Here is a 288,358-nt window from a genome sequence, read left to right as displayed (position 1 = left end):
TGGTGGAGGGAGCCTCTAACCAGCAGAGTTGTGGGAAAGCAGGGTGGAGGGAGCCTCTAACCAGCAGAGTTGGTGGAAATCAGGGTGGAGGGAGCCTCTAACCAGCAGAGTTGGGGGAAATCATGTTGGAGGGAGCCTAGTATTAGCAGAATTGTGCAACGCTTATGGTGGATGAGTATGAGGATGCGGAGGAATTGGAGAGGTTGAGCACAGACATGGAGTTTCATGTTGGGGTGCTTTACACAGGTGGGCACAAAAATGAAGGCTCTATCCAGTGGTGGTTCATTTTTATCAAAGTGAGCCGGTCGGCACTCTCAGCTGACAGACGGGTGCGCTTGTCAGTGATGATGCCACCGGCTGCACTGAACACCCTCTCAGATAGGACGCTGGCGGCAGGACAGGACAGCACCTCCAAGGCATATAGGGCAAGTTCAAGCCACAGGTCCAACTTCGACACCCAATACGTGTAGGGCGCAGAGGGGTCGGAGAGGACAGGGCTGTGGTCGGAAAGGTATTCCCGCAACATGCGCCTATACTTCTCACGCCTGGTGACACTAGGACCCTCCGTGGCGGCACTTTGGCGAGGGGGTGCCATCAAGGTGTCCCAGACCTTAGACAGTGTGCCCCTCGTTTGTGTGGACCGGTGAGAACTTGGTTGCCTACTGGAGGAACTGCCCTCCCTGCCGCCAACGTCACATGCTGGAAACATCTCCATCATATTCTGCACCAATTGCCTGTGGCAAGCATTGATGCGATTGGCCCTCCCCTCTACCGGAATAAAAGACGAGATGTTGTTTTTATACCGGGGGTCAAGGATAGCAAAGATCCAGTACTGGTTGTCCTCCATGATTTTGACAATACGCTTGTCGGTTGTAAAGCACCCCAACATGAACTCAGCCATGTCTGCCACAGTGTTAGTTGGCATGACTCCTCTGGCCCCACCGGAAAGTTCAATCTCCATTTCCTCCTCATCCTCCATGTCTACCCATCCGCGCTGCAACAATGGGACGATTCGAAGTTGCCCGGAAGCCTCCTGTATCACCATCACATCATCGGACAACTCTTCTTCCTCCTCCTCCTCCTCCTCCTCCTCCTCCTCCATTAAACGCAGTGAAGCGGACAGATGTGTGGACCTACTCTCCAGCTGTGACGGATCGGATGCTATCCCTAACTCCTCTGTGTGATCTGAGTTATCCCTGATGTCAATCAGGGATTCTCTCAGAACACACAAGAGCGGGATTGTAAGGCTCACCATCGCATCCTCAGAGCTCACCCTCCTTGTGGACTCCTCAAAGACCCGTAGGATGTCACAAAGGTCTCTCATCCATGGCCACTCATGGATGTGAAACTGAGGCAGCTGACTTTGTGGCACCCTAGGGTTTTGTAGCTGGTATTCCATCAAAGGTCTCTGCTGCTCAACCACTCTATTCAACATCTGAAACGTTGAGTTCCAGCGTGTGGGGACGTCGCACAAAAGCCGGTGTTGTGGCACATGCAGGCGTTGCTGGAGAGATTTTAAGCTAGCAGCGGCTACTGTCGACTTGCGAAAGTGGGCGCACATGCGCCGCACTTTCACCAGTAGCTCTGGAACATTGGGGTAGCTCTTTAGGAAACGTTGCACCACTAGGTTGAAGACGTGGGCCAGGCATGGAACATGTTGGAGTCCGGCAAGCTCCAGAGCTGCTACCAGGTTCCGGCCGTTATCACAAACGACCATGCCTGGGCCCAGGTGCAGCGGCTCAAACCATATTGCCGTCTCATCGAGGAGGGCATCCCTCACCTCGGAGGCAGTGTGCTGTCTGTCCCCCAAGCTGATCAGCTTCAGCACAGCCTGCTGACGTCTACCAACGCCAGTGCTGCAACGTTTCCAACTCGTAGCTGGGGTCAATCTAACAGCGGAGGAGGAGGCGGTGGCGGAGGAGGAGGCGGTAGAGGAGGAGGAGGAGGGGGGTGTTCTTCTCGTGTCCCTGCCAGGAATGTTAGGCGGGGAGACGAGGTACACCGGGCCAGTTTGGGAAGCAGTCCCAGCCTCAACTACATTCACCCAGTGTGCCGTCAGTGAAATGTAGCGTCCCTGTCCGCATGCACTTGTCCACGCGTCGGTGGTCAAGTGGACCTTTGTGCAAAGCGCGGAACTAAGGGCCCGCCTGATGTTGAGTGACACGTGCTGGTGCAAGGCGGGGACGGCACACCGGGAGAAGTAGTGACGGCTAGGGATGGCATAGCGAGGTGCCGCAGTTGCCATCAGGTCCAGGAAGGCGGGAGTTTCAACAAGCCGGAACGCCAACATCTCCTGGGCCAGCAGTTTAGCGATGTTGGCGTTCAAGGCTTGCGCGTGTGGGTGGTTAGCAGTGTATTTCTGCCGCCGCTCCAATGTCTGAGAGATGGTGGGTTGTTGTAAAGAAACGCCTGATGGTGCCTTTGATGGTGCAGGAGAAGGAGATAAGACAGGACCAGGGGAGGATGAGGGAGAAGTCAACAAAGTGGCGGAGGCAGATGAAGTGGTGTCCTGGCTCGTCCTCTGGAGTGCATCGCCAGCACAGTCAGCAGTGGCAGTGGCAGAGGCAGAGGCAGTGGCGTGAACGGCAGGCGGCCTTTGTCCTGCCGTTGCTGCCTGCCACTGATTCCAGTGCTTGGATTCCAAATGACGGCGCATTGAAGTGGTGGACAAGTTGCTCTTCTCAGAGCCCCTAATCAATTTCGAGAGGCAAATTGTGCAGACAACACTATATCTGTCCTCGGCGCATTCCTTGAAAAAACTCCACACCTTCGAGAAACGTGCCCTCGAGGTGGGAGTTTTTCGGGGCTGGGTACGAACTGGAACATCTTGGGAGATTCCGGGTGTGGCCTGGCTTCGCCTAAGCTGCTGACCTCTGCCTCTGCCTCTAGCTACCCTTTTTGGTGCTGCACCTGCCTCAACATCCACACTACTTTCCCCGCTTGACATCCCCCCTGTCCAGGTCGGGTCAGTGTCCTCATCATCCACCACTTCCTCTTCCAACTCCTGTCTCATCTCCTCCTCCCGCACAATGCGCCGGTCAACTGGATGCCCTGACGGCAACTGCGTCACATCATCGTCGATGAGGGTGGGTTGCTGGTCATCCACCACCAAATCTAACGGAGATGGAGGAGACTCTAGTGTTTGAGCATCTGGACACAGATGCTCCTCTGTTAGGTTCGTGGAATCGTGACATGGAGAGGCAGGTTGAGGGACAATGAAAGGAGCGGAGAACAGCTCTGGGGAGCAGGGACAGTTTGGGTTATTGTTCTGTAAAGCTTCGGAATTTTGGGAGGAAGGAAGACAAGACTGTTGGGTAATAGGAGGAGAGGAGGCAGAGTCTGACTGGCTGCTGGACAATGTGCTGTAAGCGTTCTCTGACAGCCATTGCAAGACCTGTTCCTGGTTCTCGGGCCTACTAAGGTTTGTACCCTGCAGTTTAGTTAATGTGGCAAGCAACCCTGGCACTGTGGAGTGGCGCAATGCTTGCTGCCCCACAGGAGTAGGCACGGGACGCCCTGTGGCTTCACTGCTACCTTGCTCCCCAGAACCATTCCCCCGACCTCGCCCACGGCCTCGTCCACGTCCCTTTCCGGGAGCCTTGCGCATTTTGAATTCCTAGTTAGAAATTGGCACTGTATACCAGTAGTAAAAATTGTGGGTGCACGTAACCCCAATATATTCTTTGAATTCCCAGTCAGACACTGGCACTATATGGCAGTAGCAAGAAATGAGGGTATTTGTATTCCCAATATATTCTTTGAATTCCCAGTCAGACAATGGCACTGTATACCAGTAGTAAAAATTGTGGGTGCACGTAACCCCAATATATTCTTTGAATTACCAGTCAGAAACTGGCACTATATGGCAGTAGCAAGAAATGAGGGTATTTGTATTCCCAATATATTCTTTGAATTCCCAGTCAGACAATGGCACTGTATACCAGTAGTAAAAATTGTGGGTGCACGTAACCCCAATATATTCTTTGAATTCCCAGTCAGACACTGGCACTATATGGCAGTAGCAAGAAATGAGGGTATTTGTATTCCCAATATATTCTTTGAATTCCCAGTCAGACAATGGCACTGTATACCAGTAGTAAAAATTGTGGGTGCACGTAACCCCAATATATTCTTTGAATTACCAGTCAGAAACTGGCACTATATGGCAGTAGCAAGAAATGAGGGTATTTGTATTCCCAATATATTCTTTGAATTCCCAGTCAGACAATGGCACTGTATACCAGTAGTAAAAATTGTGGGTGCACGTAACCCCAATATATTCTTTGAATTACCAGTCAGAAACTGGCACTATATGGCAGTAGCAAGAAATGAGGGTATTTGTATTCCCAATATATTCTTTGAATTCCCAGTCAGACAATGGCACTGTATACCAGTAGTAAAAATTGTGGGTGCACGTAACCCCAATATATTCTTTGAATTCCCAGTCAGACACTGGCACTATATGGCACTAGCAAGAAATGAGGGTATTTGTATTCCCAATATATTCTTTGAATTCCCAGTCAGACAATGGCACTGTATACCAGTAGTAAAAATTGTGGGTGCACGTAACCCCAATATATTCTTTGAATTACCAGTCAGAAACTGGCACTATATGGCAGTAGCAAGAAATGAGGGTATTTGTATTCCCAATATATTCTTTGAATTCCCAGTCAGACAATGGCACTGTATACCAGTAGTAAAAATTGTGGGTGCACGTAACCACAATATATTCTTTGAATTACCAGTCAGAAACTGGTACTATATGGCAGTAGCAAGAAATGAGGGTATTTATAACCCCAATATATTCTTTGAATTCCCAGTCAGACAATGGCACTGTATACCAGTAGTAAAAATTGTGGGTGCACGTAACCCCAATATATTCTTTGAATTCCCAGTCAGACACTGGCACTATATGGCAGTAGCAAGAAATGAGGGTATTTGTATTCCCAATATATTCTTTGAATTCCCAGTCAGACAATGGCACTGTATACCAGTAGTAAAAATTGTGGGTGCACGTAACCCCAATATATTCTTTGAATTACCAGTCAGAAACTGGCACTATATGGCAGTAGCAAGAAATGAGGGTATTTGTATTCCCAATATATTCTTTGAATTCCCAGTCAGACAATGGCACTGTATACCAGTAGTAAAAATTGTGGGTGCACGTAACCCCAATATATTCTTTGAATTCCCAGTCAGACACTGGCACTATATGGCAGTAGCAAGAAATGAGGGTATTTGTATTCCCAATATATTCTTTGAATTCCCAGTCAGACAATGGCACTGTATACCAGTAGTAAAAATTGTGGGTGCACGTAACCCCAATATATTCTTTGAATTACCAGTCAGAAACTGGCACTATATGGCAGTAGCAAGAAATGAGGGTATTTGTATTCCCAATATATTCTTTGAATTCCCAGTCAGACAATGGCACTGTATACCAGTAGTAAAAATTGTGGGTGCACGTAACCCCAATATATTCTTTAAATTACCAGTCAGAAACTGGCACTATATGGCAGTAGCAAGAAATGAGGGTATTTGTATTCCCAATATATTCTTTGAATTCCCAGTCAGACAATGGCACTGTATACCAGTAGTAAAAATTGTGGGTGCACGTAACCCCAATATATTCTTTGAATTCCCAGTCAGACACTGGCACTATATGGCAGTAGCAAGAAATGAGGGTATTTGTATTCCCAATATATTCTTTGAATTCCCAGTCAGACAATGGCACTGTATACCAGTAGTAAAAATTGTGGGTGCACGTAACCCCAATATATTCTTTGAATTCCCAGTCAGACACTGGCACTATATGGCAGTAGCAAGAAATGAGGGTATTTGTATTCCCAATATATTCTTTGAATTCCCAGTCAGACAATGGCACTGTATACCAGTAGTAAAAACTGTGGGTGCACGTAACCCCAATATATTCTTTGAATTACCAGTCAGAAACTGGCACTATATGGCAGTAGCAAGAAATGAGGGTATTTATAACCCCAATATATTCTTTGAATTACCAGTCAGACACTGGCACTATATGGCAGTAGCAAGAAATGAGGGTATTTGTATTCCCAATATATTCTTTGAATTCCCAGTCAGACAATGGCACTGTATACCAGTAGTAAAAATTGTGGGTGCACGTAACCCCAATATATTCTTTGAATTACCAGTCAGACACTGGCACTATATGGCAGTAGCAAGAAATGAGGGTATTTGTATTCCCAATATATTCTTTGAATTCCCAGTCAGACAATGGCACTGTATACCAGTAGTAAAAATTGTGGGTGCACGTAACCCCAATATATTCTTTGAATTACCAGTCAGAAACTGGCACTATATGGCAGTAGCAAGAAATGAGGGTATTTATAACCCCAATATATTCTTTGAATTCCCAGTCAGACAATGGCACTGTATACCAGTAGTAAAAATTGTGGGTGCACGTAACCCCAATATATTCTTTGAATTACCAGTCAGAAACTGGCACTATATGGCAGTAGCAAGAAATGAGGGTATTTGTATTCCCAATATATTCTTTGAATTCCCAGTCAGACAATGGCACTGTATACCAGTAGTAAAAATTGTGGGTGTATATAGCCCCAATTCTATTGCTAGTGGACTTGCAGGGTATTTCTGGGGTGAAGGTGGGGGGGCACACCGTTGGAACGGGTATCGGGGTATATATCGGGTATACGGGAATACACTGACAGTGTATTCCATTCAGGATCCTGGGAAAGCTGGGTTGCGGCGATTGAGCCCGTCAGTGCCACGTTACACTGACAAGCTTCTCCCTGGAATTTAGCTCTTACAAGAGCTGTTGTGGTTGTCTTCTCCTTCCTATCCTAGCCTGTCCCTGCCTACCCAGAATCTAAGCCCTAGCTAGCTGGACGGAAACCTCCGTCCTCGGTGAATTGCAAGCTCAGAATGACGCGAACCTGGGCGGCGCTGTTCTTTTAAATTAGAGGTCACATGTTTTCGGCAGCCAATGGGTTTTGCCTACTTTTCTCAACGTCACCGGTGTCGTAGTTCCTGTCCCACCTACCCTGCGCTGTTATTGGAGCAAAAAAGGCGCCAGGGAAGGTGGGAGGGGAATCGAGTAATGGCGCACTTTACCACGCGGTGTTCGATTCGATTCGAACATGCCGAACAGCCTAATATCCGATCGAACATGAGTTCGATAGAACACTGTTCGCTCATCTCTAATTAGGAAGCCTTTTTTAGACCTTGCCAAGCTTTTTTTGGAGCTTTTTTTTTGTAAAAACAGCTTTAAAAAAAAGCCAGGCTGTTTCCCCCTCCTGTAAAGTGAATGGGCTGAAAAAACCGCGTCACGTTTTTTCCGCGCGTTTTTTTTGCAAAAATAGCATCGCTTATTTTTGAAAAAAAAAAAAAACGTGCGGTTTTCGCCTCCCATTCACTTCTATTGCCTTCTTCAGGCAGAAAACGGCTGAAGAATGGTCATGTCGCTTTTTTTTCTGCTAGCAGTCTACATTCCATTGTATGGAGGAGGATTATGACGTGGATTTCGCTGTCAAAATCCTCCTCCATGTCCCCGTGTGAACTAGCCTTACAGTAGTTACAGTCTTGTTAATAGAATAGGGAAAGTAACGTAGTATATTATTGTAGATAGCGACAATCATAGTAGTTCTATTCTTATTTTACACTTGTTAATATGGTAGAGTATTACAGTCATTATATTCTTAGCAGTATAGCGATAATATTGTACATACCATCAGTATTATAGTAGCTATATTCTTTTACATACAGTAGTATTATAGTAGTAATATTCTAATACAGTAGTATACTGTGTAAATCTAGTATATTATTTACTTGTATATAGGGGGCAATATAGTACAGTAGTCATTGTACAGTAGTTATATTCTTTTACACAGGGCCAGTATTATACTAATTATTACTTGTATATAAAGAAGATGATTATTGTAGTTAGTGGGTTTTTTTTGAAAATTGTGAGACCCATGGTTTTTTTTTTCCTAACAGTATGTCTTTGTAGAATGGGAGGAAATCCATGCCAACACGGGAAGAACATACAAACTCCTTGCAGATGTTGTTCCTAGTGGGATTTGAACCCAGGACGCCAGCGCTGCAGTGTTAACCACTGAGCTACCATGTTGCCCCTATCGTAGTTAGATTTTTGTAAAGAGGGTGCAGTATTAATTAAATAATTTTCTTGTCCATAGGGGCCGGAACAATAGAGGATAGTGTATCCATGTTCAACTCTGAGGCATATGTGTTATATTATCTCTCTACTTATGTGAAACTCATACATAGTATTTATATAGAACTTACAGTAAAGCTATGTCTATGGGAGTAAATTCTGCAGCAATGATGTTAATATCTGCTGTGACAGGAGTTGATTTTTTATTGCTGTTGATTTAGGGCTCACCAGATCCAAATTTCTTGGCTTCTGCGACCACCAGAGACTAGAGTTGTAGTATCTCGACAGATCAGAACTGACAGACAACAAACATGGTCATAAATAAATACAATCCAATGAGTATTACAGGCACTTAAAAGTGAAGATTAGATAGATGACTTTCCAAGAACGACTCCGGTAGAGTGCGGGGTACTTCACACGCACAGACAGACTATGGCTGCTGGCCAACACTATGATGGGAGATGAAGATAACTTTATGCTGTGCACAGCTGAGGAAGATTTGTGAAGTTTATGACAAGGGAAATGGTGAGGAGACAGAATATAAATTTGTGGAATACAAAATATCTCTTCTATTCTCTTCTATTCTATTATATCTATCTATCTATCTATCTATCTATCTATCTATTTATCTATCGTCTATCCATCGACTAAGACCTCATGCACACCTTAGGGTGCACATGCCAGGTCCATGGCTAAATGATGTCCATTTGCTTCCAAGAACTGATTAATTTACTTCTGTGAGCCCAAACCACCAATAAGACCTGTCCTGAGTTTTGTCCCAGATTCTTGGCCCCCTACATGGACCAATGATAATACATGGGTGTGTGTATGAGCCAGAGAATATAATGGGTTACGCTAGGTTCACACTAGCATTTGAGTCTTCATCAGTTGGGTCCATATGGGGATCCAAAAGACAGAGACCCTACCATTTAAAAAGTGGTTATCTGTGGAAACCCACATACTCCATAGGCTATAATGGGGTCTGCCAAGTTTCCGTATGGTTTCCACCGATCGTATACCGAAACTGTTAGAGAGAAAAGTCCTCCTATTCTCTCTAGCGAATTTTAAGCTGGATCTGCGGCGCAGACTGACAATATAGACAGTTGTGTGCATGAGGCCCAACTCTACATGCTTTAATCTTCAGACAATGCAAATCCACCATATAACTATATCAAATCTGTGCACTTTCTGTAATTAAAGGTCCTGGTGGGCACTTCATTGATGCTGTGCAATTGGTACTTTCAGAAGAGTGAACTTTGGATTAGCAGACATTTAATCATGTACATTTGTGGATTGTGCGCTCGGCAGTGTTTCACTTTAATCCCTCTTCTGTTTGGGAGATTGACAACCTGGACATTTATGTGGACAGCAGGTGGTCAGTGGGGAGTCTGGCATCAGATATGTAGGAACTTTTATATGTTTGTATTAACCTTTGCTTTTCCTGGGAAAGTTGCTGTTACATTCCTAAAAGTTGACATTAGGATTGCGTAAGGGGCTTGTTTTTTTTCTTTCTGCTCTTGTGAATTAAGGAATGCATATGGGAAGAAATAGAAATTAAATGTCCAAATCTAGATCTATAAACTAGAGAGTGACTTGGAGAGATATCACCTATCTAAAATGTGCCTCATTCCCATATTTTTCAATCTATTATATGACAATCTATCTATCTATCTACAAAAAAGGAAGACGGCAGCACAATACAAAAAGGGGGAAAGAAGAAAAATGGAGAGCACCAACACTTGGATAAAGTAATACAATGGGCAACAAACTAAAAGTTTTTATTCACCCATAAAGTGGAATACAGCATGTCAGCTCTTCAAATACTGCCATTGTCGAGCTGTTTGAAGAGCTAGACCTTATTTTTTGAGTGCTGTCAATTTTGTTATTCTATCTATCTATCTATCTATCTATCTATCTATCTATCTATCTATCTATCTCAGGGCCACTTTAACCATAGTGTCAACAGAGCACTTATCCCGGTCCCTATAGTAGCAGGAACTAGAGATGAGCGAGTACTGTTCGGATCAGCCGATCCGAACAGCACGCACGCATCATCTGCTCATCTCTAGCAGGAACCCATTTGGGACAGTCCTGCATTTGTTGTCCTGCTGGCCGGGCGGTGGGTCCAGGTTGCCCCAACTTCATTTTATTGCGTCCGATAAATTAAAAAAGGGACCATCCACTCCTTGCCTCACCATTCATCATGGGAGATGCAGACGCAATGTAATGATGTCACTTGCATTGTGCCTGCAGTTCCCTTTAGACAGCAGGAGAGCAAGGAGAGGTGCCTGGTAGTGTTTTTTTTTTATGTTTGGTAGGAGAGGGGCATAATATTATGGGGGCAAGTGGAGGGGGACTTTAAACTATGGGAGCAGCTTGAGGGGGACATTAAACTGTGGGTGCACATGGAGGAGGACATTATGCTGTGGGGACAGATGGATGGAACATTGTGAGGACAACTAGAGGGGAAATTATAATGTGGGAACATACCATGTTACTGTGACTTTAGGGGCATTATATTGTATGGGGGCACAAAAATAAATAAATGGGTGGAGTGAAGGTGGAAGTGGGTGGGGGTAAATTTGCCATGCAGCCCACGGCACATTATATCACTCATTCAAGTTGGGAGGTCACTAATCCACTGAGAAGCATTATATTGTATGGGGCCACTAGGTAGGCATTATACTGTGGGAAGGCCACTAAGGGGCATTATACTATGAGAGGGCCATCATCAACCAGTGGCACTCCAGCAGTTGTGAAGTCTCAGCATGTCAGGCACTGTTGTCCGTGAATGCTGGGAGGTAAAGTCTCACATTAATGTCTCTTCCCTCTGTTGAATCTCTTTCCAATTCCCCCTCTTCATTGAGTCTGAGATCCCTCTGTAGTCAATTACTATCCCGGCATTGCTACTTCCATTATCTCTACTGTCGAGTGATGATGACCCTAGATTCATTTTGCATACCACCCCCACCTTTTGTCTATATTTCCCATATGTTCATTCCCATGTGTTCATATCATTGTTTCTGTTCTGTCAGTGTATGCCACGAGTTATAGTTTCACAACTGAAGATCCACAGGTTGGACACCACTGGCTATGCATTTTATATATATATATATATATATATATATATATATATATATATATATATATATATATATACTCTGTAGTGGATGATACAATATCATGATTTTAAGGTCTCATTTCTACTACAACTGCTCTGTCATTCTCTTGTCTTTTGCCAACATGGAGATATTGTACAGAATTATGAGAACACTCTCAAACTCCTCACTTGTTCTCAGGCCCTGGAGCTGTAGATTTCACCCATCCACATGTCATGCTGCTCACTGGAGAACGCCACAGATTGAGGCACAATATGAAGAAGACATCTCCAGGCAATGTGTACACAACCAACTGCAGTATATTTATTATAGATTCCCTGTACTAATAATAATAATCACCATTGTAATAGTAATGTAATTTAATAATATAATATTATTAACATCCAAATAATATAATTCTAGAATGTCTGGAGAACCTGCAGCCTAAGACCTCATACTGTACCATATTTACAGTTCATATTCTGGTTCTTCTAACCCTTCACACATCAAGTGAACTGAACTTAGAGCAGCATAGGTATCTAGAGCCGCAAGGGGTAGGGTTAGATGTGCTTTGGTTGGGCGGTTACATCTGGAGTCCAGGCAGGTAAATATGAGTACAATATTCCCACTTGAATGAGGTATAATGGTAATTATACAGTCATGAAAATGAAAACAATTAATATTATTATTATGCTATTTTATATTATGATTTGTGTTAATCTTATGTTTGTATTATTGTTGTTATGATAATGAATATGAAATAGTGGATACTAGTAATAATAATATAAATCAGTCTAATAATAAATATCAATAATAACACACAATGTTTTGTTTAATATTATATTATTTACATTTTTTTTGCATTTCAGCATTGTGTGTGCTGTGTTGCTAACTAGCAGTAACAGAATTTACAAATTACTATTTCTAATTATGTTTTGACTAGTATTGGCTAGCAGTTCAACATCCCCTGCTAAATATCGAGCTGGCATTCATGATCTGTTACTGATTCTTCAATATCCTACTGGTACTTATACATGAATGAGTCAGCTTGAATCTTGATTTGTTAAAGGTTTGCATTTCTGGTCTACATGAGTGTAGATGTGGTGCATCTTTGGGGCACGACCCTATTGTGTGCCAAAGATGTGCCACATTGTTGGTTCTGTGGTCGCTCACCATTGAGAAAAGTGGAGTGTAGGTCAAAAACTGATGCGAGTTATACCATTTCTTAATAATTCAGGCACGGATCGCGCCACTGAAGAAATTAAGGTTTGTGAAATTTTCCTCCATTATGATGCAGAGCGGATTATTTTTGAAACAAGAAGGGGAATGCACCCAAAGTGCCAAAGGCCAAAGGCCAAACATAGTTTTAGTTTACAGAAAAGCAATAATGTGGATTATCTAAAAATGTAAAGAAATTAAAATAAGAGATTAAAATAAGTACAAGAAAGGTACCAAAGTACCAGAACAAGAAAGAGTCTGTGAACATAGTGCGGACAGAGGATAGAGAGGAATAGAATCTACAGCCAAACATAGAAGAGAAAGAAGAAAGTAGAAGAAAATTGAAGAAAGAATGGAATGGAAGTTGAAGATATATAAAAATAAAAAGGAAAATCTACCCAAAAGGGGTGAGGAAAGATGCTATAGACGTAAGAAGGCAATAATAGAAGAGATGGAAGAAGCTGTAGACCTAAGGTAATATTAGAAAAAATATGATGGCGAAAGCTGTACACATACTTAGGTGATAGTGAAAAGAATAGGAAGGAAGTTGTAGACCTAGAGAGGTAATACTAGAAAAGAGGGGAAGAAAACTATATGTCTCAGGACGGAATAGCATAGAATTAGGAAGAATGTTCCAGTGTTAAGGAGGTAATAGAAGAAAGAAGAAAATGAAGCTGAAAAAATGAAAGTTTATCAAAAGGAAGATAATGGAAGCTAACTTAGAAGGTGAGCAAAAGATGTAGATGTGGGGAGTGACACAATAAATAAGAGGATGCAGGATCTAGAACTAAGAAGGGGACAGAGAAATGAATAAAGTAAAAGAAACATTACAAGTAAGGAAGCTAAAGAATAAGATAACAAATGAAAGAAAGAAAGAAAAAATCTGAAGTTCCTGAAGACATAACTAAAGAAGTACAAAAAGGCAACTAAGGAAGAAAAGGAAGAAAGCACTAGAAATAAAAAAAAGTGAAGAATAGGAGAGCAAAGAAAGCAGGAATTGGGGATGAAAGGGTTTACAAGAAGCAGTAAGGAAGAGGCATATAAAAGGTAGGTTAGTAGATGGAAAAATAAATCAAGTCCATTTAGAAGAACACAGTCATAGTCCCTTTACAAAAGGAATACAAAGTAGAAGATGGCAACAAACAGGCCTGGGAATGAATTATACAGAGGAAAATTGATTCCTGGCAAATGAACAAGGCAGGAGCAGACAAAAGAGGTTACTTTAAGAAGAAATTGGGTTCTGGAAGATCGAAACCTCATATTGATGAAACAAAAATCCTACGGAAGAAAAGGGGCTTGTATAAAATGTATAAAGAAACAAACAAGAAAGTGGGCTTTTGTGGAAAGATGACCACCAGTATTAAAGGAATAATATACATGCTTAAGAATATGATTAAGAGGAAAGGTGATGAGAATTGACACATTCTTCTATAGGTTCTTGGAAGAGATATCAGTATTGATGTTTCCAGAAGCATATAAACAAAAGCTCAATGGAACATGAGCATATCCATAGGTGGGAGTTTGAGAAAGCCCATAACATGAAACATTAGAACATCTATAGCTTGGGATGTGGGAATATCCATACCATAAAACATGAAGACCCATTTATCGCTTAAATTATGACAATGTATATTGCATGGGATGTGAAGACGTCCATAGCATAGAAGGTGAGAAGGTCCATAACATAAAACATGAGACTTTCCCTATCACAGAACATGAAAAAGTCCATAGAATGGAATGCAAGAATATCCATAGCATTGAATGTGAGCGTGCTCATAGTATGGAATATAAAAATGCCCTCAGCAGAGAATATTGCAAGAAAACTTAAAAATGGCCAAACCATAGAAAGAGAGAACTTTCTAAAAGCAGAATAGTAACTCTACAGTTATGATGGTTTCTTAGGTGCCTTGGTTATGGCCTCCATTTTCTAGAAGGTCAAATAACAAGGCTTGGAACATGTCAACAATGATAAAAAGAAATGTCTCCTTCTTAAGCACAAGATGCCTCGGTATTGTCTTGATTATTAAATACCAGGAAGGAGTCAGGTTCTAGGACAAAATCCTTCTTTTTCCAATTAGCACGGGATAGAAGACAGCTTTGGAAATCGATTTAATAACCTTAACTGGTCCCACCCTGGGTGTGTGACAGATCTATTGAGACATGTCCCTGCCTTGGGCCGTAGACACAATGAGGAAGCCACTAATGAACACAGAATAGGCTCCAGTACCTCTGGTGTGTCTGTGATTTCATGTTAAGAGGGATAAGTAGGCTAATGGTGGAATCAGCAGGTCCTGTGTAGGTACAGCAGCACTGGCTTTGTCATTCGGATCTTTAGATGGACATAAGGAAATACATTGCGATATTTATCCAAATGGCAAATTTAGCTGTTGCTTTTCCCAGTATTGTGTTAGGTGTAAACATGTAGTAAGTAATACAATGAAATGTCTCAATATTGTAGAAACAATGACAAAATATTACTACATGTTACTGTTGGACTAATATTTATAAAAGCGTTTCTTCTGGAAATGTTGTCTGTCTATCTAAGCTCAAATACTCAGGATCATCTCAAATTACAATTTTTGCACCAAACTTTGCAAAATTGTGTGAAAACTGCAGCGCTTAACCATGTGTGAGCATTACTGTAATAATGAGAAAACCAGTTACCCAGTACAGAACCACATTTAGATCTAGTCTCCCAACATGAATCGCATGTTATCTTCCCCCCATACATCCTCATATGGCACACATTTTATGTTCCAAGATAATACATACTATGTATACCATGGTAATCCAAAGTGTTTCTTTTAGGTATAATGGTAACTCACAGAATTAATATACCGCAGTAAGTCTGCCTGCTGCCTAAGCAATGATAAGATGTCACTTTACAAACTCAGCTGTGCTATGTTTGTGCATGTATCCTGTTTACACCACATTGTGGTTCCTCAGAATCCATTGTGCACAGTTGAGATTGTTGAGCATCACAAATTGCATACACATTTATCTTCCAAACCCACAACAATTTTGTCATATCTGACAAACTGAGCCCTACTACATTTTGCAATATCTTTGGAAACATTCAGCAAAGCCATTTAACTTTTGTCTTGTGTCTTACTTCACTAACACACTAAGTAAAGATAATGCATTATGTCTATCCACAGGGCTATGTACAACCACAGGTAAAACCCCATTATATTATAATGATGGGTACCAAATGAAATACTCAGCTCTGCTGCATCAATATATACACTAAACACCCACCAGTGAGGTACTGAAAACATAAGAGCAGCCCCTTTAACTGTGAAAGTCACAATGTACTACATAAAATGACATTTCCTTATTATATATAAATATATGGCAAATAAAAGATGTAGCAGTGTTGACTGTGTTATGTACGTGTTTCTTTTAGCATACAGGTAAGCTTACAGTTCTAATGATAACAAATAGTAACATAATACTTCATGAGTGAAAGTATCAGCATATGTAGCAGAGATGGATTTGTTATGTACATGGTTGTTTTTGCAGACATGAGTCCAGAACATGCGATAGGTTTACAGAAGACAGTAATAATCTAATAATTCTGTGACACTATTCTATTACATATTACCAATCAGAGGTAGCAGAGATTAATTTGTTGTGTAGTTGGTTCACTTAAGCACAGTAAGTTAAAAAAGAGCTCAACTTAACATGCAGCTCTATGGAAAACCATAATACATTGTAATGTAATGACACATTCCTGCACATGACTAGCTCAGCAATGCTAAATGCCTATTCAATACTGACACAACTGTCATGCTAATATAATGCTCCACCAGTATAATAATATTAATGAATGGCTGCCTATCAGAAATAGCTTTAATTATAGTCATTAAATGAAATAGCATAATTAATGGAATAAATTATTAATTAATATGCAGATGAATTCACTACAATTACCGGAATCTATGGACACCAAGCAACCAGGAGACCTGCCATATGTGTGCATTTGAAAACCTGGTATCAGCCACAATTGGCAGAATTGGTGATCATATAATAAGCAGAAAGAAACCTTTTCTAGAAATAAGCTTTAGTCAATCTGTTCATTATGAAGTTTCCTCTCACCTTTGGTTACAACAACCACCTATATCATCACCCTGATCATGACTATAATCTTCACCACCATCACCCTCATCATAGAACTTACATGAACTTTGATGGTAGCTAATGCTCTATTGTAGGTCTACTGCAACTTCCCTCAATGCAATGAAACAGATAAGAAAGCAATGATCCAAACTTTTCTTTTAATAGACATCCGATTTATTAGCGATTATTTCCAGAGTTATCAGAAAATGTCGCCATATGTGACCCGATCTAAGTGGATTGTTCTGCAGCTACAGACAATGAATGGACAGCTGTATTCATGGGTCGTCGTCGGAATGATTATGACCCCCCTAGTCCCCTGTCACACTTTAATGTAGGGTGAAATATTACCGAGAGTCCTGAGAAGATGATGGAACAATGATGGGGGTTAGAGTCCTGGTATGGTGTAAGTAATAAGGTTCATCAAGGTTTATCTGTGCAGTGTTTGCAAAGGCTGGAGGTGCCAGCGGGGAAGGCTGAACATTTCTCAGGAGTGCTGGGCACATTTGCTCCAGGGTAGGGGTACACTGAAGATTGTCCAAATGGAGCCAAAGAAGTGCTGAGGGAGCTGCTGATAGTTTGTCCTTGGTTTAGATAGGCAACCAGTCTCCTCATCTCCTCCAGAGCTTGGGCCTGCATGAGGATGTAGTTCTTGGCAAGGAGCAGGGTGGCAATTTTGGACAGTTTTCTGACTGATGGGCTGTGTGCATAAGGGATAACAGATCGGAGTCCGTCCAGGGCATCGTTGAGGTCGTGCATCCTCCTCCTCTCCCTGGCATTGATACTCAGTCTCAGTGAGCGCTGCTCCTTGGGTTTCTTGCCGGTAAGTTTTCCCTCATTGTCATAGGACGGGCTGCTCTTTGTAGGGTCGAAGCTGTCGTCGTCATCCCCGCTCTGGTCCTCGCTGCTGTCCCCAGACCTGTCCCTGGAGCCCGGGTTGTAGTCCAGAGCTGCAGGTCCTCCCGCGTAATTGCGCGCCTCAGCACCACGGAGAGCGCCATAGAAGGTCTGCCCATATGACTGTGCCAGGGACATGTAGGCATCAGCCGGGACAGATTTCAGCTCGGCCATTCCCTGTGCTCCCTCCCCGACACTCATAAATACATGGACCACAAGTGTGTGGGGGGCACTATGGGCAGTAATGCCAGCTCCAGTCACTGCTGCCAGGCTCACCTGCTACTGCTCTGCCCACTGCCGGCGTCACAATGCACAGCTCTGCCCACTGCCAGCTTCACCCTCATCTGCTACATCCAGTGCCAACCTCACTGCCCTTCACCACTCTGCACAAACTCTTCCTATGTCACTGCCAGTCTGTCCTCTCTCTACTACTTGTGTGAACAGCAGCTGTGCAGTGCCAACTAGTGCCAGGTTTATAGAGTCGGGGTATGTGCACTGCTGCTCTTGAGGGGCTATGCCCTACCTGCCGGTGTGTGCAGCTCCAGTCATTGCTTATATGATAATGAAGTGTCCTCAGGGACCCTGCAGCCCTGGCCAATCACTACACTGGTGCCAGCTTAACCCCTTCACAACTGGCCAGGCGAGAACACAAGGACTAGCACTGTGTAAAGATGCTATCTCTGCTGTGTTAACACCGTGTTTTACTGTATACCCCCGGTGCCATTTTCTAGAGGAGTTTGGTGAAGGCATTGGGGGGGGGGGGATTTTTATATTCTGTTAGTAGCCAATGGCACATACAACTATGGAGATGTAGTGTATGATACTACTGTAGCTTCTGACTTGTCTTATGATTGCTAACCTTGGGCTCATACTGGAAAACTGACCTATATCCATCTACTGCCATCTACAGGACAATAGTTGTATTGCAAGAAGAAAGTACACAACTCTTCTCATCACCCACTGACTTGAAGATCTTCAAGTGCCAGCATTATTTAGCATAGCAATCTGCTAGGTTTAATATTATGCTTGCTAATATTCAGGCTTATCTTTCAGGTAACAATTACTGAGCTCCTTTTCTTAGTAAGTCCTATGGCAGTGCTGCATTCTGCCCTTTATAGGACTAGTAAAGGTTTTAGTTTACTCCAAAGACATGCTGATAGGTAATTTAAATTCTGAGCCCTATATGGGACAGTGACTGACATTGTCAGTAAAGTGCTGTGGAATATGTTGGCACGATATACAATAAAGAGAAATAAATAATAGCTTTTGCTTTACATTGATACAGATTATCTTGAGTATTTTGGATGGTGCCTAATCTATCCATTCGTATTGTAAGTCCGCCATCTAGTGGTCTCTTCAGATTATTTACCTATGCTAGTACAGTGGAATATGAGAGCAGTGGTCTACAGCAGTTGTTCTTAAGGTGTCAGACTTGGATATCTAGGGCCCACCAATGGAATTGATTCTAGGAGCCCACTATCAGGACCCTTGCAGATCATCTGTATCAACAGTGCAACTACAGGTAATGGCCATTCTGCTCAACCACCATACAATGTGCATCACTACACTACTTAATCCCACCACTATAGCAAAACATGAAGCATGGCTCTTAGAAATGTTAACATTACCTGTAGTCACACTGTTCTGTAAAAGCTGATCTTCAGAGGCCCTGCAGATTTAATATTGATGACCTATCCTAAGGACAGGTTCCCTGTTTCTCCATTGTCCACCACCAGTGTCCATTCAGTCTCGTGCCAGGGCCTTCTTGCCAGAAGTTCTGTACCTCATGTGACCGCTGAGACCATTTAGGTACATAATTTCCAAAATTGAGGCACTGCCATGAGAACAAACCGACATTGGTGGGGTATAACGGGGAGCTGAGTATAGGATTATGCTTTTGTTTTTATTTTACAGCTCCCTGGCCTCCACAGGCAATGCAACAATCTAGTGACAACCTCTTTAATCCCTTCCCAACATACGCCGTACTAGTACAGTGGATGCCGGGTGTTTAGCTATGGCGGCTGCTCGGATACGGGCAGCTGCCCTAGGCACCTGGTGTCCGCTGTTTTATACAAATTACACTGTACAGAATAATTAATGGTAGCATCAAGAAGAGAAATTTGTCCTGCAAACATTAAGACCTCATATGGCTCTGATAGAGGAAAAATAAAAAAGTTATGGGGTTTGGAATGGGGGAGTCAAAAACGAGAATCAAAAAATGCCTGTGGTGGGAGGGGTTAAAGGGGTTGCCTGGGCCTAATTTTTTATGGCACTTCACTGGTCCCCTTTACTGTATGGGGGCTAGTGATGGGCCATTATATTGTGTGGGGATAGTGATGGTGGCTAATATCTTGTGGGGGAGGGGACATTAACGTGTGTGGGTTATGGGGGTGTAATAAAGGGGTTGTCCAGGCTTAATTTTTTTTATGTCTATTTTTAGGATAGGCCATAGGTACCTAATTGGTAGCGAGCCAACACCCGGCCCTATCAGTTGTACAGAGTTGCTTCCAACTTTTCTGTACACAATACAGTGCCAGAACCAGAAAGCCCCATCTGTTGTGTAGCAGCCGGGCACCTTCACTGTAACCTAGCTCCAACTGACTTCAATACGGTAAGTGGTGAGATGAAGTGAAGGTGCCGCTATACAATGGATGGAGCTTTATGCTTCTGGCTTCGTTTTGTGTCAGGATGGGCACTAGAAGTGGCTCCATACAGCTGTTCAATCTGGTAGCCATATATTGGCCCCGACCGATCAGGATACAGTGCCTTGTGAAAGTATTTGGCCCCTTGAACTTTTCAACCTTTTGCCACATTTCAGGCTTCAAACATAAAGATATCAAATTTTATCTTTTGAGGGAAGAATCAACAACAAGTGGGACACAATTGTGAAGTGGAACAAAATTTATTGGATAGTTTAACTTTTTTAACAATGAAAAAATGGAAAAGTGGGGTGTGCAATATTATTTGGCCCCTTTACTTTCAGTGCCACAAACTCACTCCGTTCAGTTCAGTGAGGATCTCTGAATGATCCAATGTTGTCCTAAATGGCTGATGATGATAAATAGAATCCACCTGTGTGTAACAAGTCTCGATATAAATGCACCTGCTCTGTGATAGTCGCAGGGTTCTGTTTAAAGCGCAGAGAGCATCATGAAGACTAAGGAACACACCAGGCAGTTCCAAGATACTGTTGTGGAGAAGTTTAAAGCCGGATTTGGATACAAAAAGAATTCCCAAGCTTTAAACATCCCAAGGAGCACTGTGCAAGCAATCACATTGAAATGGAGAGTATATCAGACCACTGCAAATCTACCAAGACCCAGCCATCCCTCTAAACCTTCATCTCAAATATGGAGAAGACTGATCAGGGATGCAGCCAAGAGGCCCATGATCACTCTGGATGAACTGCAGAGATCTACAGCTGAGGTGGGAGAGTCTGTCCATAGGACAACAATCAGCCGTACACTGCACAAATCTGGCCTTTATGGAAGAGTGGCAAGAAGAAAGCCATTTCTCAAAGATATCCATAAAAAGTCTCGTTTCAAGTTTGCCACAAGCCAACTGGGAGACACACCAAACATGTGGAAGAAGGTGCTCTGGTCAGATGGAACCAAAATCCAACTTTTTGGCCACAATGCAAAACCATATGTTTGACATAAAAGCAACACAGCTCATCACCCTGAACACACCATCCCTACTGTCAAACATGGTGGTGGCAGCATCATGGTTTGGGTCTCTCGATGTGCAAGGCCACTGGTATGGACATTCTAGGCTAGTGAAACCTCTTTTCCAATATACTTTCTGTATGAATTCCTCATGGTTTTCTAAATCTCTGCTTGCTGTCATTCATTCTGCTTACTCAAATTCTGTAGTAGTCTGCTTTATACAAATAAACAGTTCTCGCCCAATTTGGGGGAAATTTGGCACGCCTCCTCTCCACCCATAGAAGCAGAATACTGCACATGTTACATCTCGCTAGCATCCCCCCATCATGAGATTGGGGCCCCTGAAGTTAGGCCCTATACATATAATGGGGAAAAATGAAAGCAAAAACGCTGAGGGAAAAACAGCAGCTGTGACTGACAGGGACAGATTATAGCAACGGCGCCAAAGAGTCGCTGCTGAAGGGGCCGCACCACCACACATAACACACAAACATTTCACAAACACCATATAAACATCACACAGACAACACACATACACCAACCCACAAGCACAACACCACACAAATGCACACAACACACCACACAAACACCAGACCACTCTAGACACACACAACACAAACACCACCCCTCAAATATCACAACATCACCCCATAAATATCACGTGCACACCACATGCAAAGACACTCAGACAGATGCACACTACACACACGGATGAACAGAGCACATGCGTACTCACACACAACTACCGCACGCATGGACACTTGCTCTGTGCACGCAGAAACACATGGATCACATGCGCACATACATACATGCATACATATACACGGACCACACACGTGCATACACACATGCATACATACACATGGATCACACGTGTGCACACACACAAATACACACATGCACGTGCACACACACGCATACATATATATGGACCACACACGTGCATGCACACACGCATACATACACATGGTTCACATGCATACACACACACAGACGCCCGCACACATATACACGGACCACACACAAGCATGTACACACGCATATATACACATGGATCGCACACACACACATACACACACACACGCATACATATACACCGACCACACATGTGCATTCACACATTCATACATACACATGGATCACACACACATACACAAGTGGCCCCTGCACATAGTATTATGTCCCATAGTGGCCCCTGCACACACTATTATACCCCATGGTGGCCCTTTCACATAGTATTATGTCCCATAGTGGCCTCTGTACACAGTATTATACCCCATAGTTGCCCCTGCACACAGTATTATACCCCATAGTGGCCCCTGCACACAGTATTATACACCATAGTGGCTCCTGCACATAATATTATGTCCCATAGTAGCCCCTGCACACAGTATTATCCCACATAGTGGCCACTGCACACACTATTATACCCCATAGTGGCAACTGCACATAGTATTATGTCCCATAGTGGCCCTTGCACACAGCATTATTCCTCATAATGGCCCCTTAACCCAGCATTATGCCCCATTGTGGCCCCTTCACCCAGTATTATGCCCCATTGTGGACACCTATGAACAATTATTATACTCTGGGGGCTTTTCAGACCCCAGAGTATAATAATAGGAGACCCAGGAGGGATACAAATATAAAAAAAACGCTGTTACTTGCCTATCCCTGGCTTCGCTGTACTTCCTGCTGATGGCGGACATCTTCAATGACATCACATCACATGACCTGGGGGGCCTGCGTCGCAACGCAAAGGATGCAGGCCAAGTCATGTGACGTTAGGGACGTCACACAAGTAGGCCAGAAGCCTACATGGAGAGGCCGCTGCCAGGATCAGTAAGTAAATAGGGCCTGTTACCATCTGGAGTAATTCTAGGCAGTAACGGCCTATTAAAAAAAAAAAAAAAAAAAAAAAGCAGTGGTAGTGGCTGTCGCGGAGCTTCTAATGTCTTCGGGCCCTGTGGCAGCCGCTATCGCTGCTACCCCAGTAGTTCCACCCCTGGTGTAAATGTTTTACGTTTGTGTAAGGTGCATACATATTTTCATAAAAAGTAGTTAAAAAAATAGTTGTAATAGTTTATACTACATAATATGTATTGAATATGTAAAATCAATAAAAATTTTGAAGTGAAAAAAAAAGTTGTTCACATCAATGTTACGACAAATTAGTAAAATGCCAAAATAATAAAAATATTAAGTGGAAAAAAAGATTTACTGTGGCTCTGAAAATGTCAATTTCAGTGTGATACTGAAAATTTTAGTTTAGCATAACTAGAGATGAGCGAACACTAAAATGTTCGAGGTTCGAAATTCGATTCGAACAGCCGCTCACTGTTCGTGTGTTCGAACGGGTTTCGAACCCCATTATAGTCTATGGGCAACATATACTCGTTAAGGGGAAACCCAAATCCGTGTCTGGAGGGTCACCAAGTCCACTATGACACCCCAGGAAATGATGCCAACACCTCTGGAATGACACTGGGACAGCAGGGGAAGCATGTCTGGGGGCATCTAACACACCAAAGACCCTCTATTACCCCAACATCACAGCCTAACAACTACACACTTTACACACTCAATACCACCTCTCAGACAGTAGGAAAACACCTTGAAACATGTGTATTTGGCACTTGGAGTGAGGAGAGCTTGTCACCAGCAGTGAATTTGGCCCTTGTAGTAAGTTGAGGTTGGCACCATTTGTTTTGAAAATCAGGGTGGATTGAGCCTCTAACCAGCAGAGTTTGGGCAAATTCATGGTGGAGGGAGCCTCTAAACACCCCAGTTTGGGAAAATTCATGGTGGAGGGAGCCTCTAAAAACCCCAGTTTGGACCAATTCACGGTGGAGGGAGCCTCTAAACAGCCAAGTTTGGGCAAATTCATGCAGGAGGGAGCCTCTAACCAGCCCAGTTTGGACCAATTCATGGTGGAGGGAGCCTCTAAAAACCCCAGTTTGGCCAAATTCATGGTGGAGGGAGCCTCTAACCAGCCCAGTTTGGACCAATTCATGGTGGAGGGAGCCTCTAAACAGCCAAGTTTTGGGAAATTCATGGTGGAGGGAGCCTCTAAAAACCCCAGTTTGGACCAATTCATGGTGGAGGGAGCCTCTAAACAGCCAAGCTATGGGAAGTTCATGGTGGAGGGAGCCTCTAACCAGCCCAGTTTGGACCAATTCATGGTGGAGGGAGCCTCTAAACAGCCAAGCTATGGGAAGTTCATGGTGGAGGGAGCCTCTAAAAACCCCAGTTTGGACCAATTCATGGTGGAGGGAGCCTCTAAAAACCCCAGTTTGGACCAATTCATGGTGGAGGGAGCCTCTAAACAGCCAAGTTTTGGGAAATTCATGGTGGAGGGAGCCTCTAAAAACCCCAGTTTGGACCAATTCATGGTGGAGGGAGCCTCTAAACAGCCAAGCTATGGGAAGTTCATGGTGGAGGGAGCCTCTAAAAACCCCAGTTTGGACCAATTCATGGTGGAGGGAGCCTCTAAACAGCCAAGCTATGGGAAGTTCATGGTGGAGGGAGCCTCTAACCAGCCCAGTTTGGACCAATTCATGGTGGAGGGAGCCTCTAAACAGCCAAGTTTTGGGAAATTCATGGTGGAGGGAGCCTCTAAAAACCCCAGTTTGGACCAATTCATGGTGGAGGGAGCCTCTAAACAGCCAAGCTATGGGAAGTTCATGGTGGAGGGAGCCTCTAAAACCCCCAGTTTGGACCAATTCATGGTGGAGGGAGCCTCTAAACAGCCAAGCTATGGGAAGTTCATGGTGGAGGGAGCCTCTAAAAACCCCCAGTTTGGACCAATTCATGGTGGAGGGAGCCTCTAAACAGCCAAGTTTTGGGAAATTCATGGTGGAGGGAGCCTCTAACCAGCCCAGTTTGGACCAATTCATGGTGGAGGGAGCCTCTAAACAGCCAAGTTTTGGGAAATTCATGGTGGAGGGAGCCTCTAAACAGCCAAGTTTTGGGAAATTCATGGTGGAGGGAGCCTCTAAAACCCCCAGTTTGGACTAATTCATGGTGGAGGGAGCCTCTAAACAGCCAAGTTTTGGGAAATTCATGGTGGAGGGAGCCTCTAAACAGCCAAGTTTTGGGAAATTCATGGTGGAGGGAGCCTCTAAACAGCCAAGTTTTGGGAAATTCATGGTGGAGGGAGCCTCTAAAAACCCCAGTTTGGACCAATTCATGGTGAAGGGAGCCTCTAAAAACCCCAGTTTGGACCAATTCATGGTGGAGGGAGCCTCTAAACAGCCAAGTTTTGGGAAATTCATGGTGGAGGGAGCCTCTAAAAACCCCAGTTTGGACCAATTCATGGTGGAGGGAGCCTCGAAACAGCCAAGTTTGGGCAAATTCATGGAGGAGGGAGCCTCTAACCAGCCCAGTTTGGACCAATTCATGGTGGAGGGAGCCTCTAAAAACCCCAGTTTGGCCAAATTCATGGTGGAGGCAGCCTCTAACCAGCCCAGTTTGGACCAATTCATGGTGGAGGGAGCCTCTAAACAGCCAAGTTTTGGGAAATTCATGGTGGAGGGAGCCTCTAAAAACCCCAGTTTGGACCAATTCATGGTGGAGGGAGCCTCTAAACAGCCCAGTTTGGACCAATTCATGGTGGAGGGAGCCTCTAAAAACCCCAGTTTGGACCAATTCATGGTGGAGGGAGCCTCTAAACAGCCAAGTTTGGGCAAATTCATGGAGGAGGAAGCCTCTAACCAGCCCAGGTTGGACCAATTCATGGTGGAGGGAGCCTCTAAACAGCCAAGTTTTGGGAAATTCATGGTGGAGGGAGCCTCTAAAAACCCCAGTTTGGACCAATTCATGGAGGAGGGAGCCTCTAACCAGCCCAGTTTGGACCAATTCATGGTGGAGGGAGCCTCTAAACAGCCAAGTTTTGGGAAATTCATGGTGGAGGGAGCCTCTAAAAACCCCAGTTTGGACCAATTCATGGTGGAGGGAGCCTCTAAACAGCCCAGTTTGGTCCAATTCATGGTGGAGGGAGCCTCTAAACAGCCCTGTTTGGACCAATTCATGGTGGAGGGAGCCTCTAAACAGCCAAGTTTTGGGAAATTCATGGTGGAGGGAGCGTCTAAAAACCCCAGTTTGGACCAATTCATGGTGGAGGGAGCCTCTAAACAGCCAAGCTATGGGAAGTTCATGGTGGAGGGAGCCTCTAAAAACCCCAGTTTGGACCAATTCATGGTGGAGGGAGCCTCTAAAAACCCCAGTTTGGACCAATTCATGGTGGAGGGAGCCTCTAACCAGCAGAGTTGTGGGAAATCAGGGTGGAGGGAGCCTCTAACCAGCAGAGTTGTGGGAAATCAGGGTGGAGGGAGCCTCTAACCAGCAGAGTTGGGGGAAATCAGTTTGGAGGGAGCCTAGTATTAGCAGACTTGTGCAACGCTTATGGTGGATGAGTATGAGGATGCGGAGGAATTGGAGAGGTTGAGCACAGACATGGAGTTTCATGTTGGGGTGCTTTACACAGGTGGGCACGAAAATGAAGGCTCTATCCAGTGGTGGTTCATTTTTATCAAAGTGAGCCGGTCGGCACTCTCAGCTGACAGACGGGTGCGCTTGTCATTGATGATGCCACCGGCTGCACTGAACACCCTCTCAGATAGGACGCTGGCGGCAGGACAGGACAGCACCTCCAAGGCATATAGGGCAAGTTCAAGCCACAGGTCCAACTTCGACACCCAATACGTGTAGGGCGCAGAGGAGTCGGAGAGGACAGGGCTGTGGTCGGAAAGGTATTCCCGCAACATGCGCCTATACTTCTCACGCCTGGTGACACTAGGACCCTCCGTGGTGGCACTTTGGCGAGGGGGTGCCATCAAGGTGTCCCAGACCTTAGACAGTGTGCCCCTCGTTTGTGTGGACCGGTGAGAACTTGGTCGCCTACTGGAGGAACTGCCCTCCCTGCCGCCAACGTCACATGCTGGAAACATCTCCATCATATTCTGCACCAATTGCTTGTGGCAAGCATTGATGCGATTGGCCCTCCCCTCTACCGGAATAAAAGAGGAGATGTTGTTTTTATATCGGGGGTCAAGGATAGCAAAGATCCAGTACTGGTTGTCCTCCATGATTTTGACAATACGCTTGTCGGTTGTAAAGCACCCCAACATGAACTCAGCCATGTCTGCCACAGTGTTAGTTGGCATGACTCCTCTGGCCCCACCAGAAAGTTCAATCTCCATTTCATCCTCATCGTCCATGTCTACCCATCCGCGCTGCAACAATGGGACGATTCGAAGTTGCCCGGAAGCCTCCTGTATCACCATCACATCATCGGACAACTCTTCTTCCTCCTCCTCCTCCTCCTCCATTAAACGCGATGAAGCGGACAGATGTGTGGACCTACTCTCCAGCTGTGACGGATCGGATGCTATCCCTGACTCCTCTGTGTGATCTGAGTTATCCCTGATGTCAATCAGGGATTCTCTCAGAACACACAAGAGCGGGATTGTAAGGCTCACCATCGCATCCTCAGAGCTCACCCTCCTTGTGGACTCCTCAAACACCCGTAGGATGTCACAGAGGTCTCTCATACATGGCCACTCATGGATGAGAAACTGAGGCAGCTGACTTTGTGGCACCCTAGGGTTTTGTAGCTGGTATTCCATCAAAGGTCTCTGCTGCTCAACCACTCTATTCAACATCTGAAACGTTGAGTTCCAGCGTGTGGGTACGTCGCACAAAAGCCAGTGTTGTGGCACATGCAGGCATTGCTGGAGAGATTTTAAGCTAGCAGCGGCTACTGTCGACTTGCGAAAGTGGGCACACATGCGCCGCACTTTCACCAGTAGCTCTGGAACATTGGGGTAGCTCTTTAGGAAACGTTGCACCACTAGGTTGAAGACGTGGGCCAGGCATGGAACATGTTGGAGTCCGGCAAGCTCCAGAGCTGCTACCAGGTTCCGGCCATTATCACAAACGACCATGCCTGGGCCCAGGTGCAGCGGCGGAGGAGGCGGTGGCGGAGGAGGAGGCGGTGGCGGAGGAGGAGGCGGAGGAGGGGGGTGTTCTTCTCGTGTCCCTGCCAGGAATGTTAGGCGGGGAGACGAGGTACACCGGGCCAGTTTGGGAAGCAGTCCCAGCCTCAACTACATTCACCCAGTGTGCCGTCAGTGAAATGTAGCGTCCCTGTCCGTATGCACTTGTCCTCGCGTCGGTGGTCAAGTGGACCTTTGTGCAAAGCGCGGAACTAAGGGCCCTTCTGATGTTGAGTGACACATGCTGGTGCAAGGCGGGGACGGCACACCGGGAGAAGTAGTGACAGCTAGGGACGGCATAGCAAGGTGCCGCAGTTGCCATCAGGTCCAGGAAGGCGGGAGTTTCAACAAGCCGGAACGCCAACATCTCCTGGGCCAGCAGTTTAGCGATGTTGGCGTTCAAGGCTTGCGCGTGTGGGTGGTTAGCGGTGTATTTCTGCCGCCGCTCCAATGTCTGAGAGATGGTGGGTTGTTGTAAAGAAGTGCCTGATGGTGCCTTTGATGGTGCAGGAGAAGGAGATAAGACAGGAACAGGGGAGGATGAGGAAGAAGTCAACAAAGTGGCAGAGGCAGATGAAGTGGTGTCCTGGCTCGTCCTCTGGAGTGCATCGCCAGCACAGTCAGCAGTGGCAGTGGCAGAGGCAGAGGCAGTGGCGTGAACGGCAGGCGGCCTTTGTCCTGCCGTTGCTGCCTGCCACTGATTCCAGTGCTTGGATTCCAAATGACGGCGCATTGAAGTGGTGGACAGGTTGCTCTTCTCAGAGCCCCTAATCAATTTCGAGAGGCAAATTGTGCAGACAACACTATATCTGTCCTCGGCGCATTCCTTGAAAAAACTCCACACCTTCGAGAAACGTGCCCTCGAGGTGGGAGTTTTTCGGGGCTGGGTACGAACTGGAACATCTTGGGAGATTCCGGGTGTGGCCTGGCTTCGCCTAAGCTGCTGACCTCTGCCTCTGCCTCTAGCTACCCTTTTTGGTGCTGCACCTGCCTCAACATCCACACTACTTTCCCCGCTTGACATCCCCCTTGTCCAGGTCGGGTCAGTGTCCTCATCATCCACCACTTCCTCTTCCAACTCCTGTCTCATCTCCTCCTCCCGCACAATGCGCAGGTCAACTGGATGCCCTGACGGCAACTGCGTCACATCGTCGTCGATGAGGGTGGGTTGCTGGTCATCCACCACCAAATCGAACGGAGATGGAGGAGACTCTAGTGTTTGAGCATCTGGACACAGATGCTCCTCTGTTAGGTCTGTGGAATCGTGACATGGAGGGGCAGGTTGAGGGACAATGAAAGGAGCGGAGAACAGCTCTGGGGAGCAGGGACAGTTGGGGTTATTGTTCTGTGAAGCTTGGGAATTTTGGGAGGAAGGAGGACAAGACTGTTGGGTAATAGGAGGAGAGGAGGCAGAGCCTGACTGGCTGCTGGACAATGTGCTGTAAGCGTTTTCCGACAGCCATTGCAAGACCTGTTCCTGGTTCTCGGGCCTACTAAGGTTTGTACCCTGCAGTTTAGTTAATGTGGCAAGCAACCCTGGCACTGTGGAGTGGCGCAATGCTTGCTGCCCCACAGGAGTAGGCACGGGACGCCCTGTGGCTTCACTGCTACCTTGCTCCTCAGAACCATTCCCCCGACCTCGCCCACGGCCTCGTCCATGTCCCTTTCCAGGAGCCTTGCGCATTTTGAATTCCCAGTCAGAAACTGGCATTATATGGCAGTAGCAAGAAATGAGGGTATTTGTAACCGCAATATATTCTTGGAATTCCCAGTCAGACAATGGCACTATATGGCAGTAGCAAGAAATGAGGGTATTTGTAACCCCAATATATTCTTTGAATTCCCAGTCAGAAACTGGCACTATATGGCAGTAGCAAGAAATGAGGGTATTTGTAACCCCAATATATTCTTTGAATTCCCAGTCAGAAACTGGCACTATATGTCAGTGGCAGAACTTGAAGGTATTTGTAACCCCAATATATTCTTGGAATTCCCAGTCAGACAATGGCACTATATGGCAGTAGCAAGAAATGAGGGTATTTGTAACCCCAATATATTCTTTGAATTCCCAGTCAGAAACTGGCACTATATGTCAGTGGCAGGACTTGAAGGTATTTGTAACCCCAATATATTCTTGGAATTCCCAGTCAGACAATGGCACTATATGGCAGTAGCAAGAAATGAGGGTATTTGTAACCCCAATAAATTCTTGGAATTCCCAGTGAGACAATGGCACTATATGGCAGTAGCAAGAAATGAGGGTATTTGTAACCCCAATATATTATTGGAATTTCCAGTCAGACAATGGCACTATATGGCAGTAGCAAGAAATGAGGGTATTTGTAACCCCAATATATTCTTGGAATTCCCAGTCAGACAATGGCACTACATGGCAGTAGCAAGAAATGAGGGTATTTGTAACCCCAATATATTCTTGGAATTCCCAGTCAGACAATGGCACTATATGGCAGTAGCAAGAAATGAGGGTATTTGTAACCCCAATATATTCTTTGAATTCCCAGTCAGAAACTGGCACTATATGTCAGTGGCAGGACTTGAAGATATTTGTAACCCCAATATATTCTTGGAATTCCCAGTCAGACAATGGCACTATATGGCAGTAGCAAGAAATGAGGGTATTTGTAACCCCAATATATTCTTTGAATTCCCAGTCAGAAACTGGCACTATATGTCAGTGGCAGGACTTGAAGGTATTTGTAACCCCAATATATTCTTGGAATTCCCAGTCAGACAATGGCACTATATGGCAGTAGCAAGAAATGAGGGTATTTGTAACCCCAATATATTCTTGGAATTCCCAGTCAGACAATGGCACTACATGGCAGTAGCAAGAAATGAGGGTATTTGTAACCCCAATATATTCTTGGAATTCCCAGTCAGACAATGGCACTACATGGCAGTAGCAAGAAATGAGGGTATTTGTAACCCCAATATATTCTTGGAATTCCCAGTCAGACAATGGCACTATATGGCAGTAGCAAGAAATGAGGGTATTTGTAACCCCAATATATTCTTTGAATTCCCAGTCAGAAACTGGCACTATATGTCAGTGGCAGGACTTGAAGGTATTTGTAACCCCAATATATTCTTGGAATTCCCAGTCAGACAATGGCACTATATGGCAGTAGCAAGAAATGAGGGTATTTGTAACCCCAATATATTCTTTGAATTCCCAGTCAGAAACTGGCACTATATGTCAGTGGCAGGACTTGAAGGTATTTGTAACCCCAATATATTCTTGGAATTCCCAGTCAGACAATGGCACTATATGGCAGTAGCAAGAAATTAGGGTATTTGTAACCCCAATATATTATTGGAATTCCCAGTCAGACAATGGCACTATATGGCAGTAGCAAGAAATGAGGGTATTTGTAACCCCAATATATTCTTGGAATTCCCAGTCAGACAATGGCACTATATGGCAGTAGCAAGAAATGAGGGTATTTGTAACCCCAATATATTCTTGGAATTCCCAGTCAGACAATGGCACTATATGGCAGTAGCAAGAAATGAGGGTATTTGTAACCCCAATATATTCTTTGAATTCCCATTCAGAAACTGGCACTATATGGCAGTGGCAGGACTTTAAGGTATTTGTAACCCCAATATATTCTTGGAATTCCCAGTCAGAAACTGGCACTATATGTCAGTGGCAGGACTTGAAGGTATTTGTAACCCCAATATATTCTTGGAATTCCCAGTCAGACAATGGCACTATATGGCAGTAGCAAGAAATGAGGGTATTTGTAACCCCAATATATTCTTGGAATTCCCAGTCAGACAATGGCACTATATGTCAGTGGCAGAACTTGAAGGTATTTGTAACCCCAATATATTCTTGGAATTCCCAGTCAGACAATGGCACTATATGGCAGTAGCAAGAAATGAGGGTATTTGTTACCCCAATATATTCTTTGAATTCCCAGTCAGAAACTGGCACTATATGTCAGTGGCAGGACTTGAAGGTATTTGTAACCCCAATATATTCTTGGAATTCCCAGTCAGACAATGGCACTATATGGCAGTAGCAAGAAATGAGGGTATTTGTAACCCCAATATATTCTTGGAATTCCCAGTCAGACAATGGCACTATATGGCAGTAGCAAGAAATGAGGGTATTTGTAACCTCAATACATTCTTGGAATTCCCAATCAGACAATGGCACTATATGGCAGTAGCAAGAAATGAGGGTATTTGTAACCCCAATATATTATTGGAATTCCCAGTCAGACAATGGCACTAAATGGCAGTAGCAAGAAATGAGGGTATTTGTAACCCCAATATATTCTTCGAATTCCCAGTCAGACAATGGCACTATATGGCAGTAGCAAGAAATGAGGGTATTTGTAACCCCAATATATTCTTGGAATTCCCAGTCAGACAATGGCACTATATGGCAGTAGCAAGAAATGAGGGTATTTGTAACCCCAATATATTATTGGAATTCCCAGTCAGACAATGGCACTATATGGCAGTAGCAAGAAATGAGGGTATTTGTAACCCCAATATATTATTTGAATACCCAGTCAGAAAATGGCACTATATGGCAGTAGCAAGAAATGAGGGTATTTGCAACCCCAATATATTCTTGGAATTCCCAGTCAGACAATGGCACTATATGGCAGGGGCAGGACTTGAAGGTATTTGTAACCCCAATATATTCTTGGAATTCCCAGTCAGAAACTGGCACTATATGTCAGTGGCAGGACTTGAAGGTATTTGTAACCCCAATATATTATTGGAATTCCCAGTCAGACAATGGCACTATATGGCAGTAGCAAGAAATGAGGGTATTTGTAACCCCAATATATTCTTTGAATTCCCAGTCAGACAATGGCACTATATGGCAGTAGCAAGAAATGAGGGTATTTGTAACCTCAATATATTCTTTGAATTCCCAGTCAGAAACTGGCACTATATGGCAGTAGCAAGAAATGAGGGTATTTGTAACCCCAATATATTCTTTGAATTCCCAGTCAGAAACTGGCACTATATGTCAGTGGCAGAACTTGAAGGTATTTGTAACCCCAATATATTCTTGGAATTCCCAGTCAGACAATGGCACTATATGGCAGTAGCAAGAAATGAGGGTATTTGTAACCCCAATATATTCTTTGAATTCCCAGTCAGAAACTGGCACTATATGTCAGTGGCAGAACTTGAAGGTATTTGTAACCCCAATATATTCTTGGAATTCCCAGTCAGACAATGGCACTATATGGCAGTAGCAAGAAATGAGGGTATTTGTAACCCCAATATATTCTTGGAATTCCCAGTCAGACAATGGCACTATATGGCAGTAGCAAGAAATGAGGGTATTTGTAACCCTAATATATTCTTGGAATTCCCAGTCAGACAATGGCACTATATGGCAGTAGCAAGAAATGAGGGTATCTGTAACCCCAATATATTCTTGGAATTCCAAGTCAGACAATGGCACTATATGTCAGTAGCAAGAAATGAGGGTATTTGTAACCCCAATATATTCTTGGAATTCCCAGTCAGACAATGGCACTATATAGCAGTAGCAAGAAATGAGGGTATTTGTAACCCCAATATATCCTTTGAATTCCCAGTCAGAAACTGGCACTATATGTCAGTGGCAGAACTTGACGGTATTTGTAACCCCAATATATTCTTGGAATTCCCAGTCAGACAATGGCACTATATGGCAGTAGCAAGAAATGAGGGTATTTGTAACCCCAATATATTCTTTGAATTCCCAGTCAGAAACTGGCACTATATGTCAGTGGCAGGACTTGAAGGTATTTGTAACCCCAATATAGTCTTGGAATTCCCAGTCAGAAACTGGCACTATATGCCAGTAGCAAGAAATGAGGGTATTTGTAACTCCAATATATTCTTGGAATTCCCAGTCAGACAATGGCACTATATGGCAGTAGCAAGAAATGAGGGTATTTGTAACCCCAATATATTATTGGAATTCCCAGTCAGACAATGGCACTATATGGCAGTAGCAAGAAATGAGGGTATTTGTAACCCCAATATATTCTTCGAATTCCCAGTCAGACAATGGCACTATATGTCAGTAGCAAGAAATGAGGGTATTTGTAACCCTAATATATTCTTTGAATTCCCAGTCAGAAACTGGCACTATATGTCAGTGGCAGGACTTGAAGGTATTTGTAACCCCAATATATTCTTGGAATTCCCAGTCAGACAATGGCACTATATGTCAGTGGCAGAACTTGAAGGTATTTGTAACCCCAATATATTATTGGAATTCCCAGTCAGACAATGGCACTATACGGCAGTAGCAAGAAATGAGGGTATTTGTAACCCCAATATATTATTGGAATTCCCAGTCAGACAATGGCACTATATGTCAGTGGCAGGACTTGAAGGTATTTGTAACCCCAAAATATTCTTGGAATTCCCAGTCAGACAATGGCACTATATGGCAGTAGCAAGAAATGAGGGTATTTGTAACCCCAATATATTCTTGGAATTCCCAGTCAGACAATGGCACTATATGGCAGTAGCAAGAAATGAGGGTATTTGTAACCCCAATATATTATTGGAATTCCCAGTCAGACAATGGCACTATATGGCAGTAGCAAGAAATGAGGGTATCTGTAACCCAATATATTCTTGGAATTCCCAGTCAGACAATGGCACTATATGTCAGTAGCAAGAAATGAGGGTATTTGTAACCCCAATATATTCTTGGAATTCCCAGTCAGACAATGGCACTATATGGCAGTAGCAAGAAATGAGGGTATTTGTAACCCCAATATATCCTTTGAATTCCGAGTCAGAAACTGGCACTATATGTCAGTGGCAGAACTTGAAGGTATTTGTAACCCCAATATATTCTTGGAATTCCCAGTCAGACAATGGCACTATATGGCAGTAGCAAGAAATGAGGGTATTTGTAACCCCAATATATTCTTTGAATTCCCAGTCAGAAACTGGCACTATATGTCAGTGGCAGGACTTGAAGGTATTTGTAACCCCAATATAGTCTTGGAATTCCCAGTCAGAAACTGGCACTATATGCCAGTAGCAAGAAATGAGGGTATTTGTAACTCCAATATATTCTTGGAATTCCCAGTCAGACAATGGCACTATATGGCAGTAGCAAGAAATGAGGGTATTTGTAACCCCAATATATTATTGGAATTCCCAGTCAGACAATGGCACTATATGGCAGTAGCAAGAAATGAGGGTATTTGTAACCCCAATATATTCTTCGAATTCCCAGTCAGACAATGGCACTATATGTCAGTAGCAAGAAATGAGGGTATTTGTAACCCTAATATATTCTTTGAATTCCCAGTCAGAAACTGGCACTATATGTCAGTGGCAGGACTTGAAGGTATTTGTAACCCCAATATATTCTTGGAATTCCCAGTCAGACAATGGCACTATATGTCAGTGGCAGAACTTGAAGGTATTTGTAACCCCAATATATTATTGGAATTCCCAGTCAGACAATGGCACTATACGGCAGTAGCAAGAAATGAGGGTATTTGTAACCCCAATATATTATTGGAATTCCCAGTCAGACAATGGCACTATATGTCAGGGGCAGGACTTGAAGGTATTTGTAACCCCAAAATATTCTTGGAATTCCCAGTCAGACAATGGCACTATATGGCAGTAGCAAGAAATGAGGGTATTTGTAACCCCAATATATTCTTGGAATTCCCAGTCAGACAATGGCACTATATGGCAGTAGCAAGAAATGAGGGTATTTGTAACCCCAATATATTATTGGAATTCCCAGTCAGACAATGGCACTATATGGCAGTAGCAAGAAATGAGGGTATCTGTAACCCAATATATTCTTGGAATTCCCAGTCAGACAATGGCACTATATGTCAGTAGCAAGAAATGAGGGTATTTGTAACCCCAATATATTCTTGGAATTCCCAGTCAGACAATGGCACTATATGGCAGTAGCAAGAAATGAGGGTATTTGTAACCCCAATATATCCTTTGAATTCCGAGTCAGAAACTGGCACTATATGTCAGTGGCAGAACTTGAAGGTATTTGTAACCCCAATATATTCTTGGAATTCCCAGTCAGACAATGGCACTATATGGCAGTAGCAAGAAATGAGGGTATTTGTAACCCCAATATATTCTTTGAATTCCCAGTCAGAAACTGGCACTATATGTCAGTGGCAGGACTTGAAGGTATTTGTAACCCCAATATAGTCTTGGAATTCCCAGTCAGAAACTGGCACTATATGCCAGTAGCAAGAAATGAGGGTATTTGTAACCCCAATATATTCTTAGAATTCCCAGTCAGACAATGGCACTATATGGCAGTAGCAAGAAATGAGGGTATTTGTAACCCCAATATATTATTGGAATTCCCAGTCAGACAATGGCACTATATGGCAGTAGCAAGAAATGAGGGTATTTGTAACCCCAATATATTCTTCGAATTCACAGTCAGACAATGGCACTATATGTCAGTAGCAAGAAATGAGGGTATTGGTAACCCCAATATATTCTTGGAATTCCCAGTCAGACAATGGCACTATATGGCAGTAGCAAGAAATGAGGGTATTTGTAACCCCAATATATTATTGGAATTCCCAGTCAGACAATGGCACTATATGGCAGTAGCAAGAAATGAGGGTATCTGTAACCCAATATATTCTTGGAATTCCCAGTCAGACAATGGCACTATATGTCAGTAGCAAGAAATGAGGGTATTTGTAACCCCAATATATTCTTGGAATTCCCAGTCAGACAATGGCACTATATGGCAGTAGCAAGAAATGAGGGTATTTGTAACCCCAATATATCCTTTGAATTCCGAGTCAGAAACTGGCACTATATGTCAGTGGCAGAACTTGAAGGTATTTGTAACCCCAATATATTCTTGGAATTCCCAGTCAGACAATGGCACTATATGGCAGTAGCAAGAAATGAGGGTATTTGTAACCCCAATATATTCTTTGAATTCCCAGTCAGAAACTGGCACTATATGTCAGTGGCAGGACTTGAAGGTATTTGTAACCCCAATATAGTCTTGGAATTCCCAGTCAGAAACTGGCACTATATGCCAGTAGCAAGAAATGAGGGTATTTGTAACCCCAATATATTCTTAGAATTCCCAGTCAGACAATGGCACTATATGGCAGTAGCAAGAAATGAGGGTATTTGTAACCCCAATATATTATTGGAATTCCCAGTCAGACAATGGCACTATATGGCAGTAGCAAGAAATGAGGGTATTTGTAACCCCAATATATTCTTCGAATTCACAGTCAGACAATGGCACTATATGTCAGTAGCAAGAAATGAGGGTATTGGTAACCCCAATATATTCTTGGAATTCCCAGTCAGACAATGGCACTATATGGCAGTAGCAAGAAATGAGGGTATTTGTAACCCCAATATATTATTGGAATTCCCAGTCAGACAATGGCACTATATGTCAGTAGCAGGACTTGAAGGTATTTGTAACCCCAATATATTATTGGAATTCCCAGTCAGACAATGGCACTATATGGCAGTAGCAAGAAATGAGGGTATTTGTAACCCCAATATATTCTTTGAATTCCCAGTCAGAAACTGGCACTATATGTCAGTGGCAGAACTTGAAGGTATTTGTAACCCCAATATATTCTTGGAATTCCCAGTCAGACAATGGCACTATATGGCAGTAGCAAGAAATGAGGGTATTTGTAACCCCAATATATTCTTTGAATTCCCAGTCAGAAACTGGCACTATATGTCAGTGGCAGGACTTGAAGGTATTTGTAACCCCAATATATTCTTGGAATTCCCAGTCAGACAATGGCACTATATGGCAGTAGCAAGAAATGAGGGTATTTGTAACCCCAATATATTATTGGAATTCCCAGTCAGACAATGGCACTATATGGCAGTAGCAAGAAATGAGGGTATCTGTAACCCCAATATATTCTTGGAATTCCCAGTCAGACAATGGCACTATATGTCAGTAGCAAGAAATGAGGGTATTTGTAACCCCAATATATTCTTGGAATTCCTAGTCAGACAATGGCACTATATGGCAGTAGCAAGAAATGAGGGTATTTGTAACCCCAATATATCCTTTGAATTCCGAGTCAGAAACTGGCACTATATGTCAGTGGCAGAACTTGAAGGTATTTGTAACCCCAATATATTCTTAGAATTCCCAGTCAGACAATGGCACTATATGGCAGTAGCAAGAAATGAGGGTATTTGTAACCCCAATATATTATTGGAATTCCCAGTCAGACAATTGCACTATATGGCAGTAGCAAGAAATTAGGGTATTTGTAACCCCAATATATTCTTCGAATTCCCAGTCAGACAATGGCACTATATGTCAGTAGCAAGAAATGAGGGTATTGGTAACCCCAATATATTCTTGGAATTCCCAGTCAGACAATGGCACTATATGGCAGTAGCAAGAAATGAGGGTATTTGTAACCCCAATATATTATTGGAATTCCCAGTCAGACAATGGCACTATATGTCAGTAGCAGGACTTGAAGGTATTTGTAACCCCAATATATTATTGGAATTCCCAGTCAGACAATGGCACTATATGGCAGTAGCAAGAAATGAGGGTATTTGTAACCCCAATATATTCTTTGAATTCCCAGTCAGAAACTGGCACTATATTTCAGTGGCAGAACTTGAAGGTATTTGTAACCCCAATATATTCTTGGAATTCCCAGTCAGACAATGGCACTATATGGCAGTAGCAAGAAATGAGGGTATTTGTAACCCCAATATATTATTGGAATTCCCAGTCAGACAATGGCACTATATGGCAGTAGCAAGAAATGAGGGTATCTGTAACCCCAATATATTCTTGGAATTCCCAGTCAGACAATGGCACTATATGTCAGTAGCAAGAAATGAGGGTATTTGTAACCCCAATATATTCTTGGAATTCCTAGTCAGACAATGGCACTATATGGCAGTAGCAAGAAATGAGGGTATTTGTAACCCCAATATATCCTTTGAATTCCGAGTCAGAAACTGGCACTATATGTCAGTGGCAGAACTTGAAGGTATTTGTAACCCCAATATATTCTTGGAATTCCCAGTCAGACAATGGCACTATATGGCAGTAGCAAGAAATGAGGGTATTTGTAACCCCAATATATTATTGGAATTCCCAGTCAGACAATGGCACTATATGGCAGTAGCAAGAAATGAGGGTATCTGTAACCCCAATATATTCTTGGAATTCCCAGTCAGACAATGGCACTATATGTCAGTAGCAAGAAATGAGGGTATTTGTAACCCCAATATATTTTTGGAATTCCCAGTCAGACAATGGCACTATATGGCAGTAGCAAGAAATGAGGGTATTTGTAACCCCAATATATCCTTTGAATTCCGAGTCAGAAACTGGCACTATATGGCAGTAGCAGAACTTGAAGGTATTTGTAACCCCAATATATTCTTGGAATTCCCAGTCAGACAATGGCACTATATGGCAGTAGCAAGAAATGAGGGTATTTGTAACCCCAATATATTCTTTGAATTTCCAGTCAGAAACTGGCACTATATGTCAGTGGCAGGACTTGAAGGTATTTGTAACCCCAATATATTCTTGGAATTCCCAGTCAGACAATGGCACTATATGGCAGTAGCAAGAAATGAGGGTATTTGTAACCCCAATATATTCTTTGAATTCCCAGTCAGAAACTGGCACTATATGTCAGTGGCAGGACTTGAAGGTATTTGTAACCCCAATATATTCTTGGAATTCCCAGTCAGACAATGGCACTATATGGCAGTAGCAAGAAATGAGGGTATTTGTAACCCCAATATATTCTTGGAATTCCCAGTCAGACAATGGCACTATATGGCAGTAGCAAGAAATGAGGGTATTTGTAACCCCAATATATTCTTTGAATTCCCAGTCAGAAACTGGCACTATATGTCAGTGGCAGGACTTGAAGGTATTTGTAACCCCAATATATTCTTGGAATTCCCAGTCAGACAATGGCACTATATGGCAGTAGCAAAAATAGTGGGTGTATATAGCCCCAATTCTATTGCTAGGGGACTTGCAGGGTATTTCTGGGGTGAAGGTGGGGGGGTACACCGTTGGAACGGGGATCGGGGGTGTATATATAGGGTATACGGGAATACACTGTCAGTGTATTCCATTCAGGATCCGCGGAAAGCTGGGTTGCGGCGATTGAGCCCGTCAGTGCCACGTTACACTGACAAGCTTCTCCCTGGAATTTAGCTCTTACAAGAGCTGTTGGTTGTCTTCTCCTTCCTATCCTAGCCTGTCCCTGCCTACCCAGAATCTAAGCCCTAGCTAGCTGGACGGAAACCTCCGTCCCCGGTGAATTGCAAGCTCAGAATGACGCGAAGCTGGGCGTCGCTGTTCTTTTAAATTAGAGGTCACATGTTTTCGGCAGCCAATGGGTTTTTCCTACTTTTTTCAACGTCACCGGTGTCGTAGTTCCTGTCCCACCTACCCTGCACTGTTATTGGAGCAAAAAAGGCGCCAGGGAAGGTGGGAGGGGAATCGAGTAATGGCGCACTTTACCACGCGGTGTTCGATTCGATTCGAACATGCCGAACAGCCTAATATCCGATCGAACATGAGTTCGATAGAGCACTGTTCGCTCATCTCTAAGCATAACCAATAATTTAACATATTTTCCGCTAGCGAAGCCCTGGGTATTCTACTAGTCATATCTATTTTTGTAGATAATTAAAAGTTAAGCATTTTTGCTAATATAAGTAGTTAAAAATTTTGCTGAGTTTTAAAGATTTTCTCTAACTTTCTTAATTATGACAGTCTGTTATCTTGATTGGTTGCCAATGGATACAACCACAAATGCAGACACTTTATATGGTCTAGGGCTTGTCAATAACCCAGCTATGATTTTCTTGTTGTAGCTGGGTTATCATGCAGGGACACTTCATGTATCAGAAGATTTCCCGGCCATGATAAGAAAATCATAGCTGATTTTCTGACTGTAGAATGTTCCTGCATTCGTGGTCGTATCCCCTGGCAACTGATCAAGACAACAGACTGTGACCACAAGAAATTTAGAGAAAATCTTTAAAGCTCTGCAAAATGTTTAATTACTTATATTTGCAAAAATGTTTAATTTTTAATTATCTACCAATTTAAAAATAATTATGTGCGCGGGAATACCCCTTTAACAAAAATCAGACCATTTTCATGAGATCTACAGTCCATGGTCATGTAATGAGCACACAGGTGTTATAGTCACAGCACAGTAATCAGACCTCTGTGTCTATCACATGAGCATGAACTGTAGATCCCATGACCATGGTCTGATTTTTTATCCACTAAGAGGAAGCAGAATGAATGACAGTAAACAAACATCTAGAATCCCTTTCCTAAAGCTACCATTCCCATCTATTACCATATAACCTCACATAATTAAAATTCTCTTACTATATATACTATACACAAATATTGTCATATATCTCCACCTAATATCATACAGTATATACCTACCTATTACCAAATAAAATGCAGACATTACCATGTATACTGTACCTGAGTTTAATTGCTGCCATATACTATAGTTGCTGTATATACTATACACATTTTACCTTATTAATATACTAGCATCTGCCCGCAACTTCGTCTGTGGGTTGGTGCTGGCGCTGAGCCGCTTATATTTAGCCAATTGCTGTTGTGGATGATCAGCCTGCTCCCGCGTCTCGGCTCTGCTACATTGCAGCATGTGAGCAGCATACTCAGTTGTTTGTACAGCTCTGCATATGGAGAGCGTACTCAGCTGTGCTACAGCGCTGCCCAAGCTCTGCTACATCTGGCCATTTGGATTAGAGGGGTGTTCTTATGTCAGTGTCTGAGCAGCTTCTGTTTTGGAAACAGCTGAACTGATGTTGCAGAAATTTGCCACAGTTTGATCAGCCTGCTCCCACGTCTCTGCTCTGCTACATCGCTGCATATGCATAGGATACCCAGCTGTATGTACATGTTTGCATATGGAGAGCCTATAGAGGTGTGTTACAGCACTGCGTAAGCTCTGCTACATCGGGCAATTGTGATTACAGGGGTTTGGTTATGTGACTGAGCAGCTTCTGTGTTACAAAGGGCTGAACGGATGTTGCTGAAAGTTCTCCCCCCTCCCCCATCAGAGGCAGAACAACACATTCCCTGTAGTACTCACTGAAACTCTACACCCGATATAGTTCTCTTGCCCACACACAGCCTGCATGTTCTGTAGTCTCCTGATCTTCTATGAGACTCCATTTTGTTCAGCTTTCACACTGTCCAGCTTCATCCTATAAAGCTACTCCACAAAATAGCATGTAGCTCCGCCCACTGCCTAGCATGATCCTATCTGAGAATGGCTCAAGGACCTGTGATGACGTCATCACAGGTCCTTTAGTGTTGTGTGAACCTAAATTCCTTCACTGCAATCGTGTAGTGATGTCATTTACCGGGATAAAAAGTACCCTATGTTTTAATCGGGGTTCCTATCTATGTATGTGGCAAATTTCATGCAAATCCGTTCAGCCATTTTTGCATGATTGAGTAAACATCCAAACTCACAAACATCCAAACACACAAACTTTCACATTTATAATATTAGTAGGATTGTACACACCTATTGTCACATATGTGTACTGTTGTCATTCATATCTACCTATTATCATATAGTACATATAGTGTACAAAGTGTTCACACAATATGGCACATAATGACCAAGGTTTTTTGTAACAAAAAGAAAGTTAATATTTCTTTATCCTATGAGTCCATCTAGTAATGCAGAGGACTTAACAGAAAGGGATTATCGATTCTCTCTGGGTGCGCCAAATACTGATGCCCCAACAATATGTTGTACGAGAAATATAGAAATGCGGATTCATCTGACCAGGTGATGTTTTTTCACTTCTCAGTTTGTTTACACCTTTGTGCACTGGAGTCTTGCCTTATTGTTTCCCTTAGACAGCAATGGTACTTAATCTGGTCAACTGCAGTTATAGACCATCCATGCTAAGGAATGACGGGTTATGCGTTCGGACACATTAGTTGAACATCAGCATTGCATTCAGCTGCAGTTTTCTTCACTGTACACTGCCTGTGTGTCAGAACAATTATCCTCTAATCACTTGTGTCAATGATTTGTTGTTCATACACAGGATCCCCTGCCCTTTGATTTTACGTCGCACTTTGGGGTCATGAATGTAATTTCTTAAAAGGGCAGTTGTCTCCAATAAAGTGGCTACTGTGTGTGTGTGTGTGTGTGTGTGTGTGTGTGTGTGTGTGTGTGTGTGTGTGTGTGCGCGTGCAAATATAAATGGTTGTGAAAAACTAAAAAAACCTAAGCACAATTCATGAATTAATAGGTTGTAGAGCTACTTTTAGCAGCAATACCTTGAAGTAATGGTTTTCTGTATGACTTTATCAGTCTCTGGAGGAATTTCAGCCCACTCTTCTTTACAACATGATGTCATCTCAATTCCTTACAGCCCATCGATGACCATAGGCTGTAAGGCTGGCCCTTCGGACAGTGGAGGAATATGGGTGCCAAAACTAACAGCACTCCACCCTGAGTTCACTGTATTTTATACTGTTCTTGCTGTTAATCATAGTGTTTCTTAGTTTGACATTCTTGCTCCTCTCTAGACTATAACCTGAAGGGTTTTTTTTGTCCCCTAGCTTTTATTTTGCTGTAAACTGGGATACGCTACCTATAGTTTAAAGGGGCTCTATTAGCAAAATTATGCTGTATGAGCCCCACATATGTGTGAATAGCCTTTAAAAAGGCTATTCAGGCACCGCTAATCTTATTTTAAACCCCCCACCATTTTAAAATAAAACCATATAAACATACTGTATATGTAAATGATACCTGAACGTGCACGGTGGACAGTGATGCACGATCCGACATCATCTTCTGGCACGCCTTCCTCTTCTTTCTTCTTCTTTCAGCGACGCCCTCCGGTCCTGGCTCTTCCCCGGCTTCATCGTTGTCTTCTTCCGGCGGCTCAAATGCGATTGGTTCAAATCCAGAGCGTGCGCACTGCCATTGAGAAAAATGGCGCCGGAGCATGTGTAGTAGCTGCGCACACGCTGTATTTGAACTGCCGGAAGAAGACGACAATAAAGCCAGGGAAGAGCCAGGACCGGAGGGCGTCAACGAGAGAAGAAAAAAGAAGAGGAAGGCGTGCCAGAAGATGACGTCGGATCGTGCATCACCGCCCACCGCGCATGATGAGTATAATGTACATATATGTTTTTAGGGCTTTATTTTAAAACGGGGGGGGGGGGGGGTTAAAATAACATTAGTGGTGCCTGAATAGCCTTTTTAAAGGCTATTCACGCATACAGCATAATTTTGCTGATAGAGCCCATTTAAAGGTCCCTAAATTTGTAGTCCAGAGAATTTAAAGATTTTATTTGCTGAGATGTAGCATCTTACATTTTTGAGTAAGGAAGTGCTCACACTCATTTTCTGTTTTTCAAATTGTCAGTGTGTATGTACCCAAACAATGACCCAAGTATCCCTGATGGCCATCAGCAGCGCCGCACCTCCCATGAGGCGACCTGAAGCGACTGCTTCAGGCGGCGCTATGCCAGGGCCCCGGGGGGGGGGCAGCATTTTTGCTTACCTAAGCCAGTCCAGGACAAGCTGTCCTGGACTGGCTTAGCGTCACCGTCTCGGCAGCCCGGCACGGGAAGCAAGCAGTGGATTGGGGAGGCCCTGTGGACGCAGCGCTGCTCCAGCGACAGGGGCGGATCCAGGGCCGGGCGAGCCGGGCTACCGCCCGGGGCCCTGCGCTCAGTGGGGCCACGCGGTGCGGCCCCAACCTAACACAATGGTCCCGGTCAGCATGTCCCAATTTCAGCTGCATACATATGTGTTTAAAGCAGGAGCTGTCACAGTTCAGCTCCTGCTTTAATGCAGCGCTCCGACATTTGTAGGCGCAATGTGATGATGTCACATCACGCCTACAACTATGTGTATGAGTGAGAGAGTAGAGAGAGCGGCGAGGGAAGGTGAGTGTGTTTTTTTGTGTTAAGCATTAAGGTGGAACATAATGTAGGGGGCCCATGAAACTGGGGGCAAATGAAGGGGGTGGGGGAGAATGGCATGACACTGGGGCAGATGAAGGGGCGGAGAATGGCATGACACTGGGGCAGATGAAGGGGGGGGGAGAATGGTATGAAACTGGGCAGAAACGGAGACATGAAACTGGGGACAGAGATGTAGGGGGGACATGAAACTAGGGGCAGAGATGGAGGGGGGACATGAAACTAGGGGCAGATGAAGGATGTATATGAAACTGGGGGAGAGATGGAGGGGGGACATATAATTTACGGGTGACTGTAGGAGGATTATACTGTGTGGGAGCGCATAAAAGTGGGCAGATCCAAGTTTGCCACGGTGCGCTAAGCACATTTTGTCCCTCTTTCTAATCTTCAAAAGTTGGGAAGTATGGGTTAGAAAGGTGTCCGGCTGTGAGCGCCGGTGAGTGTTTTGTGCTCTCCGCCGCAAAACCGTTTTTTTTTAAACCGGACACAGTCGGACATGCAGTATTCTGTGTCCAGTTTTAAAAAAATGCTTTCGCAGCGGAGAGCACAAAACACTCACCAGCGCTCACGCCCGGACCCAATCTGACAGCTTTCCGTCTTCTGCATGCAAACTCAGAACGGACTCCGGGGGCTAGTGTGAACCTAGCGTCACTAGTTTAAAAAAACAACAACATAAAAACGCATTTTTAGGGCTAATTTATTAAAAAAATCCTAGGGGGGGGGATTCTCCTGGGGGGTATTCCATACCTCTCAGAGCCCCCTGGTAAGTAGGGCCCTGCCAAAGTCAATTGCCCAGGGCCCCGCAAAGTCTGGATCCGCCACTGTCCAGCGGCCTCCCCTCACGCTCAGGCAGAGAGCAGGTCCTCTCCCTACCTGCTCTCTGCCTGCTAACGCTGCTCTGCCATGCCCCCCTTTGCTCCGCCACGCCCCCTTGCTCCGCCACACCCCGCCCCCTCCGCCCCCTCCTCACAGGGAGGGGGGTAAGGCTTTCTGTCGTCCGCCTCGGGCGGCAAAAAAGGTAGGTTCACCCCTGGCCATCAGATATTTAAAGCAGCTTGATGGGATATCTGACGCCTGAGCAATATAGACTCCTTGTGTACTAGTTCCTGTGAGGCTGTTTTACATTCTTTATTCTGTTTGATTCTCTGTTTATTGACCAAGGCTTACTCCTGACTCTGTTTTTTAGCCTGATGATTTTTCTTAATGGAACCATTAATTGTATTTCAAAAGGCAATGACTCAAAACACACCTCCAGACTATGCACGGGTAATTTAATCATGAAGGAGAGTTGATGGAGTGCTTCATCAGATCACATGGTCTCCACAAGTACCCAACCTAAACCTAATTATGATAGTTTGAGATAAGTTAGACCACATTGTAAAGGAAAAGCAGCCAACAAGTGTTCAACACCTCTGGGATCTCCTTCTAGACTGTTGGCAACCTTATTTAGCTGATCGAACGCCAAAAGTAAGAGTCAACGCAAAAGAACTTTGAAGAATCTAAAACATAAAACATATTGTAGTGAATTCTTTTTTGGTCAGTAGTTGACTCCATGTGTTTTCGTTCATAGTTTTCATGCCTTCAATATGAATCTACAATATAAAAAAATTTATAAAATAAACAAGGGGAGTGGCATGGACGCTGATGGAGACCCATTTTGATGATTATTGCTCTCTGCTTCTACCCCACTGTGTATTCTGCTACCCAATCTAAAAAACGTGCAGGATCAGTCATCCTGATTTCCTCATCATGTCCCTTGGAGGTTGTATCCTCCATCTTAGAACCCTATGGGAGTTAAAGGGGTTGTCCCATCACAAGGATCCTATCTATACTGCTAGTTTATGTAGATTTAAGACTTTTCCAAAATGCATTGCTGTCTCAAATCTGCTTTGTTTGGCCACTATCTTAATTTATTCACTTCATTGTTTACACTCCGTTTCTATGGCCCTTTGGATTATCTGCTCATTTGTCAAGTGATGTAGCTGCCTGCTCTCAGGGGGGAGGGGCGGGGAGCATCTCTGAGCTGTTTGTGTCTTTTAAGTAGCGGAGCTTCTCAGATAGGGGAGGTGAGAGCTCCGGGATTTCTGAGCTCTTATCAGTCGGTTTAATTGAATTTGGCTGATAAGGGCTGAGATAGGGAGTCCGTTACCTCTGTATGTAATGCAAACTGACTCAAATTCAGCTCTGCTACATCAGCTTCACACTGTGGTAATTCATTTACAACCAATCCCGTGCAAGTGAAACCCCGCCCACCTATGTGCTGAGAAAAGCAGGAAGTGAAGAGAGCACAACAGCCTGCAGGTTAGTGAACAAGCATCATGGGAATAACCCTTTAAGTTATTCTTAACGGTAAGCTTGAGGGCCAACTTATTACCCAGCCCGACTTCCTTACCAGGGTCCTTAACAAAATGGCAGCCTTACCACCCACTGCTATTTTTATCGGTGGGGACTTTGATAGAGTCTGAAAAGGGCATATTAATCTCTGGCTGGTTCCTTCTGTTGCCTTTCCCAACGTAGACCTTCTGCCCATTTACATTGAATTATTAGACAATTCTCCGTGTATGAGCTGTGGAGGATTAACCAGCTGACAGATCAGTTGTATACTTTTTGCTCTCCTACCCACAAGTTTCATACTAGAATCGACTATTTTTTCAGGAATACTTTGACCTTGCGCCTTCTTTGACATGCTTCTATTGGTTCTGTTACATGGTCTGACCATTTTCCAGTTTTCATAGACCTGCATGTAACAGAGTCCGTCACTGGAGATTTAATGAGAGCCTTCTCCAGAGGTCACAAACCTGTGAGGAGCTCCACACACCTGAAAACTTTTTTGAACTGAACGAGAGGTCGATCTCTTGGGGATGACGTTATCAGAGGCCAATAAGGCAGTGATGTGAGTCCCTTGCATTGCTTTGGGTACCCGGTTAAAATGAGTTGCTGACATACGCCTTGAAGACCTTTGCACACAACATCGCATATAGCACTGTATAGCATCCAAGCCGACATGAAGTCTCCTTACAGCATCAAACTCCAGGCTCAAATAAAGATGTCCTTCTTCAGAAAGTGTATAACTTGTTGCTTTAAACTAAGTAATGAGAGGGCTAATAAGCCTCATACACTTTTAGATAAACATTTCCGGGATCGAGCAGAAAGGGGTACTGTCAGGATATGGAGTCGCCGCGGTCTCCTTGCTGCGCGGCGTCTCCCTGGGAGACGTGTTAGGAGTTCTATTGGGTGTGCTTAGGTCATTAAGGGTTAATCTTTTCCTTGCTTTCAGTCTCCATGCCGTTAGCCATCAGGTGTGTTTCTCTGCTGCTATTTAAACCCCACCCAGGCATGGATCCTTGCCAGCCATTCACTTTGGATTTCCTGGTCCTCTGTTCAGTCTGATTCCCTGTCTGTTTATATTCCATATGTTTCTTGGTTTTTAGATCCGGCTTGTATTTTTGACTATCCCTTGTCTTTTGATTTGGTACTTTTTATTATATCTCCTGGCTTGACCTCTTGCTCGTCTGACCTCACCTTCTCTTCTGTGTCTTGCTGGGACTTGTGGTCCTCCCTGGTTCCATGCTGTTTAGTCTTTTGTTTTGCATTGCATTTGCACTGTGCTTTCTGTTTAGGTGTGACCCCGTGACTCCAGTCCCTAGGACTTTCAGGGCCTCCTCTCCCCTTATCCAAGCCGCCGGATAGAAGGTTAGGAGCCGTGGTAGGCGCACTTCAATTAGGAAGTGCATTGGTCTGCCTCATCTCAGATATTACAGCATAGTTATAGCTGCAGGGCCTGCGACCCCTTTTGTCATTAGTTGCACAGTGTTGCTTTCCCAGCTGTGTCACTTTGCACTGCCTGACCCTGACTCCAATCCTTACAGGTGCGGCCTATGTTCTGCAGCCCTCTGATGGAGCGCTTTGATCTATGATCTTGCTGAGGTCGCCCGCTTATTTAATAATTTTTACTCTGACCTGTATTTGCTGTCCTTGGACATCGATGTTGACTGTGGAAGAGAGCACATCTCTTATGCGATTTCCTGCTCTTTCCTCTGATGTTCTTGCACTATTTAACAAACAAATTTCATCATATGAAATATCTCAACTGATTAAGAATCTCCTTTAGGCCCCATTCACACCGGGAGTGGAAGGGCGGATTTTGGCACCGAGAGTGACGCGGGGAGTCGCATCACTCTCGGGCCAAAATACGCCTGCCACGTCTGTTGCAGCTTCCGACAGTCGCGGCTTCCTCCTCCGGAGTAGGCTCAAATAAATGGGCCAATTTTGGAGGTTGCCGCCCGTGAGGCGGACACCGCGGCTCAACGATCCGCAGAATCCGCCTGAAGAAAGGGCAGCTCGCTTCTTTTTTCCGCTAGCGGCAACATGCTGCTCTCACCCTTATCCCGAAAACTGGTCGGGACCACCTTGACTGTAAGAGTTATAGACCCATTTCACTTTTTAACGCCAATCTCAAGCTGTTTACTAAACTTCTGGCTTTCAGGCTTAATGTGTGTCTGCCATCCTTGGTCTACAAAGATCAGGTTGGCTTCGTCCCTAGTCATCAAGGAGGAAGGGCTATAACACTAGGAGGAAGATCAACCTCATTGATATATTGTTTCCTGATCTGCTTCCAAACTTTTGGTGCTCAGCTTGGATGCGGAAAAGGCAAGGTGGTCATTCTTATTTAGACCTGTAGAAACGTACAGCCTCTGCCCGTGACTTTTCTCCGTGTTGTTGGAGTTGATGATCCGACTATATTCAGCAAATTGCTGCCGTCGATGGTTTGCCTGTTTCGGCATTTTGGCAGCTCTTAAGTTGTCCTGCTGCTGAACTTGTTCCTCACACCGTGCCTGTTTTTGTTCCAGCATCTCAGCAGTTGAAAATCCGCTTGCTCCGGCGTTTCAACAGCTGTCAAGCTGGCCTGCCACTAAATTCGTTTCTCGCACTGTGCCCGTGATTGTTTCGGTATCTCAGCAGCTCAATGGGATGCCATATAATGAGAGTGTTGTTGGCACCGATGATCCTCCTCAGCTCCACTTGAGGAGAACTCTGTTGACTTATGGCTACCTTCATAGCGCTCGTTGTTTTAGAATTTTGCAACAAATTTTCTTTTTCCCAGCGTGTACATTCCCAGTAGCAAACTGCCAATTTGGATTAAAGGTGTTTTCCCATCCAGTGTGTCAGCACTGCCTGGAGCAGATCAGATAATATGCAAATGCATGCACACAATTGATTGAGGGATATCTGAGTGTTTAGATAAAGAGATATCAAACCTGGCTTTATCAGAACCTGAGATAAGCTGCTGCAAGAACAGTTTAATATAGTATGTGAACATAAATTCATAACAGTTGTGAAGCCATATCATTTACCAGGATAAAAAGTAGCCTATGTGTTAATTATTTTTTTTTATGTAGATTGTGAGCCCCATATAGGGATCACAATGTGCTTTTTTTCTCCTATAAGTATGTCTTTTTTAATAGAATAGGAGGAAATCCACACAAACATGGGGAGAACATACAAACTTCTTGTAGATTGCAGATGTTGTTCCTGGCAGGATTTGAACCCAGGACTCCAGCCCTGAAAGGTTGCAGTGCTAACCACTGAGCCACTGTGTTGCCCCTTTCTTATGTGTTAATTGAGGTTACAAACTATCTATGTGCCAAATTTAATCCAAATCCGTTTGGCCGTTTTTGCGTGATTAAGTAACAAACACACAAACATCTAAACACAAAAACTTTCACATTTATAATATTAGTAGGATTAAAGGCCTGTACTCAACTCCCTCCATGACGATTAAGCTTTCCTCACACTTCTTCCTCCCCCTTTCACCTCGATAATGGTATGAGACAGATGCCCGCGCTCATCCCTTCTTTTTGTCCTCTGCATTGAGCCCCCTCTTGAAGCTATCCGCTTAAGTCCAGACATCTCAGGGGTTAAGGTTCATGAATGAGAATTTATCTTTCCCTGTTTGCCAACAATATTTTACTGAACTTTACCAACCTCCATGTATCTCTCCCCAACCTTCGTGCCCTTCTGATACAGTTTGGCTGTTTCTTTGGCTACAAAGTTAACACCTGAAAGACAAAGGTGTTACCTGTTCAAATTCCACCCTCTAACCTAGCTGGCCTTCAGGCCTCCTTTCCATATAGGGGACAAGAATCGTCCCCGAAGTATTTGGGCACTGAACTAACTAGGTAATTTTCCCATCTTTACCAAACAAATTTTCGCCCACTGTTTAGACCAGACCTGGGCAAAGCCCGGCCCCCGGTCCATATCCGGCCCTCTGACTGATTCAGTCCGGCCCGCACAGCGTGTCTAGGGGGCGTGTCTTAGTGCCAGCAGGACAGTGCAGGAAGATGGAGACATGTGGTGTGTGTCATAAGGTACTGGGGAATGTGAGCTGCAGGGGGGAGTGTGTGTGTGTGTCTGTATGTGTGTCTATATGTGTCTGTCTGTCTATATGTGTCTGTCTGTCTGTCTGTATGTGTCTATCTGTGTGTGTGTCTCAGTAACCTAGGGGCAGAGATGGAAGGGGAATGTTATACTAGGGCAGAGATGGCAGATGGAGGGGGGACATGAAACTGGGGGAGAGATGGAGGGAGGACATGAAATGGGGAAAATAAAGGGGGATATGAAACTGAGGGAGAAATGGAGGGGGGGGCATGAAACTGGGGGTAGATGAAGAGGGCACTTAAACTGGGGGGACATTAAAATGGGGACAACTGGAGGGGGCATTAAACCATGGAGGTAGGTGGAGGGGGACCTGTCTGCCTCTAGTTGCCCCCAGTTTAATGTCACCCTCCAGCTACCCCTACAGTTTTAATGTCTGCTTCCAGCTTCCTGATTTTAATGTCCCCCTCTAGTTGCCCCCAGTTTGTCACCCTCCAGCTACTCCTACGGTTTAATGTCTGCTTCCCGGTTTTAATGTCCCCCTCTAGTTGCCCCCAGTTTCATGTCCCGCTCCAGCTGTCAATTTATTGCCCCCCTCCAACTACCCCCACTGTTTAATGTCCCCCTCCAGCTGTCCCAGCTTCATGTCCCCTCTAGTTTCCACCAGTTTATACTGGGGCACCAGGAGGGGGACTTAATACTGTGGGGCAGTTTGAAGGGAACATTATAATGTGGGGGCATATAATGTACGGGTGACTGTAGGAGGATTATACGGTGTGGGGGCACATGGAAAGATGATTGGGAATGGGCGGAGTCAACGTAGAAGTGGGTGGAGCTAAATTTGCCATGGCGCGGTCCTCTAGCATAGTTTCAATTTCTTATGCGGCCCCATGGGAAAATTAATTGCCCACCCCTGGTTTAGACACATACGCCTTAGCAAATGGTTGGTGCTCCCTTTATCTTTCTTCGGCCAGATATATACAGAGAAGATAACTATTTTGCCTAAATTAGGGTGCATGCACACTACGTAACGCCGGGCGTGTATGAGAGCCGTACACACCGGCGTTACAGCAGGGCTGCCGAGCACTTCCCATTCACTTCAATGGGAGCGCTCGTAAACGCCGCTGTTACGAGCGCTCCCATTGAAGTGAATGGGAAGTGTTCGGCAGCCCTGCTGTAACGCCGGCGTGTACGGCTCTCATACACGCCCGGCGTTACTTAGTGTGCATGCACCCTAACTCTACTTCTTTGAGACATTTGTGATACCAGTTCCTCTTTAGAACCTTTGTGCTTTATAGGGCTTAATACTGTGGTTTGTCTGGACCCGAGGGAGACACAGGCTTTCTAGGCAGCTTATGATGACCCCCAGGACTAGAGGTGGCCTTTCTCTACCTAAATTGGTCTTATATTGGTGTCATAGATTATAAGTAGAGATGAGCGAACAGTGTTCTATCGAACTCATGTTCGATCGGATATTAGGCTGTTCGGCATGTTCGAATCGAATCGAACACCGCGTGGTAAAGTGCGCCATTACTCGATTCCCCTCCCACCTTCCCTGGCGCCTTTTTTGCTCCAATAACAGTGCAGGGTAGGTGGGACAGGAACTACGACACCGGTGACGTTGAAAAAAGTAGGCAAAACCCATTGGCTGCCGAAAACATGTGACCTCTAATTTAAAAGAACAGCGACGCCCAGCTTCGTGTCATTCTGAGCTTGCAATTCACCGGGGACGGAGGTTTCCGTCCAGTTAGCTAGGGGTTAGATTCTGGGTAGGCAGGGACAGGCTAGGATAGGAAGGAGAAGACAACCAACAGCTCTTATAAGAGCTAAATTCCAGGGAGAAGCTTGTCAGTGTAACGTGGCACTGACGGGCTCAATCGCCGCAACCCAACTTTCCCAGGATCCTGAATGGAATACACTGACAGTGTATTCCCGTATACCCTATATATACCCCCGATACCCGTTCCAACGGTGTGCCCCCCCACCTTCACCCCAGAAATACACTGCAAGTCCCCTAGCAATAGAATTGGGGCTATATACACCCACTATTTTTGCAACTGCCATATAGTGCCATTGTCTGACTGGGAATTCAAAGAATATATTGGGGTTACATATCACTTCAATTCCAGGGAGAAGCTTGTCAGTGTAACGTGGCACTGACGGGCTCAATCGCCGCAACCCAGCTTTCCCAGGATCCTGAATGGAATACACTGACAGTGTATTCCCGTATACCCCATATATACACCCCAAATCCCCGTTCCAACGGTGTGCCCCCCCACCTTCACCTCAGAAATACCCTGCAAGTCCCCTAGCAATAGAATTGGGGCTATATACACCCACAATTTTTGCTACTGGTATATAGTGCCATTGTCTGACTGGAATTCAAAGAATATATTGGGGTTACGTGCACCCACAATTTTTGCTACTGGTATATAGTGCCAGTTTCTGACTGGTAATTCAAAGAATATATTGGGGTTACGTGCACCCACAATTTTTGCTACTGGTATATAGTGCCAGTTTCTGACTGGGAATTCAAAGAATATATTGGGGTTACGTGCACCCACAATTTTTGCTACTGGTATATAGTGCCAGTTTCTGACTGGGAATTCAAAGAATATATTGGGGTTACGTGCACCCACAATTTTTGCTACTGCTATATAGTGCCAGTTTCTGACTGCGAATTCAAAGAATATATTGGGGTTATGTGCACCCACAATTTTTGCTACTGGTATATAGTGCCAGTTTCTGACTGGGAATTCAAAGAATATATTGGGGTTACGTGCACCCACAATTTTTGCTACTGGTATATAGTGCCATTGTCTGACTGGGAATTCAAAGAATATATTGGGGTTACGTGCACCCACAATTTTTGCTACTGGTATATAGTGCCAGTTTCTGACTGGGAATTCAAAGAATATATTGGGGTTACGTGCACCCACAATTTTTGCTACTGGTATATAGTGCCATTGTCTGACTGGGAATTCAAAGAATATATTGGGGTTACGTGCACCCACAATTTTTGCTACTGGTATATAGTGCCATTGTCTGACTGGGAATTCAAAGAATATATTGGGGTTAAAAATACCCTCATTTCTTGCTACTGCCATATAGTGCCAGTTTCTGACTGGTAATTCAAAGAATATATTGGGGTTACGTGCACCCACAATTTTTGCTACTGGTATATAGTGCCATTGTCTGACTGGGAATTCAAAGAATATATTGGGGTTACGTGCACCCACAATTTTTGCTACTGGTATATAGTGCCATTGTCTGACTGGGAATTCAAAGAATATATTGGGGTTATGTGCACCCACAATTCTTGCTACTGGTATATAGTGCCATTGTCTGACTGGGAATTCAAAGAATATATTGGGGTTACGTGCACCCACAATTTTTGCTACTGGTATATAGTGCCATTGTCTGACTGGGAATTCAAAGAATGTATTGGGGTTACGTGCACCCACAATTTTTGCTACTGGTATATAGTGCCATTGTCTGACTGGGAATTCAAAGAATATATTGGGGTTACGTGCACCCACAATTTTTGCTACTGGTATATAGTGCCATTGTCTGACTGGGAATTCAAAGAATATATTGGGGTTACGTGCACCCACAATTTTTGCTACTGGTATATAGTGCCATTGTCTGACTGGGAATTCAAAGAATATATTGGGGTTACGTGCACCCACAATTTTTGCTACTGCTATATAGTGCCAGTTTCTGACTGGGAATTCAAAGAATAAATTGGGGTTATGTGCACCCACAATTTTTGCTACTGGTATATAGTGCCAGTTTCTGACTGGGAATTCAAAGAATATATTGGGGTTACGTGCACCCACAATTTTTGCTACTGGTATATAGTGCCATTGTCTGACTGGGAATTCAAAGAATATATTGGGGTTACGTGCACCCACAATTTTTGCTACTGGTATATAGTGCCATTGTCTGACTGGGAATTCAAAGAATATATTGGGGTTACGTGCACCCACAATTTTTGCTACTGGTATATAGTGCCATTGTCTGACTGGGAATTCAAAGAATATATTGGGGTTACGTGCACCCACAATTTTGCTACTGGTATATAGTGCCATTGTCTGACTGGGAATTCAAAGAATATATTGGGGTTACGTGCACCCACAATTTTTGCTACTGGTATATAGTGCCATTGTCTGACTGGGAATTCAAAGAATATATTGGGGTTACGTGCACCCACAATTTTTGCTACTGGTATATAGTGCCATTGTCTGACTGGGAATTCAAAGAATATATTGGGGTTACGTGCACCCACAATTCTTGCTACTGGTATATAGTGCCATTGTCTGACTGGGAATTCAAAGAATATATTGGGGTTACGTGCACCCACAATTTTTGCTACTGGTATATAGTGCCATTGTCTGACTGGGAATTCAAAGAATGTATTGGGGTTACGTGCACCCACAATTTTTGCTACTGGTATATAGTGCCAGTTTCTGACTGGGAATTCAAAGAATATATTGGGGTTATGTGCACTCACAATTTTTGCTACTGGTATATAGTGCCATTGTCTGACTGGGAATTCAAAGAATATATTGGGGTTACGTGCACCCACAATTTTTGCTACTGGTATATAGTGCCATTGTCTGACTGGGAATTCAAAGAATATATTGGGGTTACGTGCACCCACAATTTTTGCTACTGGTATATAGTGCCATTGTCTGACTGGGAATTCAAAGAATATATTGGGGTTACGTGCACCCACAATTTTTGCTACTGGTATATAGTGCCATTGTCTGACTGGGAATTCAAAGAATATATTGGGGTTACGTGCACCCACAATTTTTGCTACTGGTATATAGTGCCATTGTCTGACTGGGAATTCAAAGAATATATTGGGGTTACGTGCACCCACAATTTTTGCTACTGGTATATAGTGCCATTGTCTGACTGGGAATTCAAAGAATATATTGGGGTTACGTGCACCCACAATTTTTGCTACTGGTATATAGTGCCATTGTCTGACTGGGAATTCAAAGAATATATTGGGGTTACGTGCACCCACAATTTTTGCTACTGGTATATAGTGCCATTGTTTGACTGGGAATTCAAAGAATATATTGGGGTTACGTGCACCCTCAATTTTTGCTACTGGTATATAGTGCCATTGTCTGACTGGGAATTCAAAGAATATATTGGGGTTACGTGCACCCACAATTTTTGCTACTGGTATATAGTGCCATTGTCTGACTGGGAATTCAAAGAATATATTGGGGTTACGTGCACCCACAATTTTTGCTACTGGTATATAGTGCCAGTTTCTGACTGGGAATTCAAAGAATATATTGGGGTTACGTGCACCCACAATTTTTGCTACTGGTATATAGTGCCATTGTCTCACTGGGAATTCAAAGAATATATTGGGGTTACGTGCACCTACAATTTTTGCTACTGGTATATAGTGCCAGTTTCTGACTGGGAATTCAAAGAATATATTGGGGTTATGTGCACCCACAATTTTTGCTACTGGTATATAGTGCCAGTTTCTGACTGGGAATTCAAAGAATATATTGGGGTTATGTGCACCCACAATTTTTGCTACTGCTATATAGTGCCATTGTCTGACTGGGAATTCAAAGAATATATTGGGGTTATGTGCACCCACAATTTTTGCTACTGGTATATAGTGCCAGTTTCTGACTGGTAATTCAAAGAATATATTGGGGTTACGTGCACCCACAATTTTTGCTACTGGTATATAGTGCCATTGTCTGACTGGGAATTCAAAGAATATATTGGGGTTACGTGCACCCACAATTTTTGCTACTGGTATATAGTGCCATTGTCTGACTGGGAATTCAAAGAATATATTGAGGTTACGTGCACCCACAATTTTTGCTACTGGTATATAGTGCCAGTTTCTGAGTGGAAATTCCCCAAATAATTTGGGGATTCATTCACCCTACATCTCAGGCTCTTGCCATATTCACCCAGGTTGTCAGTGCTGCACCAGCTCGTTCCCAGACAGCTCGGCCCGAAAAACACATTACCTATATAGAGGATTTGGACAATGAAGACAACATGTTCTAAATCTAATGTCTGCACCTTCTCCAGAATTAAAATAAAGGCAGCGTTTAACTTTCAAATAGCACTGCACAAAGGAAGATCTTATCAGCTTGTCTCATGACATGCTACTAAAAAGTGTCATTTGTGTATCTTAATGTAAATATAGTTGTATAAGCTTTTTGGGTTTTAGGCACTGCCAAGTTATTTATTACCACCGGCTCCCTTATAATGATGATGACGCCAAAGTCACTGTGGGTGTTCAGAGCTCACAGCTTTGGTTGACATTTGTCTTGCTCTCTGTCGGTACCAGCTGTCGTTTTGGATACCGTAAAGTTATGTTGACTTTATTAACAGCTATAGAAGCTTTAGCCAGGTTGTGATGGTGTGTAACCCTAACAACACTAAGTGGGATACACATTAATAGTCAGTCTATGTACGCTCAACGTATCACTGAAGTAATTTTTTTTCCCTCTCCCCTAATATAAGAAAGGAACAGACATTAGACCTAGACCGGGGTTCGAGGCTTGTAAAAATCCAGTATTATTTGTTCTTCATGATGTGAAATATGTGTTGAAAAGCAACCCAAGATGAAGTCAGCCATGTGTGCCAGTGTGTTACTTGGCATGCCTTTGCTGGCCCCAACTGTAAGGGTCACTCTCCATTTCCTCCATTTTCCACTCCCCTTCACACCATTTGTGGTGAAGCAATGGGATGCACTGAAGTGCACCCTCTAGCCTCGTGTGGGACAGGGACATCAGATGCCACTCCAACCCCCTCGTCTTCCTCCGCCAGCCAACGGTGCGAAGATGAGAGGAGTGTGCTCTGAATGTTTTCTGCCTAGCAGAGGCTAGTTCTCACTTACGAAAATGGCCCCACTTTGATCTGTATATCAGGCACAATGGTGTAGGTTTCAAAGAAACATGGCACCAACAGGTTGAAAAACGTGGGCCATGCGTGGACCGTGTTTGAGTCTGGCAAGCTCCAGATCTGCTACCAGGTTCCAGCCATTATCACAGGCGTAAAAATGCCAGGCCCCAGGTGTAGCAGGGAAAAAAAAATGCCATCTCAGCCAGGATGGCATCCCTGACCTCGGAGGCACTGTGCTGTCTGTCCCCCAAGCTGATCAGTTTCAGCACGGCCTGCTGACATCTCCCCACGCCAGTGTTACAGTGTTTGCCGCTAGTAGCTGGGGTGGAGGTTGCAGCATCGTAGGGTTTCAGTCTACTCCTGCCATGAATTTTGGCCTGGGAGAGGAGATAGGCCACCCCAGTTTGCACCCGGGGACCAGACTCCACCACATTCACCCTGCCTGTCATTAAAGATAAGCACTGCAGCATCCCTGACCACAGGCGCTTGTCCATGTGTCGGTGGTCAAGTGGACCTTGCAGCAAAGCGCAGAGCTCTGGGCCCGACTGATGTTATGGGACACATGCAGGTGCAAGGCAGGGACAGCACACCAAGAGAAGTAGTAACGGCTAGGCCCAGCATAGGGAGGTGCCCCAGCTGCCATCTGCTGACGGAAGGCCTGGGTATCCAGAAGCATAAACAAACACCAACATCTCCAGGGCCAGTAGTTTATCGATGAGGCTGTTAAAGGCTTGGGCATGGGGGTGGGTTGTGTTGTACTTCTGCCTGCAATGAAAAGCTTGGGAAATGTGGAGTGGCTGGGAAGAGGCGCATGATGGTGCAGGCCAAAAGGGCGCATGAGGGTGAACTCCCCAATGTGTCAGAGATAGGTGTGTAGGTGTCCTTGCATCATATACTTGCACCATATTTGGCTTTGGAAGTTAATTTTGTGCCAAAAAGTGGTTAAGACAGCGATCCCTCAGCTACTCCCGTTACACTGTCTATTGAAGTTACCATCTGTGGAAGTGGACCACCACTTGTAAGATCCCAAAGGAAGCAGGCAAGAGATGTGCAGTGCAGAAAAAAAGATGAGAAAGTAAGTGTAGGCTGTAGAGCACAGAGGGATCGGAGAGGACAGAGCTGGTGTCGGCCAGGTATTCCCACAACATGCGCCTATACTTGTCCCTCCTGGTGACACTAGGCCCCTGAGTGGCAGTAATTTGTCCAGGGGGGCCATTAACGTGTTCCAGACCTAGGAATAAGTCTTCCAACAGGGTAGAGTTTTGCATGCCTTTGCTTCTACCCACTGTTTTTGCTGCTTAGCTTCCCTCCACATCTACACAGCTTTCACCCCTAAACATCACCCCAGTTTATGCCTTTGCTTCTACCCTGTTTTTTTGTTGAATTAGCTTCCCTCCACATCTACACTGCTTTCACCTCTAAACATCACCCCAGTTTATGCCTTTGCTTCTACCCTGTTTTTTTGTTGAATTAGCTTCCCTCCACATCTACACTGCTTTAGCCCCTAAACATCACCCCAGTTTATGCCTTTGCTTCTACCCAGGTTTTTTGTTGATTTAGCTTCCCTCTACATCTACACTGCTTTAGCCTCTAGACATCACCCCTGTCCATGTGGGGTCGGTGGCCTCATCATCCACCAACTCCTCTTCCAATTGCGCACTGCCCCCTTACTGCAAACCGCACATGACCACAGCTTGCCCTGATGGCAACTGTGTCTCATGATCCCCACTTAGGTCCAGACAAGTCGGTGGCGGGTCCAAAACCCCAAAATTGGAAGGAAATGGCGGATGCTGCAGTATTTCTAACACCTGTTCCTGGTGCTCGGGCCTGGTCTGTGTTGTACCCTGCACCCTGCTTAACGCAGCTGCCATATCCGAAGTTGTGCTGAGCGCATGCTAATGTTTCGTGTCCAGTGCAATGGATGGGATGGGATTTCACATAAGTCTGCCACCCATGGCCACTCATGGTTGAGCAACTGAGGGAGTTGACTTTGACGAACCCGAGGGTTTGGAGTTGGAACTACATCAAAGGTCTGTGCTGCTCACACACTCTGCTCAACACATGATATGTTTAGTGCCAGCAGTGTGGAGACGTCGCACAACAGCCGTTGTTCCAGCAGGTACAGGCGTTGTAGGAGTGCATAGAGGCTAGCAGCGGCAACTATAGACTTTAAAAACTATCCGCACAAGCGCCACACTTTCACCAGTAGCTCAGGAACATTGGGGTACCTTTTTAAAATGATTAGCAGCAATGAGTTAAAAACGTGGCCCAGGCATGGAATATGTTGCAGGCTGCCAAGCTACAGAGCCGATCCCAGGTTACGGCCATTATCACACATGACAACATGCCTGGGCCCAGGTGCAGTGGAAAAAACCACATTGCCGTCTCATCGAGGATGGCATGACTCACTTTGTAGGCAGTGTGCTGTCTGGCCCCCAAGCTGATGAGCTTCAGCACGGCCCGCTGACGTCTCCCCACACCAGTGTTGCGGCGTTTCCAGCTCGTAGCTGGGGTCAATTTAACAGCGGAGGAGGGTGGTGTTTCAGCCCTCCTTCCAGGAATGTTGTGTGGGGAGACAAGTCAGGCCACCACATTTTGCGACCCGGTCCACGCCTCAACTACATTCAACCAATGTGCCAAAATTGAAAGGTAGCGTCCCTGTCCGCATGCACTTGTCCATTCGTAACTGGTCACGTGGAACTTTAGGGCTAAGCGCTGAATTTAGGGACCGCCTCATGTTTTGGGGAAAGTGCTGGTGTGGACGGCACAGTGCGGTGGCGCAGTAGACACTCTGCCCAAAAAGGGCAGAGTGTCCCCCAGCCGGGATTCCAACATCTCCTGGGCCAGATTTCTTGAGATGAGGCCGTTGAAGCCTTGGGCATGTGGGTGGGTTGCGCTGTACTTTAGCATGAAATGAAAGGCTTGGGAGATGGGGAGTTGCTGGGAAGAGGCGCATGATGGCACGGGCAAAAGGAGAAATGGCAGGAAAAGGTGAGGATGAGGGTGAACTCCCCAAAGTGTCAGAGGCAGATGTGGAGGTGTCCTGGCTGCTGGTCTGGACTGCAGCGCCAGCCCTGTCAACAGTGGGAGAGGCAGTGGCCACCAGGCCAAACGACGATTATCCTGCGCTTGCTCTCACCCACTGAGCCCAGGGCTTGCCTTCCAAATGATGGCACCCGCAAGAGGTGGTGAGATTCCTCTCCGCAGATCTCCAACCCATCTTGGACTTGCAAATTGCACTAAATTTGTCATGTAACTGACATGTATATGATGAGTCTATCCATTGTCTGTTCATTTTGGTGAAAGTCAGCCTGTCAGCTGACAGACATCTGTGCTTGTCAGTGATGATGCCACCGGCTGCTTGTACCCCCAGTTTTTGCTGCTTAGCTTGCCTCCACATCCACACTGCTTTTGCCCCTACACATCACCCCTATCCATGCCTGTGCCTCTAGCCATAAGTCTGCCACCCATGGAAACTCATGGTGCAGAAAGTGAGGGAGCTGACTCTGAGGAACCCTTGGGTTTTGTAGCTGGTACTCCATCAAAGGTCTCTGCTGCTCACACACCCTGTTCAACATACGGTATCTAGGGTTAGAGCGTGTGGTGACCTCGCACAACAGTAGGTGCTTCAGGCAGATGTAGGCCTTGCTGGAGTGTATTGCGGCTAGCTCCAGGTACTGTAGACTTGGGAAAGTGGGTGTCCAAGTGCCGCACTTTCACCCTTAGCTCAGCTAATTTGGGGTATGTTTTTAAAAATCATTGCACCACTACATTGAACACGTGGGCCAGGCATGGAACGTGTTGGAGGCTGGCAAGCTCCAGAGCCCTCCAACAAGACAAAAAAGCCTGGCCCCAGGGTCAGCGGGGATAAACAAATTGCCATCTCATCCAGGATGGCATCCCTGACCTCAGAGGCAGTGTGCTGTCCGTCTCCCAAGCTGATGAGCTTCAGCCCAGCCTGCTGACGTCTCCCCACACCAGTGTTGCAGCGTTTCCAGCTCGTTGCTGGGGTCAATCTAACAGCGGAGGAGGAGGGTGGTGTTACAGCCCTCCTCCCAGGAATGTTGTGTGGGGAGACAAGTCAGTCCACCACATTTTGCGACCCGGTCCATGCCTCAAGTACATTCAACCACTGTGCCAAGATTGAAAGGTAGCGTCCCTGTCCGCATGCACTTGTCCATTCGTAGCTGGTCACGTGGATCTTTTGGGCAAAGCGCTGAACTTAGGGACCGCCTCATGTTTGGGGAAAAGTGCCGGTGTGGACGGCACAGTGAGGTGGCGCAGTAGCCAGCAGGCCCAAAAAGGGCAGAGTGTCCACAAGCTGGGACCCCAACATCTCCTGGGCCAGAATTTTTGAGATGAGGCCGTTGAAGCCTTGGGCATGTGGGTGGGTTGTGCTGTACTTTAGCCTGGAATGAAAGGCCTGGGAGATGGGGAGTCGCATTGCAAAGTGTGTAAACCACACTCAGTTTGTCCTCGACCTATACATTTAGAAATTATCTCCCCCAGCGAGGAACGTGGCCTCGATGGGGGAATTTTTCTAAGGAAGCTAGAAAAGAGGGCATCTTGGGCCTTGCTGGCTCAGGTCTAGCTTCTGTCATGCAGCTGTCTTCTGCCTCTGGACATCCCTTTGCCTCTAGCCACCTTTTTCCCTGCTTAGCTTGCCTCCACATCCACACTGCTTTTGCCCCTAGACAACACCCCAGTCCATGCCTTAGCTTGTACCCCCAGTTTTTGCTGCTTAGCTTGCCTCCACATCCACACTGCTTTTGCCCCTAGACATCACCCCAGTCCATGCCTTAGCTTGTACCCCCAGTTTTTGCTGCTTAGCTTGCCTCCACATCCACACTGCTTTTGCCCCTAGACATCATCCCTATCCATGCCTCTGCCCCTAGCCATAACTCTGCCACCCCTGTAAACTCATGGTGCAGAAACTTTGGGAGCTGACTTTGAGGAACCCTTGGGTTTTGTAGATGGAACTCCATCAAAGGTCTGTGCAGCTCACACACCCTGCTCAAGATATGGTATTGTAGGGTTTCAGCGTGTGTGAATGACGGACAACAGCCTGTGTTTGGACAGATGTAGGCCTTGCTAGAGTGTTTGTAGGCTAGCAGCGACTCCTGTATACTTGCAAAAGTGGGCGCACAAGCGCCGCATTTTCAACAGTAGCTTCGGTACATTTGGGTATGTTTTCAAAAAACGTTGCACCACTAGGTTAGACGTGGGCCAAACATGGAACGTGTTGGAGGCTGGCAAGCTCCAGAGCCGCTACCAGGTTCCAGCCATTATCACAGGCGTAAAAATGCCAGGCCCCAGGTGTAGCAGGGAAAAAAAAATGCCATCTCAGCCAGGATGGCATCCCTGACCTCGGAGGCACTGTGCTGTCTGTCCCCCAAGCTGATGAGCTTCAGCACCGCCTGCTGACGTCTCCCCACACCAGTGTTTTAGCGTTTGCCGCTAGTAGCTGGGGTGGAGGTTGCAGCGTCGTAGGGTTTCAGTCTACTCCTGCCATGAATTTTGGCCTGGGAGAGGAGATAGGGTACCTCAGTTTGCACCCCGGGACCAGACTCCACCACATTCACCCTGCCTGTCCTTAAAGATAAGCAGCATCCCTGACCACAGATGCTTGTCCAAGTGTCGGTGGTCAAGTGGACCTTGCAGCAAAGCGCGGAACTAAGGGCCCACCTGATGTTGAGTGACACGTGCTGGTGCAAGGCGGGGACGCCACACCGGGAGAAGTTGTGACGGCTAGGGACGGCATAGTGAGGTGCCACAGTTGCCATCAGGTCCGGGAAGGCGGGAGTTTCAACAAGCCGGAACGCCAACCTCTCCTGGGCCAGCAGTTTAGCGATGTTGGCGTTCTAGGCTTGCGTGGGTGGGTGGTTAGCGGTATATTTCTGCCGGCGCTCCAATGTCTGAGAGATGGTGGGTTGTTGTAAAGAAGCGCCTGATGGTGCCTTTGATGGTGCAGGAGAAGGAGATAAGACAGAAACAGGGGAGGATGAGGGAGAAGTCAACAAAGTGGCGGAGGCAGATGAAGTGATGTCCTGGCTCGTCCTCTGGAGTGCATCGCCAGCACTGTGAGCAGAGGCAGTGGCATGAACGGCGGGCGACGTTTGTCCTGCCGTTGCTGCCTGCCACTGATTCCATTGCTTGGATTCCAAATGATAGTGCATTGAAGTGGTGGACAGGTTGCTCTTCTCAGGGCCCCTACTTGATTTCGAGAGGCAAATTGTATAGACGACACTATATCTGTCCTCGGCGCATTCCTTGAAAAAACTCTACACCTTCAAGAAACGTGCCCTCGATGGGGGAGTTTTTCTGGGCTGGGTACAAAAGGGAACATCTTCGGACATTCCGGGTCTGGCCTGGCTTCGGCAAAGCAGCTGACCTCTGCCTCTGGACATGTCTCTGCCTCTAGCTACCCTTTTTGGTGCTGCACCTGCCTCAACATCCACACTACTTTCCCAGCTTGACATCCGCCTTGTCCAGGTGGGGTCGGTGTCCTCGTCGTCCACCACCTCCTCTTCCAACTCCTGTCTCGCCTCCTCCTCCTGCACAATGCGCATGTCAACTGGCCTCCCTGACAGCAACTGCGTCTCATCGTCGTCGATGAGGGTGGGTTGCTGGTCATCCGCCACCAAATCGACCGGAGATGGAATGGAGGAGACTCTAATGTTTGAGCATCTGGACACAGATACTCGTCTGTTAGGTCCGTGGAATCGCGAAATGGAGGGGCAGGTTGCGGTACAGTCAAAGGAAGGGAGAACAGCTCTGGGGAGCAGGGACAGTTGGGGTTATTGTTCTGGGAAGATTGGGAATTTTGGGTGGAAGGAGGACAAGACTGTTGGGTAAGAGGAGGTAGAGGCTGACTGGCTGGTGGACAATGTGCTTTAAGCGTTATCCGACAGCCATTGCAAGACCTGTTCCTGGTTCTCGGGCCTACTAATCTTTGTACCATTCAGCCTAGTTAATGTGGAACTTTTGTGCAAAGCGCAGAACTTAGGGCCCGCCTGATGTTAAGGGACACACGCTGGTACAAGGCTCAACTCACCCTAAGTGCCAAAAACACTGCTGGTGCAAGGCTCTACTCATGCCAAGGGCCTCAATCTCTGCTGGTAGCTCAGCTTAAGGTCCTGTAACTTTGTTTGGAAGGGCTCATGTTAAGGGCTAGAAAAGTGAATTTTGGAAGGTCTTACCACATCACACACACACACACACACACACACACACACACACTCAAAATGACAGTTAAGGGTGAGGGCTTTTGGATTTCCCATTGTCTATTCCATCCGTGGTTGTCATGGGGAACGTGATTTAAAGGGGTGGTTGTTACTGTTTGTTGAGCTTAAATTGGGGTTTGTGTCCATCCATTTGGGGAGGAAAGAAGGTTTCCAGGTATTTTCCCACTTTGATAGAGGTTTTTTTGAATGTGGAAAGTGTGTAGTTGTTAGGCTGTGATGTTGGGGTAATAGAGGGTCTTTGGTGTGTTAGATGCCCCCAGACATGCTTCCCCTGCTGTCCCAGTGTCATTCCAGAGGTGTTGGCATCATTTCCTGGGGTGTCATAGTGGACTTGGTGACCCTCCAGACACGGATTTGGGTTTCCCCCTTAACGAGTATATGTTCCCCATAGACTATAATGGGGTTCGAAACCCGTTCGAACACACGAACATTGAGCGGCTGTTCGAATCGAATTTTGAACCTCGAACATTTTAGTGTTTGCTCATCTCTAATTATAAGCCCTTGTCGGTAGGGCCCTTTGTCCCACTGTGCTAATTGGTCACTGTTAGTATTGTATTTGCTTTGTATATTTTGTGTACTGTATATAAACCCTAAAATGTACAGCACAATGGAACTAATGGTGCTCTGTAATAAATAATAATAATAAATAATAATAATATTATTACTGGGCCACCCAGCTGCGTTGTGTACTGGCCTGGTCTACCCTCAAAATGGATGGAGATAGCAAAGTTGTAGCGTGTTTCCCACCATCCTAATTCTCCAGTCACATTTGCTCACTTGTTTCTGAAGGAACTAGACAGCAAGGTTGTTCCAAACATCTTGGAGAACTAACCACTGATGTTCTGTGGATGTAGGCTTGCTGAATCCTTTTGTTTCTCCATGTGATACCAGACAGACTTGACGATATTGAGATCAGGGCACAGTAGAGGCCATATTAATACTTCTCCAAAGGGAGGTCAAACCAAATATTGATTTGCTTTAGATTTTCTTTTCTTCATTTTATTAATTGACAAAAATAAACTATTAACACTTCTACTTATGAAAGCAAACTTAGTTTGCAGCATTTTTCTCACAAGTTTTGAACACTGTATTGTACTGTATACAGTACAATTTACTCTTTATAGGGTTTACTTTTGCTGGAGTCAAAATGCACTATCTCTGTATCTACACCCAAAGCAGGTCAGCAACACCATACCAGTTTAAGATGGTTTATTATTTGGCTTATTTCTAGGGAATTTAGACTTTGAGCCCTGCTTGGGACAGGGTTGATGTAAAGCTGTAAAGCGCTACTGAATATGATGGCGCTATATATGTAAGCTAAATAAGTAAAAAGCTGCAGACAAACAAAAACGACTCGTTACATAAATAGCTATAAATTAGATGTCCGTATCTGACTGCTTCAGAGATCCTTTCTGCCAGCTTACCAAATCCAAACTTCAGCATACGTTTTCCATATATTTGTTTGTTGCACAGACAAGCCAAGAACTCCTTCTAAGGCTAAGGACCCACATTGCAGAAATGCTGAGTTTTTTTTTGTAGATTGTGAGCCCCACATAGAGCTCACAATGTACATTTTTCCCTATCATTATGTCTTTTTTTGGAATGTGGGATGGAAATCCATGCAAACACAGGGAGCACATACAAACTCCTTGCAGATGGTTTTATGCCCTTGGTGGGATTTGAACACCAGGACTCCAGCGCTGCAGGGCTGCAGTGCTAACCACTGAGCCACCGTGTGGCACTGAAATGCTGAGTTTTTGACTGTTGTGGAAACAATACCAAAAAGTGAATGAGAGGGGTTTTGTTTGTTTTTGTTTTTTTTTTTTTTTTTTTAAAAAAAAAACCTTTGGAAGATATGTGTTTTAAAAATGCGCGATGTTAATATAAACTGTAAAATTGTGAGCATTTTCCCTACATATTTATCAGGGGAAGAAAAACACAAAGAAAAACTGAATGAAAAATGCTGCAGAAAAAACTCACTGTATTTTTGCTGCGCTTTTCCCCCCGAACATTTTAGCTGTATTTCCCTACGTGAAAGCTGGTCTGTACTGGCGATGACAACTCACCCTTCATTTCCCACTCCAACAAAACTTATTTTAGGTCTTCCAGAGAAGACCAAGACTTGAGAAACAGTTCACTCCATGCCCAAACTCATCCAATTGGTTGCTGCAAATAGAAGAATACAATGTTTTTTTTCCCTATCTAGCAGTGCCCATGTCAGAATATGAACAAAACATTTAAATACATTTAGATAGAAATAAATTGGTTAAATAAATTCTACTTCGATCATAAGGATCATAATATATCCAAATAAATGAAAACAGAATTCATTAAACAATCTTTTTTTTCTTTTTAAATATATTTTGTTATTCCTTATATATACAGCAGGAGGCACTAAAATCACATTGTAACGATGACATTACATGTATACTGCAAATGTCATGTGACCTTGACAACTGAAAGCGACAGTTTTAAAACAAATTTCACCAACCGTTTTTTGTGTCTCACGGCCCCCACTTCTGTAGTATGTAACAAATCATATTCCCATATATAGCTGTACTGTCCTACTGACAAGGGACTATGAGGAACCTATAGGGGCAGCACAGTCTTTCTAAACTACTGATCTATGTATGCCTGTACAAAATTCAGTAGATCAGAGGAAGGGATGGCTGAGAAACACATATTAACACTTGTGTCCCAGATTACTGGACAGAAACTCCCAAAAATCCAACCAGAAACTCTCTATGGTTTTATTTCTTTGTGCATACCACGAACATTTTATAGAAATCTTGTATTTCTGGTCCATTTGTCATATAACACTTAATAAGATACCGCAGAATACTCGTCCCCAATGACAATGGCTTATGAATCTCCCAGCGACGCAGATTCTACAAGATTGGAGAACGCTGGCCACGGCCGCAGCATTAGCCTTTGTGATATATAGAGAAGCCGAGTTGTGAGCCGCCGCTTCAAAGCTTTATGTCTTCTTGGTACCCAGGGATCATGAGCAGACTCGATTGCCATGGTAACCATGCCGATAATGGATAAAGATGCTGACACCATTTCTTCCCTGCTGGCTGCTGTGAAGACGCTGAGACATGTGACTGAGCAGCACACGCCATAAACACGCCTGTTTCCTGTCGCATTATGCTAGGGGCACAGTGACTTATATACATGACTTGGTGGCTGTACAATCTGCGCTTGGGAAGATATATGGTTATGGTTTATTTTCTGTGTGACAGAATCAGGACTTTGCTTACAAAGAAGGAACACAGAGCCATATGGTAGTACGCAGAGGGCCTACTGCCCCATAACACTTAGGCATGATAATGTCTCCCATATCTTAAAGGGGCGGCCTTTATGTGAACATGCACAACGTTAGCAGATTGGGACAGGGCTAAGAAAGGTTCCATGAAATGTTGGGAGGTTTAGATAATCTGTAATTTATGTGTCATCCCATAATTCCATGTTCTGTGGTACAATTACTACCTGGCGGCTTATCCTGGGATTCCTACTTTCTCAAGACTGACATTCACAGGCAGAGGAGTGTGGCCCATCTGTAAAGGTCTTTTCTTCGCACCGAGAGGATGTGTTTAGTCATAGATGGGGAGGTCACTCTTACAATAATCTTTTTATACTGCACCAAAGCATGTAAATTGTAAAAAAATAAGCAACTTTGCAGAGTCTTAAGTAAAAACTTCTTGTTGTTCAAAGAAATGCTATAAGTAGACTAATACTGAGCATAGGTGCAGGGTGGATGTCATTGTTAAGGGCCACTTTGGCAATAAACGGGGATGTTGTGGCTAGTACTGAAATGGGGGATATATGGATGCCAATGTTTAGGGGTGTTGTGATTGTCTGTGATGGACGTACTTTGATGGTCACTATTTTCAATGGGAGGTAGAGATCACAACAGGACGCGGAAAAAAGAAGCGTCCTGCTTGATCTTGCTGCAGATTCAGCCACAGAGTCCGCGGCTCGAGACTCTCCACAGATTAGACCTATTCATCTGGTCCTAATCAGCAGTGGGAAGCCGATGATTGCAATGCTCTGCATCAGCATCCCATCGCGGCTAGACTGTGGGCGAAAATGCCGATGGCGGAAAATGAAGAGGAATTTCTCTTTATTTTCTGCCGTGTCGACATAGCCTAACACAGTCAGTATTTCATTAATATTTATCATCAGCATTTGTAAGCAGAAACCATGAGTGGACCTCACAGAAGAAAAGTATAATGGAAAGGTTTATTTAACTCTTCTATGCTTTGGTCCCACTCCTGGCTTTGTCAAATACTGATGCCAAATACTGACTGTGTGAAAGTGGCCTTATTCATGAAAACTATAAACTGTCTTTGCTACTCATAACAACCAATCAGAGCTTGGCTTTGTTCCATAACAGTTTCATAAATGACCGTGCGGCATTGATTGATTGCTTTGGGTAACCAAAAAATCCGTTTTCCTGCTAGGCCTCATTCACATGTCAGTCACAGATAGTACATGAGCTTTGTTTGGGTGCTGTCCGTCATTGATTCATTTTTCACATAAGTGAGAAACAGATCGTCCTATTTTTTTTTTTTTGTTTCAAAACACTTCATCGTTTATTAATGTCTTTGGATCCATGAAAAATGGACAAAATATGGATTCAGTCTGTTTGCTTTTTTCACTAACCCATAGTCTTGCATCGGTGTGATCAAGGGTGTATGATTTGCCAGAGAGAAAGTTCTGGTTGTGCGGGTGAGGCATATCACAGAGGAAAAGCATATTGTGGAGCTGGGGGGGGGGGGGGGGCGGTTTAATTGTGGGGGTCAGCACATTACAGAGGGTTGTGTATCACAAGGTGACAGGGAATCATACTATGCTCGTACCCTTTTTACCAGCCCCCATACACTATAACACCCCCTTTACTGGCCTCAAATTCAATGTAATGTCTTCTTTACTGGCCTCCACAAGTATATCGGCCCCTTTATTGCTCCTCACACGTTAACATAGTATAATAGTCACATTAATTGGCAATCCACAAGGTATAACACCTCCTTTATTGGCCCCCTTACTGGCCTCTACATAGCATATTGCCCCTTTTATTAGTCCCCACATAGTGGACTGCTCATTTAATGGACCCAGCACGGTATAATTTCCCTGTTATATGCCTCCATACAGTATATTGGCCCCCACACAATATATTTACCCTTTTATTGGCCCTCACTAATTATTGACCCCTTTAGGAATCTAGCTACAGAATTATTTCAACAGGTAATAACTAGAGATGAGTGAGTATTGTTCGATCAAGTAGGTGTTCGATCGAATACTATGGTATTCGAAATACTCGTACTCGATCGAACACTACTAGCTGTTCGAAGTTTAAGGTTCGATGCAGAACCAGCGTTGATTGGCAGAATGCTATATATTGCTATACATTCAACCAATGCTATACATTCAACCAATCAACGCTGGTTCTTCTCTTACCTTTCCGAAGTCTTCTCCGCGCTGCGTCCCCGCGTCTTCTTCCAGGTGGAATTCACTCTGCCTAGGCATCCGGCCTAGGCAGAGCCGACTGCGCATGCATGCCTGCGCATGCGCAGTCGGCTCTGCCTAGGCCGGATGCCTAGGCAGAGTGAATTCCACCCGGAAGAAGACGCGGGGACCTGCGCCGGGAGAAGACTTCAAGCAGAATCCAGCCCGACCGTCACTCGTGGACTTGGTAAGTATGATTTTATCGAATTTTGCGTACCCCTGAAACAAGCATTTCCCCCCATAGACTATAATGGGGTTCGAAATCCGTTCGAACAGTCGAACAGTGTACGGCTGTTCAAATCAGATTTCGAACCTCGGACATTTTAGTGTTCGCTCATCTCTAGTAATAACCGATATCTATTACTCACTGATCCCTGCTCCTGCTCGGTCCTGCCTCCGCTATGCTCCCAGCCTGCTGCTGCATCGTATGCCTAAATGCTGAACACCATCAGGACGTGATATCTGGATGTTGTTCAGCATCAGGACATAATGTGTGTTGCCTTCTGGAGGCAAATGATACAGCAGGTAGCAGCCCAATGGAGCCAATATACTGCATGGAGGTCAATAAAAGGTGAAATATACTGCGTGGGTGAGTAGTAAATATTGGCCATTAATCCAATAGGTAACGGTGGATTGAAAAAAATTATGGAATGAGCGCTTCCATTATGACTGATGGAAGCGCTCATTGGCCACCAGACCAGGGTAAACAAGGGGCAGTATAAATTGTCAAATCATCCCTGTGTTTACGCCCATGGGTGTTTTGGTCATGTGCATCCATGCCCTTTTTGATCTATCACAAAACCATACATGCCTTGTCAGTAGCTGCCTGGCACTGAGTACTACATTTAAAGGTGAATGTCCACCTAGCTAGCTGACAGCTGATAGACATATATTATCAGTCACTTTCTCTAGACATCTAGGTCTCTGGAGTGGTAAAAAGATCACTATGCACAGATTCGGTTGTGGCAAGAGAGGCTGAGTATTGCATGTCCATCAGCACTTAGCTCAGTAGGAGGATGTGCACAATGCCATACACTTTAAACACCAGTTGGCACCATACTATCTAAATGCCTAAATCTTCATTGTATATATTTTTTTTACTGTATTATTAATTTTTGCTCCATACAATGAATATGATGTGTAATGGTGGGACAACCCCTTTAAGTTATTGTCATTTCTATGGGAGCGCAGTAGCCAGTACTATAACGGGGGCACTATAAGTAGTGAAAGGGGCACGGTGAAGTCATGAAGCAGCATGTGTATACATTAGGGTGAAATCTGTACAATCTATGTCCAGCAGAGGAAGCCACTGAATTCGAGGAACAGATTTACTTGACTAAAGCTGGTTTAAGCTGAGGCAGCATCAGATAAATTAGAAGCAACCGTGAGCTATAAGGTCAGTCCTATTAATGGATTAACATGAAAGCAATCACAGGCTGTTAACCCTTCTGCTGCTGATGGGGTTCTAAAGCACAGCTGTTACCTTCTAAATGGGAAATATGCCTTAGTGTCCAGAAACCTGCTTCACAAGGCTTTATCCATCCCAGAGCCACCTGATAATAGCATGAATGGAAATCTGGAGATGTGCAGTATGAATAATGGGATAGCAAAGTGCAAAGGGCTTGCTGCCCATTAGGAGGCAGATGAATGACACTGCCCTGAACCACTGAGCTGAAGCAAATAGTATTACCCCTCTGGGCATAATGACCTGACACATAATAGGTCCAAATGAGGTCTAAGGCTGGTTCCGAGTGAGGGGTTACTTGACCCTCAGGTTTTGTGCAAATGGCCAACTGCACAGTTCACACCTGTGCCTATGTGACATCTGGAGGTGGCATACCTTCCAACTTTTGAACAACAGGAAGAGGGAAAAAATGTGCGGCGTGCATAGCATGCCTTAGCAAATTTAGCCCCGCCCACTTTTATGTTGACTCCGCCCATTCTCATTCATTTTTCATGTCCCCCGACACAGTATAATCCTCCTACAGTCACCTGTACATTATATGCCCCCACATTGTAATGTTCCCCTCCAACTGCCCCACAGTATTAAGTCCCTCTCCTGGTGCCCCAGTTTAAACATGAAACTGGAGCAGCAGGAGGGGGACATTAGCAATGGGGGTAGCTGGAGGGGGCAATAAATAAATGGCAGATGAAGTGGGACATTAAACAGTGGGCAAGTAGAAGCAGACATTAAACCGTAGGGGTAGCTGGAGGGTGACATTAAACTGGGGGCAACTAGAGGCAGACAGGTCCCCCTCCAGCTCCTCCCACGGTTTAATGCCCTCTCCAGTTGTCCCCCAGTTTAAATGCCCCCTTTATCTGCTCCATTTCATGTCCCCTCCTCCAACTCTGTCCCCGGTTTCATCCCTCCATTCCATTTCACCCTCAGTTTCATATCCCCTTTCATCTGCCCCCAGTTTCATGTCCCCCCTCCATCTCTGTCCCCAGTATAATGACAAACACATAAACAGACAGACAAACACACACAGACACACACACACAATCCTGGATCTCAGATTCCCCCTCCCATCTCAGTACCTTACACGGATCTCTTCTCTCTTCACTGCATGGGGCACTGACACGCCCACCTAGTCACGTGACCATGTGATGTCACCATAGTCGAGCGTTCCTCCGATCACTGCAGCTTCTTATCTGTTATAAGAGCAGGCGGTGATCGGAGGAATGATTGATCAGTAAATCATTAAAGGGACATAGCGGGACATGTAGGGAGCTGCGCAGGACGGCAGGACAGGGGCAGGAAAGCGTGAGTATCCCGCAGAAGTCGGGGCGGTTGGGCGGTATGGGAGGTGGTGTCGATAAAAAAATAATTACATAAAAAATAAAACAGAAAAGAAAAAGCTCCTTGGCCCCAGTGCCATGTGCCATGTACCAATTACAATACTGATGTCTTCTTGTATAGCAGGGATGTCTTTGGCCGCCTTAAGGTACAAGGGCCTATATGTGACTACAACCTATGTAGCCCTATAGCTAACCTCTGAGTAACCTATATAAGTCACACATCTAAGAACTGGACATATGTGATGTGTTGTTTTCCGAACTTCCAATTACCCATCCCATTGAAGAACACCACAGCCAAACTGAAATATCTGGCAACAAGCCTTAATAAATGTATTCAAATAAACATTGATTGGGGGGTTATCCTTTAAGGTTAGTGCTCCTTTAAAAGCAATGTTGACCCCCCCCCCCCCCTTATACTTTGTTCTTATAATGTTTGAGGATTGTAGTGTTATATTGTAGGTTATATTAGGATGCAGTGTGTAGACCTCTGCATCAGCATGTACCAGGGCTGTGCTAGAGCTGGGTCTAGGTGTCAGCCTCTCTACATGAGCGTGTCAGGGGGAGGTACTTACTCCCAGGCAATGAGGTAATCGCTGCTTGTACTGCAGTGTAAGCAACTGTCCCAGGCAGGGCGTAAAGTGTGTCACCACCGCCTACCCCCCCTTTTACTCACTCCGTCTGCTGCAGCCCCCAAATCCTGCAAACATAATCTGCAGGACAAACAGCAATTCAGCCATCCAGCATATTAACCCTGTCATGTCCATGATGCTCTGTTATTATGATTAACCCAAATATTACAAATATGTTTAGCCATGTATTATTATTATGTACATATGAACATAATATTTCCTTTTCTTTTGGGATTTTCAGGTTTCTCATTATACCTGTATATGTTATTGTTTCTATCCATCTTGAGACTCCTCCTCCACGTTTTAATTTCTTCATTTCTTCATTATCCACCATGTCCTATTCTCATGAGATCCATCTGTCTGTCTGCTTGTCTGTCTGTCTGTCTGTCTATTCATCTACATTTCTCTATCTATCTATCTATCTATCTATCTATCTATCTATCTATCTACATCCATCCATCTATCTGTCTGTCTGTCTGTCTGTCTGTCTATCTATCTATCTATCTATCTTATATCTATCTATCTATCTATCTATCTATCTATCTACATTATCTATCTATCTATCTATCTATCTATCTATCTATCTTCTAAGCCTATCTGTTACCTATTTTATGTACAATTAAAGTCCAAACAATATTCAATTTGTTAAGAATTTGTTCAGTGACCGGGGGGCCCTAGAAGATGAGGCCCACTTTCTGTTACATTGCACCAAATACTCAACTGTAAGGGGCCGTCTACTTTCAAAGACTCTCTGCCCATATCCCAGACTTCACATCTGCAGGTGAGAAGAGGAAACTCTCCATCCTACTGAGAAGAGGAGTCCACTGTGGAGATCACCGCCCTATACATGTGCACCTGCCCCCAACTGAGGGAAAGATGATACTCTGAGAACCCATGGACTGCAATACCATTACCATCCCCCCAAATCAACCACCCACCCATCCACCTCACGTATGACCCAACCCTCACCTCTATACCCACCACTACCTCTGCCAAACCAACTCCCCCCCAACAACCACCACCCTATTTGCTTTGGCAATGCCAAATGTCTATTCAGACGTGCCAATAAAGCTTTTTTTATTTGATTTGATTTGATTTGAAACCAGCATACTCAAAGTAGACCCATTGCTGGATTGGCCAAATGTTGCTAGTCTGACATTGGAGAAGATTTACAGGTATGAGGAGTCTGTGGAACACTGCAGTGGATGATAGGAGTCAGGGTCTTGTTAGAATCAACTATGGGGCAGTTTTAAATTGAGGAAAAAAATTGGCCATCATGAGTAAGAATCTAAATTTCCTTTACTTAGGAATTTCCAATAATCTAGCACCTCATGATTCCAGAATGTTGGAATTTTATTACTGTTCTATATAGATAAGATTAGAGTATTCATTCCATGTAAAGTGCTGATCACATAGTCACGGTGACATTGAAATGAGCTGTGGTTATACACGGGACCACAAGTACACGGATTTGCATTATTTCCACCTTTTGAGTTAGCCCATGGCAGCATTAAATAACATCTGTTTATTGGATTCTTTAGTAGTTCTGTACTACCTATGATGTTCTTAGATCAGCACGGCTCAATTCAATGTCCCTGATAACATCTGACTGTAGGGGCCAAAGACAATTATTTTACAACTATTGACCTATCGAACAATGGGAGCGATTTATAGACTGAACCTCTAACTAATATACAGTATATTATAGTAATATAAAGATGTAGCGTAGCAAAGTTTTCTACCATACTATAATATCACAATGCATTAAGGAAGCCACTTATTGACAAATTTTAGCTCTGCTACGTCTCCATCAAGCTTCCCATTTCCTGTAGAGCAATTTTACGGCACAATATGCAAATTAGATGTCACTCCATTTCATAAAACTTGACCTTTAGGAAAACATGTACAAAATGGTGACCATTGTCTATGCTATGGGTCCACCTCCATTCTGCAGGGGGCACCTACAGATCCTTATAGTGAAGACAATTGAGGAAATGCTGAGAGAACAGACACACTGATTCCTTTTATCTTGTTTTTGATCAGCCTACTGCATCACAACTGTCATTGGTAGATACTGGAGCAGTATAGATTTTCATTCTGCTCCATTCAACCTGAATACACAGCATTGGCTGCTGGACATAGACAAAATACTGACAGCCGTCCTCTGCTATAGGGCTTAGTATATCATATATAACACATACTGATATATACGATATATAATTTTATTATTATCCTAATATCTGCATATAACATCCATAAGCCCATCTGCCCTGATATCTGTATATAATATACATTTCGGTGATATCACTCATAACATACATGACCTTCCTTCACTATTGTGATTTCTGAATATAACATATAAAGTGACCCACCCCCCTTCTATCTATGACATTTTTGTATTTCATATTTAACCCTACCCTTCACTACTCAGATATTTGTATATAACTTACAACATGACTCCCCTTTATTACCGTGTCAGAAGATATTAATATGCTAAAGCCGCGACCTATATAAATGAATGAGTAGCACGGGAATAGATACCGCAAAGATGATCTAAGGGTGAGGTACAGGCCCCCTATTTCATTTCATTTAAATTGGTTTACAAAAAAATCTGACAAAAAATTGTGATGTTTTTGGTTTGCCATGTAAGACTATACTAAATTATTATATTATACTGTATTATGTTTTATATGTATTGTAATGTTTTATTATCTATTATTTTATGCTATACAGTATTCTATATTGTATTGTATCACATTGTTATACTATATATATATATTTTGAGTAATGTATATGGTATTATTATATATTATAGCATATACTGTACTGTGGCATTTTAAACTATATATTACATAATGTATGTATGATTATTATTTTATATTGCATCATGAATTATTGTACCATATTATATTGTACCATATTATATTCTATATATTGTACTGTACTTTATTATATCATCTTATATAGTATATCATATTGTTGTATATTATACCATATACCATATTGTTCTGCAACAAATGATATTCTACTATGTATTATGTAATATTTTAATTTTATGTTCTTGCATATATTAATGTATCATATCTTTTTATGTTATATTAAAGTTATGTATATAAAGCTTTATTACTTTATATTATACACTATATCCTAAGAAACTTACACCTATTATATTACATTAATGTTGTGATCCAAAGATTCGCCATTTACAGCAGATTTTCCCTTAGCTGTGTAGGAGGGAGATTCAGTCTTTAACCCTTTCCCGTACAGATGACCCAGTTTTTTTTCCCTACTAGTCTTGGGATCGTACTGAGCATGATGGGACCTTCATGGTCAGGAAGAACAGAGAGGATTATCTGTGCCTCCCACATTAAACTCAAAACACGTTCTACTCAAGCAATGATTCTCTTATGGGGGTATATAACCACTTATCCTTTCATTAAGACACCAAACACAACCTGCATGTGAGACTCCACCATTTTGAAAAACTGAAACATACAATTTGACTAAATACTAAATATAAATTTCCAAATATTGCCATATTAAATGAGGAATATATACAAAATAAAAGAGCAGCAAACATTTTCTGTTAACCTATCCTTGCAATATCTTGCATTGAGCTGCATATTTTCTTTTATAGATGGATTTAGAACATCCAATTAATATTGTTATATTCTAAAGATTAATATTTCATGTTATAATTCTTCTTTGATACATATTATTAATTATTACTGTTTTAATTTGATTGTTTTCTTTTATTTTTTTAGGATTTATTATATTTATATTTATTTTGTATTATGTTTCTTATGTTTTATTTAATTGTTGTTAATATTATTATTATTATAACAAATGGTATTTATAATTTGAATTCAGATTTTATTTTAGAATGCTGTATCATTTTTATTAGTGTTATATATTTATGTTGTATTATTTTGCATATATCTTAAGATTTTTTCTTCCATTTTGTTCCATATATTCTAAGGTATTAAGTGTTATTTGGTTAATGTGGTCATTCTAAGTTAAAAATCAAAAGTTAACAATGCATAATATAAAAAAAAAAATAGGTATTAAAAAAATCATAATGAATAACCAGGTCTCATGTACCCTCATGAAAAATTGGCTGAATTTAAAGAATGCAACACACTACATTTTTGCTCTTTGTCAGAAATTTCTCTTACATTTTTAAATTATTGTGTTTTATTAAAACAAATCTGAGCCCAATCTAGATGCCTGAAATATTTTTCAAAAGTGTCAATTCCATAAAAAGAAATGTAAAAATGTAATGAAATAAAGAGTAAAAAAATAATAATATTTGTATATATGTATGCTGAGTAAGACTAATTATATATTCCTCTCCAGTACAATGCAAAGTACATTTTGTGGAGATGCTGACTTTTTGGTAGTATCATAATAGTATAATTATTTGTATAATTGTATAGTCCAGCCAACTATGTTGACCGATTTCATCCAATGTGTGTTTTTATCATAGCTGGTGACTTGCACGCATGTGACATGACGCAGCTAAAGTGGTTGGCTTGTATCATTTTGTAAACCAGGTGGCACCACTTCAAGGCAGGTGTCAACGCAAAGAATGGCCCTCATCTCGTGTTGATTGTGGCATAAGACTAATTATACACACAATGGCAGAATGTGGCTGGCAATTCTAAAGGAACATAATATGAACATCGTCTTCCTTTTCTTACACATCCTTCACCCTCGGCCTTTTCTGATAGCATACCCTCTACCCATCCTTCTGGCTTCATTGACCTTTCCAGTGACCTCAGAACAATTGTGTCCCTATAGTCATTTGGGATGCAAATCACCCTATTCTCCTCATCGATAACATTACTTCATCCAATATTCTAGATGTAGGATTGTCCAATTCATGCCTGGATCCCCAGATACCCAGACACCCCACCCCCCTTCCTGTCTGATATTTAAAAATATTTCCTACCTGCCTATACATATCAGTTCAACTATGAAGAAAATTCATTTGGGATGATAAGTTGCAGGCCAAAATATGATATAAATATATAAGGAACGTCTGTACTAATAACATATTACATATAATTTATATTATGTACTTTCTGGCCCGTAAAACTAAATAATTTGTAAACAATACATAATACATAATAATTGCATATATACATATACACATGAGAACATTCATATATGCACACATACATTTGTATACAAACATAAACGTAAATATATACAAACAAGTGCATATGTACACATTTTTTACACAAGTACAAGTACGCACTGTTATATACACACATAAGAATACACATACACACACACACATATATATATATATATATATATATACACACACACACACACACACACACACACACACACAGATGCATACACACATATTCTGTGCACAATATTGATTTCAGAACAGAAATACACTCATAATATCGCTCCCTCTGCTTGAGCACCACCAATCTTATGTAGTTATGTAGTCATACAGCTGCTCGCCATAACCGATTATTTCTCTGCACAGATTTTCTTTTTCTTGTGTCTAATACTTTGTGTTAACCCAATCCGCAGTCCTTATAACAATAAACCTAATTTTCTATTGTCTGAACTGTGTCTGGCTCCTTGTCTCAAACCTTGTCCATCCTGACCTTGACCTGCCCCCCTCCCAGCTCAAAGCTGATGTGACTCTCAAAATAAATCATTGGGATTTACCCTCCCCTCCTATTAGATGAGGTTCACAGCTGAGGTTTGGCTCATAATGATGTCTGATACCCCTAAACCAATCCACCTCTGATACTCGGGGTCACTCTACACCTAAAGCCAAGTTATCATGACTGGCCGACCATCTCATCTCCTTCCCAAGTGAGGTCAGACTGCAAAACAGATTTTTGTGCAAATGATTGTATTTTTATTAAACGGTATTAAAAAAAGATCAAATATAATAAAATAATGTAAATGGACAAGTATAAATATAGTTGCAATAATTTATATATAAAAATCATATTCATAAAAAATAAAAATATAACAAATAAAATGGAAATAAAATAGCAAAACAATATCAAAAGTGTCATTTCGAAAGTAATCTAATACATTTATAAATATGTAACTGAAATAATAAAACTATAACAAGAAGTAAACATAAAGTAACAGTAGGATAACAACATAGAGCAATACAAGTATACATTTTATGATTACATTATGCTTATTGTAACAAAGCCATAAATATTACTTAGTTATTGCTCCATAATATTACCGCTATATGACATCATTGTCTTGTATACAGACCCAGCCATGCTCTGCAGTATGCAGCCAGTGTGTGTACCAGTATGCACAGATGAAAGATGGTGTACAAAATATGGACTTTTGTTGCTGTCTTGCCACCCTGAAGTAATACAGAAGGATGATTCAGTATTTAAAGAGATCAAGAAGAACATCAGAATTTCTGCATTTCTGTGACTATTGATAATTTAATTCAATTCATGTTGTTATATGTTTATTTGTTTCATTATCGTAAGACTAAGAATGACTAAGAATACATTTATGGGAAAAAATGCAGAAATTTAATTCTTCATTAATATATTAAAAATGACTTCATTTTAACAATTAATAGCATGTAAATATTATTAACATGTATTTCATTGGTTTAATATTTATTGAATTTATAAGTATCCATGTTTTAATTTCATATTTCATTGTATTCACATTGATTTTGCATATTTTTAATTAATAATTGTTGACATTTCACAGAGTTAATAAGTATTGATCATACTTTATTGCCTTCAGAACTACAGTCTACAGTATATGGTTCATATTAGATTAAACTAAAGCAGAGCGCCAGCAATCCTACATAATTTACAGAGATGGTTCTAGATCATGTCTCAAGTCACATCAAGTCTTTCTAAGATGCTCAGGATGTGAAGGTCATATCATTTAGACATATTCCCACATTCCATACAATCCCAGAACTGAACAGGCACAATACTTTTTATAGGGACACTACAGGTAAAGTGATACTCTTTATGGTGCCTAGCTCTTTAAGAGTTCTAAGGTGGAGCCTGAGACAGCGGCTTTCTCTTTGAATATCTTTGGATGGCTATGTCATTGAATGACTATGTCATGAACCGACTGCCTGTGTGTGTTATTTAATGCACATGGCGTACTAGGAGTTATAGTTTCAGAACAGAATGAGAACCACTGTACAGCTATTTCTTCTACATTGCGAAAAGGCACAGCGACCTTGTGAAGTTCAGAAATAGGAGACAAGAGCACTGGAATATGAGAGGAGACTGAAAAACAGGAATTTAAAATTGTAACCTTTTTATGGAAATATGGGTGTTTTAGGGGGCTTATTGAGAGTATTTATTTATTATGCTTACTTATATAGCGCCATCATATTCTGCAGCGCTTTACAGATATTGTCAGTCACTGTCCCATATAGGGCTCACATTCTACATTCCCTATCAGTATGTCTTTGGTGTGTGGGAGGAAACCGGAGTACCCGGAGGAAACCCACGCAAACATGGGGAGAACATACAAACTCCTTGCAGATGTTGCCCTTGGCAGGATTTGAACCTAGGACTCCAGCGCTGCAAGGCTAACCACTGAGCCACCGTGCTGCCCCCAAGAGTCTATTTAACTTGTATGTTCTTCCTTGGCATACCTATTTAATCCGTCATCATGACCCTGGTTCTTTAACTTAAGAGGCCCACTGGAATTGCTATCAGACCCCTATCAGGGTATACTGACTGGAATAACATTTTACTCTGCATTGCCCATGCAATAGTTTTTTAACCTTTGAGGTCCATTGGAATATCTCTTTAATCTATATGTCCCTATGCAAAGCTTTTTAATATATGGGGAATCCTACATTTAGATATTTAGTTTAAGGGCACCCCCTGGAATAGCTGTATAATATGTGGACTCCTTGGAACAGTTCTTTCAGTTGCAGCGTCCTGTAATTTCTCTTTAATATACAGGGTCCCTAATACTGTTAGTGAGATGAGGGTAATGCCAGTGCAATGTTTATAATAACTGAGAAAACTTGTATAGAAACTTATTATATAGGATTCTTCTATCAGTGGTAGTATCCAGGATTTCACGACGGTGTTTCAAACCCTCTCTATGTTTATTGCTATGCAGATAGAACGGATGCTGCTACTGTATCTGGGTCATTGTCTCTCTGGGGGAGGTGATGGTCGGGGAGAGGGGAGTCACATTTTGTAACATTCATTCGTGCCCATCCCAGTGGCAAACTTCACCCCGCTCTCAGTATTTTTCCGCATTCCTGCATTATTCCAGATACATACTTGGCACATTAGACTTTTCTCTCCGTCACATTATTTTTTTCGTCTTCGTTGGCCTGAAAACGAACATAGAAGAGGATTATTACCATAGAGATGAGTTTAATGAAATCAGCGGTTAGTAGAAATTAGCCAGAGGAAATGTAACGAGTTGGGAATTAATTAGAAACATGATGATAATAAGTTTGCCTTCTAATTCCCCTGCAGCGCTAGTTCTCCCCACAGACCCTGCACATGCGCAGACCCCCAACACCTGATCTGGTCAGGTTAAGGGGGAGGGGAAAGAAGAGGGGGATGGTTGCTCATTTCTATATTGTTATTTGTGAAAAATCATACTGTGAATATTCTAATTCCTTAAACAGACTCCTGTGTATCTTATGTGAATATTCAATGGTATTGGTGAGATATATCTACACAGAAAAAATTCGTTTAGAGTGAATGAAGCTGAGCTACAATAACCTAAGGACTGGTGTGGTGCTATTTTTTTAAAAAAAAAAAAAACAGCCATGACATAATTTATGGCTCACTATTTTGCATTGGAAAGTGCCTTGGACCTTGTAGTGGGATTAAAGATGTCTATCCTCATAAGATGGCACTACTGGCACCTTAGATTGGAATTACCCCAATAATCCAACTACTCAACACTCCTCTCTGATTTTGTAGACCATTTCAAGTCTCATGGAAGTTCATTCAGTGCTCCAAAACAACCCCAACTGATATGTGAATGCATTCTGAATATAATGGTTATTAGTCATTATCCTACAACACTGTCAAGTACCAGCTATGGACTGAACTCAGCACACTTTTAAGGGGAACACTTGAATTAAAAGGGGTGTCTACTATGGACAATCTCCTTTTTGTTAGAAGGATCTACCAATGATAAGCTACAATCTTTCAAGCAAGTGTTCAGAGTTCACTGCAGAGCCACAACAGAGAAAATGAAGTATTACATTCTAAAATCAACAGGTTGATAGTGTAATGTACAGACTGACTAAATTCTCCAGAGGAAGAGGTGTTCTTTGTAGCTATTACCCAACATAGTTAATATATTAGGATTCTAAAGGGGTGCCCTTTATCTGTTAACCAATAATTTTCTAAGATGATATTTGGAAACAAGTATTGTAAACCAGACGACCCCTTAAATTGACCAACAAGGTTGACTACTTCTTTTGAATGGCCTGTATGTAGGTAAAGTTCACTTTGTTCATATTGTGAAGATCATTAACATTTTCAGATCCATGGTCTATACCTTGGTTGGGAAAAATCTAAACATGTTACCTCTTTTAAGAGAATAAGCCATGGCAGGGAAATAAAATGGTATGGTAGAAAAATAAAAGTTAAAAATATAACTATATCCAGTTTTTCAACTATAGGTTGGTACCATGGTTGCAGGAATTTTCTGTAGCCTGGTACTTGTCAGAAACCCAGCCATGATTTCCTTATTGTGGCTGTTTATCTTTTCATTCATGTAGTGTCCATGCCTGATAACCAGTCCACAATAAGAAAATGATGGTTGAGTTTCTGACAAGTGCCAAATCATAGAAAATTGGTTGCAGTCCATTTATGGTATAGATGAGTACCACGACTGACAAATGGTTGATAAAATAATATGGCTATAATTTTAACTAGTAGCATTTTATTTAGTAGACTTTTTGTTAGGAGAATATGGAATGCCCTTACCCTGCATCTTGAAAGTCAATAAAGTTTCCTACACAAATGAAGGTGCAAATCCATACCCTACATTAAATTTAAGCCTTACTTATCCCTGAAGTGGCTTGTATGGACAGACCACCATATTATTTGTTCCTTTAGTGCAAAGGAATGACTGGGTGCAACTGTTTCTCAACCCATATTCTTCATGCTTTCTTCTTTCTCAATGGATGCATTAGGAAGCCTTGCAAATAGATATACAGAGGGCGAGACAGATTGGAAGGTGGAGGAGAAGACTTAATCTTTCGGCTTTGCAATCTGAAATCAGCTTTACTGGTGTTCTGCGGTTTCCATAGTAACTCGAAGAGTGGATTCACACGATGGGAAGATATGATTGAAATAAACCCATTCAACCCCCCCCCCCCCTCTCACCAACAGTATGACCTTCACGCGTGGAAGTGAGAAAATTCTATAGATTTATTGATCTTTAGAACAATTAATGGTTTTAATGTGGTTTTCTCATAGGGGTAGACTTTAGACAGACACAGTGAGAGATATAGAGAGACGTTTTTGTTCAGATTTTGTTGAGCTGCATTATGTGATATCTCAGCTAGTCCATAGTTATGTTATTGTTACTCAAACCTGTGTCTTGGACTGGGTTTACATGGTGAGCAGGAATAGGAGTTACATTGGCCTGACTACGTACTAGTAGGACCAATAAAATAGCACCAATGTTGGACCCTCACCTACGACCAGAACACTGCATTCTGTTAACCCACAAATTTGGGACGTAGAGACACAAAATTTACTTATAGGGATTATAGGGATTATTTTGCAGGTTACATTGCGATGGAACCGATAGACCAGTATATAGTGATGTGCAAAGTTTTAGGCAGGTTTGAAAAAATTACTGCAAAGTAAAAATGCTTTAAAAGATAGAAGAGTTACTAGTCTATTTTTTTCCATCACCAAACTGCAAAGCGAATAAACACATCAATACTTGGTGTGACCAGCCTTTGCCTTCAAAACGTCATCAATACTTCTAGGTACACTTGTACACGGTTTTTGAAGGAACTTGGCAAGGAGTTTGCTCCAAACAATTTGGAGATCTAAGCACAGATCTTCTGTTGATGCTCAGATCCTTCAGTCTCTTCATGTAATCTCAGAGAGACTCAATGATATTGAGGTGAGGGCTTTGTCAGGACCATGTCATTACTTCCAGGACTTCTTATTTTTATTTACACACCAGATAGTTTTAATGGCAATGTTTATATGTTTGGGGTGGTTGTCCTGCTGCAGAATAAATCTGGAGCCAATGAGATGTCTACCTCATAATATAAACTGCCTCCTGTTACAGCAAATATTAGGAACCACCAAGTCGCAGACTATTTGAGTATCATAGACGTAGTGGTAGGTCATGGAAACTTATTGGAGCAGATGAAAGACACATCATGCTTATTTTCCTTTTAAACCAGAATATATCTACCAGTGCTCTCAGTTTAGAACTGGCAGAAACTAGTGAGAACCAGGTACATCCATCTACTTTTCAGAGAAGCCTGGCCAGAAGTGGTCTTCAAGGAAGAATTTTGGGAAAAAAGTGATACCTTTGACGTAGGAATAAACCCAAGTGATACAACTATGCACAAAAACATAAGAACTGGGATGCAAAACATATATTGAGCCTCTGCAGGCCACAGTGAAGCATGGCAGAGATTGGTGAAGTATGGTTGGGGCTACATTTCAGTAATCAGAGTTATATGACAAAGGCTATATGGCTTGTGCTGTTGTAGATCATAGCATTATAGGTATGAAATGGGGAGCAAAATTGGATACCATAACTATAAGATCACCAGGGAAGGCTCAAATGTTTCAATAAATTAATGCAAAAATGAATTGTCCAAACCATCACAACCTCCATTATTTTCTGGGATAGAAGGACCAGATGTTTGCATACCTTGCCCCTCTCATACTATCCAGCTATGATTAAGATACCAAAAAAGCAAGAGGTGACTACCTGTGAGCAAGTGACATTGACCCCTCTTATAATACTACTTCATGTAACACAGGGTGTTTTGTAACTCTTTATATTGTAGGATTCTGGTGCAGATGCTATTTTTATACTCCATACTGCTAAACCAAGGTCTTTTCTCAATATTCAAAAAAATTGCAAATTTTTTGGATTTTATGGAGTCTTCACAGGTATCCTTATTGTTCCAATTCAGAGTTCCCATCTATCAGATTTTGTTAGAACATTTCAAAGCTATAGTGGTAGAGGTAGTAGTCACGTTTGGAACCTAATGCTAGATTGGGCCCGAATGTCCATCTACCACATAAGCAGATAACAGTTTTGTAAATGATGCATGTTGGGTGGGGATTTGTAAAAGATTTTGCTACGGGGCCCAGAAGCTTCAAGTTATTCCTCTGAACATGTATTGCGTCTATACCCTCATGCAATATATTCAGCAGATAGGAAACTCCCAATAAAATTTTACGGACAAAGCAGTAATAACTCTGGCCAAGCTGTGTTTGTAATATTTGTGTGTCCTCACATGAGGCTTCCAACGGGATTAATGGGAAATGTAATTAAGAAATGGTAATGAGACTCTCGCATGCTCAGCGGGATGCCCATCAGTCTGATAGGAGGTAGACGGGGGGCCACAGATTCGCTTTCCTTTTATGTCCCTGTAACAGGCACCAAAATCAGACACATCCCAGTGCCACGCTTGGTATCCCAGGGGAGTTGTCACAGCCAGCACCTGCCTTCACCTCCTGTACTAAACTTCTACCCATCATCCTATGATGGGGGATGGGAGTGCTGTGAATTCCATTGCCTAAGTAAATATTTCTATATCTTACCCAGCAAGACATAAAGAACAAGCACAAATAAAGATTATTTGTCATCTATGGTGTGATGTTACTGGTGTAAGTGGATTTGATTGTGACATGTGCCCCTGATGTGACAGTGATACAATATGTTTCTATTGAGGCACAGCAGTATTCTCTTCTGAGGTTTTATTCAGAAGATCTTTGTGTTTAGGAGCTAAACATAGGAACGCTGCATGAAAGCTTAAAAGCATGTTATAGATACAAGAAAGACATTAGGACCTCATAACAGACACTATTGTAGTGACAACATTGCATTACCAGTCACAGTACCCTCATAACAGACACTGTTCCAGTGTCATTATTGCAGTGACAGCCACAGTGTCCTAATAACAGGCACTTTTTCTGTGACATTATTGCAACGGATTGGCCATGAATATTACTGGGGAAAATTCTGGGTGGGTTGACTGAAATACGAGCTGCTGGGCCGGCCGGCAGGCTTCCTGCCCCGAGTCCTCTTGCCCTGACTATTGCTGCAGAGTACAGCCCGGTGGCCTCCATTATATACCTTCGGAGATTGCTGGGATGCACTGAGAGAATGTATTGGACGAATCTCGCGAGATTCATTGCACAAGGTTCACAGAGTGGTTGTGTTCAGACCAGACAGGTCGGAAACTGAAAATAATCTTATACTCTGGTGTCTCTTCAGACCCCAGGTTTAATATGCTGAGGACCAGGGTAAGTGATCACTATGAGACATTGTACTATGTGGAGGGGCCACTATGGGATACTTTACTATGTGGAGGGGCAACAATAGGGCATTATAGTGTGTGAAGGGGCCCTTATGGGTAATTATACTGTGTGTGAAGGGGCCACTATGGCACATTATACTGTGTGCAAGGACTACTGTAATACATTACATTGTGTGGAGGACATTATACTCTGTGAGGGCCAACCTCAGCCATTATACTGTGTGCACTATGGGATATTGTTCTTAAAGAGGGGTAATATTAAGAAAGAAAAAAACATACCTATCCCCAGCATTCCAGTGTCTTACACTGCAGCTCCTATGTTCGCGCACCATGCCTCATTCCCTCTGCACACCACATGACTGATGGGGCCAACTAGGCAGTGACTGGAGAGGGACTGGTGAAGTCACTCACATATGTCACCAGTCCCACTTTAGCGGCCTCAGTGACCAACTAGGGTGCTTGGGTTCTGACAACCAAAGCACGGTACGTGACCAAACAAAGAGCACATTTTTCTTACATTATGTTATACCTGCAACTACTTCCGGAGTTTGTCCAAATCCTGGGAGTCTCTAGATTGAGAAATCAGTGGACTGTGACTTTGATGGTGGCGGCACTTGCACCCCTGAGTGCCAGCCACAGTGTCCTCATAAAAGTCACTGGTGCAATGCCCTCATAAAAGACACTGGTGCAGTGAAATCATTGTAGTGCTATACAGAGTGCCCTCATAACAGACATTGTTGCAATGACTTCATTGCAGTTATTACACAGTGCCCTCATCATAGTGCTAGCCATAGTGTCTCCATAGCTAAACTAAACATGGCGCTCCACAGTGCCTTCTACAATAATCCAACATGTACTTCCATGGCAGTGATAGCCTAGTGTCCTCAACCATTGTGTCTCCAAACAGAACCCACACCAGTGCTTTTTCACAGTGTCTTTTACAATGCACTAACACATTGTGTGAAATGGTTCCCAATAACAAAGGCATTTATATTACCTCAATAATTATACCCAATGATGGTGTCTGAAACACTGCACCAATAATACTATCTTCCCTACTGCCCACAGAGAAAAACAGACCCCTATAGTAGTATCAGCAACAATACCTCCATAACAATACTGACCATAATGACCCATAACAGAGCCAGTCAATATTTGCATATAACAGTGCCACAGTACCACATGATAGTAGTGAAATGTAGGGCATTATAGACTGTGAAGGGGCCACTATCAGATATAATGCCATTTACAGGGGCCACTATGGGACATTTTACTGTGTGAAGGGGGCCACTATGGGATATTATACAGTGTACAGGGGCTACTGTGAGACATTAGATTGTGTGGAGGGGGCTATATGGGAAATTGCACCTGACCTTACTCCATAACAATGTCTATAATAAATCAGGGATTATTAAAAAAAAAAAAAGCTCTCAATCGCTATGTACCATATATACTAATAATATGTAGTAGAGATATCTCTGGATCCCTAGTTAGACACCATTTTAGTTTTTATAATTGTGTCTATTGGTGTACCAAATGCACCTCAATTCACTTCCAATTGTCTGTCATTTTCAATAGTCCAAGAAAAAAAATTACAAGATAAAAAACTGTAAAAGATAAAAGAACAAAAATTAAAATAACCATAAAATGTAAAATAACCAATGATTTTAGTCTTTTTTGATGTGTAAATGAATTAGCTAAACAAATTATATCAGAATAATTCCCGCATTATTTCAGTTTAATTGCTATGAATACATTTGCTAATTGCAAGCAAGTAATCTGGGGCAGTTCTTTGTGTTCTATCAATTAACAGAACAATTAAAAAATTAACAGAAGCCCCTCCCTTGCTTGTCTTTTGGAAGCAATGCTGCTTGCTTAGTGAAGGGAACATTTGGCCTGGATGTTAAATCAATCTATCTTCTCTGACTCTCTGATGGAAGGGAATGTGTAAAAGAAAGAATTTTCATATTTCTGAGATGCCAAGATAAAAAAAAATACAATAAAAGTTAAAATCATTGCATCCACAATCTTTAATAAAACAAAATAAACATATTCCATTCCCAATTACAAAAACTGCATCTAAAACAAACAATAATAACAAAAATCTCATCCCAAATCAAGTTGTTAAAAGTTCCATATCCCTACATCCTGGCCAGCATTATATATCCTGGTAACAATTTTATTTAATCCCATCTGCAAACAGCAGAAAAAAAAAAAAAAAAGCTGTGTAAAAGTTGTGTTTTTAAAAATCAGAATCGCAAACATTTTCTCAATAGATTCAATAAAGGGAAGAAAAACTGCAGAGGAAACTGCAGCATCTTTAAGGCTAAGGCCCCACGTGAGATCCCGCAGCACTTTTCTGCTGTGGTGGCAACGTATCGCAGTTCTTCCCGCAGTGCTTTTCACCGATAGTTCAGAGTTTTCCTCTGCAGCCTTTATGCTTCAGTTACACCTATAGAGAAACTGTCAGAGTTTCCATAGGTATACTTGACATACCACAATTTTCAAAAGTGTCTGCAAAATCACAAAGTGTCTGAACCGAATATTTTCCTGCAAAGTGAGGACAGAATTCGCTAGAAACCCATCCACTTTGCTATGATGGCGCTGCATTGAGTGGCTGCCTCGATACAGAGCTCCAAACTGAGAGCAACCTTTATCTTCCTTTTCACTCTTTTTGTCTGTATCTTCAAGAATCCTCTAACCAAGCAAACTAGCACTATGAATTAGCGACTATAAATTGAATGGAAGACCCTGTGGAGTATTTTTTTTCCTTTTGTTTCTATTGTTAAGCATGGACAAGACTCAAGACCTGAATCAGCTGGAGTTTTCCTGTTTGCACATGTGCCTGTTACCATCCCCCCAGGACCTAAGGACAGCATGGACACCATGCAGCATGGAAGAGAAACCTGCATGGAAGTGTGGACTTCTTCTTTCAAGGAGATGATTTTTGACATCTATTGCTGATGTGTCAAGATGCCTACAGCTGACTGGTATTTCTTTCTTTTACTGTGGACACGTGGGACTCTGTTACAGCTTGGGAACCTACAATCACCCACCTACCCCATAAGTTTATGTAAGCTTGGCAAGAGAGCAGCACCCTGTCTACCTGAATGGCTTCAGACTTTGTTTGGGCAGTAGAACACAGTGGTAAGAAGAAAGGAGGAGGGCTTGTGATGAAGGACATTTGGGGCATTTTTTGTGGTTAATGGACAATAGCGCTGATGCAAGATACTGAACTATCAGCTGTGAGCATAAGATCTCACTACCTACCAAAGGAACTGCCACATGTTATCATGATAGCTGCCTGTGTTCCCCACCTCTGCAACAACGTTTCTGCCTGTCATATCTACATGCTGGGACCCCTCCTCGTGTCTTCCAACCATGGTCGGGCTGTATTATCAACATCACTCAGCACAGAGAACTAAATGATCCTGCAGTGTGTCTTTGTTTCTTTCTTTTTAGTTGCTATGATTCCTAGGATTTCTCTATCTGCCATGTGCTTGTATGTGTTTTCTCTCTTTTTATATACTACTGTACCATCTATGAAACTGTATCACTGAAATTTCCCCATTGTGGGGCTATTAAAGGATTATTTTATTAGTGTAAAATGCTGCATTTTTTTCCATGGCGTTTCTGCTGTAGGCGAACCACTTTGTTTACGCCATGTGAGGCCCCCGCCTTTAGACTCATTTTGCTATATGGAGCCTTAGCCTAAATGCTTATTCAGAAAAGCTTGATGACAACCCCTTTAAAGGGAATCTGTCAGCAAGGAAACTGTAATCAAAGTAATGACAGTACCTTGTAGTGTTCCTTATACACTTTCCAAATATACCTTTGTTATTCAGCATTGCAAGTCCATTTTTGATAAAATTGCTGTTTTATTGTTATGCAAGTTCCCTGCTCTTCGCTCTGCAGTGTATATTACCTCCTCTAACTTCTGCCCCCCTGTCCTTTGAGGTGAGGTAATTTACAGCGTAGAGTGAAGCCCAGGGAAGATAAGAAATGCCCCCAAAACCCTTTTCATCAAACTTTTATTTGAATAAAACAACAACCTTTTATATAATGAAGGTGCAATGCTTATAAACAAACACATCTTTGGACCGTGTGTAAGGAGCACTACAAGGTACTGTCATTATTTTGATTAGGATTTTTCTTGCTGACAGACTACCTTTAAGACTTTACTTTGGGATAAGTACAGTAAAGTTAAACACTAGAGATGAGCGAACACTAAAATGTTCGAGGTTCGAAATTCGATTCGAACAGCCGCTCACTGTTCGAGTGTTCGAATGGGTTTCGAACCCCATTATAGTCTATGGGGAACATAAACTCGTTAAGGGGGAAACCCAAATTCGTGTCTGGAGGGTCACCAAGTCCACTATGACACCCCAGGAAATGATACCAACACCCTGGAATGACACTGGGACAGCAGGGGAAGCATGTCTGGGGGCATAAAAGTCACTTTATTTCATGGAAATCCCTGTCAGTTTGCGATTTTCGCAAGCTAACTTTTCCCCATAGAAATGCATTGGCCAGTGCTGATTGGCCAGAGTACGGAACTCGACCAATCAGCGCTGGCTCTGCTGGAGGAGGCGGAGTCTAAGATCGCTCCACACCAGTCTCCATTCCATTCAGGTCCGACCTTAGACTCCGCCTCCTCCGGCAGAGCCAGCGCTGATTGGCCGAAGGCTGGCCAATGCATTCCTATGCAAATGCAGAGACTTAGCAGTGCTGAGTCAGTTTTGCTCAACTACACATCTGATGCATACTCGGCACTGCTACATCAGATGTAGCAATCTGATGTAGCAGAGCCGAGGGTGCACTAGAACCCCTGTGCAAACTCAGTTCACTCTAATAGAATGCATTGGCCAGCGCTGATTGGCCAATGCATTCTATTAGCCCGATGAAGTAGAGCTGAATGTGTGTGCTAAGCACACACATTCAGCACTGCTTCATCACGCCAATACAATGCATTAGCCAGTGCTGATTGGCCAGAGTACGGAATTCGGCCAATCAGCGCTGGCTCTGCTGGAGGAGGCGGAGTCTAAGGTCGGACCTGAATGGAGACTGGTGTGGAGCGATCTTAGACTCCGCCTCCTCCAGCAGAGCCAGCGCTGATTGGCCGAATTCCGTACTCTGGCCAATCAGCGCTGGCCAATGCATTCTATTAGCCCGATGAAGTAGAGCTGAATGTGTGTGCTAAGCACACACATTCAGCACTGCTTCATCACGCCAATACAATGCATTAGCCAGTGCTGATTGGCCAGAGTACGGAATTCGGCCAATCAGCGCTGGCTCTGCTGGAGGAGGCGGAGTCTAAGGTCGGACCTGAATGGAGACTGGTGTGGAGCGATCTTAGACTCCGCCTCCTCCAGCAGAGCCAGCGCTGATTGGCCGAATTCCGTACTCTGGCCAATCAGCACTGGCTAATGCATTGTATTGGCGTGATGAAGCAGTGCTGAATGTGTGTGCTAAGCACACACATTCAGCACTGCTTCATCACGCCAATACAATGCATTAGCCAGTGCTGATTGGCCAGAGTACGGAATTCGGCCAATCAGCGCTGGCTCTGCTGGAGGAGGCGGAGTCTAAGGTCGGACCTGAATGGAGACTGGTGTGGAGCGATCTTAGACTCCGCCTCCTCCAGCAGAGCCAGCGCTGATTGGCCGAATTCCGTACTCTGGAAAACCGTCGCTTCTTCAGGCGGAAAACGCTAGGAGGAAAAAAAAAGCTAGTGGTCTACATAGACCACCATGTTAAAGGAGAGGTTTTTGAAGCGAATTCCGCTGTCAAAAACCTCCCCTTTGCCCACGTGTGAACTAGCCCTTAGATGTTAATGTTGATGGGGGGATCATTCGTACCAGGAATACTACCATCAATCATACGGCATCACGGCCACCAAAAAACTACAATGTATGGCCAGCTTAAGAGTTGACTCAGTCGATTATAGTATCTATGGGGGTATGATGATGGCTCAGAGAGATGAGCGGCTGCTGGTCTCCCATCCCCCGCAGCAGGTGTGTCTGGAATGCTCCCAGATTTTCCTCTGACTGATTTGTAATCGGGCGCGTTTCAGGGACAGACAAGATAAATAGTAATTCTTCCTTATGGCTCAACCTCATGAATGTACAATGTATGCAAATATCCCTTCACCAAAGGACCATGCTTTCTGTAGGACACCTTTATCCCTCGACTGTCAGACTTCATACCCCCCCTTGACCCCAAACCCCAAACTCATCAATGCCTGGGTCACAGATTGCAATGACTGGTGCCTCGATTAGATAGCCACGGCTTAATTGAAGCCTTGTTGTGTTGTATGGCATCACCCCTGCTGGCCACAGTAATGGGATTCGGTGTCTCTGGCAGTAAATGAGTTAAACTGGGCACACGTGCCTCTTTTGTCAACAGAAAAGTCCATTATGTATACTGTCCTACTGCGAACGGCTGTTCAGTCACACACTGCGCCACTGCCTGTAATTATCTATACACACACACTGCACCATTTCCACCGCGTGCAGCCAGAAACAACCATGTATTTTCAGCATTCGCCTGAGCCTTTGAAAATACTACTATAGTATAGTCCACTGTAAGACCCATTGACATGAACTGCAAATCATTTTCTAACTTGCATAACCATCGACGGCCACCATTTGTCACACATCCCTTCCACCTCCATATATATGTGTGTATATATATATATATATATATATATATGTGTGTGTGTGTATATATATATATATATATATATATATATATATATACATAGGAGTATAACAATATTTAATTCCAACCTTAAGCTCAACTCACGGAAAACATAACATTTTATAAATGGGAAATCAGACAAATCCTTAAATCCAATATTGAATTGTACAGTTAAGGTATCATTCCAATCTATTATACATTATATGCAATGTATATATACAGTACATTATGTACAGTTCATATACATATTCATATACAGCACAGTATATCATATACAGTAAAATGTATAATATATAGTACAGTGTATCACATGCAATACATTATATCCAATACATCATATACAATGCAATACATATAATACATTTTATACATAATATAAAGTACACGATATTCAACACATTATATATAATACAATGCATATAGTATATTATATATAGGTGATGATAAATAATACACTATATTAACATAATGTTAAATGTTAAGTACCTTATATACTATACACTACAGGCAGATATATATATGTATATATATATATATATATACATATATATATATATTATACCATATGTCATATACAGTACATTACACTCTATACACTACATTATATAAAGTACATTATATATGTGTATAATATATATATATATATATATATATATGTGTGTGTGTGTGTGTGTGTATTATATGTATTGTATATACATTATACATTACATACAATAATGTATTTGTAATAATACATGATGTCTTATATACAATGGATTATATATATCACATGAGTACAATATAGACGTACATAATATAAAATACATCATATACAGTACACTATATACGTAATATCCAATGCATGATATTGTATACAGCATGTTATATACAATATGTTATTTAAAATACATGATATACAGCACTTCATAAACAGCATATTATATACAATTCATTATATATAATACATTATATGCAATACATCCTAAACATTACAAGTAAGGCTATAGATTTTAGGTTTAAAAAATACACGTTTGTAGACATGGATCACTATTGGGGTAGTCTACAATGGAGAAAGATTTGGGTGTAATTGTTGATAATAAATTAAATTATAGTATGCATAGCCGTCTGCTGCATCTAAAGTCAGTAGTATATTGTCCTTCATTAAACCTCACAGTTCCAGTCACTTCAATGTGAATACTGTAAATAGTCAAAGTATTACACTTGGCTATCTCCATTGCTCCATCCAAAGTGAATGGGAGTACCGTTCACAACCATTCACTCCTATATTCAGGCTGGGTGCGGTCAAGCTGAATTTGCATTGGGGGAAAGGATCTATTCTTGGGAACGGTGGGGACCCAAACTGATCAAGTATTTATAACTCCTTTAAGAAAGGCATGGCTTCTAGAATGGAAAATGCTAGCTTACCCCTCTATAACGCCCTGGTGTGAATGCATCTTGAGTATGCCGTTCAGTTTTGGGCACCATTTTGGACACCAGTAGAGATGAGCGAGTACTGTTCGGATCAGCCGATCCGAACAGCACGCTCGCATAGAAATGAATGGACGTAGCCGGCATGCGGGGGTTAAGCGGCCGGCCGGCGTCAAAGCGGAAGTACCAGGTGCATCCATTCATTTCTATGGTGCGTGCTGTTCGGATTGGCTGATCCGAACAGTACTCGCTCATCTCTAGACACCAGTTCATAACAAATACTTCAGAGAACTGGAGAGAATTAAGAGAAGAAAACCAAATTAATATATGGCATGAAAGACGTCATGTATAAAGACAGGCTATCAACACTAAATTTATTTAGTCTGGACAAGAAAACGCTAAGGGGGAAACGTAATATCTTTATACAAATATGTAAAATAGTCCTGATACAATTTGTGCCACAAATTATTTCTTCCACAAACCAACCAAGCATTGTGGCTTACAGTGAGAAAATCCAATTTTGCCACAAGTTCAGAAGATTCCTTAACTGTTCGAACAGTAAAATTATGGAACATATTCCTGCAGGATTTGGTCATTTCTTCTTTTATAATAATGTAGAATGCTGATCCAGGGACCTGTCCGATTGCCCACAGGGACATGACGTTTTTTTTTTTTCCACTTAAAGGCGTATTCCCATCTCAGCAAATAGCTGATGGAAATAACTGTACCCCGTCCAGATCCCTATAGTTGCCCTACGCTGCTCACATGATTCCTATAGGGGAGAATGGGAGCTATGAAAACAGTATAGCATAGCTGAGCTATGCTGCTTCCGCTACTTCAAAGATATGGAAACATCATCAATATTAACATTATGCTGTTTCCATATCTCCCATTTTCTCATATGAATATTACAGGATGAACATCATAGAACAAAACTGATGGAATGTCCCTATAAATTCTGCCTTAGGGGCTTAGACAGTTATTAGGGGCAGTTATACCCATTTTCATAGCAATTTGCCAAGATGGCACTTATAACCCTTATTCACCCAATAGTGATTTGAGTCTGTGTCATTAACAGAGTGTTCTCAGCCTGCCTCTTGATACATTATGTGCAATACATTATATACAGTACATCATATACCATCCATTATACAGTTTATCGTTTGTAAAGCTAAAAAAAAACCAGAAGTCCATCCAGCAAACACCATGATTTACAAGCCAATCTTCATTATTTTAGGGGAAAAATCCCTTCTCGGTCCCAATTTAGTAATCAGAATAAATAACTGGAACACAACGCATTTAGCAGATTAAATACAGTAAAGTATATTATATACAATATGTAATATACATCATATACAGTATATTGTATCCAATACATTATATTCATCACATTATATACAGTACATCATATACAACAGAACATATGAAATACATTATAGACATCACATACAGCTGCATACATTACATTATGCATTGTGTACATCTGATATAGTGCATTTCATACAATACCTCATATGCATTATATACAGTACATCATACACAACATAGATCCAGTAACTATTCATCATATAAGTAAATTATATACAACAAAACATACATAGTACAATATATATATTATGTACAGTACATCATATATAGTACATTATATACAATATATAATGTATTGAAGAATATACCACCTAGATGGAGGCCAACTTGGCCTCCGTTGTTTAAAGGGGAGGTCTATAGATCTGTTTCCAAACGTGTCAGATGTTTCAATGTGCATTTTGTAAATCAATTTACAAAACTGTAGTGTGAAGAAAATTTTAAAAACATAACTTTAAAAAACATATGGTAAAGTGGTTGGTTGACAGCCCTTGTGTCCCACAATATAGTGCTCATAAGGGTTGTCACCCAGGTTTGTTAGACAACTGAATGGCAAATTTGCTAGCTATTGCGGAGGTCTATATTGATTTTGGGTTAGGTTAAGATGAAGAGAGTCACATATAATATTTGTGATATTACCGAAAATACCAGTGTTCGGCGTGATCGACTGCTTTTGGTCAATCACAGGCCAACTCGCAGAGAATCATTGCACTTTTCGTAAAATCTTTTTTTAACAACTAAAGTGTCCAATGGAGGGATTGTCCATACGAACAATCCCATCATCAACAGGACAGCTGCATGATGGTCACTGAAAATCTGAATTGTGCAACCAGCCTAAAACCAGCGCTTTGTATGGCTCTTTCTAGGGGTTCACAAATACTATATTGGCCAAATTATTATGTTTTTGACAACATTTAGTAAACCTAATTGTCTTCTGTACTATGAACATGAATCTCCTGGGCCCCAATGCAAAAACGGTAATTGAGCCCCCTCCTTCCATGTGGCCAGTATAATACTGGTGCTTTCTTATGTGGCAGAGGGTCCTTCAGGTCCCTGAAGGCAATGAGGTCCGAGTATGAATGCATGAATGAGGTGAATAAATTTATTCATCCCTAGGCGTCTCTCACTGAAGGGGTTAAACAGAATGTGTGTAGGGGGGGAGAAAAAAACAAATTATTAAACCAGGCTGTTGGGCGTTGGTTAGGGGGGCTTAAAAGGCATAACAATAGCTGCACAAGGTTAGTGTGATGCTAATCAGCTTCCGTTGCCCCACTGCTGCCCAATTGCAGAGAGGGGACAGCTGGGCTCCTTCTCTTGCGTTGTCACTAAGAGGACATATTGCATGTTGCAGGCAAAGGAACAAATTCAACAGGACAACCTCACCATCTGTCACCCAGCCAGGCCCTGCGCAAACAAAGGCCCAGGACACATTGTGTGGGGCAGGCCGCAGCTGACAGGCAGCACTGCGTGTGTAGGTGTGCGCCTGCAACTTCTGTGTCTCTGGTTGTGGCAGGTGCTTGTGTCTTGTTTATGCTACTTGTACCGAGATCCCTCATTAAGACTGATTTTTATTCCTTTTAGAGTTTTTGAAAGTGAATTAATAGATTATACCAATGCCCATGGAGGAGTGGATGCCATTTAGATGCCAGCTGCTACTGATAAAAAATGCTATATGACTGGGTGTGGGCAATATGTCTAGAATTGCCCTAGGTCATCATAAATGAGTGCATCTGGCAATAGCTAAGCTGGATCAAGGCATTAGTTTTGGGGGTCACCAAAATATCACCATTGATCCCCCAATCTATATTCATGACCATCTCGCATGTCTGTGAGGTGAGAAAGGCTCAGTGGGAACGTAGATGTGGAGTATACAGAAGTAGCAGCCACACCTAAGTTCTGGTGCCTGAAGGGGTCTAATGCACCCCCTACCACCTAAGAAGATAGCAGCTTATAAACTGCACAGAGTAGGTGGCCCCGGAACTCATAGTTACACTTCTGCAATAAACAATGGTCATACAAAGATATGTTTGAATCTGTTTCATTTGAGAGTGTATGGTCAGCAAGCCTGTGCCCACAGATTCTCTGCAGATCCTTCTTAATGGGACAAGCTAACATTAAACTCCCACAGGGTAACCAACAATTATAGTTTTGCATCCTATATTGCTACCATATAGTGACAAATAACTCCCATATGCCAAATGATGTTTAAATAGTACCACTATATAGTACTATGAACTACTACATAATGTTTCCATACAGTGCCTACTTATAAATGACCTCACATTAATATCTCACAGTACCATGCAGTCATAGAAATTATATAAAGTTCCAAAATAATGTCTTTATGCAGTGCCTAATTTCTTGAACACCATATAATAGTACCATATAGTGCTCACATAATACTGCAGTATAGTGTCTATATTAATGCCAAAAACTGTCCAAAGCCGGGACCCCACGTGACATAACCCCCGCAGATAAAAACTTGCATTTTACAGTCACAGCAAAGTGGAGATGGAATTCTAGCGAATCCCATCTCCACTGTACGTTAAAATATGCACTGTGGACACGCGTCGATTTCCAAAACCCTCGTGATTTTGGAAATCGCAGCATGTCAATTATACCTACAGAAACGCTGAAAGTTTCTCTATAGGTATAATTGAAGCTGAAAGTCTGCAGAGGAAAACTGTACGAAGTTTCTGTCAAAAGTGCTTTTTTGCTGCGGGATGCCACATGGGGCCTTATCCTCATACTATCTCCATACATTACAATATGAAAGTATCTCATAATACTACTATATGGCTCCTCTGTAATAATGATTTTACTGTGTATACAGCACCACAATGAAGTGGGGCATGTGGGGGGTTTACCATTTGTTCACTTTATATTACCGTTATGTCCCTATTTACGACTTTATCCTATATCCAATATTGGGTTCTCCATCATTGTTATTGAGAATAAGACTAGGAGTACACAGAAACTATGGTCGAAAGAAAGCTACAAAGGAAAATTTTACTCTTGTTAGATAAAATCTTGGTTTAAAACGCTCGGCACTGGAAAAGTTGTAACGTGGCAATAAGGGTTACAATTACCTGATATCCCAGAACTACAAATCCCAAATATTCTTGGTTTGGAGACAGCTATTTCCTACAAACAATGTCTCTTCTCAATAATAGCAGGAAACATGGGTGATAGCAGGGAACAATAGACTGCATACTACACTGCAAATAAGATCAATTTGAGGCTCGGTGGGGCTAATTTATCACTTTTTTGACCGAATTTTTGTGACAAATTATTAAAAATTATGGTTCATAAATTTGTCAGAATTCCCTAAGTGGAGTGCGCCAGACTTCACAAAACATTTTGGTCTTTTTTTAAGTCAAGTAGAGTGTAATTGTGCAAAAAAATTGTGACTTTTTAAAACGCCATATAGTAAATTAAGAATATATGTACGTACCATCTAAACCACAACCACATTACAAGTCAATTTTGGAAAAGAAACAGGCGAAAATCTATAGAAAAATGGTCCATACAATGCTAAAAATTAGGCACAACCAAAAAAAGGCTGCAAAATAGAAAAACATGGATCAGAATTCTGGTGAAAATTCAATGATAAACCAGCTATCAGTGTCCCTTATAGCAGAGTGCTGTCCCGGATGTGTTTGGGAACAGTGAGGGCCAAAACAGCACACAGGGAATTACCTGGGTGTCTGGGTCCTTGCAGGGGGCTCACTTATCTTCTCGCCTTTGCAGTCTCCACACCCACATTCAGCTTTTCTGGCAGCAGCTGGCAAATTCTCAGTCTCCTTCTCTCTCTCTCTTTTTTTATTTTTTTATTTATGACCTTCCAATTGTTTGTGGGGCAAAGGTCTGATTAAGAAAGCCCCCCTCCCCTCCAGCTTGCCTCTGCAAAAGCTGTGTAACTGGGATGGGGAGGGGGGGAAGGGGCCAATAACCCCCCTCAAATGGCCAGAAGAACTGAACAAAAGATCTTCTGCTGCATAAGGACAAAGCAGAGAGCGTCTTTCTCCTTCATTTTTTGGGAGTTGAGTGTAAGCTCTTAGGTTAGTGCATACATTGAAACCAAATCCAAGGAGACAATTTACAGTAGTTGTACGTCAAACACCATAGTGTGTAACAAATAGAAATAAACATAATTATTTTAATGAAAATACAAAGTAAAAAAATCGAAATCATTTAAGTGTATTGGTGCCCGTCCATCATCTTGAATATTAACTTATGAACATCCACCTGATTTGGGCCAGAATGATCAGGTAGCACCATCTACTGCCTGTAGCACCCCATCATCCAATGTGTAGAAAGTGCTCTCACCTCCTAAAAACACATGAAGCTGGACCTAGATGAGCAGATGCCTCTCTGATACTGTCTGGGAGACATCTGCTCATCCTTGGAACCCTGCTGCTTCTCTATGATAAGAAGGAAGACCTTTTTGATTTGCTTAGACTTACAACAATCCCCTCTGAGTGATATTGGGTATTTCAGAAGATTAGGACTCGCCTCTACATGTAGTAGTTGGTAAGATATTGTTATCTATCTCCAAATACACATACCAATGCCATCATAACAATCAACAGCCAACAAGACTTCTCAGGCTTGGACCATAATAATACATGTTTGCTAATTCACAATTATGCTATCAGACTTCCATTTATTTCATCTAGAAAACACCTTGCAAATGTGACCTGCTCTTCTACAGTGGGATTGTGGCTATTTGCTGTCCTTGTGGCATGTGTTGTGATGTCCCTGGACCTAGAGCTAAAGTCATCAATGGCAGAACAAGAAGGGTTGACATGATGACATTGCACGATATAGGATTTACATAAGGGTGTATAGAGATGATTATTAATATTATTTATTTATATGGCACCATTAATTCCATGGTGCTGTACGTTTGAGGGTTTACATACTGTACACAAAATATATAATACAAATATAATACTATTGGCTCAGTGGAATTGAGGGCCCTCCCACAAGGGCTTACAATCTATGAGGAAAAAGGGATGGAGACAGTAGGTGGTGTGGTGACAGTTGCGTTATTGGAGAATTTTTAAAGTTAAGTCTGGGGTCTTTTTTGAAGTTTGTGATTTGGGGGACAGTCTTATGTATTGTGGTGGTGAGTTCCAGAGTATGGGGGATGCATGGGAGAAATCTTGTTTGAAGAGCAGATAAAAGCAGAGCAGGAGCAGAGTAGAAGGTCTTGGAAATATCAGAGGTTATGTGTAGGCAGTTAAAGATTAGGTCAGAGATGTATGTTCTTGAATTGGAGATGGCAGTTGGTTTGGATGTGGGGCTTGAAGGGTAGGTCAGAATCAAAGGTTATCCCAAGGCAGTGGGCCCATGGGACTGGGGTTAGTGTGGTCCCATTAACTTTTGATACTTTTGAACTTTGGGTCAAGTAGGGGGACCTGCAAAGTGTCGTAAAGATGCTGAGTTCCGTTTTCCCCATGTTGAGCTTGAGAAAGTAGAAGGAGAGAAAGGAGGCTATGGTTTCTAGACACTCTGGACAACATAGTGGTAATGTCTGGTACATAAAGATATATTTGAGTGTTGTCAGCGTAGCAGTGGTATTGAAAACCAAGAGATTCTATGAGTTGGCAAAAGCTGATGGTGTAGATGGAGAACATGAGGGGTCCAAAGACAGAGTCTTAGGGGACACTAAGGAAGAGGAGAACAGAGTAGTGACCATTGGCTTTGGCAGTTAGTAGTTTGTTCGTAACTTTGGTTAGTGCAGTTTCTGTAGAGTGATACAGTATGAAGCCTGACTGTAATCTGTGAAAGAGTACACTGGACAAGAAATAGTTCAGAGTGAATGTGTTGTTCAAGCAATAATGAGGCATACGGGAGCAATGTAATGGAGCAATAATTGGCTGGAGAGGACAAGTTGAAGGATGGTTTCTTAAAAGTTTTTTTCTGGCAGAAAATCTTTTTTTAAAAATAAAAGGTCAGTTAGTGCTATTAATGGGTTAATAAGTACACTCAAATATATTTAGCAGTATTTTGAGTGATTTCTGGGTCTCTCTGGAAGTTCCTGGCCTCCTCTGCATTTGTTTACATGATGTAACTTCCTGTTCTTTTATCTTACAACTACCATGATGCATTACTCTTCATTCAGAGATGACTACATCCCCCTCTCTCTCCCTCACATCCCTTCCCTGCTTCCCTAGCTAGCCCACCCACTACCAGCCCCTCCTAACTAACTCAGTCCACCCCCCACCCCATATTACTTACCTGTCTTTCTGTCCAGATCTTGTTGACATGAGAAATCACTACCTTCTGTGCAGTCAGCTTCTTCTCCTCTTGATTGTTTGGTGGCTGGCACTCTGGCTCTATTGTGCAGGTTTGGGAGGCTGGATCCTTCTCCTCTTGCATTCTGCCAGCACAGGTGTGGGAGGCTAGCAGACATCAAAGAAGAGGAGTAGGAAGTGACGTTCCATGGCCAGAAGATCCAGATAGCAAGACAGGTAAGTATGATGGGCAGGGAGGATGGAAAGGGGGGGTGGAGGTAGGTAGTGTTGGTGACGTTCCATTTCCGGCAATGGGGAAAAAGAACATCACCGGAAAATCAGAAAATGTGCCTGGTGCAGTCCGGCAATCAAGGCTAACATAGATTTTTGGTAAAGTAAGTTAAAACTTAGACGGGGAAGGGTGTTTAGCTTAGGGTAAAAGTGTTTTATCCCACATAACCCCTTTAAGGATAGGTGTGACGGTAACATGTTTGAAGGCAGAAGGGAAGGATCCTCTTGTTAGAGATAGGTTGAAGAGATGGATTAGGGCAGGAGTAAAGACTTCAGTAGGATGCGACTGGATCGGGTCAAGCATGCAAGAGGTGAGGTGGGATTTTGAAATTAGGGTGGGCAGTTTTTCATTGGTGACAGTGAAGAAATAGGTTAAAGATGAAGAGCACCAAACAGTTGGGTAGAGTGGTCGCTGGGTGTGCAGGGTGAGACCATCTCTGATAGTGTCAATTTTGTTTTTGAAATATGAGGCAAAGTCTTCAGCTGAGATAAGTGATGTTGCAGTGGGCACAGAAGGACGGAGAAGGATGTTCAAAGTAGTGAATAGCTGTGTTGGTTTATGGGATAGAGAACATATGAGTGTAGTGAAGTAGACCTGTTTTGCAGAGGTGAGTGTGTTCTTGAAGTTGAGAATTGCCTCTTGATACTTGATGAAGTCCAGTGCTCCATATGATGCTGTAATGGTCCTCAATAAATAAGTAAATAGTAATAATGATTATGTCTTTTGACTATTGAGGTCAACACAGTGGGGCCATAATGAATTTTTTTGGAAATAGCCAGTTATCCTCTAACTTTTTAAAGTGATGCCCACTGGTTGGTAACCAGCCAGATGCCTTTAGATTTTTTTGTTTTCCTTAGCAATGACTGTTCTTTGACAAAAAAAAAAAACTAGATAGGAATTTATGAAACCTTTATCTGTATTTAGCGATCAATCTACTCACTGAGAATCTCTTTGACCTTCTCAAGCACAATGCCATAGGTGCATCTGCTACCTTATTAATCCTTATAGCTGTGTTCATGAGATTTCTAGACTAAGGTGAAAAAACTGATGTGTGGCACCTGTTTTTGTAACAGCTGTGTTTGGTCCTCTGGGTTGCTCTGCTCTTCTTCTACATGACATCACTGGAACCCCTGCGTCCATCAATGGCATCCCTGGGACCAGGTTAGTACATTAAAACTCTCTGGAAACCCCCTTGAAGCTGACTATACACATTCGATTTTAGACTGCCATTGCTCTTTCTACAACAATCTGTGGTTTATTGTTTGTATGGCCAACTGTCCCAATAACATGAACAACTACCAATCCTCCAATGGACAGCCAGCCCCCATAACACAGGTAATTAATCACCTCTGATATTGGGGAAGGAGGGGGAAGGACAAACCATTACAGAGTAGCCCAGAGGGCCGAGTACTCTATTTATCACATGACCCTGGGGTTGTGACGTCGCCGAAATCTCCGTGTCCATTATCGGCATCCCTGGGACCAGGTTAGTACATTAATACCCCTTGGACATCCCCTTTTATAGCCATAGTTTTATAGCCCACAGGAATATGTGCCCAAAGTTGACTGCACTGTTTACTCTTTATACTGAGCTGCTGTAGTCCAACCTGTGAGATCAAATGTTCAGATAGGAAAGCACAGCAAATCTTTTGGTCTATTCTTTGCATATCCGGTGGCAATAAAATAACACATTTGATACCAATGTTGACTGATCCTGATATTTTGCATATTAATATATCTAAATTTAAAGAGACCTTGCACCATATTAAGCTGCAAATATTTGCAAAATTTTGCATGGTTAAAAATAAAGTGTAAAATGACAAAGTGACAACATTTGTATTCATTACATTATTTCAATGCCACAGGAAATGATATGAATAGATGAAGATATTGGCCATCCCTCCTAAAAAGGGTTAAGTGATGAGATCACATTGCCTTCAGCATAAGCGCTCGTTTTTGAGATGTGCACTAGGAAAAATAATCGGAAAGGGAAGGATTTTAGCAAAACCTTGCTAGTGATTTAAAAATCTATTTGTTCAGCGTCTCTCTTATCTCACCAGACCAGCTGCTGGAATATTAACTAAGAGCGGCGCTAACAAGTTGGGCATAATTAGCACCCTCTGCATTTTCAGTTTTAACTGGGGCCAATTTGCAATGAATCTTTCAGCTGTTATAATTAGGTTACTGCTTTCAAGTCACATTCATAGAAATCCCACGTCAGCTCCGCATATTAACCCCTTTTTTACCACGCTGGGGCCATAAGGCAGAGGAGATGCCAGCTGGGGTTTCCAAACCATATGTGGGCAAGCGCCAAACATTTGAGGGTAGTTCCATCCTACATGTATTCATATCAGGAGGATGAACCAAGTCCTGACCATGGACTGTAAAGCAAAGATTTCAAATTTCAAATTCCATGATTAACCCTTAAGTACTATCACGGTGTCTATCATACACCACTATCATACACATATCATTATGATAGACACCGTGATAGTACTTGAGGGTTAAGTATGAAAAATGTGTACGGGCATCACAAATGGCATCCAGATAGGCTCTCTGTAGCGCAATGGTTTCCAACCTGTGGTTCTCCAGCTGTTTGAACACTACAGCTGCGGGCATGCCCTGACAACTAGAGGCTTCAGACCATTGCTCTCGATCAACACTTCATTGAAGCTATACTCGTTGTAGGGGATTATAAAAATATGGCTGCTTTCCTTCAAAACAGCACCATTCCTGATAACAGGTTGCGTGTGATCTTGTAACTCAGACTCATCCAGTCTTCCTTACCCTGATACTCTGTAACAGTCACCTAGAGAAATTGGAGACAACCTCAGAATGGTTTTTCACATTTCAAAAGTCAACCATAAAAGTTTACGTTCACTCATGGCAAGAAGAATTCTTCATATTGGTGACAAAGTGAAGAATATAAAGTAGATATGAGTTGAAGACAGACAGATAGATGATAGATAGATAGATAGATAGATAGATAGATAGATAGATAGATAGGAGATAGATAGATAGATAGATAGATAGATAGATAGATAGGAGATAGATAGATGATAGATAGATAGATGATAGATAGATAGATAGATAGATAGATAGATAGATAGATAGATAGATATATAGGAGACAGATAGATAGGAGATAGATAGATAGATAGATAGATAGATAGATAGATGATAGATAGATAGATAGATAGATAGATAGATAGATAGGAGATAGATAGATAGATAGATAGATAGATAGATAGGATATAGATAGATAGATAGATAGATAGATAGATAGATAGGAGATAGATAGATAGATAGATAGATAGATAGATAGATAGGAGATAGATAGATGATAGATAGATAGATAGATAGATAGATGATAGATAGATAGATAGATAGATAGATAGATAGATAGATAGATAGGAGACAGATAGATAGGAGATAGATAGATAGATAGATAGATAGATAGATAGATAGATAGAAGATAGATAGATGATAGATAGATAGATAGATAGATGATAGATAGATAGATAGATAGATAGATAGATAGGAGATAGATAGATAGATAGATAGATAGATAGATAGATAGATAGGATATAGATAGATAGATAGATAGATAGATAGATAGATAGATAGGAGATAGATAGATGATAGATAGATAGATAGATAGATAGATAGATAGATAGATAGATGATAGATAGATAGATAGATAGATAGATAGATAGATAGATAGGAGATAGATGATAGATAGATAGATAGATAGATAGATAGGAGATAGATAGATAGATAGATAGATAGATAGATAGATAGATAGATAGATAGATAATCCAAAAATGGCAACACAACAAGGATAAAGCGAAGTTTCTGTATGTTCAACATAGTGCCATTTTTGGATCTTATGTATATGAGGAATTGAGCATGCAGTCTTTTCCAGTGATTGTATGGCTGGTATTTAGTATTTTTTAGACAGATACATAGGTGGTGAGATAGATTGGATTGATAGATAGATAGCTAGATAGATAGATAGATAGATAGATAGATAGATAGATAGATAGGTGATGGGATGTGACTCAGGCCATCAATATGGGATGATAGGATTGCTAGAGTGTGGCTTCTGAATTGGATCAGATTATTAGCTGTGCTGTATCTTGGTGTATTTCAGAGTGGTAACATTAGTAAATCAGTCACATCGAGTGTCTTGGGTGAGTGCTTTCAATTCTGTGCCCCGTGTGTAACCTCCAGCGATGTGAGGGGTGTATTGGCCGGCACGTTCCGTGTTAGACACAGGGGATTAGTGACTGTGAGGGGGGTTTGCCTCTGATTAGTTCGGGTTTAATGTGACCCTCCATTGTTTGTGTATCTCTTTGCTAGTTGAGATCCCCTTTGTGTGTTGTGGGACTGCTGGCAGGTGTTAATGAGGCACTGACGGGGCCAGCATCTGTGGACCAGGCCAAAATCCATTAACCCTTCAAATGTTGTGACCATGCCAAACTGGCATTGCACCCACCCAAAGTGATATATGGGTCACCATTAATTTTAAAATATTATCACTTACAGTATAATCCTATTTCATATAAATCTGCCCATCTTCTGGTATATATTTTATAGATGTAGAGCTGATATGAGCTCTACATCTTCTTTTATATAGTGATAGCTAGCATGCTGGTATAATCTGGGCATCTTCTGAAATGTAATTATATTCTACATGTTCTTGTACAAGTTCTTACATGTTTTGGTATACAATTATATCTTTAAAGCTGGGGTACAAGTTGTAAGTCTTGCATATATTGCTAATATATGTTAGCCGTTATCTTGTATATAATGATATACTAGTATAACCTAGGAAACGTATGGTATATAATGATGTATTTACAGTTGGTATAACTTACACATTGTCTTGTATATAGTAATATGAGTCATACAGGTATATAACCTGGACATTTTCTGGTATATAATTATGTATGTACAGCTGATATAAGTTATACATCTTCTTGCATGTAGTTATATGGACCAAGCTGGGTTCCTTCCTGATATATAATTAAGTAAATCAATCATAAGACATCTACAAATTGACAATGTCTCTGACATCAGCAGTGAAGCATCTGCTTTACTTGTGACCTCCTCTATGTCATGAGATTATTGTGGTCAGAAAACATTGGTGGTCATTGAGTGGAGAAATAAATATTTTCTGAGACTCTGTCCTGTTGGACTATATTTCCCATCCTATCTGAAATATACTATCCAGTAAGATCCACCATGTGCTTTTATTTTGAGGCCCTGGCATGTAGCGCCTAAGTCATAACACAATGGACATCTCAATTGGCATTCTGGCAGTCCCGCTGTTAATGGGTTAACTGGCTTTTTCTGACTTGTTCATGCCATTTGCCTCATGCCAATCAGGCGGAAGGAAACTAAGAATGTTACGTTGTGGCAAGCAGCCCACTGATGGCACACAGCCAGTTTAGCGCCTCTTAATGGGCTCAGTAGTTGGCAGTGTGTCAAGCCAATCCCAGCCCTGTTAAGCAGGCTGTATTTCATGTTCTAAGATGTCTTTGCAATGCAGTGTGTGTTTCCTGAGACAGCAAATACACATATAGCACACATGTCACGTCATGCCAGCTGCTTCCAGGTTCTCACCAACAAGAACAGGAAGCAATTCAGCGGTGTAAGATCTATGGGGCATATTAACTCATTGCCTCTAATTGGAAACAATTTGGTTTCCCTCCAAGTTCCACCTTCAAGACTTCATCGAGAAAGAGAGGGTTTCTAAGAGGAGGACACATGTTGAGGTGTTTTGATGTAGTTTTTTTTTTTAATTCAAAACCGGGTGTGGATTATAAGGGCCGAGAATCAATAAATCACATATAATATTTTTCCCCTTTCTTAAATCTACTCCTGATGTTGGCTTCAAAAACTGCATAAAAAACAATATGGCCATCATTACAGATCTTAAAGGGGTGGTCAAAACTCAAAGGACCTCAAAGTGGCCTGAATGGAGATCCTTTTCATGCTCTATTTATGACTTGTGCATTTTTAATAATGAGCAAAAAAAAAGGAGTAAATGCTGGCCAGTATATGGGCAGCGTAAAAAAGGCAGTAAAAAAAGGGGTGATTGCATCTTCTAAGCCAAATAGGGGCAAAATGCACATAGTTTATAAAAGTGCGCCTACATCATATATGAACACCACTGTAAAACTAGTTTAAAAAACGCTCACCTCATAAAAATATGGCCAAAAATAGGGCAGATGATAACAGACCCCCAGTGACTCCAGCTTAGCTGCATGGTCTATTAGAGTCTGAAATCCACCTAGGCTATTGCTCAGTCCTCCCTTCTTTACACTGCATCTTGATTTTGTCGATTATTTACATAGCAGCTCAGCTTATATAGAATAACTGCTTTAAAGAAGTATAAGCTCACCAGACCATCAATAAATGTAAAGCTGATTTCTTACAGTAAGGACACAGTATATAACTTATAACCAATTAAACCACCAATGAAAAGAAGATGGTTGAAATAAATAAGTTCCAATAAGGGTGAATCTAGAGTTGTCCCAAGAAATCACTTCTTTATTCAAGATAATATAATGTGATCTTGCGATCGGGGAATGATGGCAGCAGATTTACCCTGTACAGCTGGACAGCAGAAGAAAAATTAAAATTCCCTCAGATGACTCAAATTTTTTTTTAAATGATGCTGATGGTACAATTCTGGGAAATAAAACTGGTCATGGTTCCAAGGTTCCTTCAATTTCGCCTGCCTCATTGCTTCATCTGTGCACCTACATGAGCTATATAGCAGTTACTCAGCGTTCAAACCTTGCCTGTATAGTATACCAGCCAAAAATCTGCACGCCCCATCTGTCACCTCTGCTGAGAGACTGTTCATAAACCTCACTCTCATGTATTTCAGCTCTTTTCTAACTTACATCTTTATTGCTGGTGTAAGCGCTCTACAACACATTATTGTACATTACAGATCGTCATCAGGTGGGCAAGATATTAAGGTATCAACATGATGTTCAGATTAATTCCTAAAATAGGGAACGGGTATATAGATGCCTCTAAAGCTCTGAGATTCAGCAGGGGGTCTTATCTGGCTCACACTGTCTTACTGTCCTACAAGAGTATTGAAATACATGACTCTATTTGGCCACCTTTAGGCTAAGGTGTAAAACATTGCAGAAACAGAGTGGTTTTGTTTCAGATTTTGTTGTGCTTTTTTGAGCCAAAGTCAGGAGTGGATTGTGCAAAAGGTAGAAGTATAAGATCTTCTAGCGAATCCCATCTACACATTTCAGAAAAATACGCGCAGCAGAAATGCTGTGATTTCCAAAATCATTGTGGTTTTGGAAATCGAAACATGTCACTTATAGCTACGGATACACTGTCAGTTTCCCTATAGGTATAATGCGAATGTGTTGCAAATGCTACCAAACCCTGGAGCTTGAGGGGTGCCAAAGGCCTCTCTACAAAATGGAAAACACCAGTATTAAAGATGGCATATAGTGAGTGAAGGCCCTTTAACAGATTTTGTATTGTGCTTAGACCAGTGGTTCTTAACCTTGTTTGAGGTACCGAACCCACCAGTTTCATATGCACATTCACCGAACCCTTCTTTAGCGATAAATCAAATATGATTTTTTTTCCAAATTCAAGACATAGGTATATGTTTTTTTTACTGGTACACAAAATGAATTGTGCATAGGGCCTAGGGTTCGATCGAACCCCAGTTAAGAACTGCTGGCTTAGACACTACTGGTTCCCTTTCATTCTACAGACCAGTTGGGTTCTGTGGGGTCAGTCCATGGGCTGCTTTTGTCCCTTGGATACAAGCACAGGAAGCCCACCCAATACCATTGTATTGCCCACATAGTACTACCATATGGTACCAATATAATGGAGTATTCCACTAATACTCCCTTAGAGACACCTAATGCTAACACAAAGTTCTCAGATAGTACAAGGTGGTTTGGGTTTCCATGGCCTTTGGATGTAAACGTTACAGCCATAGCTAGCCTTGAAATCCATCCACATCCCTATAATGTTACATGCAGCTTTGCAAAACTAAAATGTCTACCATGACATTCTGGCGGTGACCCAGGTGCAAAATGCACCCAGTAATGCAATATTATGTCTTGCAAAATGTGAGAAAGCAAGGGCAGACATTACCCTCACACTTTCATCTCTCACCCCGCACTGACATGCTCCCTGCATCCTCTCCCTGACATTCGATTAATGGCTCACACTTTGGCAAGTATAGTAAGTGGAAATAAAAAAAAAACAAAAAAAAAAAAAAACAGGTTGCTAGGCAACCAGCCAATGGTTGCTATGGCATTTTAAGTAGAACATTTTGGTCCAATCGTCTGTAGCTGGCAGGGCCTGGCTGTGGAGTGAGCAGTGAGGATGATGTTAAGGCATGCATGATATGGAACGCGTGCAGCCCCCCATACACTCGCAGCATCCCCTGAGCATGGACCAGCATGCATCAATATTCATTGGCCTGAGCAAAGCAATTACCTACTTGACTGCTCAGGTTTTCTTCTCCATTAACCCCTTGTGTACACTGCTGGCGAGGTTACTGTCTGCTCTGCCTAGCGTCCTCTGCCTCCCTCTGCCAACGAAAGCGTTAACCGTTTCTTTTTTTCACTGTGGTAGCTAATGAAATTTCCATCCCCAGCCTGTTACATCCCTTTACTATCTATTGTTGTGTTAAACATGGCTACCTGGGAAATCCCATATGGGGGATTTACAGCAAGTGCTGTGCCGGTGTGAAAGGCAAAAATATTCTGCTATAAGTATAAACATCTATAGATTTTTGATGTCTATATTGTATGTGCTTGGGATGGAATTATTATATGATGTTAACTCCATGTTTCAACCGGGTGACCCTAATATGGGCGTATTTATTGAGGTAGGTACAGTGGCGTAACTACCGCCGTAGCAGCAGAGGCAGCTGCCACAGGGCCCGGGACATTAGGGGCCCGGTGACAGCCGCTACCGCTGCTATCATTATACTCGGGGGTCTTTTCGGACCCCCGAGTATAATGATCGGCGGCCCGGGAGAGGTAAGAAACATAAAAAACACTGTTACTTACCTCTCCATGATCCGGGCAGGCTTCGGCCTAGTCGTCTGACGTCTCATGACCCTGGCCGACAGTGTAGGACACGGAAAATAGGTGAGTAACAGAGTTTTTTTTATGTTTTTCTCCCCCTGGGTCTCCGATTATTATACTCTGGGGTCTGAAAAGACCCCAGAGTATAATAATTGTTTATGGGTGTCCACAGTGGGACATAATACTGTGTGCAGGGGCCACTTTGGGGTACAATACTGTGTGCAGGGGCCACTATGGGGCATAATACTGTGTGGAGGGGCCACTATGGGGATAATACTGTGTGGAGGGGCCACTGAGGGACATAATAGTGTGTGCAGGGGCCACTAAGGGACATAATACTGTGTGGAGGGGCCACTGTGGGGATAATACTGTGTGCAGGGGTCACTATGGGGGATAATACTGTGTGCAGGGGCCAGTAAGGGACATAATACTGTGTACAGGGACCACTATGGGGCATAATAGAGAGTGCAAGAATGCGTAGGAGGGGGTCGGTCGAGCTCTTCGGCGATGGTGTCAGTCAGGGGGAGCCTCATGTCAAAAGTTCGCCACGGGGCCCCGCCATTCCTAGTTACGCCACTGGGCAGGTATAAGGGGACAGTAGCAGCAGGCACATCTGGAGCCCAATGCCACAAAGGAAGACATCATATATATAGTAGATGGGAACCCTATTAAAGATTTTACACTAGGGCATGAGAACTTTTGGTTGTATCTTTAGGCTAAGGCCCCAAGTAGTAAAAAGTAGACATAAAACACTGTATAATAGACAGCAGTGGAAACGTATCAGGTTTTTTTCTCCACATCTTTTTTCACAGAAAGTCCACAGAGGAAAACTCTGCGGACTCTCTGCACCTATTATACGTACATGGAAAATGCCAGCATTTTCATAGGTGTAATAAAGCCAGAATCCCATCCACTTTGCATGTAATGTAAAATGCAGCATTTTCTGCCACAGCCAAAATGCTGTGTTTTCACAATGTGGGGCCTGGCCTATCAAATTATGGTGCATTTGAACTAATGATTGTCAGAGTCAGTAACAGGAGTCCTACCGATTAAGTAGGTTCAAGTAATCAAGATTACCTAACCAGTGCATAACAAATACACATCTATGGATGAAAAACCCCTTTAAGATTATAGTCTACCTATAAAAGTTTATTGAACATTGGACATGATGAACATCAAATTAACTTAAGGATTGACTTATCTTAAAGTGACAGAACTGGGTCAGTGTACCTTAGATCCCATCCAAATGAATAAGATCTGATCTGCAGTACCCTGGTTTGGCCACTACACAGAAACAGAGCTGTCTGCTTCCAGCTCCATTCACTGTGTATCAATTGCTAAGAACATCTGAATAGTGGGATGCTGGATGTCATAGGCCCCACAGTTCAGATATTAGTGACCTATCTTTAGGATAGGTCACCAATATTCCTAGCTCTGAACACCCATTTATATCTCTACTGATCTCTGTTTATCACATATACAGCATTTTCTACCTTCTTGCTCTTAGGCTGACATAGGGGGACAAATGGAGTTCATGGACTGGTATAGCCATATTTCTGTGAGAAAGCAGACATATTTTTTTTTTTAATTCTGAACAACCCTATTATGTTTATTGGACTTCATATAAGATAGACCAAATAATAAATGATCATTTATCGAAGGAATAATTTATCCCAACAGAGCTCATAAGATGTGGAGACATGCAATATAACCATATTACAGCTCTCACACAGCAAATCTACCTAGGAATGGAAAAATGAAGTCTAAGTAATAATACCTGTGGGACCAACATGGATAGTCACCTACCTTCTTGAAAATAGATAGTGCCATAGAGAGGCTCAGTAAAAGAAGACAACTTGTAGTTTGTAATTATGTTTTTGTCACATTAGGAGGATCCAGGTTCAATGAATTGTAATAAAAAAGAAAGAATGGCCTCCTGACTCTATGCTTCCTCTCTTTCTACAAGAAGCTCAGGGTCTACAACAGCTGTACACGAGTCTAGTGGCCTGGAAGACACTGTCCATCCATGCGAGATAAAACCTGTAGAGAAAACAGTCATTAGTGGGGATTGTGTATGTGATCCACTTGAGAAGTCTGAGAGCTCCACATCACACACACCTTCACTGCAGACAAGGCTTCCAAAAGAAAGCTCTAGCCAGGGCTTGTATAGCAATGGAGAATCCAAGAGGAGACTAAACCAGTTTCACTTTGGTCTTTGATTTTGGAAAATGGAGGGAGAAGGAAAGAGGCAACAGGTCCACCCATGTTAGGTCAGCAGTTGACCAGCTTCTACATTTGTCATAGACTGTAGTCTTCTGCTATACACAGATAGAAATGGCAGCTACCAGAGGGAAGAAAATGGGGCAAATTTATTAAGACCCCCTGCCCCAGACATCTCAGCTCCCGCTCTGCCCATATCTGCGCAATGTGATGAGTAAGTCACAAAGGGGGTTGTGACTCACATTTGGTGCAAGAAAGGGCCTTGTGGCAAATATGCGCCACCATATTATCCCTCTACTACAGAAAGCTGGCCTAGAGGGGTTGAGGAATTTTCCTCAATGCGTCCATTATTTGAACATTAAATATCAATGGAGCTTCTTCGGTAGGGACATGTTTCAAAGGTATGAACCTCTATAATGGTCAAAGTTTTTGGATTTCCCACACAGTTATGTGGTCTACTTTAGCCAGTCAAAAGCTAATGTAAAAAAAAAGCTCAAGGCTCCATAAGAAGGAGAAACTGGCATGGAAGTCAATAGACAGTGTTTTCCCCATGTGAATTGTTGTTTCCGTTACTAAGATATCACTTTTTTTTTTTTTGTCAACATGCTCTTTGGAGCAATAAGGGTGTTGCTATTGCTCCAAAATAGGTAAATGGCGATGTCATTTTTACTCCAAAGAACTTATTTGAATATCGACCATAATAACAATATCTTATTATTATTCACAAGAGGAAAACACTGTTTCATTCAGCTGTTCCTAACTGTGTGTGGGCTTTCGCAGATATGTTAGGTTATGGTGACAGACTCCCTTTACGTAGACACAAAGTAGCTCCAAAGTGGAGATACCCTTTAAGGCATCAGACAGGTACTGCTATACAGGTTCATTCCTGTCTTCTAGAAAACAGTACATGTGTCCTCCTGTCATTGGATTTGTCACCCAGCAGGTGATAAAGGGACAGTCCATACTGATACACCTTTTATCCTGCTCGCAAAGAGATGCTTGTGCTACAGAAGGTCCTGCTAATCCCCCTTCTCAGAAACGGATCAGATTAGGGTGGAGCATGGAGGGTGGCTTATCCACCATCTGTCACAAAGGACTAGTCTGGGATACTCTGTCTCTTTCTTATATAGGAAGGGTGGGGTGGGCATGAATCAGGCATTGCATCACAATATGCATAAGAATTTTCAAAAATTCAAAGTTGAAAAATAGTAGAGTCATCTTCTATGATGTTAGAGTCTATTCATCTCTGTACTTAGAAAAGCTGTGTAGTAATCAAAATGGCCATTAGAACAGATCCCATTGCAGTTAGCAGCCAACTTCTCCATAGGTCTGATAGACAAATCAGCCAGGTCATCCCAACCCAGTGTGAAATGTAGAAAACAGGGCACTCACCCGCCACGGGATACATAAAACATTCGTTTTTATTTCATCCTCTTTAAAAAAAGGGTCAAACCTTGACCATCGGGGTACAGAAGACGGAATGATGCAAAGAAACAAACAGCTGTTTGTTTCTTTGCATCATTCCGTCTTCTGTACCCCGATGGTCAAGGTTTGACCCTTTTTTTAAAGAGGATGAAATAAAAACGAATGTTTTATGTATCCCGTGGCGGGTGAGTGCCCTGTTTTCTACATTTCACATATGTCACTGCCTATCTAGGTTTTTTCACAGTGAGCACCACCCTGGGATTTTATTTATTCCATGGTTTTTTGGCTGTTACAGCTGGAAGATTTGCCAATACTGACACAAGATTGTGAATACGAGCGCTGTTGCAGTAGTGCCGCTGACTACTTTGTTCTTTGCAATATATCATCCCAACCCGGTCTACCACAGTAGATGGGAGATATTTCACTTTGTTACTAGGCAGGATTGCCCTGCAGGATTTTCGGAAATATTGGTGGTGATGGTAGTTATCTAACTTCTACTTGGCCGTATTTATGTGATCAGACAACTGGATGTCATACTTCCATTCATTTTTACACTCAGGGTGACCATAGTATAACACTGCTAGCCTATGGAACCATCAAACACACAAGTATACAAAGTCCTGATGTACTCTTTTAGGGTTGTACTCTAGTGATTGTCCTTCTTTTGCCTCTGAACGTTAAGGGTTAAGTGCTTGCAAATCAGATGAACTGTCCCATTAAGGACATAAGCTGCCAGCTTTATAGATTGAAGCAGTTAGCTATAGGGAAGGGTGACACGGGGACACAGCCTGTCTTGTATGACCTCGTATATCCCAAGTAGTTAGAGAAGGGATTGGAGCAGAGGCCTGTCATTGGCTGGCTGGAGTCCTCTGCTCTGTGCTGTCCATGGTGCTACTGGCAGTAAGAGGTTTTTCGGGAGGGTTAGGATAAGACGCATGTTTAAGCTGACAGAGCTCTTTTAGATCTATTGCATGTGAAGAAGATGAAGTGTATGGGAAGGAAGTTATGTGACATAACAGGGTGCATCATAGCCATAGATAGGGGACCTTGCATTGCAGTAGATAGAAAGTAGGGCAGTATAAAAAACATTATTGTGTCCAGCTTTGTTAGGACTTGGTGTTTGTTCTCCAACCTACTGTTCCAGTAACCCATTTGTCAATTCCCTACCCTCTTGCTTATTAATAATGCAGTTTCTACGTTGAGCAGAGTCCTGCACAGATATTTCTCCAAAAGGCAAAAGGATGTAAAAACCAGAAGTAGGTTCCATCTATCCAGGAGCCCTATAGTAGACATATGAACTCCTACATGGTATATACACTGTCACATAGCAGTACTACAATTGGCCAGTGCATACATTTGATGCATTGTATGATGATAGTATATTTAATGAGCGGTGTAGACAGGGTACCATAGCAAAGACAAAATGGAGTCCATGCAAGGGCTACTTCATGCCATCACAGCTTTCACCTACCTTGACCTTTTCTTCTATTGTAGGCAAGGGTTTTCTGCAATACTTCAGAATGGTTACCTACTCTCGCTTGAGGAGAGGAGAGGTCTATGTAGTCTATGAGGGAGATGCCACCCTTAGTCAAGGCCACTCTGTTTATGGACTCTATGGCAGTACACTCTGTACATAATAGGATGTTATAATAGGGGTTTTGTGCCAGTTGCAGTTTCCCAGTATAGTTCCTAAATGGAGTCCAGTTTCACATTAACATTGCTATAAGTCACCAACAGTAATGGCTGGCAGATATGTAGTGGCTTTGAATGCCCCAAGTCGGTGGCTCACCTAAGACTGAGGCTGTTGTTATGTAGCCCAACTCCTGCAAGAAAAAATACCAGATGTTCTATATGACCTTGTGGAACACTATCCTTAGAAAGGGGAGTTAGCTTTACAATTCCAAAGACATAATCTAGGCTTTTGGAAGGCACATAGCTTGGGTACAATGTCCAATAATAACCCTGTGGTATCTAATGGGCCATGTTGTCCTTGTGGTTAGCCAAGTGGGGAAAAGATGGACATGGAGCTGGATCATCATATAGGGTCGCTTCAATTTTTCCCCCCTCGTGAGGTATATGACTAGTTGACACAGGGGATTAAGAAGGAAGGGAATTTGTGGAAATCAGTGTAGACTAGAAAACAATGCGAGAAAAGTTATTTAGGGAAATGAACATTTGGAGCTTGGGGGATGGGGGCTCAGATATATTCAGTGACAATTGATGCATGGCGATGGTGACTGCATCTTAGTGCTTTAAAAATGCATCTTCTGTAACCATGGCAACAGTCACATTACAGCGATTAACCCCCTCAGTGTTGGAGAGACATTATGTACTGTGTGTTCAGACACGACCCAGGTGAATCGTGACTTTGTGTCAGACACAGTTCTCTGGATCTTTCTATTAAGCTTTGAATGCTGTTATATAATTCCTTAGATAGAATGATATATTGTATTATACATTATAAAGACAATATCTACACTACTGTACATTATAAAGTTGGTATATATTGACAGCATTGGATATATACAGTACTGCGCAGCCTAAGACCCTAGGTATAGAATACACAGCAATGCATATAGTGAAGCTAGTATATAAGGACTATCATATATATATAGCATTGTACATTATAAATGTATTATATATGTATGTACATTATTATTGATAATATATACATATATACAATACTGTACAGTATAAACATGGTATATATTGATTGCACGTTGTACATTATAAGGATAACATATACAACACTGTATATTATAAGGGTTATATATACAGCACTGTACATTACAAAGATAGTATATATTGACTGTATATTTTAAGGCTGGTACATAATACTAAATCTATCTATCTATCTATCTATCTATCTATCTATCTATCTATCTATCTATCCCATCCATTTTGCTCCATCTACAAAGCTTGTGTCTTCTACCATGTTGGTACGGTGTGGCCACGACACCTCCTTTTCTGGGAAGTACAATACTGCAGCATCAACTGGGCTGGGTAAAATCTTCAGGCCTTGCTCTATTATTGGGGGCTGCACTCAGAATCATAAAAATACTAGGCTCAGCCTATCCATATCACACAGCTTGTTGAACTACAAGTTCTAGAAAACCCGTCTGTCTGCATCAATTATATATCTGGAATAGTATAATACCTATGATGAAACGAACTACAGGACTCAGCATGCCCTAACAGCATGTAGCTTAAATGGGAAAATCGCCTTCCAGGCAACCTCTGTACATATCCATGTAATGATATGTGGGAATAACTCCTGCATGAGAGGTGCAATTCTGATTAACTGTGAATTTCTGTCTCTCACCCATTCATCTGTCTATATACATGGCTGCTACACAATTTATTGCTATGATGAGCACAGTATCTGCTATATATCTATGTGAATATCACATATATACTACACAGATGTCTGCAGTACTGTGTACTATGTGGGACTGTGTTCTCACAAATTACAGATGCTGAATGAGAAGCTCAGAGAGAGGAAGGGAGGGGGCTGTGTGACCCTGTCACACGGGTGACTGAGCCCCCAGGACCCCCGCTGGCTCTGCATGGACTTCCAGCATCATCTCAGAAATTGGTGTGATTTGCCTGGGAACCTAGCATTGCCTGTCCAACTGCCTGGCCTCATGGTGAACAATGCACAGACTAAAGACTGGGGGAGGGTGTTGGAGCTGCACCCCTAAATCCATTTTTACCCCAGTTCATACAAGACTCCATCTCTCATATAAAAAGTGTGTTATTATTATTATACAATCCAGGTTCATGCTAAACAAAGCAAATACTATGAGGAAGAGGTTGATGCTCACTATATTTCTCTGTTATAGGTGATATAAGATAGATAGAGAGAGAGAGAGAGAGAGATAGATAGATAGATAGATAGATAGATAGATAGATAGATAGATAGATAGATAGATAAAACCAACAGACAGATAGATCGATCATAGATAGATAAGCAGATCATATATAGATGATAGAGAGAGAGATAGAAGATAGATAGATAGATAGATAGATAGATAGATAGATAGATAGGAGATAGATAGATAGATAGATAGATAGATGATAGATAGATAGATAGATAGATAGATAGATAGATAGATAGATAGGAGATAGATAGATGATAGATAGATAGATAGATAGATAGATAGATAGATAGATAGATAGGAGATAGATAGATAGATAGATAGATAGATAGATAGATAGATAGATAGATAGGAGATAGATGATAGATAGATAGATAGATAGATAGATAGATAGATGATAGATAGCTAGATAGATAGATAGATAGATAGATAGATAGATGATAGATAGATAGATAGATAGATAGATAGATAGGAGATAGATAGATAGGAGATAGATAGATAGATAGATAGATAGATAGATAGATGATAGATAGATAGATAGATAGATAGATAGATAGATAGATAGGAGATAGATGATAGATAGATAGATAGATAGATAGGAGATAGATAGATAGATAGATAGATAGATAGATAGATCCAACAGACAGATAGATTGATCATAGATAGATAAGCAGATCATATATAGATGATAGATAGAGAGAGAGAGAGAGAGAGAGAGAGAGAGAGATAGGAGATAGATAGATAGATAGATAGATAGATAGATAGATAGATAGATAATAAAGCTAATACATAAAGCTATTTTATTAAGCTCAAACACTAAGAGTACAGTCCTGTATAGAAAGACAGTGTATGTATGTAGGATGAATACGGATGATCTAGACATGTTAGCATTATATACTGATATTATGCATATACAGTTTGTATGTATAGTGTGTGGCTTTATGTAGGGGGTAGTGGGAGGCTCCACTGACTAATTACAATATTGCTAAGGGTAGACTGAGGTAAAGGGGTGGAGGGGTATCATCCTGCATACTTGGGAGAAAGAGACCCCCACACAGTGTCCTGGTCACTATGGAAAAGGAGGAAAGAGACCCGTCACGCTGAGAAGGGGGAAGGGGTCTTGTCACACTGGGTGATACTTCTTGTTGTAGATGCAGTTGAACACTGTTCTCACTTCTCAGCACATATTAAAAAAAACAGTATTATTATCTCTACAACTCTATCTATCATCTATCTATCTCCTATCTATCTATCTATCTATCTATCTATCATCTATCTATCTATCTATCTATCTAACTATCATCTATCTATCTATCTATCTATCTATCTATCATCTATCTATCTATCTATTTCCTATCTATCTATCTATCTATCATCTATCTATCTATCTATCTATCTATCTATCTATCTATCTATCCAACTGTTTAAACTAGGAAGAGAAGGATGCCAGGCCTCAAGGTACGAGAAAGTCCCAATGTGCAAAAAAGTAAAAATAGGCAGCACTCTGTAGCAAATAGTTTATAAACCCACAATGTTCACTACTTTCTATGAATTGCCACCTATTTTTGCTTTTTTTAATCAATCTATCTATTCAGCTATATCCCCCTGTCTATCAAACTCATTTACAGTTGTTCAGATGCCATTATAGAGGAGTGTACCCTTCATCTTGCCTTACATTTCCACTAAGAAATTGCTTTGTCTCCATAGCCATGACATTGTGATAGTTATAGGTTTAGCACACCTAGATTTCCACCACCATCCTACTAGGGCAAAGGCTTCAATAGGATACTTTATTATAAGATTACATATAGGATTGTCATCATTACATAAGGATACTCCATTAATACATAGATTTGATATCATTTTGAAATGCCTTCTGGAGCAGGAAATGTGGACGGGTTCACCCAACAACAGCAGGATGGTTGCAGCCCCTTAATATTTCATATATGATCAGATCCAAACCCTTTGCATGCTAGCCCCATTTTGCACTAGCCTCCCAGATTCGCATGGATTGGACACATGTTGCACTGTGGATATTAACCCCTTTGTTCCCCCACAGCAGGTTACTCTAGAGAAGTATCTCTGAGGGCCCCTAGTTAGTATCACTCCTAGATGCATTCTTTGTGAGGTTTTAAGATTGGGGGCGTGGGGAGGGGACTGCAGCCACCCCTCCCCCCTTCTGTAGGTTTGGTGTCCGTTAGAAGCCAGAATGAATGGGTATAAATCTGATGGCAAATCACTGATGGATCTACCCTCCTTCTCAGCTCCCATTCCTCCTCCCCCTCCTCCATCCCTGCCCCCTCCTCTTCTTGTCCTCTAGAAGATGTGGGGGCCAGGCCATACAGGACAAGGGGCACAAGCAGTTTACACTCTGGTGATGCTGTTCTTACATCTAGCTTTCCACATCAGCCAGGGTCCCCAGCATTAAGGAGCAGCAGGACTGGGATACTGTGGAGGCCTGCCCCCCAACCCTTTGAAGACTGTAAGTTCTTGTCTTAGTTGTCTTAGTTGTTTCTTTTCACTAGCAGGTGTAGAGGATGGTAAATGTTACAAGTTTGGGGTGGGAGGGGAGATCTGCTTGAAGGAAGTCTTTGCTGGTAAGTGGAGGTCAGAGAATTTATGGAAGTACTTGAGGCAATTTTTGAAATCTGTAAACTCTTGACTAGAAGATGCTTCTTGAGTCTTGGGGGTATTTTAGAAACAAGTTGGGTGTTCATAATTAAAATCAGGGGAGACTGGACTTCATGGATGGGATTGATTGTTGGCTAAATGGTGTTTGTTGAGGTTATGTGTGTAGGGGGGTAGGTGTTAATATACATGCTTATTAGAGCCCTCTCTTAAACTCTGGATATTCTGCTCTGATGCGCAGGGCACATTTTAGAAGCTTGGAGTCTCCTTGTCAGTTTGGGGGCTTTGAGGCTCAGCTCTTTGATGTATCCAGGCACTGTAGAGTATATAGGGGCACATATTAATATTATGGAGAGATTATTCATGGCATCCACCTTTCATGCATGTAGGATTATGTCCAGAAATTGTTTGAATAGGAAGGGTACCATTTTATTACAGGTAATCTTTATATAAACCTATGAGTATGGAGAAGATGGTTACCAACTTTTCATGTTAGGCATTATTATATTCAGACAGTTGGTTGGGCATGCCCATGTCTTTGGTTTGCAATGGAAAAAGAATATATCCATCACTAACCAAAAAAGTCACAGAAACATGTCTTTGGTTTGGCCTTGGGATCCTACAATTTCATGTGGACCAAAGCAAACGACTAGGGGTCAATAAATGGGACAAAAAAGGGCCCCTGGGCCTGTGCACGATGTCGGTCATACCAATCTAAGTATATGGTATGGCTCAGGGGTAACCTGCTGTTTTATTCACCCATATTATAGCCATATTCCCCACCTGAAGCTCCAGCTGTCTCCATATATAACCCTATACAGTGTTTGTCTTCTTTGTTCCCCCATGTCAGTCGTATCTTGCTGCTTCTGGTTAAATTCCATTGGTGTACAAGGCTATAGAGTATGTTGGTGCAATTGGGATTGCAGTTATCCGTTCTACATGTGCATATTAATGTGATTATTACGTAGGAGGTATGAGATAAAAGTATCTTTGTGACTTGGAGGTCCCATCCAGGAGATAAAGGCTGGGTTAGTGAATAAACGGGTACATTTATATTAAACTACTAATAAGTTTCTAAATTTTTAACTCCAATAATAATTTATAAGACCCTTTGGGTGTAATATACATGTGTGGTTACCACGAACAAGGTGTCTATAATCTGGGTTATCTGCCAGTTATGCCATAGGACCCGTTGTAGTATTTGTCACTGCAAATGTATTTTATTCCAGCTAGAAGTATTCCTAATTCTCTTCAATATATTGTACAGCATAGCAGTAGCCATATTGTTTACTTATGTTTGTGAGTTATTAATATCGTAAGCAACATTTCACCTGCGACTATAACTTAAATAAAAAAAATCCACCTCATATTGCATATATAAGTATATGCGTACAAGTATCATAGTTCTGTTCCTGATGAAGATGGTGGTGGGGTGATATTCTAACGTTCATTTTCAACATTTCTTACATTGTGTGTGCCACTGTGGGTCCTAATAAGATGCGGTGATTATTAGATATCTGTGCATTGCGCCCTGGCATCGAAGGCCCTGCAATAAAACCATCAACATGGCCACTGCTAAAGTCAGCCAAACTCCTGATAGTGGTGGCTGCACAGGTAGAAACCCGAAGCCTGCACAATGGGATCGAAAGCATTTGCTTTGAAAAATATTTGCATTGACACACACATATATATGAAGTGATACAAAGTCATAGGCATAGCTATAGATAATGATGACAACACATACGTATATAAATATTATACATATATATTTATATATACCATACACTGATATATAGTTATACGCATATAGCTATATACTGACACATAGGTACATAGAGTCAAATCATAGACACACACTAATACATGGGCATATATATATGTACACCGACCAATACAGTTACATACATAAATATATACTGATGCATAACATACATAGGCACGATTATAGATGTATGACCCGCATAGATAAATACATCATATTTGTGTGTATAGATATATGTATATGTATATTTTTGTGTGTGTTTGTGTATATATATATATATATATATATATATATATATACACAGACTCATAAATGACACACACTGATACATAGAGAGAGATATTTCTCTGTCTCTCTCTATATATACCGTATATTGTGGATTTAAGTATATGTATGTGTTTCATATACATGTGTTTGAGTGTATAGTCATATATATGTCTGTGTGTATATCTATATATAGTTATAGATGCGGTGTGACGATATGTATGCAGTACACATTATAACAGTAACATTATGCAGTAAGTTATATAGTACTATCATAGAGTATAATGATATTATATGTTCCGCATGTAGCTTTCCATTTTTGCGCATACAAGCAGCACTGCGCTTACCAGAGCACTCCATTAATCTCTCTACACATATATAACCCTATATTAATCTATAGGTACTAATATTGGTCAGTGTACAAGCACTTCTAACCTACACCTGCACACTGTATGTGACTTGTGCTTGTATAATCTGCAGACGGGCAGATGGTCAGTACAAATGGGACAGCAAGGTCCTGCACACAGTCATGATATATGGATGACAGGCAGCATGTTGAGAGAGGGTGCCAGGGTGGCCTGGACTATCAAGCGACCCCCCCTTCCCTCAGTCTCAAGGACACATCTCTCTGATGGGATTTGGGGAATGGTGGTGACGTCATCGGGTCTGGTGTAATCCTCTTGCAGAAGTCAATCACTAGATGCTCAGGGGCTGGAAGGGTGGAAGGCTGGATGGGCAGAGAGAGCTGTAATCCCATAGACAGGATCAGATCAGGTCCAGAAGAAGACCCCAGACCCCCACTGGAAGGAAGATCAGGAGCAGAGGGATAAATTCTCCCAGCCCCCATCCTAGTCTCTTTATAGAAGAGCTGCTTGGAAGACAGCAGCGAGGAGGAGGAGGTGGAGGATGCTGAAGAGAGGATGAGTAAGCCCAGACCCTGATCTGTCTTCTCAAGGATGAGCAAGGAGCCTCCTGTGCTTTCTCATTGGATTTATTTACTGAATGAGGCCACCATCTCTGAGGGCTGAAGAAGATGAAGCAGTCAAGACAACAAAGGATGAAGGTTTTCAACCCCTCTTGTACTTCCCAGTCCTCTGTGTTCCAGCTTTCTCCATCTGATGTCTATTTAATGACCCTTTTGGAATATATCACCCCAGCCTTATTATATCTCCTTAAGACACCAGCTCCTAAGATGATGACCATTTTATCTAAAGATCATTCTTAGCTAAACTATTTTTATTTAATATAACTGATGGCGATCCAGTCCTCTATTAGCCTATTTATCAATCTGGTCTTAAATCAACCTCCACCATCAGACCTAGTGGTATATGGACTTTATCTATCTATCTATCTATCTATCTATCTATCTATCTATCTATCTATCTATCTATCTCTGTCTCGCCATCTCTTCTACTAATCTCCTCCATAGTGACTATACAAAGTCTAAACCATAAAATCTATAATTCACTGCAAAACATCCCAAGTCTTCCCTTGTGTTCTATCTTTATGTACCCCTGTCTGAGATATCACTATCCTGTCCTGTTTATGTCCTCTGCTACCCAGCAAGTCAATATCCTGTTTTGTTTAAGCCTTCTCTAAGCTCATGTAGCTTCACTAACATTTAGGTTTTCTCTTCTGTCTAATATGTAGCTGTCTTGTCCTTTAGATTTACTTAACTGCCTAACATGATGTCACTATTTTGCCCTTTGGTTGTTCTCTCCTGCCTAACATGTCACTTTCCTGACTTGTGCACGTAATATTTTGCCTAATATGTCAGCATCCTGCCATATGCAAGTCGTCTCCTGCCTAACTTGTTACTGGTATGCCCTATGTGAGTGTTCTGCCTAAAGTGTCACCATTTAGTTGTCCTATCCTGTCTATCACTGTCACGCTTTATATGTACTCTTTGACCCTTAGCATTCCCTATCACCTGCTTACGCTAGTGTCTAATATGTGATTCATGTGTTATGCATCTACTTTCTTAAACATTAGCTATTTTATACTGCCTACAATGTTCGTATCTATGTTCTGTGCTACCTGGTATATCTCTACATCCAGCCCTGTGTACCTATCTCCTACCTAATGTTCCCATATTGGGTTTTCTCCTGCCTAAGATTTTCCTAGCCCCTCTCCTGCCTTTGCTTCTCTACCTCTACTGCCTATTATTATATTCTCATGCTATGCCCCTTCTCCTATCTATTATTACCTAGTTTCTTCTTGTACTACCCCATCCTGAGTTCTCTCATCTACTTTCTCTCTAACCTGTCTCCTTTGTCTTGTCTAATGTGCTTTCCTATTTTTGTGGCCCTGGTCATTACTCTAGCACCTGCCCTGCCTAACTCCTGTCTCTCTAATGAAGGTTGAGGTCTCTCCTGGCTAATATGTGCCTTCTCTATAATATTCCTCCTAAGATGTCTCTGCTTTGAACAATTAGCTTCTATCTCCAGTCCTTATCTGCCCACAAGCATCTCACCATTACAGCTCAGTACAACCACAGTAATAAATAATTCAGGCCAGTGTATTACAATCTCATCCCTTTAGCCATTTATGTTTAGCCTTTAAGCCTCATACGTGTTCCCAAGCAGACTTTTTTGAGAATATTTAGATGTAATAGTAATTGATGATTATTGGAGGATATGGTTATTTGTACACCTGGTGTCATGTATTGAACAAAATGAGGCTGGCCTTACATATTCCAACTCTTTTACACTCTCTACTGCATGACTTATTTTTTATATATAGCCCACACGGCTGATATGTGCATTTACTATTCTGCCCCCTCCTGCCTTATGCACTCCTACCCTGCACTACTTCATTTTATGCCTGGCATGTTCCTAGTATGTGTTGCCTTTTAGCTCAAGCCTTCTCTATACTGCCCCCTCCTGTGATGTATATTCCTGCTGCACCTACTTGAAAATTCTCAGCTCTTCTTAATATCTTGCTACATCAATATCATATACTTGACCTGTATGCCTCCAATCTGTAACAACATGCTCCATTTACAATTTCATTTAATAGGTCTATGCACACATACCAAACCCTATCAAGTCTAGTGGGTATCCTACTGCCTAAGAAGGCCATAAACTCTAATATGTCTAGCAGCCTGCATAACATAGTTCAATATTCTACTGCCGTCCTACTAATACCAATGTGTCCTGAACCTCATATACTACAAGTCATTGAAATACAGGTTCCATTATTCTCTGCAGTACTTGTCTGGTTTGCCTCAATTTCTTACTCAAAGTCATCCACTCAGATCTCATATAATATATCCTTTCTGGGACCTAGCATGAAATTGATGTGCTATCTCCTGACATACTGACAGTATGCCCTTAATAATAGTTGCCTTTGCTGGTCTAACACGTTTTCATCCTGTGTTGTATGCGTCTCTTACTTAACAGTATGTTTTCTGCTTTCTAATATGTGAGACCCCTGTATATCTTGCCTCATTATACATTGTCTTTTCTAAAAAAAATTTATCCTATCTTGCCTCTATCATATACTGTGTGTACCTTCATGCTTTTCTTGACTTTGTGTATTTTTCTAAGGGACAAGCCCTATGTAAATACATTTATGGGTCCCTTGTTTTCCAATATCTCAGCCTAGAGTGCCCCTTTACATTTCTTTTAACAATCCACCAGTAATTGTTAGCCATGACATCCATTAACTTAGGATTTACCTGCAATGTAATAGCCAGTAGAAAGCTTCTGTTAAGGTGCTTTCACCACAACCAACAGGGCCCCATTGGTATGTCTGCCCTGGCACTACTCATAAGACTTCAACTGACTGTTTTTTCTCTGTATGCTATCTTGCTTTTAACACGTCTTACTCAGATAACTCAATTTACAAACCTACTGTATATTAAACCTAATTTTTTCACTTGCACAACAGGCCTCTGTCTTCAATTGCAGGTTCCCTTAAGCATCCATGTTTCTATTCACTGCATCTGGCCTTGCCTGTACTGTCTCATTCCCATCTTATGTGCATGTTCCGGACTAACATATTACATAACCCTACTGCCAAACCTGCCTCTATACGGTATATTCTCTCCTCTCCCACATACCCCTACACTTTACTACATGTACTTCTATGCCTACCATTCCTCTATGCTCAGCTTCTCTCCTGACTACTTTGCATGTTACTTCTGCTATTTATACCGTTTATTCTTTCCTTCCTCACATACCTTTATACTCTATTACATGGTCTCTCCTGCCTGGCATGGCAATAGACTGCAAGTTCTCCTGCCTAACTTGCCTCTTTACTACTTGTTACTTAAATCTAACATGACGCTATACAGTGCTTCATCCTGCCTAACATAATTTGACATTTTAGTATGTTCTCATGTTCTCCTTGCCTAGCATGCCTATACACTATGTTGCATGTTTTGTACCCAGCATGTTTCTATACTCAACAATATCTTTCCTCCTTTGTACATATTGCATGTTACCTCTTTATATTATACTTCTATAAGCCTCTATGTGCTACTTGTAATAATACACCTCTATATTCTACTGTCCTTTCCTGCCATGCTTGCCCCTATACCGCATGCTAGTGCTATTTAATTTACTGTATATTCAACTGCATGTTTTCTTCTGTCTAACATGGCCCTTATATCCTGCTGCATATTCTCTACCGCCTTGCATGTGTCTATATTCTGCTGCAGGTTCTAATATGCTTGTATAGTTTACTGCATGTTACTCCTTCCTAGTATGTCTTTATATTATACCGCATAATCCCTCCTACCTAGCATGTCTTTATCCACTCTTGCCCTCTTTTGCCTATCTATCTATTCTATGTCTTCTTTCCTGCCTGGAATATCACTTATAGGTCCCTCTTTTTGTCCTGCCTAATGTGACTTTATATTACACTGCATATTTTTTACTGCTTGTGGCCTCCACTCACTGCAGACTGTAGATCACATTATGCTTCTTTCTCAAAGTATTTGCATTAAACTTAATGGAAAGACTGTCCAGAGCTCCAATTATTTCTATTTAGTTATAATGTACAACTAGGACCATAGGAGCATTCACCTCTAGGCTACCACCTTTGTACTGTAACCTTCCTGTGTTTGCTGCCTAGCTTGTCTCTGATTTATGATGTTCCTCCACTTGTTCCTTCCTTGCCCTGTCCATAAAATATCATAAGGTGTTATATAATATCTGTATGACACTGTAATATGTATGGGTCTGGTCCTGCCTAACACCCAGAAATGATTCTTACCCTATTCTATAAATGATAGTAACCTTTGCCTGGACCCTTCCAATTTCCTCCATTCCCACGCCCCTGACAACCACTAGTGGTCAATTATCCAGTGGCCTCATGTACCCAATGCCATATTACACATCCTCTGATACCCCTAACCCTTATACATTGCTCACAATTTCTATCCTACCAGTGACAGTCATTTACCAGCTGACCTTACATGCTCTTGGTTAATTTTCCTCTAATACATTGACAGATTATGTAATCTCATCCAGAGTAATGATTATACACCTGGTAGGGCCTATGATGTCATCATCCATCTGTGATGTAATATTATTATTATCGGTTTCGATAGTAGCAGTGTTTTTCGAAACAGAATTATAAAGATGCAGTTACTAATATTACAGTTATAAGCAAAGGGGTCACAAGTATGCCATTTGTAAGGCACAGTTATGTTAGATATAGCAAAGATGTATTTTTCACTTTATCTGTGATTTTTCAGTTTTGTGGTCAGAAGTTTTGTACAAACAATGGAGAGCAGGTTTATTCGGGCAGGTTAGAGAGACTTGGATGGGTTTCTAGAGTGGGATTCAATTTGCTTCTGGATAAATATCGTGAAGAGTGACCTGATATCAAAAAATACCCAACTGCTGGTTGGATAGCTTTGCATCATCAAGCATATAGGACAAAGTCAGCTCAGCTACATCTGTTCGTTACTTAGCTCCGCATTCACAGCTCATCCGAAGCCATCGCTCACTACGACATGGATCCACACTCTGCGTGTTCACAGCGGACCTTGATTTAATGTCTATACAATTAAGGCACGCGGTGAATGCCAAGAGAGGGATCTAAGAGCTACCAAGGGAAAGGGACCAAGGTATAGCCTAAATCTAATTTATATATGCGTATACATAGAGATGTGTGTTACTTATAGTATACATTTATTGATTGTATTGACTAAAAGGCAGTAGGACACAGGCTTCAGGGTCCTTGGGAAGCCATGTTCATATTTTTATATATTCCTTCAACAAAGTGACTGCTTTCTAGTGACAGGAAAGGTTTTATTTCTCATGATCATGATTCTCAAAATGGCCGCTTCACTTTGTAAGTCTGCAGTACCTTATGTTTTAGAGGCCATGATCTCATTTATATCAGTTTAGCTCACAAAATGGCCACTCCTGGTCATGTGTGAGTGATTGTTTCAGTCTTAAGTAGAAAGGATGATCTTGTTCTCATCAGCAACAATTCAGCTCACAAAATGGCTGTCTTCTTCATGCTTCAGCGACTGGTGCTGGCTGCCTGCTACAGGAAAGCTACAGAGCCTGTACCCTCAAAATGGCTTCCTACAGCACACAGCATATAGGAATATTACGTAGCATGGATATAAGTATTCACAGCTATTGGGGCACTGTGCTGCTGATCATATGTGATTTGGTGTAAGAAGTCAGTGTATCTAAGCCTACTATGAGTCATATTGCCTTTTGTGTGTGACACTATCTTCTGAATTTCTGTATCTAAGCATCTCATGTGTGATACTATCTGCTGAGCTATAGAATTTACGTCCGCCATGTTAGATCTGTCTGTGGAGCTGGTGTGAATATGTGTCATCTTGTTTACTGAGTGAGCCAGTGTATCTAAGCCTATCATGTGCTATACTATGGCAGACATACTAGTGCAGTGGAGGCGGGGCAAGAAAAATGAGACCCCCGATCTGACTGGTTACTTTGGGAAACACCTCTATGTTATGCGTGAGTTCTGATACATAGGTAGACGGACATGAATGATGAATGAAGACCACTACCACTATATCAACTATTTTTGGGGATAAAGCAATAAATTAACTATAATTTAGTAGCAAAGCTTCTAATCAAATAAAGCTCATAAAAACTGGAAAATGTAAATGGTCATTATAAAATTTTAATAATCGTTGATATCAGTTTATATTTAAATGTATTTTTCATTAATATAATATATATATATATATATATATATTATCCATTATCCGTATATAATGCAAAGCAAAAAAATAGCTTTTTCTAATATTTTCTTTCATTAATAAGAAAATAAGTAAAAACTAACGCAATTAAATAGTATGAAAAGAGATAAGTACTATAGATAATTACAGATTTAGGATTTATTGCAGTATAAAATATAGAAGTTTACATATTTTTCATTTTCCTATGTATTTGATGTAACAATAACATTATTAATATTTAACATTAAAATATGTAAATATATTGTGGGTTATAATTATACACATTATTATACATTTCATAGCATTCATATTATTAAGATAATAATGTTTGTTATTTCTATAGAGCTAGCATATTCTGTAACACATTAAAAATCACACGGTACATATACAGACATAACACATTACACACTAACAAATGAATCATCAATTAAAACAATAGAAATAAGAGCCCTACTCGCAAGAGCTTACAATATGTTATCATTCGCCGTTTTGTTACTATTCCGAATATATTAAACGGTTTTTAATTTTATTAAACAATTATATATACTGTATATTCCAAAAAAATAATTTTATTTATATTATTTATTTTTGTTAAAAATATGGAAAAGTAATTGCATGAAGTTTCATCTATTAATCGGTATCATATTTTTATACATTGGTATTATTTAGTAATTTAGCTATTTTCTAAATATACAGAATTACATCACATGTGTGATACAATGTTTGCCTTCAATTCTCATTAAATTAAATGTATCATTGCTATTATAAAAATATAGAAAATTAAGAAATTGAACTAACTGATCTATTTTAATTTTATTTATTGTTATAGTGGATACATTTTTATTGATCTAATATTTTATATGATATAATATATAATAAAATATATAAATAGTATCATTGTTCTACATAGTAGCACTGTATAATAGTTGTATGGTATAGTAGCAGTGTACAGTAGTGCGAATACTGGTATATAATTAAACAATCGTTCAATTAAATAAAGCTGCATTTGGTGATAATATTTAATATTATCTAATAAAGAAAACGATCTGGATTTCTCAGTAACCCTAAGAGTTGGCAAAACAGGATTATAGAAATTAGAAATTGCACATACATTGGATTACACAATGTCAAGGGAGCTTTTTATTGAACATGCCTGTATATTTATATAGTATAGCTTCTTGTCATTCAATGAACACCATTTTGTTTATTTAATCTAAATAAATACTAAATGTATAGGGGTCAGAGCTCGATTTTCTGATACAGTGTTCCAAATACCCTGCATAGACAAAGACTTACATAATAAAAGTCTGCCATTGCTTACTGCATGCTGCTTATATATTGAACTCAGTAATAAACCATATTGTGGTAGCTGCAAACAGATAAAAATTGTTTCATGTAACTCTGTCTAAGCTGGAGAATGAAGGTAGCTATATATAGAAGGCTAAGGTCGGCAGAACCCACCTCCCACTTAGCTGTGACCAGCCAACCAGCTAATGTGGATTGCACGTTCAGACCTTTGTTCCATATGTGTAAGGGAAAAGAAAAGACATGTCAAATTTAATATGTCTGATGTTTTGTTCTCAAAAAATATAGGCCACTGCCAGAGGTGTCTGACACCTGCTTATTCCCTCTTCTCCATTGAAACACATGGGTGCCTGACCAAATTGAGCATGCATATATATGGGGCGTTCAGAAAGAATAGTTGTTGAGCGATAGTTATTGAATATGTAAGGCCATCTTTATGTATGAAAAACCGATTTGGACCACTGTAATGGTATAGAACGTTGGACCTAAACATGATATAGTAGAAAGTGGAAATTTACTTTTTATAGGATCAGTTTATTCAGCAGTATTGTACAACATGTGAGATACATGTAACCTAAACAGGGAATTAAAGGGTCTGAATCACAACACATAAACAACGGTTATATAATATATTGAACATTTTTGTTAAATAATATGGGGCACCTGGAATCGTATGCTGTTGCTTTTTTCCAATGTATTACAATTCCTTACATATATCTGTTTATACCTGCAGTACCACTCTTCACCACTGCTGCTACCTGACACTTTCCATAAGCACCAAGGCAACAAAGCCCCCAGAGTTCCCAAGTATCTGAAAGTATCTGCAAGACATAAGAGCCACCTGATGTGAAGAGCACGAGGAGATTCACAATACGTATGTGCCATAAGATAATGTCGCTACTCTTTGAAATGGTAACTATTATATGTTCTATATTTAAGAAGTTTTTATCCATCATCACCACTTTCTCAGACAATACAAAATACGGAAAATACTGTAAGGAGACAAAAAAGCAGTATTCAAGTCATTAAGTAATCTATCTATCCACATTATCTATCTATCTATCTATCTATCTATCTATCTATCTATCTATCTATCTATCTATCGTCTATCTATCTATCTATCTATTTATCTCTCATCTATCTATCTCCTATCTATCTATCTATCTATCTATCTATCTATCTATCTATCTATCCAACCCATTCATAAAATTATTCATCACTCCATCTTATAGACATGTATTTCATATCTATTCATCCATTTTATGTCCATCTATCTATCTATCTATCTATCTATCTATCTATCTATCTATCTCTATCTACTTGATGAATCAGACAGCACGCCAACTGGGTTTCAGAAAGACTTCAGTTACTAAGCTGGAGTACTGTTTCTTCAAGTAGATAGATCAGGATTTGGCCTATATCTGGCCTGCACCCATATCTATCTATCTATCTATCTATCTATCTATCTATCTATCTATCTATCTATCTATCTATCTATCTATCTCCCTCTACGTATTAATCCATTATGTCAGCAATCTATCTATATTTTTCCCATTCAGTAATATTATTATTTGCATTTCTCTGGATGCTTTGCATTGTAACTGAATAAAAACAATTTCACAATTCTCAGCTTTTTGTGTCATTTATGCCTTGTTGGATATCGGATAAAGGTGAAATTTATGCAAATTTTTACTCTGTCATTTATGTAGTGTTATATTATTAGTGAAAGGTGAATGTTAGCCAAAATAGCTGCATACAGCTGAGATGGTTTTACAGTCCCCACCATGACATGTTGGTATGCAGCAATATGAAGAGTAGTACGGTATGTATCACTGTATGACTAAAGGAACAGGAGGGAAGTGGAGTCCAACATAGGTTCTCCACAAACATTAATGAAAAACAGTATTTTCCTTCTTAAAGGTGTCTAGTTTTGTTACATGGTCATTAAGTTTTCCAAACCGGTGGCAACATATCATTGGTTGAAGATTTAATAAGTTTCCAAGGACTATCCGATACATTTCTGCTGGTCATCAGAAGCAATGTAATCTTCTGTAGAGCTTCTCATCCACATATACATACACTGGTGTCATTTAAGGGTTGCCTTTTTGATTTTTTTTTTATTGTGTTTTTTTGTGTAGTGGGATGAACAAAATCATCAGTTTTGGCTTTATGTATTATCTTTGTTTTTTACGCCATTAAATATTTTAGAGCCCAGGCTTTCTGTTAGGACCTGGTTTTAATAAATCTTCCCCAATGTTTCTGGCCCACCTCTCATAGGAGGGTAGGGGTGGGGGAGCCTCATCTGTTAATTCCTGGGTAATTACGCTACTGTTTAAGGACCCACACAGAATGGTCATGTGATCAATAGTCCTTAGCTACAATAGAAGGGTTAAAACCAGACATAAAACAAAATAGTGTTGCAATAATTAAATTGTAACTGTTACAATAATGAAAGGCTCAGTACACAGTATATAATAGTGGACAATAAAGTACTTTCCTGAAATGGAAAATATTTTAACAGCAGTCATATAAAAAGCAACAATCGAACGTGACAATTATGGGTGTCTTCCACCATCTTATAGCTCATAGAAAAGCAGCCACATACCCCATTGTCGTGGCTGGTGTTCCTCTTTGGTAGCCCTTTCAGTGCATCTTCGTCAAGTTGGTAGAAGCGCTGTAAGTACGAAACGACCCGTTGCTGTCTGTATGTCCACAACTGATACCTGTCTGCACCGTGTTCAATAAAAGGAGTGTTTGTATCCAGATTATGCGCCATTCCTCCACTCTCTTCGCTTGCACCCAAGGACAGAGTTCACATATTGCACATTTGAGTCAACTCCAATTATATCCATCACTATTTGTAGGATTACTGCCTTTAATTTATAGCCAAATCAACTAAGTGCCGAGGGACCAAATTGCCATTCACGTTACACTGGAAGCAGGACGTCCATCCTGCTAACACCTGATAAATGGTCCATATGGTGCAGGGACATTAGCAATGGCAACAGCCTAATTCACAGAGACTTACCCGATAATTTTACATAGGTCTTACTTTGTTACAACCTCAAAATGAGCCAATAGTGTATCTAGGCAGCAGGCAAAGTAAGTAGGATGGCCAGCTGTACAGCTACAGGAATAACCAGAAGGAGGACGGAGATTGTGATCCCTCTGCGCTGGTGAGGCCACATCTGGAACACTGGGTAGAATTTATCAATCCCTCTACACAGAGTCAAGATATTCTGGAAAGGCTCTTTCTTTGGCCAAATGTCCATCACAACCTCCACTCTGCACCTAGCTCACCGCATTGTGAGAATGTGGGTAGACAACAGCGGGAGAAGGACGGGCCCAACAAAAACAAAGGATTTAAATCTGAATTTAATTGGGGAGGGGGATCAGAAGCAATGTCAAGAAATGCCCAATTCAGCTCTTCCTATTATTGCACCTAAATAATAGTTTAGGCTTGGAACAAACCTTGAGAAATCTACAGTAAGTTAATTTCAAAGGGGTTTTCTAGGTCTTGTTCATTGATGACCTATCCTTGGTACTGTGACCTCTTCTGTTCTAACAAAGCCTTGTACTGAACATTTGTGTGGCAGCTGTGCTTAGTATCGCAGCTCATACCATTCACTTGAATGGGAATGAACTGCAATCAGGGCCAGAGTACATGTGGAGCACAGCGGTGAAGCAGGAGCTGTCCGAGGATACCCTGTTTCCCCGAAAATAAGACCCCCCCCCCCTTCACCTTCTGGATCACATACAACCGGCAGTCATGCCGACACTCCGCTAATTGTTCCCCGCTTTGTTTGCCGATTGTTCCCCGCTCCAGCCGCTGCATAAAACATCCCCCGAAAATAAGAAAGGTCATATATTTCGTTAGATAATTAATTATAAGAACATGTCTTATTTTCGGGGAAACAGGGTAGCTCCTACTTCATTCACTATTGTATTCAGGTCATCTGCATCCAGAGGACTTACCTTCCACCAACCAGGACCGCGAGGCATGACCCACAATCTCTGACTGTCCCGCAGACTCCGGGATGGTTGGAAGATAAGATATATAAAAAATGTGTTTGGTTTGCTTTGTACAGTCTAGTAATATAATTTTTGCAATTGGATCATTAGATGTTGTGTATTAATATTTATGCTATACATATTATGTCAAATATTAGCACATTCAGGGCAACATGGTGGCTCAGTGATTAGCCTTGCAGCGCTGGAGTCCTGGGTTAAAATCCTGCCAGGAACAACATCTGCAAGGAGTTTGGATGTTCTCCCTGTGTTTGTGTGGATTTCCTCCCATACTACAAAGACATACTGATAGAAAATATAAAAAATATACATTGCGTGCCCTATATGGGGCCCACAATCTACATATAAAAAAAATATCAGCACATTCCTACACTGGCATGCATTTCTTGTATATGTACTGTATAACCACAATTACCCCTGTCTCACAGGCCCGATGTCTTGGGGTAACCCTGGACTCTGACCTATCCTTCAAGTCACACGTTCAAACCCTCATCACCTCCTGCCGCCTCCAGCTCAAGAATATCCATCGAATCCGCTCCTTCCTCACCCAGGAAACTACCAAGATGCTTGTCCAAGCCCTTATAATCTCCCGCTTAGACTACTGCAACACCCTTCTCCATGGACTCCCAGCAAACACCCTCGTCCCCCTCCAGTCCACCTTAAACTGCGCTGCTCGTTTAATTCACCTCTCCCCGATCTTCATCGGCTGCTCCCCTCTGCCAATCCCTCCACTGGCTACCTATAGCCCAGCAAATTGAGTTCAAGCTACTAACATTAACATACAAAGCCATCCACAACCTGTCCCCTCTATATATCTCCGAATTAATCTCCCACTACCTGCCCACACGCAACCTCAGATCCTCCAATGACCTCCTACTCCACTCTGCTCTCATCCGTTCCTCACACAACTGTCTCCAAGATTTCTCCCGTGCATCCCCCATACTCTGGAACTCCCTACCAAGACACATAAGACTGATTCCCACAATCACAGGCTTCAAGAAGGCCCTGAAGACTCACCTATTCAGGAAGGCCTACAACCTCCAATAACACTATCACTACACCACCATCTGAACTGTCTCCCCCTCTCCTTCTGTCTCTATCCCCCTTCCCTCATAGATTGTAAGCCCTCGCGGGCAGGGCCCTCTACCCTACTGTGCCAGTCGGTCACTGTTAGTATTATATCTACCTGTATATTTTGTGTATTGTATGTAACCCCCAAATGTAAAGCACCATGGAATTAATGGTGCTATATAAATAAACAATAATAAATAATAATAATAATAAATAACCATACTAACAGGAAGCTATATTCTACTGTCAAATGTCATAAAACACATCTTTTGCGCCAGGGCTATCTTGCCTTTGGCCTCTGCTCTGTTCTTTGTAGGCAGGAGACGTGATCTGCTGCGCTCAATAATACCCCATGCAGTCACTTTTTATTTCCATTTAACCATAAACTACGGGTATGAGGACTTGAGAAATGTTTATTCTGAAGTACCAAAATTTCCCTTCACTCAAAGTTCTGCATTTTCTCTTAGTCTGAACAATATTTTCTTCTTGAATCTGACCGCAGGCAGTCATTTTGAGGTATATGTAGAGATGACTCTGGTCATTCAGTCACCCATCTACATAAAAATATACACACATTTATTCTCATTTGTTCATCATTGGAAATTTTTGATCCTACTGAGCGTATATATACATAATGTGGTGCTAGATGCTGGTGTTTGTACTTACATTTATGGATTATACACATGTTCCAAATTATTATGCAAATATTTTCTCTGATTTTCCTAAATGGTCAATGAAAATGACAGTCAGTATAATGTTCAAATCTTCAACCGTTAGAGTATAAATCACATTTTATTGGACAAAACTCCCAATGAGAACATTTTTTTTCACAAATATCAAAATTAAAATCCACTGTTCCAAATTATTATGCACAACAGAGCTTATAAAGGTTGTAAAGAATGGAAAATGGTCATGTGTTGAATTAAGAGTTCACATTTACTGAAATCAAAAGTTAGGGAGCCTTCACACAGAGTATACGCGCCGGACATTCTGGAGCGTATAATTATGTACATGGGAATAACCCTTTAAGTAGGTTTCCTTTAATTGGACTCACCTTAAGAACTAATTATCACAGGTGTTTGAGATTGATTTCAGTGATCCAAAGAGCCCTGAGACATAAGACCATCCATGAGTTTCATTGAAAAACAATAAATTAAATCTTAACCCATTCGCGACATGGCGGATGTTTAACTATTGCAGCAACCTGGGAGCCGGGTGGCTGCCATAGCCGCCCGGTGTCTACTGTATAAAACAGTGCCCGCACCAATCGGGGACGTTAACCCCTCCGGCGCCTCAGTCAAAGCTGACCGAGGCACCATTTTCCTAGCAAGCTCCAGGTCTGGGATTCACTGGCTTCTATTGCAGGATTTTTTGCAGAAATAGAAAAGTTATGGGGTTTGGTATGGGGGGGGGGGGGGGGAGTCAAAAACAAAAAACGAAAATCAAAAAATTCCGTCGGGGGGAAGGGGTTAAATCTGATTTGCACAATAATTTGAGATGTGTTGTAGCTTGTTGACTTGTTATACTATTATATCATGGGGCTCATTTTAAGGGGACATTATTTTGTGGAGGCCATATTAAAGAAGGCTATCATATTGTGGGGGACATATTAAGGGGAACTTATACTATGGGAGTTCTATTAAGGAAAAAATATACTGTGGAGGCCACATTGAGGAGGAAATTATACTGTGGGGGCATTATTGTGTAGATGTTACAAGGGGACATTACTGTATAACATGGCATGACACCATATCAGAGCTATACTATACTGTGTGGTAGCACAAAGGAACATGGTTGGTAATGGGCAGAGCCAAATTGGGAATGTGCGGGGCTCGGGACATGGCTTACGTATTGTTCACACTGTGCATACTACAGATTTTATCCCCCCTTCAGTCCTTTGACAGTTGGGCGGTATGAACATGCATCATTATAAGTGTGCCCCCAAGACCACCACATGGCAGCACATTTACAATCTGGAAGCCACAAATGAAGTTTGGAAATGATGGAAGTGGAATCCAGCTTACAGACTGATTTGTACTATAGGATAGTTATTGTACATCAAATTCTTACCTTCAGCACCATGGAATAGTAAATCGCTGCATTCTGATCTTATATCACCAGGTCTTATACAGACAGCAGTAACATATAAAGGAGAATTCATGCGGGTTAGGCTAGGTTCACATCTGCGCATAGATTATAATGGAATCCACTGTGTGTCCTGTCGGGTTTCCATTGTTTTTATTTTATACTGAAACTGACAGAGAGAAAAGTCCTGCACAGAAGATTTTCGGCAGCGGAAATCTCCAACAGAGACTCTGCCGCAGATATGAACCTAGCCTTATAAGAAGAGTCTTACTGTTAACCAAACAACAATAGGGAATTGCCTTCAAGCATTTGTACAAATAATCCAAACAGAGATGTCTAAAGATTTAGAGAAAAAAAACTTTAAATACAGGTGACATTTCCAAGTTGTGGTCATCTACCTAGGGCTCTGGTAAACCACAGGGACCAGTGTCGGACTGGCCAATGGGTGGTACCGTGCCTTTAGTGTTCCCTACCAGACCCCCACTGCTATTGTAATAGGCAGTAGAGGTCTGGCAACGGGTGGTGTAATGCCAGGAGTGGTATGGGGCCTGCTGGAGATGGCCGGGGCCCTGCAGTACTGTGATAGTGATTTGGGAAAGCATGTTTACACAACTGCTATTGTGATGTCTGTACATGCCAGGCCCCTTTGTAATATTAGCTTGCCCGGGGAGGTGATTAAATATAGCAAATACTTTTACTCACCTCTTCTGGAACTCCGACAGCTCCCAGTATCTTCTTTGGGGCTCTTCCAGCCTGTAACTGAGGTCACAGATCCCAGCTATCACTGCTGGAGTCTGTGATTGAGCCCCAGCAGTTAGGTGGGATGCCCCATGTGCATACCTCCCAACCGTCCCGATTTCCGCGGGACAGTCACGATTTGGGTGACATGTCCCGCGGTCCCGGTTGGAGGGAGGTATGTCCCGATTTCAACTCAGATCTGTGTCCAGAGGACGCAGATCTGAGTTGAACACATATGCGGCTGAAGCAAGGAGCTGACACAGGTCAGCTCCTCGCTTCCCGCTGCCCGCCTCTCTCCCTGACACATGCGGCTGAAGCTGCTCGCGTGCTCGCTTCGCCGCTGCGTGTCTCTCTCGCTGACACATGAGGCTGAAGCAAGGATCTGAACTATGTCAGCTCCTCGCTTCGCCGCTGCTGCCGGCTCCTGGCTTGTAGACGCGATGTACAAGCCAGGAGCCGGCGGCAGCGGCGAAGCGAGGAGCGGACACAGTCTTATGTGTCTTGGTAGGGAGTTCCAGAGTATGGGAGATGCATGGGAGAAATCTTGGAGACAGTTGTGTGAGGAACGGATGGGAACAGATCGGAGTAGGAGGTCATTGGAGGATCTGAGGTGACATGTAGACCGGTAGTGGGAGATTAATTCGGAGATATATGGAGGGGACAGGTTGTGGATGGCTTTGTATGTTAATGTTAGTAGCTTGAACTCAATTTGCTGGGCTAGTTCTAAATATTTTGGTGTTTGCAACAGCCATTTCAGTTTGATATATCTAATAACTGATGGACACAGTAATATTTCAGGATTGAAATGAGGTTTATTGTACTAACAGAAAATGCGCAATATGCATTAAACCAAAATTTGACCGGTGCAAAAATATGGGCACCTCAACAGAAAAGTGACATTAATATTTAGAAGATCCTCCTTTTGCAAAGATAACAGCCTCTAGTCGCTTCCTGTAGCTTTTAATCAGTTCCTGGATCCTGGATAAAGGTATTTTGGACCATTTCTTTCTACAAAACAATTCAAGTTCAGTTAAGTTTGATGGTCGCCGAACATGGACAGCCCGCTCTCAAATGATCTGAAAACAAAGATTGTTCAACATAGTTGTTCAGGGGAAGGATACAAAACGTTGTCTCAGAGATTTAACCTGTCAGTTTCCACTGTGAGGAACATAGTAAGGAAATGGAAGACCACAGGGACAGTTCTTGTTAAGCCCAGAAGTGGCAGGCCAAGAAAAATATCAGAAAGGCAGAGAAGAAGAATGGTGAGAACAGTCAAGGACAATCCACAGACCACCTCCAAAGAGCTGCAGCATCATCTTGCTGCAGATGGTGTCACTGTGCATCGGTCAACTATACAGCGCACTTTGCACAAATAGAAGCTGTATGGGAGAGTGATGAGAAAGAAGCCGTTTCTGCACGTACGCCACAAATAGAGTTGCCTGAGGTATGAAAAAGCACATTTGGACAAGGCAGCTTCATTTTGGAAACAAAAATTGAGTTGTTTGGTTATAAAAAAAAGGCGTTATGCATGGCGTCCAAAAAGAAACAGCATTCCAAGAAAAACACATGCTACCCACTGTAAAATTTGGTGGAGGTTCCATCATGCTTTGGGGCTGTGTGACCAATGCCGGCATCGGGAACCTTGTTAAAGTTGAGAGTCGCATGGATTCCACTCAGTATCAGCAGATTCTTGAGAATAATGTTCAAGAATCAGTGACGAAGTTGAAGTTACGCCGGGGATGGATATTTCAGCAAGACAATGATCCAAAACACCGCTCCAAATCCTCAGGCATTCATGCAGAGGAACAATTACAATGTTCTGGAATGGCCATCCCAGTCCCCAGACCTGAATATCATTGAACATCTGTGGGATGATTTGAAGCGGGCTGTCCATGCTCGGCGACCATCTAACTTAACTGAACTTGAATTGTTTGCCCAAAATACCTTTATCCAGTATCCAGGAACTGATTAAAAGCTACAGGAAGCGACTAGAGGCTGTTATCTTTGCAAAAGGAGGATCTACTAAATATTAATGTCACTTTTCTGTTGAGGTGCCCATACTTTTGCACCGGTCAAATTTTGGTTTAATGCATATTGCACATTTTCTGTTAGTACAATAAACCTCATTTCAATCCTGAAATATTACTGTGTCCATCAGTTATTAGATATATCAGACTGAAATGGCTGCTGCAAACACCAAAATATTTAGAACTAAAAATGATTAAGATTAATAGGGGTGCCCAAACTTTTTCATAGGACTGTATACTGTGTGGTGCTGTTGTGGAGCATATTATACAGTATGGGGCCACTGTGGACCATATTATACCATGTGAAGGCCACTGTGGAGCTTATTATACTGTGGGGGCCACTGTGGAGCACATTATACTTCTGGGGGACACTGTGAAGCATGTAATACTGTGTGGGGGCCACTGTGGAGCATGCAATACTGTACATCTAACACTGTGTGAAGCCCCCTCATTAATTACATCACACAACATCTATTAAATAGCAGACATATTACATTATCTCAGGCTGTAATTACATTGCTAGGTTACTATAAAACAGATATGTACAATGTAAATAGTGAAGGGGTGAGCGCGCTGGCAACAGCACCATGATCCCTTCCGTTGATCAGCAGGGGCCCTGGCTGTGGGCCCTAGGCATCCCTGTGTTTACAGTGCAGAGCAGATGTATACAGATGGGGCTGTAGTGTGATTCATAGCTATTTCAAGTGAGACATACAGTAGTTATATAAATCCTTTATGAAAAGGGCATGCCGTAGAAGAGACTCAGAGAAACACAGAATATAATGCATGAATTCATAATTCCCAAAATTATGTTTCTCAAGCACTGTACTGCATATTTCCGATACAATGCTGGCCCTGCTTTTTTTTGTGGGTATTCGCCATCTGAGTGGTAACCAGGTTGATGTACACTGCAGCATAGAGTAAAAAGACTTCACATAATCTGTTCCTGGACTTAAAGGGGTTGTCCCATCACAAGGATGCTATCTATACTGTTTGTTAATGTGAATGTAAGACTTTTCCTAAATATATTGCTTGAGCAAAACTGCTTTGTTTTGAGGAGCGGAATAACAGCATCGCTTCTGCCGCTGCTGGCTTCATGCAGGGCAGAAGCACAGCGATGTTGCCGGCGTCTGTGCATCTGTGCCGGCGTCTCCACTCCCCGGCATCCGCCTCTCTATTACAGCGGATGCCGGGTCTGTATTCACATATGCAAAGCCTAGCAGCGAGATGCCGCTGGCCCTGCGTGCACGCTCATAGATGGTGAGACCAGTCTAGCCTTCACAATGCGAATACAGACCCTGCATCCGCTGTAATAGAGAGAGGTGGATGTCAGGTCTGTATTCGCATTGTGAAGGCTAGACTGGTCTATGAGCGTGCATGCAGGGCCAGCGGCATCTCGACGCTTGGCTTTGCATATGTGACTCCACCCACCAATGATGCAACAAAGCCAGAAGACAGAAGATTTTACAGCAACGAAGACTGGTGAGTATGCGACGTGGGAATACCCCTTTAAGCACATTGAGGGAATTTATCAAACCCTGCATTACATGTGAAGACAGAAGTTATGTAGTACCTAATCATGATAGATAGATAGATAGATAGATAGATAGATAGATAGATAGATAGATAGATAGATAGATAGATAGATGATAGGAAATAGATAGATAGATAATAGGAAATAGATAGATAGATAGATAGATAGATAGATAGATAGATAGATAGATAGATAGATAGATAGGAGATAGATAGATAGATAGATAGATAGATAGATAGATAGATAAGAGATAGATAGATAGATAGATAGATAGATAGATAGGAGATAGATAGATAGATAGATAGATAGATAGATAGATAATAGGAAATAGATAGATAGATAGATAGATAGATAGATAGATAGATAGATAGATTTATACCTTCAGTGAATGTTGTGTTAAATTGCTTTATGACCTCTTTGCAGGATTTCTGATTCAATTACACCTACAGGGAACCCGCCAGATGGTATGGTAGATAACCATTGACATCTACTGTCAGTAGTTGACACAATGATGGGTCACTATGGGTGTGACTTGTGGAAGTGTGATCGATTGTGAGCCTGTTTCATTTGTAATGTAAATGAGGTGACTGCAGCAATAAAAATACATACAGAATTGGCAAATATCAGCCTATTATTAAACGTAGTGGCCAGAGACAAAATTGCAGCAGTGTTTATTTTGTTTTGTTTTTTTTAAAAAAAAGAAAAACAAAAAACATAGCGTCATGGAAAATTAAAAATAAAATCATGAAAAGCTTGGTTTAAAAAAAACAAAAAAACCCCAGCATTTTTGCTGACACATTCCCTTTAAAAATAGTAATATTATGATGCACGCGAAGTCTCCAAAGGGGGTCTCTGTTGCGCTTCCATACTTACTTTTCTATAGACTGGGTTTGGTATTGGTGATGTGACCAAGATGCAATAACACACTAACTGTAGCGAGGTGTTGCACTGTTTCTGGAATAAATACATACATACATACATACATACATAATACATAAATACATCCATAATACAGTAAGTGATCGATCCATTCTGGCAGCTTCCGGCTCCATGAAAGAAATTGTTTGCTTGTGATTGCTGCAGGTCCTTTATTCTCAGGGCTGTCACAAATTCAGGTTTCTCTTCATCAGCTCCGCTTGGACTTCTCTCTTGCCTTATTTTAAGTGGAATAGGGACTGGATTCCCCGAATGCTTGTGTGAACCAGCCCTCACGGATGAAGTCTTTAGGAATATTTTGCAAATTTAAAAGCTGCATTTCTACGTTTACACATAATTACAGTTCTCCAATCAAAATACAAAATATCTTTAAAACATTTTTTGAAAAAATCATATACTTTGCTACTTGAATTTTGATACTTTTTAGAGATGAGTGAACAGTGTTCTATCGAACACATGTTCGATCGGATATCAGGCTGTTCGATGTGTTCGATTCGAATCGAACATCACGTGGCAAACTCCAAAAAAATTTGATTCCCCTCCCACCTTCCCTGGCGCTTTTTTTGCACCAATAACAGCGCAGGGGAGGTGGGACAGGAACTACGACACCGGAGGCATAAAAAAAAATCGGAAAAAGTCATTGGCTGCCGAAATCAGGTGACCTCCATTTTAGACGAATAGTGGATTTCAAATCCGGGTCATATGAGAATGTGAACTTTGTGACTAAGAGACAGGGATAGCTGTACAGGCAGGGATAGCTAGGGATAACCTTTATTTAGGTAGGAATGTTATTAAAAATAACTTTTTGGGGCTCTATCGGGTGTGTAATTGTGATTTTTGTGACATAAACTTTTTCCAATAGGAATGCATTGGACAGCGCTGATTGGCCAGAGTACGGAACTCGACCAATCAGCGCTGGCTCTGCTGGAGGAGGTGGAGTCTAAGATCGCTCCACACCAGTCTCCATTCAGGTCCGACCTTAGACTCCGCCTCCTCCGGCAGAGCCAGCGCTGATTGGCCGAAGGCTGGCCAATGCATTCCTATGCGAATGCAGAGACTTAGCAGTGCTGAGCCAGTTCTGCTCAACTACACATCTGATGCACACTCGGCTCTGCTACATCTGATGCACACTCGGCTCTGCTGCATCAGATGTAGCTGAGCCGAGTGTGCATCAGATGTAGCAGAGCCGAGTGTGCACTAGAACCCCTGTGCAAACTCAGCTCACGCTAATAGAATGCATTGGCCAGCGCTGATTGGCCAATGCATTCTATTAGCCTGATGAAGTAGAGCCTCATGTGTGCTAAGCCTCATTCCCCTGCTGGGACAGCAGGGGAAGCATGTCTGGGGGCATAAAAGTCACTTTATTTCATGGAAATCCCTGTCAGCTTGCGATTTTCGCAAGCTAACTTTTCCCCATAGAAATGCATTGGCCAGCGCTGATTGGCCAGAGTACGGAATTCGACCAATCAGCGCTGGCTCTGCTGGAGGAGGCGGAGTCTAAGATCGCTCCACACCAGTCTCCATTTAGGTCCAACCTTAGACTCCGCCTCCTCTGGCAGAGCCAGCGCTGATTGGCCGAAGGCTGGCCAATGCATTCCTATTGGTAGCAGTGCTGAGCCAGTTCTGCTCAACTACACCATGTGCCGGTCAGCCCATCTGATATAGCAGAGCCAAGTGTGCACACTCCGCTCTGCTACATCAGATGTAGCAGAGCCGAGTGTGCACACCTGGCTCTGCTATATCAGATGGGCTGACCGGCACATCAGAATGTAGCAGAGCCGAGTGTGCACACTCGGCTCTGCTACATCTGATGCACACTCGGCTCTGTGTGCACACTCGGCTCTGCTACATCTGATGTGCCGGTCAGCCCATCTGATATAGCAGAGCCAGGTGTGCACACTCGGCTCTGCTACATCTGATGTAGCAGAGCGGAGTGTGCACACTTGGCTCTGCTATATCAGATGGGCTGACCGGCACACAGTGTAGTTGAGCAGAACTGGCTCAGCACTGCTACCAATAGGAATGCATTGGCCAGCCTTCGGCCAATCAGCGCTGGCTCTGCCAGAGGAGGCGGAGTCTAAGGTCGGACCTGAATGGAGACTGGTGTGGAGCGATCTTAGACTCCGCCTCCTCCAGCAGAGCCAGCGCTGATTGGTCGAATTCCGTACTCTGGCCAATCAGCGCTGGCCAATGCATTTCTATGGGGAAAAGTTAGCTTGCGAAAATCGCAAGCTGACAGGGATTTCCATGAAATAAAGTGACTTTTATGCCCCCAGACATGCTTCCCCTGCTGTCCCAGTGTCATTCCAGGGTGTTGGTATCATTTCCTGGGGTGTCATAGTGGACTTGGTGACCCTCCAGACACGGATTTGGGTTTCCCCCTTAACGAGTATATGTTCCCCATAGACTATAATGGGGTTCGAAACCCGTTCGAACACTCGAACAGTGAGCGGCTGTTCGAATCGAATTTCGAACCTCGAACATTTTAGTGTTCGCTCATCTCTAATACTTTTCAATTTTCGAAAATTCCTATCAGTGTGTTGACGCAACAAACATGTTGACCTGCAGTGCCATCTACAGTCTATGACTGGTTACTGCAAATTGAAAGTTTATAAAGTCTACATTAATCCTGTATATATTTATGACACTGAATTACAGTATTTTTCTATTGATGTTTTGGCTTTAAACTGCAATCTGATATAGGTATTTACAAGGTAGGTCCTGTTCCACACCAAAAACTGTCCCTGGATACTTGTTCCATAAAAATAATTTTTTACTATGCAAAATACATTCAGGAACAATAAAATATTCCTAAAACTATTTTCAAGGAATTAGGTCAAAATGTGCCCATTGTCTTCTAATTCTGCCTATTTTTTTCCAAGTTTTATGCTGCATTTATCACGTGTTTGTGCATCATTTTAAAGAATGATGGAAAAAAAATGGCCACTTTACTCCAGTACATGGTAGTGTGAACCTGCTCTTATTTTGCTGGTACATTTCTACTCTATAGAATCCAGAAGAAGCAATGTGCAGCTTCCAGCAGCTCTGTATTTTATATGTTAAAGCTTTATCCAATTGGATTTATCTTTAACCCCTTCCCATCACATTCATTTCTCAATTTTCAGCTCTCCACCTTTTAAGAACCATAACATTTTTAATGTTTCCCTTCACAGAGCCATAAGAAAGCTTAACTTTTACAAGACAAATTATACTTTGTAAACAATATCATGTAATATGTAATATCATGTAAAATATTGGGAAACTTTGAAAAAGAAAAAAAAAATAGAATGGGGTGGAATTGGAGAAAAACTGCATTTGTGAGATTTTCATATAGGTTGCATTTTCATGGCAATCATGGTGTAACCAATATTTTTATAAGTTTCTATATTGGGCATTTTTGGACACGGATAGCTAATATGTATGTGCTTGACTTTATTTATATACTTTTATATGTGTTCTAGGGAAAGGGAGGTGACTTGAATTTTTAATGCATGTGTATATACACAGCTCAAAAATCTAAAGGGAACACTCAAATAACACATCCTAGATATGAATGAATGAAATCTTTTCATTGAATACTTTTTTCTGTACAAAGTTGAATGTGATGTCAAAATCACACAAAAATCATCAATGGAAATCAAATTTATTAACCAATGGAGGCCTGGATTTGGAGTCACCCCAGTGGTGTAACTAGGAGTGGCAGGGCCCTGTGGCGAACTTTTGACATGCAAAGACCCCCGACTATAATAATAGTTTTTGTGGGGCCCGCGGTGTCACTTACTGATCCCGGCCCAGTCATGATCAACAAGTAAATAGGGCCCGTTAGCGGCTGGAATAACTCCAGCCGCGGTAACGACCTATTAAGAAAAAACCATGGCGGTAACGGCTGTCACTGGGCTCCCTAATGTCCCGGGCCCTGTGGCAGCTGCCTCCGCGGTAGTTACAGTGGAAAAACACACTACAGTTTTGATGTAATATCCTTAAAACATGTCAAAATGAGGCTCAGTAGTGAGTGTGGCCTCCACGTGCCTGTATGACCTCCTTACAACGCCTGGGCATGCTCCTGATGAGGTTGTAGATGGTCTCGTGAGGGATCTCCATCTCCTTCCAGACCTGGACTAAAGCATCTGCCAACTCCTGCACCGTCTGTGGTGCAACATGATGTTGGTGGATGGAGCGAGACATGATATCCCAGATGCGCTCAATCGGATTAAAGTCTGGGGAACGGGTGGGCCAGTCCATAGAGTCAATGCCTTCATCTTACAGGGACACACTCAAGCCACATGAGGTCTGGCATTGTCTTGCATTAGGAGGAACCCAGAGCCAACTGCACCAGCATAAAGTCTCACAAGGTGTCTGAGCAGGGTCAGACTGGGGTGTCTAGGGCCCACCAGTGGAATTGTTTCTAGGGGCCCACCGCCAGGACCCTGCAGATCAGTGGTACCGAGACAAGACGGCTAAATGTAATAATATGTTAGGAGCCATGCTGCTCACGCACTATACCATGGGCACCACTGCACTACCTCAACCTACTGCTACACCTTGTATGGCAAGTGAACAGTGCAGCTCCCAGAAATGTTACCATTACCTGTAGCCATGCTGTCCTGGAAGAACTGATCTGCAGAGGTCCTGGCTGTTGTATCATCACAGATGTAATATTGATAGTCTATCCTAAGGACAGGCCATCAATATTATAAACATGGATAAATCCTTTAAAGTGGTTGTCCAGGAATTGGAGCAAACTCATGTGCCAGGCGGGAGGTGTAAAATAAAACAAATAAAAAAGCATACTCAACTGTCTCCGTTGTCTGCCGCCAGTGTCCCTTCAGTCTCGTGCTGGCGCCACCTTGTTGGGAGTCCTGCACGTCATGTGATCGCTGAGACCAATTAGGTACAGGATTTCCAGAAATGAGTTGCCGCCATGAGACTGAAGGTCAGTGATGGGGCCATTATACTGTGTGGGAGCAGTGATGGGGTAACATCCTGTGCAGAAAGGGGATGTTAAACTGTGTGGGACATATTAAAGAGGTTGTGCAGGGTTAATCTTTTTTATGGCCTATGCTCAGTATAGGCCATAAATACCTGAAAGCTCACATTGCAGAGACGCAACGTCCTTGTTTACTACAGAAAAAAAAAGTGTTTTGCAGAATCAACAAAGTGAATGAAATTTACCTCATCCACATGTTGCAGGAAAAAAAAGATGTGGAACAGCCGCAAATTCTAAAATGTGAGTGTTTCAAAAAACACGGCCGGTTACTTTCAGCTATATCGGGAGAAAGTACAGGGAAAATGCATCAAAAGCTCAATGAAAAACACTGGAAAAAAATACATTGTGATTCACTGCTATTTTTTTTCCACAGGTTTTTTAGCTGAGTCTCGCTGTTTGGCCTCATCCTTATCATCTCAATATACTGTGTACTACACTGTAAGGGTCCATTCACACAGAGGAAAATGGCAGTGAATTTGGTGTGGAATTTCAGCGCTGAAAAAGAAGCCTCCCATTGATTTCAATGGGTTCCTTTTTCTGCTAGCAGAAAAAGGCATTGAAGTAGCATGTAGCATGTAGCATCCCACAGTAAAAAAAAAAAAAAAAAAAAAAAAAAAAAAACACGCTGCAGGAAAATCCCCGGTGGCAACGCAAGAGTTTTTCCCACACCGCTTATTGCAGAAACTCTACAGCGGTTTCCTCTGAGGACTCTCTGCTTCCATTATACCTATAGGGATACCGCCAGTGTGTCTGTAGGTATAAGTGACATGCTGCGATTTCCAACACCACAACAGTTTTAGAAATTGCAGCGTGTCCGCTGGGTATATTTTGCTGCAATGTGTGGATGGGACTGCACACACTATATATCTACACACTCAGGCCTGGTTCACATCTGCGTTCAGTAATCTGTTCGGGGAGTCCGCATGGGCCCCCCCCCCTTAAACAGACTACCGAACGCATTAGCAAATGGTGTGAAGTGAAAGCACATGGACCCCATAGACTATAATGGGATCCGTGTGCTTTTCGTGCGGTGTCTGCAGAGAACATGCGGACAGAAAAGTACTTCACGATCTACTTTCCTGTCCACATGATTAGTGGGGACACCACACGGACCCCATTATAGTCTATTGGGTCGGTGTGCTATCACTGCACACCACTTGCTAATGCTTTTGGTAATCCGTTCAGAGGGGTCCCCATGCGGACTCCCCGAACGGATTACCAACCAACATCCATGACCAAAACATCAGGCAGAAAGCAATGGTACGGAGATGTGGTCTGTGGTCCCCACCTGCAGAACTGCTCGATAATTGCCAATAATTTCCATCTGTTGTCTATTCCATTTGCACAACATCATGTGAAATTGATGGTCAATCAGTGTTGCTTGGAGTTACATTGTGTTGCTTAGGCGTTCCCTTTATTTTTTTGAGCAGTGTATTATATTTTTTTTTTTAGAAACCCCCCCCCCCCTTCCCCCAGGGCTCTTGAACCCCAGGAAGTAAAAATACTGATGTATCTATTACAGGCTGTCTAAAAGCTGAGAGAACCCTCAATTGCGGACCTACATTACGGTCGTGTAAGACCAGCCTAAGACTTATGCAATATCCTTATCTATGGCATTCCATCTAAGGTTCTTGCTCTCTTCCAATCCACCCTCAACTTTGCTGGCTGGGTAATCTACCGCTCCCCTTCATCAGTCCCTTCAAGGGCTACCCAATGACCAGTGAATAGAGTTTAAAATGTTAACACTGAAGTACAAGGCCATCCAAAATCTGTCTCCTCCAGGGGCACAGCTATAGGGAAGTGTAGTGGTAGAAGTTAGCTACTGGCCTTTGACGTTGAGGGGTCCTAATAGTCCCTCTGCCACATAAAATATACAGCTATTCAAAATGGAAAACAAGGTAAATTGGGACACAGGAGCTTCATGTTATGCCTATGCATACAATAGTGTTCAATAGCATTTGTCCAATATGACTAATCAGATTAACCCTTTCATCGCCAGGAGTCTCTGGAAATTTTGCACCTCCGGTAGCTGGAGTAATTTTCACAGTTTTGAGATGGACAAATAAAACCTAAATTGCAATATTAAAAAATTATTCTAACCCCCCCCCCCCCCATACCTATATATATTCTCGAAGTATACACCTGTAGCGTTGTCAGAATGCCACTTGGTACTGTATACGAATAGGGACCTCCATGCAATTTTGATTTAAAGTGTATGATATATATATATATATATATATATATATATATATATATATATATATCCACTGCAGTCTCAGGCCTTACTATATCTCCTAGATATAGGAGACATCAAATGAATGGGTTTGAAAGATGCCGGCAGGTTTCCGTCTCCTGCCCTGTTTTATGGAGGAAACGGAAACCTGCAGAGTCCCGGGCGCAGATGCGAACGAGCCCGTAATCTGACACATTTTAAATGGACAGCGTTTGCAATCAGAATAAAAAGGTGTCAGTATGCAATCAGTAAGTGCATCAGTCCGTTTTTTGTCTCAAACTGGATTCAAACGGACTGATGACATAAGCATGTGTGAACCAAGCCTTACCCATAGTGGAAGGTTTCTCAGGGGACCAGAGAAGTAGGACCGCACCCAACGTTAATGTGGGTTGTACATTTACCTGTTAGTAACCATTTATTACTATTCTCATAAGGATATGTATATTGTTGTTATAGATTTATTAAGATTTATTAGGTACTTGATGTACATTTCCACATAAATTGATCTCACAGTTTCTGTTACTGTCCATTCTCATCTTTTGAACCTGTAACAGAAGAGGAAGTCTCTCAGCTACTTTCTTCATCTCGCCCTACAACCTGCAGTAGTGACCCCTTCCCCTCACACCTTCTCCAATATCTGTTGCCTGCTGTCATGACTTACTAAAATATTTAACCTCTCTCTCTCTCTTCTGGAATCTTCCCATCCTCCTTCAAGCATGATGTTATAACTCCACTATTGAAAAAACCCTCCCTGGACCCATCCTGTGCTGCTATCGACCCGTCTAACCTCCCCTTCATCTCTAAACTCTTGGAACGCCTGGTCTATTCTTGTTTAATCCGCTCTCTGCTAACTTTCTGCTTGACCCCTTACAATCTGATTTCCGCACTCTACTGAAACGGCCCTCATAAAAGTCTCCAATCATCTCCTAATGGCTAAATCCAATAGTGACTTCTCTCCTCTTATTCTTCTGGACCTCTCTGCAGCTTTTGACACTGTTGACCATCAACTTCACCTCAATATGCTCTGCTCAGTCGGCCTCAAGGACACCGCGCTCTCCTGGTTCTCCTCTTATCTCTCAGACCGCACTTTCAGTGTATCATTTGCGGGCTCTGTTTCTTCCCCTCTTTCCCTTGCTGTTGGGGTTCCTCAGGGCTCGGTCCTAGGCCCCCTGCTCTTTTCTCTCTACACAGCCCCCATTGGACAAACCATCGACAGATTTGGCTTCAGGTACCATCTTTATGCTGATGACACCCAATTATACACATCTTCCCGTGACATCACCCCTGCACTCATACAGAACACCAGTGACTGTCTCTCTGCTGTCTCAAATGTCATGTCCTCGCTCTATCTGAAACTAAATCTCTCAAAGACTGAACTACTACTGTTTCCACCATCTAATAGATCTGTCCCTGATACATCCATTGTAGTCTCAGGCCTTACTATAACTAGAGATGAGCGAACAGTAAAATGTTTGAGATTCGATATTCGTTTCGAGTAGCCCCTCAATATTCGACTACTTGAATCGAATATCGAATCCTATTATACTCTATGGGGGAAAATGCTCGTTTCAGGGGTGGGCAGCGTTCGATCAAATTACACTTACCAAGTCCACGAGTGAGGGTCGGGCTGAATCCTTCGAGAAGTCTTCTCCGTGCAGCGTCCCCCGGCTCTGAATTCACTCTGCCAGGCATCGGGCCTGGACAGAGCCAACTGTGCATGCCCGCACTACAAGCGGGCATGCGCAGTCAGCTCTGCCCAGGCCCGATGCCTGGCAGAGTGAATTTAGAGCCGGAAGGCGCCGCGGGGAAGCTGCATGGAGAAAACTTCTAAAGGTAGGAGAAGAACCAGCATTGATTGGCCGACTGTATAGCATTCAGCCAATCAATGCTGGTTCTGTATCGAACTTTTCCATTCGAATAGCGAGTGGTACTCGATCGAGTACGAGTATTTCGAATACTGTAGTATTCAATCAAATACCTACTCGATCGAATACTACTCGCTCATGCAAGTAATGCATCTTTCTGTCTGTATTTGAACCCTACAATTTGTACAGCGCTGCAGAATATGTTGGCACTATATAAATAAAATTTATTATTATACTGGTTTAGTATATCATACATTGTGATATAATACTGTATTTATATTGCTATGTTGGTATATTTGGATACTTTTGACATAAGTTGTTAGCATGGGTGCAATTCTTTTATACCTTTCTCTTGGTATCAATTTGTCTGGTCTGCTTTTTTACACTTTGCTGACCTGGGAATGTAGTTTGTAGAGATATATTCATTTTCAATATCTTATGAAAATTTGTGTATTTGTACTGATTAATAAAAAATATTTTTGTATTTCAAAACGGGATCTCAATGTCAAACAGCGTTTTCAACAGTGAATTGCTCCGGATCTGATCATGAAGATTTTGATGTCATTGTAAACATAAGATTCTCATCTTTAAAATGAATCCAAAATCATCTTCACAGCCTCAGCCAGTCCTGAGATATCAGCATTAGTAGTTAGGAGGACGTATTAGATAAGTGGCTACAGAAGTGCCACCTTGGGAAGACTTATAGCCATGTGGTTGGCAGAGAAAAGGTTACTCACTGTTTATGGTATAAATGATATTACCACATGTCAGACTACTAACCAGTTGCTGCAGTACATTCTAAGACTCAGCATTCATGGTATACAGATTTTTGAGTCTCTGTATTTGAATAATTAATTGAAAAGGGCTAAGCCAGGGATAGGGAACGTACGGCTCTCCAGCTGTTGCAAAACTACAACTCCCAGCATGCATACTTGCTCTGCTGTTCTGGGAACTCCCATGGAAGTGAATGGAGCATGCTGGGAGTTGTAGTTTCACAGCAGCTGGAGAGCCAAAGGTTCCCTACCCCTGGGCTAAGCGGTGAGGAACACCCTCCCAGTACTCATCTATGAGCGTGTACTATAAGGCTCTGTTCCCTCGGAGTAACGCGCCGTGCATTCAGACACGTATACACGTGTCAGAATGTGAGCGCTCAAAACAGATGCCATTCAATGTGTGCCAGCTCACGCACGCTAGCCATTGAAATGCGTGAGCCGGCACACATTGAAGTGAAAGGGATCTGTTTTGAGCGCTCACACTCTGACACGTGTATACGTGTCTGAATGCACGGCGCGTTACTCTGTGGGAACGGAGCCTAAGGAGTAGGGTAGGGGGCGCTCCTCGCCACTCAGCGTCATCTCTAGGTGGTAAAGAATGCCCCTTCTCACAGTACAGCGCAATAGCCGCTGCTGTGAGGAAGAGCATTCTTGACTGACTGTCAAAAACGCCCTTCTTACACTGAAGAGCTACGGTAACGGCACCAATAGCTCTTCAGTGGGGGCATAGAACGGGAAAGCCAATAGTGTGCTGAATTCAGCGCACTGTCGGCTTTCTAGCGGTGTATTACACTGCATGTACCCTGAGGATATGAAAGGTCCTCTTTAAGGGTGAAGCCAGCACACATTGTACATACATTTCTCCTTGAAAGCCAGAGAAATACGGGTTGTTTGAGACATTGTTCAAAAGAACAGAGGACATTGATTAAAAAGTAGATAGGAGACGTTAAAACTTATACAGTAGTGCAGACAATGATCGGCTGTTCAGCTAAAATGATCTCCAATGTTTTAGAATGGAAAGTAAAACTTGAGACGTGGAAGAAAACGGAAGACTACTATTCAAATGGATCGAAGACTAGCCAGAATGGCAAAGGTTTAGCTAATGATTAGCTCCAGGATGAGCAAAAGACTGTTTCAAATTACTTGTGAGTACTGTGACAGTTAGAAGACGCCTGTGTAAGGATAGGTTCACATCTGCATCTGGTATCCGTCCATTTTTTGTTTGTTTTTTTTATACACAGGCCTAGCTCACATCAGCGTTTGGGTTTCCGTTCGGGAAGTCTGCTTGATTTCAATAGGTTTTAAAAGTAATCCCTATGTATCAGTTTGTGCCATTTCCATCTGGCTTCAGTTTTTTTGTGCAGAGAGAAAAGTAGAACTTACAGAACTTTGTCTCCGTACTGAAAATAAGGATTCCAAACGGACTCAACCAATTTTTTTTTTTTTTTTTTTACAAAAAAAAACAAAAAACACCATTGGTCAAAACCAGACACAAACTGATTAAAAACTGACACAAATGGTCAGGTGATTTGTTTTTATTAAACTGACACCCATTAAGGCCCGCTACCCATCAGCATTCAGGAATCCGCTTGGAGACCCTCGATCGGAAACCTATACGCGTTAAATAGCAGTTACCTTCAAGAAAGACACAGACCCCTTAGACTATAAGGGTGGGTTCACACCAGTGCCTGATCTCCGCTTTGCAGGTTTCTGTTTCCTGCCCGAGAAACTGAAAAGGAGACGGAAACCAGCAGGCAGTTTTCAAACCCATTCATTTGAATGGGTTTCCAAAGTGCCCGCCCCTGAGTGTTTTCTGCTCTCCACGGTGAAACTGTTTTTGGTTTTTTAAACCGTGCACAAAGTCAGACATGCAGGACTTTGTGTCTGGTTAAAAAAAAACAAAAAAAAACAACATTTTGCTGCAGAAACTAGATGACGCTCACCGGCAGACACTGAATGCAGGGTTTCCGTCTCCTGTCAGTAGAAGACAGAAACCCGCAAAGCGGAAATCGGGCACTGGTGTGAACCCGCCCTAATGGGATCCGTGTGGTTTCCGCTCAGTGTCTGCATGAAACACGCAGAGAGAAAAGTGCTGCTTACAGTGGTTTTCTCTCCACGTTTTTTTTTTGTTTTTTTTTAATGTAGATTGTGAGCCCCACATAGAGCTCACAATGTACATTTTTCCCTATCAGTATGTCTTTGGAATATGGGATGGAAATCCATGCAAACACGGGGAGAACATACAAACTCCTTGCAGATGTTTTTTTGCCCTTGGCGGGATTTGAACACCAGGACCCAGCGCTGCAAGGCTGCAGTGCTAACCACTGAGCCACCGTGTGGCCCCCTTCTCTCCACGTTTTGTACGGACACCAAGTGGAAACCATATGGACCCCCATTATAGTCCATGGGGTCCAAGGTATCCAGTTTTTAATGCATATAGGTTTCCGGTCAGGGGTCCTCAAGTGGACTCCCCAAACGAAAACCCAAATGCTGATGTGAAGCAGGCCTTAATGGGTGTCAGTTAAAAAAAAAACTGAACCTTTGTATCAGTTTGTGACCATTTTGGCCAATCAATTTTTTTTCCCCTCCCCCCCCTTCATTCTGAGCATGCGCAGAGGGAAAAACTGATTGCAAAATCGACACAAACTGATTGCTATCAGTTTGTAATCAGATTTCCATAGACCTCAAAGTTTGAGATATATATATAGATATATATATAAACCACGGATTGGTTGCTGTCAGGGAGCCTTCAGACGGAGTAATGCTTCGCGCATTTTGCTCCAAATTACACGTGTAAAAATACTACACTTACTATGTAGTAAGCCATTGAGCTCAATAGTTTTTTTTTCTCTTATAACGCGCGTAATTTTGCGTGCGTAAAATTACACGCATTATACGAAGAAAACATTGAACTCAATGGCTTACTACATTTTACACTTGTATTTTTACACGTGTAATTTGGAGCAAAATGCGCGGCGTGTTACTCCGTGTGAAGACTCTCAGTCTGCAATTCTCATTTTTAGTATGGAGACAAAGTCCTGCAAGTTCTACTTTTCTCTCCGCACAAAAAAGCGGAAACCAGACAGAAACGGCACAAACTGAAACATGCGAATTACTTTTAAAACCCCTAAAAAAAAAAAAAAAAAAATGAACGATGGGTTTTAATCCAGACAGTTTGAACTCAATTTTTGAAGATTTCAAATTCTGATTTCGAACGGATTTGCCGAATGCAGATGTGAACCAGGCCTGAGGCGATACAATTTGCCAAAGAACACATCAACTATCCTAAAGAAAAGTGAGGAAGCATTTTATGGACTGATAAAAGAAAGGGCCCACACACACGATGTAACGCGGCGCTGATTCTGACACGTAAACTCGTGTCAGAGTCAGCGCTGCAAAACAGAATCCCATTGAGTTCAATAGGTTTCATCTTATGCGCGCTACACATTGAAATCAATGGGAGGCTTTTTAACCCATTGATTTCAATGTATTACGCACATTAAACGGAACCTATTGAAGTCAATGGGATTCTGTTTTGAAGCGTTGACTCTGACATGAGTTTTACGTATCAGAATCAGCGCCGCGTTACATCGTATGCACGGGCCCTAACATTGTTCTGTTTGGGTTCAAGGGCCGCAGACAATTCTTCAGAAGACCCCCAAACTCTGAATTCAAGCCACAATATACTCTGAAGACAGTGAAGCATGGTGGTGCAAGCATCATGATATAGGCAGGTTTCTCTTACTATGGTGCTGGGCCTATTTAACACATACCAGGGATCATGGACCAATTTGCATATATCACAATAATTGAAGAGGTCATGTTGCTTTACGCTGAAGAGGAAATACCCTTGAAATAGGTGTTGCAACAAGACAACAACCCTAAACACACCTTGCTTCCAGTCCAACAAAACTGAGGTTATGGAGTGGCCGGCCCAATCCATGGACCTTAATTCGGAAGAACACTTGTGGGGAGACCTCAAAAATGCTGTTTCTGAGATAAAACTAACAAATGCAAATAAAGCCTTGTTCACATCTGTGTTGGTATTCCGTCTTATTTCATCTCATAGAATTCAATGACAATCTTGATAAAACCTATTATAACCAATGTCATACTTCCAGTTAGGGACATGGCCCTTTCAATTGTTCCCCTTTGATAGAGCAGGTGAACAGAAATAATCAATGCAGTAGAGCCAAAATAATATATTGTAATGTAAACAGGTGACTACACCAAGATCATAGCACTGGAGATACAGAATGGAAGGTAGAACTAATACCGGATAAGGCTACATGCACACAAAACACGTGAATCACAGGATGTCAGAAAATAGTACGGATGGCGCATGAATGACATCCATGTACAGTCTGTGCCCTCCGCAGACCCCATTCATTTCCTGCAGTAAGTCCAGCCCAGAAAACAGACAGAAATAGGACCTATTCTAAATTCTGTTCCAGGCTCACAGCCCCCAACGTATCTGTGAAAATACACAGGTGTGTGTAAGGAGCTATAGAGAATAAATGGGTCACTGTGCATAGAGCTTAAATATATAGACTATGTACACCAGGGGTCCTCAAACTTTTAAAACAGGGGGGCCAGTTCACTGTCCCTCAGACCATTGGAGAGCCAAAATATAGTTATAAAAAAACAAAAATGCAGAACTATGAACAAATTCCTCCCCACACAGTATTAAATGCTCCACAGTAGCTTCCTAGAATTAGGGGGCGTTCACACTACCATCAGTGTCGAAAAGTCGGACATCTTTACATGCGGACAGTGAAGGAAGGGCACGGAGTGCAAAAGAACGCACCCGATCGACATTTAAATAAATGACAGGTGTCACGGACATAGCTAGTGTCCGCTCCTAATGTCCGTGCCAGATTTTGAACGGACACTAGGAGCGGACACTACCTGTCGGACACAGACGGTAGTGTGAACGCCCCCTTATATTACCTGAAGTTCCATGAAGAGCCCCCCGTCATCGTCCTCCTTCAGACTGCAGGCGCTAATGACATACGTCATCTCGACTGCGCCGGGACAAAGGTCACACTCTGCAGTCAGTGTAGGCCGCAGTCGTGTGGACTGCGGCCTACACTGACAGCTTTCATCTGTACCTGCATTTGCACATACAGCTGAAAGAAGGGATCGCTCACTAACGGGGAATCCTGTACTGGATTCTCGGTTAGTGAGAGATCCAGGCCACGGTGCGTGTGCCAGCAGAGAGGGCATAGGTTCGCCATCGCGGCCCTATGAGCTCCATTACAGGTGCGCTGCTCCTGCCAGTGGGCCGGAAAATGTCCTTGGCGGGCCGCATGTGGCCCACAGGTCATAGTTTAAGGACCCTGATGTACACCATAATGCTACATACTAGGTTAATTCCATATGCAGTAACTACATGGAGAGTTTGGAGCCACCTGTTGGTGATAATAGGGTCCTGCAGTATTTATGTTTTTGCACTGATTACTATGCCTTTATACCTTTGGGTCAAGAGAAAGTCAACACCCCATTTAATAAAGTAAGAAGCGTCAGGAGTCATGACATTATTGAATCTTTATTAGTCTAGACAAGCAAAGCAGAGTGGCCAGTGCATGGGGCTGGCTGAAAAACGCATGATGGAAAGAGGAAAGGGGGGGAGGGGAGGGGGAGAAAAACCAAAACCAAAAAACATATGCAAGGAAAAAAGATGCTCATTGGCTACATTCAGAGTCAAACTAAACCCCTGAACTGATCAGAGAAAGTGGGGGCTTTCGTGCATACAAGAACTGGATTTCCAATTGTGGCCTTGAAAATGCTGGGGACAGGAAGATGATCATAAGGAACAAAAACCAAGTATGTGTGCAGACAAAGGGTTAACCATGATAATATAGCCAGAGAAGAACATCTGAACACTGAGGCAGGTGTCCGCTGTAGCAAAAAGCAGCAGTTCCCATTCCTGTACACTTGCATAAATTCATAGGGCGGGAGTGACATAGGGACACTGCTACCGTATATAAGAAAACTAAAACAGTCTTACTTTAAAATCCATAGTTTTGTGTATGCAGCTCCCAATGCTGATGGAAGTCTTTATCCACTCAGATATTGAGTGTGACCCAAGCACAGCCAGTCTGCAGTAAACTTGTGGAAGTCTGATAGGTAACCCCATGTTTCTGAACTACCACATTTCTACTGTCCTGTATCCAGGAGGATTTGCATATAGGACAGTAGATGTACAGGAACTTGATGTAGAGTAGGTTTGTACTCTAACACGTCTGTACAGGAGCTGGAAACATAAGACAGTTATATACTATCTGCAATTTTTTCTTACAAACATTGTAGCATTAAAGGGATTGTCTCCCTATTAGTGATTATGGACATCAGAGGGAAGACCCAGGACTCCCTTTTGAGATTCTAGTGAGAGCCCCTGTGTGCAAACAGCTCTCTTTCTGGTGGGTTAAAATTACCCTTGTATTAAATGGATTGCCATTCATCTGAACAGCAGCCATATACAACCACCTGCTCCAGCCATCAGTCAAGGACAAGACCCAGGGCAATGAGCTGATCACCTCTGATAAGACAAATCCCTTGAAAGAAATGGTTGCACGGGTATAATGTAGGAAAAGACTGACATGAGACAATACCTTTATACAGATACTTGGCTGCAATTCTGAGCGATATCACCTAAGAAAATCACTCTGAAAGTAGCAAATCTGTATACGTACAAACATGTGCATTGTTTCCTACAGGAAAATGTGGGCAAACATTGAATACACTTACCGTAAAAACTCTCTCAAACTGCTGCCTGTTTCCATAACCTATCAGGCCTGTGTACGCAGTAAGCCTTAGCGATTGACCAATATAGTCATATAACAGATCAATATGGACAGTCGCTCAGGCTTTACTTCAACACAGACCCACTGGGTAAAGGAGTATACATTTTTACAGTTTTTTTCTTTTCAAGATCTTAAATATTTGACAGATTTGCAAAAATATAAAGAATATCCATAGAAGTTCAGTTTCCTTATTTTAGGACAATGGCTATTAACCATCTCCACCACATCTGATGCTTCATGCCCTGAGTGGGAACTGCAGCTTTTTTTCTACAGGCATTGAAAGGACAATTTAGGTTTTTGCGTTTCCATTGTTTAACCAAGTAGTAGTTTTATTTAGAGCAGGGAGTTAGAACAGAGCCTTGGAAATCTTGCTGGAAGTGACCAATATAGTTATAACCAAGAAAGAGAATGAACTCTCCTCCTATCCTCCACCTGCCAGATCAATAACAGACACACACTGGTCTCAACAGGAGGAGCATGCATGAATGGTTATAATGTAGCATGATAGTGGGTGCAGGCAGATGACAGACATTGAGAAATATGGTAGAATCAACCAAAAACAAAACAAAACCAAAAACGACCAGTTTTGCAAAAGAAGAAAGGGAACAGCAACCCATGTAGCAGGGATAGGGGCCTACAGGATGACCTCAGATCACAATACTGGGGGGCATGATCAATAGTATAGAATGGGAAAAGTAAAATGTCACCCATAAAGTGTATTTCCGGGTCGAGGAAATGATTATGAAAAGGGAAGTTACCTGTCGGGGATATTTTTTGCATGCAAACATCCCATAGACTGAATGAATACAGGTATCATTTGAGGGGATTATGTAAGTACAGGTTCACCACAGTGAAAGAGGCCACAGATAACATCCATGACAAATGAAATTGGACAGCTGACAAGATGCAATGACAACACAGGAATATCATTGGTCACTAGTGAACGGGCGGGCTACTTTATTTCATGATATGGATCCCTCCACAGGGTACAGGCAATACATACATATATGTATTAACAGGCAGGGACTGTCTTTACCAATGACATCAATGTTGAGAAAAAAAAAAAAAAAATCTCCAAGCTCCCTCACCTCCTCCCAGTTACAACCATACTGTCCTGAAAGATCTAGATTGTAGACCTGGAGAAACTGCCCTCTAAAACTGAACATAGGAAAATGGCAATTCGGCAAAAACCGTGGCATAGTCCCCTTACACCAAAGAGAATGCCAATATGGATACAGTCAGAAGTGAAGGTGGTATAAAATGACAGACAATGGTACTGCACAAGGAGGGTATGAGGGGGAAAAATGCTAGCACTGCCCATAACAACCAATCCCATGACAGCTTTAAAGATTAGAGAAAAAACAAAAAACACAGCTTTCTGATTGGTTGCTATAGACTAGTCCGCCATTTTCACTTTGCACTCATTTCCACAGATCACCTTTATGGACTTCATGGATTGTCACACTGATTGGATTGGTTGGCGGGGAGGTTAGGAGGGTTGGATTGACCCTTTAACAAAAAACAAAAACGTCCATCGTTCAGGGGCAGTTTGACATACGATAATCTCTTTCATTATTGTTCCAGGGCAAATACAGAGCAGATATAGGGCCAGAGGGGGCAGGAAAGAAGTCAGAGTACATTTATAAACTACAGGTATATAATTATACAGGGATACAGTGGACTGGCCAAAAAAAAAAAAAAGAAAAAGAAAAAAAAGATAAACAAAAAAAAATGAACTTTAGGAGGAGGAGAGGGTGGAAGTTACGTTGTAGCTCGCGTCAGAAGTTACAGATACTGAAAGATTCATCTCAGTCCCAAGCCTACAGGCGGCACCACAAAGTCTATTCAGTTTCTTTTTTTCATGTTTTAAAGTTACTTTTAGGATTTGTGTTTTTTTTTTTGTTTTTTTTTTGTTTGTTTGTTTGAAGATCAGTTCTAGTCAAAGTCGAAGTGACGTCCTTACTGTTTGCTTCGGGTCTGGCGTTCCTGAAAGACACGAGGAAACAAGAGCAGTGGTAAACCAGTAAGTACAATAAATATCCAAGGAGCCAGCAACTGGAACACAGCGCCAAGTCTACATCTTTATCTGGAAGATCCACATTTCTCCTTATAGTGGTTGCAACAGTTTTTCTGAAACAGAGCCCCAATACTCCCCACAGAAACAATGGCTTCATATAATTTTGCCACTAGGGGGAACTCCCTACAAATAGATCTGTGTAAGCCCTGTCACCATCCCTGACATGTGGTAGTAAGTGAGTGTATTCCCAATTGCAGCTACTAAGTAATGACTAAGCCATGTTAGGGGGAGGGCACGTGCACATCAGCTGCGTAACGGGAGTCTACCATCTTACCTCCCCCCAAGCATCTTCGATGGTCACCACTATGTTAGCACATTACAGTGATAAACATCACACTTTTGTTATGCTTGTCATCTGTAGATTTGGAGAAAGTGTTGAAATTGTCAGCAAAAGAGGCGTTTCCCATTGGTGGGGTAGTTGTGGTCTTGTTGAGCCCTCAACTCCTGGAGCACTACAATACCATCTGTGTGTAGCAACTCTTGCAGTGCGGGTTGATCCCCACATCACTATGATATGTATTCTACTAGAGCAGAGGTCCCATTGCTGAAGGTTCACCACCAGTGCACCAACTGCCTCCTTTGCACACAACATCGAACAACAAAGTTGTTTTTCTCCAAATACATTTTTTTTTAAAATATACATTAACAGGGGCATGTTGTTTACTAATGTATGGAGGGCTATAACGGAGTGGAATAAGCCTGAAAGAGGTCTGCTCATTAAAATCAATGCCATTGTATAGAAAGGCCACAGACCCAAACGATGAGGCAGCCAAACATGGGTGCTTCACAATCAGAAACTGCCTTTATAGGCCCTAAGGGTCATGTGGCCCCAGATTAACCAGAAATCTAAAGCTGTGATTTACTAGTCCAGCATAAACCCCTATGACAGGGCAGGTTGTTTGGCAGCCCCATTTACCATAAAGATCCCAATGGTCTTTTCTAAACTTTGAAATGAAGGCAACAAAATTTAAAAAAAAAAAAAAAAAAAAAAAAAAACCCATTGCCATGCTAACCCTGGTCAAATTACTATAAAATAGACACAACGTGACAAAAATACTGAGTCAATTTTACCGTAACATGACCAGAAAAAACAAAAAAATGGTGTACGTATAAAAATGTATTTGACACAAAAAAAGCAGCGCACACTAGTGTTTGAGGACGCCATCCCCAATTCCACTTAAAATGGACAGCGAGTAAAGTCCTGCAAGCAGAACTTCTCGCAAATGATTTCAGTATAAAATTGGCAGAAACCCAAACACTAGTGTGAATCTAGGATTAATCAATCACTTTGATAGCCCAACAAGTAACATGCTATAAGGGTTAGGGGGCATTCACATGGAGTAAAGTGGCACGAATTTTGGCACGATAACTCGCGGAAGAATCAGCGTTTTAAAAAAAAACAAAAAAAACCAAACAAAACATTGATTTCAATGGGTTCAGTTTTCCACGTGGATCCCATGGGAGTCTTTTTTTCAGCGATGATTCTGCCGCGAGTTATCATGCCAGAATCAGTGCCACTTTACTCCGTGCGAATGCCCCCTTAAACTTTGTCTGCCCTCAAAAAACCCTGGAACTTAATTGGTTATAAATAGGGCATTCCAGGTGTGATCAGCTGACCACCATGGATACAGCAGCTGTGTAGCACACCACAAAATAAATAGCCATGCTACAAAGACTCTGTGCTCAAATATCTGGGGATCTGGAGCATAGGACCCTCTTCTCTATAATGTTCAAAAGTGTTATGTACACTGTTCATCTAAATAGAACAAACCCTTTCTAGTCTATGACTGTATAAGGGTCAGTTCACATGTGCAGCGCCCGCGCGGGTTTTGACAGAGAGACGCGGCAAGCCGCGTCTCTCTCTCTGGCCAAAACCCGCCTGCCGCGACCATCGTGGCTTTCCCCTCCTATGTCGGCTCAAATGAATGAGCCGACACAGGAGGGTGCTGCCGCTAGGCAGAATCCGCGGTCCAGCGTGCCGCGGCTTCCGCCTGAAGAAAGGACATGTCGCTTCTTTTCTCCGCTAGCAGCAGCCCGCCGCTAGCGGAAAAAAGAAGCCCGGCAGTCTGCATAGACCACCATTGTAAAGGGGCGGATTTTGAAGCGAAATCCGCTGTCAAAATCCGCCCCTTTGTTCACGTGTGAATGAGCCCAAGGCGTTTGAAAGAGTCAGAAACACATAGACCAAGGACACCTGGTCATAGTGTTGGCCAAAAGTATTGGCACCCCTGCAATTCTGTCAGATAATACTCCGTTTCTTCCAGAAAATGATTGCAAGCACAAACTCTTTGGTATTAATATCTTCATTTATTTTACTTGCGATGAAAAAACACAAAAGAGAATTAAAAAAAAAAAAAGTCAAATCATTGATCATTTTACACAAAACTTCAAAAATGGGCCGGACAAAAGTATTGGCCCCCTCAGCCTAATACTTGGCAGCACAACCTTTAGACATAATAACTGCGAACAACCGCTTCCGGTAACCATCAATGAGTTTCTTACAATGCTCTGCTGGAATTTTAGACCATTCTTCTTTGGCAAACTGCTCCAGGTCCCTGAGATGTGAAGGGGGCCTTCTACAAACTGCCATCAAGAGATCTCTCCACAGGTGTTCTATGGGATTCAGGTCTGGACTCATTGCTGGCCACTTTAGAAGTCTCCAGTGCTTTCTCACAAACCATTTTCTAGTGCTTTTTGAAGTGTGTTTTGGGTCATTGTCCTGCTGGAAGACCCATGACCTCTGAGGGAGACCCAGCTTTCTCACACTGGGCCCTACATTATGCTGCAAAATTTGTTGGTAGTCTTCAGACTTCATAATGGCATGCACACGGTCAAGCAGTCCAGTGCCAGAGGCAGCAAAGGAACCCCAAAACATCAGGGAACCTCCGCCATGTTTGACTGTAGGGACCGTGTTCTTTTCTTTGAAGGCCTTTTTTTTTCCCTGTAAACTCTATGTTGATGCCTTTTCCCAAAAAGCTCTACTTTTGTCTCACCTGACCAGAGAACATTCTTCCAAAACGTTTTTGGCTTTCTCAGGTAAGTTTTGGCAAACTCCAGCCTGGCTTTTTTATGTCTCTGGGTAAGAAGTGGGGTCTTCTTGGGTATCCTACCATACAGTCCCTTTTCATTCAGACGCTGATGGATAGTACGGGTTGACACTGTTGTATCCTCGGACTGCAGGGCAGCTTGAACTTGTTTGGATGTTAGTCGAGGTTCTTTATCCACCATCCGCACAATCTTGCATTGAAATCTCTCGTCAATTTTTCTTTTCCGTCCACATCTAGGGAGGTTAGCCACAGCGCCATGGGCTTTAAACTTCTTGATGACACTGCGCACGGTAGATACAGGAACATTCAGGTCTTTGGAGATGGACTTGTAGCCTTGAGATTGCTCATGTTTCCTCACAATTTTGCTTCTCAAGTCCTCAGACAGTTCTTTGGTCTTCTTTCTTTTCTCCATGCTCAATGTGGTACACACAAGGACACAGGACAGAGGTTGAGTCAACTTTAATCTATTTCAACTGGCTGCAAGTGTGATTTAGTTATTGCCACCACCTGTTAGGTGCCTCAGGTAAGTAACAGGTGCTGTTAATTACACAAATTAGAGAAGCATCACATGATTTTTCAAACAGTGCCAATTCTTTTGTCCGCTCCCTTTCTATGTTTGCTGTGGAATTATATCCAATTTGGCTTTTTGACAATTTTTTGTGGTTTTCCATTGAAGACAAATTAAATGAAGATAATAATACCAAAGAATTTGTGATTGCAATAATTTTCTGGAAGAAAATGATTATCCGACAGAATTGCAGGGGTGCCAATACTTTGGGCTAAGAGTGTGTGTGTGTATTTTTGTAAAGGCAAAAAAAAAAAACCTCTCGTGCTAAACAGTGGCTGAGATGATATTGCACTCCCCTGGACAACCCCTGCTGGGCTCTAATAGTTACCAACATTTTCCAGGCTCACAAGTGTTATCGGGAGCCTCTGCTGAGACACTTGGTGAATTTCAGACTAAGGTGCCTTCACACGGCGTAGCGCGCAGCTCCTTTAGACACGTATGCACGTGTCCGAGCGCGGCGCTTCAAAACAGAGCCCATTGATTTCAATGGGTGCCGATATACGCACGCTACCCATAGAAATCAATAGGTAAAAAAAAAAAAGCCTCCGATTGATTTCAGTGGGTAGCGTGTGTATATCGGCACCCATTGAAATCAATGGGCTCTGTTTTGAAACGCCGCGCTCGGACACGTGTATACGTGTCTAAAGGAGGGGCGCGCTACGTCGTGTGAAGGCACCCTAAGACTCCACTGGACAAAGCAGTCAAGCTGGAGTCTGCTGTAACTAAGTAATGTGCCAGTCATCTTCTCTGTTAAATCACATATGGCATTAGAGCAGACCATGCAGCCATCATCCCAGTTCCGGAAGCGTGGATAATTTACCTTCTGTACAAGTCTTCTCCCTCTCTTTTGCTAGCAGTTCCTCTCTCTGATGCCACTGCCATTCTATGCAAATGAAGGGGGGAGAAGACAGATTGAGCAAGTCATCTAAGCAGTGAAAAAAGACAGACATTCCACTCCCTTGTGAGGAGGGATCACATTCATATACATGGGTAACAAAATGACAATATTTTATAGATATTCACATATACAGACTGTAAAATTCCAATAATGCAGCATCCTGGATAGATTATCAGCAATTCCATCAGATGTACATACATACAAACATTATACTTACCTGTTACTTAAATCAATTCTACTTCTGGGAGGCGCATCTGCCAGAAAGGATGTGAAGAGACACCTTGACTACAGCAATGACTACACAGATCAGCACTAGCAAATACCTCAACACACGACACAACAAATGTTTGGTCTGAACCAAAAGTGCTTTTATTATACCCTCAGCCTCTTCAGATTGGATGGCATTGTATAAGCAGGATAAGACATGCAGAAATGGTACCTCTCCCTGTCAGACTGCACTAGCACAGACAGCCAAGACCTGACAGCCATTGTAAATGCCCATATCAGACAAATTATGAAGCAGTCAGAAAGTAGTCGTTGTTTTGGCCTACTGACTCCAGAGCCCTGCTCATTAAGTATGCAAAAAACCCCAAAAACCTGGAATATATTCCTGGCTCACAAAGATGTAGGTATGCTACAAAGTATCTGGGCATATTCACACATAGATTTGTTTCAGAAATTTCTGAAACTGTCCATTACTTTGAAAAAGCAGCTGCAGAAATAATGTGATTACTGCCAAAAGAACCTCAGGTGAATGAAACGGCTGAAAATTGGCCATATGTGAATAGAACCTTAAAGGGAATGCATAATAAGTTTTTGTTTGTTTTTTTTTAAATATATTAAAACCAGCTGAAACTTATGAATTCCTTCTAATTTGCTTTTATTTTCAAATTGTGGATTTTTTTCTTCCTCTATTTTCTATACATTATTTGGGGGCTGCCATTTTATTTTAACTTCTATGAACCATTAACAGCATTTAGCGCTAAGCTTAAAGAGGACCTTTCACCATATCCGGGCACAGGCAGTTCTATATACTGCCAGAAAGCTGACAGTGCGCTGAATTCAGTGCACTGTCGGCTTTCCCGATCTGTGCCCGATGTGAAGAGCTTACGGCCCGGTACCGTAGCTCTTCTATGGTCAGAAGGGCGTTTCTGACTATTAGCCAGAGACGTCCTTCTGCCTCGTGGCGCCAATCGCGCTGTGCTGCGGAGCGGGGAGGAACGCCCCCTCCCTCTGCTCACACAGCTCGTCCATAGACGAGTATTATCAGGAGCAGGAGGGGGGCGTTCCTCCCCGCTCCACAGTACAGCGCGATTGGCGCCGCGAGGCAGAAGGACGTCTCTGGCTAATGGTCAGAAACGCCCTTCTGACCATAGAGCACTACGGTACCGGCACCGTAAGCTCTTTACACCGGGCACAGATCGGGAAAGCCGACAGTGCGCTGAATTCAGCGCACTGTCGCTTTCTGGCAGTATATAACACTGCCTGTGCCCAAATATGGTGAAAGGTCCTCTTTAAGGGCCCATGCACACAGAGTAAACGCGCGCTCATATTGCATAATACATGAGTAAAAAATGTCACTGAAGTCAATGGGAATCTGATTCTTTACACGTATTCTTTACACGTGTATTATGCAAAAATGGGTGTGCGTTTAAACCGTGTGCACAGGCCCTTACAGAATAGGTCTGGGCACAGGCAACAAGAGACTGGAGCACATTCATTTAGGTCTATGGGAGAGTATTAGGCTAAGTTCAGACTGAGTATTTTGGACCAGAATCTGAGGCAGAGGCCGCCTCAGGTTCCGCTCCAAAATACGGAGTAGCAGCAACTGGATACCAGCTCAGTGCACCGGTATCCAGTCGTAGCACTGCGATCCAGATTAGGCCCAAGTGAATGGGCCTAGTCGAGAGTATCTTCAGGCGGATTCACGAGGGGACTCCGCCTGAAGAATGACCATGTCCATTCTTTTTTTTTTTCCGGGAGCCGAACAAACAGATCCCATTGAAATCAATGGGAGCTGTCTTTTTGGTCAGGATTTTGAGGCGAATTCGGTCTCAAAATCCTGACAAAAAAAAAAAACCTTGTGTGAACTTACCCTTATAGGCATGCTCTGGGCAGGAAGAAGGGTGTTAAAAAGTGGTGACATAGTATCTATAGCAAGGTTATCCAGAAGCATATCCAGATATAGCCCCCCCCCCCCCCATAGCAAAAAGTACTAAGCAGGACTAGCACGATATTTTATTAATATGGTTAGCAATAGGAGACTTCAGTGATTATTTATTTCTTTGTCTGGAAGACTAGCCTCCCAACAGCAATATTTGCCTACTCACAGTCTCTTTCCTTAACCTGCTTTCACATTCTTCAATAAGTCACAGGATCTTTTTAGATGGAATGTTGTATAGCCCATGTGACCTCAGATTAGGGCTGGGAGATTATGTCCCAAATCAAAATCACAATTAATAAAACAGATTACAATTAAATTAGCATATTGTTAGGATTTTATTTTTATTTATTTCGCACACACCTTATTTCCATTCCACTGGAGTATTGCTTTAAAAAACCACTGTATAGTATGTCGGTCTTCATGAGCAGTCGTGTGAGTGAAATGTGCCAAAATGATCAAGAGATTTCCATCAGGCAACTAGTGTAAGTAGAGTCATTAATATCCTCTGTATAGTTCCAAATTATAAAACGCACAACTCACAACCACTACAAGGGGGAACTCAGTGCAAGGAATTAATACATATACCATTGTACCATTTAGGCTAGGTTCACACTAGTGCTTGATTTCTGTTTGCGGTTTCTATCCCTTTATCTGCTTAAAAAAATCCTGCAAGCAGGACATTTCTCTTCCCATTTTCCCACCTTTTTCGGGCAGAAACCCAGCAGACCCCATAAACTAGAATGGGATAACGGCTTTTAAGCAGGTTAGCTTTCCGTTTTTTGGGTCCCCAAGCAGAAGATACCATTGCCCCCATGGAAGGTAACCAGTTGGTACTCTCTTCTATTATAATTCTTTCTAAGATGTAAATGAGGCGAGGGCTGCAAAAAAAAAAAAAACCCCTCACAATTGCCAGTCCATTAAGCTTAAAGTGTATCTCTCATTTTTTTAATTTGTTATTGTGCCATTATGTCAGGAGGTGTTTAGTGACCATTTTGTAATATACTTTATTATTTTTTTATTTTACAGGCTGTAACATTCTCCCAAACAATGTTCTGAGCTGTTACTAGGGAAATCTGTACATAGTTATATTAGGAATATACAGACCTGAAGCATTTACCAAGGGGGATGTTCACTTCAAATGGCTGTTTCTCCAGTTTTATACCATAGAAAACGAATTATGATACCATAATAAAGATGAGATTCTCATATGCCGAGAATGAACGAAGATTGACGAACTAGCTATAATAGAACCCAAGATCAGTAGTTAAAAAGTGTCAGGAATTTGAACTTAAAGAGGGTTGGCCACTTTCAGACCAATACTGAGACAAAATGTTATTGTTAAATAATTAAAAGGATGTCCAAATTTCCAATATTCTTTCTGTATCAATTCCTCACAGTGTTCTGCTTTGTCATTCATTCTGTTACTTCTAGTGACCATGGTCATGTGATGTACAGTCCATGGTCATGTGATGTACAGTCCATGGTCATGGGGTGGATACACAGTATGGTAATTAGATATCTGCCCGGTAACGACCTGTGTGCTTCACATGGTTGGAATTTTATCCACTAGAAGTACAAGAATGAATGACATAGGAATTTATACAGCTAGTATAATGGAAAATTGTACAACTTTATTACACAAATAATGACATTCGTCTCAATAGCGGTCTGAAAGCAGCCAACCCTTTTTAATATGGAGATACTGTGTTTGTAATTAGTGACATCAGGAGGTGTTATAGCTAGTACTTCAAACCGGAGAATGTCACAAGCATTTCCTCCAGGTGGAATAAAACCAGAGATGCAGCCATTTGAAGTGGCCATCTTCCCTTTGGTATATACTGCAACTCTACATGCTGCATTGAGAACAGTCAGTCTCCCTGCCAAAGCTCAGTTAGATCACGGATAGTGGGAACTTTACAGCCCATGTTCTTTTAAAATGAAGTTTGATTGATTAATAAAGAATACTACAAAAACGTTGTGAAGGTGGGGCTGCTAGACTGCCATTAATCTCATACTGATGACCAATCCTAAGGACAGGCCATCAAAATCTATAGCTCAAAGATCCCCTTCAGTGTGTTTCATTAAAGGAACTGCATTCACTAACACTAAATCCCCTCTCTTTTTCTGAGGCCCAGGCTACCTACAGATACATAGGTCACACTAGGTTGGCCTATCCACCATTCAGTGGCATAACTAGGAACGGCAGCGCCCCGTGGCGAACTTTTGACATGGTCGCTGCCCGCCGAAGACCCCGACTAGTTCCCCCCCCCCCCCCCTCACATTCCTGCGCTCTCTATTATTCCCCTTAGTGGCCCCTGCACACAGTATTATAATCCCATAGTGCCCCCTGCACACAGTATTATGCCCCACTGTGGACACCCATGAAGAATTATTATACTCTGGGGTCTTTTCAGACCACAGAGTATAATAATCGGAGACCGAGAAGGGATATAAACATAAAAAACAATGTTACTTACCTATGTCCAGCTCCGCTGCAGTACTCCGTGGTGTCGGCTTTCTTCAATGACATCCGGGACGTCACATGACCTGCGTCCCAGCCATGTGACGTCAGGGAGCGTCCAGAAGTAGGCCCGAACCTGCCCGAAGAGGTAAGTAACAATTTTTATGTTACTTCACCTAATGTCCTGGGCCCTGTGGCAGCTACCCTGGCAGTTACGCCACTGCCACCATTGTTCTTGTCAATCTGAGGACTAGAAAAACTAACATGTGACCACCGTTTTAGCAGTCCGCCTAACTATAATGGGATCAGTCAGTTGTCCTTTTAAACCGTAAAGAAAAAAAAAAAAAAGCCAGACTTGTAGCACCAGGTCATCCGGCAATTTTGGACACATGCTGCAATGGAGTCCAATAAGATGTGAATGAAGCGCGAGTTAGTCTGAGGCTATAAACAGATCTCTCTAAATGTAAGCAAGGATGTTTTCTTGCAATGACAGCAAGCTTCACTGTATACTGCCTTATTTTTTCCATCTAAATGATCTTCCATTTTTGTCAGTTGTTCAGCTCTACTGATAGATCAGAACAATGGCCAAGCAACACCTAAGAATCAACAAGCTTACTAATGGCTGCAGACCATCTGCTTATATTGTTACATGGTTTTATGCATGTACAGTGTTGGCCAAAAGTATTCGCACCCCTGCAATTCTGTCAGATAATACTCATTTTCTTGCAGAAATTGATTGCAATCACAAATTCTTTGCTATTATCTTCATTTAATTTGTCTTCAATGGAAAACCACAAAAAAATTGTCAAAAAGCCAAATTGGATATAATTCCACACCAAACATAAAAAAGGGGGTGGACAAAAGTATTGGCACTGTTTGGCATTGCTTCTCTAATGTGTGTAATTAACAGCACCTGTTACTTATCTGAGGCACCTAACAGGTGGTGGCAATAACTAAATCACACTTGCAGCCAGTTGAAATGGATTAAAGTTGACTCAACCTCTGCCCTGTGTCCTTGTGTGTACCACATTGAGCATGGAGAAAAGAAAGAAGACCAAAGAACTGTCTGAGGACTTGAGAAGCAAAATTGTGAGGAAGCATGAGCAATCTCAAGGCTACAAGTCCATCTCCAAAGACCTAAATGTTCCTGTGTCTACCGTGTACAGTGTCATCAAGAAGTTTAAAGCCCATAGCACTGTGGCTAACCTCCCTAGATGTGGACGGAAAAGAAAAATTGATGAGAGATTTCAATGCAAGATTGTGCGGATGGTGGATAAAGAACCTTGACTAACATCCAAACAAGTTCAAGCTGCCCTGCAGTCCGAGGGTACCCTATCCATCGGCATCTGAATGAAAAGGGACTGTATGGTAGGAGACCACTTTTTACCCAGAGACATAAAAAAGCCAGGCTGGAGTTTGCCAAAACTTACCTGAGAGCCAAAAACGTTTTGGAAGAATGTTCTCTAGTCAGATGAGACAAAAGTAGAGCTTTTTGGGGAAAGGCATCAACATAGAGTTTACAGGGAAGAAGAAGAAGAGAAAAAAAAAACAAAAAACCCACTTTCAAAGAAAAGAACACTGTCCCCACAGTCAAACATGGCAGAGGTTCCCTGATGTTTTGGGGTTGCTTTGCTGCCTCTGGCACTGGACTGCTTGACCATGTGCATGGCATTATGAAGTCTGAAGACTACTAACAAATTTTGCAGCATAATTTAGGGCCCAGTGTGAGAAAGCTGGGTCTCCCTCAGAGGTCATGGGTCTTCCAGCAGGACAAATGGTTTGAGAGAAAGCACCGGAGACTTCTAAAGTGACCAGCAATGAGTCCAGACCTGAATCCCATAGAACACCTGTACAGAGATCTCAAAATGGCAGTTTGGAGAAGGCCCCTTCACATCTCAGGGACCTGGAGCAGTTTGCCAAAGAAGAATGGTCTAAAATTCCAGCAGAGCATTGTAAGAAACTCATTGATAGTTACCGGAAGCGGTTGTTCGCAGTTATTTTGTCTAAAAGTTGTGCTACCAAGTATTAGGCTGAGGGTGCCAATACTTTTGTCCGGCCCATTTTTGGAGTTTTGTGTAAAATGATCAATGATTTGACTTTTTTTCATTCTCTTTTGTGTTTTTTCATTGCAAGCAAAATAAATGAAGATATTAATAGCGAAGAGTTTGTGATTGCAATCATTTTCTCGAAGAACATGAGTATTATCTGACAGAATTGCAGGGGTGCCAATACTTTTGGCCAACACTGTATAGCTAGCTCATGAGGAGTTCTCTTCTTTCAGCAGCCTGTGGTGATCCTTCACTTACAGGCTTTGTGTGAACATTCAAAACCCCAGTACTAAACTATGGCTGCTGTGATAAAAGCAAGGCTGTGGAGGTAGAGACTGGACCAATTTTGGATGGAGTGAAGAGTTACCGACTGGCTTCAGAATAAAAGGATTCATTAATTTCATTTATACAATTACTCAAATAGATTTTTGATGCATAGCTTGTTGCATATTTACTTTAATAAGAAAACAATCAATTGCTTTTTAGTGATCTTAAGTGGCTTATGAATGACCAGGGAGTCAGCCGTTCATGAAGAATGAAGAGTTCGAGCCAGGCTGCAGAGAAATAGAGTCAGAGTCAGTGGTTTGGCCTACTGACAATACAGCACTGGATAAAAGAAAGGGAAGAGGAGATGCAGCTCCAAATTCTCTGCACCTCTTAGTCTGCACACTGTGGGACAGGGAATAGATAAAGCAATTTGGGAAGTTAACAGAAAATGACAAAGCTGTCCATTCAGGTACTGCAGTTATCTGGCTGTTTGGAAGCTCACAGTATGTTTTCTGGATGGAAAAACAGAAGAGACTGCAAGAAAAACTAATGCACTTCAAGGAGAAAGATGGGTAAAAAAGCAGCAAAGCTGGGTTCACACCTGTGTTAGTCCGGTACTAAAGCGTTGTACTGTACACACAGCCCTGTCTAATGATAGACAATGGATCCTGAGGGACACCACTGACTAGAATGGGGTTCATCAAGTATCCATGTTCTTTATCTTGACAGATGAAAAAGTCTTGCATACAACATTTCTAGCTGCACATTACCAAAAATACATCTAAAACTTCTCAACTGCCTACTCACTATATACAGTGCCTACAAGTAGTATTCAACCCCCTGCAGATTTAGCAGGTTTGATACGATGCAAATAAGTTAGAGCCTTCAAACAAGAGCAGGATTTATTAACAGATGCATAAATCTTACAAACCAAAAAGTTATGTTGCTCAGATAAATTTTAAACATAAAAGTGTGGGTCAATTATTATTCAACCCCTAGGTTTAATATTTTGTGGAATAACCCTTGTTTGCAATTACAGCTAATAATCGTCTTTTATAAGACCTGATCAGGCCGGCACAGGTCTCTGGAGTTATCTTGGCCCACTCCTCCATGCAGATCTTCTCCAAGTTATCTAGGTTCTTTGGGTGTCTCATGTGGACTTTAATCTTGAGCTCCTTTCACAAGTTTTCAATTGGGTTAAGGTCAGGAGACTGACTAGGCCACTGCAACACCTTGATTTTTTCCCTCTTGAACCAGGCATTGGTTTTCTTGGCTGTGTGTTTTGGGTCGTTGTCTTGTTGGAAGATGAAATGACGACCCATCTTAAGATCCTTGATGGAGGAGCGGAGGTTCTTGGCCAAAATCTCCAGGTAGGCCGTGCTATCCATCTTCCCATGGATGCGGACCAGATGGCCAGGCCCCTTGGCTGAGAAGCAGCCCCACAGCATGATGCTGCCACCACCATGCTTGACTGTAGGGATGGTATTCTTGGGGTCGTATGCAGTGCCATCCAGTCTCCAAACATCACGTGTGTGGTTGGCACCAAAGATCTCGATCTTGGTCTCATCAGACCAGAAAACCTTGAACCAGTCTGTCTCAGAGTCCTCCAAGTGATCATGAACAAACTGTAGACGAGCTTTGACATGACGCTTTGAAAGTAAAGGTACCTTACGGGCTCGTCTGGAACGGAGACCATTGCGGTGGAGTACGTTACTTATGGTATTGACTGAAACCAATGTCCCCACTGCCATGAGATCTTCCCGGAGCTCCTTCCTTGTTGTCCTTGGGTTAGCCTTGACTCTTCGGACAAGCCTGGCCTCGGCACGGGAGGAAACTTTCAAAGGCTGTCCAGGCCATGGAAGGCTAACAGTAGTTCCATAAGCCTTCCACTTCCGGATGATGCTCCCAACAGTGGAGACAGGTAGGCCCAACTCCTTGGTAAGGGTTTTGTACCCCTTGCCAGCCTTGTGACCCTCCACGATCTTGTCTCTGATGGCCTTGGAATGCTCCTTTGTCTTTCCCATGTTGACCATGTATGAGTGCTGTTCACAAGTTTGGGGAGGGTCTTAAATAGTCAGAGAAGGCTGGAAAAAGAAATAATTAATCCAAACATGTGAAGCTCATTGTTCTTTGTGCCTGAACTACTTCTTAATACTTTAGGGGAACCAAACAGAATTCTGGTGGTTTGAGGGGTTGAATAATAAATGACCCTCTGAATAAACTTTTCACAATTTAAAAAAAAATTAAAGAAATAACATTCTTTTTTGCTGCAGTGCATTTCACACTTCCAGGCTGACCTACAGTCCAAATGTCACAATGCCAAGTTAATTCCAAATGTGTAAACCTGCAGGGGGTTGAATACTACTTGTAGGCACTGTATACTTGGGCAATTAACCTTGCAAGGATGTACCAGTACTAGATCATGTAGTACCAGGAACGTGGCTGTTACTGACAGCAGGCCTAACCAAATAGAAGGAGGGGAAATTTCCCCCCCTGCCTTCTCAAACACCATGGAAGCTGCCATGATATGGCTTCCTCCTGGAAGTCATGTGACTGTGATCAAGTGCTGTGAAAGAGAAAAATACATTAAAAAAAAAAAAAAAAGAAAAGTTTTTCATGTGTGAGTCCCATTCAATTTTTTTTTTTTTTATTTCTAATATATAAGGGCTAGTTCACACGGGGACATGGACGCTGATTTTGACAGCAGATTTTGCGGCCAAATCAGCGTCCATACAATGTCCACACTATGTGAACTGCTCCCGCCGCGACCATCGCGGTCTTCACCTCCGCTGTCGGCTCAAATGAATGAGCCGACATGGAGGGCGCTGCGGCTGGGCGGAAGCCGCGGCTCAGCGCGAGCGGCTTCCGCCCGAACGATAGGTCATGTCGCTTCTTTTTCTGCTAGCGAGCTAGCAGAAAAAAAAAAAAAAGCGAGCAGTTCACATAGGGATACATTGTATGGACGCTGATTTGGCCGCGAAATCCGCTGTCAAAATCAGCGTCCATGTCCCCGTGTGAACCAGCCCTAAAAAGAATTTTTTTTTAATTTTTTTTTTTTTTAACACAAGTGGGAGGATAAAAAAAAAAAAAAAAAAAAAAATTGATTTTCAAAAACATGAGTAAAAAAAGTGCCCAATAATGAACCAGGAAAAATGGCTTGGGCATGAAGTGGTTAAGGAGAATTGGGATTTTTTTTTTTTTTTTTTTTTTTGGGGGGGGGGGGGGTAATGACAGCCACTTGTGACTATACTGACACTGTAAGACAACAGTGGCACAAACAGCCACGGGTATTAAGCTTGTACTATCCAAAGATAGAGTGAATAGAATGGTGGAACAGGAAGATGTCAGCTTACTGATCCACCATTCAGGCAGCTGCTAGTGATATCCACAGTGCAGACCTGCTGAATCAAGCCAGGAACAAGAGAAGGAGAGGATGCAGAGAGTTCTGCTGGAACAGGACTGGGCAAGCACTTTTTATTACATCAAAACTACAATGTGGCGGGCCACAGGGAAGAGAATCATATATGCTAAGGGGGTAACCCACTTGGGAGAGCATCCTATATACCATGGGTGGGTTACTAGGGAGAGCATCATGCATACACTTTTGGAGGGGGGATGGGGGTTTGGGTTGGAGGGTGTTGTGAGGGGCCACTGTTTGGTTATAAGATAGGAATACTTCACTGATCACGGGAGGTCTCTCGTACCCCCCCATCTGGGAAGCAGTGCTTGTGCAAATGCTTTGCTGCTCCATTCATACCTACGGGGCTGATGACAGATGCCACATTTAGGTTGGGGACAGGATTCCCATTCTTATGACTGGTGTATCCCTCACCAGTGAGACTTGACAACTTATTGCCTATTCACAAGGTAAGTGACAACTTGTCAAAATCTCTTTAATTATAACTGGTATCTGAATTCTCAAACATACACTTAGTACATTAAGTGTTATGCTAAAAAAAAATAAGGCAAGCCCATTCAGATAAATCCTAAGCCACACTACTCACATATGAGCTGGAAAATGTATGAAGTTTATTCTAGAATTCACATTACATAGAGGGGGGGGGGGGTCTTTCAATCAGTAAGGGCACAATGTTTCACCTCAATGTCATGCACAACTATAAAACACACACATTTTATTCAGGACCTCAATTTTGCCCTCACAGACCCAGGTTGCTCTGATTGGTAAGGTCTGATCTCATCTGCTAAAAAGCATCAGTACGTGTACCATACATATATAGATCAAACAAGATCAATCCTATCAGGGTGCAGCATCCAATAAAATCCTAGGACAGCAGCTCTTTACAGGACCTGCAACTCCACTCACAAATCACTGTAAGTAGAAAAGATGAACGTTTTAGGCTAGGTTCACATTTGCACTGGGTCTCAGCCGCAGAAAGTGCCGAAAAGGACCTCTCTCTGCCGGTTTCAGTACAAAAAAAAAAACAAACAAACAAAAAACACACCATCAGAAACCAGATGGTTACAGACCCCAAAGCTTTAACGGTCCAGGTCTCAGTTATTCCGGTAAACATGAACGATGAAGACCGATGCATAGATGTGAACCTAGCCTTACATGATATTTATTATCTGTTGCCTTAAAGGGGTATTCCCATGAATATAATTTTTTAAGTTTGTAGATAATTAAAAGTTAAACATATTTGAAAATATAAGCAATTAAACATTTTGCAGAGCTATAAAGATTTTATTTAAATATCTTGGTCTTGATCGGTTGTCAGTGGCTATGACCATGAATGCAGGAACTTTCTAAGGGTGCATTCACACTGAGTAAACGCTAGCTTATTTTGTAAAGTAAAATTACACTTGTAAATTTTGCTATCCCATTGACTTCAATGACATTTTACAGGCGTATTTTTACAGGCGTATTTTTACAGGCGTATTTTTACACTTGTAAAAAAATATCATTGAAGTCAATGGGATAGCAAAATTTACAAGTGTAATTTTACTCTACAAAATAAGCTAGCGTTTACTCAGTGTGAATGCACCCTAAGATCAGAAAATCCGCCATGATTTCCTTATTGTGGCTGAGATATCTTCTGATACATGTAGTGTCCCTGTCTGATAACCCGGCTACAATAAGAAAATCATGGCTGGGGTTCTGACCAGTCCCAGACCATAGAAAGTTTCTGTATTTGTGGTCATATCCATTGGCAACTGATCAAGACAACAGACTGTCACTACGAAGATGAATAGAGAAAATCTTTAAAATGCTGCAGAATTTAACTACTTTTTACTTTTAATTATCTACAAATATAGATAGGATTAAGTTCATGGGAATACCCCTTTAATCTTAGTAACATAAGACAAAACCTTAATCGTTTCTTCATGAATCCCTCATATCCAATGTATAGTGGTCTGTTCCACAGCTAGACAGCCATCACTTGTTATGGAATGGTACATAAGTAATCCGCTTAACAATTTAAGACTACATATAAGTAGTTACCTATAGATATTTAGTATTTAAAGAGGCTCATGCATAATGCACAGTCCTGCATATTAGCCATCATTTCCTTGACTTGTTTGCAGTCAATGAGTGAAAACCACACAGAGATTGAACACTTATCCAGAACATGTCCAACTCACACAGCTTGTTACCAGGATCTCTGATACAATGTGCACACACACACACACACACACACACACACACAGGTTTCCATTCAATGACTGCAGATAGCGCTCTAGATAATGGTGAGGAGCAGACATATAAATTGTGTTAGAAATCTGCAGAACTATACATGATTGACAAAAGCAGAGACCCCATCCCCTCCTTTAACTTCTATATAACCTACAGTCAAATCATATTCAAATGGCTACCAGAAGAAGAGTTAACAAGTCTGGTGTATTACCTTGCGCACGACCTCTTCCTCCTCCTGGCGCTTCTCATAATGAGAAAAGTCATCAAAGATGGAGGTCGTGTGCTTGTAAGTGGCAATGATTTTAAGCACTAGTTTTGCTTTTTCTAAGGGCACCTCCTGCGTGTCTCGCGAGTTTGTGACCGGTTTATTGTCGTTGTTCTCCAGACGGATATGCCTCAGCTGGTTGTTGGGGACGTCCTTGACAAAGAGCCACTTGACATCAAATTTGCCTTTCCACTTGTCCTGTGACCAGACACCAGCACTGGTGCCGTAATCGACAGGTGACCGCATCTCGGCCACTCCACAGAAATGTCCACTGCCGTTGACGCTGAAGAGCAAGTAGACGGGGCCTTTGCCGTTCATGGAGCGGAAAGCGCTGTCCAGGCGCTTATTGCCATGCTCCGTGCTACACCAGATAGAGTACTTGATGGAACGGTGAATATCGTCCTCTGAGTAACTCTTGATGATAAACACTCGCCCGTTTTTCAGATTCCAGTCAAAGTCCTTGGGGTTGTAGCTGTGAGAGGCTTTAAGCTTCTCCAACACTGGATGGGAGTCACTACCAGGGACAGCATGAGGCTGAGCTCCACCCAAGGGATTACCATCAGGGCCCCCACCTTGCCCATAGGCAGCGTTCCTGTTACGTGGGGCTACCCAGCGGTTTTGTGGGGCCTGCTGCTGTGGTGGCGCCGGGGGATTTTGGTAAGGAGCCTGGGACAGAGGCGGAGGTTGAGCTGGGATGGGTTGCAGCAGCTGCTGTTGGGGTTGTGGCTGAGGGATGGACTGAGGAGATGGGATCTGCGGAGGCATTGGGGGTTTAGTGACAGGACCCTTATTGTCCCAGGTGCCAATGTCCATGTTATGTTTGATGGGTGGTGGAGGCAGTGCCCCACCAATGATGGTTACAGGTTTAGTTTTAGTTTTAGGCTGTGGTTTGGCAGGTTTGCTGGCTATGGCTGCCCATGATGTGGGTTTGGAAGGTGGCATGCTTATACTGTTGCCACCATTGCCAGACAGAGCACTTGGCATTCCTACGCTGTTCACCACAGAGCCCACCGTCTTTACTGCCGAAGCAGTCACATTGCTGCCTATCTTAAGCCCCACCATTCCCTGTTCAATGCTGTTCATGCCTGGTGCTTTATTCAGAGTCTCATTGTGAAACCCAGTCTGTCCATCCACAATTGTCCCACCCAACGAGCTGGGTGGATAGCTGTAGCTGCCCCCATAGGCAGAGTTCTGAGTCTGCTGACCCTGAGAGCCGCTGGTGCCCCAAGCGGAAAATGCAGGGTTTTCTGGGAAGAAGTTGAAGCGATGTTGATAGATGTTATTTCCCAGACCCCCTGGTTGGCCAAACACTGCATCATGCATGAAGTGATGGTCTCCGTTGCTGAGCTGTCCATATGGGGTCAGATATGGGATAGGAGGATCCCCACCAGTTGACCATGGTGCTTCGCTAAGGGAGTACGGGAAGATAGATGGTGGATAATAGCTGGAGAGGTATGGGTCTGTCATGGAAGGGTAGCTGTTACTCTGTAAGGAGAGAACAAAAATGCAAAAAAAAAAAAAAATTAGAACCTGTTTAGCCCAATAAAGAGCTAAGCAGAAAAACTAAAATGTAGAGACTATATACCTAAACTTCTGGATTGTTCATACATTAATTTTCAGGAATACACATCACTTATGTATATTTCGCATAGGCAATCAGCATTTGATCCATGTGGGTCCCTCAAACAGGCATAATGAGACTAAGCACAGCATCCTCCTTCATACTGTTGATGGAGGATCACCAATCACATTATCTAATACCCATAGGATTGGGATAACTCTTAGATCAGTGGGGGTCCAACTGTGCAGACCTCCATTGGTAAGGAAACAGCACACACACTGCTCCATTCAGAACTAGGGATGAAAGCCTCCCATTCTCCATGATCAGTGGAGGTCTGCACTGTCAAACTCCCCCCCACCCCTCCCCTCCCAGAGATTTGGCAGATAGTGCCATTACTGACTGAAGACCAGATACATGCAGCAGCATGACATAAAATTATGAGGCAGGACTTAGCTCCTAAGCATCACTATGCTGTAATAGAGTACCACTAAGTAATAGGGACCGGTGCAGCTCTACAGCATGAATTACACCAGGGAGAAGGGAAGATTAAATGTGTGATTTGTGTGTTTGTGCAAATCACCCAGCTTTCTCAAATTCCTGAAATACAAAACTAGCTACTGTGTCATAATTTAGAAAGGGGTTTATATAGGTAGATTTGTATACAGCCTTTATTACAGCACTGGAATGTTACCCAGCTTTCTTAGGACCAAGGGAAAAAAAAAAAATGTGTCAAGGGAAGGAACAATTACGGTGCAAAGAGGAGTGCTTATTTAGGTGTGTTTAGTACTAAGCAGTCCCTAATACAGAATTAGCAGATGCACTACCTAGCTTTCTAGAGACCCTGAAGAGTAATCTTACATGATATGGAACAACTGTGTGATAAAGGAGTGGGATTTATTTAGATAAGTGTAGAACTCAGTATACCCTATCACACAGCTCCACATGGTATGTTACAAATCTTTCCTAGAACCCTGAAAGGCAAATGCAGCAAGCTCTAACGATTTGGGAGCCAGCAGGAAAATTTACTTGGGTATACTTAGCATTAACCAGTCACAATTAATTACCTGGTATGTTAGCCAGCTTTCTCAGGACCCTGAAAGGTAATCCTGACAAGCTAGGATATGATTATAGCACAAGGAGGTAGATTTATGTAGGTAAATGTGGCATGTGAAACACTAATAAGGAATACCACACATTATTTACCTTCTAATAATAATAATAATATTAATAATACAGACTTTGTTATCACCTGACCTACTTCTCAGTTTTAAAGGGGTTTTCCCATGATGCACAGGATAGGAGATAAATTGTATATCAGTGGTGGTCCAACCACTCAGACTCACTGATCAGGAGAACTATCTCGGACATCCGTAGTGAAATGGAGTGGTGCATGCACCACCCAACAACTGCTTCATTCAGAACAGATAGTGATCTACTGATCAATGGGAGGCTGAGCAGTTAATCCTCTCACTTGATTTGTTAGACCTTATTCTATGGTAGGGGATAACTTGCTTTCATGGGAAAACCCCTTTGAGGGTAAATTTAGGAATGGCAGATTTGTTGCAATAATTTCGTTGACTGTACTATTCACCTGAATGGGGCTTTCAAAAATCCATGCAGTTTCCACCGAAACAAGGAAATAATTATCAGTCACAAAGTGAATTCACATTGGTACTGCAATGCTTTTTCAGCCCTTGAATGTAACCAAGAATGTTCCCATCAACTGACAGCAAGCATATGTCTTAAACAGCAAGGAACCAAAACCCAGCACAAACCAAAGTGGAAGAACTTATCACTGAGATTTAGTTACATGACTGGAAACTCCCTGCAAAATCCCAATACTGGAAATGCCTTATTTTACGCTATCAAGTCAGGGCAGAAAAAAAAAAAAAAAGTCTGTAATTCCTGCCATGAATTTTATATCTAAGAAGAAACAACTACCAACAAAGCAAAAGAAGTGAACCACATAGTATGCAAGCACACTAACCTGATTGGACTGCCCGGAAAGATACTGCTCAAAGTCGTTGTCATGGACGCTGTCCTTCTGGTGCAAGGATCCATTTTGAACTGAAATAAGATCATTGTTTGAGCGCCCTAGTGGAAAAACTTTGGGGAGAAATTGAGTTTGCAAACTAGGCTGACAAGAGGGACCTTACAGAGTCTAAGCAGAGGCTGTGAGGAGGCTCACACTGCATCTGGTTTAGTGAATGGTTACTACATGGGAAAATATGATATGAGAAATACAGGGGTTTAACTGAATCCAGTAAATTTAGATCTTAATAGGGTTGAATGATAAGATTTGAAGAAAAAAAAAAAAAAAGTTTCTCAGACCACAGACATACTGGTTGAAACTGCAGAAGTGATGCAATGGTTGAATGCTGTGGGCAAACTACAGAGAAGACTGCAGGTGAAATGAGCCAGTTTTAGATGCTTTTTGTGGCAATATACAGTAGAATATAAAAATGTCCCTGCAGACAGTTATGTTTACTTTGCTCTACTATTAGTCATTTTCATCATAATGTAACTTCCTCTAGTTCTATACAGGGATGCTCTTAAAATTCCGATAGTAGTTGCCCCCGAAAATAGTCAACAATTTGGCACCACCCTCCACTGTCAGGTAAGGTGAGATCTAACGTCATCTGCACCGGAGGAATAAGAACTAACTTTATGATCAAAATGATTGTGGGAAAGTTGTAGAGATGAGAGGCATTTATGAAAAATAAAAATACTGAAGACTCACACAAGCTGTCATTTCCTCTTATTTTCTACAGTTTTCCCATTTGAGCAGGTGGTTTTGCAAACCAACATAACCAATGAATAATCTAGATCTATCGGGAACTATTGTGGCAGGTCTATATTTAATCTTATAAGTAACTTACCAAAGACCTCAGGCATATCCAATTTTGGTGAACGCTTTAAACTTATATTGAAGGGATTTTTTTAAAATAATTAAGGGTTGATGTAGAATAATAGTTACCTTTACTGTCCTGTCCTTTTGGTCTCTGTTGCATATTCCAGATGAGGAAATTAAAAAAGGGAGGAAAAAAAAAAAATTAGGTAATTAGCGTTATATGACATTTATAGCATAGAATATTAACATGTGGCCAGTCCTCTACCATACAGACCAGCAGGTCACACTACACAATGGGGGATGACACAATAGAACTAGCCAATCAGGTTGCTGCTTCCATTATCCTATATTACTGATCTGGAGCCTGTTTAAGATTACCCCACTCTCTGCCTGCTACTGTTTTGTAAAAGGACAAATATGATAATTTGTTCAAGGGATTGTCTCCTGAAGACGTTGCCTTTACAGCTAAATAAAGGCACCATCCAGTAAGGATAATCCCCATGTACAGCAGAAGTGTATGGCGGGATGCAGATCACTGGAGTTTGTCAGCTATCTGATAGCTTAGCTTCAATCCTAAGTAGTTTTATAGACATATTGGAGACTGAAGTTATGACCCTAAGCCTGCAGTTACATAACACCCACATGGCCATGACAACACTTCCTGTTCAGATTTGTTATATGTCACCAAAGGAACAACATGTGAATCCAAATCATGCGCATTTATGTCCACATCATACCTGTCTTTAACAGTGAGTGCTGCGTCTACGTATATGGACGGTGACTGGATGTAAAAGGAAGTGTTACCAGACAGCTAGAAGCAGGCTTTGGAATGCCTCTCAGACTGGTAATAGTGATGTGTACAGGCCTTTACCCAATAGCAGAAACAAAGCCTTGTGACCATAAATATATGAAGCAATACAGAGATGATCATCCCTTTAGTGATGTGTAAATCTGCCTGCAAGTGTATCTGAGGCCAAGTAACCAGATTTGCCTAAACAAAGCAGCAAATGACCCGATTTCTCTGGAATTGGCATTTAACACATTCTTTTCAACCATGAGCGATTTTTTTCCCCCCTTGCCTGCATCATGGCCATCTGTAGAAAAACAAGCTAAAACTAGACCCCACCCTGATGAACTTGCTGAATGAATATATATATATATATATATATTATATATGTCATTTCTGCATGGTTTGATCAGTTTGTGGCAATATGTCTCTACTCTGCACTATTATTGGTTTGGGGCTCGTTTTGAGTACAGTAAGACCTTTTGGCAACCTCCCCTGAAATCAATAGCTGCCTGTGTAAGAGATGAAAGATATACCAAAGCAAGATCCATTCTTTGCAGTGTCTCCTGTGATCAATACATCCACATGTTCGTACAGGAGACAAACACCATCCCCCCCAACCAGTTTATGTTTTATTGCAGCTCCTTCAAGTAGCAGTAGTACAATAAAGCCATCAGGAAAGCAATGTAATATCTGACCACAGAGAATGACCAGACATAATACAGATGTCCATATAGATCTGCGAGCAGAAATTACACTCAGAACATGAATAAAAGATATGGTGGGCACAGGTGAAGGAGGAAGGGAGCGAATAAAATACTAAAGACCGAAGATTTTGTTAAAAATCATAAGAAAGCAATAGTTTAACAGAGTCCAAAATGGACACACAAATAAGAATGCATTACAGGAGGAGATTTATATACAGAACTGAACAGATACAAAAGAGTAGGAAGTGATAGAAAGACAGATGACACTAACACAGCTGTCTCCCACTGTGCAACTAGAATGGATGGTAAACAAGTAGTGCAGAGAGATCCAGGGGATAGAGGCACAAGGCAACGGGCTGTGATGGAAATATAACTACCTTTTTTTTTTTTGCCATTGTGTTGGGGGTGTTTGGGGAACATTTTTTTGTCATCTACTTTATTAACTTATTCAGCTCCCTTTGAATCAAAACAGACTAACATTCCTACTACTAATGCTCAAAGCATTGCCAGGAAGAGTATGCCCTGTACTAAATGAAGTATGTAGAGCTGTAGCATCTGCCAAAGAGGGATAGAGGGTGGGTGGTCACTTCAAATGGCTGTATCTACGGTTTTATAAAGCGCCAAAGTGATTTTTAAAAAGTGATATGAGGTTATTTTATAGTTAGTACTGCAAAATTTTAGCTTATATGAGATAAACCATCTTATCTAGGTTGTTTAAAACCAGAGATACAGCCATTTGAAGTGACAATTCCTCCCTTTTTGGCAAATGTTACAACTCTACATATTAGTAATACAAATGTGTACAGATTTTCATTAGTAACAAGTCAGAGGGTTACTAAGGAGAATTTTAGAGCCTGTCTACTTTTAAAATTAAGTTAGATTGGTGAACATTTCAGTAATATGCTCCTAACAGCCCCCAACACCATAACAAAATAAAAAATCTCAAAAAACAAAAATGCAATCTCTTGTCCAAGTATGTAAAACCAGAGAGCAAAACAAATCACTAGAAAAGCTCTACATCTAAGAGATAGCAAGGACAGGTGTTAAAGATGAGGCATACCAGGTAGGGAGACAATGAAGTAGGAGATATATAGGCAAAGTGCAGTTATAAGATTGGGATATATAGTGTTATTGAGCTGAATGGGTAAAAGACTCGCACAATATTGAGGATTCACAAGAACTGTATCCAATGGAGATACAACAGTGAGCAGATACAATGTATCAAAGCAGGTCACGTTACAGATTTCCTCTCTGAATGACTGCACTAATTTTGACAATGGCAAGGAATAGAAAAAAAAAAAAAGGTACATGAAATCTGCAGCTATAAATGCTTGTTTACACAGCCCCCTGTGGAGGGGGATCTACCTACAGTCCTCACTGGACACGGGAGGACCAGGCACATCGTGCCAAGTACAAAGTCAGCTCTGCTACATCTCCACACATACAGGATTAAGAAGAGAGATACAAAGGAAAGGATAAGAAAGCTCGGGGGTGACCAGGAAGAACAGTCGCGATGAGGGGGCGGGAGAGAGAATATAGCGGGGATGGAGGGAGGGGGCCCGGGGCATATGACTGGGGAGGCGGAGGCCGCAGCCGGCGGCGTGGAGCGGGGCCCAGGACAGCACACATTCTGCTCACCTGCGGGTCCACGCTTGTGGCAGACATCATTCATGAAGAGCGGAAAAGGAGAATCTACACGGTCCGGAGGGGGAGGGGGCGGGCGGCTCACTACAGGCCGGGGCCCGAACAGCGGGTATAGGCCGCAAGCGGTCACTCGGTGTAAGCTTCGGTCCGGAAGCGCTGAGCTCGCCCTGTCAGTTCCAGGCCTGGTCGGGAAGGTTAGCGAACGTTTAAAAGCCGGGGGCCGCTCGTTGTCTCGGTTCAGGCCTGGCCCGGGAGTTACAGGCTCCACACTCACCAATGGCGGCGGGGACTGGGCAGAGTGCGGCTGACGTCAGCACCACCGCGTTGCATGCCGGGAACATAAACTACTGCGCAGGCGCTACTCAAGCCAGTGGCAGTCAGCGCGGCTTCCCCACGGAAGTGACGTCAGACGTGAGAGCGGAAGTAAGAGTGTGGGGCACAGCCCACCACGTGATTATCATCCATTCTGCTGGAATGTTACAGCCGTTTTATAGTTCTATTCTTCTGAGTCATTCACTTCTCCGTGGTGTCCACGCATCACTGGACTGTTCTAAAATTAAAGGAACTCTCCACTTTAGTCTGACGTGAAAACAGCAGGCCACCGTGTCATGCCTTAGGCCCTATCTTTTTTGTTGCAGATTCTGCTACAGTTGTTTAAGCCAAAGCCAAGAATGGCTACAAAAGGAAGACGAAATATATATGAAGTTCTTAGGGCTCGTTCACACGGGGGGGCGGATTTTGGCACCGAGAGTGACGCGGGGAGCCAGGTCAAAACCCACCTGCCACGTCCCCCTCCGGAGTCGGCTCAAATGAATGGGCCGACTCCGGAGGTTTCTGCCACCAGGGCAGCTCGCTTAGTTTTGTTGCCGCTAGCGGAGAAAAGAACTCTAGTGGTCTCCATAGACCACCATTGTATGGAGGCGGATTTTGAGGCGAAATCCGCTGTCAAAATCCGTCTCCTTGCCCCCGTGTGAACTAACCCTTATACTTCATTCTGCTCAAACAACCCAAGCAAAATCTGCAGGTTTAATCTGAGGAATTTTTGCTTCCGTTATACCTATAGAGAAACCACCAGCATTTTTGTAGGTATAATTAACATGTTGCAATTTACAAAAATGCAACATTTTTTGTAATCACAGCATCTCTGCTGTGTGTATTTATCCACAATCTGTGGATGGGATTAGCCTGGATCCCATCCACTTTGTAGGTACTGTAAAATGCCACATTTTCGCAATGTGAGGCCCCGACCTTAAAGGAATTTTGTCAGATTTGGGAAATTTTATTAAAACCTGTTAAGGCTAGGTTCATGCCTGCGCCTGTATTCCAATCTATATTCCTGTATTATAGTCTATGGGGTCCTCTTTTAACCGCTTTTTAAAGGGGCTCTATCAGCAAAATCATGCTGATAGAGCCCCACATATGCGTGAATAATCTTTAAAAAGCCTATTTAGGCACCGCTAAAGTTATATTAAACTATCCCCCATTTTTAAAATAAAACCCTAAAACAGAATATGATCAACTTACCCATCGTGCACGGTGGGCGGGCATTCAGGGTCCGCCGTCTTCTTCAGCCATGCCTCCTCTTCCAGCGATGTCCTCGGGTCCCGTCTAACTCACGAACTGACAATGATAAAAAAATGGCGCAGGTGCATGCGCAGTAGCCGTAGTGGAAGCAGCATGCTACTGTGCATGTGCCCACGCCATTTTTTATCAATGTCATTTCGTGAGTTTAGACGGGACCCGAGGACATCGCTGGAAGAGGAGGTGTGGCTGAAGAAGACGGCGCACCCTGAGTGCCTGCCCACCGTGCATGATGGGTAAGTAGATCACATTCTGTTTTAGGGTTTTATTTTAAAACGGGAGGGTAGTTTAATATAACTTTAGCGGTGCCTGAATAGCCTTTTTAAAGGCTATTCACACATATGTGGGGCTCTATCAGCATAATTTTGCTGATAGAGCCCCTTTAAGCAGGTTAGCTTTCTGTTTTTCCGGTTCCCAAGGAGAGCCAAAGAACAGAAAGCCAAATGCTAGTGTCAACTTAGAGAGATAAAATAAATTGTGATTTTTAGCCCTGAGGTGTTTAGTCTTTTTGATTGCAGAGTAGTGATAGTGTCAATGGTGATCACCCATTGAGAACCACAGGATGTTACATCATCTTTGACAAAGCCTTACTGTTGCTTAGGTTTTACGAATATGACCTTTTGTGACCAAATAAAGCTTATTTATTTTATAATCATGAGCTGTGCAATTTTCAGATAGACTTTTCGTATATGTTTCTTGCCATTTTCAAGATCTATACTTGCTATCAGTAGAGATGAGCGAGTAGTATTTGATCGAGTAGGTATTCGATCGAATACTATGGTATTCGAAATATTCATACTCGATCGAATACTAATAGCTATTTGCAGTAAATATTTGATTCAGAACCCAGCGTTGATTGGCCGAATGCTATACAGTGTATAGCAGGGGTGCCCAATACGTCGATCGCGATCTACCGGTCAATCGCAAAGGACGTATGGATTGATTGCAGGATGCAGCCAGGGATTCCCGGTGTCTGCTTGTTCACAGTGCAGGCTGAGAGTCGACTCTCAGCCTGCGCTGTGAACAAGCACTCCGGACACTTGTAGGCCGGGCAGCAGCAGCTTCGGGGGATGACGCGCTCCCCGCTTTTAGGGATGGAGGGAGCCGGGGTGCTGCTTGTTCACAGCGCAGGCTGAGAGTCATCTCCGGACACTGGCAGGTGGGGCTGCCACAGCCCCAGCCTGCCAGAGATAACTCTCAGCCTGCGCTGTGAACAAGCAGACACCGGGGATCCCTGGGCGGCCACAGAACACCGCTGTCTCCTGCTCTCATGCTCCACCCGACCCCGCCCACAGGCGCGGACCTGCCCACAGACACACCCACCCCGCCCACAGGCCCGGCCCCGCACACAAGAAGTGGGTAGTAGATCTTGTGCCTTGGTCAGTTTATAAAGTAGCTCACATGCTGAAAGAGTGTGAGCACCCCTGGTGTATAGCATTCGGCAAATCAACGCTGGTTCTGGAGCAGGCTCGTCCTTGCTAGTCGGGAGAGCTGGCAGCTTGCTGTTACGAGGGAGCTGACTTTTTCTCATAGGATTGCATTGATCAGCGTCGATTGGCCAGTGTACAGCTTTCGGCCAATCAACGCTGGTTCTGCCGAAGGTTCGTCTGTGAGGAGGCAGAGTCTAAGATCGGACCACAGCAATTCCACAGCTTGCGGTTACGAGGGAGCTGACTTTTTATCAGCGCTTCAAGCACTGTGCAGTTAAAGCACACAGACCCCATAGACTATAACGGGGTCCGTACGCTTTAACTGCACAGTGCTGCTCCTAAACACTCTCGTCCTGCTATTCGTGGACTTGGTGACTCTCCTTTAGTCGAATAGTGGTTTCCCCTGAAACGAGCATTTCTTCCCATAGACTATAATGGGATTCGATATTCGATCGAGTAGTCGAATATTGAGGCTCTACTTGAAACAAATATCTAATCTCAAATATTTCACTGTTCGCTCATCTCTAGCTATCAGTGAATGGAAACGTTTACTGTTTGTTTCCAGAGGTTAAAATTCTTATCTATTAGAAGCAGAGCATGAGATAGTAGATACTAGAATGTAGTAGGTAAAATAATGTACTGTCTAGTCTGCCTTGGATCCAGTAGAGGACGCTGCCTCCTGTAACTCTGAAGCCGATTGCACACGACTGGCATGGCAGCACATGGGACACACACGGGTGCCACCCATGTGCTGCCCTGCACTAGCTGTGCTTCCGCGGTCCCTTTCGTTCATTGAATACCCGCTGACGCATATCTGCAAATTTGGACAGGATTAGGACCTGTTCCATATTTTGCGGTACGGACTGTTGGCCAACACACATGGCCACACACACCGTGATCAGACATCTGCCTGCTAACAAGCTGTGCACCTGTGTGTCCATCACATTAGCATGGACTGGTTTTTATTCACTGGAATTAAGCAGAATGAATGGAAGCAAGCAGAAATCTACAAAAATTTTGAGGAATTGATACAAAAAGTATATTGGAAAATTGTATTTCTTTTTATTATACAAACAATAACATTTCTCTCTCAATATTGGTCTGAAAGTGGCTAACACCTTTAAATGTTTCCCTGCCAGCCACACATCTATACGTCCTCCCAGGATGGCATTTTTCTAGCCAAGGGCTTCTATAATATGTCCTTGCTTCTAATTTTGAGATCTCAGGATTCATTAGGGATATTAAGAAGATCTTAGATTCATTTTAAAGATTAGTATCATGTCATCTTTAAAGTGATACAAGATCTTTATCATAGCCCTCACAGATTCGGAGCAATTCACTGTTGAAAACGCTATTCGGCATTGAGATCCCATTGTAGACCTCAATTCCTTACAGGGTTTTTAACAGCGATTCGCTCCAAATCTGTAAGGGAGATCATGAAGATCTTGGTATCATTTTAAAGATAAGATTCTCAAGATCTTCTTCATAGCCCTAACGGATCTTGAAATATGGGGCTCTAAAGTGTCCTCCCCCTCCTGTCTCAGGTAGCATCTTAAGAGCTTCTGAAGGAGGGGGAAGGAGCAGACTGCACAGAGATGATAAATTATCATCTGTGCATAACTTGTATTTGACAAGGTAGCAAGGACTTCTGTCCATGTTATCCCCTCTCCTATCAATCAGAGAGCATACTATGCTTTTGAACTCTGATTTTCATATACAGGGATAATGTAATACCCCTCTGAGCCTTATTAGAGGGGTATTCTTATGTAGTAACAAATGCATAAAGTAATCAAAAAAGTTTATATTTCACCCAATCCCTGTCCTGTCCATACCTGATCTTTATAGATTATATTACGCCGGCCGCCTCTCTACCGATATCTGTTACACACTAAATTTATATTAATAACAATTATCACTGGAGGTAAACAAATAGCTTGCTACAATTTTTATAGGGGGATAGAAAATTATATTTTTATGTAAGCTCCTATTTAATTTGCATGCACAAAACCTCGCGAGGTTTGCCCAACACTTGGTCATAATGTAAAAGGGGCAGGACCAAAATAATCATCATTAATCTTAATCGAGGTAAAATGCCCAATTAATCATGATTTTGATTTAGGTCATAATCACCCGGGCCTATCTCAGGCATTTTAGAACATACAGCCAGGGGCGTAACTACCGTGGTAGCAGCAGTAGCAGCTGCCACAGGGCCCGGTGACAGCCGCTACCGCTGCGTTTTTTTTTTTTTAAATAGTCCGTTACGGGCCCCATTCACTTGCCGATCCTGGCTGGGCTTGGATCGGCAAGTGACACCGCGGGCCCCACAAACACTATCATTATACTCTTTGCAGACCCCCGAGTATAATGATCAGCGGACCGGGAGACGTAAGGAACATAACAAACAGTGTTACTTACCTCTCCACGATCCTGCCTCCGGCCTCCCTCATTCGTGTCTGACGTCTCTGATGTCACATGACCCGGGTCTGCTTCCCGGGTCATGTGACGTCCAACGTCATTAATGCAGGACAAGAGCGGCAGCCGGTAGCCGACAGCCTAGGAGCCAGGCACAGGTAAGCAACTGTATTTTTAAAAAATGTTTTTATTCCCCCGGGTCTCCGATTATTATACTCTGGGGTCTGAAAAGACCCCAGAGTATAATAATTGTTTATGGATGTCCACAGTGGGACATAATACTGTGTGCAGGGGTCACTATTGGGGTTAATTCTGTGTGCAGGGGCCACTATTGGGGTTAATACTGTGTGCAGGGGCCACTATTGGGGTTAATACTGTGTTCAGGGGCCACTATTGGGGTTAATACTGTGTGCAGGGGACACTAATGGACATAATACTGTGTGCAGGGGTCACTATTGGGGTTAATTCTGTGTGCAGGGGACACTATTGGGGTTAATTCTGTGTGCAGGGGACGCTATTGGGGTTAATACTATGTGTGCAGGGGCCACTATTGGGGTTAATTCTGTGTGCAGGGGCCACTATTGGGGTTAATTCTGTGTGCAGGGGGCACTATTGGGGTTAATACTGTGTGCAGGGGCCACTATTGGGGTTAATACTGTGTGCAGGGGCCACTATTGGGGTTAATACTGTGTGCAGGGGACACTAATGGACATAATACTGTGTGCAGGGCTTACTAAGGGACATAATAGAGTTCTGAGGAGGGGGTCGGTTGAGGTCTTCGGCGTCGGTTTGGGGGGGGGGCCATGTCAAAAGTTCGCCACAGGGCCCCGCCATTCCTAGTTACGCCGGTTACGTTACAGCAGTGGTTTTGGTGCCACTTACCTCCAAAACAAACCTATTTAAATAAATTAAATTAAGGCTAGGACTGTTCGGTGACCTCCATCAGGCAGCCAAAGATCACTGTGTCACCCTGTGAATCCACTCATGTTAGTGAATAGAGTCGTATCGTGATCCCAAAGGTCTCACAACTGCAACTTCTAGTTGCAAAAAGGTCGAAAATTGCTCAATTTTTTTACAACTGTCAAAGCACCCTTTGAGTCGCAATATGACTCTGTTCACTAATTTGAGTGAAGAAATCACAGGGCGGCAAGGTCAAAGTCGCTGTGTGGCCCTATCCCAAAATTTGTGCAATAAAATCTACTGCGTGTATATACACCCTTCGTGTATAGTCCGTTCACACGATGTAATGCGCCGTTGATTCTGACACGTAAACTCGTGTCAGAGTCAGCGCTGCAAAACAGAATCCCATTGACTTCAATGGGTTCAGTTTCGCGCACATAACACATTGAAATCAATGGGTTAAAAAGCCTCCATTGACTTCAATGTGTTACGCGCACTAAACGGAACCCATTGAAGTCAATGGGATTCTGTTTTGCTGCGCTGATTCTGACATGAGTTTACGTGTCAGAATCAACGGTGCGTTACATCGTGTCAACGGACCCTTAGGGTGCATTCACACTGAGTAAACGCTAGCTTATTCTGAACGTAAAACACGTTCAGAATAAGCGGCGTCTAAAGCAGCTCCATTCATTTCTATGGGAGCGGGGATACGAGCGCTCCCCATAGAAATGAATGGGCTGCTTCTTTCACTCCGTGCAGTCCCATTGTAGTGAATGGGGAGTGCCGGCGTGTACGCTCCGGCATGAGCATAGCTTGCCGTATACGCCGGCACTCCCCATTCACTTCAATGGGACTGCACGGAGTGAAAGAAGCAGCCCATTCATTTCTATGGGGAGCGCTCGTATCCCCGCTCCCATAGAAATGAATGGAGCTGCTTTAGACGCCGCTTATTCTGAACGTGTTTTACGTTCAGAATAAGCTAGCGTTTACTCAGTGTGAATTCACCCTTATATTGAAGGACCATTCCTGGAAGCCCAGCAATTAGTTGAATGTATGGAAAGTAGTGGCACTGAAGAAGCACAGCTCCATCCACTGTGTGGTAGTCCAGGATGGTACTGCAACTCTCTCCCATTGAATTGTGCAGCCAGTTTAATTAGCTGGTTGGTGGGAGTGCCAAGAATTGAATGTCACCTGAGCTGCTATTGGTGACCTATCCTAAGGATATGCCTTTAGTATAAAAGCCCCCTTTAAGGCTAAGGCCCCAACATTGCAGAAACACATCTTTTTTTGTTGCAGATTTTGTTGCCTTTTTTTGAGCTAAAGCCATGAATGGCTACAAAAGGAATGAGAAATATATAGAAAAATTGTATACTTCTACCTTTAGCTCAATCCAGCCAAAGGCAGTGGCTCTACATAGTATAAATGCTGCAATTTTACCCCAGTGGAAATGCCACAGCAAAAACCTCAGAGTTTTAGGGCAAGTTCACACAGAGTTTTTTGGTCCGGAACCTGAGGTGGAGGCCGCCTCAGGTTCCGGACCAAAATATGGGTAGCCGCGAATGAATGCCGATGCACTGCACCAGCATCCAGTCGTGCACTCCGCTGTGGATTAGGCCCAATGAATGGGCATAGTCCGGAGGAGGGAGTGTCTTCAGGCCGAATTGCGAGGCGACTCGGCCTGAAGAATGAGCATCTTGCTTGTTTTCTCTGGGAGCCGGAAGAAACGGCTCCTGGAAAAAAACTCCTGAGAGGCTCCCATTGATTTCAGTGGGAGCCGTCTTTTTGGTCAGGATTTTGAGTTATACCACTGGTTTTCTCCATACAGGTATAATTGAAGCAGTGCTGTGGGAAAAACTGCAATGTTTTTCCAAGGTGCTTTTTCCTGCAGTGCTTTTTGGCTGGGGGCCACTACTTGGGGCCTTAATCAAATGGTGAAATTTTTGAAGTCTATTTGTAGCCTATGATTGTGCCATGTGTGATTCACCTTACACCCTATCATTAATAGATTGCACCCTGTATGAATAAAAATGTAGATTATAGACTAAGATCTAGATATGTATAAAATAAGTGTAGAGACTACTTGCAAAGATGTCACTGGGCCCCAATGTGAAATCTTTAATCTGGCCCCCACTTACTATGCACTATCTATAGTGTGGGTTTCTTCTTATGTTGTAGAGAGGCCTTTGGGCGCCCTGAGACCACTGTTCTAGTAGCTTCACCCTTGACTACTGCAATACACTTTCTCTGCATCAATTATAGCCATAGACACCAACTAGTGACTCTCCAGCTAAAGAGAAGCTCCGCTCCCAGCATGCCCTGACAGTCCAGAGTTGTTCCATTTAATCTCAGCACAAGTTTTGATAACAAAAACTTGCCATACGGCCATGATTTTTTTCCTGAAATTTTGGAGTTAACATAATCAGGTGATGCCCTCCAGCTGAGACGTCAGCACTATAAAAGCCTGCACATGAGTGGCCTCTGTGTTGTTAGGAGCACAGTTTGGGGTGAGGTTAGTATGAGCGTATAATAATGGTATATTGGCCTGGTCATAGGGCTGCACTCATTTACACCTGCTGTGTAAGGTACCCAGAACTAGGTACAATGATGTAAGGTGTACCATGCTGTAATGACAGTAGGTGGTGCCAACAGCTAGTTTTTCTTAGGATAACGTATTGTGTTGTAACCTCAATTACTGGCGATTCCCTTCTATAGAATACTATGCGGAGTATTTAGACTGGCATATCTTATACTGGTCTTGGTGTCCTCTGCTCATATAGTGGAACATTCATGCCCCATCATCCATTAGGTGCTTTCCCCAAGGTCCAAGTCTGTCCTGGAGCTACTGAAGATTGTCATTTGTGGGGTTACTGTTAAGGTCTTATTCACACAACAGGGCTGTTTTTGCTCTAACTTCTGTGAAAAGCAACTGTATCTGTCCATTGAAGCCTGTTAAGTGCGTCTTATTCACTTGATTGTGAGCAACTGCAGTGTGATGGACATGTTTTGAACAGCTGTCACATGGCAGTTTTACAAACCATGAATTTCTATGGGTCAATACGTATATCTATATGTCTAGAAAATGGATGAAGAAAGAGCATATCGGGGTTTTTTTTTATTTATTTTTATTTTGGCTGTGAAAGTCTATCAAGAAAATGGACTTGTGAGTGTGCCCATACACCTAGCTTTTGAAAAGATCTGTTGTGTGTTGTCCTTTAACTAGTTAAATTTGAAATAATTTTTTTAGGTTAAGGCCCCACCTTGTGCAAACGCAGCATTTATTTATTTTTTTTTTTTTTGCCAAAGTCAGGAGTGTCTTGGGAAAGGAATAGGAAATATGTAAGAAGTACTTATACTTGAACCTTCCGACTCCTGGCTTTGGCTCTTAAAAAAAAAAAAAAAAAAAAAATCCTGGCCTTAGCCTAAAAAAAAAAAAAAGCTTGCTGGGACTGTAATGTTGACTTATACTTAGCATAAATCATCAATATCTGATGGGGTCTGACACTAAATACCGAGCGCATGTATGTATATTGTGTAGCATCTATGTTTAATATGGCAGCTCATCCCCTTTCACGTTATCAATTGTCATGTTCACTGGTTAGAAGCGCTTACCAAAGTGCTCAGAGTTGGTAGGGATGGTTGGTTGTGTTTACCGCTTGCAATTTGTATATTAGAAAACCTAATCACTAAATAAGATAAGATAATCCGTTAATAGTCCCACAGTGGGGACATTTAAATTTTCCATTATCCAAATTATTTGTGTGATGGATCACTAATATTGTGTCCATAGTGCTGGCTGGAAGCTCTGTGGTGATAGGGCTGTTAAAGAAGGTGCGTGTGACTGTAATAAATTTGGTTACTAAGGGTCTCTCCAACCATCTACTGCCACACAGGTTGTTTGCATTGCTGTTTATGTGGAAGACTAGAGTTACTATAATATAAGGTGAAGGAGCCCTCGAAAGACTTCGTATGTCCAACAGCTGCCATCTTGTGACTGTCCTGATAGTCTTACAAAAACAGCAATTTAAGGCTGGGTTCACATGTGTGCTGGAGACTGTTGTAGAAACTGGACTTCTCTCCAGCTCTTTATTTTGAAGGGGTGTACGTTGAGAGCTCAGCGCTATTGTGAACCTACCATAAAGGGTAACTCCACACATTCAGGCATGTTCCTTAGACTATTACCATAAACTAACAAATGCCTAGCAGGTGATATTTAAAACATGTCTTTTAACCACACTTGAATAAAAGTTAAAGGTTTTATCCCTGTAAGGGTGGGAGTCAATTGGTGTGCTTATAGGATACTGAAAGGGCTTAATAGGGTCAGTTGAGGTGTCCCACACATGAGGTGATGTTCCCTGGTTTACCTGTTGGATATCCATCTATAGTTGGCCCATGATTGTTTCAATAACTGTACATATGGTTCTTGTCTCTGTTACTTATCTAGTACTGCCTATCATTTTGGTGCATTGCAATAACTAGACTGGATACAATTGTAACAAATCCTCAGCTGTGAGAAGTATGAGGTCCCTTTAATTGTTTGCAATATGTGAAAGAATTGAAGGGCAGTATGGGTAAGTGGCTGTTCTGAGCACCATTGTGTGGATACAGCTGAATCAGCTCTGTATACAGGATTCAATGAACTAGGCAGAGAGGAAGGGCTGCACACACGAGCTTCATCTGGATTATATAGGGCAATAGGAAAGAATCTCTGCCCCATGTTATGGGGGGTTTGTGTCATGTTGTCACCCCCCCCCCCCCCTACTGACTTCTAGAAGTCTGGGAAAGCTTTTACTTTTACTTTAGAGAGGACACTAAAAATGGTAACAGACTACAGTGCACTTCAAAAGTGAACGGTCTACCCCCCCCCCAAAATAGGGAAAGGAGATAGCCTACACTCTCTGGAATACAAGACTAGCCCTCCCATGTGACTGAGGGATGTTGGCTTCATACAATTTTTACAGGTGAATGTTGTGCTCATTGCCTTGTGACTGCTCTGTGTACAGGTGAGTAGCCGCTGCCTCATGTGATGCTGACTCGTTTCCATCTCTTCCAGAAGATCAGCTGCTACAATGAGTCGTTGGCATTGGGATTCCAGCCCTCTGGTCGGGCACAGGGCACACTGCAGAAGTGAAGTGGACCTGTTAATGGATGACGAGGTGATCAACCACATCCTGGGCTCGTGGAGCCCCTCCACAGTGGTTCAAGAGCCTCCTGCTGTGGTGAAGCCCAGCATGCGGTGTGAAGCAAGCAGATTACGGACCTTTACAATGTGGCCTGGACCCACTACGATGTCCCCTCTGGACCTTGCCCGGGCTGGCTTCTATTACCTGGGCCCTGGGGACCGAGTACAATGCTTCTGCTGTGGAGGAGTTTTGAGGTGTTGGGAACCTGGGGACCACCCACAAGAGGAGCACCGTAAATTCTTTCCATCATGCCCCTTTGTGCTGGGAAGAGAGGTGGGCAATATACCATGTGCAGATGGCAGAGACTCTGTGGATGGGCAAATTCTTGGACAACTGCATAGGTTTCCTGGTGAGGAGGAAGAGGAGACCTGGCAGGCTGTGTATCCTGATATGATGGTGGAAAGGAACAGGTTAGCAACCTACCGCAACTGGCCTCCATTTGCAGAGGTGACCCCTGATGTCCTGGCTCGGGCGGGCTTTTTCTACACTGGTAAGTGTAATATTACATGATCTGTTTAAGAAAGCTGCTGCCTCTAGCAATCTCTGATGCCATTCAGCAGAAAACTGAACCTTTTTTTTTTTTTTTTTTTGAGCTAAGGCCAAGAGTGGCTTCAAAAGAATTGGTAAATATATAGGAAGGTCTGATATTTCTGCCTACTGCTCAAAGTGCCCATTCAAATGAATGGGTTTGAAAAATGACTGCAGGTTTCTGTCTCCTGCCCAGTTTCAGGCAAGAAACGGAAACCTGCATAACTGAGGACGGGTTCACATCTGCGCTCCGGCCTCCATTGCATAGTGTCTGGCCTTGAGCTCCGGTGAGCGTTTTATGCTCTCCGCGGCAAAACTGTTTCGCCACGGAGAGCACAAAATGCTCCCCGGCGCTCACGGCCGGAGACTCTGTCGGGCCTCTATCTGCAGAAGATGGAAACCTGAAAGTCGGAGAGCGGGCGCAGATGTGAACAAGCCCTTATTTGGAGTATACAGATAGTGACAAAAAAAAAAAAACTAAGAAAAACCAGGTTGTAAATTGTTCTTAGTTTTCACTGTGTATGAAGAAGGGGGGGGGGGGGTGAAATGCAGGATTTTGAAGAAAGGAGACACTTATTGTTAAAGTATATTACAGAATGTATTAATTAAATGTTGACAGAAGATTAAAAATTGTTCAGAAGTTTAGTTGCGCTTCAAAAATTTGCTTGGTACGAACTATACCTACATATTTCTACCAAACAATGGAAGGCAGATTTGTCAGAATTCACATGGGGGGGGGGGGGGGAAGTGCCCTAGTACTTGTAGTAAACTCCAAATATCAGCCTGAAGCATGAAGTGTGTTGAGCTGGAGACATCACCAGCTGGAACCTAGAGGCAACTTTGTGGGAACAGGGTTAGGAGAACATAATACGTGACCCAATGGCAACCAAATGCCACTGTACAGCACACAATATATGTAACACCAAATACCACTAATACCAAGCTGAAACTGTCAGAAGTGTGCCTCTCCAGGCAGTGAGACCAGTATGTACCAGTATGGACTGCAGTATATATGCAGCTGTGATGTATTGGGTATATAGGGTTTCTGCCTGCTTTCAGTGGATAATATTGTAGACTGCACACAGGGATCTTGAAAATGGTGAAGATGAAAGCTTTTTCTGGCACCAGTGTGCCACATTATTCCATCTATACCCTGCTAGACACACTACAAACGTGGAAGGTGGCCAAGGTGCACTGGAACCGGTTCCGCCTGACAAACTTGCTATAATATAAACCAAAAGACTGGTGTAAGTTCTGCACCAGTTCCTGGCATAGACTTCAAAGGCTGGAGGCTCTAATACTAGTTTAGGGCATCTTGTGCCGCCTGGGAACTTTATGATGACTGGCAAATTACACTCTCCCCCCTCATGTTGTAGATCATAAAACTGGAGAATGAAGTTGATGGAAGGTCTCATGTATTGTAGCATGAACATCAGGTGGTGGGTGCATAGCATGTGACTACCACTGGTGGAAAGAACAGGCTAGTAGGTCATTGGGCCTGCAAGGAATAAAGGAATGAATGCTCATGTGACCGAGGAAGGTTCACATGAGCACCCAATATGTAGTACACCACGTAGTAGCTAAATCTGTGATCTGTGAATCCTTGACTGTTTGACTCCCATTTTGTGCAGGACACAGGGATAATGTAAAGTGTTTTCACTGTGATGGGGGACTGAGAAACTGGGAGAGGGGGGATGACCCCTGGAGAGAGCATGCCAAGTGGTTCCCAAGGTAAGACCTCAGAAAACTACAGGATATAGGAAGCACTTAGAGAAAAATTATGTAATAGGAAAGATTTAATCATAATGTGTACATTTGGTAAATGACTCTGGAGCCGCAGCAATCACATCCATTCTCTTATCCTCTGCTTTCATTGTAGGTGTGAATTCCTCATTCAGTCCATGGGTTCAGCCTATGTCCGTGGTGTGCAGGATGCTTTATTCAGTAGCCCAGAAAGTACAGTGAGTATAAGCAGCTGCCAACTGATCTGTGCCTATAATGGTGGTGGCTGAAAAGAAGTCTTGCCAATCTCCCTACTGACAATTTAATGGCCATACAGACATCCAGAGAGGAAGCTGAACTTCTAGGTGGAAGGGGAGGCACATGGTCATTGCGTTGTTAATAGTGTGGAAGTATTTCCTATAGCTGTATGAGCAAAACTGTATAACAATATCTTATTATGGGTGGCAGTGTAGGGAAACACTTGAGTAGACGCACCCCCTTTATAAAGACTTGTCACCAGGGCACTCATATAGGCTAAGCTACTATTTGGTAATGTCTCTCCTCTTCAGTTCCATCTGCTCAACTTTACTTGTTGTGTGTGTGTGTGTGTTTTGTTTTTTTTTTTGTTTTTTTTAATATAAATATATGGTAAACTTTGGATAACCTGATTGCATTCCCCCAGTTACCCATGGAACTCTCATTCAAGGGGATTATCCAGTTTCATCAAAATGTTTCCAATCTTGGTGTTCTCTACATCTCTGCTTGTTCTTTATTTACTGCCAATGGGATAAAACGTTGGTGGTCATGTGATAAGTGCACAGCTTGGTACCAGGCAGATGTCTGATTACTGTGCTGTGACTATAAGGTCTAGTTCACACGTGAGTAATAGGGGAGGTTTTTGATAGCGGATTTCGCGTCCAAAACCTCCCCTTATAATGGTGGTCTATGGAGACCGCCGGGCTTCTGTTCTCCGCTAGCGGCGAGCTGCTGCTAGCGGAGAAAAGAAAGGACATGTCCTTTCTTCAGGCGGAAGCCGCGCTGTCTCAGTCGCGCGGCTTCCGCCCCCCGCAGCTCCCTCCTATGTCGGCTCATTCATTTGAGCCGACAGCAGAGGGTTAAGCCGCGACAGCGATGGTCGCGGCGGGCGGGTTTTGACAAGAGAGAGACGCGGCTCGCCGCGTCTCTCTCTGTGTCAAAACCCGCGCGGGCAGTTCACGTGTGAACTAGCCCTAATGAGCGCCAACTATGCCCATCACATGACTATTGCTTGGCCATCACATGACCATGGACTGACTTCTATCCATTGGAAGTAAATAAGTGATCACAAGCAGAGATCTAGAAAACCCCAAGATGTTGATACAGAAAGTATATTATATAACTAAGTTATAGACTTTCAATCAATAACCTTTTAAGTTCATTTAATGCTGCATGTATGGTGGCCTTTAATGTCCATGGTTAATGAGCAGCACTTGAGCTAAGAGGGGGCTCTAATACAATGCATGAAAGTGGTAGGCTATTTACTTTCAAATGGCATATAACATGTAAAATGTATTGGTTGGAGGCCACTGATTCATAGAGGTCTGATACATTTTTTTTTTTTTCTCCCCCCTTCCCTCTCTATAGCCTGAATCTCAAAGATCAGAGGATTCTAGCCCGGGCAGTCCCAGGGGTGAGTAAGTTTTCTAGTCTTGACCACAGAGGCCAACAGTTTGAAGGCCAGTGCTATAACTTATATTTCAGACTGAAAAGTTTTACAGGCCTGCTGCATGCTTAGTGGGGTTTTTTTTTGTGTTCTTCAGCAACTCTTCCACTACTGTACACTACCTCCAAAACTTAAAACTTTGTTACCTTGCATTTTAAGCGTAGTGACAACAGTGGCGGATTGCCCTGGGCAATTGGCTTTGGCGGGGCCCTACTTACTGCGGGGTCTCGCCCTTCTAACCTGTACTTCCCAACTGTTGAAGACTAGAAAGAGGGAACAAAACGTGCGCCACAGCAAATTAGGCCCTGCCCACTTTTATGTTGACTCCACCCATTCTCATTCAAGTTTCATGTGATTCCACACAGTATAATCCTCCTACAGTCACCTGTAAATTATGTCCCCCCCCCCTTCTATCTCTGTCCCCAGTTTCATGCCATTCTCCCACCTTCATCTGCCCCAGTGTCATGCCGTTCTCCCCCCTTCATCTGCCCCAGTGTCATGCTTTACACACACACACACACACACACACACACACACACACACACACACACACACACACACACACACACACACACACACACACACACACACACACACACACACACACACACACACACACACACACACACACACACACACACACACACACACACACACTCACTCACTCACCATTCCTCGTTCCCCCGCAGCTCTCTCCCTCATACACATGCTTTAAACGCCTATGTATTCAGCTCATCGGCGTCCTACCGCCGATGAGCTGAATACCTCGGCGTTTAAAGCAGGAGCTGTCAGCTCCTGCTTTAACGCTGAGCTCAGTTGGAATCGGGACATGCCGACCGGGACCATTTTGTTAGGTCCCTGCTAAGCGCGGGGCCCCGGGCGGTTGCCCGGCTCGCCCGGCCCTGGATCCGCCCCTGAGTGACAATGTTAAATTTGACAGAGGACCCATATACTACTGCTCTACCAATCAAATCCTAAGGGTAGACCAGGAAAACCCTATATCTGTGTAAGTTTGCCAGCTGGGACCCCTGAAAATGCAAGAGGCTCTCTGTTACTGACAATTGACATTGGCTTTCTCAATCTTCCAGACATTTCATTGGAACCAGAATCCCCTCCCAATCATACATTCATGTCTATTGACAGATTCTGGGTTACATGCCCCCTTGTGTCTCGCCCTCCAGTTATGTTATAGGATAAATTTGTGTATAGCCATGTGCAACTCTCTCCTCCCCTGGGGCATCATGATTTCTGCACCCCATATAATTGTCTTCAGTTGGTCAATCTAGCATGGCACCCCCTTAAAGGGGTATTCCCGTGAACATAATCATATCTGTATTTGTAGATAATTAAATGTTAAACATTTTTGCAATTATAAGTAGTTAGGAATTCTGCCGAATTTTAAAGATTTCCTCTAGCTATCTTATTGGTCACAGACTGTGTTGTCTTGATTGGTTGCCAATGGATACTACCACAAATGCAGAAAATGTCTGTGGTCTTGGATTTGCCAGGACCCCAGCCAGGGTCATCAGACACGGTCAATACATGCATGAGAAGATATCTCAGCCATAATAAGGAAATCGTGACAGACTTTGACCTTAAAGTTCCTGCATTCATGGTCGTATCCACTGGCAACTGAACAAGACAACAGACTGTGACCACAAGATATTTGGAAAAAATCTTTAAAACTCTGCAAAATGTTTAATGACTTATTTCCAAAAATGTTTAACTTTTAACAATCTACAAACTTAAAAATAGTTATGTCCATGGGAATACCCCTTTAAGTGTCCAGTGTAGGCATTGCTGTGTAGCAGGCTGGCCTTTGGGTTTCACTGATACTTTGACTTCTGTATAAAAGGGAATGTGAAGTGGGTTGGTGCTATACTACTACAAATGGACACTGAGGTTTTAGGGTTACCACATCAGGCTATTGGGGCTTGAGTAACAGAATTAACCTCCTTTGCAGATTCTCCTGGTGACTGGCAGGCCTTCCTTCAGTCATCTGTAGTACAGGATGCTCTGCAGATGGGGTTCGATGAAAACTTGGTGACCAGTCTGGTTCAAAGCCGTTTCCTGCTGGTTGGGGTCCCTTACAGCTCTGTCGCTGACCTAGTCCAAGATCTAGTTCAGGCAGAAGAGGAGAGACAGACACACACAACAGGTATATACATAGCCTGTGCAAAGCAAAGTGTTGGCCTATGTGGATGGTGGGTATTGTAGTGTCTTGCGGTGCGTTTTTTAATTTTTTTTAAATTTATTTTTATGCTTCTACCTAGGAGTAACTTATGGATTCTTTTGTTGAATTTGACTTATCAGTTTTTTTTTTCCTGTTCTCTAGTCATGTCCACAGCTGAATTAAAAATGGCCTTCCTGTTGGGTCTCTGCAGTCCCTTGTTCCAGTTTGAGTATTCTAATGCAGTCTACGTTTTAAGCTTGGCTAAAGCTGGGCATACATAACCTGGTATTTTTGCCTAATGTAAGAGATATAAAACTGACAGTGAGGTGGAATCCACTGCCCTGTGCAGATTCAGCAGGGTATGTGGGATATCTGATTGCAAACATTTAAACGCAGCTCTGGATGTGAATGGAATTGGATTTGCTTTATACATGAGCTTGTATCCAAACGTATGGTTTGGTCAGTCTGCGTTATGTGCAGTTCTGCTGTAACCTCTGTATCTCTTCCAGACTTTGTAAGGATTCATAATGCTCCAGCACAAAGGGCAGCCTCAGAGCCCCAACCACCAAAAGAACCAGGTAATTCTATTCCTGCCCATAGGGGGCAATATTGCTGTAGTATTGTAGATGTTATACTGTACATGAGGGTAGTCTTACAGAAATTGCTCCTGCCCACAGGGTGCAAATCTTTTTGCATGTTGAGGGTTGGCATAAGATGGAGGTAGTCAGCATTGCATAGGTACTGAAGATTATAGGATTTGACTAGTTTATAGATGCTCAGTCTAATGAATGGGAGGCCTAATCATGATTTCCCCCCCCTAAATAAAAATCATGGGTTTTAACTGTTTGTAACCAGCTACATGTGTTTGTTCTCTTTCCAGAAACTGCATTCAGCACTGAAGAGCAGCTCCGAAAGCTAAAGCAGGAGAGAATGTGTAAAGTGTGTATGGATAAGGATGTGTCTATGGTGTTTGTGCCATGCGGACATCTGGTGGTCTGTATGGACTGTGCCCCCAATCTCAGACACTGCCCAATTTGCAGGGCAACAATTAGAGGCAGTGTGCGGGCCTTCATGTCCTAATGTCTTTATCAGGTTAGTAAACTTCTGCATGTAAAGTTTCAAGATGTAGAGAAGTTCAACTGATAAAATCTTAAATTGCTGAAAATCTTCAAGATCTCTAGCTAATGTCAGTGAATGAAGCTGAAAACTAGTCCTGGGAATGAGAACTTTGTGTTGCTGTTGGATTCCGGGGAGGATAATCTAGACTGAATCCAAGTGTAACAAACCAACTGAAGTAGAACATCTGTACCAGATTTTAGCATTTCCATGTAAATAAGATTGTTCCCTTTCACTGACAGAAATTGGAGATGCTGAATTAAAAAGGAAAAAAGTATGAGTGACTAGCCTCTGCCCGCAACTTCGTCAGCATGTTGTTGGCAACAATGATCCACCTATATTCAGCAAATTGCTGCTGTTGATGGTTCGCTTGCTCTGTCATTTTGGCAGCTCTCATGCTGTCCTGCTGCTGAACTCGTTCCTTGTGCTGTGCCCGTGATTGTTCTGGCATCTCAGCAGCTTGCTGGGACACCATATGATGAATGTGTTGTTGCCGTTGATGCTCCGCTTGAGAATTCTGGCTTCCTTCATAGCTCTCAGATCAGATGATATGCAAATGCATGTACACAATGTACTGAGGGTTAGCTGTGTGTTTACATAGAGATAACAGACCTGGCTTTAGCAGAACCTGAGATAGGGTTCATTCACACAGAAGAAAATGGTGAGGAATTTGTAGTGGAATTTCAGCACTGAATAAAAAATAGCTCCCATTGACTTCAATGGGTTCCCTTTTTTTGCCAGCAGGGTTTTTTTTTTTTTTTTTTTCAGCGCTGAAATTCCACACCAAATTCCTTGCCATCTTCCTCTGTGTTAATGGACCCTTAATCTGCTGCAAGAGCAGTTTAATATAGTATATGAACATAAATTCATAAGTTGTGAAGCAATGTCATTTACCAGGATGAAAAGTAGCCTGTTAATCAATCTATCTGTGCCAAATTTCATCTAAATCCATTCAGCCGTTTTTGCCCGACTGAGTAACAAACATCCAAACTTTCACATTTATAACCAGTAGGACTAACAATGAACAAGTTTAGTTACATAAAAAGTGTAAAACTTCTATTCTATTGTGTACCGGTCATGGCATAGGTAAAAGGGTAACAACCCTAACTACGTTGCAGAAACAGTGTTTTGAGGGGTTTTTGGTTTTACTAAGGTTTTTTGAGCCAAAGTCAGGAGAATGGAAATGTCGTCTTATGTTTTCAATTTCCTTTTCAAGCTACTCCTTAGCCACTTTGGCTCCAAAAAAAACCAGCAAAATTGCAACAAATAAAACAGCTTCTGCAACGTGGAGCCTTAAATCACAGACCTGTCACCCAGATTTCCACCGACTTTGGAATATTTACTAATCTATTAGAGATGCTTTCTACGGTTTTTCTTGTCGTCCTTTACTTTATGAAGTCAGTTTCTTTACTGCAAACTGTTATAAAATGAATGGAGAACCTCTTACCTAGAAGAAGGGCTGCATTTATATTAGGAGATCTCTTGGAGTAACTCTACCTTCTCCTTCTCACAGGTGCCTTTGAAGCCTCCTATTCACTGCTGCAGCCTTGTCACCTATGACTCCTGGACAATGGGCTGGTCTCCTTCCAGTCTCTGCATTCATGACACTGGCCTGTTCTAATATATTTATATTAATATTTTCTGGGTATTATAGAGTGGGATGTTAATATGATGCTGTGGGATGTTTTGCAATAAAGTATATAATATTTTATAAAACTAGTGCCCTGTGGTTGCTCTCACCAGAAGAATGGTGCCATAAATTCTAAGAAATGTGACTTAAGAGGTCTTGACAGTTGGGGTCCCTCCAAAGTGGGGGTGGGTTATACACTGCCCCACTATTTGGATTCTATTCAATGCAAGTTTAATTGCACTAGTGGCTTTTGCACTGTCCTCTGCATCATTGGTGGCACAAAGCCTAGGATTATGGACTTGTTGCTCCAAATGTAAGCGACAGATGTTACAACTCCTATGCCCCATGCAGATAAGGTGGTAGGTGATAGGTGCTGCAGAATCTGTACATGACCACAAGGTGGCAGTGTTGTCTCAACTAGTTTGTCATTTGACCAGTGTGCTAAGTGTATTCTACCTAAAACACTTGTCTTTGACAAGGATTTAACATGATTTTATAAACCAAATGTGTTTACCTGTACATAATTCCAGTTTAGAGCACACAGATGCAGTCCCTTTACAACCAATCAGACCCCATAGAGTGTGGATCAACTGGACAAAGATCACCATGTATTCTTAGATATACGTATAGGATTATAACTTGGTAGAATTGCATATGTACTGTGGCAAAAGTTGCATATGTATACATAAAACTGCACTGTTTGGGGCCACACTGTGGCTCAGTGGTTAGCACTGCAGCGTTGGAGTCCTGGTGTTCAAATCCCACCAAGGGCAAAAAAAACATCTGCAAGGAGTTTGTATGTTCTCCCCGTGTTTGCATGGACTTCCATCCCGTATTCCAAACAAGACATACTGATAGGGAAAAATGTACATTGTGAGCTCTGTGTGGGGCCCACAATCTACATAAAAAAAAAAAAAACTGCACTGTTGCCAGGTAAAGCATGGGACACATAAAGCAGCTTAAGAATCTGATAGTGGGTGAGTTTCATCTTTAGACAGAGGCCCCATGTTGTGTTAATACAATAATTCCCCTCGAGCTAAAGCTAGGAGAGGATTGAGCAGAAGGGAAGTATAAGAACTTCCTATATATATTTTCCATTCCATTTGTAGCCATTCTTGGCTTTGGCTCAAACTGCAGCAACAGCTGTGGGGCCTCGGCCTTAAATTCTAGTACAGGGTGAAAAAATATAAACTGCAGGTATTGGTCATCCAAAGGCAGTGATGGCAATAAAATTAAGACCACAACTGGATGTCAGTTTAATTAAATAAAATCCTGCTTTCTGGGAGATAACAGGTTAATTAGATATTGAGACAAAGTAAAAATCTAGAAAAAAAATCTGGATACCTAAAACATAGCTGGGCACTGACCACTTGGTCTCGTTTGTCCCATTCCAACATTGGTAATATTCTGTGGCCTTACTGGGAAGTCCTTGTCAGTCATGTCCAATCCTAGAATTGCAGGATGAGTGGGAGCAAATATCACAGATGAACAAGTCTTGAACTCCTTTCTAGGATGGCACAAGCCATTACCAGGCGGTACCAATGTCATCAGTAGTCCTAATGATCCACTACCCTGGTCACGTGCAGCATTACCAAGTAACCAGGCAGAAGTCTTTTGGCTCCATGAGGCATTTCCCTTAGTTGGGTGGTACCTCATGCATTATGTTGCAGGTCACTGTGGCACTTGTGTCCTATAGACAGGTGATGACTGAATCTCTGCTTCCTGGGCATGGGCACAGTAGGATCTCATTTACGACGGCCTGGAGAGAGTGGGGGGGAAAAAAAGATGTCAGCGGGAAATGGGTCACAAATCGACCAGGTACTGCTATATTGTTCATGGGACAAAGTCTTATTTATGCATATATGTGGCATTTTTATCGTTATATTCTTGTATGTAGGGAACAGGATTATAGTAATGTCCATAGATGAACATTATAGCCTTGTATGTAAGGGTAGGCATCCTAGTACTAAGTGGCATACCACTGATAGTTGTGGCAGGAAATCTTGCATATTGTTTTATTATCTGGATTGTTTGCTTGTAATGACACTAAAGTCCCTCTACACACTCACACAATGAAGTCATTGTTTCACTTATCTCTTCCATATGTTATAAATTACGAGGGTGGGCTTCTCTGCTCCTAGACTTTATCTATTTTATCCTGCTGTGTCATCCCGGTCTCCAACTGAGGACATCACCAGGCCATAAGTACTCTGCTTTCCAGGGACTCAAATGTGACTTATACTGTACATGCCCATGATCCTACTCCTCTAATTCTAGGTTTCTATTCAAGGAGTCTGAGCATGGATAGCACAGTTTACACCAGATTACACTTGAGGTTGCATGGAGCCCAGATATTGCTATGTGCAGGAGTCCTGATCTCTGTATTTAGCGCCTCCCTCACTAACATTCTATTGCCCACATAAGCCAGTGGGACAGGCTGGGTAATTAATCTGTATTGGAGTCCCTCCAACTCTTCCCTGCTGGCAGACGGAGTAAAGGATAGGTTAGTAGGCTTTCAACATTTCCAATTCTCTTGTTCTCAGGTGGCTTACTCCCCTCTCACTTTGGAGAACTCATGCATGCTTGATCAGGTAGAACAGCTGTTGGCCAAACAAGCACTTAAGTGACACCTGTCTAATATGTATGGCAGAAGGAGATATGTCATGGTGTTCCTACCAATCATTTCCATTTGTCAAGACTGTGATGGCACACCTTAACATGGCAGCAATGATACCAGCCATTTATCAAACTTCCCAGAGGAAAATTACATGATCAATATTTAATCTCCTGCTCAGAATGATTTAATAAAGCCTTTAGAAAGTGTCATCGCTCTCCAGAAAGGACTGCATTAACTCATATTCACCAGTGTGCCATGGCTACATATGTACTAATCCAGAGCTGCACTTAGTACTCTGCTGGTGGAGTCATATATTATATCACTTTTCTTGTACTAATCCTGAGTTAGGCCGGGGCCAGAACCGCCGTGCTAAAGCGCTGTGGGAACAATTGTGGCGTGAATACATAGTGGTTCTTCCCACAGCACTGTTACAATTATATCTATGGGAAAGCCGCCAGCGTTTCTGTAGATATAATTGACATGCTGTGACTGTTTTGGAAATTGCAGCGTATCTGCTCTGCGACTTTTTTTTTTTTTTTTTTTTTCCCCCCCCATGAATCCCATTCACTTTACAAGTACTGTACAACGCCACAATTTATCCCGCAGCATTACTACTGCAGCGTTTCTGGCCCATAGGGCTGTGGCCTTAAAGAGCTGTTCTGTTCTGCTTGTGGAGGTATGTATTAAACTGGTATAGCTGAAAAACTGTGGAAAAGACCGTCCCGGAAACTTATCAGGTTTTCACAGTCCGCAGATTTTTCCGCTGGAGACTTTCTTTATTATACCCATAAGGAAAATACTAGTGTTTCCATAGGTATAACTGACATGCTGTGATTTACAAAAACGTGACCGTCTTTGAAATTGCAGGAGGGGGTGTAGATGCCCATTATGGTACCTCATGTTGATTGGGCTACAGGAGAGTGAAGTTCTTATTTAGCTCTAACATCCTAGCATTTGTAGCATATACTACAGCCTGGCAAGTGGCTGTAACATACGTAAAGCTTTGTCCCTTATGCGTCGTTGATGTTCCTTGTTCACAATTCAGTATTAACTCGCTATTAGCATCTGACTAGACTGCCATAGGTGTGATGCTCATAAGATCATAGCGCGGGGTCAGTGCACACGTCTTCTGCCTCTCGTTGGCTTATACTTACAGGTAACTCTGCTTGAACAGCAGGTGATTGGATTTTTCATTGACATGGTAGAGAGGAAATGGATCAAATCCACCAATGAAATCAACTGAAAGAAATAAATGCTCAAAATAAAAGAAAAACCAATGGAAATGAACATGCAGGGTTTTTTGGGGGATGAAAAGAAAGGCAGGAATGGACTGATGACAGAGGAGGTGCTAAATCAGTAAGGAAAAATGCAAGGCATGCATGAAGAGGGGTAACGGCTATGGCAGATGCCATCAATTGATGGATGACAAAGGGGAGGAGATGGGCCCCAGAGTAGCAGCTTAAGCTCCTAGGTGGCTATAGATTTCTCCTATAAACTACACAGGTTCTTTAAGATATTCTTATAGTGGGGAACTAGAGGGGGCATAAGGTGGCAATAGGGTGGAGTGGTTGATCCAGGGCATATCCTACCACTCACAGCCATCTCAGTCAATCATACAATTAACAGCATGAAGATCCACAGAATTTAAGGACTTCTTAACTGTCTCCCTGGAGAGGGGAAGGACCTACATGTAAGCAGTCTATTATCTACAATGGTCAAATGGCCTCAGTGATAGAAGTGTAATATTGAAATAAAGTGCAGGAAATGTACTTCATCTAAACCAGAAAAGTGATACCTAGTACTGTGCAAAAGTGTTAGGCAGTTGTGGAAAAAAATGCTGCATACAATGAATCCTTCCAATCCAATCCTTTAGAGTCGGTCTGAGATTACATGAATAGAGAGAAGGATTGGAGCAAGCCTATGTCCATAGAAGATCTGTGCTTCGTTCTCCCTGCCAAGTGTTTTTTTTTTTTTAGTAACGTGTTCTGGGTTACCTAGAAGAACTGATGGAAGGCAAAGGGCGCTCACACTGAATATACTGATGTGATTTAGATTTCTCTTTTGTTCATTCACTTTGCATTTTCTTACTTGATAAAAATAAACTGTTTCCACTTCTACTTTTGGAAGCATTCTTATGTTACCACATTTTTTTTTTTTTCATACCTGCTTTCATAAAACATTTTGCACAATAGATCTGGCACACGCATCATATTTGAACAAAAAAAAAAAAAAATGTCATTTTGTCAATTTCCTGACTCCTGCACCATTATTGTGTCAAGGGAGGCCAGGGTAGGGATGCCTTGGGCAGTCAGTAGAACTTACTGTAATTAATACCAGGAGCCTGGCAGAAATTATGCCAGAAATCTATGCCGATCTGTACCAGAATTATTAAGAGGCCAGAGCCAGAAGCATATAAAATATTAAGACTCCCCCCCTGCCAATTAGTGCTAGGCTTTGCGCCTCCATGAGTAGGTGGTGAAGTGGAAAGGTATACACCGATTTTTAAAGCACCCATTAGCACACTTCTAAATAGATGTCCTGAATGGGTCTGCCCTAGTGAAAAATGTCCCTTTAGAATCTTATGCTTGTGTACAGTTAGACTGGTAACATTGCAGTTCTGGGAATACAAATCACATCTGCACAAGATATTAGATGAGGAAACTCTGTCACTGTCAGCCCTTAATGATGCTGTGCTGTCTGGCACTGGCAGGGGGTGCAGAGTCAATAGAGGTTTGTGCCTACAACACTGCTGACTTCTCTTTGTGGGGATCAGTATTGATAGGACATGTCAGAATAAGGAAGAGAAAGATGGAATAGTTGCAGAGGATGTTTATTAACTGGATGTCTACACACTCAATGACATGGAATGGTTAACAGCTTGTGACACCCAACTGACCTAGATTCCTCCTAATGATCAGTCCCAGCATTAGGAGAGGCAGCAGAGTGCACTTGGTAGGAGTCTAGACAGCAGGTAGGAATGACCTGAGAAGTGAAGTGCCAGGATTTCAGAAAGCCTGCAATATGGCAGCTATCTCCACTGTATTACACTTGTTATATTCTTGGACATAGGAGGCAGTATTATAGTTGTTATATTTAAGTACACAGTGGGAATTTGTATTATAGTTGGATGCACTATTATAGTAGTTATATTTGTGTACATGGGATAGTGTTATAGTAGTTATTGCTGTACATAGGGGGCAATACTGTAGAAGTTATGTTCTTATACATCGTGGCTCCCAGACAAGCAGTGATGTCCCCCAGGGGCCCCCTGACAAGTAGTGATGTCCCCCAGGGACCCCTAGACAAGTAGTGATGCCCCCCAGGCACGTAATAATGTTTCCCGGTGACCCCCCTGGCAACTAACAATGTCCCCCAAAGGCCCCACACTGTAGTTGTGCTAAATAAATAAACATGCACACACTGGGTTGGTAGTACCAAACTGATTGGCTAGTAACACATGGAAAGGTACCCCTGAAAAACTTGCTAAAACATAACTTTTAATGATCCAAATAAAATTGTCGTTCCCCCCTAAACATTTAGATAAAACAACAAACAACAATAGGAAGGGACTGTGTGTTCTCACAGACTCCCAACCCTATGTTTAAGACAGAATAACAAATGAGGAGAGGGTGGGAGTGTCCCTAATTGCTTCTGTGTATTTGCCTGTGATATCTCACTGGCGATATCTTAACACCAGAACTCAAACGAGACCCCCACTCCGTTTCCCCTCTGACACTCACTGTGGTATCTATGCGGTCCTAACCTGTATAGCAATGGTCGGTCAGGTATTTAGTGGTAATAGCAGGGATATATTAACAACCCCAATAAATATTTTATGGGTTGTATCCACCAATGTTCTATACCACCTATAGCCTACAAACCCCTACTGAGAGCTTTCTATTGTGCACCCCTCATTTGATGGGAGCTCACCAATACTGGGGAGAGGGCTATCGGGCTGCATATGTTAAGTGAAAACAGCCCCGGCATAAGTCACAGCCAAGGGCTTCACACTAGATACTATAGTCTATCCCTCTACGCGTTTCGTCTATGACTCCTCAGGAGAGTGATATCTAAATTGTAATAGAGCGCCAAAAATAATAAATTGCGGTTAAAACCACAAGAACTGCAGCCCTGATGGTGGGCTGCAGTATAGAAGCGAGTCTGACGCTGACTGCTGTCTTAGCCGTGTTGATAAAGCCAGAGATCGGGTCATCGCTCCTCCCCCTCAAGACCCGCCCATCACCAGCCAACCTTCCAGGATAGTACCGGTCGGACAACGTCATGGTGGGCGCGGCCGGGGTGGAGTCTCGTTTGTTTGCGCAATCGCCGTACCAGTCTGCAAAGAGAAACAACGTAGCGAATCTCCGAACAGGTAAGTGTAGCAAATGGTAAGTGTCTCGTCAAAATAGACTGCGGATCGATGCAACTATAATCATAGGGGCTACAATTACAGTGTATCTAAAGCCACGCTAATGGTCCGCACCAACGGTCCCTAAAGTATCCATGACACGGACATTCAGTGGTGATTAGATGATCATATCTTAACCACTCGCATATTATAAACATAAATGCAGTCACTTTTAACATCATCTCATCATACACAGGTACAAGTCAGGAGCGATCTACTGTGAGTTATCATTGCCATATACTTCGACTATTACGCAACGGATAATCATACGTTGACTCCTATTGTTTTATTCACAATCTTGCACACGCTGGTCATTGATTATTTATGGATACAAAATATGCCTATTGCTGCGGCATTGTGGGTACCAGGAACCTGTTCATATTATTCCAAATATGTTTCCCCATCCACCGTGTATGGGGGGGCCCCTAATCATATTCATGACGTATGGGTTATCATCCTCATCTATATCCAGTACGTGCAGCATATGGTCACTACAAGAATCGCTGTATATAATTGTTTAGATATACATCCAGCATTTCAGTTTTTGATTCTCGTACCCTACATTGTTCACGTACATGGTAGCTGGTTAAAGATGTCAGTCCGTCTGTTCTTACATGAATAGAGATAGAAATACAGGTGTATGTCTCCCTAGTCCCACTATCGATCGATACTATACTCGATGACGATGTTGATCGTTGTTTGCTGACATCGCCATAATACCTATCTTGCAGCTACCCATAAGCCCTTTATTGTATATTACTTATGTGTGGGGAACCCAGAATTAGAGCTCCCCATCACCTCGCTACTCCATATTTACAGTGCAAGGTAACCCTATCTACGGTAATAGTCGTATGGCCCTAATCCATTTGAGTACCCGACTTTTTTATGATGCCCCTATCCAATGAATATCCTGGTTGTCTCCATAGGGACACACCACCAATCACCTACACTACAAAAAAGGGAGAAAAGAAATGTTGTCGTTTAGGCCCTTAGGTCTAACACAATTGAACCTAAAAATCCACTGCGCCTCCTTGCGCAGAATCATTCTGTCCCAGTCACCCCTTCTCTCATCTTTATGGATACATTCCATCCCTTGAAATTTGAGACAAAACACATCCCCTCCATGGGCATGGCGGACATGGTTCACCACAGGTGTATCAGTGCCCCTCACCACATCTCCCACATGTTCGAGGATGCGTCTCCGAAATTGTCTTTTCGTCTTGCCCACATAGTTTAATTTGCATGGACATGTGATGACATAGACGACACCCTCCGTATAGCAGGAGATAAATTGATTAGTGGTATATCTCTTGCCCGTGGCGCACGCTAGCACCTCACGACCCCTCCTGATATAGCCACAGGCCCTGCATGAGCCACATTTATGTGTACCCGGTGTTAATTCGGGAGTTAGCCATGTAGATCTCTTGTCTGGCTCAAGGTGGCTCCACATAAGTAAGTCCCCTAAATTACGGCCCCTTCTGTATGTCACTGATGCTGTTGGTGGAATCACCCTTTGAATATCAGGGTCTTGGAGCAATATCCCCCAATATTACTCACCATGACGTTGTCCGACCGGTACTATCCTGGAAGGTTGGCTGGTGATGGGCGGGTCTTGAGGGGGAGGAGCGATGACCCGATCTCGGGCTTTATCAACACGGCTAAGACAGCAGTCAGCGTCGGACTCGCTTCTATACTGCAGCCCACCATCAGGGCTACAGTTCTTGTGGTTTTAACCGCAATTTATTATTTTTGGCGCTCTATTACAATTTAGATATCACTCTCCTGAGGAGTCATAGACGAAACGCGTAGAGGGATAGACTATAGTATCTAGTGTGAAGCCCTTGGCTGTGACTTATGCCGGGGCTGTTTTCACTTAACATATGCAGCCCGATAGCCCTCTCCCCAGTATTGGTGAGCTCCCATCAAATGAGGGGTGCACAATAGAAAGCTCTCAGTAGGGGTTTGTAGGCTATAGGTGGTATAGAACATTGGTGGATACAACCCATAAAATATTTATTGGGGTTGTTAATATATCCCTGCTATTACCACTAAATACCTGACCGACCATTGCTATACAGGTTAGGACCGCATAGATACCACAGTGAGTGTCAGAGGGGAAACGGAGTGGGGTCTCGTTTGAGTTCTGGTGTTAAGATATCGCCAGTGAGATATCACAGGCAAATACACAGAAGCAATTAGGGACACTCCCACCCTCTCCTCATTTGTTATTCTGTCTTAAACATAGGGTTGGGAGTCTGTGAGAACACACAGTCCCTTCCTATTGTTGTTTGTTGTTTTATCTAAATGTTTAGGGGGGAACGACAATTTTATTTGGATCATTAAAAGTTATGTTTTAGCAAGTTTTTCAGGGGTACCTTTCCATGTGTTACTAAATAAATAAACAAACAAATAACCACCACTTTCCCATCCTGGATCCCCAGAGCTCTGTGATCCCCCTCCTCTGCAGATTGATGCAGCTGGCCTTCATCAGGCATAATTGGCTGATGCCCGAGTAAGGGTAAGTTCACACAGAGTTTTTTGGTCAGGGTTTTGAGGCCGTAATCGCCTCAAAACCCTGATCAAAAAGACAGCTCCCATTGAAATCACTGGGAGCCGCTCAGGAGCTTTTTCCGGGAGCCGTTTCTTCCGTCTCCCAGAAAAAAGCAGCGAGATGCTCATTCTTTGAGTCGCCTCGCGATTCAGCCTGAAGAAACTCCACCCTCTGGACTAGGCTCATTCATTGGGCCCAATCCGGAGCAGAGTGTGTGGCTGGATGCCAGTGCAGTGCACTGGCTTTCAGTCGCGGCGACCCGTTTTTTGGATCGGAACCTGAGGCGGCCTCCACCTCAGGTTCCGATCCAAAAAACTCTGTGTGAACTTACCCTAATAGAGCAGGAGTTCATGCTGATCATCATTTCTATTTGACTACATCTGTGTCCTAAGGATTAACACACCAGATTGTCGTAGCACGCCTGGGGAGTATCCACGGCACCCCGATTGGGAATCACTGGTCTATGGTAAATTCACACAGCTATGTTTATGCCCATGAAAATGGACAAATAATAGATGTGTGAATAGATCCCAAAGACATTGAAATTTAAAGGGGCTCTATCATTGGGAAAAGTCATTTTTAGCTAATCACATCCTTGCAGAGCCTTTAGAAAGGTTATTCCACCCCTACCTTTAGTATGTAGATTGCCTCAGTGGTTTTTGAATAAGTCAGTTTTAATTCATATGCTAATTAGACTGGTGCACGATGCATCATGCACCCTCTTTGCTATTGTTTCCTATGGTGTATACAGCACAGGCTGCTGATGATGATGATGACTCAGCCTCCTGTTTGCACACACACACAGGAGATAATAGCAGAGAAGAGTGCTGCTAGGAACTTCCTGTGCTTGCTGGAAGCTCATTAGCATATGAATAAAAATGGACTTATTTAGAAACCACTGAGGCAATTTCCGTACTAAAGGTAGGTGTGGAATAGCATTTCTAAAGACTATGAAATGATGTGATTAGTTAAAAATGACTTTTCCCAATGATAGAGCCCCTTTTATAAGAAAACATGCTTTTCCAAAAACAAGCATTACACTATTTTTCACTGTTGTGTGAATAAGGCCTTACAGTGGCTACTGCTGGGGAGGAGGTTAAACTGCAGCTGTGGGGTCTTTGGTGCACTTTTGACCAGGTCACCATCTGCAGGCAGTTTGCATGTTCTAATTGTATCTGAATGAATCTCCCTTGGGTTTTCCTGCTCCTCCTGCTCTCTATCAACAGACTACCACATTCATTGACTTTCCATGAAATGAAGGCAATACAATGACATGTTCTACAAAGAAACAGGCTGATATGCATGATGCTACTAAAGGATATGTAGGATAATAATTATTTAGAGGGAGTCTGCCCGGTCCAAAATGCGTTCCAAGCCAATAATAGTGGCGCACACTTTACAATGGGAATTGAAACCTACATCTTTTGAAAGATCTGCTGGAGCCTGACCTGCTTTTTCTGCTAGCAGAAAAAGGACCCCATTGAAGTCAATGGGAGGCTTTTTTTCCATTTCATCCACCATGACGGCTACACAAGGAGGTTAACCTCTGACCCGCTGTAGGGACAGGAACTGAGAGACTTGTTAAATACACCACTCCCACCATCATTCACCATTGTTTCCTGTCCCTACACAGGGTCGGGATGAGAGGCTCTCCTCCGTCTGGGGGATAGGTAAGTATTACCACCGTCTGGCCCTCGGTCGTAGTCAAAGGCGCCTGCCTCCCTGGGCCATTAAGGACATGGGGTATCGCTCCGGCCTGCCCCGGGTGGAAAACTCCCCCCTTCCAGCGGTTCGTTATGGCTAATGCAGGGGGTAGAGTGGATGCCGGCTCCGGCCAGCACAGGGGAGGAACGGCCAACCTAGGCGTACTGGCGTTCCAGGATGTGACATAGCCGGGCACAGTGGCGTGCGTCCCAGCTTCCTGGGAGGCTGAGGAGACAGGATCAAGGTGGTCGCCTACCCGGAAACTACCTACTCCTGGAGAAAGGATGTAAATTTATTAAATTAAATTTGTGGGTACAAAAATAAAGGTCATAAGGCTTCCAAAACTACCATTGCAGGGGGATTAATGTGACAATCCTGCAGGCTTTCCTGTTAAGGAATCTACCCGAGCCAGGGAACATCAAAGCTCATTCAACTGGGGCAGCTTCCTCCTCTTAGGATGAAAGACGGGAGGCTTCCCTAGAGCAGATATGCAGGGCTCCCACTTGAGCTAGTTCGCTGACCTTTGCTAAACACTACAGGTTAGGTTCGGTAAGTGATTTAGCCTTTGGACGTAAGGTCCTTTCGGCAGGTAATCTCGCCCTAGGAGTTGTAATCTGGTATATCTCCTTGTGTAGCCGTCATGGTGGATGAAATGGAAAACCGGAGTTAGAACTTACCGGTAACTCTATTTCCATGAAATCCACCATGACGGCGTCTAATTACCCTCCCTAGTTAATATCTTTATGTAAGACAGCATACTGCAGTTTATATTTCGCACCTTTCCTTTGTAATTTGGTAAACACTGGTGAATGGTGGTGGGAGTGGTGTATTTAACAAGTCTCTCAGTTCCTGTCCCTACAGCGGGTCAGAGGTCAACCTCCTTGTGTAGCCGTCATGGTGGATTTCATGTAAATAGAGTTACCGGTAAGTTCTAACTCACTAAGTTCTACAGTTAAACAAGGCCCATATAGACTCTGCTTGTATGACAGCTATCTGTAAGTAAATTTCACAAATCAGGCTCCTGCAGATCTTTAAAAAGATGTAGGTTTCAATTCCCTGTCTAAAAAATCCCTATAAAGAGCTGCAGTCAAAACATATTTGCCATCTCATATTTCAATATTAATCAGATTTTTTTTTTTTTAGAATCCCTTTTCAATGGTTTTGAGGAACTTGGTCAACAGGAAGAGGAGGTAATGAAAATAAAGTTAACAAAAGTATACATGAAAAGCTAGAATGTAAGTGGAAGGAGGTAAGGTGTTAGTTTAGTGGGAAGTCAGAGGCGGGTGATATAGTATAACAAATATCTTGAGTTCTCTCCTGTTACGCATTGATGGAGGCCATACTGTTCTGTCCACAATGAATCTACCTGCACGTACAGCTGATTTCAATGACAGGTATCACTTTCACTCATAGTCCTGTGGAAAATAATTATGTATAAGGATATACTCACAGCTATCCTCCTCTTCTGTGAACACACTGGTCACATAACAGGCATACACAAAGCCAAGGAGCTGCAAAAGAGCACAAGACACATTTATCATGAAGAAGAGACTAGGGGCAGCCATGCTACACTTCTGGAGCAACATTTCAACACTGGAATCATTTACTATCTCATCTATACCGGTTTTCTGTTGTAGATGAATGTGGCACCATGTACCAAAATCACACCAAATTTATCATCCATTATTCTACACCTCAGTCCCCACTTTCTGTGAATGTGGATGGGGATGCCTCAGCCTGACATATTATATACTAGCTGGTACCCGCGACTTCGTCTGCGGTGATTGTAGAAGTGGGTATATACAGGCGTGGGTAAGGTTTTCGTAGTGTGTATAAGGTATGGGATATGAAATGTAACTTTGTATCTTGTTTTTGCTGTAATTCAGAGAATACGTGAGACTTTTGTGTTGAAGTTAATTTGTATTTGAGCCACTATATGGTGTTGTGAGAAACTGTACATAGTGACTTTGGGACAGAGGTATTTGAAGTTAACCCTTTCCCGCCGATGGCATTTTTTGATTTTCGTTTTTGACTCCCCTCCTTCTAAACCCCATAACTTTTTTATTTCTCCGCTCCCAGAGCCATATGAGGTCTTAATTTTTGCGGGACAAATTTTTCTTCATGATGCCACCATTAATTATTCTATATAATGTACTGGGAAGCAGGGAAAAAAATTCAGAATGGGGTGGATTTGAAGAAAAAATGCATTTCTGCGACTTTCTTACGGGCTTTGGTTTTATGGCGTTCACTGTGCAACCAAAATGACATGTCCCCTATATTCTGTGTTTCGTTACGATTCCGGGGATACCAAATTTATATCATTTTATTTACATTTTGACCCCTTAAAAAAAATCCAAAACTGTGTTAAAAAATTATTTTTTTAAAAGTCGCCATATTCTGACAGCCGTAACTTTTTTATACTTGTGTGTACGGGGATGTATAGGGCGTCTTTTTTTGCGGGACCGGGTGTACTTTGTACTTCTACCATTTTCGGGAAATGTTATTGCTTTGATCACTTTTTATTCAAATTTTTATCAGAATCAAAACAGTGAAAAAATGGCGGTTTGGCACTTTTGACCATTTTTCCCGCTACGGTGTTTACCGAACAGGAAAAATATTTGTGTAGCTTTGTAGAGCGGGCGATTTCGGACGTGGGGATACCTAACATGTATGTGTTTCACAGTTTTTAACTACTTTTATATGTGTTCTAGGGAAAGGGGGGGGGATTTGAATTTTTAATCCTTTTTATTTATTTTTTTATATTTTTTTTACTTTTTTTAAACTTTTTTTTTTGCATTCATTAGACCGCCTAGGGGTATTGACATGGGTGGGCGGTGTCGCGGATTGTCAGAGCGGTGGGGGTCGGCAAACATGGCTGCTCCGGAGCGTTAAAGAGGTAACCTCCTGGAGTATCGTTAAGGTGAGGGGCAAAGTGGTAAAGTATATGTATATGTGATTGTGTGGGGTTAGGGGCGAGGCTGTAGAGGGCAATATGAATTTTGGGGCTTGCTATGGTCCAAAGTGTGTGAGATTGCAGAGATGGTGGTGTGAGTTTGGGTTTTGTGGGGGTCCTGGCACAAACATATGTGCGCTATTGTGATGAAAAGTAGCCTATTGTTTAATTGGGTGTATTAATTATGTTTGTGGAAAATTTCAGCCAAATCGGTGGAGCGGTTTTTCCGTGATTGAGGAACAAACATCCGAACATGCAAACATCCAAACACACAAACTCACAAACTTTCACATTTATAATATTAATAGGATTATTATAGCATAGCTCCCTTAAGATCAATGTCCGATTCTTTTGGGGTGTGATTCATTTAGGGGTGTCCGCTTTCCTTAAAGAAGAGTCTAGTGCCTCTGTGCTGCTGTATTCTGTTTACTTTTTTTACATGTATAGCTGCCTAAATACTATTTTTAATGAACTGCAACTCTGGTTTATTTTTGGAGTAGGGCTTATAATTCAAGCATATTTCAGAAAAATCACGCAAGGCTAGGGCGCCTCAGTTTCCGGACCAAAAAACGGCTATGCTCTAGGGTCTCCTGAGTATAATAGTGCTTCGTGGGTGACAAACCCTAAACTTTTGGAAAATCTGCGTGGGGGACAAAAGGAAGAGGGTAATGTGCTATGTAGGAGTCAGTAAAGAGGACCATATACTGTGTGGTGGTGGTGGTGGGGGGGGTCAGTAAAGGGGGCATTATGCTGTGTGTGGGTTAAATAAGGAGAGTGGATGGGTGTGGGGGAAGGGGGGAACTTTTCAACAGGTAGCCTAAGGAAGCAGGGAGGCTAGGTTCACTCCTGACTGCTAAAGTGGAGATCTAGAAAACCATGAGAAATTGATAAACAATGTAATTGTTTAATTCAGACTATTTGTCTGATATTAGACAACCCCTTTAACAATCTAATATGAATCTGAACGTAACTTCTGGTATAGAATGTTATTCCAGGTAAATGTTTACTAATCCCTTCAATTTAACCATGACTGAAAATTCCCTACAATATATTTTCTTCCTTGCGATGTCAGTAGATGAAACCCATATGTTGTAATTAGAAGAAGTGGGCACCATGGCAGAAATATGCAGGGAAGATCTGCTCTAGCAGCAGGAATTCCTGACCTGCACAGCTGGATGTGAAGATGACAAGGGATCGGCCTAGGAATGTTGTGGAGTTAGGAGGTGTCAGGGATGGGAGTGAGTGGGAGTCTTCTGCAGTCTAACACACATACTATACATGAAAGGTCACAAGCACCAGGGGTTGTTTGCAGTGCAATATACAGAGCAGGACTTCCATTGCAGTAATAAAGAAAGGCAAACAAGACTTGTCTGGACCTCATCTTTGTAAAAGTTAGTACTCATCATTCTTCTCACTATTTGTCTATAGCAATGATAGATCTGTAACTAAATCAGTGGTTCTTAACCGGGGTTCGATCGAACCCTAGGCCCTATGCACGGTTCATTTTGTGTACCAGTAAAAAACATATACCTATGTCTTGAATTTGGAAAAAAAATCATATTTGATTTACTACTAAAGAAGGGTTCGGTGAATGTGTATATGAAACTGGTGGGTTCAGTACCTCAAACAAGGTTAAGAATCACTACCTTAAATAAAGGATTATCCCAAGTTTCACACTGATGGTATATCCTTGGGTATAGGACATATGTTACTGTTACTTTAAAAAACACTTTTAGGCCGGGGCCCCATGGACCAGAATCTCCGCGATTTGCCCGCAGCGGAGATGCTGCGGGAAAAATCGCGGCGTTGCACAGTGCAGGCAAAGTGGATGGGATTCATGCAAATCCCATCCCCACTTTGCGGAAAAGATCCCAGCGCAGACACGCTGCGATTTGCAAAGCCGTTGCGTCTTTGCAAATCGCAGCATGTCAATTATATCTATGGAAACGCCAGCAGCTTTCCCGTAGATATAATGTTAAGAGAAAGTCCGCAGAGGAAAGCTCTGTGAACTTTCTCTTAAAAGTGCTGCGGAAAGAACCGCAATGCGTTAACGCAGCAATTCTTCCTGCAGCGCTTTAGTGCTGCGGATATGGCCCGTAGGGCCTTAGCCTTAGGCTATTGCTCCTTGTGGAAAAGCTGCGTTTTTTTTTTTTTTGTTGCAGATTTTGCTGCGGTTTATGGAGCTAAAACCAGGAGTAGGTTGATCAGGAGGAAGAGGTATAAGTGGTTCTCTTGTAGCTCCCATTCCTTTTGTAGCCACTCCTAGGTTTGGCTCAAAAATACACAACAAAATGCTTAGCCTTCCTTCAAACCTAGTTTTTTTGTGATGTAAGAAAGCAAAAATATATTGTACTTTTTACAAGTGGTTTTGGGAGATATTTTTGCTATACTTTTAATAGCTGCTGTGCTTAGTATTGCCGCTTTACACTACTCCATTTGAAAGTACTGAATGACTCTTTTAATGCAATGACCACAGCCAGACTACATGAAGTTTATGAAGGGTTAAACTAGAAGGTGCACTTTGGTGCATGCAATTATTAATTGTACAGTTTCTGAGAATCAAATATTGAAGTGTTTATCCTGGGCTTCCGGGTTCACGATTTATGCACAACATATATATCTCTGTAGTGATCATGAACAAATTTACAGTCATTAATGTCACTCATTTATCAATGTGATACTGATTTGGGGCTCATTTATAATGATAGAAAACATCTTCTGCAGTATATGCTAGAGCTGTCACTGTCATGTCTGGAAACTGCTCTATTATCACCCATGGAAAACTGACCCCCTTTATGGATAAGCCCTATAATCTGTATGACCAGCAGTAACATTAGCATGGCTGCTGTTGATACGAATGACATTTGGTAGGGTCCTCATTTGTTCCCATTTATTATTCAGCATGCCAGCCCAGGGCGGGGTCCTGAGCAGAGTGGCAGCCATCTGACACACAAAGGCGAGGAGGAGGGGAGGAACAGCAGCTATAGGAAAGGGGACATTCTAGGTCATTAATTTGTGAATAATTCATTAGGGTGCCTTGCGATCATACATAACAGACTTGGGATAGAGAGATGTGAATGAAAATGTCTAATGCCTACAAGCGACACAAGAGGGACTGAGTAGTAAATGAAATGCACTGAAATTCCTATAATTCACTAGTTGATAATCTGACATATGTTTCTGGTACAACACTGAAATGTAATGTGGAATCTCATAAAAGCGGAAGGTAATTTTCAACAGCAATCCCGAAAAATCTGATTTCCCAGTATCAGGTTCCATGGAGGTAGAATGAAATAAAGTTTTACTATATATGTAATTCTCCATACTGGATTTTCAGTGGTTATTATTGAGTTAGTTATAGAGTCTCTAGGTACTATGAGGGGAACCAAGGAGCTTGAAGTAAAATAAATGGGCAGTTTAGAGGTGTGATGGGATAAGTAATATGTATACCATAGTGTTATTCCATGTTATACAGCCAGGGGGAGTCCTAGTTCTTATTAGAATCAGGCCCCAAGAGCTCCATGATATACAGTATGCCTATGGCACTCTAGGCTAGGGGCTAAAGTGTTTACATATGGCGGCTCAAGTAATTGTTAGTTTAGCAATAGCAATTCCAGTAACAACACATTGCTTCTGTTATAGGTGGTGTGGGTTAGTTTGAGGGGTGGGGGGCTAATATTTTAATCCATCGTTTATGATGGACATTGGCAACTCCCAATGGCACTGATGAGGAGAAGCGAAGGGGTTATCATCTAGATTCTCATTGATCCTGCAGGCTCAATAAATTTTACAGCCGGGAACAATGGCGTATTTATGGGATCCCTCTCCCCCCACTTCTCTGTCCAATATACTGCTGATATTCTGTTCAGAACTAGGAATCTCAGGACAAATTCAGCTATAGATCCTGCTTAGATAGAATAGAGTATTATACCTATGCTGCAGTGCAGGCAACTGTGATTTTAAAAGTTATATCCCGAATTGTCTGGAAAAGCTGCATATGTTATCAAAAAGAAAAAGAGCCATACCGCCAGCAGTATCTGGGTGGCACTGTGTAACACTTCAATGTACTGGTATTCTATGGCACATCCAACTACTGATACATAAGAGTGGCTTTCCAACCCAGGCATGCCGGTAACCGGAGACTCTTTTCTCACACATCCTGGACCATGTTCACTCCACCAAGACTGATGCTGAGACACGTGAAATGTGAGTAGGTCACTGTCCTACAAATAGGTAAAAAAAAAAATAGCCATGTTAATAAAGTAAAGGTAGAACAACATGTCAAAGTTTTAGTTTGCTTCTTGTTTCTTTTACTACAAAAGATTCTGGAAAAACACAGCTTGTGAATATATTCTATTTAGGGTAATGTTTCATTTCTAAGGGCTAGTTCACACGTAAATTATGTGTGGCTTATTTTGGTCTGGAAAAAAACTGCTTCCTAATTAGGAAGCGGCTTTTGGACCTTGCCAAATTTTTGGTAAAACCGCTTCAAAAAACGTCAGGCAGTTTTCCCCTCCCCTAAAGTGAATGGCCACAAAAAAAAAGCCTCGTGGATTCGGTCACTTTTTTTTTTTGCAAAAAAAAAGCTAGGCGTTTTCTGCCTCCCATTCACTTCTATTGCCTTTCCTCAGGCGGAAAATGCTTGAAGAAAGGTCATGTCGCTTTTTTTTTCTGCTAGCAGAAAAATAAAAAGCTAGCAGTCTACATAGACCACCATTGTATGGAGCCGGATTTTGAGGCGAAATACGCCGTCAAAATCAGCCTCCATAGCCCCATGTGAACTAGCCCTAACCCTTCATCACATGTAGGTCATGTCATGTAGTGTATGTCAATGAGAGCTACCCTGAATTTGTCTTTGGAATGTATGGACAGGATAGTTGACCTGTTAGTGGAGGGATAGGCAACATTTGGCACTCCAGTTGTTGTAAAACTACAACTCCCAGCATGCATACTTGGTCTGCTGTTGTTGGAACTCCCATGGAAGTAAATGGAGCATGTTGGGAGTTGTTGTTTCACAGCATCTTGGGTCCTGAGGGTTGCTGATCCCTCTGTTAGTGAATAGTGTGAGATGGTGAGTTGCAGTTCCCTACTAGTCCTTCAAGGCACAGATTTCAAAAGACACAGAGGGAAATATTAAATTTGTCATAACCAGCCAAAGTACAAATTATAATGCCGCCAGAGCTAGCCACAGTGGCAAGTAGAGAGCTACAGTCATGCCAGTGCCACCAGAGTACTCCATATAACAACCATAGTCTCCCTAGGACTAGCCACTGTTTCCTTATCACAGAATCCTTAGTCGGCTGCAGTGCATCCACAGTTTCCCTGGTCAGCCACCTATACCAGTGTATGGTTCGCCTTTTGTCACCATGTACACCACAGTTATTAAGTCAATAAGGATGGAACTTCATGTATGTCTAACAACTTGTGTTAAGAAATGTCCTGCAAACTGAAGAAGCTCCTGAGGACCCTAGAAGCTTCTTGGACTTCTTGGCCCAGGCACAGTATGTGCAGGGAAAGGCATGTCTAGTGACAGCTGTGGAAATACTGGCATTCCAGGAGCAGCAGATGGGGAAGACTGGCAGAAGGGGCATGTGCCTGGATGGATGAGAGTCCTACATCCTTCCTGATCAAGCTTGTAATAGATGCTAAAGTGTTACCTTCTTCCAATAAGTTCTTTATATTCTCTAGATTATTGATTGTTCGAAGACACATATATGATGTATAATGATATTATGCTATCATCGTACCATTATAGTGTACTGTTCCATCTGAAGCATCTACACATTTCTCTAGATTCAAGACCCAAAGTATCCATTCATGGCTCCCACACCCAATCTGTCTATCCCAATGGCTCAAATTTGGGGATGGCTTGGACCTTCTCTCACAATTTGATCAAGGTGCGCACCTAATTTTCACAATTTTAAATATATAAGTACACACATGGATTTTATGTTATCGTAATATCATTATATTATATATAAAAATCACTTGTTCTCATAGCTTACAGAGAAATATACATTCCGTTTCAACCTGCAAGCGAAAATTACAAGGTTTGGTAAATATTATTCCATCACGTTTGATATTTTATTAATGTCAAAAATGTAAATTTAAATAAAATTCTTCAGGGGTTGTCTGAGTGGTGCAATTGTACTTGTATGCGACAATGTTTTCTTGTGGCTGGGCCTAGGGATTCTGGGTTGGTTCTGTCCCCCGATACACTCCACTTCCTCCCTTCTCTCCTATGCACACAGGTAGGTTATTTGTGCTATGACTACTATAATAAAGCCAGCCCTCATAGCAAAGGTAACTAGGAGAGGAGGGAGGGGAAACCAGGGTTCTAGTTCCAATTACGTGACCTGGGGTCGTACCCAGCCTGGAACCCCATAGTTTGGCATCAAGAAAACAAGGGTGCAGGCAAGTACAATTACAATTCCTGGACATCCACTTTAAGAATGGACTCTTTTTAGATGAGGGCATTGCAAGGATGTCAATCCAGTGGTTAACTAAAGTATATCCACTAACTCTGATGCAAAGCGACAATGAAAGGTCTAGAAGAAGAGGGGTAAACACTCCTAATATTTTAGTAACAGGGCAGTCAGGACTGCAGGGAACTGTGTTCTATGACCTCTGCCTACTGTGCTGAATGACTGGGGTAAGGGGCATAGGTGGAAAGCTTACATGGTACCGTACTTATACTGTACACTGATAGAACAGTACCATCTAAGTCAGTCACTGTCCGCATGAAGGGGCCTAATTTGGTAACACTTCGGTTTACATTGAGTATACATAAAAACTGAATCATAAGTGAGGTTACAGAGCACCATATATATTAATAGTGCAGCTTACCTTAGACAGATCTCCTACTTCCATGTAGAAACATATAAGAAAAACATTCCAGGTAACCCACACGGTGGCCCAGATGGCATACTAACAGAGGAAGAGCAATAGGAAAGTTATATAACTGGCAATGGAAAATCTGACTTAGAAAAATACATATGCTATGTGACATAAAACTTGCAGGACGCTGTAGATGTATCTCCAGTTCTGTCTATGTTATTGAAGAAGCTGAGCTAAGACATGTGACTCAGCTCTTTATAATCCTCTTTTACTACTGAATGGCCAAAGGAAAATAAAGTTCTTATTCTACTGATGACAGGAAAGCTGCTTTACATGCAACGTGAATGCAGTGTGGGCCTATTATACATTTAGGGAGCAAGTCAGGTCACAACTCCACGTAATAGATGTATGACAAGCTGGGTAGAAAAATATTGCTATAAAAATGTCCCCTATGTACAAAAATATAACTACTATACTGTAATCCTGCCCCTATAGACAAACATTTAAGTACTATAATACTGCCCCTATATGTAAGAATATAATATTTGCACCAGTTTTCTGATGGCCGATGACCCAGCCTCCAGCATGCTCTCTTTTCAGAAAGTGGTGAGGGCAGTGTAAAGATGTCAAACCCAAGGTCTGCAATGTTTTAATACCACAAAATCTCCCACAATTAAATCATGCGGCATATGATACAAAGACAAAAAGGTGGTGGTCCTATACTCATGGCTTACCATATAAAAGATATAGGTAATGAGAGTACAACATATAGATCTACATATCAAGAAATTAAAAAGAAGTTCCGTAGAACAGCATCATTCCTGCACACAAAAGTAAACTAAATAAAGATAACATATCAGTTGTATTCATATTTATGTATATAACTATATGGAAGAATATGACTACTATAATACTGTTTCTATGTACACAAATAAAACTACTATAATAATGTCTCTATATGCAAGAATGCAACTTCTATGTACTGTAATACAGGCCCAATGTAAGAAAATATTCTTGTACATAGGTGTCAGTATTATAAAAGTTTTAATGGCTACAATACTGCCTCTATGTAAAGTCATGAGAAAAACAAAGTACATCGTTTTTAATTCTATGGTTTTATGTATCAAGTAATAATAACACAATAAAATATATTAGAAGGTTTTAGAACTAGATAAATACAACCTCCAATGACTCTAATCAAATGCCATTGATTATCTTATAACTGGCAAGTGACCAGAAGTTTTGTCAGTTTGCTGGTCTGGAACATTTGGGCATGTGTTCATCAATCTCGGGAGTTTTATAAGGCACTTTTCAAACAATTATTAACTCCATTATTCTACAATTAGAAAGATTATTCACATGTGGAAACATTCAAGGCAATTGAAAGTCGTCCCTGTAGTGGGGGCCCAGCAAATTCAGCAATTTCAGACCATGCAGTGCTCAGAGGAAACCTTGGGTTTGTGACTTTATTTAACACTTGTTGCAATAAAAATTAACCTTGCCAGATTATTATTTATGCTAGAAAACTAATGTAAATGATGTCTGACATGTATGTCCGCTATGAGCAGGGGTAGATTTCAGTGCAGACACATGGAGATTTCATAGGATTTAGGAGGCCAGTCTCCGCTGGCACAGGATATATGAAGACTTCATAAATTCCCCCAGAAACAAGTAATAATCTGATCTAAATGAAGCCTTTCTGATAATACTCTTGTTCTGTTGGATTCTACTTCTGGAGCACACCCAAGAAAGGTCCACTATTTGTCTCCTTCCTTGCATCTGATTGTAAGAATATAACTGCTATACTACTGTTTCCTATGTACGATAATATACAAACTACGCCAATCTACAACCATATACCATAACTAATATAGTACTGCTTCCTAAGAACAAAATCTAGCTTCTATTATACTGGCCATAAGTACAAAAATACAGTCACTGTAACATTGCCTTTATATACAAGAATTGTCACATGTGCAATAACACACATGTACAATAATATAACATTTATAATACTATCCCTTTGTACAAGAATATAACTACTATATAGCTGTTACCTATCTACAAAAAATACACTCACTGTAATATTGCCCCTATGTACAAGAATACAACTACTACAATGTACAAAAATATAACTACTATAATACTGCCCTCACAAGTATAACTACATTAAACCTGCTGTCTAGTAACAAGTATATACAGTATGGTACCTAGTAACATATTGCTCTCTATAATGTCCAGTGAATGCTGACTTTGGGACAGTTTAGGCCCCGTTCAAACGGGGCAAGAGGGGGCGGATTTTGGCACAGAATCCTCCTCAAAATCTGCCCCCTCACAATAGAGGTCTATGTAGACTGCTAGCACTCTTTTTAACGCTAGCAGTTTGTTCCCGCTAGCAGAAAAAAAAGCGAGCTGCCCTTTCTTGAGGCGGATTCCGCCTCAGGAAATCAATACATGTGAATGTGAGGCGAACAACCGCGTCACGGTTTTTTCAGTTCTGTTCACTGTACTGGAGGGAAAAACCGCCTCAGTGTCAAAAATCGCTTCCTAATTCTTGAAGCATTTTTTTTCCGGACCAAATTCCGCCACACCCTATTCACATGTGAACTAGCCCTTACAAGCCCTAAGTGTGTAATGTTTTATAAATAGTTACAAAGTAAATAGTCTACATTTAGGAGGATTACTTACAGCAACAACATAGCGTGGTCTGTATTGTAGAGTCCCAAAGAGACCTAGTATGATGACTACAATCTGGAGGAAGTTAGCCAAAATTGGAGCCCATTGATATCCCAGGAAGTCAAAAACCTGACGCTCTAATGCTGCTATCTAGAGAGAGACCAAGAAAGAAAACATTAGAATAAAAGTACAAACACAATAATATAAGATCGAGTCATTCAGGAAAAAAGTGCAGTGGTTTCTAAGTTACATCTGCTTCTGGAGTAGCCAAGAAGGCAAGAACTACAAAATACTGACCATGGCCCGGGACTTTTGGATATTCCAATTAAACACAGTTGGTAAATCTCCTATATACGGTATATGTTCTGGAAGTGGGATAACACTGAACATATAGCAAGGCTTCTGCCATTCTTACCTCCTGTCCAGCCCTTTGAATATAAAAAATTTCCCATAACAAGTCTGATGTGTTTTTTTGTTGTTTTTTTGTGATTGGAAATGCATAGCTGAAATACTGCTAGGATCCATCTTATTGTTACCCCCAGAAGAAGCTACAAAGTGAAGTATACTTTGGGTACTAGCTCACATGGGTGGATATACTCACCTTTCATAGAATGATTACATTTCTCATTGGAGATAATATTGTTTTATTACCATGTTATGCTGTACTGGTTAGTGGAGGCTATAGTTACACACAACTATTGATACTTTGTAACCAGTATGACTTTAGTAACTATTTGGGACACTGTGTGTGAATACCAGTTTTGTAAATGCAATATAGCAGCAGAGCAAGCATCACTACTTATGGTATATAGTCAGAAAGAACTTGAGGGTTGTCATCAATAGCAATGGCACTGGGCTTTTAGTACCTTTCCTGGCCACTACATAGTGAGTGGAGCTGTGTTAGTTCTAGTACACAGCGGACAATGCAAACAGCTGACCCCCACTGACCTTAGTTTAAACACTGCAGAAAAGCTGTGTTTTTTGTTGCAGATTTTGCTGTGTGTTTTTTTTTTTTTTAGCCAAAGCCAGTAACTGATTTAACAGAAGGTAGAAGTATAAGTGCACTCCCCATTCCTTTTAAAGCCACTTGTGAAATTGGCTTAAAAATAGCAACAAACACCCCCCCCCCCAGCTTTTCCACAATGTGTTGCCTCAGCCTTAAAGGGGTTCTCCCATCTCAGTCTTTCAGCCAGGCTGCATGTAGTGTCTGCTTCTCCCTTCCTGTATTTCTCTAACCCCCCCCCCCCCAATTGAGACACACAATCCTTCTGCAGATCAGATTCTTGTACAGAATGGACAGAAAGATTATGAATGATAATCTGTTTTCCCTTAGCCCAAACAGCAGCACAACTGGGGTATTCCTGCCCCTATGAGCTGTTAGGACAGGTGGAATTTTTAATTACCTAACAGCTTTTGACCCCTATAAGAGGCCGGAAGACCTGCTCCTCCCTTGTGTTAGTAACAAGTATGATATACAGAGCAAGCTATGCCAAGAGCTACACACACATACACAAAATCTGTACAATAGCACCTCTTAGGGAGGGAGCCTTGTGCTGCTGTTTGGGCTAAGGGAAAACAGATTATCATTCATAATCTTTCTTTCCCCCTACGCCCAACAGCAGCACAACTGGGGATTTAGCAAGTATTATCTCCCCTAGGGCGGGACCTCCTGGCAGGCTGATGCCAAAACGGAGTGCCCAAATGCTGTAGCATCGGCCGTACGCCAGTCCAATCTGTAGTGTTTGGCAAAAGTCAGCTGTGAGCTCCAAGAGGCTGCAGCACATATCTGCTCTAGAGAGAGGAACCGTGTTTCTGCCCATGATGTCGCCACTGATCGGGTGGCATGGGCTCGTAAGAAATCTGGAACAGGAAGATTCTGAGCCCATAGGGAACAGCTGATAGCTTCTCTGATCCATCTGTCCTGTCCCACATGACAGAAAAAAACACAAGGGAGGAGCAGGTCTTCCGGCCTCTTATAGGGGTCAAAAGCTGTTAGGTAATTAAAAATTCCACCTGTCCTAACAGCTCATAGGGGCAGGAATACCCCAGTTGTGCTGCTGTTGGGCGTAGGGGGAATCAATGTTATCTGTGTGTTTACATAGAGAGATAGCAGACTTGGCTTTATCAGCAAACTGCAATTAGCTGTATGGATTGTCCTGCTGACACTGAGTAAGTGATGTCACTTGTCCTATCTCCCAGGCCCATGGTTACAGCAACATTGTGTAAACAGTGTGTGGGGGGGGGAATTCACATAACAGGCAAACAAAGCAGAATTTCTAAAGCAATATATTTAGGAAAAGGCTTCAATTTACATAAGCTACCACTATAGATAGGATCCTTGAGATTGGAGAACCCCTTTAAGGCTAAGGCCCCACATTGCCAAAGTCGCTAGTGGATTTAATAGGAGGGAAACAACTAAGTTTTCCCTTTTACATTTTTCATTCCTATTTACGCCACTACCAATTTTGGAAAAAAAAAATGCAGCAAAATCTGCAACAAAAACGCTGCGTTTCCTGCAATGTGGCACTTTGGCCTAAAAGAGGTTTTTCTGGATCAGGAAAAATTTGCATAAGAAGAGAAATGATGTAAAACAATAAAAGTGGAAGAACATATCTTATAAATCTCACCAATCCCACCATTCCTGTGTATCCTATTTACTTAGCTGCCGTGATGCTGTAATGTCTACAACATGTGACTGCCACAGGCAATTACTGGCCTCAGGGGTGTCCAAGCTGTATATAACTGCGGCCAGTAATTGGCTGCAGGGGTCCCGTGTTGTAGACATTACATCATTGCTAGAATCAAGTAGGCTAATGGGGAGTTCCAGAGATGACCAGTGTACAGCTTACTAGTATTCCCAACACTCCCAATGGAATGGTACGCACCCTCCATTCTGCATTCAGAATGGAGTCAAAACATGTTCCCTTGATCAGTGGTAGTCTCAGTGGCCGGACCCCTGCCGATCTGCAATGTATCCCCTATCCTACACTCTTTAAAATAAAAAATAAAAAAACATTTTGAAATTCTGAAAAATACATAGAAAAGGCTAAAGTACTAAAATAAGAATTTATTTAAATGAAGAAAAAAATAAGATGTGTCATCAAATTCAAATAATTTTTTGACAATACAGGGACTTATAATTCTGTCATATTTTTGTTAATTTGGGAGGGAATGTTTTGTAATAAACAGGGTGTTGATGTGATAACCTAAGGAGGGAGAGTATGAATATAAAACGGCTTGCATGCTTGTGTAGCTCGGGGGCATATATTTCCTATTGTTCTCCTTATCAGGTATACCCTTTGTGCAGCAGTGGCTACTGTGTATGCCAATTACTCCCTGCATAGAGATGCCCTTGGGAGCCAGCCATCGCTTGTGTACCCAGCCGGTCAAGACCTCTCATTGCACATGATGGATGTCTGCATTCATTTTCCTTGTAATGGATCCATCATCCTGTCTTGGTGCCCTTGGGCATTGATACAAGATGGATTCATAGCCTGGTTTTGGTTGTTTCCTTAAAATATCTTCCAACAATGCCTCCAAGAGCTCTACAACAGGGACAGGATAGTTTGGGACTGGCAGAGCTTGATTTCTGCGTGTCAGTGATATCAGTGGGTAGGAGAGGATGCTGTGCACCTATATAGCATACCTGCAGTCTAACCATGTTTGTTTTAATTGGTTTATCCCCTGCTGAGGTTGCTATGGTAACGGTCCTTTGGGGTCCAGCAATTTGTGATTTGTTTCCCAGTATCTTTGCAAGAAACCAAAGGTCATATGTGATAGATGCTGTAAGTCAATGCTATGGTTAACCCCTTGCTACAAAGCAAATAATTGAAGCTTTGTATGAACATGTAGATTGGTATAGAGATACTATATTTACCCATTTAAATAGCCATATTAATTGCTCATTAACTTTTACCCTGCAGATAAATCAGCAGAAGATCAAGATTACACCATGCACTTCTGTATACCACTTGTGTAGTGGCTATTTTATGTACTACTACTAATCCAATCAATGTATTGGGTGACTATTAACTATTAGGAAAAGGCCAAAGTCTCAGCAATTCTAGATAAATAATATAATGCTGGTTATAGACAAACTGGGGCCCTGGGAAAAATTAAAAGAGTGGCCCCAAATGCTGATACACAAACAACGCCATCATATTTCCAGTGGCAACCCATTAATAACGCCCCCTTTCTGCCCCCAAAACGGTAACAACCACCCCCCTTATAACCACACACAATTCAAATAACCACCTTTGTACCACCTAATAGATTTTTGCACCCCCTCATCAGTTATTATAGCACCTCCTTATAAATAATAGTCCCTGTTTATAAACAGTGCTCCATATCAGTAATAGTTCCCCCTTATCAGTAATAAGCCCCCCGCATAAATAGTAGCCCCCTTTCTCTCTTAGAAATTATAATAGCTGCTGATATGTGTGTAATATATATATATATATATATATATATATATATATATATATATATATACACAGTATATATATGTCCCCCTTATTATAGGCATATTATAAATAGTTCTTCCCTTATAAATAATAACATACTGTATATATATTTAATAATTTCCTCTTATAATAGCCCCTTTATGTTTAAAGATGACCTTTCACCTTCTGGGGCACATATACATATATATATTTAAATATAATTTCCTCTTATAATAGCCCCTTTATGTTTAAAGATGACCTTTCACCTTCTGGGGCACATGCGGTGTAACACACCGCTAGAAAGCCGACAGTGCGCTAAATTCAGCACACTTTTGGCGTTACCGTTCTGTGCTCCCGGTGAAGAGCTCAGAATCCCGGGGGCCCTCTTGGGGACAGGGGCCCTGGGAAATTGCTCAGTTTGCCCTCCCCAACACCGGCCCTGGCTCTGTGCACACAACCATACAGTGTATTAGCTATGTTTTTCATGGTTAGTACACTGACTCATTTGTCACTATAGGCCCGTGTATATGACAATGAGCCCAGGACAAAACTCAGAATAGGTCTTAAACTTGTTTTGCAACCCAGGTTTACTAGGTGAATGGGTCTGTGGGGACGTCGGCCATGTGCCATCCATGCTGGACAGAGTACATGCACAGGGTCATGTGCATGTGACCTAGAAGGTTAAAAGCACAAATTCATATTGCATTTATAAGTTGTAAATAAGGGACAGTATTAGAGTAGTTATATTCTTGTATATTCTTGCCCTCCTTCCTCTCCAATTCAGCATTTGTTTTAGAATCATTACTGACCAAACTACAGAATAGGTCATCAGTAAATGATCTGGGGGGTGGGGGGTGGGGGGTGGTGGGGGGGGTCCAACACAGATCAGCTGTTAAACAGCCTCCAGAAGCTGCTAGTAGACACAGAGCACATACAGCGCCTCCCCTAGGTGCAATGCAACAACTCTATCCAGTGGTTCTGGGGAATTGCAGCACCAATTTTATTAGGCTCCGTTCCCACGGAGTAACGCGCCGCTCATTCTGACACGTAAACACTTGGCAGAGTGAGGCGCTTCAAAACAGATCCCATTGACTACAATGGCTGCCGGCTTACGCACGCTACCCATTGAACTCAATGGGAGGCTTTTTTACCTATTGCTTTCAATGTGATACGAGCGTGAAAAACATTAAATATTTCACAAAAACTTAAGTGTTATGTTCGTACTGTGAAGAGATTTGTGGCTGATTCAGAGCACAGACTGGTTCATGCAGATAAAGGCATAATGAAGAAGGTTTCTACTAGAAAAATTCATCACATTGAGAAAGCAGCTGCTAAAATACCATTACAAGCAGCAACTATGTATTTGAAGTTGTTGCTGTCTGTGAAGTTCCACTAACCTCAAGCCCTCCAGAGGGCTGCAGTTGTGCATAAACCTACTATTTGGCCCTAAACAGTGCTCAGAAGTAGAAATGGTTGCATTGAGCCCAGACATACATGAAGACTAATTACGAAACAGCCTTGAGTGCCATGCAACCCTGGATAGTCCAGATGGATTGAGTAGTGGATGGTTGGTGGGCATCCACCATATCCCAACAAGGGTGCGATGTCAGCAAGTAGATGGTGAAGTCGTGTTTTGGGCTTGAATCATGGGGAGAGAGCTAATAGGCCTCTTTAGGATCCCTAAAGGTGTGAAAATGACCTCGGTAAATTATATAGAGTTTCTGACTGAACACTTTCTTCCATGGTACAAAAAGAAAAACTGTGCCTTCCGTAGCAAAATCATCTTCATGCATGACAATGTACCATCTCATACTGTTCTTTGCCTCATGCAGTCATTGACTGCTATGGGCATAAAAGGAGAGAAATTAATGGTGTGGCCGCCATCCTCCCCTGACCCCAATCCTACTGAGAAGTTTTGGAGTATCCTCAAGCAAAAGATCTTTGAAGGTGGGAGGTCGGTCACATCAGAACAGCAGCTCTTGGAGGCTATTCTGACATCCTGCAGAGAAATTCAAGCTGAAACTATCCAAAAACTCACAAGTTCAATGAATGCAAGAATTGTGAAATCAAAGAAGCAGTTCTATGCTGACATGTAACTTGGCCAGTTAAGATATTTGTGATTGACATTTCTTTTCATTTCAGTAAATGCTGCAAATTCAAAAAATGACCAATTTCAGTTCTTTACAACCTATAAAATCTTTAGAAACTCTGTTGTGCATGATAATTTAGATTTTTAATTTTTGAAAAAAAGTGTTCTCATTGGGAGGTTTGCCTAATAAAATTTGATTTATACTCTAACAGTTACAATTTGAACATTACATTGACTGTCACTTGCATCAACCATTTAGGAAAATCAGAGAAAAATATAATTTGCATAATAATTTAGAACGTGGCACAGAACAATGCCCCCTTTGTTATGGCCCCCACACAGTATAATACCTCCTCATTGTTACAGTATGATGGCCCCTCAATGTGGCTCCCGCAGTGTAATGGACCTCTCATTTAAGCTCACACAGTATAATGGTCCCTCAGTGTGATCTTCCAAAGTATAAATAAAACCAGTGGCGTAACTAGGAATGGCAGGGACCCTTGGTGAACTTTTGACATGGGGCCCCCCCCCGACCGACGCCAAAGACCTCAACCAACCACTTCTCCCCCCCCCCCCCCGCATTTCTGCGCACTCTATTATGCCCCATAGTGCCCCCTGAACACAGTATTATGCCCTATAGTGGCCCCTGCACACAGTATTATGCTCCATTGTGGACACCCATGAACAATTATTATACTCTAGTTTCTTTTTAGACCCCAGAGTATATTAGTCGGAGACCCAAGGGGGCTAAAAACATAAAAAAAACACTGTTTATTACCTATCCCTGGCTCCCCTGTTGGCCATTTTCAATGACGTCTGGGAGGTCATGTGACCGGGGGGGGCCTGCGTCGCGACGCATATGGATGCAGGTCCCAGTCATGTGATGTCAGGAACGTCACGCAAGTAAGCCCGAAGCCTGCCCGGAGAGGTATGTAACATTGTTTTTTATGTTCCATTACTTCCCCTGGGCCTCCAATCATTATACTCGGGGGTACGAAAAGACCCCCAGTATAATAGTGCTTGTGGGGCCCGCGGCATCACTCACTCACTTAAGTCCGGCCGGTACCGGCTTATTAAAAATAAATAAATACAACGCAGTGGTAGCGGCTGACGGGTCCTGTGGCAGCCGCTACCACTGCTACCCCGGTAGTTATGCTCCTGAATAAAACGGCCTCTTTGTGGACTCTACATAAAAAAATGCACAAACCAAGAAAGCGATATTCACCTCACCCTGATTCCCTGCAGCCAGTTTTTGCTGTGGGGAGATTGGGAGCAACAGACATGATGTAGTAACATCACTACTGTACATCGCTCCTGTTGACTTCGAAGCTGACGGAAACAGAAGTGAGCTGAATGGTGACACAGAGAGTCGATGGCTCTCTGTCTCACTGTCTGGAGACAGCAAGATAGAAAGTAGGGTGACAAACAAAAAACTAACAAAAAAAAAAAAACTTAATTTTTGACAAATAAATTGCAGTTTTTTAGTTATTGCATGGGCCATTATATGGGCCAAACATTTGTCGCAATAACCTGTTAATGATACAGGTTCCAATAGCAGAAGCAGTTTAGTAACAGATTATACCAGTCCTGGCCCTGTGCCTCACCAGTAGGGAATATTGTGAGGTAGCAGTTAGTATCGAATGCCCCTATGTTAACTGTGACTGGCTGGAGCACATGACCCGACTGTTTTCTAAGGACAAATGTTTCTGCAGACAACCTGCACAGTCGACTGATGCTTGATATCGCTTCAATGTACTACAATGATAGCTCTTTGCAGCCAATTCAAGTTTTGGCTGGACTGTCTCGATAGACCTTTCTATTCGAGTTCCATATGGCCTAACATAGCATATGGAAAGGGACTGTGTATTACAGAACCTGATGAGTGTCCACCTGCTGCTGCACGAAAAGTCGCCTATTTCTCGCAGGCAGTGATTGGTTTGCATACAAGCGATTGTTCTGTAGACATCTTGATGCCAGTGTAGCTTTCAGAATGAAGGGATAAGCAGGTGGTAATGGCATGTGATACCAGGGATCAACATCAAAGACTTCTTCAGGCCTCATTAATCAGCGGATCTTCTGGCAACGTGCTGGATACCTGTGTCAGACCCCTCCTCTATTCCAGCCTCAACATGCTGTGCCCAGGCAGAGAGCTGTACAAATCCTATTACATAAGGCTTAGCATTGTCAAATGAGAACATTTGTGTCCCGATGGAAAATTAAAACTCATTAACACGGTTCTGGTGATCAGAGTTCACTTGAATTTCTTTATCCCACATTCCAAGACACAGAAAATACACAGAAAGGCTTCAATTTGTGGGACTGATATGCATACAGTGCCAATGGTGGAATTAGCTAGATATTTCATAATGGTGACAGCCATACTGCACCTATAACCAGAACAATGTCATCCTAACACTTTCAGCCAGTCACAGTGACCCATAACACTTAAAGGGTTTGGCCACTTTCAGACCAATATTAAGAGACAAATGTTATTTCTCTATATTATAAAAATGAATTATTGTCTGTCTGTGTATCTGTCTGTCTGTTCTCTATGCGCAACCAAACAACTGGACCAATCTTCACCAAATTTGGTATAGAGATACTTCAGGTATCCGGGATGGTTTAAGATGAGACTCCAACTCGTTCAGACGTACCATTGCTGAGTTACAGCATTCCAAACACAATGCCCCCCCCCCTTAGCCAATACAAACCTGCAAGTCTTTCACACACTGATGGATTAGATACGTGTACCTGCACACAGTTCCACATGCCGAAGGATTAGATACAGGCGTCTGCACACAGTATCACATGCTGGAGGATTAGATACGCATGTCTACACACAGTACCATACGACCGAAGATTAGATATGCATGTCTATACACAGTTCCACTCTCTGAAGGATTAGAAAAGCGTGTCCAGAGAATTAGATACGCGCGACTGCACACAGTTCCACATGGGGGAGGATTAGATACACACGTCTGCACACAGTACCACATACCGTAGGATTAGATATCTGCGTCTTCACACAGTACCACATGCCAGAAGATTAGATACACGCGTCTGCACACAGTCCCACACACCAGAGGATTAAATACGCACATCTGCACACAGTTCCACACGCCAGAGGATTAGATACACGTGTCTGCACACAGTACCACATTCCGTAGGATTAGATACGCGTGTCTACACACAGTACCACATGCCGTAGGATTAGATACGCGTGTCTACACACAGTTCCACACGCCGTAGGATTAGATACGCACCTCTTCACACAATACAACACAGGGGAGGATTACCACACGACCAGTACCACACGACCGAGTTTTAGATATGCGCGTCTGCACACAGTTCCACACGCTGAAGGATAAGATACGTGTGTCTGCACAAAGTACCACACGAGGGAGGATTAGATACGCACCTCTTCACACAACACCACACAGGGGAGGATTAGATACGCACATCTGCATACAGTTCAGCACGCCGGAGGATTAGATACGCATGTCTTCACATAGTACCACTGCCAGAGGATTAGATACACGCGTCTGCACACAGTACTACACGCCAGAGGATTAGATACTTACGTCTGCACATAGTTTTACATGCCAGAGGATTAGATACGCACCTCTTCACACAATACCACACAGGGGAGGATTAGATACGTGCGTCTGCACACAGTACCACACGACCAAGGATTAGATATGCGCGTCTGCACACAGTTCCACATGCTGAAGGATTAGATATGTGTGTCTGCACAAAGTACTACATGGGGAAGGATTAGATACGCACATCTTCACACAATACCACACAGGAGAGGATTAGATACGCGTATCTGCACACACTACCACACGCCAGAGGATTGGATACGCACATCTGCACACAGTTCCACACGCCATAGGATTAGAAACGCACGTCTGCACACATTACCACATGCCGTAGTATTAGATATGCGCGTCTGCACACATTACCACACGCCGGGGGATTGGATACATGCGTCTTCACACAATACCACACACCGGAGGATTAGATACACGCCACTGCACACAATACCACACGGGGAGGATTAGATACATGCCTCTGCACACAGTACCACACGCCGTAAGATTAGATACGCACCACTGCACACAATACCACACCCCGGAGAATTATATACGCATCTCAGCACACAGTAACACACTCCAGAGGATTAGATACATGCATCTGCACACAGTACCACATGCCCAAGGATTAGATATGTGCCACAGCACACAGTACCATATGCTGGAGGATTAGATAGACGGCTCTGCACAGAGAACCACACATTGGAGTTTTACTCCAGGTTTCTATAGCAACCCAGCCATTTTTCTTCACTGCTGTATGTCAGCTTTAAAGAAGCAGGGCACTGTGGATGATACTGTTACACAAGGTCACATTCCCACAGCTTTACTCCAAGTATCCATAACAACTGATCGCAGGTTTTTCACTGATATTCAAAATGAGATACACATAATTACATGACGCTTATGGACATACACACAAACAACATACAAAATACACCAGTGCAAAATTGGATAATTCTTATGGGGTCACTACACAAACATAACATGTAATATACCCGTACAAAGCCCGGTCCTACTGCTAGTTGTTTATATAATAAAGTTGTACAATTTTCCAATATACTTTCTATGTCAGTTCTTCACGTTTTTGGCATTTCTGCTTGCTGTTATTCATTCTGTTACTTGTAGTGCAGGAGCTGCCAATCCTTTTTTGTTTGGCGTTCCGATTTAAATAAAAAAATTACAGCTACATTCAAGTCATATAGGACAAACTGTAACGTAGGGTTGCCAGGGGCGCAACACCAATGAGGCAGCTGCCACAGGCGGCAATATCAGAGGGGTGACAATTTTACCATTTTTTTTTGTCCTAAACTAGCCCAAGACAGGCTGCTCTGAAAAGAAAACAGAGCGGACCTGTCCTGGGCTGGCTTAGACCTCTGCGTTTCAGCACAGGCGGTGATGATAAGATGTCATAACTAGAGATGAGCGAACACTGTTCGGAACAGACGTTCTGAACAGCACGCTCCCATAGAAATGAATGGAAGCGGCCGGCATGTGGGGGGTTAAGCGACCGGCCGCCGGTGAAGCGTACGTGCCAGGTGCTTCCATTCATTTCTATGGGAGCGTGCTGTTCGGATCGGCTGATCCGAACAGTGTTCGCTCATCTCTAGTCATAACGCCTCCTGCGCTGAGACACAGACGTCTTATGCACCGGTGAAGAAGAGGAGGTAGTAGCAGCAACAGCTCCATCGAGGGATTGCAGGTAGGTGAGGATACCTTTTTTTTTTTAATAGGCCGCTACCTGCTGGAGTATCCCCCAGCAGGTAATGGTCTATTTACCTACTTATTCCCGGTCCTGCTCATGGCCGCCCCGGCTTTTCCTTCTACTATAGGGATGCAGAAGAGGGGAGCAGAAGTGGCTGTCAGCAGGAGTGGGCTTGCAAACCCCAACAACTACCACTATTATTATACTCTGGGATCTTTTCCGAAAAGACCCTGGAGTATAATAATAGTTTATGAGTGGGCCACTATGGGTCATAATAGAGGTTGAATGAGCAACTGTGGGGTATAATAGAGGTTGAGTGGGCAACTGTGAGATATAATAGAGGTTGGGTGGACAACTGTGGGTCATAATAGAGGTTGAGTGAGCAACTGTGGGGTATAATAGAGGTTGGGTGGGCCACTATGGGGCATAATAGAGGTTGCAGGGGCCAACCCAACCTCTATTATTCCCTACAGTGGCCCACTCAACCTCTATTATACCCCACAGCCGCCCCTGCAACCACTATTATGCCCCACAGTCTATTATGTCTCTGTGGGGCATAATAAAGGTTGCAGGGGCCGCTGTGGGGAATAATTCTGCATGCAAGGGACATTTATAAAAGCGTTCATTAGGGGACATTATGAATAGAGGGAGCATTATATAATATTATATATATATATATATATATATATATATATATACAGTATATGGGGGTCGGTGCGTGGAGAAGTGAGGAGTCAAAGATGTCTATCTTGCAAACCTTACAGAGACAAGTCGCAGCTGGAAGAAATGTGAGCAATTAGTCAGAGACGTATCCAGTAAGTCACAAAATGCTACTGTACTATAGTCATCGTAATGTTACCACTAGCACCCCAACCTTTTTTCCCGGGATTCAGTCCAGGGGATGGAGGGGGGGGGGGTGTTCTATTGTTCACCTCAGGCAGCAAAGAGGCTACTACCACCACTGAGGAGTGCTGTCATACTGTGCTCCTAGCCACTTGCGTTTACTGCTATTTGCCTGGAAACACCAATACTTTTTCATTGTAAGTACATGTGCAGCCTGCAATTAGTAGTAAATATATATAACTGGTAGCAGAGTGAGGTAATACCTGTAGGATGGTTATACACATGAAAAGAAACTTATAAGTTTAAGTAAGAGGCTTGGGGAGGTCAGGGGCTCCAATGAGATCTTCCAATTACCCTCCTGGGTAATGGTTTGTATTGAGGTCATCCCACTACATGGAGGGTTATATCTATGTAGCAGATTAACAAGGGTCTCATAAGCGCCCACCAGGGCACCAACATTACCAAAATCCATGTCGATAACACCATCAAAGTTTCAACTAAAACCACTGTGCCCGATTACCAACTAGTTCCCCTAATGTGCAAAATCCTAAACTGAATAGCTTGTACTGATAAGAAAGCGGCAGGCAGTGTACTAGAAATGATACATGGTAACAAACTATCAGGACAGGAGAGAGATTAAGGTCAAGGAGGACTAAATAAATTGTAGCAAACCTTCAGCTATAAAACATGTTGCTCTTTGCAAGATTTCAGTCAGTGGGAGAGTTTGGAATTGTTGAGAAATTGAAACATAAAGCACAACACAAAACTGCAGAGCTGTTGCTTATGGCTTTGAAACCAATCAAAAGCAAAGAGAGCATGTACCGCTCTGGAAAGGTCAGATTATTGGGGAGGGGTAGCGTATAGAATTTTTAAATTGCAAGTCCTAAAAATAACTGGAACAACAGCAACGCTATGAAGACTGTGACATTGTCCGATGCATAAAATCCCAGATTTAATTATTAAATAAAGCAATATAACAAAGCATCTGTACTGTGCTGCACGCCGGAGAATGGAGGCAGTACAGACAAGGGAGTCCCAGGTGACACCTCAACAGATCCTCTCATTTCAGACAATGCCTATTGGCGGGTGATGCAGCGCTGCAGGTCGTTCCAGTGATACTACCCTAAGACTTGCCAAGCGTTTGTTTTAGCTGTACCTGGAAATGATCCTAATTTGTCATAGTGGAATGAGATGAGCGACGGGCTGTATAATAAGACCATCTGGTGGTGCAGGACTGCGGCCATTGGAAGGTCCACCTGGGATAGTCTGGCAGCTGTTCTATCCATGCAGATGTATGTATACAGCTTTATAGTAGAGAAAGGAGACCTCACACTAACAACCAAATTCTGAGTGGAGTCATTCAGTGGGTGCTACTGAATTTGTTGAACCCAAGTATTTAAGTGTATTGTGTGATGCTTTCTGTTGAGCTGTGTATCTAAGTCTATCATGTGTGATGCTGTCATCTAATATGCTATATTGAAAGGGGCTCAAAATTATGCTGATAGAGCCCTACGTATGCATGAATAGCCTTTAGGCTACTCAGGCACCGCTAATCTAATCTTAACCCCCCCACCCGTTTTAAAATAAAACTATAAAAACATATATGTAAATGATACCTGAACGTGCACGCTGGGTGGTCGTGCCCGATTCAACGTCATCTTCAGTCCCTCCTTCCTCTTCTTTCTTCTTCCAGCGACGTCCTCCTGTCCTCGCTCTTCTCCGCCTTCATCTTCTTTTCTTCCAGATATGAAGATGTTCACGCGGGATTTGAACACAACCCACCGGAAAAACAGAAGATGAAGGCGGAGAAGATCCAGAAGAAGAGGACATCTATTTTAAAACGGGCGGGCGGTTTAAAATTAGATTAGCGGTGCCTGAATAGCCTTTTTAAAGGCTATTCACGCATATGTGGGGCTCTATCAGCATAATTTTGCTGATAGAGCCCCTTTAATCTTATTGTATGAAAGGAGAGAGTCATGCAAGTGCCCCTCTTACTTCATCCATTCACAAGACAGATGAAGATATCAGAGATGCAACCGAAGCAAAGGGACATTTTTAGCATATCTATTCCCTTCTGCCAGAAGGCCCATTGACTCCAATTGTAAAATTTGTATATATATATATATATGGACAATTGGGGGCAATTTAGCATCAAAGGTAGCGGTTTTCCTGGATTTACAGAGGTGTTGGTGGTGCTGGGAGCCAAATAAACAGCAGATCAGGTAATGCAGTCCAAAACAAGTGGCTTTATTCAGCTTATAACAAAACAAAAATAACAAGCAGCCTAGCCCACACAAAGGGCAATACCTCACTTCTTGAACCCTGACTATTCTATTGGGGTAAGATACTCTGAGGTTTCTTCTCAGTAGTCTGGCTCAAAGTCCTTTATGGAATCCAGTCCTCTTGGGACAGACCTCCTGTCTGTCTCCAACTGGTCCGCAGTGCACCTGCTCTCCTACTGTGTGCAGTCCCTCTGGAGCTGAGCCCCCTTCTCAGGTATGGGTGTGGTCAGGCTCCTTCTCAACCCTGTTTTTTGGTCGCTCTACAGCAGCCTCTAGATTCACACCCTCAATATATATATATATATATATATATATATATATATATATATATATATATATATATCTCAGGAGATAATTTTTGTATGTGTTGGCCCACTGCATAGAAAAACACTGCTTCTTCCTATACTTCTTTCCTTCCTATTCTTCCTTCTTCTTATACAGTATAAAAAGTTATACTAGCTCATGCCACCATGATAGAAGACAAAATGTTGCTCTTTTGGGCTCCATTTGAGGAATACTATGTGTTTAGCTCATGCTTATAAGTCAATTACGTTTGATACCGCCTGCTTTAAGCGTATCCTGCGTGAATATGTCCAGAGCCACTGTAGCTAAGGTTTCCATGTGTCATACTGCTTTATTTAAGCCTGCTATGTGTTATACTATGTGCTGAGTTGCTATACCTCAGCCTATTCTGTGTGATACTATATCCTGAGTCAGTGTATCCAAGCTTATCCTATTTGATACTATTGCAGAGTAGATTACAATTGCTAGCCATGTAAACACAGGCTGGTTATTAAGGAGCAATGGTGGTGGAGGAGGGTGTCACTGGATGGGGGTAGGGTGACTTGCTGCGGCATCGCCATGGCAACCTCAATCATTTGCACCAGCAAAAATACTGACAGCAATCAAAACAAGGAATAATTACTGGACAATTCTAGTTCTCTCTTTGACAAAGGCAATGTAATAATCCCAATGGGTACCAATAATCCTCAGATACAATGTACAGACACAGTGTGACACCATACCCATCCTGCCTTGAAGCAAATATTACTACTATGTGTTGTCGGACATTACTAAGCTCTGGAAACATCAAATTAAAGCTAAACTTTCAAAGAACTTTTGATTCTCTGACAGTGTTTGTGATATTAATAAATTCTCTTATAGACTTTATTAACAAACTTTGGCTCCTTTCTGTGAAAGATTACAATTCTTTATTATTCCCCTTGCTTTTCTATTAAAGGGGTACTCCCTTCTCAAGGATCCTATCTGTACTGGTAACTTATGTAAATTGAAGACTTTTCCTAAATATATTGCTTTAGAAATACTGCTTTGTTTTCCTGCTATGTGAACTTATCCCTCCCATTGTTTCCATAGTGTTTCCATAACCACAGACCTGCGAGATTAACAAGTGATGTTGTTTATTGATCTGCCAGCAGGACAATCACTTCAGCTAATTGCAGTTTTCTGATAAAGCTGAGTCTGTTATCTCTCTATGTAAACACACAGATAACAAGGAGTTCTGTACAAGCATCGGCATATTAACTGATCTGCATAAGTATTGTGATACTTCAGTGTCCAGTTCAGTGTGGGGGGGGGGACTGGGAAAATAAGGGGAGGATCACTTCAAACAATTATATCTTGGGCATTAGAAAACATAGAAACTTGCTTCTGGTGTTATATGTTTCATATGATATTAGATGTTTTTTTGCTTTTTTTAAGTGCCTGTTAGTGCTATTAATGGGTTAATAGCAGAAATGGGGAAACAGATCGTCACCAGATAATCAGATAATGTCCCCAGGGATATGGGTAAATATACATTTTTTATTTATTGTGTTATTTAGAAAGTAGGAGGTGGAGTGTGTTTAGACTAGTGTATAGATTTCAAGTTATCCCGGACAACCCCTTTAACCCATTAACTGACAATTTTTTTTTTTCAGTAAATGGGAACTGCACTGTGAAAATGACCTCATGTGTACAAGGCAATGCATGCACTTAATCAGTTTAGGTTTCCTATCATGGGCGACATCCTGATGGAGCACGTGAATGTCCTGTTTCTATTCCTCAATGACAGATGGCGTTCGTAGACGGGTTAAAGTACCCAATCCCCAATTGGGGATCATGGCAGTTAAAGGGGCTCTATCATTGGGAAAATCATTTTAAGCTAAGCTCATACTTGCATAGCCTTTAGAAAGGCTATTCCACATATACCTTTTGTATGTAAATCGCCTCAGTGGTTTTTGAATGACCTCGCTTTTATTCATATGCTAATTAGTCTCTTGGTGCATCCCGGAAGTTTCATCGTGCACCCTCTGCTATTCTTTCCTATGTGTGTGTACAGCACATGCTGCTGCTGCTGACTTCCTGCTTCCTGTTTGCACACACACAAATAGGAGAGAATAGCAGAGAGGAGGCTGCTGGGAACTTCCTGTACTGGCTGGAAGCTAATTAGCATATGAATAAAAGGTAGGTATAGAATAGCCTTTCTAAAGGCTATGCAAGTATGTGCTTAGCTGATAATGACTTTTCCCAATTATAGAGCCCATTTAATGGGTTAAGGTTACAATTCTATCTATATTATTTCTAGAGATATCACTGATTGTTTCATTGATTCGGGACTGGGATGGTTATATGTTGTTGCAGTGATATATCTGGAAAGATTACTGAAGTACTAGAACTTCAATCTTCCTCTTAAATGGACACTAGAAGCAAGTTTTTACGTTTTGTACTATCTGAGATATTACTGTTTACAGTTACCCGCTTTACACAGTTAGCCAATACATAGTACGCAATGAGAAGTAGGGTACAGCTCTCAATGATCGAAAGTGAGCAAATATAACAAACAGTATTACTCACCTGCTCCTGGTCCTCTTCAGGTCTGCTAAAGATGTCAGGGAACACTGAGGCCTGTGAATGGGTCTCAGTAGTATGTGGCGTCATCATATTTGCTTATAGTCACCACAATGCCACATGACTGCTGAGGGCCCAATCATAGACCTCAACAGTCCCTGATGTTATTCAGAATCCTGGAAGACAAGGACCAGCGCTGGAGCACAGGGAAGGTGAGTAATAATCCTTGTTATGTTTGCTCGCTTTCCCAGGCCTCTGCTAATTATGCTCTGGGGTCTGAAGATACCCCAGTGTATAGTAGTAATTCCAATTTGGATGTATTTGGTCTGAACGAAACTGCAGGCAAAGTCTTGCAAATAATGTAATAACCAAACGAGATTGACGTCCAGTTTCAGTTATTTTTCGATTAATTGTCCAGCCCTAACTGCTGATGACATCATCGCTAGTGATCTGCCCTGGCGAACTGAAGTAATGCTCCGAAAAGCACTGGAAAAAATAATGTGTATAAATCCTCTGGACCTGATGATTTACATTTTCATGTTCATAAAGGGAGTCTATATTCAAATGAGCAGTCTGGAGCACCAAGGGCGGCTTAGTTGCTCCAAGTCCAGGGTGGGGCGCTGCAGTTTTGAGGAATGGAGCTGCCTCTGGTGCTCCAGACTATTTATTTCAATATTGTGAAATAAATGAGTAGCTCAGCAATGGTGGCACAAAGCCTGAGCTATCTAGCTGTATATACCTGATGATAGACTCTAAATCATTTTTCAGCGGTCCCCACATGTGGATATTGCACTAGTTACAGTCCAAGCTGGACGTATGGAAATAGAGTACCCAAATGGTCTTTCTGGGACCAATACTGTTTAACCTGATTTAAATGATGCAGACATTGGTCTTGTGTAAAGTTAAACATTTGGTGTCAAAAATACTCATGCTAGTTACAATCTAAATATATCACTACTGGATGAATCGTCAATGGAGAAAGAATTGGGACTCACATAAATTAAATTATACTATGCAATGCCAGTTTGCTGCACCTAAAAACAACTGGATATGGACGGTATTAAGAAAGGCATGGTTTCTAGAGAACAAAATATTATCCCCCCCCCCCCCCACAAAGCACTGGTGCATATTGAGTATGTCCAGTTTTGGACACCAGCTCATAAAAAAGATACATCAGAGAGTTGGAGACAGTTCAGAGAAGGACAGCCAAATTAAGATATGGCATGGAAGATCTCAGGTATGAAGATAAGCTATCAAAGCTAAAGTCATGACAAAAACTTACTTTTGACAAAAGAGGGCTGATGGTGGGAGTATAATATCTTTATCTCAATATGGATATGTTCCTAATGAAACTCAACACAATAATCTATTTGTTCCAAGAACTAAGCAAAGAACAAGGGGCTTCTGCTTACAGTTAAAGAGGATCTTTCATGTCTTCAGGCACATGCGGTTTTATACACCGCTAGAAAGCTGACCGTGTGTAGACTTTCCCGTTATTTGCTCTGAGTCAGGAGATGTTGATGCCGTTATAATGGCTCTGATCTCTGCATGCTGTCAGAGGGGCATTCCTGACAGTCTAGCTGTGTTGTGAGAAACGCTCCTCTGACTGTACTTGTCCATAGCTTTGTACTGTCCTTACCGTACAGCGATGGCGCTAAGCTATGAACAACGCCCTCCAGTACTGGTCTAAGGATGAGTACAGTCAGGAGGGGCATTCTTCACAGCTTAGGGTCATCACTAGGTGGTGAGGAATGCCCCCTCTAACACTACAGCTATTGATAATTACAGTCGGTAACAGTCTAGCTGCATTGTGAGAAACGCCCATTCGACTGTACTTGTCCATAGCTCTGTACTGTCCTTACCACCCAGTGATGGCGCTAAACTGTGAAGAAGTACCCCCCCCCCCCCCCCAGTAGTAGTCTATGGATGAGTACAATCAGGAAGGGCAGCTTAGGGTCATCACTAGGCAGTGAGGAACACCGCCTCTAACAGTACAGCTATGGACAAAAACAGTCGGTGGGGTTCCTCACACCCTAGCTAGACTGTCAGGAATGCCCTTTCCGTTATGATGGCAGTGATATCTCCAGTCTAGGGGCACATAACGGGAAAGCTGAATTCAGCGCACCATCGGCTTTCTAGCGGTATATAAAAACACGTGTCTGAGGACCAGAAAGGTCTTCTTTAAAGGAAGTGCAATTTTGTCACAAAGTTCAGAAGCATTACTGCAAAATTCTAAAACGTTCTCCTGAAATTTAGTAATGACAGAAAGAGTGTTGAGATTTGACAAAGGGCACAATATTTACCTTTTAAATATACAAGGCTACTGGTAATGTAGAATTTTGATCCAGGGATCTGTCCGATTGTCAGCAGGGCCAAAAAAAGATTTATTTCTACTTTACAGGAAATTGGGTCTCTGCTGTTAACAGAGTGTTTTTTTGCCTTCCTCTGGATAAACCTGGATTTGGCTGAACTTAATTGACCTAGGTCTATTTTCAACCCATTTATGAAATTATCTTCATGTGGTTACTAGTAGAGGCTTATAAGATACATATAATACAACACTATCTCGGTGGTGATAAAAGGGTTAACACCAATCCCATTTTTGTGTTGGTAAAAGCTCTGGATGCAGCGCAAGTTCCTGTACTTGGTGCTTGGAAACTGGTCTCCGTAGATGCTCCAGCCCAACCCCCAAGCAAAGAGACCACCCTGATTTCAGGCTTCCACTTCATGCAAACAATAGGTGTCTATACACAGCCACGAGATGTTATAACTCATTTGCTATTTGGATTCCCTGGCCCAATTCTCCTTCTTACTAGCCCATGTCAAGATTTTTTACAACACAACCCTTGTTACACCATGGTGGCATTAGCCTCAACTTTCTACTTTATGTTCTGATTTCTTAGTATTTCCAAGATCTCTGCTTGCTGTCCATCAGCAGGGAAATGTGTGTTTATATCTTGAGGATGAAAGCCAATAAAGGCCTGTATACATCTCACAGCTGGGGGTTTGTTTCAATTCTATCCAGTCTAGACAATATTCTGTGAGTTAAACCACCATTACAAGTGACTATCCTTTACCACTCGTCTGTTACCGTTTCTTTCTTGTACATTGTATCAGTCTTCAGTCTACGCTGTTTATCTCACAGAGGACTGTATAGAATATATACCAATGGGCTTCACAAAAACTGTACATCTGAGACACTTGTGGGGGGAGTACATGATGTGGTGACAGTGTTGGTTGGGTTTGTGCAGGTAATGGACACGAGACTATTGCAAGTGTCACCCCTGCATGACTATACAAACATGCCCCACAAATCTATGTTGCTTCGCTCCATCTATCGTAACAGCTGTAGTAGAAATTTCCAACAGTGACTTTATTTTTGCCTTTCATAAAACTTTCTAACAGTTTATATGTTATTGTTGAAAACAAACTCAACCTCGAGGACATAAAATTCCAAAACTCAGCAATAAATCAGAGCAAGTCACTGCAGCTCACTGGTGGAGCTACTAGTCCAAGCTCATAAATGGATGTAGTCTAAGGGGGGAGGGGAGATAACTGACTGACAGGCTGGATACACACAATACCGAGGAATAGTAAAAGTGTGATACCCCTCTTACTACTTCTCAGATCATGACATTCCAGCAACACTTGCCTGACATCTCCAGAACATTGCTTCGATAGGCAGGTGCAATCTCATAACACGCAAGGGCCTTAAAGGGTAACTACACTTACTTACAACATTGGCGTGGGTCAGACGAAATTCACTGCCCACTGTTCAATATGTTTAAGAATAAGTACTATAATTCTGACTTCTATAATAGGACATAACTCAGAATAATGCTGCCTCCTATCTACATGAATATAATAATACTGGTCCTTATTATGATACTAGCTCTTAGTTTTGAGCGCTGAGGTTGTACCAGTCAATGAGGGGCCCAATCCCTGACACTGGATTTTTTGCTTTTCTTGTATTTCTTTGCGGTTTGATCTGTTGATGATTTGTGGCAATTATTCCTATTCTCTTTAATGCAGAAAACTGCAACATTGAAAATAAAAGTGGAACTGTCATGAGGTTTTCCACGGAAGCAGTTCTAAGATCATCTTCCATGTTTCAGAATTACAATTTTGTAAGAAAATGCAATAAATGTTAACACTGTGTTTGTTGCATTTTTTTAAACAAAGGAGGGGGTTCTGTTCCGCTACAGATGACTTTCTGAATAAAGACCACCCGAACAGCAGTAGGGTTGTTGTGGCATGCATTTGCCCTATTCCATGAACTTTGCTGATCACTAAAATTAGAATTTATGTGTGACCCTTACTGTATTATTTACCACATATCGCAACAGAGTAGTGAAGGCAAGTGACATCGTGGCAAGTGCAGGGCTTCGTCATAAAGTGGTTATGTGATAGAACAAAGTCGTAGGTAACTCACCAGTTGGACTGTGCAGAGGAGAATTAAGGTGCATCTTCCCGTGCAGCATCCCATCTTCTTGCTGGGGTTGGGGGTCACACAGTCCTTATGCAGACCCCCGATCAGTGAGTAGCCTGTGGTTATGAAGCTCTGCTGCCAGGGACCATGGTCTGGACACGACCAGGGAGTAGCTGCTTTCACCAGACTGATATGTAGGAACAGATGCTTTTCTCACAATGTGATCAACTGATGCTCAGCCTCTCCCCCTTAATCTCCCTTTCTCACAATTGCAAGGAGGAGGGGGGGTGCATGCTTGTCTTAAAGGAGCCATGCTGAACTAATCCCAGACAAAAGAACCTGACAATAGTAGGAGCTCTGGAGTCGATAATGAATGCATGTCATAATGTCCGCTGCAAACAGTCGCAGACAAAGAGCTCGCAGATACTAATAAGGATTTTAGTACATAAAACATATTTCCTGGAATTGTATTACTACTGCTGCTATAAGGTAGGGTAATAAAGCAATTCCTAGTACATTACTGGCAAGGTTTATAGAAAATCGGGCCCTGGACAGATTATGGCTGTCCTGCTCACCATTTTAGACCATTTTATCATAATTTTAGATGCTAATTTAAACCGCATGAATACTATCCACTTTATAGAATCTAAATAATACTGCCATATAGTGCGTACATTAGAGTGCCATACTTTACCCACAAAATAATGTCATTCAATACCCAAAGAAAACTGATACTCAGTGTCCAAATAATACACTATACAATGCCTAAATAACATTCCACTAGTTTGGGGTTAGAAACGCCAGTATGAGAGACACCAGGAAGATTGACAAAGTGATTAAGAGGGCAGGTACGGTAGTGGGCTGCAGATTAGATGGTTGGGTTGACTGCCTTCGAAAAAGGTTCTTAAGGAAGTTCCAAGCAATCAGAAACAACCCAATGTGTCCCTTAAATACTGTCATTGCTAACCAAAGTAGACCCTACAGAAATAGATTTATATAGCTACATTGTGACAAGTAAAAGGCAGAAGGTCATTTATCCATACCATGATCTTCAACAGATCGTTCAGCTCTAGGTGTAAAAATTTTTTTGACCAATTACAAGTATACCAGGCTTCTAACATGTCACAACCAATGCCTGAAACTGTTAACCAGGGGTGAACCTACCCCTTTCACCGCCCGAGGGGGCGTGGCGGAGCAGATGGGGCGGGGCTTAGCGCCGTTCGCAGGCAGAGAGCAGGCTCGGAGAGGGCCTGCTCTCTGCCTGAGCGTGAGGGGAGGCTGCTGGAGCAGCGCTGCTCCAGTGGCCTCCCCAAACCACCGCTCGGTGCTAAGCCAGTCCAGGACACCTCATGGGAGGTGCGGCGCTGCTGTTAACATATGTACCAACCACCGCCTGCCAGCCCCCCACCTATCAGATATTTATGGTCTATCCAAACAATTCTTCAGCTGCCAGGCTTTGCTCTCTGCTCCAGGTAAGCGCCCCTAACTGTAGACAAAATGTGACAGCACAGTGGGCATGGGATTCGCTGGAATCCCCCATCCACTTTGTACTGTAAAACGCAGCAGAGTTTCCGCCCCATGGGGCCCCGACCTGATATAGATTTTTCTGCAAACAGACTCCCTTTAACTTTTTTCCTCTGGGTCATTACAATTATAGCAATACAAAATATACATAGGTTCTTCTTCTGAATTACTATTATATAAAGTAAGAAAATGTATTTTAAAAAAAATTTCCGGGCAAGCTGTAATTTTTATTGCAACTATTTTAAACTTTTTGACCATTTTTCATATTAAATGGGGAAAAGGTGTGTTTTTAATTTTTTATATTTGTGGGTTTTTCTATCATTTTAAATATGTAAAAAAAAATTGTTATTTTTAGACCATTAGCGGAGATATTTATAATTGCTTGAACAACACACTGTGATACTTCTTTATACCAGTGTATTTTGCCTGCAGCATCTTCCTGTTATACCCAATGTGTGGCTTGATGATATGGGAAGACTAAGATTTCAGGCCTGGAGGCCATGACAACTAATCCCTTGGCACCTCAGGATTGCATTGAGGGACAGAGGTTCCCCCACGTCCAAACCACAGCTCAACAGATGGGGGGTATTCCTGCCCCTGTGTGCGGTTTAGGACAGGTGGATTTTTAATTAAATTAATAAAGCAATTAACCCCCCCCCCTTTCCTATAAGAAGGTAAGAGGAACCTCCTCCCCTTGTGTTAGTTATAAAGTAATAATAGCCATAATAGGAAGGGAGTCTTGTGCTGCTGTTTGGACTAAGAGAAACAGGTTATCATTAGAGATGAGCGAGCACTGTTTGGATCAGCCGATCCGAACAGCACGCTCCCATAGAAATGAATGGTAAAAGACAAAAAAGGAGAGACACCGAGCGCTATGAGTGTAGTAGGGAGGGAGCAGAGAGCAGTGTCCGGGGATAGCGCGCACTACACGGACGTACCCAGTGACACACACGGTCATGCCAGCCACTATACAACTGTAACACCGCCCATGTTGGAAGATTTCTGAAGAGCAGCAAAATCTGCACTTGAGAAAGGACCCGTGGTGGTCCGAAACACGTCGTGATTTTTACTTTTAATAAATCTATTTTTTACCATCTCATCTATTTTTGCGGCTGTTATTCAAGATCTACCAGTGAGCGCAGACCCCTGCCTTTAATATTTCAAATAGAAATGAATGGAAGCACCTGGCACACAGACTTTGCCGCTTAACCCCCCGCGTGCCGACCGCTTCCATTCATTTCTATGGGAGCGTGCTGTGAGCGTGCTGTTCGGAACGGCTGTTCCGAACAGTGTTCGCTCATCTCTAGTCATCTCTCTAGCTCATCTCTATGCCTCATGTTATTTCAGATGGTGCAAGTGGGTTTCAGCTGTATATCACAACCACCAGACACAGTGTACAGAATAGGCTCAGCTCAAAATATTCTATACTCATACATACTTGTGCAGCATAGGTTGTGGAGGGAAGGTATATTTCTACCAGATTTCTCTCCAATGTAAAGTAGCACATATATATGATGCTAGGTTCACATCTGCATTCGGGTTTCCCAAGCGGACCCCCTGAATGGAAACCAAGACTATAATGGGGTCTACTGGGTTTCCAATCGAAAAGGGCAGAAAATGCAGAAGAAAAAAGGGCTGCTTACAGGACTTTTCTCTCTGCGTTTTTAAAGTGGATTTGGGGAACGGAATCCTCAGGTGGAGACAGGGCGCAGCTGTGAGCCTAGCGTAAGACATATGTAACTAATGAGTATGTAGGAGAAACCCATATAGGAAGTGAGGGGTGGATTCACTTGCTTATCTTTCTCCTTTCTTGGAGATAATGGTTTATGTGTTATGTCTTTTGTTTTTGCAGTTATTCATTTATTTGTATATTTTCAAATAATAATAACTAATAAAGTTTTGGTATTTTAATATGTCCTTTAAGTAAGCATTGACTCACCTACGTACTCGTTAGTAATTTATTAGGTACGTAAATCCATTGTATCTTTATACTTATTCCTTTATAATTAGGCATATGTAAGCAAGATGTTGCTGGACATTGTTGTGTGTGTGTTTATTAGTCAGCCACAGATGACAGACACTGTACCCTCTAAATTATACATTCAGGAAATCATAGAGTAAAAAAATACCATTATGGCGGGGTTCAAATCTGCGCCCCGACCTCCGTTATGCAGGTTTCCGTTTCCTGCCCGAAACTGGGCAGAAGACGGAAACCTGCAGTCAGTTTTCAAACCCATTCATTTGAATGGGTTTGGAAACTGTTTGGCTGTGAGCGCTGGGGAGCGTTTTCTGCTCTCCGCGGCGAGACCGTTTTTTTAACCAGATACAAAGTCGGACATGCACATAATTCTCCCTGGCGCTCACGGCTGGACACTGTCTATCGGGTTTCCGTTTTCTGTCTGCAGAAGACGGAAACCCGACAGATGGAGATCGAGCGCAGATGTGAACGAGCCCTATGTAGGATTGTTGACCTTATTAGTGTTTTGTCCTTTCCAGAGCGCCCAGCTTTGTAGGAACACTGATGACAGGTCTTTCAAGAAGTGTGCCACTGTTAAGACGAGTTCAGATTACATAGAAAAGCACATTTTCTCTGTGCAGAATTAAACACAGGACTATGTTTGTTTCTGGTGCTGTAGGTCAGCCTAATTCATTGATTGGGTTGTCCAGGATTAGAAAAACATGGCTGCTTTATTCTAACACTAGGTCAGTGGTGTAACTAGGAATGGCGGGACCCCTTGGCGAGCTTTTTGAAACTTTTCACTCCTTACTCACACCTAAGGTGCAGACACCATTCACAGACCTTAGTGCTGATGACCTTGTCACTTATTTCCATGATAAAATTGATAAGATCCGTCAGGAAATAACTGCCCAATCCCCTGGTGGCATTGTTTCCCACACCTACCATAGCAATGATCCCCTCACCAACCGCACTTCAGACTGTCCATTCTCATCTTTTGAACCTGTTACAGAAGAGGAGGTCTCTCAGCTACTTTCTTCATCTGTCCTACAACCTGCAGTAGTGACCCCAGAGTATAATAATCGGAGACCCAGGGGGGATAAAAAATAAAAAACACTGTTACCTATCTCCCGGCTCCACTGCATTCTCCGGTGCTGTCGGCCATCTTCAATGGGGGCCGGGACGTCATGTGACTGGGGAGCCTGCATCGCGATGCATAAGGCCCGATCCTGTGACGTCACGCAAGTAGGCCCCATGCATGCCCGGAGAGGTAAGTAACACAGTTTTTTATGTTCTGTTACCTCTCCTGCACCTCCGATCATTATACTCGGGGGTCCGAAAAGACCCCCGAGTATAATAGTGCTTGTGGGGCCCGCGGCTGGAGTAACTACAGCTGGTAACGGCCTATTACAAAAAAGCAAAAAAAAAAAACTGCAGCGGTAGCGGCTGTCACTGGTCCCTTAACGTCCCGGGCCCTGTGGCAGCTGCTTCCGCTGCTACCCCGGTAGTTACGCCACTGTGCTAGGTTCACACTAGCGTTTGGGTTTCTGTCTTACAGGTCCGCTTACATAGTATGACTATTACACATGGCTTGCAGAGTGCATTTGTGCTCCGATTTTCCTACTGGCTGCTTGAAGTTTATCTGCTTGTCCCATCGGCTGCTTATAAGCCTACTCTGCGTATATGGCATGAAATAAGAACTTAAAGCTAATAGTGTGTACTTGTGTATAATAAATCTGTTCATATGTTGTATTTGTACAGTATCCGATTTTTTTACTTCTGTAAAATGCCACCTCCTAGATGACCTCCGCTTGGTGAGGGTGAACTGGTATAATCCATATCTGATTGTGATGAAATTAAAATGAATAGGGCCCTTATCTTCATGGTAATAGATCACCTAATAATCCAGAAAACCTGATAATCCAACAAAGTGGAGCAAAGAGAAGAATCACCTGACCACGAAGTGATACTTTATGTTTATTATGGCCTCCAGGCTCTTTAAAGGTTCTCAAAAATTGATTGACCGCATGACCATTCCATAATCCACAATGTCTGATAATAATTCAGCATCAATTGGATCATGCAGATGTTAGATAAATCAATTTTACTGTGCTTATCTAGGAGCTGAGTACTGGAGGCCATTGAACGTGGAGGCTTTGCCAATACATGTCACCAGATCAGTGGAGTGGATGGTGACCACCCTGTTCTTCACAAATGTGGGTCTGGCAAGGAGCCCTCCTAACTCATTCAGGAGCAGTATAACTTGTGTTCAGGCAGCTGCTGCCATCTAGAGGCGAAAATTGTAAATGGAAGGTACAACTATGAGAATGCACAATAAAATTCCTTTAAACTGTCATCTAGTAATTCAGACAATCTGATATTTCTTTAATCCTTTTGCCCCAATCTACTTTCAAAACAGCAGGGTCTTTTACTTGGCCACTGTATCTGTGGGGGTATTGATGGCTTATCCCTAGGATAAGTCACCCATATTAGATTGCTGGGGTCTGGCTCCTGGGACCTCTGATCAGCTGATATAAAGGCCATCAGTGACTGAATAGGAGTTTACTGTAACACCAGGGACACCCTCTACTATAAGTATAGAGCTGTGCCTAGTAAACAATAAATCGGACACAGCATTGCTGAATCTCTGCAGAGGTTCCAGATCACACCGATCTAAAGACAGTGATACAGTCCTGGACGACCCAGTTAAAGGGGTTGTCCACTTTCAGCAAATAAATATTATAATTTGTATAATAACAAGTTACTCTTGGATCATACTAGCGTTTGGATATCCATCCTTCGGGTCCGACTATAATGGGGTCTGCTGGGTTTCCGCAGTTTCTATACTGACACCGGCGGAGAGAAAAGTGGAATCTCCTGCTGAGACTCAAACACTAGTGTGAACCTAGCCGTATACAGTATATTTTTTGTATCAATTCCTCACAGTTTTCTAAATCTCTTCTTGCTGTCATTCATTATTTACTTCAGGCTAAAAATCAGTCCATGGTCATGTGATATATACTGTAGTCCATGGTCATGTGATGACCACGTAGCTCATTACTAGCTCAATGTGCGGCTAAATCCTCCATATTTAAGGAGGGACAGATGCATTGCCCTCTTATACTCCCTGAATCCTGTGATATTCTCAGTTTGCTGGAGATGCAACTCGGCCATGGGCACACTCTATTATATATTATGGGACTGTCTGTTGATAAGAGGGTTGTGGAATGGGGTTAAGGACATTACTAATAATCTCTTCCTATGGGAAGTTTCCCTTGATCCTTTTATTCACTTGTTTAATCTCATGCAGAGACAGATTGGTAACAAATCTCCAAACTCTTTCTTTACCTCTGTACTGCAGGAACATCCCTCATAGTTCTTCGGAAGAAGTGCACTAACCACCCATCCAGAACTGGCCTTCTTGCTTACTTCAAAGACATCTGTAGTTTGGAATACCTGAAGGATATCTTGAACAATACAGTTACTGCCTCTGGCTTGATTTGGTTCCTATGGGATACATATTGTACCTTTCAAGGTCTCTGATTTCTATTCCCCTATCCCTACTGCCTGGTGTCCCCCCTCAACTTTTTGTCACACTTATAACACACCATCTTTTCTTGTTTCACCCTTACATTGTTATATGCTACACCTTGGTTATTATTATTGACGTGTTTTGTTTATTGTATGGAAAAAAAATTTTCAATAAAAATTACAGTTGGAAAAAAAACATCAACGTGATTTTGCTCACTATGGATATTTTAGTTATTTCAATATATAGAAGGTTCCACCTACAGTTTCATTCAGATCGAAGATGTCCAAACTGAGACCTTTATTATATGCTGGGATCTCTTCAGATGCCATTATATATGGCCAGCCCCAGGAGAGGTGAGCAAACATAAAAATACCATTACTCATCTCTCCTGAGCTCTGGGGCGATTCGCTGTTGTCTTCCGGCCCTCTGTATGATGAAGGGAGACCCAATCTTAGGCCTTAAAGATCCCTGTGGTCAGTCAAAAGACTACAAGACAGCAGAAAGTCAGGCTGGAGCCCAGGAAAGGTGAGTAACACTGTTTTTTATCACCTCTGCTAATTATACTATGAAGACCCTAGAGTTAAAGAGGACCTTTCACCATATCTGGGCACAGGCAGTGTTATATACTGCCAGAAAGCTGACAGTGCGCTGAATTCAGCGCACTGTCGGCTTTCCCGATCCGTGCCCGGTGTAAAGCGCTATCGGTCCCGGTACCGTAGCGCTTTACAGTCAGAAGGGCGTTTCTGACCATTAGCCAGAGACGTCCTTCTGCCTCGCAGCGCCAATCACGCTGTGCTGTGGAGCCGGGAGGAACTCCCCCTCCCTCCCTGATAATGCTAGTCTACGGACAAGCTGTGTGAGCAGAGGGAGGGGGAGTTCCTCCCGGCTCCACAGCACAGCGCGATTGGCGCCGCGAGGCAGAAGGACGTCTCTGGCTAATGGTCAGAAACGCCCTTCTGACCATAGAAGAGCTACGGTACCGGGCCGTAAGCTCTTCACACCGGGCACAGATCGGGAAAGCCGACAGTGCGCTGAATTCAGCGCACTGTCAGCTTTCCGGCAGTATATAGAACTGCCTGTGCCTGGATATGGTGAAAGGTCCTCTTTAAGTAGCAGTACCATTTTGATGAGACCTGATTGTGATAGTGACTGCTGTTTTGTTTTGTGTGGCTGTAGCCAGCCACACGTATAGTTAGTTATGTTTTAATTAGTTTGTGCTCAGACGAGCAGGGTTTTTGTTAGCCATTTTTGTGCTTGAAGTAAGGTTTTGTTTTATTTTGCTGTTTTTAAAATAAACACAATGTAAAACCTGTTTTCACCAGACATTGTATTCCTGTCTTTGACTATAATATGGAATACCAAATACATCCATAACCATGTTGCAAAAATAGTACACCCCAATGAAAATCTTATGAGCAAAGCTAGAGTTTGGACTACAAAATTCTAATGAACAAGAATTATATGCTAATTCTTCAGTGTTGTCCAGGAACAAATATTTTTTCTCTGAAGGCCGGAGAAGGTGAAAAATAACAAAAAAAAAAAAAAAACGGATGTCAGAGGTGATGTATGCAAGTGTTGTCCTGTATCCTTTCATTAGGCTGCTGATAGGCCTCAGTGGTCACCTGCGACAATGACTTTTGTTGGGAAAAAGACCCAGGTCACGCGGGACCACACAGCAACTTTGGACAGAGCCCCTGGGAGCACCTTACCTGACCTCCAGAGAAAAAATGTTTTTTCCTAGACAACCCCTTTAAACAGGTGTCCAGCAGACAGTTGACTATAAAAGGGCGTTACTTATGGAAGAAAAGAATCTTCTCTGTGGCACCACATGGAAGAGAAATGTCACAAGAAAGGTGAAGGCTACAAGAAAATCAGCAAAGCTTGACTTAGTCAGAATATGTAGCAAAAGTGATATAAAAATCTAACAAAGCTGGAACTGCCACCATGTCATAAAGACATCTAGACTCTAGATGTCTTTATGACATGGTTGCAGTTCCAGTTGGGTGAACTGATCAAAACAAAAATACCTAAATAGCAAAGATTCTTTTTTTTTAAAGTTCCCAGACTTGAGTCTTTTTACATTTTTTTTTTTTTTTTTTTAGAATTTTACTGAACACAGGAATGAAAAGGCAAGGGGGGCCAGGAAGGAAGGGGAGGGGGGAGAACAAGAAATTACTAGAGATCAGGGAAGGAACGCCGGGGTGGGGGTGGGGGGGGTCTTTTTTTTAGGATTTTCTTTTTTTCTTTTGGCTTTGCTCAGGAGTTTCGCCTTCCTCAGCCCGTCCTCTCTTTCCAGATGTTGTTGGAAGATCTGCAAAATGACACAGATTCACAATGAGTATATACATATATACTGTAATATACTATGATACACTACATATAAGATCAGAGCAAAGGACAAAGCATATAGAGTTCTCATTCAGAGTATTTACTACTTACCAGGGCCTCCAGCGGACTCCCGGGCCTGCAGCTCAGCCTCCATCTCCATCAGCTGCCTCCTGGCATATTCTCGTTGTTCTAAAACAAACAATAAGAACCTTTATTTACAACATTTCACTACAATCTCGCACATGAAAATCTATACTAAAAATTCTGACCAGAGTTCAAGAGACTGAAAAGTGAGAGTTACTCATCCTAAGTTTCTGATAGCAGACTATAATGATGACTTACCCTCATACCGCCTTCTCCTCCTCCTCCTCTCCTGTTCGGCACGGATAAATATGGCCTCATTCACTGCTTCATTCACAAAGATGTTATAATCTGCAAAGTGATAAGATATGATAATAAATATTACTACAGTTCTGAAAATTGATGGAATGACTGTCATGTAAGTTACTATCAAGTAGATGATTTATAAGTCATTTTATCTATATTTCACATTTCCAAACACTCTGGATCTATTGTAGTCAATGGGATCTGTTCTGTTTGGATGTCTTTGAAAAAGGATCAGTCACATTCTAATGGTTTTTATAGTATAGTGATATCATGACCGTAGTGTGAATGGAGCCTAAATTCTATGTAAGTGTAATGTCTCATTTGTCTTATAAATGATACTTACCACCACGCCCATCCTCCACTCTGTCCTCTCCCATTCTGGCCTCTCCCACTCTGGCCACAGAGAACCCTGCAGAGAGAGCATAAAACAATCATAGGTGAATGAACATCAATGGTGGATATTATATAGTCACTGACTACATGGAAGGATCTGCTACATGTAAGCCAGGTCTCATTGTATCTTTCACATATGTAATGAGGTTGTCATGTTCTATTTCCCTGATATATTAATCTTTATACCTTGTTTATTGTCAGTATAAGGGTGCATTCACACTGAGTAAACGCTAGCTTATTTTGTAGAGTAAAATTACACTTGTAAATTTTGCTATCCCATTGACTTTAATGATATTTTTTTACAAGTGTAAAAATACGCCTGTAAAAAATACGCCTGTAAAAATACGCCTGTAAAAATACGCCTGTAAAATGTAATTGAAGTCAATGGGATAGCAAAATTTACAAGTGTAATTTTACTCTACAAAATAAGCTAGCGTTTACTCAGTGTGAATGCACCCTAAGTCAGTAGTAAAATATAATTTTCTTCTTGCTGCTGCCCCCCCCCCCCCCATCATCCACCATATTCTGATGACATTATAAAGGTCTACAATGTAGAATTCTAGAATGTTCTGTCGGATTCTACTGATTTACTCAGATAACCTGTTTTGAATTTTACAGATTTACATAATAGTGAAATTTACACCATTTTCATGACTTTTCTGGTTCTGAGCTCAATAAGAAGTAATACAAGCACAGACCCCTCTCTCCTTCCCATTGTACATGCAGCTTCGCACTGTGTTTTGCAGTATATCACAAGTAAGGGTCACACAGGAATGTTCTGCTATGGATACTTCTTTATGGGATTATTCTTTATTTCACAACCATTTCTCAATTTAACATTTATGGGTGGGTGAAGCTAGACTTATGGGACAGTTGTTCTAAAATATAGGGTCTCTAAGCCCCGTCCAGGGACCCTGCTGCAGCCTATAGATTGATATTAGGAGGTCCAGCATTTTACTGATTTTATTATTAACTATACAACAATACATGAGATCCATCACTATTCTATACCATGCTGTACTTCCAGCTTATATAGGGCCTATCTGCAGGGGTTTATGGGCTGACAGCAATATTTGATAAGGATATATATATGTATACTCAGCCTGTAGAAAGGAAGTCATTCTATATATCAAGGGGTTAATGATAGGGGTGTAGAAGTAGCAGTCACCGCTCAGACCTTTTGGGTTCTTAGAGCCCCCTCCCTAAGAAGGAGCTAATATTATAAATTGTACATGGTTGGTGGCGGCCCTGTTACAGATTTTATCTGTCAATCTATATTTCTTTACTTACCAATATCCCCAGTTCCCAAAAAATTATCCATAGTCGTATTATAATCCATTTTGTCGCAAACCAATAATTTGCACCAATAATGACTGAAGAATATCTGTGCAGATTCTGTTATAGATGTCACACTGATGACATCACAGTGCTCTGCAATGTTGACCTCTGGTGTGACATAATGCCCTCATTTACATAGTCTAGGAATGTAGTATGTATGTAGTAATGGAATATATACTATACATCAGGGTTCTCAAACTCAATTTATATGGGGGCCGCTGGAGGTACAGTCTGGGTGAGGCTGGGCCGCATCAGGTTTTCCACAAGCTATGCTCCGCCCAATTTTATGATGTCTCTGCCCATTCTTATTCATTTTTCATGTGCCCCCACACAGTATAATCCTCCTACAGTCACCCGTACATTATATGTTCCCACATTATAATGTTCCCTTCCAACTGTCCCACAGTATTAAGTCTTTCTCCTGGTGCCCCAGATTAAACTGGGAAAAACTAGAGGAGGCATGAAACTGGGGCAGCTGGAGGGGGACATAAAACAGTGGGGGTAGTTGGAGGGGGCAATAAATTAATGCAGCTGAAGTGGGACATTAAACTGAGGGCAACTGGAAGGGGACATTAAACTCGGGAGGCTAGAAGCAGACATTAAACCGTAGGGGTAGCTGGATGGTGACAATAAACTGGAGACAACTAGAGGCAGACAGGTCCCCCTCCAGTTACTCCCACGGTTTACTGCCCCCTCCAGTTGTCCCCATTTTATGTTCGCCCTCCATCTTCCCCAGTTTCATGTGCCCCCTCCATCTTCCCCAGTTTCATGTGCCCCCTCCATCTGCCCCAAGTTTCATGTTCCCTTCCATCTGTCCCAATTTCATATCACCCTTTCATCTGCCCCCATTTTCATGCTCCCCTCATCTCTGCCCCCAGTTTCATGTTTTTCATGTGGAGAGGGGAACGGTATCCAATTACAGAGATGTGAACCAGGCCTTAGTGAGAATCCGCCTGATGACAGGGTGTGAGGTTTTTTTTTTTTCCTCTAACTGAAAAAAATTAGCTTGAGAAAAAAACCTGCCACTGTGATTAAAATGAATCAGAGGGAGAGTGTGACATCTTTTCAAGAAGATTTGGAAGTGTAATCTGCCTCAAAATCCATCTGCATAAAATCTCTGTGACCACAGACATACAAACACTATATACCGTAAATGTACACCATATAAAACCGTCATGCAATATCCATATAGATGACAGAATCCACTATATACATGTATGCCATATGAAAGCAATATAATGTCCATATAGGTGATAGAATCCACTATATATATATGTACATCATATAAAAAGTCACGCACACCGCACAGCGCCAGAAATAATGTCGTACAGCAGCCAAATAAATATTATACAGCACCATGTGAATAGTGTCATATATACTAGTGACATATACATTGGCCCATATAATGTCTTATGGCTCGTACCATACAATGTCTATATAAATATTACTTGTACTTATGGTGTCAGACTTGTCCATATATCTGGTGGCAGACATGTCATACAGAGTCCATATACCACATCTTACACTGCCCATATACAGCGTTATACAGAACCCAGGTGAATATTGCCATACAGTGCCATACAGTAGCCATCACTGACTGATGAGCATACAGCACATAACACATGGCAGTACAGCACAGTATATACGGCCAGTGCTGCAGGCCACGCCCCTTTTTAGTTAGTCACACGGAGAATGGGATGTCACAGCTCGAGCTGCTTACCAATGGAAAGTGCAGGTAGCGACAGTCTAGTCACTGAAGAAGTGGGGACTGCCAAAAGCAGAGCGCCCAACAGAAGGGGGAGCCACATTCAGGAGCTCACCCAGGAGGAGGGCGCCCGGCTGCTGATAGGAGAATCCAGCCAGGAGGAGGGAGCTGCTATTCCAGGTATGGAGAGAGGAAATTTAGGCAGAGGCTCCATCTAGTGTCCGCTCTGCAGTATGACAGCTTTGTGAACCATATCTTCATTGTAATGTACTGTCACTCGGTTCATACATTCAGATGCTCAGAAAAGGTATCTCACCGCCATAATCAATAGTAAAGAATTTCTGGCACTCATAAGTACTTCCAAAAGAAATGTGCTGTATTGCATCCAAACTGTGATATGTGTAAACGTTTCGGTTTTGACGACCTTCTTCAGTACTACGGATGCATAGTTGTGTCAAAGGTAGAGTGAGGATCACAGGGAATAAGCAAGGAAGTTCCTCCTTGTCACAGGGAATAAGCAAGGAAGTTCCTCCTTGTCACAGGGAATAAGCAAGGAAGTTCTTCCTTGCTTATTCCCTGTGATCCTCACCCTACATGTGTCACAACTATGCATCTGTTGCACTGAAGAAGGTCGTCAAAACCGAAACGTTTCCACATATCACAATTTGGATGCAATAAAGCACAGTTCTTTTGGAAGTACTTACGAGTGCCAGAAATTCTTAGCTTTGTGAACCAGTTACCAAGTAATGTTAGGCCGGGTTCACACGGGGTATTTTGGACCGGAACCTGAGGAGGGATTGGTAAGGGACGCCACGGGCCCCACAAGCACTATTATATTCAGGGGTCTTTTCGGACCCCCGAGTATAATGCTCGTGATAACGTCATGGTCGCGTTTATGACTAATTGACCAATAATCTCGGGTAACTGTCGTCGTCCTAAATAATGAGGCTGAGGGCCGGCGGTCAAGAAATCACACCACTCTGTGTGTTGGTATTCATTCTTCTCTCAACCAAAGAATGTATGCTGACGCACTTTTTATTGAGGCCACAGAGTTAAATAGTAGCAGAGAAAGGAAGTGATATAACAACAACGTAAGTTTTCATATTCATTCCTGATTGGTATGATACATCACAATCAAACAGAGAAAGTTTAAGCAGTGCCATATATAGCCAGCTGGTCCCGCTTCTGCGTGGTGACCTTGGGGCACTGTCTTGTGGCAGCAAGCCAAGCATTTGTTTTTCTTGTACCCATCTTGCATACAGGCACCATCTTATCATATAACATTATAGCAGTTTCAAGCATAAGCAACTATATCTAGCATTCAGCTTTAAAGGATAACAATGTTTTTTCATACATTACATAATTATAAACTTCACAATCGGAGGCCCAGGAGAGGTAAGGGAACATAAAAAACAGTGTTACTTACCTCTCCAGGCTTCGGGCCTACTCACATGACGTCCCTGATGTCACATGACTGGGGCCTGCGTCCATATGCGTCGCAACGCAGGGCCCCCAGTCATATGATGTCCCTGATGTCATTGAAGATGGCCGACAGTGGCGGAGAGTGCAGCAGGGCTAGGGATAGGTAGGTAATTGTAACATCTCTGCCTGTTCGGGCCTCTGCGCCACCCTCTGCTCGCATGCTGCGGCGCCGGAGGCGCGTGCAGTTTGACAATCTGCTTAAGGTTTTTAGTTGCACTGTGTGAACACGGCTCTAGTTCTGTAATTGTATTTGCACCACACCCGTCTTCTGTCAAGGTTACCTCTGTTCATTAAGTGGTTAATCTGTCTTGCCTGTGATTGACAGCTTTTCTTCCTGTCAGGTTCTGGGCGGGTTCTTCCTTCCCTATTTAGTCTTGGCTCACAGTCACACTGGTGCCGGTTATTGCCCTAGCTTTCTGGTTTTTCTTGCTGTTATATTACTTGTACTCTAATCCTTGACCTCTGGCTTTCCTACTGACTATTCTCTTGACTCCGATTTGGCACTGCACCGCTCTCTTGTTACCGAACCCTGGCTACCTGACCTCCCTTTGTTGTTGTACGTCTTGTCTGCGTTTTGTGTTTCACGTATTCAGGGAGGGATTGTCTTCGTGGTTGTCGCCTATTACTTAGGATAGGGTCTGGCAATAGGAAGGGCAAGCGGGGGGCTTCAGTTTAGGGCTCACTGTCCCTTGTGCCCCTCCCTCCAGGGTTCACCAGCAGCTTCTGGGGAATTATCATCTGGCTATTCCCTAACAGTAATAGTGGGGTTTTTTTTGTCTCCGATTATTATATAATCGTGGTGCACTACACAGCTGTTGGACTCTGCAGCAACATACATAGGATTCAGTGTACCTCACATCTTTGCAGACAAGATGCTTTATGAGTTGACCAGTCCATGAAAAATCAACTCTTACAAAGGTGGGTTAATTTTCTGTCGCGTGTCATCTTAAGCATGCAATTGTTCCATCTCATTGTCCTTCATAGGGGCGGACTTCTTGTTTATTGATGCAGCACTCAGCCTTGTGTGTCTGCATTTAGTGTCTGATGCCTTTTCACTGGGATCTTCTTCTCAGCCCAGAAAATGAAGACACATGATGCTTCTTCCTTTTTTGTTCCAAGAGGATGATCTGACGCCAGAGGAAAACGGCATAACTTTTGTTGCGTTTTAGTTTGTCAAACATTCTGGACCATCAGGTGCTTTGCCATCATTTATGTGTTAGTAGATGATAGGAAATATTGTGTGCAAATGCAACAATTCTGGAAGATGGTTAGGGCAGCTGATTGGAGTTGGAGGAGGCTGTGTAATACCATGGGTGCAGGCCCTGAGGCCTGCATATTTGTAAAGTTCATGTGACTGTGCCTGCTGTTTCAGAATTTTGGCCGTTATGTTGTACGTCGAAATTCTTATTTGCGATTTACTACAGTGTTTAGTTCCAGCTTCTTGCCCTAACTGTGGGCAAGAAATGGACTTTCTTGTTACAGGCAGAAAAGAAATAGAGTAGTTATACGCTAAAAGAAGAAGGAATCTCCAAGGAATGGACTATTTTGCTACAGAGAGAAGAGAAATAGTGTAGCTATATTCTACAAGAAGAGCGCACCACCAAGGAATGGAGTTTTTTATTACAGGGAGAAGAGAAATGGTGTAGCTATATGCTACCGGAAGAACGCACTTCCAAGGAATGGACTTTTTTGCTACAGGGAGAAGAGAAATGGTGCAGCTATGTGCTACAAGAAGAACGCACCTCCAAGGTATGGACTTTTTGTTATAGGGAGAAGACAAATGGTGTAGCTATTCACTACAAGATGAATGCACCTCCAAGGAATGGAATTTTTTGTTACAGGGAGAAGAGAAATAGCGCAGTTATACGCTACAAAAAGAGCGGACCTCCAAGGAATAGACTTTTTTGTTATAGGGAGAAGAGAAATAGTGTACATATATGCTACTAGAAGAACGCACCTCCAATGGATCAACAGGATCGTAGTGCACTACACACCTGTTGGACTTTGCTGCAACATACATAGGATTCTGTGTACCTCACATCTTTGCAGGCAAGATCCTTTATGAATTGACCACTCCATGCAAGATCAACTCTTACAAAGTTGGGTTCCTTTTCTGTCGCATGTCATCTTAAGCGTGCAGTTGTAGCATCCCGTTGTCCATCATATGGGTGAACTTTTTGTTCACTGATGTAGCACTCAGCCTTGTATGTCTGCATTTAGTGTCTGATGCCTTTTTACTGGCTTCTTCTCCTCAGCCCAGAAAATGAAGACACATGATGCTTCTTCTTTTTTTGGTCCAAGAGGATTATCTGACCCTGATGTATGAAATGGAATAGAAGATATATAGGAAGTACTTTTACTCCCTTCTGTTAAATGCACCCTTGGCTTTGGCTCAAAAAGCAGAAAAATCTGCAATGTAAGAGCAGCTTTTCAGCAGGATAGGCTATTAATCATAGAAACCAAATAACCCCTTTAACATGTTTATCGATCTTGTGATTTCCATAATTCCAAGACTTTTTTTTCTTATGGTTGCAATTTCAATTTTGAAGACTGTAGATAAAGTAGGATAAAGTGTAATACGGTAGGTACAATACATACTGTGGACTATGTATATTGGGTTTTATATAGTAGTATTATTTGAGCTCTGGACTTATGATGTGTATGGCAGTATTATTACTACAGCTCTGTTTTGGAGCTGTGTATAGTGCTGTAAGACAATGTTATTTGATTTCTGTAGTTGAGTTGAGTGAAATGAGTATTATTATATATTTGGGGTTTTTTATATGTAGATTGTGAGCCCCATATAGGGATCACAATTTACATTTTTTTTTCTATCAGTATGTCTTTGTAGAATGGGAGGAAATCCACGCAAATACGGGGAGAACATACAAACTCCTTGCAGATGTTGTTCCTGGCGTGATTCAAACACAGGACTCCAAAGCTGCAAGGCTGCAATGCTAACCACTGAGCCACCATGTTTCCCCCCAATGTTTATTATTATATTGATATATATGATGTTGTTATGTAATGTGCACCCATGTTATTTAGCAGTTTAAACGCTCTGCATGATACATCTGAAATTTGATATGGTAGGTAGAAACTAGCGCACAGGTAGTGTAGGAAGAATCTTTTCTAGAACTTTTTATCTCTTACTCAGAAGCAGGCCAAGCAGAAAATATACAGAGAAGTACTATCCTGTACCGATGTGAGGAAAGGGCTTTGGTTATGATGGAAACTTTTCTCTTCCATATTCTTTTCTGTATTTGGGCTCTATATGGTAGTATTATATGGGTTCTGTATGGCAGTATTATTTACGGGGCATTCACACTACCGTTGGTGACTGTCAGCAGTGTCCGTAGCTATTGTCCGTTACAAGATTTTAGCAACAGACACTAAGCTGAACCGTCAGAAATCTGTTAAAATTTCCATTCATTTCAATGGGATTTTATCTTGTGTCTGTTAGTGTCCGTTTACACCCAATCCGTCAGAAGTCTGTTTTTTCCAGCAGACAAAAAATCCTACGTGCAGGACTTTTGTGTCCGTTTGAAAAAACGGACGGCAAGTGTCCATTATTTTTTAACATTGAAGTCTATGGGCAACGGACTTATAACGGACAGTAACTGATAGCCATCGGTTACTGTCTCTTATTTTTTGGCCATTTTTTTCCTGCGCATGCTCAGAAAGCAGAATCAAAACAAAACGGGCAGTAAAAAAAACCGGACACTAAATAACAGTAAGGGCTCGTTCGCATCTGCGCCCGTACTCCGTTCTGCAGGTTTCCGTTTCCTGCACAAAACAGAGCAGAAGACGGAAACCTGACGGCATGTTTCAATCCCATTCATTTGAATGGGCTTGAAAAGTCTCCGGCCGTTAGCGCCGGTGAGCATTTTATGCGCTCCATGGCTAAACCATTTTTTTTAAACTGGACACAGAGTTGGACATGCAGTACTCTGTGTCCGGTTTAAAAAAAAAACGGTTTCGCCGCGGAGCACATAAAATGCTCACCGGCGCTCACGGCCGGACTTGACATGACAGGTTTCCGTCTGCTGCATGCAGCAGACGGAAACCTGAAAACGGAGTTCAGGCGCTGGTGAACCCAGTGTTACTGATGCTGGTGTGTCCGTTTTATTTTAATTGATCCATTAAATGGATCAGTTAAAAAATCGGACACATTAACATCAGTTAATGTCCGTTAATGTTTGTTATGATAGGTGTCCGTTTTTTTTTAATGGATACCTTCATAATGGAATTCAACAGTTGTGTGAACCTTGCCTTACACTCTATATCGGGTTGGCAACCCCTGGCACGCGTACCGCTCTCTATGCCTATTAATGTCAGGCATTTGGAGTTATTAATTTAGTTTCAGTAACTCCATGTGTCTTACATAAATAGCATTTAACCCCATCATATCCCTCACATTAACCCCTGTGTACTTCACATAAGGGTTACTAATATGTAGGACATATGTAAATAATAATAAAGGACCTCAATTATGAAGTCACTTAATTATTACCTCCATGTCTCTCACATATCAGTAACTCTTGTGTCAATCACACAGGGGTTAATGTGAGAAACATGATGGGGTTAACTGCTATTAATATGAGGGACATGGAATTACTAAATTGTAATGCACATGACCAGACTTTTTATCCACAATTGTGGATAATATTGTGTACTATTATATTTTAATTGTCTCGTACACACAGCCGTTGTTTTTGCGGTTGTGTGTCTGGGCCAAAATTGAAGAGCTGCAAATTATGGACAGATCCTATATGTGTCCTATACCTGTCCTATATGTGTCTGCATTTGCAGCCCTGTCATTAATTTTCATGTATAAGTCAGTGAAAACCACATCTGTACTGTTTTTGTGCGGGAGTCTTAAGGGGAGCAGCACACGACTGTGTTTCACATGTGAAACATGGTCTGTATGTCAGCCACATTTACCAGCATGAACTTCATGATAAGAGTGGGACTCCTAGCAGCGCAGTCATCTATGATACTAGGACTCCCTGCCTCCCAGTGACATTCTGCCCCAAATCAATTACAGTACGGGACAGTATGTCGCTGGTTGTGTGCTGCTCCCCTAAGGCTGAGGCCCCATGTTGGGGAAACGCATTTTTGTTGCAGATTTTGCAGCAATTTTTTGAACCAAAGCCAAGAATGGCTACAAAAAGAATGGGAAATATCTAGGAACCTTATTATATGTCTCCCTTCTGCTCAATCCACCCCTGGCATTGGTTCAGAAGAACGCAGCAAAATCGGTAACAAAAAAAAGCTGGATTTCTGCAATATGGGGCCTCAGCCTTAGGGTGTCTCTTTTCAGGTGGTGACACACTCTGTACCCAGATGCGGCTACAGCCAAATCTAGTCCCCAGGCGACAGTACTGTCACTTTGGTGTAAGTGTGATACCTATTAATTCCTGTTACTGCACTGCAAGGAACTAAATGTGTCTGAAATTAATCTGCATTTCACTTACAGAAAAGTGAAGGTATTGGTAGCTGGGGACTAGATGCAGCATCCAGGTACATAGTGTCTCCCCCTACAGGTGTTACCTCACTCTGCTATCAGTCACATAACTCTACCACTAACTGCGGGTTACACATGTACTTACATTACTTCTAATGGAAAAGATCATGTGTACCCAGGCAAATAGCGGTAAACATATGTGGCTGGGAGCGTAGTATGACAGCACCTCTATATTACGGTTTGTTCTATATGACTTTAGTATAGGGGTCCCATGAACCTTACAATTTTTGACCAGCACTCCAAGTACCTCATCTTTGATTTTTTAATTTAAATCGGCATGCCGAACAAAAAAGGTTCCCTACCCCTGCTCTATATGGTAGTAATAGTTGGGCTGAGTACAGGGCCGCCGATAGGGCAGTATTACCGCTACTGGTGTCAGGGGCCCGGCCAAATTGAAAAATGGGGGGGGCCCGGTTTTGGCCGGCCCCCTGGCGCCTGCAGCAGCAATTGTGCCCTGGGACGGCGTCACTATAGTATAGTCGGGCAAGTGCCGGGGCCCACAGAGCCCGTTGGACGCCGATGAGCTGAATACACAGGCGATTAAAGCAGGAGCTCAGCTAAGCTCCTGCTTTAATGCTGCGCCCGGCTTCGGCGTGTGTAGGCGCGATGTGATGACGCGTTTACACAGGGGTGAACCTTCCCCTTTCGCCGCCCGAGCTAACTGCAGAAAGCCGCCCCCCCCCCCCCCCCCCGCCGGGAGGAGGGGGCGGATTGGGGGACGTGGCCGGGCGGATCAGGGGCGTGGCCGGGTGGATCAGGGGCGTGGCCGAGTGAAGGGGTGGGGCTTAGCCCCGTTCGCCGGCAGAGAGTAGGCCCGGAGACTGCCTGCTCTCTGCCTGAGCGTGAGGGGAGGCTGCCGGAGCAGCGCTGCTCCAGTGGCCTCCCCAAACCACCGCTCGGTGATAAGCCAGTCCAGGACAGCTTGTCCTGGACTGGCTTAGGTTAGCAAAAATGCCGCCCTCCCTGAGGCCCTGGCATAGCGCCGCCTGAAGCGCTCGCTTCAGGTCGCCTCATGGGAGGTGCGGCACTGCGCTTACACCTGTCAGTGGAGTGAGAGGAGCGTCAGAGAGAGGAACGGCGAGGAAGCGATGAAGGAAGGGGGTGAGTGTAAATAAGTGTTTGTTTTGTGTTTAACATAATGAAGGGGGCCCATGAAACTGGGGGGGCAAATGAAGGGGAGGGGGCTAACGGCATGACACTGGGGAAGATGAAAGGGGGGGGGAATGACATTACACTGGGGCAGATGAGGGGGGGGAATGGCATTACACTGGGGCAGATGAAGGGGGGAGAATGGCATTACACTGGGGCAGATGAGTGGGGGAGAATGGCATTACACTGGGGCAGATGAAGTGGGAGAATGGCATGACACTGGGGCAAATGAAGGGGGGGAGAATGGCATTACACTGGGGCAGATGAAGTGGGAGAATGGCATGACACTGGGGCAGATGAGGGGGGAGAATGGAATTACACTGGGGCAGATGAAGTGGGAGAATGGCATGACACTGGGGCAGATGAAGGGGGAGAATGGCATGACACTGGGGCAGATGAAGGGGGGAGAATGGCATTACACTGGGGCAGATGAAGTGGGAGAATGGCATGACACTGGGGCAGATGAAGGGGGTGGGGAGAGAATGGCATGGACACTGGGGCAGATGAAGGGGGGGGAATGGCATGACACTGGGGCATATAGTGAGAGAGACACCGTACACCGGCGGCCGTGCGGGAATGGCATGACACTGGGGCAGATGAAGGGGGAAATGACATGACACTGGGGCAGATGAAGGGGGGAATGACATGACACTAGGGCAGATGAGGGGAGGAACGGCATGACACTGGGGCAGAGATGGGGGGACATGAAACTGTGGGCAGTTGAAAGGGGGAGAACAGCATGAAACTGGGGACAGAGATGGAGGGGGGGACATAAAACTGGGGGCAGAGGAAGGGTGTATATGAAACTGCGGGAGAGATGGAGGGGAGACATATAATTTACAGGTGACTGTTCCCGTCGCCATTACCTAGCCCCTCCCAACTCCTTATCTACGCAGCAAAGCGGCACACACTGGGTTAACCTGCAGCCGGCCCACAATCCTCAGCGAAGCTGCAACGTAGCCGGAAGATGGCTGCCATATAGTGAGAGAGACACCGTACACCGGCGGCCGTGCGGGAATGGCATGACACTGGGGCAGATGAAGGGGGGAAAGACATGACACTGGGGCAGATGAAGGGGGGAATGACATGACACTAGGGCAGATGAGGGGAGGAACGGCATGACACTGGGGCAGAGATGGGGGGACATGAAACTGTGGGCAGTTGAAAGGGGGAGAACAGCATGAAACTGGGGACAGAGATGGAGGGGGGGACATGAAACTGGGGGCAGAGGAAGGGTGTATATGAAACTGGGGGAGAGATGGAGGGGAGGCATATAATTTACAGGTGACTGTAGGAGGATTATACTGTGTGGGAGCACATGAAAATGAATGAGAATGGGTGGAGTCAACAGAAAAGTGGGCGCGCCGCACATTTTCTCCCTCTTTCTACTCTTCAAAAGTTGGGAGGTAATACATAATTGGTATGTCACAAAATAAAGTGGTGTTAAAATGGCGGGGGGGGGCAAACACTTAGGGTGTATGGGGCCCCAAAATTCCTGGTGGCGGCCCTGGCTGAGTATAGCACTATTATATGGGTTCTTGTTGGCACTAATATTTAGACTCTATATGGTAGTAATAGTTGGGCTGAGTATAGCACTATGAGGCTCCGTTCCCACGGAGTAACGCACCGCGCATTCAGACACGTATACACATGTCAGAGTGTGAGCGCTCAAAACAGATCCCATTCACTTCAATGGATGCCGGCTTACGGGGCGCTACACATTGAAATCAATGGGAGGCTTTTTAACCCCTTGATTTCAATGTGTAGTGCGTTTCAATTATATCGATGGGGAAACCGCTGGTGTTTCCGTAGGTATAATTGACATGTTGCGATTTCCAAAACCACATCAGTTTTGGAAATCGCCGTGTGTCCGCTGCGTGGTTTTTACCACAAAGTGTGTATGGGATTTGCTAGAATCCCATCCACTTTGCTTTGACCGTAAAATGACACGATTTTTTTCTGCAGCGTTTCCGCTGTGGGCAAATCGTGTTTACGCCACGTGCGGCCACAGCCTTATATGGGTTCTGTATGTCACGATTATTTGGGCTATGCATAGCACTATTACATGGGATCCATATGGCAGTATTATTTGCGAAGTCTATAGCATTATTATATTGGTTGTGAATGTCAGTATTTTATGTATAGCACTATTATATGTTTTCTGTATGGCAGTATAATTTGGGCTGTAAAAAGCACTATTATATGTTTTCTGTATGGCAGTATTATTTTTGCTGTGAACAGCACTATTTAATGATTTCTGTATGGTAGTATTATTTATTACTACATGAGCTCTGTAGCTGGGATGTGTATGGCAGTATTATTTGGGCTATGTATACACTGTTATATAGGTTCTGTATGGAAGTATTATTTGGGCTGTGAACAGCACTGTTATATGGGTTCGGTATGGCAGTATTATTTGGGCTATGTATGGCACTATTATTTGAGTTCTTCATGGCAGTGTTATATGCACTATGTATAGCACTATTATATGTTTTCTGTATGGCAGTATTATTTGGGTTATGTACAGCACTAATATATATATGTTTTCTGTATGGCAGTATTACTACACGAGCTCTGTAGCTGGGATGTGTACGGCAGATTTGGGCTGTAACTCTCAGTTGTGCCACCATCTTTGATGTGAGAACATTTGATGCTCTGTATGCTTGTGCTCATAGTGTATACTGATACAACACAACAGCCTAACACTTCCACACCTCATCCCTGTTCCCGTCGCCATTACCTAGCCCCTCCCACCTCCTTATCTACGCAGCAAAGCGGCACACGCTGGGTTAACCTGCAGCCGGCCCACAATCCTCAGCGAAGCTGCAACGTAGCCGGAAGATGGCTGCCATATAGTGAGAGAGACACCGTACACCGGCCGCCGTGCAGTGACCGAGAAGAGGGGCAGCTCACCGCCGAGATCCGGACCTCAAAGAAGCTTCACACCCAGCTCTTACAGGTAGGCACGACACCTGGACCTTATACGGCCAGTCATCCTATTCACCTTACCTGCCACGTCCACCATTACTGCCACATATTCATGACTATCGCTGTATCTCACAAGAGTATCGTGACAGTCTTCTAGTCATATGTAGCTGCGACATGGCTGGGTCATCTCCTGTTCTCCGCTCATTGTATAACTCATTGATTCATTGAAATGAATTGTATGAATGGACGTGTCGGGATTGTAAAGGGGAACACCAGCGTTAGAGCCCTCCATTGGGTTTATTTAGGCAGTTCTGTGCTATGCGAGGGCACCGTGGTGCTCCTGTGTAGTCTGCTATGCAATGGAGGCCCCCTGGCTGTGCTGTACATATGGATATCCCCCAGCCCCTAATAGAACTTGTTAGAAGGGTCTGCACTTTGGGGGGGGGGGGGGGGGTCACCTGCAGATGGCCTTTCCTTCAGTCCTAAACTCGTAACAGGTTAACATTATGTAAATTGGCACATTCACTCTTCAGGACTCCAGAAAAGCTGTGTTGTCATTAGTTCAGCTTTTCTAGGCTTTTTTGAATGTGCCTGCGTCATACTTAATACATACATGACACTTGTCAGCTGTATGTGACACAATCTCCACGTGCTGCGGCTCTGCATCATTCTCTCTTCAGTCATCATCTGAACATGTCCGTGATGTCACCTGGATGGATTCTTGTCATTGTTAGCGAGGATAATCCTGCAGATTTCTAATATGTTGTTTCACTTCCAAACAGTTTTCAAGATCTCTGCTTGCTGTCAGTGATGGAAACATGTAACTTGTGAAATCCTGTACACACTTCCTACTTATCACAGCAGAACCTTTGCTACAATTATATCCAGTGTGAATTCAGGCTGATATATGCTGTCTGAACTGATACATTGTTACAGACCCAGTCAAAACTAGAGGGATGTGTTCATCTAGACTGAATACAATTGTAGTTCACCCTCAACTGTGAGAAGTATTAGGTTTGTACAGGCTTCCAGCCTCTGTGTAAGGCCTCATGCACACAACTGCAATTTTATCCACAATTGCAGATAAAAGTATGGACCCATACATTTCAATGGATCCATACTCACAGCGGTATTTTTTACCACTCTGCTCTGGCTCATATTTGCGTTCAGGGAGTCCGCTTGGGGACCCCCACCCCCCAAACAGAATACCGAATGCATTTATCTACTAAAAAAAAAACACATGGACCCCATAGACTATAATGGGGTCTGTGTTGTTTCTGCGTGAAACATGCAAGCAGCACTTTTCTCTCCTCATTTTTTGTGTGGAAAACACACGGACCCCATTATAGTCTATGGGGTCCATGTGGTTTCTTAGCTAACCGCTTTTTATTGCGTTCAGTATTCTGTTCGGGTAGTCCGCTTGGGAACCCCCCCCCCCCCCCCAAACGGAATACCAAACATAGATGTGAACCGGGCCTCTGTGTTCAGGCCGCAAATTACCGTGCAAGTCCTATACCTGTCCACATTTGTGGCTCTGCCCAGTGGAAAGCAAGGATCGCTCTTGGATACCAATCTCGGTGTTATCTGTGCCATTTTGACTGGCTCGCAGACTGCACACAGATGAGTGCATGAGGTCTAAACAAGAACTTTTCTACCTTGCAGTAAGCGCACATTCCCTGAATGCAACCACAGAAGAGTTTAAAAATGTCACCATGTTTAGGAAATCATTGGGCTGCCCTTATAATGTTGGGCCCTCCACAGAGAGAAGCTTTCTCCTTTTTGGATTAGTTCAGAGTGAGCTCTATTATTCACAACCCACATCTATGAGCCAGACAACCCCAGTGGAGGTCATTTACATAGGACTGACAATACTGGAAATGTAATGAGGTGATAATGATAGCAATTTCTTCTGTTGTAGAGACATGGCTAGTCCTCGGACAAGGAAAGTACTGAAGGAGGTCAGAGCAGAGGATGAAAACAATGTAAGTCCACTGCATGACTCAAAAGCAATGGGGTATATTAAAGGGGTGTTCTGTTCTTATTCCCATCTGCTTCTCCGGGAGGATTCAGGTTGATACCCCATTGTGGTATCACATGGGTATCTATTCATGTGAATGGGGGACTCTTAAAAGCAGGAGCGTTTCTCTGCTGCGATGTCCGCATACAAGAAGGGGATTCAAAGTGTATATTCATATTTGTTCATTGTATCTCTTTGCTCTTGCAGACCTGCTTTGAATGTGGAGCCTTTAACCCTCAATGGGTCAGTGTTACTTATGGCATCTGGGTGTGTCTGGAGTGCTCTGGAAAGCACCGGGGTCTTGGCGTCCACCTCAGGTAGTATCCACAGAATTCCTATAAATATTATAGCTAAGGGCTGATGCAGGACCAGTTGTCTGCCAACTTCAGGTTCCTGTGTAGTTTCTCTCTTCATGTCTCTATGCTTAGATGTGGGATCAGAATTCTCCACTTGTAGGAGCTCTGAAATCTAGGGGGCTCAACGGGGTTAATTTATTAACCCAACTACGCCAGTTTTCTGGCATAGGTAGGTGTTAATTTGGTGTATCTTTGGAACATGGTACATTTTTGCTCCAAAGATATTACAATTTTTTTGTATTTTGCTTGCCACTTTTTTTTTTAATTTTTGGGTAGGTTTCATGGACCAGGATTGCCTTGGCCTGATAAATTTATTTAAAAATTGTGCCAGAAAACTGCCAAGAGTTAGTTACATAGGAATATATGCTAGTTCTTGACTGGCATACACTTGCATTCTGACATACGAAAATGTCCCTGATTTATTAAGAGATTACATTTTCTTAATAATTCAAATGGACTGTGGCAGAGTTAGGGGCTTTATTAAGACTGTCATGGGAAACATCATTTCTTAATAAATTCCCTCCAATGTGTTCTTGCATTACACTATGTTCATTTAATTTCTATGGGTACGGTATCATGATCCGAGCAGTAGTATCTACCTAAATAAGCAGCCCAACCAAGTTGACCCCTTTATTAATCATCTCTCTTAATACACATAAAGCTGAATGAATAGGCCTACAATGGCATTCTGAGAAGCCACTTTTTTGACACTGTATCACATGGGAGGATAAGACTAAACTACTAGCTTGACCTCACTATTAAAATACCAATGACCTATTCTATACCAGATTGAAGGGTTCTAGACACGTGTCACCGATATTTAATTAGCTTACTCATTTTATTTACTTAGCTTGCTTATATAACGTCTTCATATTCCGCAGCACTTTACAGATATTGTCAGCACTGTATCATATAGTGCTCACAATCTAAACTCCCTATCAGTATATCTTTGGACATACTTGGTGGACATCCATCAGCTGTTATCAGTAGAGAATGGAGCAAGAAGCAGATGACTCTCTTCTCTGTATGTTGGTCAGGCCAACTGAAGATCTTCTAAGCTGCAGTAAATCAGTTTAACCACTACACGTGGAACAGAGCTGTCTTTTTTCCTGTTTCATTCTCTCATTCCCTGTGTATTGGTGCTGAGAACAGCTGATCAATGGGAATGTCTGGTGTCTGTGCCTTACAAATCTGAAATTGATGACCATTGCTTACAAAAACTCCTTTGAACATCAACTGTGACTGTGCTCTCTGTTCTGTAGCTTTGTGCGTTCAGTCACTATGGACAAATGGAAGGATGTGGAGCTGGAGAAGATGAAGGTCGGGGGTAACGGCAAGTACCGACAGTTCTTGGAGTCCCAAGACGACTACGACCCTTGCTGGAGTCTTCAGGAAAAGTACAATAGTAAAGCTGCAGCTCTTTACCGGGACAAGGTGAGGCCTGTTCTGATATGTATATGGGGCATGACTCCCATAATGTAAATAAGAGATCACCAAGGAATCCTTTAACTATATAGAGTGCTTTCATGCAAGTCACACAACTACAGGTGACAAGAATCTTGCAGCAGCTGAAATGGGTATTAAGATGTGCCAGCCACTGTGTAGTCCTATTCATAAATATCCTCTACCCAGTGCCATCTGTTGTAGTCCTTTAAACAGTAGCATCCACAAATATTTCATAGCACCAGCCATAGGGCTTCTTTGTGACACCACCTGAAAAATAAACTCTTCCAAAGCGCCAACCACAGTGTTCTCTTAATACCATTTTCTCAGTCAGTGTATCTCATAGTATAAATGATGCCCACAGCTTCCCCTCTCCCCCTTCTTTCACATTGACCATTACACCGATCTCGGAGGATGTCTAGAAAATTCTTCCATAGACCTTAATGGACTTCTCTGGACAGTTTCTGTGGTCCATGGGGCTGCTGTAAATCATGTATCTAAATGCAGGTGACAGCAGTTCAGGCATGTACAGAAAATAATAATAAAAAAACCTACAGATTAGAAACAATTTAATATTTCATTATATTGTTTTAATTAATACAAATACAGGTGATACACAAGTGATCAGTGGCAGGTAGAACTCTATGACCTGCCTGGGGATATACTTGGTGCACTACATACCTGTAAAATGGAAGAATGCAACAGTTATACACTTTTCATCATGTGGTAGAGATATTGAAATGTACTGTAGATCGGTGTGTGTAAAATATATATGTATGTGTCACTTGTTAGATTGTATCTGCCTTTACAACCTCTTGTAGTTTGACTGTTCTAACTATAAAGACCTCTTTGTTATAGGGATGTCTAAGTTTCCTCTTCTGCACACATAATGATGTTGGTGTTTTGTGTGGGTTTTTTTTTTTTGGCATCCACTGTGTCACTTGATGTGTGCATGTGACCCCTCCAGCTCTAGGGCTGGTACTAGAGATTCTGCCGCCTTTCCTGCTCATGCACTGGATGTTTCCAGTTTTCATTCTGCAGGAAGCGGTCATGTGCATAAATCACATGATCACTGCCATTTTGTGTCTTAGACATTGTGGATGTTGGCTTACATAGTTTACATTGCCAATACCGAAGCAGTCAGGGCATTCCCTGGCAGAGCTGGGGCAAAGTAAACTTAGTTGTATGACTAAAGTATTGCTATCTATGATATATTTAGAGAATTGTGTACTAAGTGGCCAAGCTCTTACACAAAGAGGTTAGAATGAATTGGGTCTAGCATGATCTGTGTTTTACCTCACTGTGTCCAGTACGCACCTGTTTTGTACCCCTTTGCTGACCTTTTGATCATCTTTCTGCAGATTGCTACTTTGGCTGAAGGTCGAGAATGGTCTGAAGAAACCTCATCTGCCAAGAACTGGACTCCGCCTCAGCCCAAAATGATGGGTGGCTCATCTCACCGGTAAGGAGGCACCAACTCATTCTTGCCATTTTGGAGTCTTCTGTCTGACTACTTATATACATTTTATTCTCTGTTTACAGCTCAAACACAAGTAGCCACACTGGAGCCCCCACTGGGGACAAAGCCTTTGAGGACTGGCTGAACGATGATGTTAATTCCTATCAGGGGTAGGTCCTAGAGATATTGTTACTTTTATATACACACACACACACTCAAAAATACTTGCACAATCTGAATGGAAAACTTACAAGCAGTTTAAGCACTACACTAGTGCGGTGTACCCTCTGGGATTGGCATTCCCTCACTAATTAACTCTTCCTTTCCAGTGGTGGTGGTGGCGGCAACCAGGAGAATAGATATGTTGGCTTCGGTAACACTGTTAATCCTCCGAAAAAAGAAGACGATTTTCTGAACAACGCAATGACCTCATTGTACTCGGTATGTTGGAGATACATTGATAACAGAATTATTAGCTTTAGGACTTTTCTACTACCATTTTCTTAATTAATGAATTGTTGCATTCATTTACATTCCTATTCTCTCATATAGGGCTGGAGCAGCTTCACTGTTGGAGCAAGTAAATTTGCCTCTGCTGCAAAGGAAAGTGTAAGTCATATTTATTTTATTTATGTTCCTTCTCCACTGCTGCCATCTAGTCTCCTGATCTAGCATTGACCTTTTGTGGTCTCAAGCAAATCAAAATAAATAAAACAAGTGTATGAGTTTACTTGAAGTTTTCCGAGCTAAAAATATTAATGGCTATAGGATAGGTCATCATCAGACTGATGTGTTTCTAGCACTCTACACCCCACTCAGTAAGCTGCGCTGATTGACTGATACAGACAACGTATTCAGGAAGCAGACAGCTCTACTCTCTGTGTAGAGACCAAACTAGGTTACTGCAGTTGAGCTACCTTTCATTTGAAGATTTGTGATCTGGGTCTGCCATGACAAAGACCGCAACTACCTGGCAATCATGTTATCACCAGGACCAGAGCAAGAATTTTTTAAATCTTGTTTAGTGCTCAACATAATTTACCCATAGATTATGTGGACTGAAAACACGCTGCTCATCCACCATAGCCAAGGTAGGTGGCATGGGTGAGCTCATAGCAACAGCCATGCATTTTATATACCACTGGTCACCAAAGTAAAATGCATTACGAGGTAGAACAGAATGAAAAACCTCTAATATATTCACCTTAACATTTTTACCAGCCAGTGAAAATAATCTGTCTCAATGCCGACTAAATGGCCCTTTTACCCTATATAAATCTTAAAAGATACTGATACTGTCTTAGAACCATATTAAAGCACATATCTGTCCTCCCAATATGGGTGGAAAAAGTCTAAAATATTTGCCCTTAGAATTTGGAATTCCAAAAAGTGTGACTTAATTGTGAATATTCAGGAATATAAAACCCTTGGTCTTGAAAACGTCAGAAAAGATTTTCATGCGTAAGAAGTGTATGGTATAGCCAAAGGACGTACTCTAAATGAATGGCTGCTCCCCTACGGCTACTTCCCCAGCCTTGTCTGGAGGTATCTTCCTTCAAGAGAGATACATTTGCTGCATCCAGCTAGTGAATTAATGGGAGAGCCCAGCATGTGTCGCCACCTCTGCATTAATCTCCGGGCTGTTGGATGCTGTTATGGAGTATGAGTCCTTCTAAGCAAAGGTTAATGTGGTGTGACCAAAACCTGATCTGCTTATGAGTATAATGATTTTTCTTTCTTTTTCAGGCTTCCAAGCTTGGAACCCAAGCAACACAGAAGGTTAGTGTTAAAGAATTGTGAAGGGTTTACATAAGGACATGGGGGTATGGCAGAAACAAATGTGTGACCACACCTCTACCTAAGGCCAGGCATTTCCATGTAAATGATAGCAGCCGATTCTCTATAATGTCTTAATGGCCTAGTTCCTGTGTACACAAAGGAAAAGTTGTGGACAATGCCTAAGTTATTCAGACTTCTATATGGAGATTATGCTATGTTGAATTATTTGGGAACATTCCTTCCTGTGTATAACGTGCTAGAAATATAATGGTGCATTATAGTATATTGTGTATAGGATCATATGCAATCTATTTGTACCATTATATCTGCACAGCCTATTACATTACTTAAAGGTGTTGTCCAGGATTTAGAGTAAAACTGGGGGCAGTTGGAGTCGTTGTAAACCAAAAAAATTATACTGTTTTATCACAGATACGCCCATCTACAGCCCTGGTACCCCTGCCCTTCTGTGCCAAGGCTCGCTTGGTCACTGAGTAACTGGTGACTTGTGTCAGTGGCATAACCAGTTCTTCTTCAGTGGCTGCTGATTTGGTCTCAGCAGTTATGTGATCCTATTTGTTCCCAGTGGAGCAAGTTCTGGTGAAGAGGGGGGTGGAAAGACCAGGACTGAAGCTCCAGGGAAAGGTCAGTATGTTTATTTAAACTCCCATCCTGGCTGTACCTGAGTTT

The 288,358-nt window shown here is 42.6% G+C and overlaps 5 protein-coding genes across 12 annotated transcripts in view; 2 read left to right on the top strand and 3 right to left on the bottom strand.

The window, feature by feature from the left end:
- Positions 1–16,584: 16,584 nt before the first annotated feature.
- BHLHE23 (basic helix-loop-helix family member e23) lies at positions 16,585–17,952 on the bottom strand. Its single transcript, XM_075278637.1, has one exon. The coding sequence runs from the start codon at positions 17,698–17,700 to the stop codon at positions 17,026–17,028; it is 675 nt and encodes a 224-aa protein (XP_075134738.1). The 5' UTR covers positions 17,701–17,952; the 3' UTR covers positions 16,585–17,025.
- A 143,793-nt stretch (positions 17,953–161,745) lies between these two features.
- Positions 161,746–190,317, bottom strand: YTHDF1 (YTH N6-methyladenosine RNA binding protein F1). Of its 2 annotated transcripts, none has more exons than XM_075277011.1 (6): positions 190,009–190,317; positions 187,003–187,027; positions 186,013–186,131; positions 182,411–183,949; positions 169,529–169,591; positions 161,746–165,002 (listed from the first exon to the last, which is right to left on the bottom strand). In XM_075277011.1, exons 1-5 carry the CDS (start codon positions 190,036–190,038, stop codon positions 169,559–169,561), a joined length of 1,746 nt encoding a protein of 581 aa, XP_075133112.1. In that variant the 5' UTR covers positions 190,039–190,317; the 3' UTR covers positions 161,746–165,002; positions 169,529–169,558. The 2 variants fall into 2 exon arrangements, with proteins under 2 accessions (XP_075133112.1, XP_075133113.1); XM_075277012.1 differs by having other exon boundaries at positions 186,013–186,092.
- An 11,077-nt stretch (positions 190,318–201,394) lies between these two features.
- Positions 201,395–208,722, top strand: BIRC7 (baculoviral IAP repeat containing 7). 2 transcript variants are annotated; one of them, XM_075278636.1, is made up of 7 exons: positions 201,395–202,007; positions 203,677–203,776; positions 203,925–204,006; positions 205,391–205,436; positions 207,433–207,627; positions 208,152–208,220; positions 208,523–208,722. In XM_075278636.1, exons 1-7 carry the CDS (start codon positions 201,404–201,406, stop codon positions 208,720–208,722), a joined length of 1,296 nt encoding a protein of 431 aa, XP_075134737.1. In that variant the 5' UTR covers positions 201,395–201,403. The 2 variants fall into 2 exon arrangements, with proteins under 2 accessions (XP_075134737.1, XP_075134736.1); XM_075278635.1 differs by lacking the exon at positions 207,433–207,627 and having other exon boundaries at positions 201,404–202,007.
- Positions 208,723–211,720: 2,998 nt separating this feature from the next.
- On the bottom strand, positions 211,721–256,601 carry NKAIN4 (sodium/potassium transporting ATPase interacting 4). 2 transcript variants are annotated; one of them, XM_075278632.1, is made up of 7 exons: positions 256,368–256,601; positions 234,147–234,284; positions 231,468–231,548; positions 228,647–228,844; positions 223,119–223,179; positions 214,160–214,244; positions 211,721–212,147 (listed from the first exon to the last, which is right to left on the bottom strand). In XM_075278632.1, exons 1-7 carry the CDS (start codon positions 256,419–256,421, stop codon positions 212,138–212,140), a joined length of 627 nt encoding a protein of 208 aa, XP_075134733.1. In that variant the 5' UTR covers positions 256,422–256,601; the 3' UTR covers positions 211,721–212,137. The 2 variants fall into 2 exon arrangements, with proteins under 2 accessions (XP_075134733.1, XP_075134735.1); XM_075278634.1 differs by lacking the exon at positions 214,160–214,244.
- Positions 256,602–280,497: 23,896 nt separating this feature from the next.
- Positions 280,498–288,358, top strand: part of ARFGAP1 (ARF GTPase activating protein 1) — a 19,116-nt gene continuing 11,255 nt past the window's right edge. For all 5 annotated transcript variants that reach the window (XM_075277025.1, XM_075277024.1, XM_075277021.1 and 2 more), the window contains exons 1-9: positions 280,498–280,645; positions 282,533–282,596; positions 282,839–282,948; positions 284,250–284,421; positions 285,792–285,892; positions 285,973–286,059; positions 286,219–286,330; positions 286,442–286,498; positions 287,636–287,668. In XM_075277025.1, the coding sequence (XP_075133126.1) occupies positions 282,537–282,596; positions 282,839–282,948; positions 284,250–284,421; positions 285,792–285,892; positions 285,973–286,059; positions 286,219–286,330; positions 286,442–286,498; positions 287,636–287,668 (732 nt within the window). In that variant the 5' untranslated portion in view covers positions 280,498–280,645; positions 282,533–282,536. The remainder of the gene's footprint in view (positions 280,646–282,532; positions 282,597–282,838; positions 282,949–284,249; positions 284,422–285,791; positions 285,893–285,972; positions 286,060–286,218; positions 286,331–286,441; positions 286,499–287,635; positions 287,669–288,358) is intronic.

The sequence above is a fragment of the Leptodactylus fuscus genome, chromosome 6 (genome assembly GCF_031893055.1).
Source record: "Leptodactylus fuscus isolate aLepFus1 chromosome 6, aLepFus1.hap2, whole genome shotgun sequence".
NCBI classification, from domain to species: domain Eukaryota; kingdom Metazoa; phylum Chordata; class Amphibia; order Anura; family Leptodactylidae; genus Leptodactylus; species Leptodactylus fuscus.
This window is presented reverse-complemented; position numbering and strand designations above follow the sequence as displayed.

What these genes read in the sequence shown, in the direction of transcription:
- NKAIN4 (XM_075278632.1), bottom strand. Translation starts at nt 256,421, where the DNA reads ATGGGATGCTGCACGGGAAGATGCACCTTAATTCTCCTCTGCACAGTC. An exon ending in TCCTCTGCACAGTCCAACTG is followed by an intron (nt 234,285 to 256,367) that starts GTGAGTTACCTA and finishes GTCTCTCTCTAG; the next exon opens with ATAGCAGCATTAGAGCGTCA. An exon ending in CACAGAAGAGGAGGATAGCT is followed by an intron (nt 214,245 to 223,118) that starts GTGAGTATATCC and finishes TATTTCTTTCAG; the next exon opens with TTGATTTCATTGGTGGATTT.
- BHLHE23 (XM_075278637.1), bottom strand. Translation starts at nt 17,700, where the DNA reads ATGAGTGTCGGGGAGGGAGCACAGGGAATGGCCGAGCTGAAATCTGTC.
- BIRC7 (XM_075278636.1), top strand. Translation starts at nt 201,404, where the DNA reads ATGAGTCGTTGGCATTGGGATTCCAGCCCTCTGGTCGGGCACAGGGCA. An exon ending in CATGCCAAGTGGTTCCCAAG is followed by an intron (nt 203,777 to 203,924) that starts GTAAGACCTCAG and finishes CTTTCATTGTAG; the next exon opens with GTGTGAATTCCTCATTCAGT. An exon ending in TCAGTAGCCCAGAAAGTACA is followed by an intron (nt 204,007 to 205,390) that starts GTGAGTATAAGC and finishes CCCTCTCTATAG; the next exon opens with CCTGAATCTCAAAGATCAGA.
- YTHDF1 (XM_075277011.1), bottom strand. Translation starts at nt 190,038, where the DNA reads ATGATGTCTGCCACAAGCGTGGACCCGCAG. An exon ending in AAAAGGACAGGACAGTAAAG is followed by an intron (nt 186,132 to 187,002) that starts GTAACTATTATT and finishes TTCTCCCCAAAG; the next exon opens with TTTTTCCACTAGGGCGCTCA. An exon ending in TTTCCGGGCAGTCCAATCAG is followed by an intron (nt 183,950 to 186,012) that starts GTTAGTGTGCTT and finishes CTCTCCTTACAG; the next exon opens with AGTAACAGCTACCCTTCCAT.